The sequence below is a fragment of the Rousettus aegyptiacus genome, unplaced genomic scaffold, assembly GCF_014176215.1.
Source record: "Rousettus aegyptiacus isolate mRouAeg1 unplaced genomic scaffold, mRouAeg1.p scaffold_m13_p_4, whole genome shotgun sequence".
In the NCBI taxonomy this organism is placed as follows: Eukaryota; Metazoa; Chordata; class Mammalia; order Chiroptera; family Pteropodidae; genus Rousettus; species Rousettus aegyptiacus.
Genome location: NW_023416307.1, coordinates 141,566,731 through 141,823,406, shown reverse-complemented (window position 1 = coordinate 141,823,406; position 256,676 = coordinate 141,566,731). Strand labels below are relative to the sequence as shown.

Genomic DNA, 256,676 nt, shown 5'->3' with positions numbered 1-256,676 from the left:
GCCCCCAAATGGATCAAGAGATAAATGAACTATTCATGCATTTCTTAGCAGAGGATGGTTTTTTCCTCCCTAACATATAGTGTATCACAGATAACATTTGCCTAATGAAACTAGAAAATTGCATTGTTCATCATGTGACTGCTTTGCATTAACTTAAAGACAACTTTTACACATCAAGACACTTCCCCAATAAATGCAGTCACGCAAGAACACATCATTAGGTCTTATCCTTCAATCCAATCTCAAAATCTCTGACTCTGCCTGTAAGTGTGACGGAAATTAATTGCCACTTTAATTTAATCAGCGTAAACAGCCAATCTGGATAATGCAATGTGAATATACTTTTGGAAAGAAAAAGTTTGGGGACAGAATTACTCATTCTCTTTTTCTCCAAAACTTCTTTAAAAAGTCTATTTTAAGCTCATTTTCTAAATTGGGGACTTCTTAAAAATAAAATGAGCTTGCTTTAGTCTGAGATTCACTATACTTTTTAAATCAGTATGACCCTTTATGTAGAAGTGTACCAGCCAAGAAAATAAATGTAGAGCTATGTTTCTTTAAAGAAGTTACTTACTCTCAATTCTCCTCCCCAGTACATTGTAATAAATCAATTCTTATAGTATTTTTATAATGGTAAATTAGATTATCTGCGTAAAGGGCTTAGCCAAGTGCCTTAGTACATAGTGAGCACTTGACAGTCACTGCCTGTTACACTGAAAATAGTAAGATGATACAAATTCACCATGAGCACCCATCCTAGGACCTTGATTTAGAAGGAAGAAATTGCCAGTTTAATTAATCATTTTATATAAATTATTCTAAAAGATATTTGGAATTTTCAAAATATGAAGTCTCTTCCGAGGGCAGGAAAAAAGTCAACAACATTTTGTACAATAAAGTTTTGAATTTGACAGATTTCCTTTCCACAGTGTAGGAAAAAAAATTACGTTTCAATTCCCACAGGAGCTGGAACAGCTGACTGGTAAGTTATCATTCTTCTATGCTTGTTACTTCCAGAATGTGTTCGTGAATCTCTTTAAGGCTTAAATGAAGATTGAATCAAAACGATACAATACTTGAGCTAAATTTGTTCTAAATTTAGGCACGTGCTTGTAAAGATTCCCATTGTTAAATGCAAATATTTTTCCTTTCCCTGCCCTTCTATTTTTTGGGGACACTGAATTTTCTTTGCATCTGTCATAAGTAAATATGGGCTTGGAAAAATATATTACATTTCAAAACTGTTGATTGCACCTAATTATGCATGTAAATTGCTACTTCAAGCATGCAGACAGCTTGTAACATTTTGAAAATTTTGCCCCAGTAGTCATTTGAGGTATTTGTGTTACTATTTTGCTTTTGCCTTAAATGACTTCATTTCCTCATTAGCTTTCAATTAATAATGGGTCTATGAATAATTTTGACCTTTTGATGTCAATGGTTTAGATGATTCAAATGAGCAAATCAGAACTTTTGAGAAAATCACCTTTCTTATTGCTTATATCGGACCATTTGATTGATTTTTTGAATCTCTGAGATGAGCGTTTAGAAAAAGGTGTCCTGGAAAAGTCATCTAACTTCTTGCTACTCAATATGGTCGATGGGCCAATAGCGTCCCAACACTTGTATTGTTAGAAACTCAAAGTTTCAGGCCTCACTGGAGCCTTACTGCAGCAGAGTCTACATGTCAACAAGATCTCCAAGTGATTCCTTTTACATTCAAGTTTGAGAAGCACTGCTTTAACTCATCATGTACTTGGCCTTTCTAAGTATAATATATTATCTTTGGCACTGTTTCCCTAAAATACTACTTGGAATGATTCATTCAGAAAATACAGTCTTAGAAATGTGTGTGTACGTGTGTGTGCACGCGCGCGCGCGTGTGTGTGTGTGTGTGTGCGTGTAGTTATAGTCCCTTCCTCCTTCCTCCCAGGACCTTAGCGTTGTATAATGAAAAGTTACATAGATTAAGAATGTATCTATTGCAATCTCTGGTAATGAATTAGAAGTATAAAGTTTCCTAAATTCAAAGAGTACTAACCTAAAAAGAGGGTAGCACTTTGTTTTGAATCATAACTTTTATTCAAATGTGTGAAACTAGTTCCTAAAAAAATTTGGTCATGTTGACTTAGACTTGAAAGTCCACAATTTCCACTCTACTGGGATTATTAATACCGTCTGTGACAATGGAAGCAGAAACTGCCAAGTTTGTGTCAGTGCAATGACAGCCTAATAAACCATCAGTGATTTGGCATAAGTATGGACTAAATTACATGCCCTGATAGAACTTGTTACTTTAAAGAATTTTTTGAAAGCGCATATACATAGATCAATAAATTATTACCATAAAAATCTATCAGGTACAGCATTTCTCATCTTAAATGTACATGAAATCACCTGCGGAATGTTGTTGAAATGCAGGTTATGACTCAGAAGGACAGGTTTGGGGCCTGCGACTCTGCATTGCTAACTAACAAACTTCCAGGTGAAGCCAGTGTTTCTCGTCCTCAGATTTAATAGACTTGCTTTATCATCGTCAGTGGTTCTTAAATTTTAATCACTTGGGGAGCTTTCTAAAATCATTAATGCCCAGACTACACCCAAGACAAATTAAATCCAAATTTCTACAGGTGAGATCTAGTTATCAGTCGTTTTTAAACCTCCCCAGATGTTTATGGTGTGTGACCAAAATTGGGACTCAAAGCTGTAAATCAGTGATTCTTCAAGTGTGCTCTCCAGGCCAGCAGCAGCAGCAGCAGCAGCCCCTGGGAGACAGTTATGACTATTGCCCCTCAGGCCCTCCCCAGACCTACTGAATGAGTACCTGCCCTCTAAGATCACCAGGACGTCTGTGTGCACATTTGAAGACTGATAAGCATGGCTCTAGCGTATGTATCCTCGTGAGATGGGTTGGTGGCCCTCAACCAGCAGCAACCGGATCTTACCTCCATCTCTTGGCTCTTTACTCATCTACATGTATTTTGAGACGTTCTACAAACCCTAATGGATAAAGTTCCAATTGATAAAGGGAATCTACGAGAATCATTAGCCTGTTTTAATATTTCTGCGGTTAGCAGCACTGTCCAGTAGAACTTTCTGCAGTGATAGAAATGTTCTGTATCTGTGCTCTTCAGTAAGTAGCCACCAGCCACTTGAGGCTATTGAATGCACGAATTATGGCTAATGTGACTAAGAAATGTTTAATTTTAATTTTATTTCATTTCAACTGATTTAAATTTAAGTAGCTTCATGTGGGCATTGGCTCCCGTATTGGACAGAGCAGCTTCAGAGTAATCACTCTTCCTGTTGCTTAACTCTTATTCAAATTTCCAGGTTGAACACAGGCCCCTCCTGCTCCATTTTTATATGTATTAATCCCTAGTGAATGCACCAGGATGAAAAACATCTGCCTTGCCACCTCATTTACATAATAAGTAACATTACGCTTATTATTTTGAATGAGAGGAGTTTAACTTGAATTAAATGCCACCAAAAGTTGTCAAAACCTTTTTCATAGCATTCATAATTATGTAGCTTTAATTTTACAGCCTTTTCAAACATCAGCGTACGTGGGGTGTGTTTGGAACTACCTTAAGAAAAGGCTACAGACAAAAGACTCCAAATGGATTCAGGGTCAAAGACGCAGACACACCCTCCCCAGCATCTTATCAATGCATAATGGAATTTGAATAAATTAAGCATATATCTATGTTGAAAATAAATATCAGAACTTGAAGATCTCTCTCAAAATGGAAGGTCAGATACAAAACAAAGAAGGGATCAAGGAGTTAAGGAGCCAGAGATAGCAAATAAAATCAAAATAGAAATCTACTCAACCGTTACCATGAATGTAAATATCTAATTGGTGGAATCCATGGGATGAATGTAAATCTCTAATCGGTGGAATCATTAAGATGGGATGGGATGGGATGAAATGATACAAAAATATTCATTTAAAGACAGGCACCGGAAGAGAAGAGTCTTCTCTTCTCCAGGATGAGCAAAACAACAGCATACACAATTACAACAGCATCGCCTACCAGCTATTAAGTTTGCTCCATACATTATCTCCTGCAATCCTCCCAACAACCCTGTGACGTGAGTATGATCAGGAAAGAGATTATTCATGGACATTATTTTAACTGACACACTTCAGAATAAAAGCAAGCAAATCCCTACTTGAGAGGGAAGAGGACAGTGTTAAAATAGAGTCAGCCCTCTTCTTTGATTGAAAGGGACATTTGTCATTTCTAAGCTGAATTAGCCACAACCTGTCTTCTAAAAGGAGGCTAACACTACAAAAATATTTCAGCAGGGCCTGTGTCTTGCCCAGCTGCTGATCTGGTACTGTGTGATACAAGATTATGCCCACAAAGAAATGTGTAGCTAGGGGCAACAGCCTTACTTCCGAGGATGGTCACTTCATAGCAACTGAAACCAATAAATAGAATGCCTTTGTTGTCCCCAGGAAAGAAACTCCAAGGGACTTCAGACGATGTGAATTCAGAAGGCTGGTCGGGAGCTCAGGCTATTGAGAACTCATCCTGACTCTCATGCAGGCATCTTAAGACTACCTTCACACAGACTCTTCTTCAGAAAGTGAGGGCAAGTTTCATAATCCATATCAATCCACCTCAGAAGGGAGGGGGCAGAGTGACCATGAGAGAAGAAGAAATGATCTATCTACTCCCCTCAGTGTCAGATGGTGAAAAAGGCCAAAGCCGGTTCCGTGTTTATACAGCCCCACTGATATCCCAAGCCCGACAACACAGCTTATTAAACCACGAGCCCTACTCATTGTTCTGGGCTTTCTTTGGAAGACCCCTTCCCCTTCACTTATTCAAATACACACGTTTCTTAGCTAAAATTATAATGCAATTTATGGACTACACCCAGGAATTCTGAACTTTACCTTCTGGGTCACCTGAAAATATACTCCAGGACATTGCAGTCTTAAGAGTAGTCACATTCTGCCCCAGCAATATTGGAGCAAGGCTGCCTGGTGAGAGGGCCCTTTGGCTTCCTGAATCTTGTACAGAATGCCAGCATTGCTGAGCTGGTTCAAGACTTGGCGTGCGCCTTAGAGGAAACTAACTCCCATAAGGTAAAAGCAAAAGGCCAGTTCATTTTTCCCAAATTCACTAGGCAGGTAAGACACCTCTCCAGGGGCAGAGAATGAAGGAGTAGAGAGATGCCAAGGGTGTGATGCTATTCAAACTCCCTATACACGGAAAGAAACATCGAAAATAGGGAAGAAATATTAATCTCTCCAAACGAATTCTGCTTCGGTATCAGCGGATGCCATGTCCCTTGTCCCCATCCCCCTCACTGCCTGGTGCCCCCTGTGTTGGGGAAGGTCCTGGGATCCCACCCTGCATAGCTCTGTTTCCTGCCTCTCGTACCCACTCGCCGGTCCCATGTAGTCAGGAGACCACCAGCAGCAATACCAGCCGGACTCCCCTCACCTGTAAAACTAACTTATTGGGTCTTAGAGGTGGTTGGTCAGAATTAACATTCCCCGTACAAAGCTGTCAAGAATTAAACTCCTGACCTGCTTCTCATTAGCATCATACTCCTATCAACTGAACCAACCGGAAATTTTACGAAGGTGTAAAGCTTTCAGAGGTGGTGCTCTAGCAAGTGCCTTTTATCTTATAAGTGCCTAATAAATATTGCATTTTCATAATTTGGCTTTTAAAACCAGAAATTATCTCTCATTTCTTCATATAGTATATTTCAGAAGGCCCACCTAATGCAGTGCCTCACATATGGTGGGAACTAAATAAATGTTTGAGAATGAATATTAAAAACCTTTTATATGAAGGCTTAGAAATGACTTTGCATCTCATCTCGGAAAATTTAGTCCTTGAAAAAGGAAAACAAGAATGGGCTATTTGGAAACTAGGTTTCACCATGGACTTATGGAGATTACATGTTTGTATCAATTTCACTGACCTGCTGTGGGAAGGTAAATGATTGTAACTTTGCACAGATGTTTCCTTTTTTACGCATTGAGGAATCTATAATTCCTTTCAGCTCAAAGACTCTGAGATCACAATAGTAGATATTTTCCAACCATTTAAGTGCACGCTGAAAGCATTCGATAATCAAGTGAGGGTGCGAAACTCTCTGTAGTTTGTAATGGTATGCTTTCATTTTCGCCCATTAAATAGCAAATCTCTTCTCCTGTTTCTAGATATGGCTATTAGTCTCCTGGTCATTATGTCATTTATCTGTACACTTTGCTTTTTCATTTTGGAACCAGAGTTTAGGCAACATGTACAACTACAATAATAATTAGGCAAGACATTTCGGAAAACCAGGAATTTAAATGTAAATATGAAACACACAGGCAACAATCCCCAGAGACAGCAATAAACGTAATAAATGAGCTCATAGGGAAAGCCAGTAAAATGTAGGTGATGAGTTGCAAGATTCACCTGGATATATTTCCAGAGAAAAGAGAAGGACCATTATGGGGGGGAATTGAAATGTCAATGGGTGATTTATAACTTTTTAATATGATAGTATTCTCATGTCCCTGAAGAATATCATATGTGCTTAGAGATTAAGACCAGCTGCTTACGTCCCTCAGCATGCAGGCTCCAGCCTTCTGCACTGTTGACACTGTTGTGTTATGTGTCACTAGTCACTTTCCCATTGCCGAAGGCAATGCCTTTTTTGGCTCTTGATTTCAGCTGGCTTTCTGCCCTGTATTTTACTCCAACCTCAAGAAACGACTCAACCTTGATTTTCTCCTCATCCTCTATTTCTCACCAACTTTTTTAGTCTTCTTTCCATCTTTTTTAGTCTTCTTTTCCTATCCCCCTCCAAGTGACCTGCTGTACCCCAACTGTACTCTTTCTTCAGAGAGCATGCGAAACTTCAACCCACCTCATCTCAGAGGAATAGTGTTGATTATTGTCATCAGAGAGACTAAGCACGGCACTAGGCATTTACATACAGCATCTCTTAACTATCATAATAACTCTCTGCAGTAGCCATTACTAGCTCCATATTTATGCACAAGGAAACTAAGATTTTGATAGTCCAGCTAACATGACTAAAGACACAACCCTGGTTGCAGTAGAATCTGAGATTTGAACCCAGGCCTCTCTGACTCAAATTTCATGTTCCTTTCATCCACCTATGTATATCAATTATCTACTGGGATATAACGAACCACCCCAGAACTCAATGTCCTAAAACAATAATAGTCCTTTATATTACTCACACCTCTACGTTGCAGAGAGAGCTCGGTGGATACGACACGCCTCTGCTCTATGCAGCATCAGCTAGAGCAGCTTAACTGGGGATGGAGGCTCCACATTGAAGATGGCTCGCTCACAGGGATAGCAGGTTGGTATTAGCTATTGGCTGGGAGCTCGGGGGCCTCAGTTCCTCTCTACCTGGGCCTCACCAAAGGCTGCTTGGGCTTCTTCACAGCATGGTGACTGGGTTCCAAGAGCAAAGAACCTAATAGAAGGAGGTAGAAATACAAGGCACTGTTATGACTTAGTCACACGGTGTCATTTCTGCAATACTCTGTTGGTTGAGGCAAATACAAAGGCCCACCCAGTTTCAAGGGGAGGTGACATAGACTCTGCCTTTTGATGGGGAAGTAGCAAGATACCAGAGCATGTAGGACAGAAGGAAACATTGTTGCAGCCATCTGTGGAAAAGGCTGCCACATCATGTCTCCTCTATTAAGCCCATTTATAAAGAAGACTCAAATCTTTAACTCGAAGCCCTGACGTCTCTTCTGAAGCCAGTTCCACAGTTCTGATGGTCTAGTGGAATACTTCAAAGTGAATCACAAAGCTCTTTATTAAAACCAGACATTACCTTATTCTTCGTTATTTACATCATCATTCTTCCTAAGCACCAACACTCAGTAGCTCACATCCAGTTTGACTCCTATTGTCCCCATCTCTCCACATTCAGTTACTCAAACCTATTGATTGTACTTCATCAGATAGTGTACTCATTCACTCAAAAACATTAAACATTGAGTACCTGCTCTGTAATTGGCCCTGCGTTGGTTATTTTTAGTTATTAGTAATAGAGACATAATAGAGACATTATTAGTAATAGTACACACACACAAATGTGTATGAAAAAAATACAGATACATACTGTATTTGCTCTCAAGTAGTTCACAGGCTTATGCAAAAAGAACAGATACATTTAAAAGTTATATTGTTTTAAGTATCATATTCTAAGTATACCCAGGGTGCTGAGGTTGCAAAAAAAGAGGACACGAACCTAGCTCTGGGTGAGGGAAGGGGAAGGAAGCGAACTCTGATTAAGTCTAAAAGAATAGTAAGAATTTTATTGCATCTGAGCTCAAACATGACAAACAGAAATCAAAACTAAACTAAATAAAATGCCATTTAGCTCAGGAGGTCTTTCAGTTGGACTGCCAAGAGACAGTCTCTAAAGCATCGAATGATACCGAAAGCTAAACTTCTGTTCAAATGTATTCCTCTATACCCTTTTTGAATGTGTCCAACCTACAGAAGGTAAATTAATCTAATTGAGATTAACCAGTATCGCTGAGCATTGTAATGTTTGAAAGCAAATATGGAGTGATTTTTAAAACCCTTTACAGGAATCTGAGAAAGCTTTTTAAGTGACAGGGAGAGAAATCTTACATGGCCCCGTGTGCTGGTTGGCGTTTTGCCAACTCTCCCTCAGATCTTTTTCTCATTGTGTTTATTGTGTCCCCTGCTCTGCTCTGCTCTGTATCACGGGAAACTGCATTTCTGGGCTCCTTTGCTAACTTGTCCCTGTTAAAGTCCATAGGAGGCACAGTGGGAAACAGGAGAGTGTGAGGAGGGGAGAAGCTGGGGTATTTCTTGCCCCTCACTCTGCCTCAGCTCTACCCTGCAGCCGCCGCAGCTCCTGCCAGACATGCCCAGGTCTCCTGTGGTTCCTGCTCCCCCAATATAGTCCTAGATTCTGGGATTAGGTAACGCCCCCTCCTCCCTGTGGACTTCCGGCCCAAGGGGTGGGACCAGCCTCCCACTCTTGTTAACCTCTGGCGGTCTCATCAGCCTCTGGCTGCCATCCCATGTGTGACCAATTCTCTGACAATCTCTTCCATCTGAACGATGAGAGTGGGGTCTGGTATCCTGGCTAGACCCTGGATGATATGTGCCTAGTTAACTCATTTTTAAAATTATTTTCAATGGTGGCAAAATACACATAACATAAAATTTACCAGCTTATTTGTATTTAAGTGTTTAGTTCTGTGGCACTAAATATGTTCACATCATTGCACAAACATGGTGACCACCCTCTCACGTCCAAAACTAAAATTCTCTACCCACTAAAAAACTCATCATTTCCCCCAACTCAAGCCCCAGGCAACTATAAATTTGATGATTCTAGGTACCTCACGTAAGTGGAATCATACCTTACGTGTGTGTGTGCTTTTTTTTTTTTTTTTTGGTAACTGGTTTATTTCATTTAATGTCCTTCTAGTTTATTCATGTCATAGCACATGTCATGTTTCCTTCTTTTTAAAGAATAAATAAAATTCTATTATATGTATGTACCAAATTCTGTTTATCCATTCTTCTGCTGATGGACCCTCAGCTATCGTAAATAATGCTGCTAGGAACATAGGTATACAAATATCTCCTTGAGTCTCTGCTTTCAGTTCTTTTGGGCATGTACCCAAAAGTATAATTGCTGGATTGTCTTAGTCATTCTATTTTTTAATTTAATTTAATTTTATTTTAATTAGTTTCAGGTGTACATAATGGTTAGACTTTTATATAGCTTACGAAGCAATCCCCCCGATTACTCTAGTACCCACCTGGCACTATACATAGCCAATACAATATTATTTAGTAATTCTAGTTAAAATTTTTTGAAGAACCACTGTATTGTCATCCGTTGTTACTATCCCATTTAACATTCTCACCAAAAAGCACACAAGGGTTCTACTGATTTCTCCACATCCTTATCAACACGTTATTTTCTGTCTTTTCGGTGGTGGCCATCTTAATGGGAATGAGGTGGTATCTCATTGTGGTTTTTAGCTCATTTTAATACCACTGCAGTTGACTTTGAGTGGCAAAAATCATTGACCCATTGTCTTCCAGTCTCATGGTGTATAATATGCAGATTAAGCTTACTGCTTCTCAGTTCCACAGTGAGTTTAAATAAGAGCCTTACCAGCGCCTAAGAATGAAGCCCAAAGAGGATTTTGGAGTAAGATGGCTCTTCTTCAAATTTTATGTCAGCCACTCTGTGACCCTGCATATCTCAGCCCACCTCTGTCTGACCTCAGTTCTTTCATCATTACATTGTGAATAATAACCTCTGCTTTGCTCAGGTAGGAGACTTATATTTCCCCTACATATTTACTTATATTTCGGATTCTTAATTTTAAATATTTGATGCTTCATATCTTGCTAGCTTGTTTATATAGTTAAAACTTATATGCTTTTGCTGACACAGTATCAATAAAAAGAACTGAAAATGTGCAAATGTTGCTTTTTCTGGTGGGTAGGCTTCACAGAGGTAATTAATTAAGAGTACAAGTCCCTGATGTCTTACAGTATGATTTCAAAGCTCAACTCCACCACTACTAAATGTGTGACTTTGGAAAGTTACCTAAATTACTAAATTTCTCCGAGCCTCAATTTCCCCATCTTTAAAATGGGTATAACAATAGTTCCTATATCTTTGGGTTATTGTGCGGATTAAATAATAAAATTACCTCAAGCTCTTCTCACATTTTTAAATATACATTAGGTATTATTAGACCTGATTTTAATTTAAAATATTAATGGATCCATTTTTAAAAGATCCCTTGAAACTTTTTCATCCCATAGAGGGGATTCTAGTTTAGGTATACTAAGACACATTGATAAAAAGTACTCCTGCCCTCGCCTCCCTTTCCCATACTTTAGGGTGCACAGTGAGCTTCTGCCAAGGGACTGGGTCTTCTTGTAGTATGCTTGAATAGTGGAACTGCATGGCATTGTGCTTTTTGTGTTATACAGGGCATCGAAAGTCTAGATTTAATTCTAAAACCAAAACAGGGCCAACTATCGTCTTATAAGTGCAGTACTTTCAGCCACAGTCTAAACCACTCAGGCATGTATAAGAAGCCAAACTCATTCATTTCTCTTTCCTAAGAGAAGATAAAGCATAGCATCTACCTCATTCATTCATCCATTCATTTCACCAACCATTCCTAAGGACCTATGCAAGGCATTAAGAAAGATGCTAGAAATACAGAAATGCAAGATACAGCTCTAGCCTTCCAAGGAGATCAGGAAGCTGAAATTAGCACAAGGTGCTGTGGGAATTCATTGGGCATCTAATTCACCTGAGGGAACTGGGAGGAGTTGATGGCTGGGCTGACTCTGGAAAGATGAGGACAGATATCAAGGAAGAATAAATGGGAGGGAGTGTGCTGTTCAAGGTAGAGAGAACAATGTGTATGGAGGCACAGAGGATAAAAGTAACATGACACATTGCGAGAGCCTCAAGTGTATAAAGGAGAAATGCAAAGGTTGCCTGGATCCAGATCATGAAGGAATTCAGAAGTTAGACCATGCGTATAGGGGGATGATGGTCGTATTTTAAGTTGGAAATAAGAAGAGGTAGGAAATTTCTGTGACAACTCTAGGGAGAAGAATCAAATCAGACAGCAATGAAACCAACTAGTTCACTATAACAGTAACAGAAGCAAGAAATGAGATTTTTGAATACGTCACCGGCCACGGAAAGGAAGAGAAAGCACTGGATTCTAAATTAGAATTAGAGAATATGGTCAACAGGACTTGGTGAGTCATTAGATGTACCTGTTGCTTCTAAATTAAGAGTTCCGAGAACATTGAGGAAACTATAAATACCCTCTGATCATGTATGGGAACACCAAGCAAGGTCTCAAAAGATGGCCAAAGTAAGAGAAAAATCTATGAGCCATGTAGTTGTCAGATTTTGACTAAAGCTGACCTATTTTACCATCAACTGTGCATTGGAATATCGGAGGCCAACAGATTCTATGAAATTATTGTTGAGGAGAAAAAAAGAAAAACCCATACCTTCAACATGCTGCAATTTTTCGCTTCTATGTTTTACAGTGCTACCCACTCTAAGGTTCCCTTGAGCCTTTTGTCATGTAATTAAGTATGCGTTTTCCTGTGTCAAACATCGAACATCCAAAGACTCTGTTTGGCATTGTCTCTAAGCAACTCTCCTTTTAACCATGTCCAACCAATGAGAATCCATTGGTTTTGTTAATTTTAAGGATCTTCAAATGAATATGTTCCCTAACCGCCTTTAGTAACCCACTCTAGTTCTTAAAATCTTTCTCACGATGAAAATCCTCTTCCCTAACTACTGTAACTCTCTCATACAGCTAGATAAGGCTCTTTCTTATGCTATTTGGAGTGCATCGAAGGGTCATTATTGTACCAAAGGCATAGACTTGCATTTGACTGGGTCTTATGAATGGAAATACTTCTCCCTCAAAGATTAAATGCGAGGTGAGCTAGACTAAATATAATTTGCTGAAAATTACACTTCCCAGGTTCCATAGCTAATCACTCACCATTTATAAATAAATGAATTTTGCCTTGCACTAAGAGAAATAACAGCCCTGAACACCAATTCCAGAACTTGGCTAATCCTCAACATTTTCTCAGCTCAAAGTTTGTATACATATTTAGAACAAGGCTACCATTTTTGACTATATAATTGAAAGCCACTCACTATTACAGGACATAATGATCACGTTTTATAGTAATTGCCCATGTCTAAGAAGGTCTTAGTAAGCTGACTGAGTAGCTCTTTCCATGTCAAGTATTGGCCACATTTTGAGACGATATTGGCAGGCCAGGCCATGAGTGTTAAATGACTGGAATACAGAGTCGGAGTTCAGTGAAACAGAAAAAGGGATTAGCAATGAAATGTAGGGTCGATTCAAGGCTGTAACCACAAAGGAAATTTAAGCTATTTGTTTCAGTAAAGATGTTTTGGGGTATAAGTAACAAAAAACTAACTCAAACTGTTTTAAAATAAAGGGGATTTATTGGTCTATGGAACTAAAATGTCTAAAAATAATATAATTTCTGGCACAGATTCAACTGGGTTTTGACTTTATTTCACTACTATTTGCTTGGATCTATATCTCTCTGTTGTATCATCTTTGTCATCAGGTGGGATCCAAGCTTATTAGACTAAATTATGTCACCTACCCTCCCATGAACTAATCGCCATGGCCAACAAAATATGGTAATCTAATTAATGTAGATAAACTAGCCCTGTCCTTGCCTCTGGATCTGGGGGTGGTGGTTGATCCTACCAAACCACATGTCTGTCACAACAGAAAAGGGGTAGGATACATGCTGGAGAGGCAAAGTACCCACTGCAGTACCCACCCAATCAGTGGTCAGCGAGACCAGGAGGGTGAAGCCAGAGAAAAGGGAAGCAAGAGAACTTGAAAGTAAAGCAGTCATGGCAGCAGCATCAGGCTCAATCTATTAGGCACAGGAGAACCTCACACAGGTGCAAAGCCAGCCTTAAATGGTAGGTTGATTATATTCTTCCTGCTGTCGTGGGTACCTAAGAATAACTCAGGGAGGATGAAGCCAAGACCTACACGCATGACAGTCACTTCCTGATTTTAATTATTAAGAAAGAACAATGATGGCTATAATGCCAGATAGCTCATGGCAGTAAATCACCACTCTAGAATAAGAAAAAGAGGCATTCATTCTTTCAAGCAACTAATGGACTATTTAGTAAATGTCTGCTCTTAAGGACAAAGTAGAACTCTGAAACGCTAAGCATTTCATTAAATAAAACAGCTTGTTTCCTAAGAACTGCACAATGTACAGTGACAGGATGTTCTAGGACTGACTGATTCCTTTGACAGGAACAAGAAGTTTACAGGCCAATATTGAATAGGGAAGGGGAAAGGGTCACAGCCTCCAGGAAAGTGCATTTTACAATGTATCGAGATCTGAGTACAAATACTACTTATTTCATTTGTGTTTATATGAAGAAAGTCTGTCTAGGAATAAATCAATTAGTAAATATCTGGCACAGTACTTGCCAAGTAGTAAGTACTCGATAAATGTTCAAAGAATTAAAGTATTTATTGAGTACTTCATAAGTACTGTGACAGGCACTGATGGTAATTTGGCAGACCCTGAACATAATCCTAGGCGCTCACCATTCCCACATACGTAGATGGCTTCTAACTATAAACAGCTGAGACTCCGTTTGAGAGAGATGCTTAGTCTATACATGGGTGCTGGAGGTGTTGGGCAGTTACTGCCCGTGGGAGGAGCTTTCAACCAACAATGGATGGTAATGGGTGGATATACGCCCCAGCTTCTTTGGCTCTCATGTGGGCCAGCTCTGAGCCATGTTCTATGCTGTCCCACAGAGGTCTTGAGGAGGACTGAACCCCAGTTTCCTGTAGCACTAACCTGCTCATTAACATACACTGCATTGGTGACCTTCCTTTTCTCACTTTTCTACACTCCTGCCAGTGTTTCTTGGGATCACCTCCTAAATAAACCCCTCTTACTTGCAACCTTGTCTCATGATCAGCTTCTGGAGAAACACAGCCTATGATAGTAGCCCTCCTAATAATAGCCCAGGAGATGGGTTATTATTAGGATATGCCAAACATGATAATCTCATTTTCCAGCCAATCTTGCAGCTACAAGGGTGGTGGTGTGATCACTTTAGGCAATGAGATATAAGCATAAAACTGATGGAAATTTTCTAGAGAAGCTGTTCGTCTCCTGGTAAAAAGTTATAGATGCTACTGCCTATCTCTTGCCTTGAATGTGATCATGGTGCCATTTGACATTTGTTGCAGCAAAGAGATCTATAGCAACGATTTTACTGGCCCCAACATCATTGATCCAGTGAACCAAGAGCAATGGCCTATCTCTGAGACTTTTTATTGTGCCAGAAGTTAGAGCCCTACTTGTTTAAGTCAACTTCTTCCAAATTTCTGTTACATGCAGCCCAAAGCAACCCTAACTAATACAAACAAATACTTAACACTATGTTAAATGTGAAAAGAGATCAAGAAGGAACAACTCATAAGTATTTCACTAGGAAGTGAAACTAAGCTATAAAATAATTAGAACCATTTTTATTCATTCTAAGATAATGGGTTTGATGTAATAGTTTACTTGAGCACAGGTCGAACAACCAGTTGGCACTGATTTAATTAAGTAAAGTCAAGCAGCAGCCCCCGACATTTTTGGCACTGGAGACCAGTGCTCCTATGAGAATCTAATGCCTGATGATCTGAGGTGGAGCTGAGGCTGTGATGCTAGAGCTGGGGAGCGGCTGCAGATACAGATGAAGCTTGGCTCGCTGGCCTGCTACTCACTTCTTGCTGTGTGGCCCGGTTCCTAACAGGCCATGGACTGGTACTGGTCCACGGCCCAGGAGTTGAGGCTAGAGAATCTTTCAGGTCCCTTTCAACCTCAAGTTTCTATCATTCTCTTACTGGATGGAAGGAAAAAGTCAGAGCAGTGTTCGCAGAAAGGTTCAGGGAAAAAGAGAGGAAAGAAATGGGCCTTGAAAGGTCAACAGGATATGAACAAAGTGAAATAAAAAACACTGCAATTGGAGCAAGGGGGTGGAAATATATACTGCAGAAGTACTGCTTACAAGTAGGAAGTCTCGTAGTTGAAATTCCTCGACTTGGACACCATCACCACCAACCCCTCCCCTCAAAAAATGAAAGGGGAAATGTAAGCACAGATGACGAATTTCAATGTGGATAGAGATGTAGACATATATAATATGTCTACATTTCAGCTGGAATATCTGCTATGACCGGATCCAGCTGATCTTGCTTTTATACTCTCTTAGGAATCTCAAAATCAGCTCAATGGATAATGACAAAAGTGTTAACTTCTGTTACTCCACTCTCTGAAGATGAGACTGGGATGTTATCCGGTGTGGCATTAAATGCCAAGCTGAAAAGAAAGTAGAAGAGGCTGATGTGGTGGAATTCAATGCTACTGGACCCCTGAGAGAAGCCCATTGTCATTGCTCAGCATTTGTAACATTTGTAATTCGTTAGCCATTGCTCAGCCGCAGAACCCCACGAACTATATTCTTTAAAAAAAAAAAAAAAAAAAAAGAACATCAATGAATAAGCTCAAAGTAACTAAAATATTTTTTCAGTAGTAATATAAACAAATATTACCATGGGTCTGAAAGCTAGAGTTCTATGGTGGGAAAAGATGTATAGACCATGCCAATTCTAACCAGGATCTTAACTATGTATTACAATAATAAAAACTAACGGTATCTATAAGTACTTTCACAGATGCTACCTTATTCAAATTTCACAAAAACACAGGAGGTAGATAAGGCTAAACTTAAATCCATTTTTCACAAAGGAATAAACTGAGGCTCATAGAGGGTAAGCCCTGAAGTTCACACCTGGCTGGTGAGGGACAGAAGTCAAGCCTTTTAATGCAAATTCCCATTCTCTGTTTATTACGCCACCCTGCCATCTAGCTTACAGCTTCATGAAACGACTTGATGGCCAACTCTGGTTAGTCTTAGAGTGCCCAACATACAAGCTAATACATAGATATGTACTTTGTTAGAATCTCTATAGATAAAGTAATTCACTTACTCATTGAATAATTATTTACTCAATACTGACCATGAGCCAGGCTCAGTGCTTCGTGTTGTGGATCCTTGGGGAGGAAAGTGAAATGGTCAGCACATCACAGCTGGGCTGGGACCACAATGGAGACCGAATAATGGGTGTTGGGGCCTTGGCCGACTGCTGGTCAGTGGCTTATAGTCCGAGAATGGGATATGGAGTGGAAAGACCGGGGCAAACTGGAGCCACGGGCACCTTTGGGTCTATTTCTCATCACTGTTACTTCCCTGAGCACTTTTATTCCTGCAGTATAAATTTCATGGGACTCCTTTTATCAAACAGTTAAAAATTTAACCGAAAGACAAATATTCACACATTTATATAAGCAAAAGTTCATTCAATATTATTCATGAGCATAAAAACATGTCCCCTATTAAAAACAATTAAAACCATAGGAAAAAGTTACATAGTGTAGCCATCAAACTGTTGTTTTTAAGACTATTTAATGTTAGTGAGGGAAAGATTATCATATAATATTAAATAGAAAAGCATGTCATTGTGTGAGTACACCAATGATGCAATTTTTATAAAAAGATTTACAGACACACACAGAAAAATGAGTGGAAGGAAATATACCAAAATTTAAGTGGAGGATTATGAACAATTTGCATTTTCTTCTTCCTATATTTTTCTCTGAATGATTACATAGCAATAATTTTAAATTGTTTAGTGTGCTTTACTCATTCACACAGGCTTTTAAAGTTTGTCGATGTGTGTGTATTCTAATATATAAGATATCTACAATTAAAATTCCTTGCCCTAAACCCTCTTTTAAAAAAGATTATGTTAACACTTATTTAAAAAAGTGAGAAAAATTTCAAATTTTTATTCATCAACATCTCATGAACAGGGAACAGCTAGTCCCCTGTTCCTAACCTCAGTAACGCAGTAAAAGGGGCCAGGACAGTCCCCCATATAGAATGGTCGATTCTGATGCTCAGAGCCTCAACCTTAGGTAGGGAGCACCACTGCCTTCTAGTCCCCTCTCCCCTGCCCTCCCACATCACTCTTACATGCAAGAGTGAGTGGACCAAGCCAGTCTTGAGACCCTGAGGCTTTAGACAACTGAAGATCCTCATCTTCTATTGGGGTCATGTTTGAGGGTAGCTTGGCACTGAATTTTTAGAGAATAAAGGATGGTGAACTATTTCTCTCACTCTCATTCTTGCTCTCTCCTGGTATCCTAAAATTCCACCTTGTTTCACCAGAAAGAATTCCCTATAATGTTCTAAGTCTGGTGCCCATTATGCTAGTGGCCATGATAGAGTAGTTAGATGTGGAGCAGGCAGACATCCTGGAAGGACAGCCTAGTTATACAAACTGGGGAATTATCACGGGGCTGCTCCCACATTGGTTCATTGGAAACCCTGACATGTGGAATCTGCCCAGCAATGGGGAAGAGAAGGCCAGGAGATTCATGCAATCAAGCAGAGAAGTTTATTAGTGTTAAGTCAGAGCCTCCCTTCTTTGCCCACCGATGCATACATGATAGGTAAGTGTGAGGAAGCCATGCGAAAGTGGTTTGGGCTTAGAACGGGTTCCCCTGTGGTTGTAAGGTTCCTATACATTACACTGATGGGGAAATATTATGCCCTATATGTTTTAGTTCCCCAGCAATAAGATCCTCATCGAATTTCAGAGTCTCTGCATAATGCCAGCTCAGTTTCTCGCTGGGTGTCTTGGAATAACACACATTTGGCACAATTGGCTAAATCATTCTCATCCTCTTACCAGCAGGTTCCAATCATGGCAACCTAATCAATCTTCTGGCCATCTACATTAATCCCCAAAATGACCCAGATAATCTGATTGGTTGCAGTGAGGCCCAGTCACGATTTACATCAGACCATCTGGTGACTCTGTCTCCTCCAAGGGTAGCCCAGAAGGACCATCTGCTTCGATGCTCCATATGCCCTGCCGAAGAGGCAAAGGTTGAGGCTGACCACACACCAGCAAGTCATTTTCCTCCTACCTTTGCATGAACCACAGAAATCCTGAAATGCACTGTAATTTAGCGGCTCACGTCCTGCAGAGCCTGCTTTGCATTCTCCGTGAACACATTGTAATATTCAGAATGCAAATTAAACTTTATGGGTGCCATAACCTTGGCCATTTATTGCAGCAGATTCGGTAATTGCCTGATGCTGCTAATAAAGCCAAGACTACTTTCGCCTTTTTTTTTTTTTTTTAACTTTTGCAGATAGAGCTGCCATGTTGATTAAGCAATCCGAGTGTTTCTTTGCACTGTTTCTTAGGCTAATGTATTAGTTAAGGTCCTTTTGCTTATAAGCAACCAGAGTCGGTCTCCGCTAGAGATGGACAGCAAAATTAAAAATAAAATACATTAGTATCCTCAAGTAGTACTTGAGAAATGAGTAGAGTTAACATTCTGAGAGAAAATGGGTTTGCACCAAAATACAAGAGTTAGGAAAAAAATAGGTCAGTTTAAGACCAACTGGTGCCTGCAAGTTATACTAGAAGATAAAAATTGGTTCTTTGAATAATTTGAACCATAAATGCATCTATGGTTTACACTAATTAGGAAGAAAATCACCCAGCATTTGGGTTATCACCAAAGAAGAATGAAGAAAGCCAGGGCTACTACTGGCTTATGTGATATCTGCGTCTGAGTTAGAAAAAGGTCCCCGTTCCTCTGGGCAGACAAAACTGGCCCTGACATAGCCTATTCCATTGTGATCTTCTGTCGTGTGGAAGTCTCTGCCAAAGAAAATGCCCCAGGATAGCAAGTCCCTTCCCCCGTCTTTTAATGATGTGGTGATATCAGGAGGTAGATATAAAGGCCCAATTTGGGTATAGAATTAGGGAAAATTTCTAGAATGTTCTGGGCTATGGATTTTTCCAATGAGGGTAACAGGCAGAAACTTTGGTGGACTTAAAGGAGGAGTTTAGGGGTTTGAATAAAAACTGAACTCCAAGCATGTGTTTGGGGACATCCTGGGTTACAGGAGACTTGTTGCCACTCACCCCTCCCATCCTAGTGGACTGTCAGTATAAATATCTCAGAGTTGGGTTCGTTGTCTTTTGCCTCATCTACCCTGTGTCATGGCCATGAGAATTACATCTTAAACCAGGACATTGTAGAGCTCATTCCTTTGGCACTGCCTACGGGCTGAGTTGGGAGTGCAGCAATCTCAAATGTACCTCTTGTTACTTCTGAGGTGAGGAAAAGAAATAAATGTATGGAACAGATATGGGGGGATAAACAATCAATACAACCAGTATTCTGCCAGAGTGGCGTGATAGATTGCACGAAAGGCCCCAATGCTTTATGTCGCCCTGTGTCATATGAGTTTGACATTCCTCTCACTAAAGAGGCAGAGTCTCTTTCTCCACCTTTGTATCTATGATCAGCCATCTAACTTGCTTGAGCCGAACAGAGTGAGATAGAAATGACAGCGTGTCTGTTCCAAGCCTGTACTTCAAGAAACTTTGCATACTTCTGCCGTTCTCTTGCACATGTGCCATTGCCATGAGAAGAACATGCCTGAGCTAATTCTCTGTCTCATGAGTAGATAAGAGACATGGAAAAGAACTGTCCCAGCAAGATCAGAGCCCCAGCCAACCGTAAGATGCATGAGTGAGTCTAGCAGTGGTTAGACAACCTATAAATGTGTGCATTACACTAATAAATGATTGGTGTTTTAAGCTATAGGGTTCTGGGGGTAATTTGTTACATAGCCATAGCTAACTGATACACAAGAACTAGGCAGAGACTGGAGCCTCGGCATTTAAGTTTATGGACCTTTTCAGAAACGGCTTCCATTAACCTGTATCAATTCCTAATTTCTGCTTCTCCGTTCCCAGTTCCAAATTCCTGAGAGGGACAAGTAGCTGGGAAGAATGTAGCTGAATCTCGAGGAACATAAATTTCTTCATGTGCAGGGGCCAGAAAACCTCCCCAAAGATGGCTGCCACAGATGGCCCTCTTTCCAAGTCATACACTGTGAGTGATATCTCCTCCAACCTGTATCTCCTTGCACTGCTGATTATTAAACGTCTCATTCAGTTCCAAACACAATGTCAGTAATCAAGAAAAGTAAATGATAACAAAAACCAAATGCTGTTGTCATCTCTGCTGCTTGTTCATCCATTGCTGGAATTTCCTGTAACCCACTTTTTTCCCCTCGGCACAGCCAGTTATCATTGATTTATCATGGCAAAATGTGATCACTGGGCATCTATGAACTCTTATAAAAGGTTGCTTCCTGGACAAACTGGGACCTGGTCCTTTCTACCCGAAAAGACAGCTGCTCTGTGCCCTCTGTATGCTACTCAGCTTGTGCAGATTTGAGCCCTGTCTGGTGGGCCGCTTAAGCTACTCCACGGGTTTCATTTGAAAGCCTTATCACACTTCTAAAAATCCAAGTAAATTACTTTTGCCAAGTCCTGTGAAATAGGATACAATTTTGGTTGACTCTTTCCCAGGATTTAATAACTAGAATGCTTTTCCTTCCAGAAGAGGGTCTATGTGCTTACCTCTTTATTCTTTCCCTACATTGTGTTATGAGGTCTTGAAATGATATCTGAAAAAAGTTTTCCTGGAGCCTGGGGGTAAAACTCACTGCTCTGTCATTTGGAAGATCGCCTTATTCTTTTTTTTTTTTTAAATATAAAATTAATTTTTGGCCTCTTGGTCATTTTAAGTAACATTTTCTTTTTTATAAGAATAAATGAGTATTTCCAACTTTGAATTCCCTGCCTTTGTGCTTTAACTTAGTTCCTTTTCAGTAATAAATACATTTGAGAACAAAAGAAATTTTAATGGTTAATTTGCAAAAATTAAGGAGTTACAGTTTTTAAAAAGGAACAATTCAGGAGTTACAGTTTTTAAAAAGGAACACAAAATTATAAATGAAAATCCATTTATATCTGATTCATATTTACCTTCTTACAAACTGGAGAGTAAACACACAAGCTAACCTTACTTAAGCTACTTAGTCAATAGCTCTTGAAGAGCTATCCTGCCTTTTTAGCAATGGCTTCTCCTTATCCCACCTCCTGTTTTGGAAGCATACAACAACTTTTCGCTTAAAAATACATGAATAAAATGTGCTCTAAGGAGTGATTATTTCAACCTTACCATTCCACACAAAGACATGCTAACTAATTTACTAAACAAACAATTTCTGTTTATAGAAGGTTGTATGGAACCCATGAAAATTGTGCATTATGTGTAGACAAAACCAAAGTATTTTGCTTTCGCTCACAAGCTAAGGGACAATACAGCAGCGGCCTTGTTTACAACTTTTCAATCTGCTGTGCGTATGCGCATTTTCCATGTGTTTTGACACGCTCACCTGTCCAGGCTTTATTTGGCCCAATGGTTTTTTTCTATTCTATAATATTATTTTTAGGTTTAGTTTGCCTTCACAACAACCATGAATTCCCACAAGGTCGAAAGCTTGGTAAGTCAAGATGCAGAAAGAAGAACGCATGTTCCAAAAATAATTTTCCCATTTCACTGCACCACCAAGGTGGGTGGGAAAAGGGACCGATGCTCCTTTTTAGATGACAGTCCCAAAGGTCCCTGGGAAAGCCCATGACAGTTGAGAAATGAGCAATCTTTGCACTTGCACTGTAGGCAACAATTAGCCACCATCACTGATTGGCTCTGTAAGTGTGCACTTGAAGCTGATGAGGCAGAGCAGGGCACACTGGTTCTGTATCCATCTCTAATCACCGCCGTTAGTATAGTTAGTAATCACTAAGACTCCAAATAATGAAAGAAGAAATGCAGAATGGGTAAATCATGTACACTGGATTACCCAGAGAGGTGGTGTATGTAGTGTTGAAGACCAAGGTCCCAGAGCCAGATTGAATTTGAACTCCTGCTCTAAAATCTCGGGCAAGTGACAGAACCTTTTTGTGTGTCTGTTTCCTCATCCGTAAAACATGGATGACGGCGGCAGCTATCTCGGTGAGTGGTTGTGAGGATTAAATGTGTTATTAAAAGCTTACACACCTAGCACGGTGCCAGGCATATAGTGTTTAATAAATGTTAGCTCTTATCGTTTGAGTTTTAAACTCTGAGTAATTTAGGCCTTCAAATCGTCATTTGCATCAATCCCAAACTTTGTTTTACTTGAGAAATTGCTTTAACAAAGCCATTTAGAATAAAGCTTTTCTCGATTGCCCATCGGAAACCTGCTATGGTTGTTATTCTGAAATAAAATAGAATGTGTGTCAGAGCAGCAGACGTGTGTGTACCTCACATCACTTTGGCCCTATCTCAGGCCATTCTGGTGTGTGTGGAAGGCCAGAAGCATAGCGAGTTACATCCTCCAGAAGCAGCTCTTAGCCAATGACCAGTGGGTACCGGTAGATAAATACCTCAGCTTCCTTAACCCCTGGGTGGGGGAGCTCTGAGGAGTGTGCCCTATGCTGACTCCCACAGTTCCTTCAGGACAAGTGAGCTCCAGCTGCCCATAGTGGGAACTTCCTGACAGCACAGCTTGAGTGAAGCCTGTCCTTTCTCTGTCTCACGTCTCACCTCGCTACCACTTTTTCTGGCACCACCTCCCAAATAAACCACTTGAGCCCAAATCTTGTCTTATTCTGGAGGGAACCCCAACTAAGACACTCAGTAGTATGTATATACAAACTGCAAAATGTGTTTTTAAACATATTTGTCTCCAAATCAAAAAATTATTAAAACACACACCAAGCAAATTCAAGAAATTCCAACTTATCCTACTTAGCGAAGAATTTAATTTGGACTTTATATATTTAGTGGTTTTAAGGGAACATTTTACCTTTAAAAATCTTTGGCTCACAAATGCTACCACACAGTGAGCATTTCTATTCTTTATTTCAATCTCATTTGAGACGGGAAGAATGGCTTTGACCTTGTTTAGAGTCACATGAACTCTGTGGGCTCCAAGCTAACTTTTTCTCCGGCACCCCAAGCTCCATTTGGTGCCAACAAAACATGACTTTCTAGTTCAAATAAAAATTTCTTTGAAAAGGCTTATAAAAAACTTCATAAGATGTGTCAGTGTTTGAAATGGCTCCGAAATGTATAAATGAATCAGGAACACATATATTGGTTCCCTTGAAATACAGCGTTTCTGAAAGAAAGGAGTCCTTGGGGAAAATATTTGTGAGGTTTTACTGCTTTCTTTCTTTTGTTTGTTTGTTTTATTTTATTTTACTTAAGACATCTGACGGATTGTTGAAAATTTTTTCTTCAACAAAATTACCCCTAAATTCTCTTAAAATTGCCATCAAGAGATAATCACTTCTCTGTAGAATGAATATTTAAAGTTTTTTCTACTTAGAGAACCAAATTTTCAAGTTTCTGTTAATCTAAAAAAAAGTGTTTTGATGACCTTACATCAAATATCTTTAAGGATTGTGCAATTTAATATGAATAGACTTCAGCATATATTTACATTTATGCCAAATTTATAAGGTCATTTGCACCATACCTCATGGAAAATAATTCCTAAGATTTAAATTTCTTTACATTTTGTAAATTCATTTGCTTGCTTTCCATCAGGTAATATTTTTTGATAAATTCTTATTATATCCAAGTGTCTCCATGTTTTAGCACATCATATTAATTAAATATGCACCAAAGAAAGATTTTAAAAAATACCTTTCCTTATGCATGACTAGGCTAATAAAAATATTCTGTAGAGATTTTAAAAACTCATTGTTTTTATAACCTATGCTATACGGTAGATGCATTTAGAGCTGAGAAAAATTAATTATGATACTATACATGCCTGGTCCCCAAATATTTGAAATTAACTTGCTTTGATAAATATATATAGTAGTACATTTCCAGGTAAACTATTTATTAAGTGCATTCCTTTTTAGCTATTTTGCCTCATAATTTGAATGGCTTCTCATTTTTATTTAAGAAGAAAAACGCATAATTATTTTAGTACTAAATCTTTCTTTTTTTAAGTAATGTGTTCTTCCCTCCCATAAACAAATCCCAGAATTTATTTTTTATTTATTTTTATTATTTATTATTATTTATGCCTACAGCACCTGGTCTTGCTAGGTGGTCTCTCATCTAAGTACTAACCAGGCCCAACTCTGCTTAGCTTACGAGATCAGACATAGGCTTATTCGGGGTGGCATGGCCATAGACCATGGACTGTGGCTCCACTTGAGTGTGAACTCAGGACCTTCTACGTGTAAAGCAGACGTGCTAACCACTGTACTATGGAACCAGGTCCCAAAACTCAGCCTTTAAATAGTCGTCTTTTTCCTTTCTAGTTATATCTCAGTGGTGATCTCTCTACACATGCATACACACACACACACAGACACACACGCACGCACACACACACGCGCGCACTATAGGATTTTTCTCTTTGCATCTCTATTTCTGTATCTCTTTTTGGTTTTCTCTCTTTCATTCTTTCTCTCTACCCTACTCCCCAGTCCCCCATATCTCCTTCTCTATGAAATCTACTCTTCAGAGTTAAAGCACAAATAAAATCATTCATTAACTTGCCAAGATCATGTTTATAAAGGGGAGTAAGCAAGAAAGAAAATCAGTCCGCTTTAGAGAGAGAACACCAGCTGCTGCCATAGGAGAACAATGCAGGAGCCCTTGTTCCCATAATAGTTTAAAATGTTAAACGTGAGCTTGAGTTCTGTATTATACCCGAGAGGGGTTTTTACCCATTAAAGTAAGGATAAACTTGTTTATCTGAGGTGAAATGCTGATTTAAAAATCTGGATGTCTATGAAATGCGAACACGAACGATTTCATTTATTTATGATCACCAACATGCTGTAATCAAGGAGGAACTCATGATTCAGTGATCATTCGATTCATTGTGACATGTGTTTCTTTCAGCAAGAGAGGCAAAAGAGGTGAAATCCACAGCAGAGCATGACAGAACATTTAGGAAACAGAATTTTATTTGTTCTTCTGTTGGGAAAGCTAATTACTCATCGATTTGAGACCTTATGTCTTGATAAACATATATTGATTGAGCCTGATTATTTCCTGCAATGTCAGAAACATTTAAACATATTCGTGTTAGTACAAAAGCTATATAATTTATTGGTGGGAGCTAATGGCTTTAATGAAGTCAGAAAGCTTCAAGTGGCAGAAGTAATGAAAGGAAGATTGCAATCAGTGCATTTTCTAATTCTTCATTCCAGCTACAAATATTAGCCTATTTTGACTCATTAGCCATGTTTATATGTTTACATAATGACTCATTTACATAAACAGATCCGTTTAAAGTAGACCAATATCTGGTGCCCTGTTCAAATTCGGAAAACAAGGCAAAGAGGGGTCCGAGTCACCAAGAGAGATTTAAATCTTGGAAAGTTGGACTTGTGGGAAACTCAATGAACTAACTAGTGAAAGCTTAAATAAATAGTGACCTCAGCCTTACCCATATTGGCTTTATTGAACGTGCCACACATTTCAGTCTCATGGCAGTGGAACGTGGGAGTCCCTCTGCTTGGGATGCTCTTTCCCAGATACATGCACGGCTGTATCACTGGAGAAAGATTTCTTGACATCTTATATCATATATAACAAGGCATCCCCTATCTTTGTTGTATTTTTCTCCTTAGCTTCCTACCTTCAATGACCTGGTCCATACTTGTTTTCTATATTACTGTATGTCTTATCCAGTAGCATTTACTTTGCTCCTTTTTGTTTACTGCTTCGCTTAGCTCCTAGCTAGAAGAGTTATCTGGTGGGCATTAAGTGAATATCTGTTGATTTGACTAGAAGGTAATTGTGACACATTAACATCATTTATTTTGACTAATACTATCTCAATATCATGCAAGTTGCTGTAAGAAATAAAAGATATGATCCTTTTCTTCAAGATGCTTATAATCTATTGGCGAGACAAGCCCGTCACATATTATATTAGCTGCCTGCTGCTGTGTAACAAATTATCCCAAAACATCAGTAGCTTAAAAATATGAACATTTATTATCACACACGGTTTCTGTGGGTCAGGAATCTAGGAGTGGCTTATTGGACTGGTTCTGGCTCAGGGTGTCTCGTGAAATTGTAGTCAAGATATCAGCCTGGGCTCCGGTCATCTGAAGGCTTGACTGGTGCTTGGAGGGTCACTTTCAAAGAGCTCGCTCACATGGCTGTCGCGTTAGTGCTGGTCGTTGGCAGGAGGCTTCTGTCTCTCACCATATGGACCTCTCTAGAGGGCTGCTTGAGAGTTCTGATGATGTGCAGCTGAATTCTTCCAGACGAGTGATCCAAAAGAGAGGGAAGTGAAAGCCACATGTCTTTTATGACCTTGCCTCAGAGGTCACCCTCTGTCATGTTTACGATATCTCAAATGGTTACACAGGTGAGCCCTTCTATATGTGGAAGGGGACCGACCACACAAGAATGTGAACACCAGAAGGTGAGAATCATCTTGGAGGCTGGCTACCACACACAAGAAAAGTAACAAAGCATTCATGCCCATGTGTAACGAAGTGTTAAACTGTGAAAACATTCAAGGCTCAAAGTGGTTTGAGAACTTGGACTTATATAATTAGAAAGGCTAAGTTAAATGGCAAATTTAATCCTTATTTGGTCAAGAGTGTTTAATCCAGATATTTTTTAACATAAATTTCATCTGTTCACTTGTTCTGCAAATATTTGTTAAATATTTATAAACAATATTTCTTAAGCCCTTTCTTGCTGTGCTGGGCCCAGGAATTATGAATAAAGCCCAGACACTGGGAAGGAAGTACTCATAGTCCATTGTGTCTAAGGCCAAAATTTTGAAGCAATAATAGTTTTGAATAAATTTAAATACTTTGTGCAGGGGGGCAAGAACCATCATCTAAAGCTAGTTTTTCTTTGGGCACTAACAAGAGAAATTACAGCTATACAAAATAATCACAAATGTGGATGGAAAATACAATAGCCTTTATGCCCTCATTATAAGCGACTTCAATTTAACACAAGAAAGGTGAATTTTGGAAATAATCAGTTAAGTATTCTAACATCAAAAAATTCACTGATCATGATTACAAGAAGGAAAGCCACATGACCACCTTACTAAAATATACCAGTGGAAAGTAATCTTGTTCTCTAAAGCATCTCTATTTCCCTGCCCAAATTGCAATGTAGCTTCCTAGATTTTTAAATTTATCAGTCCACCAAAACATTTTCTAGCCCAATGATGCTCCACTAGTGCATGTTACAACAATGACTGACCAAAAGGACATTTAGCTTCTAAATCAAGTGACCATTCTTTCTTTTAACATTTTTCTTCTCCCTGTTCACTGTCTGATTTATTATTCTTATCTCTGTCACTTTCAGGCCCAAGTCTATGTCCTATGTCAATGCTGATGTTCATCCCTGTCTAAGGAATTAAGGAAAAAAACTACCATCTCATAATCATTTAGTCAATGTTCTTTAAGCCAGAGATTAACCCAATGCACTGTTATAAGTAACATGAAATTCAAGTAGAAACCAAACCCCAGTCTAGCAGAAAAACACTCTCTTACACCTCTGGTGGAAGATAATAAATGATAGACATAAAAAGGCTTTCAACGGTGCAGATGCTCTTACTTATTAATTTCTCCTCTAGGAATGGCTCGAAAAAAATGAAGGTACACAAAGATGGAATGATAAAGAAGTTCATGGCAAAATGGTTTAGTAATTGTGAAAACATGAAAACAAATTCAGTGTTCATCAAGAGAGTATTTCATTGTATGAATAAAAATACAATAAAATACTGAGTAATCATTAAAAATTATGTTGTAGAACAATATTTTTATGGCATGAAAACATTTATAATATATAGTTAAGAGAAAAAAAACCATGTAAACAACTATGTGACTGATACTCCATATGTGCTTTCAAAAGTACATGTTTACTGCGACCACTACCTTAGGTTCAAACCGATGGTGACAAGAGAACTTGTCAGAAAATACTTTTGAATGGGGAAGATTGGAAGGAAGTTTAATGTCAATATGAAAACAGAAGGGATGCTCTAATCTTTGCAAGGCACTATGCTGCGGTCTGGATGGGTCACAAAGGGAGAGGACACACACGTGGCTTGTATGCCCTGGAACTCACATCGCAATAGCAGGAATCCCTCTTGACACAGATACCACTCTGAGAGCTACCAACAATTGTATTAATATGCTACAGCACCAAAGAGCTGTAAATTGCTGAAGTTGGTTAAAAATGCATTAGCTCTTCTCTAACATCATTCTGAGAGCACGGTAAAATCAAAAAGGCTGCTCCAGCCGCCCGATGAACTTGAAGTAATGAGGTCTCTAAGTTGACTTGAACAGAAGAAAATGATATTAAGCTTTCATGGAGGACAAATGAAAGTATCTACCTGTAACCTTTCTGACAGCTAGAGATCCTTTGCCATTTAAGACTCTGCGGCTGTGGTGTATTATTTCCAGGCAGCCTAGAGTTTAATAAGACTTCGCAGAGACACCTAACCTTCCAGTCCCTGGCTGCCTGCTGGCAACCCTAAGGCGCTCATTGTGGAAGCTGACAACCTGAACTAACATCAGGGCACAGAATTCCTCAGACATAGGGCCACAGGTTGGCATAGTGATGTCTGCCTGCTGCCCCCACCCCCCGCCCCACCTGCTCCATCCATGCAAATTGAAGAATAGTCTGATTCTAAGCCAGTTGCAGCACACAGCGTCCTTGGGTGTTTAAACCAGTAGATTCTGGGGATCGTTGTTCTTCTTTACTGTATAACCTGGCTCCCCTGCTGAAGTAAGGGCTGCCCCCTTAGTGTGATATGCAAGGCTTACTTTGGGCAGAGCCTAAGCTGCCTGGTCCAGCCTTAAACCTCACCGTTCTTCCCATCACGCCCACTATGCCCTGTACTATGGTTATGCTGGTTAGGTGTTTGCTGTTCCTGCTTTTCTCACCTCTGTACTTTGTTCAGCCTGAGACTTTCATCCTCTTCAGCCAGCCCATTTTTTTTATCTTCCAATTGTCATGTTGCTTCTCAAGTCACTCTCTCTCCAACTAGACTGTAAAAATAGTAACGATAGTTCCATAACACACAATGTCCGAGGCACTTTGCTATGTGCTTTGCATGCCTTAACTCATTTTATTCTGCTCAACAACTATAGGACATTAGTATTTTTATGACTATTATCATTACCATCACCATCATCCTAATTTTCAGATAAGAAAAGTGAGGCACGGAGAGGCTAAAGCAACATGACCAAGTTGGTGTCAGGTCCATGGGGTCGAAGGTCATGTATACCGTGTTCACTGTTATATTACTAGTGTCCGGCACAAAACCTGGCCCCTAGTACTGAATGAAGGAATTAATGACATGTCTCCATGAATCTGTTCCTGCACTCAGGTTATACTCACTCTCCTTTGCTTTCATAGCTTCACTCTACTACTTAACACATGAGTACTTAATCTAATAAGGTTAGACCCCAATTTCCAAAAAATTTTCACTTTTGCACATTGTTGCACATTCACATCCTGACCCTCCTTTGCTTGGAAGTCCGGCTTTCGCAGACGAGGCAATTCCCCGCCCTGGTTCTGCCTGAGAGCAGCTGCTGCTGCAAGATGCGCCAGGACTCCGTGAGAAGAGGTGGGAAGGAGCACTGTGGGCTGCAGTTGGCCAGCCCCTTACCCTGAAGCACAGCCCTGCCCGCTCTGTAGTGAAGGGGTTCCAAGAGCTTGCTGACTGACTCAGAACCACCATTCAAGATGAGCGTCCCTTACTAACCTCCCCGCTATGCCTCCCACATCTTGGCTTGGTCCACCGTCGTAGGGCAAGTTGTGGAGATCATGGAGAACCAGGGGGCAGTAGATTGCAGCCAGGCAACTAAGCAGGAAGCTAGAGAGGGGACATGGTGGTCTTATGGTATACCTGAGGTATGATCTAACTGTGCTGCTTAAAGCTATGAATCCCCTCAGTCCGAGACCTAGTGAAGCTTAAAGGTCAGATGTCATTGTCATTGGCCTTCTCCAATTGCAGAAGAACCAAAGGAAGGGTTTGGGAGGGGAGTCTTAGTTCTGCCTTAACTTCTTCCATGCATAGCTGTTGGCAGCCCAGGTCTAAGGCTATGTGTTGACCTCAGATTCTGTGATGTGGTTTCTTACCTCTGGCAGGGGATACCTAAGACTAAGGAATTGCATTAATAGATTTTGTAACTACTGACTCTTAGCTAGGGGCAGAGATCTCCCTTCTGCTTTCAGTCATTCAATTTTCAAATGTACTTTCTTCTTTGAGCACTACCTGTATTTGTCTACATTCTCCCATCATTAGATTTTAAGCTCCAGAAGAGAGAGACGTGGCCACATTCACATTTGTCTCCTGTCTATTTCATTCTCTCTGGAAACTGTAAGAGAGCTGTTTCATAACATTTTAAATTCATGAAATGTAAGTGCATGTCAAAATAAGCAAGTGTCACTGTTAAAACAGACTAATTTTGATCAAATGTTTTTTGGTGAGCTTCCTGGCTTTCAAAAGATCTTTAGAGCCAGGACCCAAATTCCAACTTGCTGACGGAAGGAATGCTTGAGCACAACACAGACTCCTTGTGAAAGGCAGTTATACATTTACTGGAACATATCCAAACGACACAGAATCCTGCCACTACCCATCCATATTAAGCCTTTCCCCTCCTTCCCTTTTCTAACTAAATGTCTGTGAAGAAAGCAAGGTGATTTAAAGCCATTGATAAAATTCAACAGTAAGCTGTCCCTTAAAAGATAGATGTTATTGTTAACATACCCATCAGAGAGAAGATCATAACGCCGTTTACAAAGGTTTCCAAAGATTAATTTTAAGAAAGAGAAACAAAGACTTCTGATATCAACGACTATTAGATGGAGTAAGAGTAAGACAAGTGATAATTTCAAACATGTAATTGCATTTTATCTTAGTAATTACTAATTGCATATCCAGTTTCGTTAAATACATACTTGGTTTCCATCTAAAAGAATAAATAGAAGATACAGTTGATTTACAAAGTACTTTAAAAATCTCATTTACTCCTCAGGACAATGTTTTTCTTTAGCTAGTTCCATTCCCATGAAGAAACTAAATGGTCATTCCACCGCCCAGCTAGTAACCAGATTATTAAATGATATAGACAGTTATCAAGGACATAGAATCTGGAACCAGACAGAAATGTACTCAAATTCTGGCCCTTCCTTTTACTGGTTTATATGATTTAGACAGGTTAGTTCGTGAGTAAAATCTGAACCCAAACTTAGATTTTGCAACTCAAAATCCTATGATACACAACACCAAAGTACTAAGGAAGGCATGGGAAACATTCATACATTCCTACATCCGTACTTTAATTTGTCGAATGAGACATTCCACCATTATGGGCATATCTCCACTCTATGTGATTATTATAGAGTCTGAAAACACTTAAAGGAAGTGACACGCTCCTATGAGCCCTTAGTGATGTTTCACGGTGTTGGTTTTCTATTTATTTACAATAAATATGTATGCTGCCTCCTTGATAAAGCCGTCTGAGGCAGTTTACAACAGAACTCACTACTGTGAACTGGGCAGGGAATGAGCTGAGCCCCATCAAGTGAGGGTCCAGTATGGGCCAGATCCAGACAAAGCTGAGAAGGTCGTTTGGCACAGGCCTGAGGCTAGCACTCTGGGTCCAATTCAGAGTGCAGGACTGCTTTGATAGTAGTTCTGCCCTGTGAAGAAAACATCCCATGGGTCAGAGACAGCTGGAAAGCTGTCACCATAACTGGTCTGTGAACTTGTTACTGGAACTCAGAAGCCAAGTATATCAGTTAACTTTTGGCACAATCATGTTGTGTAATAAACCACCTCAAAACTCACTGGCTAAATACAACGACCTTTATTCCATGGATCTATAGATTGCCTGGGGCAGCTCTCCCTCATTCTGAGGGTCTGTGGGTTTGAGCCATCTCCATAGCCTTTCATCCTCCCTGAACCAGAGGGCTCGCTGGGGCATGTTCTTCTTAAGGCGATGGCAGAAATACAAGAAGAATAAACACATGAAGTCTCTTAAGGCCTTGACTAAAAATTGGCACCATCAATTCAGCCCTGTTTCATTGATCAAAGGCAAGAGGCCTGGGCCAAAGTTACAAGGCAGGGAAGTATGCTCTGCCCACAACAAGGCCATGAGAATGATGCACTTCTGGAAGACACAAAGAACTTGGGCCAATCAATCAACTACTATCTACCTCCTTGGCTACATTTCACATCCCTCCAATATGAAAACATTCCCATTCCCAACAGAAGACACTCAGAAGTCTCACCTAATCATGGTATCAGGCTGAGCATTTAGGACTTCACGATCTACATGTGGTCCAAATGTGAATTGGACCTATGAATTAAAAAGACAAATTATTGGCCCATCCCTTCCCCCACACCCATACAATATTCAATGGCATAACAGGGACGGGATAATCACAATAAACATCTCCATTTGAAAGAGGAAACCTGGTCCTTGGCAATTCTGAAATCCTTTTAGGAAAATGAGCCAAGTTCCCTTGCCATGGGAGTAAGACATGTTTCTTGATAAACTTTGGAAAAGGAGGCCAGCTAAGAGCTGTGGGATTGAGAGGATCCCTCGTTCATTGTCCTGCACTGGTCCTGGCTCTATATTCTGAGACATTCTTTTCTATTACCTTCCTTATTAGTTTCTGAAGAGGATGTTGGAACTTATACCTTGTTTCCTGATGGCTAAGTTTTCTCAGCCTGTTTCCTGTCTCTAGAAAATTGGGGGCTCAGAGACCTTTTTTCACTCTCAAACAGCTTCAGTCTCTTTTAGTTGAAGCTGGTAGTGCTTTGCCAATATCGCTTTCTCTACAACTTAGTGGATTTTCTATGTACTTGATTATAGTTCATTCCATGTGTCAAAATCACATTTTTTTTTCCTTCAAGACCTGCTTCCCTCTCCAGATTTAATTACTAGCACTTGGGCACATCAGCTGGCTGGTGTACTAACATGACTTTAAGCTTTATAGGAGGTTTTGTTCAGCTGAAAGACCTACTAAAAGCCAGTGTGTAGTATTTTTCAGTGCTGTAGCCGCACTTCTGATTGGATCTTTACCATAAGACCATGATTTCCTATAAAACACCTGGTCTTTGTCTCTCCTGCTATATAATTCACTTGATCTTTGTCCACAGGCTATGTCTCAATTTGAGAATATTTTTCTGGTTGGAGAGCATAAGGATAAATTTTATTTTATAATCTGGCAACTTTCAGGCTGCTTGCAAACTGTATTTTTTGAGGGAGGGGGTTCTTGTTTTTCTTTTTGGGTGGTTTACGTTTGAGCATATCTCTTGCAGTACTTTTCTATATGCATTTAGAAGCAAACTACACATCTCTCAACATTTTTCTTCGAAATCATTTTCTCTTCTCTCATTTGCCCTTTTATTTGATTATGCTGCTCACTCCTTTGGGTATTTCTACCACATAACAAATCAGTGAGTATAAAAGTCTTAAAATTTAGATATGTGGACATAGAACATCCCACTTGGACCTTAAGACCAAATTTATCTGTACTAACCTATTCTTCTAGAACTCTATTGAGAGTCATTGAGAGTTGGCTTGGTCCTAAATAAGCAATAGAGCAGGATTTGGATATTTCTAGGATTTTCAAAATCTTACCTTCGTCACTTGGAAGGGCCACAGGAATAAATTCTACTGGTCTAGACGTATCTGGAATAAAACTCTACCATTTGTCAGCCCCAGTAAATGGCGGAGTCATGGATTATCAGCCATTTGGTAGCAGTATTAGATAGAATGGTTTGATCCTATCAAAAGCATGACACAAGTCACCTCAGGTTCATGAATGAAAGGTTCCTCCAAAAAGAACTACCTACCAATTTTTTCCACAAAGGTTCTAGACCAATTTACAAAGATTCTAGTAGTTCCTAGGTCTATTAGTGGATGGATTAAAACTATCTGAAACCCATCACCCTCTACTGGGAACCAGTAAGTTCAAGGCTGTAGACACTCCAGGCTTTTGCAAGTACACGAGTACCTCCCTATATATCCCACTGGTAGCAACAAGAGACTAACCTATCAAAAGTACACAGCCTGTCTCCAATAAAGATAGAGCTAAGCTTCTTACTACTGAAAATCTCTGCATAAATTCAACTTCTAGGATGAGGCAAATGGACCGAGACTATCTGGAATATAGGGTAAAAATGCTGGCTTTGGTGCTCAACTCTCCAGGGTCTGGAGATCTAACTGGAGACTCAGCTTCTAATGCACCTAGACTTTCCATAAGTTCATGGAGACTGCAAACAGGAAGGCCTGACCCAACTCATTCCAAGGAAGGATCCACCAGCCACTCAAAATGGACAAAGCAGAGCTCTTATTCCAACCCAACGTTCGGGCAGAAGGCCCTGACGTATTGCCTTACAACTCACATATCAAACTTGGTACAGCTAGTGTATTTAGAATTTAACCTCCCTTGGTGGGCAGACACAATTTCCTTCTGATGTTCTCTTTTGGGCCTAGCAGGAGGTTCTAGCTATAAATATATGGTGCTGCACATGTCTAGGCCTGACCTAGGAGTCAGCTAACCACACATGGTTCTTGGCCCCAGTCCCCAAGAAGCAGGTGTGTCACTTCAGGTCCACTGACAGGAACATTTTAATTCAATAGGCATAGAAGAGATATGGCAGAGGCAGTCAGAAGAGAAATGTACTGAGCCTGCAATAATCATAGTCATAACTTGTATCGTTTTCCACATGTTAGAATTCTCATATGCACATTATGTATATTAATGTTTCCTTTCACAGCAACTTCCACTTTCCAGAAAAAATAAAATAAAATAAAAAAGGCCTTGGCTCAGAGAAGTTAAATAACTCGCCTCGGGTCTCCCAGCTAGGAGATGGCAGCACCAGGATCTGAGAGCAGGCATTCTGTTTCCACAGTCCCACTGCTATGCAGCTTGCCTCTGAACTTGGGATTCCCAAGCATGATTCTCAGCCCTGAGGACAGAGATATCAGTGGGCTGTTCCTTCATCCCTTTTTGTGGGTGCAGTCTATCTGGAAATTTGAAAGGCTATATTCCTACATGGATAGAGGTTTCCCCAGCCTTTTCTTGGAAGGAGACTATAGTTCCCAACCCAAATATTTATTCTCAGAACCATTCTGAGCTGGTCATGCACACAAAGTCTATGGTGAAAATTCCAGACTTCTACAACTCAAAACAAGGCAGAGATAAATTCAATCTGGAATTTTCAGGACCTGATCTGTGAAATCTGACTTGTGAGCATAGGATGTTTACTAAAAGGAATTATCTGCGAGAGTCTAACTGATATACTTAGATGGGAGTTTATGTTAAATACTTGAATTGTGGTTAAAGTCTTTCAAATACAATTGTAGTCATTTTTTTATAGTTGATTCTAAGCAGTAACAAAAAATGGGATTAATTGCTTCTCAAGACATCTTGTAGGCTGTGAATATAAAAGTCTTATTGCCAAGAAAAAGAGGAAACTTTTTCAGAAATGCTGCGGAGTCAATTCAGCTGGAAGGAAAACAGGAAGCCTTAATCTCCACTGTTTTACACCACTTAGAATTTAAACATTGATATGTTGAGAGATTATTCTAGTCACTCTTGGTTCTTAGAGTGGCACTGAAATGCAGGCTTTGTCAAAGTATGAATAGCTTAGAATCTCTGCTGAACTCACACAGTTTGGCCCAAACTTATTTGTCCCACATTTCTAATCTGCATGTATTCCTGTCTCAGTGGACAGCACTGTGAATACTAGAGACCTGGAATCATCTGTAACTCCCATCACTGTCTCCTCCCTATATCCAATCTCTAAATCCTAATGGTCCACTGATGTTAATAGCTTGAATCTATCCAATTCTCTCCATTGCACCACCACCATAATTTGGGCCCTCAAAATCTAACAACTGAATTCCCAAAGTAATCTCCCGAGTGGTTCCCTGACTCCCTCCCACTCCATTCTCCACACTGCTATTCATGTGATCTCTCTGAACTGTAAAAGGAATTCCAGTCTTCACTTGGTCCCTAGAGCTAAAAGCTACTAGCCTGTGTACACGGTCCTCCCGATCCGCTGCGGGTGACCTTCCTGCCACCACACGTCACTCCAGATACTTCAACTAGCAGTAGGTCTCTCCTCAAGCTTTTTGTTTTGTTTTGTTGTTGTGCTTAGAATGCTCTTTTCCCCCACCTCCCATCCCCAGGGTGAGAGACAGGCATGAAGAAGTGGAGCCAGAGCTGGAACTAGAGATGGATGTACATACACACACATTTTGATGTGTACAGAGCATGATCTAGAAGCACACCACTAAAACTGTTCAGGGCAATCTCTAAGGAATGGGGTTTGAGGAGAGATATTAAGAGAGTAGTATTGCATTATGTACTTGTTTAGATTCGTTTTATAGTGAATATGTTTAAATTATCTCTCTATATTTTTAATTACATCAGCCCATCCTCACCTCCAGAGATACTGATTCAATGGAAAAGGGTCCAGGATTCTGATCTTCCAAGGACCCCCCCCCCAAAGACTCTGTTAATCAGCTAGTTTGGGGAACTGTGGTTAAAATGATTATTTTCAATACAATAAGGCAATTGTCTTTTTTATTTTTCTAAGGAAAGCTACCACTCTATTATACGATCTTTTTTTTTATATTTCTTTTTATTTTGTACTTAATTCCACTACAAATACACATTTTCTAAGTATATTTAAGTTATAAGAATTATAATAGCCTTGGCAACCATTTTAAGAGCCACCTTTGAGTAAAGGGCTTAAATAATCATTGTAAAGCACATGTTTGTGTAGTAGGTTTCACAAACCATTTGAAAATCAGGGCAAACAAGAAAAAATCTACAAACAATCAGTATTTCTTAAGTTCTAAATTTTAACACTAACTTGGATACCATTTGGTTAACTGTCAAACAATAGATAGTCTCAAAATATAAAGTAGAATATTATTACAAATATCAACTTTCGCATGACATATACCTATTTCACTAAACATTTTTAAGTTTTTGATTTTTTAAAATATGCAGGTATAAATGTTTTTATAATTAACATTTGAAAACATCTATAATGCCCTAAAATTCAGACATCAAAGCATCTATTTCTTTAAACTTGTTAGTTATACTTTCAATACATTCTCCAGCTTTTAATTTTATCCCGTCAATTACAAGATAGTCTTCTTCACAGTGGTTTTCAAACGGACTGCATGCAGAAGCTTCAGGGCTGCATTTAGATGACTGTAAAAATAACCATACAATTCATCAGAACTACATATAATTTACTTCAAGACTAGGCTAAATTATTTGAACGAAACAAAGTAGTCAGTAACTCCTCGAGTCACAGCAGTTACACAAAGTTTTCTGTTATGCCGGTGGTCAAAGAATGATCCCGATATATAGTACGATGTATAGTTAATGTGTCAGCATAATAATAACTTTTATTTAGGTCTTATATCTAGTCCCCAACATTAGACATTTTCAGTTTTAATTTTATGCTTTGAAAAAATGTGATCATTTTAATGCTGTGAGTTTTCCATACTTATTTTTTAAATTATGGTTATAGAGGATACAACTTAAAACTGCTTTAGTCACATCTTCTGTGGTCATCTTCTCATAAGCATCTTACAAATAGTGATGGTTTTCTCTACCTTAGTCGGACAGGACACTGGTAAAAACAATGTAACCATACACATATGCATAGGAGATTTATAACTTTGAGGTTCATTAGAGGTAGAGTTAACTTCCCATGAAAAAAAAAAATCATGTAGTTTATACGAGTATTTTCATATATCAAAAACATACTTTTAAATACAAATAATTATTCAGTAAACTCTGTCTTATTTATATATGGATATCTAATTTTTGAATTATTCAGATCAATTTTATAAAAATATGAAATTAATTTCCTCCTATTGCTTGCCAAGTTAGGGCATGCCAACCAGTGTTAATATTAGCTAAAGAAGAATGTAATTAGGAAATTGACTCTAGTGAGCAAAATAATCTCATAAAGTATTTCAATGAAAAATAGAAATAAATTTTGATTATCCATGTGTGTATGCTTTTTTTTTCATGTTGCTACTCTCATCCCTTGGTATAAATGCTTGAGAGAAATCAGCTTGAAAACTGCTATGTGAAGTGAATAATGAAAACATCATCAAATTTACAACTTTGAAAATAGCTCAACACAATATCTGCTTCAAGAATAAACACGCTCAGAATTTTAAATGATCAGGAGGCTCTTTTTAGTGTGTTACCGTATAAAAGGCTACTTTCTCCTAAAAACAAAATGCATCTCCTGTTTTAAGTGGAGTAACCTTTGGAAGCCATATTAATTTTTTCGACTAACTAAAAAAAGAGAGAGAGAGAGAGAGAGAGAAAAGAAATCCATGAGGTGATCATTTCTTTACTTTTAAACTGTAAATTACTTCAGCTTTGAAAGTTGGTTTCATTGCTATTCTTTTCATTTAAAAGTGAACAAGGCCCTAAACATCATGAACCTGGTGTGAATGCCAGACTTACAAAGCTTAGTATAGAGAGTGGCTTATAAACCAGTCAGCAGGAAGCACTCACCTGCCTGCCAGCAAGTTAAAATGGTCAATTTTTACAATTCCTAAATGTCTTTTGAAAGCATATAATATTTCAAGAATTTAAAACAAAAAGCAAGCTCTTGCCTGGTGATATATTAAAACTATGTATTTTACCTTAAGAAATAAAAATCAGAAATAATTTTCTGTTTTATCAAGTTACTAGTTGTAATGGGAAAATAGAAGCCAATTCTGCGACTGTAAAAGCTCCAGGACATCTCTATAAAAATCAACCTGGCTGTATTTTTGAAAAGATGAACTGCAAAGACTGAAAAAACATTGCACAAAAAAACCATATGGTGCTCAAAACACACATTTGCTAGGAAAGAAAAATTTGTATGTTAATTATATCTATAGATGACTTATGTCACCAATCTATAGATCTTGTTATACAAAAGATAAGACACAGATATAAAACAAATTAAAAAAAAAAAAAACTCTGAATGGAAAAATGGCATTTACAACCCATGGAAATTCAGGTACAAGCTGGTGTCACTGGTGCTGATTAAGAAAACTATCGTGTTTTTCAACTCGGTAAGAGTTTTTAACATTAATTTTATTTTCTTTTGATCTCCTTAACTGTAAATTCTGCATGTATTTTCTTGATTTCTAACTCAACAAAGGAGGTGTTTAAGAATTATCTTTATTTTTGCTGAACTTCTGAAATGAAATCATGGAATTGGGTAGCCTGCCAAAGTGTGCAAACAACCTTATCCATTTACAAATCCACCTTTTTCTGCATCTGAAAACAGAAAGACTTGGGAGATGGGAAGTTACTCAAAGTGAGAATGTGGAAAAAGAGATAAAGCAAGGAAATCTTAGCATTTATTCTCTCTAGTGACTGCCATCACCAATTCTCATCTGTAATAATAGCTAACTTTAGATGTTGGTTACTATGCAAAGAATTTTTCCTGGTTTGCCTTATTTAACCTTCAAAACAATCCTCTGAGGCTAGTGATAAGCAATTTTGCCAAATTACACAAGCCTTCGGTGGCAGGACCAGGATTGGGGCACAGGTATTACATTGCAGAGTCAATGTTCCCAACCACTGTGCTCTCTTAACTTCAGGCTCACATATATCTACATGAATGAATGAGAGAATGAATGAGGCCTCAGGAATACATGACTCCTCGCTGCCATTTTTCTTCCTAACTACTCAGGGAACAGCTGTACCACCTTGTGGAAGTGTCTGCCTAATGGCTTATTTTTCTCACACCTATCACACTGCTGCTCCGTATTAACAACCTAAGCTAGTACCCTCATTTTATTTGCAGAAACATGGAGTTCATGTGCTACACCGTTTGCCGACCAATTTAAATTTTTGTTGTCAAATATAAATATTGAATAAGGTAAGCACACATGGCCTTTCTCAGTCCAACACGTTTGGTCCAAAGGGGAAAAAATAAATAAATCTAGATACGAATGGTGAAACGCATTCCAATAAAAAAATTCTACCCCCAGTATTTTAATAATGGGGTTTGTCTTGGGAGAGCTCATCTCTGCGCATGAAACAGGGCAGATTTTCCAGCTCTCTGATCTTACCATGGCTTCTTCTCCAGGCTGTAAAGATGGGCAGAAGGGGGCGGCCCCTCTGCAGTGCCGCTTTCTCAACCACCATGATCCCCTCCCCATCCGTCGTCATTCTAACCTCAAAGATCCCAAATTAAAGGAGCTCCTCTGCTAAAGCGCAGATATTTTTTCCAAGACTGATAGATGTATTCTGATTTCTCAACAGGCTACTAGTTTATTATTCAGCTCCTGATAGTCAAGGGAAAATTTCAGAAGTGAAAAAAAGTTGTCCATATAATTAAAATGTATAACCAGGAACAATTTCTGCCGTTTAAAGAATTTGAAGTTGCTATAGATGCCTGATAATAACCAATAGTAACTATCAATACTACCTTTGCTCTTGCCTTTATTTCCTCTCCACATTCCTCTTCAGACTCATCAGGTGTTGCTGCGGGCTCTAGAGCCTGCTGTAGCATCTGCTCCAGCTCTTTTAGTAACACTTCTGTTTCAGAGACAACTAAAAAAACATCATTAATAGAGTAAAAAAGGCTACATCTTAATTAATTCAATCTAGTTCATAATCTTAATTACCCCAAAAGAGAAAACCTTTTAAATGTTACAAGATAAAAAAAATAAATATTTTGTGTAATTTTCACATATGGCCTCTGTTTGATGCAAAACTATCATGGGTTTCCAGGTGAATATTTTACAATTAAACCTTTAAAAATGTTGGTGACATTCTTGCCATGTGTAGACCATAAAGTATCCCCCAAAACAACAAAAGCACACTAGAATTTTTTTAAATCAGGAGCCCAAAGCACCAGACTATATTATTTATAAACCAGAGATCAGCACATTTTTCTCCATGAAGGGCAAGACAGGTTTCATGGGCCAGATGGCCTCTGATACAACTACTTAATTCTTCTGTTGTAGTGGAAACCACGGATATGACATAAACAAATGAAAGGGGCTGTGTTCTAATAAAACTTTATTTATAAAAACAGGCAGTGTCTGGAAGAACTTGTGGGCCAGTTTGCTAATTCCTGCAATAAATCATTAAAACTACTGTTTAAAGGGGGAAGCCATGTAAGTAAGTAGTGAGTCTAGACATAGGCTAGTCTATTCCTAATCCAATTATTGAGACATCATAATTGCCTGATATTTTAAAAAAACACAAAAATTTTATGTGTGTTTGCTACTGTGACAATAAATATATAAGTAAGCAAAAATGTGGCAATTCACTGAAGTTGCTGAGATAAAATAATACCCCCATCAAAGAAATAAACACCTATTATAACTCTATAGTCTCAAATACTGATTAATGATATGCAACTAAATTCTTTACTTAAATCAAACAAACATTTTCATTTGATACAGAGTTTTGTTAAAGTAAAGATCAAGGAAAGGAAATCACGTGGGTTCTGCTATCCTATACAACAGACAAATGGAGCATCTGAGAAGTCCTTCCAAAGCAACATGATTCAAAGAGAAAGACTATGAATACACATCCCATCACCTTCCAGCCTGGATACAAAAATCTGACATACTAGCTCCTATTAACCACTGTTCGTTGGCAGGTAAACAAAAATCACACTAAGTAGAGCAGTTGAAAGTTCATAGAACATGAAAATAGACCAAGTAGGACACACATTTTAGAGCAAAAATATTATCACTGAACACAGAAGTAAGGGGTTCTCAGCAGTAACATTAATTTCTAACCTAATTGTTGAACATATTTAAAATTTTTATGATTAATAACATTTAGGAAGAATGCATATGATATATACACCTGTACACACACAGACACACACAGACAGGAATCCTTGTAAACTAAGCATGTTGTAAGTAAAAAACAGATTAATATAAAAAGTTATGCATTGTTTCCTCTACTGCAGTTCAAATGAATTCATATTTTATTATCATCTTTGTTTATAATTTTCTCCTACCTAGTACTTATAAGGAAATATAAAAATTCTGCTAAAACATTGTTTATTAACTAATAGTGTCAAGTAAAGTCATGGGATACTATTAAATAGAAAGTTTTCCTGTTTTGGTTATCCCAACAGTACTGGATAAATGATTTTTAGTTGACATTTTTCACATTTACAGTTTTGTCTACAAAAATAATTCTTCTGTTAATATTTATTGCCTGCCCCAAACAATGTTATATTCAATCAACAATTATATACTGTGTGCCTACTAGGGGCCAGAGACTCAAGAGAAGAGGCAAAGATCAATGAGCCTCCCCGGCCCTCATCTCTTCCCAGCCAATCTTACATTTTCTCTTTGGTAACTTTCAAAACAGTTTGGAAGTAGCTTTTTGATAAGCCATTCCACACTTTAGAACCAATTCTTATGTTCAAAAACAAGATAACACTATGACCATGTCACCCTGAACAAGCCCAATCCCATCTGATCTCGGAAGCTAAGCAGGGCCGGGCCTGGTTAGTACTTGGTTGGATAGGAGACCACCTAGGAAGACCAGGTGCTGTAGGTGTAAAAAATGGAAAATAAAGGATTGTAAGCTGACAAAGTCCTTGCGATCTGTGAGGTCAATCAAGGGTTGCCTCACAAAAAAAAAAAAAAAAAAAAAAAATTGAGTCAAAAACAAGAAAACAAAAACTGTGATTGGCACGTTAGTTGTATCCACGTAAATCTGTGCTCTATGGTAATTGCTAAAGCCTAAGAATACAGATTATAAACTATTACTTTCTAGAACAATGGTATTCAAAATTCAATAGGAATAAGAATCACCTGGCAAGTTTATCTAAAAATATAAACGCAACTGTATGTTTACCAATCAGGATTTTCTAGAGGAATCTACATTTTTGTTGAGTAATTTTTCGAATGAAATTAACCTCTCTTTATGAGAGACTTCTTACTTAGTAACCTGCTATTTAACAGACCACTACGTGTGGCTATCTTCACACTGATTCCCCAGTCCCCCTCGCTGGTGTTGTGTTTCCTACTTGACATTCTGAGTCTATGGATATTGATACTGACATTTAATGCACGGTTGAAAAGATGGATTTTGAGCTAAGCTATAAAGGAAAAATGGCACGCAAACATCTTTATATTTCTAAAGCTACACTAAAATGCAATCAATTTGTGATAATGAATGTCATTGTTGAATGGCATTGTAGGCTCTCTGTTTTCAAGTGATCTGGAAAAATATGTACACTGCTTTTTGATCAAAGGGTAGACAAAGTAATGGATGACTTCATAAATCAACCAGGGTTCATAAACACCAACTTGACTGGTGTCAAATTCTGCTTCCAGAGCAATGAGAATTTTGCTTTTCTAAAAAGGTATTTCTATATTATAAACTGATAAGAGTTCAAAAATAATTCTCAAAAAAAGCAGTTACTGTAATCTACAAACTAGGTTATCAAAATTGGTCAATGATATCTTCTGAAGATAGAGACAGAATGAATACCTCTGCTGATTGCATGACCAATCATCTTCTATCAATACTGATTATCCTGCAGTTTCCCTGACTTCTCTGAATTTGTTGTTGAGAGTAAAGTGGTAGTATTATAGCTGTTCCATCACTCAGAGGAAATAAAAAAAAAAAAAAAACTCATACTAAAGTCCATACCTGGCTTTTAAAAATGAATTTTTTGTAAATAAATCAGTGCTGTTTTTCCAAAATTCATGATAAAAGCATTTAAAGCATTCAAATGTATATTTATGGAGTTTTTCTTAAATTTTACTATTTTATTAAACGTTTAAAGAAGCTTATTCCTCCCTTATATAAAGACGCTGCTGGATGGGTTATCCCAAAGCTGGCACTGAAAGACATTATCTTAGGTAAATTTGCAGGGCCTTTTCAATGTGGAAATTTTGAAGGTATTCTTATAGAGGGGAAGAGGAGGAGGAAAAGGGACTTGGTTCTGTTTTGTTTTTAGGTAACCATTAACACTCCTCTGCGTGCTTACAATTTAAATGTAGAGATGAATTAAATATAAACCAAAACATAATGAAGAAGAGAGCCCCATTCCTGAAGACACGAACAGATATAGCAGGCACAGGGCTTTGTAGAAAAGGGGTATGAAGGCCAACCATGGCCTTCACCCTAGAGGTGAAAGGTAACTCCAAACCAAGAGCAGGTGGGCAAAGTTCGTCCTGAGTAGCGAGACATCACCTTTCTCCCTGCCACCCCTTCTCTCTCTCAGATCCAGGCACCAAAGACCATCATGCTCCCTCTATGGCTCAGGCCGTGATCCAGACCTTTCTCATATTAATCGTTTTCTTCCATGTATACATGTTTCAGGAGGTCAATGAACACATTCTTTGCTAATTTAATAATGAATGATAATAGATTATTAGTTTTTCTTGGGTTATATATCAACTTTTTATTTAATCAAACTTTTATAGACCATTTACTCCCCAAAAAGAAATTCACTATTTACCAACAGAAAATAGTGATACAATAAAACAAATGACAAAAACTCTTTAAGACTAAGAGAAACCAAAATCAATTTATTCAAGGCGATACTAAGGGCAATAATTACATTTAAAAAACATTTAGACCAGTGCTGTACAAAAAAACCATAAATTTAGCTTTAGGCTTCCTGGTACTCAAAGCAACAAAAGAAATAGCTGCACACTTTGATTAATTTAAGAAGCTATGTGATCCTAGAAAAGTCATGTAACCTCTTAAGCACCCCAGTTTACTCCCTGATAAAATGAGAGATATAATATCTACTTTATCTACCTCATACAGATCTTGTGAAGGTTAATAAATAAACTAAAAAATATATGAAATACTTAAAGTAGTGAGGGCATAATAATTTTTATAGGTATTGGTTATCATCATCATTATTTCTATTACTTTTCATTATCATAGATGAATTTTCTTGTCTCTAAATACTGGGGAAAATGAAATTATAGAGACAATACAAATATAATACATGATGTTCCTGGTAGCAGTTTTCCAAAAAATGAAGACATGTTTCATAAATAGTTATTTCTTAGATTAAATCTTTATATAGCCATGGGCATATAGTTTACATTATTTAATGATTCCTCAAATTTTTCTATTAATTTCCAGAAATGGTCCTCTCCCTATTGGATAAGCAGGTTTCTACTGCATCTCTTTATTACAGAGGAGGAAACTGACACTTGAAAAGTAAAGTAGCTGTACTTAATTAGCTCTCCTCCTAATCTCTAAGGGGGTAGGGGGGAATGGGGGGATTGAGAGAGAGAGAGAGAGAGAGAGAGAGAGAGAGAAGCAATCGGTAGAACATAAAGTTACGAAGAAACAGCAAATCTGGGGCAGTGGACTGACAAGAGACTTTAGCACTGGAAATGTAGGGAAAGAAAGTCCAAACAGTAGGGCTTTCAGAGACTCAAGAAGATGTTATAATTTTCCTCTATTTCTTGATCTAGAGCTGATCCTACCTTCGGAAGAAATGAGATATCAGAGGCCTGGATCTAGGAATCCACAGAAATATGAGTCAGGAGTAAAGTATTTGACAAAGAACCATTCTTTCAGAAAATAGTCAGCTCTTGCAAAGCATAGTGGACTTGATGTTTCTGCTCTTTAGGTGTTCAAACTGGGATAGAGTAGCAAAACACAGATTAGGTTAACTATTTGAACAATTAACAATTGAGACTTTTAGAGCCATAGAGAGTGCAAGACTCCTGAAAAGGCTTCCCTTTACATGGATAACTACTGAGATGTATTCGCTCATTTACATGGAAGAGTCATTTCCAGTCAGTGGACAGCCGGCTGCAATGGGTCTCTTCCACAGTACCCCTTGACAGTTAGAGGGGAGAAAGATCACAGCATTGCAGCCCTCAGCTACAGTGCCAGTCTCCCAGTGGAAACTTAGTCCAGGGATAAGCTGACTTTTGCTTTTTTACAGGAATATTTAAACTGATCTTGTAAGGCAAAGGGACTAAAGAGCCAAGAATAGGCACTTTAATTAGCAGGAAAGCAGCAGTAAAGTAAGTTTAAGAAGGGGTAGAATCAAAAGAATTTTGTAGTGATTTAGGAGAGGAACAAAAGGATAAAAAAAAATAGCTACTCTATTCTTCTGTCTGTTCTTTTTATTAATGAGACTAGAAATAAATGGCTATTTAGCCAATTGAAACGCAGTGCCATTGGATCTGGGGGTGGCTACAAGGGAGAGCAAGTATGGCACGAATAACTTCTTGGGGCTTAATGTGCTTTAAAACCTTTTTGCATGGCTGCCAAAGTTCCATCTTGCAAATAAGCATTTGCTTGCTTTTCAAGACTAAGGAAAATGTAGAAAGAGTAAAGCGCTTTTGAAAACTAAAACTTTCTCCTTGCATTCCACATTCCCCCTACTGTGTTCTAATACCAATGGCAATTAATTCAGCTAGAGGCCCCAGGCTGCTGCTTTTCTTCCTTCTCTCTCTTTGGCACCCCTAGGACCCCAATAAATTTGGAATAGAGAGGTCTGGATTGAAATGCACTGATGCTGGTATTTCTTCCCACAACTGCTGGTGCTTTATTTATTTACTTATTAAAAAAAAAAAAACAAACTTCGATACATGACAAAGCCAAAGAAAATTTAATTCAAAGAAATGGAAACCTAAAGACAACTGAAAACTTCTAGTATGTAAATCTACACCAAAAATGACCCACTAATGTTTCTCAGATACATATATATGTACAATATTTTTTTCCTTCTAAGGACTAAAACTATATTTGGTAGAATTAAATATAGGTAAAAGAACTAAAAACAGGACAAACCTCCACGTACCCATGTTTTCCTTTGATAAGGCATCATCTGAACAAACATTTTCAAAAGAGTATTTTAAAATAGCTTTCCTGGAAAAAGAATTTGACACATTTAGTTTCAAAAGGTCAATCATGTATATTTAAACGACCACCACGTATATGCATTGGTAATTGTAAATTATGAATATTTATTTCTTTTATCTTGAAGTACTTTTTCTTGGTTGTTTATACTGTAAGGCAGCATGATACTGTGAAAAACCAAAGGGAAATAATATTTATTTGAGCTCACACTAGGTGAAAAGCACTAATGAATGATCTACACCAAACATCTAACAGGCTTTTTCATGTAATCGTTCCCCAAAAGAGCTACTAAGTAATTGTTACTTCCATTTTATAAAGAAACTGAGGCTCTGAGAAATTAAGAAATTTGACCATAAAGGTAAATGGTTGAGTGTGACATGACTAAATCTGTCTGACTGCAAAATCCATGCTTTTCCACTACACGATGTTGCGAATTTAGTCAGAAAACATTTGTTCAAGTGCGTTTTCTCTAAACATAAGATCCTAAGAAAGCCACTTAACTTCTCTAAGCCACAAATTCTTCATCTTTTAAATGAAGATAATTAAAATATACCCCCTATCTATTTGATGGGGTTACTGGGAAGTGTAATTGAGATAAGGCAGTGAAAGTCCTTTTTAAAAATTTAATTATTCATCTTCTGAAAAAGGACAAAGAAGAGATGGATTAATACATTAAAGTCAGTCTTTGTCTTTGAGTAGAACTCCCTTTAACACAGCACTGAGCATCTACCAGTCATTAAAAATAAATAAATAAACAAACAAACAAACAAGCTGTGTGGCTGGTTCAATGATAAATACTAAAACTAGTCATTGGTGGCTTCTTAGATTATTTTAAACTAAAGGCTCCTTAGATCATTTTAAAACTAAAAACCCGCTTTTCATCTGGCTGCTCACATGGTGTTAATCTTTGAAAATTCTAGTTCAACATATTTCTATACACATAAAACTTTCTCCATACTTCTAAGACTATTACTTATTTTATTAATTCTTTTAGAAAATTTTAAATACAATGTTTCCCTAGAGAAACAGAACCAAGAATCAGGGGTAAATGTTATATAATAAGTACACCCAATTCACATATTTCAATTTTATCATAATATTTTTTAATTTAAAAGTAATACCTCTTTTTTCTAAATTTGGACCTTTTCTTTTCAGTATTATTTTTGGAAACTTGCATCTGTAAGACAAAAACGAAAAAAGATGAGTTATTTCATATGGCACTAGATGAACTTAGTACAATAGTGGATCCCACATGGTCCAAGTAAGTTAGCTTAGAAGAAAAACTCTGGACTATAGCCCCAAACAACACTTGCAACTCTAGGTCAATCACTTCGCACTCACTGCAACTACACTGATTTACTCACCTTCCAGGAACGACAGACTGATCCAGTACGAATGCCTATCCCCTACATCTGCTCCCCATATCTTATCTTCACGAGTACATACAAATGCTAAGTAAAACAACTTTTTAGTTTTAATACATATATGACCTCTAAAGAAAGAAAAAGAAATACTCAGACGCTCAAAACATGTGTGATGCAAAGCTTTATAGATGGGCACTGACATGGTGACGGCCCACGAGAAACTTATACCAGGCAGAAGGGCTTGGGGCTGGAGTTTTAATGTCTAAGCAAAGAAAAGATGATGAATGTGGAGAAATTAGAACCCTCATACATTGTTGGTGGGAATGTGAAACGGTAGCACCACTTTGGAACACAGTTTGACACTTCCTCAAAAGTAGAGTTACCCTATGACCCAGCAGTCCACCCCTAGGTATATATCCAAGAGGAACAAAAACATATATCCTTGCCAAAGTTGTATATGAATGTTCATAACAAAATTTCCTTAATAGTTTCTACTTTCATAAAAAGTAGGAACAACCTAAATGTCCATCAATAGATAGATAATAAGTGGTATATCCATACAGTGGAATATTATTGAGCCTTTTAAAATAATGAAGTACTGACGCATGCTACATGGATGAATCTTGAAACCATTATACTAAGTGAAATCTAAGAAAAGTCAGACACAAAAGGCCATATGTATGATTCCACTTATCTGAAAGGTCTAGAAAAGGCAAACTCATAGAGACAGAAGTAGAACAGTGGTTGCCAGGGGCTGGGGAGAGATGAGAAATGGGAAGTGACTGCTAATGGGTATGTGATTTCCTTGGGTGATAAAATTTTTTTCTAAAATTTTTTTTTCTAAAAATACTGGTATTAGTTGAACAACAGTAAATATACTAAAATCCACTGAATTGTATACTTTAACATAATGAATAAATTATATCTCAATAAAGGTATAATTTAAAAAAACTTAGTGACATGGATAATTGAAAGTAAGGCAATAGAATATAATATATCCATAATAATCAACAAAAGAAACCCGATATAGCAATATTACTGTTAGAAAAAAGCAGATGTTAAGGTAAAATTCATAATCAGAGATTAAAAGCATTATGACTTAATGCTAAAACAACCCAACCAGAAGGGATAACATCCTGAACCAGTATATACCTAAAATCTTAACTTTAAAATACACTAAGTGAAATAAGATTAAGGTAACAAAGTAAACAACTACTATAATCAGGAAGATTTGTGTTGGAGATGGGTTCCTTTGCTACTTTGTTAAATATTCATATTGGCCAAAATGAACTCGTAGGTCTTTGCCAACATGCCCTGTGCTTTCCTGCCCCCAGCCTTTGATAAAGTAGGATGTGGTGGAGAAGAGCACCCAAGTTGGAATGACAGGATCACAATCTGAATGCTATCTCTGGCACTTACCAGCTGTATCACTGTAAGTTACTGACTGCTCTGATATCTAGCAAGAGCCTGGTATAAAGTAGACACTTAAATATCTTCTGACTAAATGACCCTCTGCATTTCAGGGTCTTCTTTTGTTACGTAATGCTAAAAAATTTAACTATCTCAGAGCATCCAGGGGAAGATTAAGTTAAATAACATGCCAAAAAATATCCAATAGTGCCTGGCAATTAGTTAATGTTTGGTTATTGTTTAACCTGTAACACTAGTCCACTGGGCCAATGTCAGAATTCTATCGTTTTTTGCCTTAGAGCATATGACAGAGAACTTGGCACTGTGATATGGTTGGACTTAAGTAGTATATTAGTTTCCCAAAGCTGACATAACAAATAACCACAAACTTGATAAAACATAAGAAATTTATTATCTTACAATTCTGTAGGATAGAAGTCTGTCTCTTATAAAATACTCATCATTTAATTTAGGGCCCACCTAATCCAGGATAATCTCATTTCAAGATCCTTTAATTATATCTACAAAGATCATTATTCCTACAAAGAATAAGGTCGCATTCTTTTTTTAAATATTACAGGTGATATTCAATATTATATTAATGTCAGGTGTGCAGCATAGTGGTCCGACGGACATTTATATACCTTATGAAGTGATACCCCAATTAGTCTAGTACCCATCTGTAACCACACATAGTTACCATATTGTTATTGACTATATTCCCTACGCTGTACTTCATATCCCCGTGACTATTTTGTAACTGTCAATTTGTATTTCTTAACTTCACCTTTTTCACTCAGCCCCTCAACCCCCTTCCCATCTGGCAAACATCAGTTTGTTCTCTATTATCTATGAGTCTGTTTCTGTTTTGTTAGTTCATTTATTTTGTTTTTTAGATTCCACATATAAGTGAAATTATATGGCATTTTTCTTTCTCCGTGTGACTTATTTCACTCAGCATATACCCTCTAGGTCAATCTATGGTAAGATTTGATAAGATTTATGGTAATAGTTGTCACAAATGGTAAAATTTCACTATTTTTTATGGCTGAGTAATATTACATCATATACATGTACCATCTCTTCTTTATCCAACTGTCTATTGATGGACACTTAGGTTGCTTCCGTTTCTTGGTTATTGCAAAAAAAAAAATGCTACAATGAACATAGAGATGCACATGTCTTTTTGAATTAGTGTCTTGGATTTCTTCAGATAGACATCCAAAAGTAGAATTGCTGAGTCACATAAGGTAGTTCTATTTTTAATTTTTTGAGTAATCTCCATGCTCTTTCCCATAGTGACTATACCAATTTGCAATCCCACCAACAGTGCACAAGGGTTCCTTTTTTTCCACATTCATGACACTTGCTCTTTGTTGATTTATTAATGATAGCTATTCTGTCAGGTGTGAGGTGATATAGCTTATTGTGGGTTTAATTTGCATTTCTCTGATGATCAGTGATGGTGAGCATCTTTTCATATATCCATTGGTCAACTGTTTGTCCTCTTTGGAGAAATGTCTATTCAAGTTTTCTGTGCATTTTTTAATTAGATTGTTTGGTTTTTTGGTGGTGTTGTATGAATTTATACATTTTTGGATATTAACCACTTATTGAATGTATCGTTGGTGAATATCTTCTCCCATTTGGTAGGCTATCTTTTCATTTTTCTGGTTTCACTTGCTGTGCAAAAACTTTTTAGTTTGATGTAATTCCATTTGTCTACTTTTTCTGTTTCCCTTCCCCAAGAAGATATATCCAAAAATATTACTAAGAGTAATGTCAAAGAATTTACTGCCTATGTTTTCTTCTAGGAGTTTTATGGTTTGGGGTCTTCAATTTAAGTCTTTAATCCACTTTAAGTTTATTCTCATAAACGGTGTAAGAAAGTGGTCTAGTTTCATTTTTTGCATGTATCTGTCCCATTTTCAGACACCATTTACTGAAGACTATCTACCCCATTGCATATTCTTGCCTCCTTTGTCATAGATTAATTGACTATGTAGATTTATTTCTGGGTTCTCTATTCCATTTCATTAATCTATGTGTCTGTTTTTATGCCAGTATCATGCTGTTTCGATTACTACAGCCTTTAGTATAGTTTAATATCAGGTAGCATGATACCTTCGATTTTGTTCTTTTTAATTATCAAGATTGCTATGGTTATTTGGGATCTTTTTGCAATTTCATGTAAACTTTGCTTTTATTCTAGTTCTGTGAAAAACATCATTAGTATTTTGATAAGGATTGCACTGAATCTATAGATTGCTTTGGATAATATGGACATTGTAACAATTTTATTCTTCCTATTTATGAGCAAGATTCACGCTTCCATTTATTTGTATCTTCTTCAATTTCTTCAATGTTTTATAACTTTCTGAATACAGGTCTTTTCCCTCCTTGATTAAATTTATTTTGAGGTCTTCTTAATGCAATTGCAATAGAATCATTTTCCTAATTTTTCTTCCTGACAGTTCATTATTGATGCATAAAAATGCAATCGATTTCTGCATATTAATTTTGTATCCTGCTACTTTCCTGAGTTCATTTATCAGTTCTAATATATATATATATATTTTGGTTGAATCTTTAGGGTTCTCTCTATATAGTACTATGCCATTGCAAATAAGAACAGTTTTACTTCTTCCTTTCCAATTTGGATGCCTTTTATTTCTTTTACTTGTCTGATGGCTGTGGCTAGAATTTCCAATACTATGTTGAATGAAAGCAGTGAAAATAGACATTATTGTCTTGTTCCAAATAAGGTTACATTCTGAGGTTCCTGAGGACCTCTCTTTCAGGGGCTACTACTCAACACACTGCAAGTAGATATTATAATCTTCATCTATGCCCTCCTTTCTACTTCCCTTCCTATGTTGCACAGCTGATTCTCCTATGTTGTCTAGCCCAGTGCTACTCAGAGGGAGTGCCACAGTGTGACAGAATCATAAATACCTGAGAGTTTGTTAGATATGTAATTTATCATGTCCACCCTAGGCCCAATGAATCAGAAACTGGGACCGAGGCCCAGGAATCCGTATTTAAATAAGCTCTTCAAGTGACTTTTAAGCAAACTAAAGTTTTCCAGGGACTTAGAGGTCTAGCCCACATTCATCCACACAAATACAATGTTTTATAAGCATTAATGATTTTAAAGAAACCAAAGCAAGCATTAATTCTTTTCTCATTGAATGTAAAAAAAAAAACAAAGATGTATATGTATAGAGTGCATTTACCATTTGCTGAAAATATATATATATATATATGTACACATACACATATATATTTAGTGATAATTAAGATTGCTGACTACAGTGGCAAATAATAGAATTGACTTTAATTGCAAAGAACAGAAAATCCATAAGAATTGTATTTACATCAGGTTCATATAATCTACATAAACTGACTTGACATTGCTCATTTCCTTAAGTCACTATTCATATAAATGAAAATCTTTTTTATTTTTAAGCAAGAGGTTTGTTAGCTGTGTTAAATCTGAAGGTGTAAAATCCTGATTCATCATTTTATGCTCATAGAAGACAGAAACACATTTTGTAACCTTCTTTTGAGAGTAATTGTCAGTCAATAATCACTAAGGAACTGCCTATTTTGACAGAATTTCCAAAACCTGTGCCTGTGCCCTGAATAATGGACATACATTCCCTATCAAAAGTTATCATACAGAAGTAAAAGCCAATATTCTTATTTTTCTTTGAAAAATCTGCTGGGAAAATACACTTGGAATAAAGATGAAAACTAGATTCACTGAGTACTGTAAGTGATAGTCATTACTTAAGCTGAGTATCTGGAGAGTACAAATAATAAAATTAAGTCTTTAAGCCTAGATAATAATTGTTTTTAAAAACTATTTGAAAAAGGAGGAAGGCTGAATGATCATTTTCTAGCCCTATTTTAAACATGATTTCAACAGATTTTATATATATATATATATATATATATATATATATGCATAAATATCAGTCAATTACCATATGCTCCAATCTAGTCAATCTTTAGTAGAGCCCTGTGAGATTTGGACAGTATCAGTATGACTTATAAATATCTTGCTGTCCCCTGCCCAATTTCTTCAGCCGTCTGTAAGTTCACACCAAAGCACTATAGATTCCTATTCTTTGAGGGGTTTACCAGAGAAAACACTGGCACATGTATTCAAGCAGTGAGCTGAGACACAGGAGAGTATGTTTCCTAAAAACAGAAGTTGACAACTAGACCGCCATAAAGAGAAGACATAAAAGCCTTCTAATAACAACTGCCAATCCTGGCTAGGAATAGAAGTAATAGGACACTTCAAGAAGCTCTATGATTATGTACTTCACTGATAATTTTTAAAGCCTAGGACTTAATTTTTTTAATGATCTATGACTATCAATTTCTAACAGGGAGAGAACAGAAATTCAGGAGGTTTTTGTTGTTGTTGTTGTTGTTGTTACTGTTTTACAGTACAAATTTCATCTATAAAGAGCTTAAGAATACTACGAACTAATCAAAACAGGGTGTCCTGGGAGGAAAGATCCCCAATAAAAGAACTAATGTTGCAGTTGTTTATCTAACTGAATGGAGCCAGTAAATTAGATTATTTGACCTCTAATTAGAAACTCTCTAAAAATCCAAGTCTATTGAAAACAATTCTTATTTGTGTAAAGTTTTTCCTAAAGTCTCTGGATATTTCAGCAAGATGAATGTTGGGAGAAGATAACATTTTTAATAAAGGCTTTCTAAAATTTATGTATTTCAATTATATTATAAAAAAACTGATGCACATAGAACACTCAGTTTTTATGGTACCTATATTATACTTTTTTTTCTAAAAAAAAGAATGAACATTGAGAGCTTCATTATCTGTTTTACCATTTTTCTCTCCATCAACTTGAGTAGTAAGGATAACTGGCCTGATTCTTCAACCCATGAATCATTGTCAAATGTTCTGAGCATTTATTGTCAGCATTGTGTAAAAGAAGATGATCTCTCTCCTACATAGAAATAGAAAGACTCTACACAATAGCACACACACACAAAAAGATTATTCTTTTAAAAAATGTTATCTAGATACAAGTCTTTATATCAACTCTCTGATGATTCCAAAGGTGGAAATGGAGGATACCTACTCTTGCACCTCGATTCATGGAGGCTGTGAAAGATACACCTCCTTTTGTATGATCAGAATGATTATGTTCCCCAAGTATACAACAGAGTATACATATTTAAGGAAAACTCATTAAACTGTATGCTTGAGACCTATGCATTTCATATGTTTAAACTGGACCTCAATGAAAATTTAAGAAAAAGGAAGGTCAAATCAAAGACAACTATAGTAACTAACAATATAGAAATTGGCAAAATGGTGATGGAATACTTGACTGACTCAAGTTTGGAAAGGTAAATGAAAGTAAATGATGTCCATAAAATAGAATACAAAAGGAAACTAATGAACGTTGAAGCCTGACTGAGACTCTTCCCAATGGGTTCTTCTGCTTATTATTCTTTTCTGAGCTTTCTCTCTGTCTGGGGCTAGAAGCCAGCAGTAGGGATCTTTATAATGTTCATCTTTGGGGAAAGATGCATATAAAGCTAAGTGGATCAAGTGAATTGCAGTATATGAATTCCATATTAGTAAGCAAGCTTATGAATTAACACAAAGATTCAGACATCTAGTCATAAAAGGTAAGCAATTTATCCTGCTATTGGGCTAATGGAAATGTCCTGATTTTGAAGAATTTTTACAATGTTTTTTTTATCTGAAAATATAATAGCCTAAATTCCTCATATGTAAATGTATAAATCAAAAGAGTGGTCATTAATTTTGTCTTTCAAAGTATATAAGTTAAATTATTGGCATTAATAAAAGTGTTAGAAAAAAAAGATACCCATACATACACACATAAATTCTATATGTAAGCCAGAATGAAAAAGAGGTCCTTTTCCCATTAGTAACAAATAGTTGGGATAGCCTTACTTAGAAATATGTAAAATTCTAAATTAAAAAAATTAAAGCAAAATGAACAGAGACAATCCTGGCTCTATCACCTGACTTGTCTTTTTTACTTACTTTGCTTCAGTTTTTTCATAGACGTATTATGAGAAACAACAGGAGAATGGTTAAGTGAATCATAACATATTTTGTTTTAACAAAAGAGTAGTAATTTAAAGCATGTTACAAAAGCTCTGAAGCTCCCAAAGAAAAGTTTTACTATATAAGTACAGCCAAAGGACTACAAAAATTTAAAAGGAACTAAAAAAAAATGTTTGTAACATATTGACAAAGTATTAACTTTGAAAGAGAAAAGACTGTTAAATGGCTAGAACTGGCAGGCTAAAGCAGTCTAGACATTTCCTTTAATTAATGATGAGACTGTAATTTGTACAATGTTGGGAGATTTTTTTTGGTGGAGGATGTTCAGCAAAGAGATAAAATTTTAAATGTGCTTATTCTTTGAACCAGCAAGCCTACCTCTGGTAATTTTTCCTATAGAAATATTTATACAAACATTTATAGAGATCTATGTACAATGATATTGCTGCCTTTTTATTTGTAATTTTGCAAATTAAATCAACCTAAATGTCCACAAGATAGTTCAATAAGTTAAGACATTTCCATAAAATAAAATGCTCTGCAACCACTGCAGATCTTTGACTTGAGAAGATGTCGATAAAATGTTTATTAAGTGAAAAAGGAGAGTTTAAATTCATTCCATTTATGCTAATAAAGTATACATACTTATACATGTTTTATATAAACATACATCTCTAAAGATACACACAAAAAATAACATTAAACAAATGCATCAAATTAATAAAAATTGGTTTAATTAATGTGACAGATTATGGATGATTTTAAAAATTCTATCCTTCAAATACAATGCTGTTATTTTGAAAAAAAAATGTGATTAAAATATGGGATCCACCTAAAAAAAAAGACTTTAATCTTAACTACCTAATAGAACTATGATACTATTACATGTCTGAGAATTTTTAAGTGTTCTTAAATCCTTATTTCCTATCTTTCTGAGAAATTGGGGGAAAAGTACTGGCATTTATTACACAAGCACCAACTAAAATATAGCAACTATATGCTATTATAATTGCTTTTCATATTAACCTTTATAACAATCATACAAGGTAATTATTATTGCTCCCAATACAGAGATTAATTCAATGAGGTGCAGGGGTGTTAATTTGCCTAAGGTCACACAACTACGTAGCACAACTAGCTCTTGAAGGCAGATCAAGCTCACTGATAAGTTTGTATTCTATCCACAATTTACTGTTATATATATTCAAATAATTTTCAGAATTAATAGTAGGCAACACTATCAGCTATTCCACCCAACTTTCTGACACACTGTTTTTACTCTTTTTTAATTAACTAATTAATTAATTAATTATTTTTTCTGGCTAACTGACTCAGATATTTACTCTGGTCTGCGCAAGACTTTTGACTTGTGAAAATACTTACTGAGCTGTTATAAATATTATATATATATGCATATATATGCATATCTATCCATGAATTATTAGAACGGGAAGGGGCTGAGAGCAATCTAGATCTTCTTTTTTTAACAAATAAAAAATAATCAAGTGGGATTCGAAGAAATTGGTGTGACTTAGTCTCTTTCATTCAGACTGTTGTTACTGAGCAGAGACATAGGTCAGGCAGGTGCACCTATCCTACTCACATCTATCTTAACAGGTAGCCATATGGATGAAGAGCTGAAGGAGAGGGACTATAAGAATGGCAGAGGCTTATAAGTTAGAGCTCTCAGTAATTGTACTTCTACCTTTTATAGCTAAATATGTCATTGAAAATGTTAAAATATGTTGAGTAGAGAATAAGTAAGTTATTCAAAAACTTTAAGGACAGTACATTTATTTCATTTCAGCTTCCTTCTGCCTTCTAAATTCTTTGGCTTTTTATCTAATGTGTTTCTGAATTATTTTGTATTATGTCACTGTACAAAGATATTTGTAATTCATTGAGCCCAGTAGCAGTTCTTGTTATATAGTTTGTTCCATGCATTGCAAGATATATGGTATCCTTAACCTTTGCTCCCCAAGATTCCTGATAGTCACCCAAATTACTATAACCCAAAACATTTTCACGAATTCCTAACACATCCCAGAGGGCAATGTCTCGCAAACTACCTGTGGTAAAGGACCAGTTGTCCCCTCTAATATGCTTTAAATGTAAGCTTTTAAAAAATTGCCAAAAAAGCCACTAGGAAAAATAATGACATAAGAAAGACACACAAAATACAAGTTCCATTTTACTATTACATTCAAAAGACAAAAATTATGTCAAATTACTAAACAAGTCTCTAAACAGTTACTCTCATTTTTTTTGTTCCCATTTTGTTGCAGACCAAAAATAAATAGTTCACAGACCAACTCTGGTCCATGGACCACACTGAATAGCACTGTCCTAGAAAAGAACTGCCTTTCTTGAGAATCACTGGTAAAAATAAAGCAATATATCATGATGTTAGTTATTACTGTCTTTATCATTTTTGATTCTAAATATCCTTTATAAGAGACTGTAATAATTCCACCCACATTAACAATCTTGAACTACATTACATATTCCTTCCCAAATTTTCAGGCATACACACAATTCCCATTTCTTTTCTTTTTTAAAGGGCAACATAGTCATTTATAATATTGAATTCCTCTCTGCAAAGGTTCATCAACATTATTTAGCCAGTGAAAAGCCAAAAAGCAAAAGGATAAAACAAAAACTGATTTTAAAAGAACTCGTAAAATATACATATTCTAAATACAAAAATAATGCCCACTTCATTGCCTATTCTTCTATAGGTTCATGCCCAACGTCATTTTCTGTTCCCCTAGGTTACATCCTACCTTCCCTGGATGCACCTGCACCAACCCCACCATTCAGCACAGGAAATACCACAAGTATAGGCTTTCCTTTCAATCACAAGTCTTTTTCTTATGACACCAATGTCTTATTTGTCCAGAAGAATTTAAGCATATTTCTCTTTTTCAATGGTCCTGTTAAAAATATTGTCAATATTAGATTTCTAGTGTCAATCTAAAAAAGGAAACATATACTCAAATAACATTTATATGAAAAAATGATTATATGTTATTTCAGCTTTAAATATTCATTTAATTTTCTTTTGAAAATAGCATTAATCAAATAGAATTAGATGTTTGTATACTTTGTATCATAAACATGATCTTACCCTTTTCTTGGCCACCACTGCAACTCTGCCATCTGTTTTGGATTTATCTGTAAGATAATAAAGTATAACTGCTTCAAAAAAGTACCTACACTCCTGTTCAAATAAATGAAAATCTACACAATTAAAATTTCCTGTTTTTTCATACTGTGATATGTTTTCAGTGCTTCTTTTGATCAAAATGCTAATAAACTCAGCTAACCAGAATTGACTGGAACAAAGTAATACAAAAGTAGTAATAATAATGTGAAGGATTAGTATATTATTTAACAAAACTCCTTCCTTAAATCTGATTGGTTAGCTGGACATACTCTAGCCTCAAGTGTATCTTATTTCTAGATTCTGGTTGGCTCATGTTCTCTGGAGTATACAGGATCTGGAATTAAATCCCAGCTACCTCAACTTCTGGCCAAGATGGCAGAGAAGGTAAACACTGTGCCCTACTCTTCCCAACAGTCACATCAAAATCATAACTATACTACAGAACAACCATCATTGAGAATGTCCAGCAAATGAGCTGAACAAAAGTCCTATAACTAAGGATATAGCGAGACAGTCACATTGTGAAACTGGTCTTAGGGGTGGAGACATGGAATAGGTTGGTCCCGCACCCGTGATGTGGCAGTTAAGAAACGGGAGGATATCTTAGCTATGGAAGTCCTCCCCTGAGGAGCAAGGGGTGCCAGCCCTACATTAGACTCCCCAGCCCAAGACTCCAGTGAGGGCAAAAGAAGTCCCCATAATTTCTGGCTGTGAAAACCAGCTGGAATTGTGGCTGAGTGAGACGGAGGGCTGCTGGAGTCCCAGGCACTCCTCTTAAAGGGCCCATGCAAGAATTAACTCACTGATGACTTGCTCATTCTGAGTTCCAGCACTGGGGCAGCAGCTTGAAAAGCACCAGGTATACATGGTGGGGAAATGAAATGTCTGGCTTCAGGGTTAGAGCTGGAGGGGCAGTTTTCTCCCAGACAGAAGTGCTGGCAGAAGCCATTATTCCTTTGTTGAGCCCTGCCCTCACCCACCTTGCAGACATAGGTGGGCACCCAGGCTGCATCTCCATTATCTGGGACTGTTAAGTCCCTGAGACACCACCCCACCCAACTTGTGGGCCCACCTAAACTTCCAGTGGCTTTTCTATACAAACAGTATGTCTTGTATTGAGCTGTGGCCTTTCCTAAAATCTCTTAAAGGTTCATAAACCACAAACAAGCAGTATCTGGCCTCCGTGTGACCCTCAGCATGTACCTCTTGCTAAGTGGCCCCAAGCCTAGTGGTAGCCAGTCTCAGTTTGCAGCGTAGTCTCTCCCAGGTGCCTCCAAGCCCGGCACAAGTTGCAACCATCTGCAGATCACTCTGTAGCTCATACTAGGTGGCTATAGGCAGGACGCAGGCAGTGGCTGGACTTGGCCTGTACTGGAGCTTCTCCCAAGAGGCTCAAAACCAACATATCCTGTGGCCAGCTTCAGACTACAACAGAGCATCACCCAACGACTTTCACAAATGACATACCCAAAGAACAGACTATGCAGGCACCAGAGCCCTGCTAAAGTGAATCCTGCTCTGTGGGATCAGCCCTGGCACACAGCTTCTCCACTATAGTCATGGCAATCCCTAACAGCAGTCAACCTGAGGATCACTCTCTCCCATTGATGTGCCAACACCAATCAAGACTCAACAACAACAGGAGGGCACATACAACCCACACAAGAGACACACCTGGAGCACTCAACTCAGGTGACCAGGGAGACTGCACCACTAAGCCCCACCTGCTATATAAGGCCACTCTACCAAAATAAAGAGATGTAGCAGATCTACCTAATACATAGAAACAAACACAGGGAGTCAACCATGATGAGGAGATGAAGAAACATGTCCCAAATGAAAGAACAGAACAAAATTCCAGAAAAAGAGCTAAACGAAATGGAGATAATATGTCACATGCAGTTCAAGAATGCTTAGTGAACTTAGGAGAAGAGTAGATGAACTCAGGGAGAATATTAACAAAGAAACAGAAAACATAAAAATAAAGATAGAAAAGAAATAGGAACTAGTTAGAAATGAAGACTACAATAACTGAAATGAAGAATACATTAGAGGAAATCCACAGCAGATTAGATGGAGCAGAAGATGAAACCAGAGATTTGGAACACAAGGCGGCAGAAAACACCCGATCAGAATAGCAAAAAGCAAAAAGAATTTTAAAAAATGAGGATAGTTTAAGGGGCCTCTGGGACAACATCAAGCATACTAACATTTCCATCATAGGGGTACCAGAGGGAGAAGATAGAGAGCAGGGAATTCAAAACCTATTTGAAAAAATTATGATGGAAATCTTCCCTAATGCGGTGAAGAAAATAAACATATAAGTCCGGAAAACTCAGAGTCCCAAACAAGATGAACCCAAAGAAGCCAAGACATATCGTAATTAAAATGCCAAAGGTTAAAGACAATGAGAGAATCTTAAAAGCAAAAGAGGAAAGCTGTTAGTTACCTACAAGAAAGCAGATTTCTCAACGGAAACTATTGAGGCCAGATGTGATTGTTATAAAATAGTCAAAGTGATGAAAAGCAAGGACCTATAATCAAGATTACTCTACCTAGCAAGGCTATCATTTAGAATCAAAGGATGGATAAAGAGTTTCCCAGATATAAAAAACGTAAAGGAGTTCATCACCACCAAGGCAGTACTACAAAAAAAATGTTAAAGGGACTGCTTTAAAAAAAAAAAAAAGATTAAAAATATAAATAATAAAATAGCAATAACTACATGCCTATCAATTACTTTAACTTTAAATGGATTAAATGCTTCAATCAAAAGAGAGAGGGTGGCTGAATGGATAAGAAAACATACATACGCTGTCTATAAGAGACCCACTTCAGATCAAAAGACACACAGAGACTGAAAATAAAGGGATGGAAAAAGATATTTCATGAAAATAGAAACGAAAAAAAAAGAAAAGCTGGGGTAGCAATACTTATATCAGACAAAATAGACTTTAAAACAAAGGCTATAACAAGAGACAAAGAAGGATCGAGCAATTTCACTTCTGTGTATTTATCTGAAGAAACCCAAAACACTAAAATAAAAAAAACATATGCATCCCTCCATTCATGACAGCATTCTTTACAATAGCCAAGCTACAGAAGCAACCTAAGTGTTCATCAATAAACAAATGGATAAAGAAGAGGTGGTACATGTGGAATATTACTCAACTATAAAACAATAAAATCTTCCTATTTGCAACAACATGGATGGTCCTAGAGGGTACTATGCTGGGTAAAAACAAGTCAGACAGAGGAGACAAAATACCATATAACTTCACTCATATGTAGAATTTAAAAATATAAATTCAGGCTACTTCTACTTGTACATCTACTAGATGCCAGACATTTAGCCATTATTTTATTTAATCTTCATGAGAATCTTGCGAGGTATATGGTTCATCCTCACCTCACAGTTAAAGAAGTTGAGGCTAAGTTAGATACCTGGTTAAGGTCATACAGTAGGGCCAGACTCATCTGACTAAAAGTCCCCAATCTTTCCAAGATGTCTGCTGTCTCCATTTGGGACCTCTGAGTTGCCAACAGTACCTCAGAGAAAGACTCAACAAGAATGAGAACTATCAGTGCCTTTACTTATTCTACTGCTCCTAAAACCAGAATAATTAGTAACCAAATAGAATACAAAAAATTATTTCAAGACACTACTTTGACACATGTAAAATTATGTGTGTGTTTGTGCACATGTATGTATATGTGTATTTGTAAAAATTATTGGCATCTGGTGGATTAAAAAAATGTTTAATCTAGAATCCTATAGCCAAATAGGTTATATAAAAATATTTATTCATAAATACATTTTAAAAACATTAATATTGTGGTAATGAAAGACAGAACAAGCTATGGATGTTAACAATAAAGTTTTAGGGTTATATTTAATGTTAAAGAAAAATACATAGAAATCTAGAGCTAAAATTCACAATGAATATGTAAAATAAACAAAAAATAAATACCATGAATATAAGAGTAAGTAAATGCTTGTTATCTAAAAGCAAATTTTGCAATTAAATATATGCACGCATACATGTATGTATATTTATGCATAAATATACATATATACATAAACATATGTATATGCATATATATATATATACACATACATATAGATTTAAATAATATATATAAATATATATACATACATATATATATGCATAAAACATAGAAATCTAGAGGTGCAGGTTATTATATTTATACCAACAATTGGCTGGATACACATAAACTGCTCTCTTAGAATTTCAGTTTCTTTATTGATAAACCAGTAGTAATAATTATTACCTTATTGGTATGTTGCAAGATTTAAATAATATAATCTATGTGAATAAAGCTTCCAAAACAATGTCTGGCAGATAATAGTTAAACAACAAAGTTGTCTTTCATTTTAGCTAATAAAGACATTTTGGTTAGTGCGTGCATGAGAGAGAGTGAGAAAAGAAGAGAAATTCTTAACCCTTGGAATACCAGGAAAAATAGTTTAGTCAGGATATAATTCACTATTGGATCATCTTTTTAAGCAATTCCATCATTCAGCATTTAAATAAATAAATAAATATTTTCATCTTTTTAACATATTGGGAACAACTGATAAGTAATGAGAAAACAGCAAAATACTTCAAGATATAGGAAAAAAATAAGAGAATTGAAATCCCATGATATATTTTAGATGCATAAAAGGGCCCAGTAGAACCTGATAGTAATTACAAGATAGAATAAATTTTATTGTACTAATTTTTTTCTCCTTATTTTTAAAAAACAAGATCTCTTATAACAATAAGTCATGAAGTATTAATCATTACAAATAGTTAAAACTGCATGCAAAAAAACTAAAAAATTAAGATGGATTTAATAGACCCCGATTGTATGCTGAGTCAATGAAAACAGAAATTTGTTATGCTTCTCCTCAAAATGTATGCCATTCTTATGTAAAATTTTCAGTAGGGAGATTAATTGGGAACAGAAATATCCAAACTGTTATTCAAAGGACATTTTGTAATCAAAACTTGCAGAACCATCTCCCAATAATACAAGGGAGTGTTTTGGGGAGTATCAACAACCTGATTTTCAAATGCTGAAGGAAAATTCTGATGTAATACTTTAAAATATTACAATTACTAGTGATTACTCTATTAACAACAGTAGATCCGTGTTCAACTTCAGCAACACCAACCACTTTCTAAGGGCCAAATTTTCCCTAGTGAGAAAGGTTTAATTTCCTCCTTTCAGAAATCTCTGCATGTAGGGACCCTCACATACAGAGTGAAAAGCAGTTAACAGGAAATGTAGATTTGGATAATTAAAAGGGCCTTTATTCCTCTTCAGAGCTATATCCACATCACATTTTTAAAGTGTAAAAAAGGAACTGTAGGTAGAAAATGAAAACGCTCTAAAGGAGTAGAGGTGGTTATGCTTCATGACACATTAGGATGTTAAATTTTATTTTATTTACAACTATATTAGAAAGGAGTACTAATATTATCATGAATCAAATTCTCTTCTTGAAATAATTTTTTTAAAGCCTGTTCATTCATGGCCTCCTCATAAAAACCATCAGTATATGCTTCTTTAAAAGTGACGGCTAAGAGCATTTTCTTAAAAAGATGGAGGATGGTCTAGTTTCCAGTCTGGCATTTAAGGAGCTTAGAAGTCACCACTCTGCCTTAACAACAAATAAAAGTTAAACAAACTGAAAATCAATAACTCTTCTTAGATCCTGCTAAGAAGTATGGTCACAGGGAAAACCACTGCCCCAAAATTTGGAGGGACAGATGGGAGAATACAAAGAATTAAAACTTCCATAAGCAGAAACCCCCAGAAGAACCGGTGCTGGAGTAGGAACACACTAGTGTAACTGATGAATTTCTGGAGCCTCAGTGTGAACAAGCCTGAGAGATAAAATTCTAGCAGAATCCAGTCATGGGGTAAGGAGATGAATTTTTGTGGGTTTACCTCCAGGAGTTCAATCAGGCTCTCACACTAAAGACTAGAGGAAAATCCCCTTTTACTTCAGGCAGTAGGAGAAAACAAACAAACAAACAAACAAATAAACAAACAAACATTTGAAATATGCCAGAGCATTTGGTTTTTCTCAAGATAAACTATTTTACTTGTATCTAACCTATTGTGGTTTTTTCAAAGCCTAACCAACCTGGGTGAAAGGAAATACCCAAATCTAGCCTGCTCTAGTCGTCTTCTGTGAGTGAAAGGAAACACACAACCCCAGCCCCCTTTAGTCATCCTTTACTACCTAAGGGAGCAATAAGAGAGAGAGAGAGAGACAGAGAGAGAGAGAAAGAGAGAGAGAGAAGTAGTTGTGAAGTTCAAAGATCAGGACTGAGACCTAATCACCAGACTATAGAATATCTCTCCTTCTCTACACACCTTACCACTACATTACTAAAGGACTATTTACTATACAGTTCCTTTTGCCTAGTACATCATGTTCACCTTTCCGCCAAAACTTGTAAGGCATACTGAAGACAAAGAAAAACAAAAAAAACAGCTTAAAGTGACAGAGTAAGCATCAAAAGCAGATACAGGTAAGTCAGAAATATTGGAATTATCAAATAGTGAATTTAAAACAATTATCATTACTATACTGAGGGCTCTAATGTTATAAGCAGACCACACACAAGAACAGATGGCTAATGTAAGTAAAGAGATGGAAATTCTAAGACATGATAAAAAAGAAACACTAGAGATCAAAACACGATAACAAAAATGAAGAATGCCTTTGATGAGCTTATCGGTAGACCGGACACAGATGAGAAAAGAATCTCTGAGCTTGAGGATATATCACTAGAAGTTTCTAAAACTAAAAAGCAAAGAGAAAAAGACTGAAAAAAAATAAACTAGAATATCCAAGATGTATGGTACGACTACAGAAATGTAACATATGTATAATAGGAATACCAAAAGGAAGAGAGAAGGAAACAGAAGAATATTTGAAGCAATAATAACCGAGAACTTTGCCAAAATTAATCTCAGATATTAAACCATAGATCCAGGAAACTCAGAGAATACCAAGAATGATAAATGCCAATAAAAATATACTTAGGCACATTATATTTAAACTACAGACAATCAAAGAGAAAAAAAAATCTTAATAGAAGACAGAGGAAAAATACCTTACCTATAGAGCAGCAAAGAAAAGAATTTCATCCAAATTGTCCTCAGAAACCATGCAAGCAAGAGGAGAATGGAGTGAAATATTTAAAGTACTGAGAAGGGAAAAATCACCAAATTAGAATTCTGTACCCTGTTGAATTATCCATCAAAAGTAAAGGAATATACACTTTATCAGACAAAGAAAAATAAAGCAATTTATTGCCAATAGACCTGCTTTGCAACAAATGTTAAAAGAGAGAAGGAAAATGATACAGGTCAGAAATTCAAATCTAAGTAAGAAGAGATTAGAGAATGACTAAGTGAAGGTAAAACAAAAAACTTTAATTTTTCATGTTCTTAAAGTATCTAACAGAAAATAATTTGTTCAAAATAATAGCAACAATATATTCATATACATATATAGAGAAGGAATGATAACAATGATACAAGGGATGGAAAGATGAATTAGGAAAATTTTGTTATTCTGAGGTATATGCATTACTCATGGAGCAGTATGGTGTTATTTGAAAGGGAGCTTAGATAACTTGTAAATGAATTTTCTAAACTCTGGGAAAAACTACTTGAAAATGTAAAAAAGAAAGTAAAATTGATGTTCTAAGAAAGGAAAGATAATAGAATTATATAAAATGTTCAATTAAAACCACAGAAGGGAGAAAGAGTGGAATAAAAAAATAGAAATGAAGAACAAGGGAAACAAATAGGAAACAACAAATATGATAGTTATTACTTCAACTATACTAATAATTGCTTTAAATGACAATGGTCTAAATACACCAAATTAAGACAGAGACTGTCAGCGTGAATCAACAAATGGAACCTAATTATATATTGTCTACAAAAACTCACTTTAATATAGGTTAAAAGTAAAGGGACAGAGAAAAATATACCATGTTAACGCTAATGAAAAGAAAACAGAAGTTGCTATATTAATTTCAGACATAGCAGACTTCAGAGGAAGGGAAGTTATCAGGAAATAAAGAGGAGCATTCCATAATGATAAAATGGTCAATAGTCCAAGAAGACATAATGATCATTAACATGAATGTTCTAACAGAAGAGTGTCAAAATATGAGAGGCAAAATTGATAGAACTTAAAGAGAAACAGATGAATCCACTATTATAACCGGAGGCTTTAATATCCTTCTACCAGAAATGAACAGTTACAGTAAGCGGAAAATCAGTAAGGACATAGTTGAACTCAACACCATCAACCAATTGGACATAATTGACATCTACAGACTATTTTATTCAACAATATCAGAACACACATTCTTCTCAAGCTCACGTGGAATATTCACCAAGACAGACTATATTCTGGGACATAAAACACACCTATAAAAATAGATACTATACAATAGTCTGCTCTTAGAGTACCATGGAATTCAACTAGAAATCAAAAATATTTTGAATTTAATAAAAAATGAAAATACAGCTTACAAAAACTTGTGAGATACAGCAAGAGCAGTGTTTAGAGGAGAATTTATAAAATTGAATATATACTATGAAAGAACAAAGATCTAAAAATTAATAATCTCAGCTTCCACCTTAGGAAATTAGAAAAAGAAGAGCAAGTTAAATCTGAAGTAAACACCAGAAAATAAATAAAAATTAGAGCAGAAACCAATGCAATTAAAAACAGGAAATCAATAGAGAAAATAAACAAGACCAAAGTAATTTCTTTGAAACTATCAGTAAAATTGATAAGGCTATCTAGCTAGATAAAGAAAAAAGAAAGAAAACCTAAGTTATACTAATATTAAAAATGACAGTGAAGAAATAACTATTGATTCCATGGACATTAAAAGAATAAAAAAGAAATGCTATTAGTAACTCAATGCCTACAAAGTTGATAACCAATATAAAATGGACCAATTCCTCAAAAGACACAATGTGCCAAAGATCTCACAAGAACAATCTGAAGAGGCCAATATCTATTTTAAAAATTGAATCAGTATAATAACCTTCTAAACAGAAAGCATTATGCTAAAGCATTATGGTAAATTCTACAAAATATTTAAGGAAGAAATTAGAGCAATTCTCTACAAACTCTTCCAGAAGACAGAAGCAAAGGGAATACTTCCTAATGCATTCAATGAGGCCAGCATTATCCTAATTCCAAAACCAAATAAAGACATTTCAGGAAAACTATAGACCAAAACTTCTCATGAACATAGATGCAAAATTCTCAACAAAATATTAGCAAATCAAATCTAACAATAAAAAGAATTACACATCATAGTCGAATGAGATTTATCCCAGGTATACAAGGCTGGTTCAACAGTCAAAATCAATAGGCTAAAGAAGAAAAGTCACATGATCATATTAATAAATGCAGATAAAGCACTTGAAAAAAATCCAACACTCATTCATGATAAAAACTCTAAGCAAACTAGAAATAGAGTGAAATTTCTTAAACTTGATAAAGAAAATCTACAAAAAATCTCTATAGTTAACATCATACTTAACGGTAAGAAACTTGAAGATTTCGCACTAAGATCAGGAATAAGTCAAGGATGCTTCCTCTCACTACTCTTTCAATATTGTGCTATTACTCCTAGCTAATGCAGTAAGACAGGAAAAGAAAAGGAAAGTTACACAGTGGAAAAAATGAAATAAAACTGACTTTGTTCACAGATGATCATCTATATAGAAAATCGAAAAATCGAAAAAAGAGAGAATATTCCTGGAACAAATAAGCAATTATAGCAAAGATAAGGGTACAAGGTTAATACATAAAAGTCAATCACTTTCTATTTTACCAGTGATGAACAAGGAGAAATTGAGATTAAAAACACATTACCATTTACATTAACATACCTAAAAATGAAATAATTAGGCATAACTCTAACAATGTAGAAACAAGATCTATATGAAGAAAACTAAAAATTCTAATGAACAAAATCAAAGAACTAAATAAAGATAGATATATTCTATGTTCATGGATAGGAAAGCCTCAATACTGTCAAGATGTCAGTCCTTCCCAACTTGAACTACAGATTCAATGCAGTAACAAAACCCCAGTGATATGGGATGCTGACAGTAGTGGAGGTTGGGTGTGGAAGGGGAGCATGTGGGAATCTGTGCTTCCGCTTAGTTTTGCTGTGAACTTGAAACTGCTCTAAAAAAATAGTCTATTTTTAAAAAAGTAATTCTGAAAAAAAGGCAGGAATGGATATTCACTCTAAAATTTATAGCATGCAAGAAAATATTAACCCTAAAAATAATACAAAACCCTAAAGCTGAATTATGAAGAGACTATTCGAAAATACAATTTTAATAAATGTTCCTATATAAGAAAAAGCTTTCTATCCTCAGCAGAAAAATCACTCGTATGGCGTAAATAGTTAATACAATGAAAACAGGACAACCAAATCATGTAGACAGGATTAAAATTTGTTAGAGTATGACTTTGTTGATAGCTACATATCTTTTACTGACCCTACAGATTTCAACAAAGAGTTGCATCAAACATAATAGTATGCCAAGTTATGCCGGGTAGGAAGAATTGAGGCCAAAAAAATTAGTAGCACTTATTTCTAGGTTGGAAGAAATTTGGGAGTAAAGAAATCCTCCAAGTTGCTGTGATGAAATAAATGGTTTACCTCTAAATTGTAGAATATCTGAATAATGACTAATTATCTCTCAAAACTACTTTGAACACAGTAAAAAGCTGAATTCATACTAGAATTCATTTTGGAAGCTAAGCAAACACAGGATTAAATTATCTATTTTGGAGATAGTGAAGAGGGCCTATGAAGAGAGTGAGACTGCTAAGGCAAAGACTGAACTCCTGAAGGCCTCTTCGCTCCCATCCATTTTGGCTACTTCAGAGAAAATGAAAGTCTTTAGGCATAAGGCTCTCAATAATTAGGCTGAATTACATCAAATTGTGCATGTAAAAATCACCAGACTTGCCACAAGAAAATGGTCTGCTGCTGCAAAACTAATGAGAAAGAACCCTTCTCCAGAGTCTCTTGACAGTCCAGCATGCCAAGGACCCAGACATAAATACCTGGCACACAAAACAATGGCAAAGGCATAGTTCAATAACTTATGGAGAATGGGTCCCCTGCTCATGTGAAATGGCTGCAGTATAACTTTAAAAAGTAAATGACTATATTACCTCAAAGTATCAATGTTTAAAAGAACTAAAGATTTCAAAGTTTATTTTGGTTACACAGAGAAATGTGTATTTGTGACAACAAAGGGAGTTCAACCCTAACTGCTGATAATGAAGACATTATATTTTTAACACAAGGAATAAAACTGCATTTGTGGTAATAAATGTCTCCTTTCCCGGTCTCAGAGTAAACTGTTTACTACTCTTTTCAAATCTACTTCTTGCTTTACAATCTAAATTTAGGTAGTTAGGTTAATATTTAAACTTCTTTCTGAAATAAAATGTTTTCACATATAGGTTTTTAATTATTTTTAAATTAATAATTGATCAGTTTAAAATACATTAAACTTTCCATAGGTAAGAAAAAAAACATTACTGTTACTTAAATTCGGTCAGCAGCAAAGGTCAGATCATCCTACAGAGTAATCTGTTTTAGAACTTAAAGTGTTAAATGAAAGGGCCTTCATAAGATAGAAAATTATTATGATCACTAAGCAGTGATCATAAAAACATATTTATTGAAAAATCATCATTCTTATGTGATAATCGTTTTTAGTGTAAAAATGTTATACCTACTATAATCCTTATAATGAATTCATTTAAAAAGCTGTCTGTAAACCATAATATTTATGACCCAAGAGAACTTTCTTTGAAAGTGATCTGAGATATTCTCATATTGTTTCATCTAATTAAAAAGAAAGTTGAAGATTATCTTTTATCTCTGCCTTAAATTTATTTAAAAATCAAACATTTTGAGAAATGCTTATTCTGAAATAAGAGTGTATTCAAGTGAAAGTTTCACCCCAGGAATACATTTTTAAGCTGTGGCTTCTAATTTTTGAAATACATGCTTTGAAATACACAAGAAGACCTATGTAGATAATCTAAGAGCACAGAAGAAGGCAGAAGTGCAAATTAAAACCCCTGCATTTAAATAGAGTGCATGTGTAGCAATCAAAAATAGTTTCAGTGAGTAAAATATATACTGTAAATCTATACAAAATTGATTTATCAGTGGACATGAAGAGAAAGATTTTTAAAATTGCAAGCGTATTTTAGAAAGCACACATCTGAATAAATTCGTATTTTGGGGTGATGAAAAGTTAAAAAATCATATACCCTCTTTTGATAGGTAGCACATTTCCAGTCTTTGCTCAGGAGAGTATCCATAAAGTAGGTATGCTTCTTGTAGTGCACTTTTATACCACTTCTTTTTATTCTTACATTTTTCTGGCTAAAGAAACACAGAAAAATAATAGGATACATTATAAATATATAATGTTGTTTTAACATTCACTTGATTTAGCTGCTGAGCTGTAACTAAATTTAATTTAAACATTGTACAATATATTACTTAGACTTTAGTATCTGATTATTATTGCATTATTATTTTAGAATTTAGCGAAGTTGTCGAAATTTTGCATATTAATAGCCATAAGGTCAGACAGATTCTTGACTAAGATAATATTTTAATATGATTCAGATCATACTTACAAAGTTATAAAAAGTTAAGACTACTAATGTAACAAAGTAGTCAACATTAATACATTAGAATAATGTTGAGTCCCTTTTTAGTAACATAGCAATGATACTGAAGTAGTAGAAATTGAAAAGCCAAGTTTCTTATTGTAAGGAAATTCATTCAAATCATATCTAATTTTAGAGTTATGGCTGACAGTCAAAATACTCATACAAGTTCCTTAAACTTTCTGTGCCTCAATTTCTTCATCTATACAATGTAGATAGGAGTACAAACTCCAAAAGTTTTCATGAGTCTAAACGAAATAACAGATGACAATTTTCTGGAATAGAAAGCACTCAATCAATATTATTCTGCTTGAATATAGCACTTTCTCTAAATTGTTAGGTTTTTTTAAAAAAATGTATTTTGAAAAAGAAAATCAGAATCAAAGAATCTTTAGGTTAAAAATGGCTATAAGAATTATCTAGACCAATGTTGTTTTAGAACTTGCTCTAAAAAGGTTTTACTAGTACTTTTAAACGGTACAATTTATAAACGCATACCACTATTTTCTTTTTTCAAAAAGTTTATCACTAAAAAGAATAGAGATGTTTATTCTATCAATTCACACTTACCACTTGCATATGATGATCATATCTTTATCTCAGATGTATAATTTGCCCTTTATCCAGAAATGTAAATCTATATAACACTAATATTCAATTCATTCAGGGAATGAAACTATATATTTAAAACACTTCTCAAAAACCACCTTATTCTTGGAGTCCCCAAATTAATATGAACTATCTGGTTCTCATTACACTTTATATTTTAATTTAATTATTTACTACATTCTGACTTGTATATAGTTATTTGCATTCATGACTGTCCCCACCCATAAAATGAAAGGTCCCTGAAGACAGAGGCAATAAATAATATTTCATTTTTGTATCCTTCACAGTATCCATTTGTCTAATCTCTGCATATTATATTAGCATTCAGGACATGATTGTTAAATTACATGTGGTCCTAATCACTGATTTATTTTGGTATAAAAGCAGCGAAACGATATAATCAAACAAGTCTACTTTTATGCACAGAATCTTTAAATTCCATTCATTAAGCTATTTCATAGGAAAAAAGACAAAAAGATAGGCAGATATGATTCAATAAACATTAGAAAATTTACCTGAACATAAGGATATCTAAGCTAGAAAGTATTTGCAGATTTAAGCCATTTCTGCAACTCAAATGCTATAATGATGCTAAGAATGATAGAATGACTGAAGTTAAGAAAATTTCTTAGAAAAAACAAATACAATATATAGCTAAAGTAAACTTTGGTGAGTTTGGTAACTGAAGAGCTTTTTTAAAAACCTGTGTCTGAGGGTCTTTAAGAATCTATCGGTAAGTATGTGCCACCTAGTGGTAAGACAATTAAATATCTCTAAGAAACTCAAAAAGTTAAGACTCTTACAAAAGAATTTTGAATTCCAGAATTAAGCTCAGCTGTGCATTGCATTTTTCAACTAGTTTGTTTTTTAACTAAAGAAGTGATAGGTGCACATTCTCAAAGTATAGAATATGCCTCCTTATCCATCCCTGGTACTGTTTCCCCTAAAAGACACTAATTATTACCTGTTTGTTTTACAGTCTTCTAGCAATATTGTATCCATCCACAAGCATTTACATCATTTATATAAATATATTTATTTTTAAAGGATGTTACGAATATACACTTTGAGTTTTTCAATTTGTCTTGAAGATTGCTTCATTTATTTACTGATTCAACATATTCTAGACCCTCGAGATCTATCCTTGAAGAAGACAGACAAAGCTTACATTCTAGCCAGCGAAACAGATGATCTATAATAAGCATAACAAATAAGGCCACAGCATGTTCTAAGAGGTCATAAGTACTGTGTAATAAAGAAAATGTGAGAAATAAAGTGGTCAGGGTAAATCTCATTAAAAAGGTTACATGTCAGCAAAGACCTGAAGGAAGTCAAGGAGGTAGCCTTGTACGTATCCAAGGAAAGAGCATTTCAAGCAAAGAAAAATGCTATACGGTAGAACACAAGTATATTCTCAGCCAAGATGGCTGAAGCCGAATGAGGAAGAGGGAAAGTAACATAGAATGATGTCAGAAAATTGACAGGGACCAGATCTTGGAGGTCCTTTTAGGCCATTGGAGGGACTTTGGCTTTTATTCTGAGGAAAATGGAAACCATTGCAGAGTTCTGAGCAGAAGGATAACATCTGATTTAATTTCATGTTTTAAAATAATCATTCTGGTTGCTTTGACGAGAACAGACTATACAGAGACAAGTATAGATGTAGGACGACGAGCTATTGCAATAATCCAGGCAAGAAATGATGGCTGTGCAGACCAGGGTAGTAGCATCCACTGTGGTGAAAAGTGGTAGGTTTCTGAATGTAATTTGAAAGTAAAGCAAAAAGAATTTCCTGACAAAGTGAAAATTGGTTGTGAGGAAAAGAGATGATGACTCTAAGGCTTTTGGACTGAGCAAATACAAAGCTAAAATTTGCCATCTACTGAGATAGGAAAGGCTGTCAAGGAAGTGATATTCGAGGGAAAGATATGTAGTCAATAATATTGTAATAACTATGCATTGTGCAAGGTGGGTGTTAGACTCATTGGGGATATCATTTCTTAAGTTATATAAATGTCTTACCACTATTCTGTACATCTGAAACTAATATTCAATGTCAACTGTAATTAAAAAGAAAAAAGTAATTCTGATATGTTGAGTATGAGATGTCTATTATGACATCCAGGTGGAGATTCTGAGTCGCAATTCAGTAAGGGAATTCAGGAGAGAGAATTGAACTGCAGATAAAACTTAGGGATCATGAATATGCACAGTATTTAAATCCAAGGAGCTGGATGAGAGAATCGAGGGAATATTTATCACATATTTATTTGACAAATGCCCTAACGATGGACATTTAGGTTGTTTATAATATTATGCAATTTGAAACTGCTGCAGTAATAAATTTTTGTCCAGATATCATTTTGTCCATGTGACAGTGTATTAAAGAATAAATTCCAGACATTAAATTACCAGATATAATGTATGTATATTTTAAATTTTAGAAGCTACTGCAAAATCATTATTGAATGAGGTAGTCACAGTTTACAATGCCACAAACAGTATGTTTCTTCACACCCTGGATAACACTTCAGTTACCGAACTTTTAGATTTCTGAATATTTTTAGGGGAAAAATGGTATTTCCTTTTAAGTATCATTTTTACTTCTTGAATTCAGTACTTGTGAGCAGTTTTTTTTATATATATTTCCAGTTTTATTGAGATACAACTAACATATAACTGTAAATTTAAAGAGTGCAACATAATGATTTGATACACATATATATTGAGAAATAATTACCTCAATAAGGTTAGTTAGCACTTCCATCAACCTTAGTTAGCATTTTATCAATAACAGGGGTGTGTGTGTGTGTGTGGTGAGAACATTTAAGACCTACTCTCTTAGGAACTTTCAAGTACATATCACAATATTGTTAACTACAGTCACCATGCTATACATTATATCTCCAGAACTTATTCATCAATTTTTTATATTTTTAAAAGCCATTTATATTTTCTTTTCTTTGGAATTATTATTCAAGTCCTACATTAATATTGATATTGGTCTTTTTCCTATTGATCTATAAGAAATTTTTATGTATTAAGAAAGTAGTAGTCTTTTGCTGTATGTTATAAAAATCATTTCCTGTTTATAGTTTATCTTTTAGCATATTTGTATTTTCTTTTCTGATCACTTAAAACTTTCATTCTTCTAAAATTAATTTGGATGTGTAGTATGAGGTACAGCTTCCATCTCATTTTTTTGCAAAGTAGCTAACCATTTGTACCCATACAATTTATTAAACAATACAACTTTTATTTAAGTATTTGAATACAACCTTAATCACTAACTGTATTTCCAAGTACTTTTGAGTCTAATTTTGAATTCTACAGTGTTCCATTATTCTGTGAAATCACCGTTAGTACCAGACTGCTTTAACTAATGGAGCTTTATTATAATTTTATATTTTATAGACCTAAATCCATTTTCTATGTTTAATTTTCCTAAAAATTGTATTATTTTAAATCCTATTTAAAAATTGAGAATGCATTAAAATAAAAAAATAGGAAGAAATTAACATCTTTCTATGAAATCTTCCAAACCAAGAAATGTTTTATATCTTTCCATTTATTTACATTTTATTTTCTGTCTCTTAGTACCACTGTAAATTTTATTCATATAGATCTTGCGCATGCTTCTTAAGCTTACTCCAGTATATTACATATGGTTTGTTGCTATTATAATTGGGAACTTTTATCCTTTTATATTTCCACACCGGGTACCTCTGTATAGTAATTTTATAACTGCAACATAACTGAATTTCTATTGTTCAGTTTTCTATTCTTCATAATAGTTTTATTTATAATAGTTTTTCCATTTGAGTTCTATGGGTTTTCTAGGTAAATCATCAGCTACTAATAATAATTTTGCTTTTTCCTTTCCTATATGTGCACTTTTTCTTCTTTCTCTGGCTAATTATATTAACCAATTCTACCAGGACAATTAAATAATAATAGTAGTTCCACAGACTTTTTAAAAAACCTACAATTTCCTACCTTAACAATAAATTTCTTTTCTGATTAAAAATAAAACTTTCAGTTGAATGAGTTCATGTATTTTTCAAGACATGTTGAAGTGATTCATATTTATTTAAATTAAATTCTTCTGCACAAGCTACCAATGAAATGTTTACTTATAATCACCTTCATAAACTAAGCTCTTTGAGACACTATCACAATCTTTCAATTGGAATCTGCCAAGAAAAGGTTTTGGACTGACAAGAAAGAAATAAAGACTCAGCATTTCACTAAACATAATAGATTTATTCTATATACTAATTACTAGAATAAAGTTTGTGAAGAATGAATGAATATCAAGTTTAAATTAATTGTAGAATAATATTGTGATTAAGTTAAATTTTATTGTATTTTATTTATTTGTTTTAATTTTAAATTATTTTTATTTAAAGAGATGTTCAACTTGAAGGTTTAGATTTTGGAAAAAAAGTTGGCAAAAGAAACAATATTGTTTTGAATAAACCCAAACTAAGGGGACAACTATCATTTTTAAAAAATTATTTAAAAGCATAAAAACATTTATATTTACTTTTTTAGCCAGAAGTCAAATAGATAATTAGCTTCAAATTTACAAAGAAGTATTCAAAGCCAAATACTATTCAAAATAGTGTTCAAATACAAGCAAACAGTAACTGCAATTCAAATACACTCTTTCAACTTGAATCTAGATATTCCTTCACCCTTGGATGTATCTACAGCAGACTCCGTGACTTTCCTGATAACTCTCATATAATAAAACATCCTACGGTTACTTATTTAGTAGCCCGTAATTCAAAAACTAAAATGTCTACTTGCATTAAGAGACACAGTTCCAAATTTTACTTCAAATTAAAGCTTCTGTGCTCCACAAGCTGGAGCATATTTCAGGCCGCAGGCTCCTTTTCCTCTACAAGCTTCTCCTTCTCTCTCCACATACCCTAGGTTCTCTGGGATTGAAAGCGTTAGATGTGAAGAATAGAAAAGAAATTGCAGAAAGTGTTTTTACTTGACTGCTATCATGGCGATCTGGGGTTGGTGCTTCCTGGGCTTGAAATGTTTTTTTATTATGAAGTGCTTTGTGGGTTTTTTGGAGAATGTTACCTCCCCACTAGAAATGGCTTCCTTGACAGAAGCAAGGTCTTTCTTTAAGATGGTTTCTTTCAGCCACCACCCCATTACCATTTTTCTGCATCTTCTGCTTAGATTTGTGGGAACAGGAAGCTGCCTTGGATGGGGACCCATCTAAAATGACCCCTGACCTTTCTTTCATGTTGCCTATATCGCTGCTTCAGAAAACTGTGGGAATGCTGGTCATTCCCAGAGCCTCTGGCTCTCTTCACTCTGCTGTCAGACATAATAACCAGAAACTCTCACTCTAGATTTCTCGGGAGGAAGGTGGACCCCCGTTCACCGTGTTGCTCACACTCCAGGGTACACACATCAAGCTCTCAAAATATCGCTCATACGGGAAAATGACCATCCTTCATTTTTCCAGGATGGGGAGGGAGAAGGTGTAAGGGAAATGCCACAGTACACCATCTTTTTCTCCAATGAAATTTCTGTACTTTCAACCTCAAACCTTTTATATCCTTATGTAAATAGGGTTATGGGGTGCCAAGCCAATTTTGGCACCTCCTTTGTAAGTCCTGCAAACATAGTCTTGTATCTCAGTTTGAGTTGCGAAAATAATTACTGTCTTCAGATTTTGTAGTTTTAAAGACACGTCTTTCACTAAAACTTGAATATATCTAATAATTTTAGAACTTTGAAATCACCTTATCTCCCACCCCAAGACAAAATAAAACACAGACAAGATTTTAAACGTACTTGTTTAAGAAGGAAATTTTCAAGGCAACTAACTCTTCAGCAAATTATTAAGGAGCAAAAAGCTTATAAAGTCAAGTATTAAGGTCAATGACTTTGAATGAGACTATAAAAAAAGTCTGGGCATCTTCAAATTCCAGTAAATTCCATGATCCCAAGAGAGAATATCATATCCTTCATTAATTTTATATTACTTTGGCAACTTGAGTTTTTTCAATCAGTTTTATTAAATTGGAGTAGAAGGAAAAATAAGTAATCATCATGGAGAGAGAAGGAAGATATAGTCTAAAAATCTGTGTGAATTTCTGAGTGTAAATAAGATAATTCTTTAATCCTCGCCAGATGTATTCTTGATAGATGAATAAGCATGTAAATATTTGAAGTAAGGATGAGGTTTGAGACTAAACAAATGGTTAGTCAGGGAACAATAATATTTCACATCTGAGAAAATTCCTGGCTATGCCCCAAATTGAAAAGTTTGTAAATGACTGTCCTATGTGATCTTGTTTCAATCAAGTGTTACTGGCTGATGGAAGGCCTTGATATCATCTTTACATTTTCCAGGAAGTTGAACATTCCTTCTCAGTATCTTTTGACTCACCTAATAAGGTTGTTTCTACCACAATATACTAATACAGGGTGCCAAATTTGAGTGTTTGTCCACTCAGTAGAGCCAGTGGAGAGAAATCTGCAATGTGGCAGAAATTCATATATTTTATTGCTTTGAATTTTAAGATTGCTGTTCCATATGAGAATTAATCAAGATATAATAGCTTGGAGTTGTAGCTGCATAATTTTACTCCTCAAACTTGAATGTGTAAGCAAAGTCATGTTAACTTATTTTCATTACACAAAACTGAATGAGACAGCCTTCATCTAACAACGATGAGTAATCTCAGTTATTTTGATGGCTACCCCTAACATAAATTGCAAAAAAAAAAAATATGGCACTTGAAGACCGAGGACAAAGCATTACTCTTCAACCTGTAGCGGTTCCATGAATAAAACTTTTGTTCCAGTCCCTTGAAGTCAGGCAGTCTAACAGCTTCTTTACCACATCTGGACAAAAGTCTTTTTAGAGGCTGGGAACCCTGATGGCATGGATTCAATCTCCCTGGGTGCACTTGCTATCCTTCTCTGAGGTACTGCTACTACCCAGGGCACAGACTCGTCCTCTTCTAAGTCTGGCAGAATCTCTTCTCTGACTGGCGGCTCCTGCCTGCCCCTCTCAGAGGCACTGGCCTCTCCATTTCCAGTCCACTCTTCTCATCCTCATGGAACTCAGGTCAAGAAGACAAGCAAACTACGCTTTTGATCCCCACAACAGAAAACTCCTCTGAGACATGGAAACACTAGGGGTCTGACTACAGTTTGAAATAAGTGAAAGAAAAAAATATAATCAAAACAAAGTATTATTAACCAATCATTGGCATTTGGTTGACTGCAGAGAAGAATGACCTAGCTAGGAGACCCTGAATATTAGAGTAACAGGCAGGTGGTGGTCTTTCTTTGCCACTCCTTGGCATCCTACTCCTGCACTCTGTCTATTGCTCTTCCTTAAGTTTTCCCTGTAGTTCTCAGCAACAACTAACGTACTATATCTTTATTTACTTATTTATTTGTTTGTGTACTATATGTCTTATCCCATTAATTTAAGTCTCATGAAGGCATTTAAATTTTCTGTTTTGTTCACTTGTGAGCCAGGAAGAGTCAGAGATAATGGGAGCTCAGTCAATATTTATTGAGTAAAGGTAGAAATAGGCTGTTTAATATTTTTGTCAGGCTGTCATGGGTAAAACCCAGTCAGGAATTGGTGATGAAAATAAAAGGCTGCTATATTTTAATCCTGAATTATGTGATTACCCCTAGAGAGGTAAAAGAAAAATTTATAAACATGATGACCATCTGGCATTATTACATGGTGATATTACTTTTAAGATAATATAGCACTTAATTTTTTAAATATAGAATTCAGATCTATAGAGTACTTCATGGGCCACTGATTTATTCTATTAGTAGTATTTTTTCTTGAAAAAAATAGTGTGTCTAATTTCAAGGACTTTAAATGGTATGTAAAAAATAGTAACTAATTTTAAAACTAAATTAATTCAATCAAATGCTCCTTCATATGCCCTATTGGGGGAACAGTATGGTCTCACTACAGTCCCGTAGGTATAATGATAGCATATACAACCCAAAATAACCAATTCAAATTTAGATTATATCAATATTAAAGTTAACTGCAAAAGAAGTACTTACAATTTAGAAAATTTATCTTTAGACATAATGTTGAGCATATGTTAAAAATCTAGAAAACCAGAATCGTAAGTACTTAGCCTGCTTTATTGAGCTTCATAAATTCATTGAAATGACTTTGAATATTGACCATTACTTTAAGTTATTTCTTACATAATGTGCCTTTTAAAATATGGGGATATAAGCCATGGATTTCATAATCTAAAGGAATATATATTAATTTTCTTTTGGAATGCATCCCCACTAAATGAGAATCGACACTACCGCCTATCATAAAGTACTCTGCCTGGTGATTTATATGTACTGCTGCTACTTATACATTCAAACTTGCAGTGTAGCTCACTGGCTAACCATGTATCGCCCTGATGCATCGTTCTATTTACTATCATGCCAAAGCTATCGCTCTTCTCTGTTGAGCAGATCGTTTTCACTTAGAGCAATTGAGTAGAAAGTTAATCGCAAGGATATCTTGTCTTCCTTGTATTGGATTTCTGCAACAGCAACCAATAATCTAGACAGTAAAAGCATTCCCGTTCTTTTGATGCAAACCAGAAGATAGTCACATCACACCCATGCGCACTGCACACTCCCTGGCTTCCCAATATCTGCCTCTCTTTCCATCTGTCATCTTTAACATAGGTTCATAAAAGCTTCAATAATCAACTCTAGATTATTTAGACAGCATATTCAAATTATTGAATACTTGAAGCAAATATTGCTTTCAAAAACTTCTTATTCTTTTTTTAGGTTTCCTTAGACATAAACAAAATCAAGCGAGCAAGATTTTAAGGCTAAAATAACTTCTGTGCCCTATTCCCACACCACTAGAAAGTGTGAACCAGCTAACCTGACACAAACACACAAGCATTCTGGCACTATTTAGTCAGATCCCTTACATCTGTCTGAGGGACAACACTGAGAATGCAATAAGTATTAGGAGAGAAATTAGGCAGAAAAGAAAGAATAAGGAAATTTGAGAGTGAAATATTGACAGTGTGATTCCACTATTTGGCTTGAAATACTGGGATTTTGTATTTGAATTCTATACAAAAATTACCACTATCAGGGTTGAGTACTCCCTGCAACACTGGGGGTGACAGAGGAGTAGGAAGCCAAGCCATTTAAGATAAAACAGCCCCAATGGACAAATCATAAAAATCACAGGCTACCAGACAAGATTTTATTAACCTAGACTTCAACGTATATTTGTTAAGCATGTTGAACACCTAAACTCTTCTATCAAGATGGAACAGACGACTGCTATATGCTGTGGTTGTTTTGTTTCAAAGAAGATATATTTGACATTTTAGGTTGGTCTAGTATCTGGACTGGCATCCTTTAGAAAACAATTTTTATAAAACCAATACATCAGTCATGTAGTGTGATAGACCTGAAATCAAATTTTGAGAGGAGACAGAAAGTAAGAGGGCTCCAGTTGTCACAGCAGGGAGAAAATCGGCCACCCCCAAAGAGAAAGTATTTAGAAGGGCTAATAGTGTCTAATATCACAATTTCATTGAGATTTGCCTAGCTTCTTTAGCACCAAAAACTCATGGATTTGTACAGTCCACAAAATAAAAACAATATACATTTTCATAAATATTATCTTTAGCTAATTCTAGTAAACACAGAATATAGGTATTTATGGGGAAATAATTTGTTATACAGTGGTTTTTCAGATTTGCTGAAAAATTAAATAGATCCTCATAACAATCCCCAGTATATAGGTTCAGGAGTGTGTGTGTGTGTGTGTATCCAGTTTTATTGAAAATAATTGATATACATCACTGTATAAGTTTAAGCCATACATGATTTAATTTAAATGTATTGTGAAATGATTACCATAATAGGTTCAGCTAACATCTATCATCTCATGTAGATACAATAAACAGGAAAAAAAGGAAAATACTTTTTTCCTTGTGATGAGAACTCTTAGAATGAACTGTCTCAACAACCTTCCCATATATCATACAGCAGTGTTAAAAATAGTCATCACATTGCACATTACCTCCCCAGGACTTATTTATCTTATAACTGGAAGTTTGTATCTTTTGACCACCTTCCTCCAATTACCCTCTGCCCCCAGTAGCCACCCCTTTTTCTATGAGTTGAATTTGTTTTTTTTTTTTTTTTTAGATTCCACATATAAGTGAGATCAAACAGTATTTGCCTTTGTCTGACTTACTTCACTTGGCGTAATGCCTTCAAGGTACATTTATGTTGTCGCAAATAGAATTTTCTCATTTTTTTTTATGGCTGAATAATAAGGAATATATATTTTTAAAGTGCTCTATGAGAGAATGTGTAATGAGCAAGTTTGAGAACCAATAGTAAAGTAAAACAAAAACAAAACAAAACAAAACAAAAATACAAACCTTGGCATCTGTATACCAATGCTGCATTAATAATAACCAATTACTTGCTATGGTTACAAGGTAATGAAATAAATACTAGTGTTAATGACAGGCATGAAGAGGCCCTAAATCCATGGCTAAGAATCAATATACTAAATGTAAAGAAGAGAGCTTTCACACCTTTGTCCAACTTTGAAAAGCCATGGTTAAAGGTTAATTAATCAAGTTGGCTAAATTAACAACAGGAGATCAATAAGAGGATTTTGTAATTTTCCAGTTTACAGATGATGGCTTATGAATTTGGTATGCTTATAAAGATTAGAAACAGATGGCTCAATGTAAATTTCAAAAAAAAAAAAAAAGGATGACATATTTGTAATCCAAAGACCCAGGCTTGAGTCCCACTTCTGCTACAGTGTGACCTCAGGCAAGTTATTTAAACTGAACTTTAACTTTCTTAACAATAAACGAGGATTGCATGAGATAATATATGTAAAAGTACTTTAAAAATTTAAAGTATTTTTCAAATGTCAGCTTTTAATATCATAAATGATCAGAACATAAACACTTATCATTTGGTCTCTGTAGGCCAAGAACATGTGTTAAGAATTCTATTCATAGTCTACAGCCATGCCACCTTGAACAAACTGGAAACTGACTAATCTTGAAACCTAAGCAGGGTTGGGCCTGGTTAGTACTTGGATGGGAGACCACCTAGGAAGACCAGGTGCTGTAGGTGTAAAAAATGAAAAAAAGGGGATTGTAAATGGACAAGGTCCTTGCAATCTGTGAGGTCAACCAAAAGTTGCCTTGCTTAAAAAATAAATAAATAAATAATTCTATTCACAATAGGGAGGAGTTGACTGAATACATATTTTATTTCCATAGAAGGTCTACTATTAAAGATTCCATTGTATTTTTAAATTTAATAATTTACCAAATGTTTATATAGTAGTAAGTGTTGGATATAGTCTTATGCACTCTACAAACAATTTGTTTAACTTCCTAACAAGATTATGAGGTAAGTATGATTATTATCTTCATTTTACAGGTGAGAAAACTGAGGCACTGAGTATAGAACTTACCCAAGTTCATATAGCTAGTTAGTGATACAGGTGAAATTCGTACACAGGTAATCTAGCTCCAGAACTCGCAGGCTGAATCACTATGCAGGCAAACCTCAGAAATATTGCAGGTTCAATTCCAGACCACCACAATAAAGCAAACTGCATTAAAGCAGCCATACAAATTTTTTATTTTCCAGTGCATATAAACTTATGTTTATACTTACGTGTACTGTAGTCTAAGTGTGCAATAGCATTATGTCTAAAAAATATACATACCTTAATTTAAAAATTATTAAAAAATGCTAACTATCATCTGAGTCATAATCAGTGAGTCATAATGTTTTTGCTAGTGGAGGGTGTTGCCTTGATGTTGATAGCGGCTGACTAATCAAGGTGGTGGTTGCTGAATCCTGGGGTGGCTCCAGAAATTTCTTAAAATAAGACAATAAAGTTTGTCTCATTGATTGACTCTTCTATTCTTGAATGAGTTCTTTGTAGAACGTGATACTACTGTTTGGTAGCATTTTACCTATAATAGAACATTTTTCGAAATTGGAATCAGTCCTCTAAAACCCTGCTGCTGCTTTATCAGCTAAGTATATGCAGTATTCTAAATCCTATGTTATCACTTTAACAATCATCATAGCATCTTCACCAGGAGTTGATTCTATCTCAAGAATCCACCTTCTTTGCTCATCCATAAGAAGCAACTCCTGACCCATTAAAGTTTTATCATGAGATAACAACAATTCTTCAGGATCCATTTCTAATACTAGTTCTCTTGCTATTTCCACATTTGTGGTTACTTCTTCCACTGAAGTTTTGAACTCCTCAAAGTCATCCATGAGGGTTGAAATCAACTTCTTTCAAACCCGTTGATATTTTTACCTCTTTCCATGAATCACAAATGTTCTTAGAGCTATCTAGAATGGTGAATCGTTTCTAGAAGGCTTTCAGTTGACTTTGCTCAGATTTGGCAGAGGAATCACTATTTATGGCAGTTACAGTCTTATGAAATATATTTCTTAAATAATAAGACTTGAAAGTTAAAATTACTCCTTGATCCATGGCTGCGGCACGGATGTTGTACTAGCCGGCATGAAGACAACATGAATCTCCTTGCACACCTCCATCAGAGCTCTTAGGTGACCAGGTGCATTGTCAATGGCAGTCAGATTTTGAAAGGAATCATTTTCTCTGAGGAATAGGTCTCAAAAGTGGGCTTAAAATATTCAGTAAACCATGTTATAAACAGATGTGCTGTCATCCAGGCTTTGTTGTTCTATTTATAGAGTATAAGCACAGCATATTTAGCATAATTCTTAAGAGCCTTAGGATTTTCTGAATGGTAAATGAGCACTGGCTTCAACTTAAAAGTCACCAGCTGCACTTGCCCCTAATGAGAGTGTCAGCTGAGACTCTGAAGCTTTGAGGCCAAGCACTGACTTCTCCTCCCCAGTATGAAAGTCCTAGATGGCATCTTCTTCTAAGACAAGGCTGTTTTGTCTACACTGAAAATCTGCTGTTTGGTGTAGCCTCCTTCATCAATTATCTTAGCTAGACCTTCTGGATAACTTGCTGCAGCAGGTACATCAGCACTCGCTGCTTTATCTTATACTTTTATGTTACGGAGATGGCTTTTCTCTTTAAACCACATGAACCAACCTCTGCAAGCATCGAACTTTTCTTCTGTAGCTTCCGTGCCTCTCTTAGCCTTGACAGAATTGAAGAGTTATGACCTTGCTCTGGGTTAGGCTTCGGTTTAAGGGGGAATATTGTGGCTGGTTTGATCGTCTATCCAGACCACTAAAACTTTCTCCGGATCAGCAATAAGCACTTTTTTATAATTCATGTATTCACTGGAGTAGCACTTTTAATCTCCTTCAAAAACTTTTCCTTTGCATTCAAGACTTGGCTAACTGATGCTAGAGGCCTAGCTTTCAACTTATCTCTGCTTTCAACATCCCTTCCTCACTAAGCTTAATCATTTCTATCTTTAGATTTAAGATGAGAGATGTGCAGCTCTTCCTTTCATTTAAACACTTAGAGGCCATTTTAAGTTCTTAACTGGCCTAATTTCAATATTATTATATCTCAGGGAATTGGGAGGCCTGAGGAGAGAGAGAGAGACAGTACAACAACCGTGGAGCGATCAGAACACACACATTTAATCAATTAGGTCCACAGCTTTATACAGTGTGGTTCATGGCAGCCTAAAACAATTACATTAGTAACATCGAAGATCACTGACCACAGATCACCATAACAAATATAATAACAATAATAAAGTTTGGAATATTGCAATAATGACCAAAATGTGACACAGAAACAGAAAGTGAACAAACGTTGGAAAAATGGCACCAGTATATCTTCAAATCATAATAAAGCAAAGTGTAATAAAATGAGATATGCTTGTAAAATATTATTTCACTAAAGTAGGTAATTTTGTTGCACAAATTTCAAATATGCTGTTATGAAGAGTTCATAGCCTATATCATAAGAAATAAACTGTTCAAAATGATAGGAAACTGCCCTCTGGCATTTCCATATTCAGTCATATTCATATAGCTTAGGAAATTTTTTTTTCTAGGATTATTAATCAGTACTTAAAAACTTAAATTACTGCTGAATATATGGTTAAAATGGTAAATTATGTTACATATATTTTATCACAGTTTTTAAAAAAAGAATGGAAACCTAAAATCTTATTTACTTATTGTGGACAGCTTAGAGTATTTTACATATTCTGATTTCGAGTTGTAGAATTTTTAGTTTGCAAAACTGAATATATCATTAAATGTATAGCAAGAAAACAGTTGTAAACATCGCTGTGTGCAATGATCGTGAAGTATTAGTAATATATTGATAAAATAAAGTGCAAGAAGCAAGTGAGCACTGAGTCCATAGATAGTAGTTAAGGCCTTATCTAAAGTGCTGCTATCTCCCACCACTCGGCTGGACTGACTGCTGCTATCCCTGGGGGCATTAAACAGAACTGGGAGAAGGGGTTTAAATCAGCCAGGATGATAAGCATGTGCTCATCTGTTTGGAGCCTTTAAAAAAGTCAGGATTGGCTTACAGGATTTTAAGCAACGGTACAAATGGATATTAAGACTTGAACCTAAAAGAAAGTTAACATTCTTGGCTGCTACTTTCTACTCCACATGTGCTTGTTTTTAATGGAATATGTGTTCTTGGGAAAACAATGGCTGTATTTATTACAGAGAGATGCTCAGATTCAGTTTAACAATAGAATCATAAGAGCAGGTGGGAGATCTAGAAGAAGAAGACAGTTAAAAATATGTGACACAGAATCAGTACATGTTCTGTGAGATAAACAAAATGGTAAAGAAGTGTTAATTCTGAAATTTATTTTCAAAGTGTAATCAGAATTGTTTAGAGTTTATAGATAATGGGTTTTGCCTAAGTCATGGCCTTGCCCTTGGTCATAAGATACTAAAACAAAACAAAACAAAACAAAACAAAACAAAACAAAATAAAACAAAACAAAAATGGTGGGGGAATTAAAGAAAAGGAAATGAAAAAGAAGTTAATATATCAACTGTAGACTTTCAGTTATATGATTATGAGTTTTAGATGTCACCATTCCCTAATGAAAAAATGTACCAAAAAACTCTGTCTATTTATTTAAGAACCCCACTATAAAAAATAATTATAAGGCAGCCTTATTCATACCGGGTATGACTCTGAAGGCAATTTAGTGAGCCTAGTATTTTGGCTTAAAAACAATGATCTGACACTGGTTTATGAGAAAATAAACACTTCTAGAAAACAGAGAAAGCTATATATTAGAATTTCGTAGAAGAGATTATTGCTATCCTACTGAAGAGTCAATATGGGAAAACTAGTTGAAACTTTATACATTTTTCATGCATTTGATGATGTGAAAGGTGGCCACCTTTGCATTCTTAATAAACTGTGCTAAATTGGTCGTCTTATTTGGATTTGGATGTTTAACTTTAGTACAAGTTCACTGCTGTCTAAATTTGTAAGAGATGAAGTTGGGAGATGACTGAGGTGAATTCGAGAACATATTTGGAGAAGCAAAGTCAGCATATATAAATGTGAGTGAATCAAAAAAGCAGAATAGAAATAGGGAAAGAAACTTCATCCGGTTGTAAAGAACAAGAAAGACAATATCTCCTATTCCCGTTCCAAATTCCATCAAACAAATGAAAAGTATTCTCGAGGCATTGTTGATATTGAGGACTATTCATTCACCAAGGAGTCAGATTAAAAAGGCTCTAACCTATCTCCTGCTTTCAAGTTCTTAGCACTCCCGATCACCTTAAACTAGAAAAGCACTGCAGCAATGGCCTCTTTCAGTCATGCACTGAAGAATCAAAGGGCAAAATGATCAATTAGCTCTATTTCCCACAATTTCTGGGAGCATTGTGTTGGTCAATAATAAGCCACTAAAATCATGTCACTTTCACATATGATCCTAGTCAAAAGAAAAAATACTATTCTTTACCTTATTCTTCTTGTTATATTTTTGGTACTCCCTTCTGTAGTTATAGGTTTCTGGGGAAAGTAAATAAACAATTTAACTGTATATTTCACCTGCATTTCTAATGAATAATATCAACTAATGTTTATTAAGAGCCTGCTATATGACAAGCGATATGCTAAATGCTTTACATGTATTATCTCAGTTAACCCGTACAACTTTATGATGCAGAAACTATTACAACCTCCATTTTGAGATGAGGTATGTAGAATTTGCAAAGGGTAAGTGACTCCCCTGAGGTCAAACATCTAGTAAATAACACAGCCAACCTTCAAATTCAAAAGAACCTGGCTCCAGAGATTGCCTTTTTAACCACTATGACAACTTCTTTCTTTTCCTAATATACATTACTAAAAAAGTATCCTTTGGCAGATTATTCACAAATAGGTCACAATCATAGAAATTCCCTTATTCTAATTCTCTTAACCTTTCCCCAGGCCAAAAACTCAAGGAAGCAAACAAATGAAAAGTCTTAAACTAATAATATCACAATTATAGCAAATTTTATATCAAATATGGAATTTGTAGGATAAAAATTTACTGGGAGTTGGGCAGCAGAAACATGGTACAGGAATATCTTTGAATCCTGAATCTAGTTTAACCAAGAGCAAAACACTGCCTGATAATGTAGGTTACAAACTAATTTGTTAGTCCTTATTACAGACTACATTCTTATAATTTGGATCCTAATGAATATGAGAAGTAACACATTTGCTCAAATAGATGTTAATCCAGATGCACTTGTCAAATGACTACTGAAAATGTAATTGGAAAAACTCAAAGAGTTCTGCTTGGTCACCAGTTCTCCAAAGGAGAACACCAAGTCACAAATAAAGAGCAAGTCTACCCAAGACCGTCATCACTCAACATGTATATTAGAATTGAAAGGTGAAAATTTTCCTTATTTTGTAGGTACAAGTGTGGGAAAATAAATTAGACGACTTCGTATGCGTATATAAATTGGCATGGTATAGAAAGAGAAAAGAATTTGGACTGAAGTTAGAAATCTCTATCTAATCATTGTCCCTTCACTAAGTGGATGACTGACCTTGGGCTAGATAAGTAGACTGAATCTCAGTTTCTTCTACATGTCAAATCACGATGACTGCTTTCTTCATGGGGTTGCTGTGAAACTTTAAATATTATATGAGAAGGATTTACGCAATCCTTGGCCTGTGGCAAAGACTCAGTATATGGCTGCTATTTGTGGACTAGTTATTAGAATCATCATAGCGCATGCTGACACCAGAGCCCATTGTTGCAGGATATTTACTAGACCAAATTTATGTTCAGTGTATCAGGGATCAGTTGGCAAATTCTATTCATAAATTTATCATCATACAGAAAAGAAATAAACATTTGATAAGTTACCGTAAGATAACAAATTGTGTTATTTTTATTTACATACTGAAGAAATAAGAGTAATGTGATTTCAGTCATTTAGCCATATTCTGAAGAGTACTGATATTTCAGGAATGGGCCTTCTAACAATACAGGTTATAGAGAACTGTGACATCTTCTGTGTTATCATTAGAATATCTGTTAGAATAATCCCAGGGGCTTAACATAAGGCCTATCGCTTTTTCACATTGTGCATCTGTTATTCTTTGGTTGGGAATTGGGGAGGAAAGCCTTTGCTAAGAGTAGTTACTCAGGGATCCGGGATGAGAGTGAAGCAAACCAATAATTTAAACATTATGAATCATGGTGCTACAGGGAAAAACAGAACTCTTGAGGATGTTTCTCTGGATGCAGTTACATGCTCAAAGAAGTGACATTCATCACCTTCACTCACAACTCACTGGCCCCATCCCACCACAGGAGTATCAAATGTGCAATTCTACTTTGTAACAGGAAGGCAGAGACCTGGACAATTTTAGTGAATAGTTTTAATGACTACGCCAACTAGGAAGCAGAATTCTAGGAGTTGCAGGACTCAAATTTGGCAATATAGACTCTTCACCTTTCATCTTCCTGAAAAATACAAGAACTCCAAAATACAATGGGTAAATATGCAAATGCATCTGGTACCCAAAGAAATGGTTGCATATATACAGGTATATCCTACATACAGTAGTGATGCAGACTACTAAAATATATAGCTAAAAAAAAAAAAATCAATTCATATCATGGACCAAAAAAATCTAAATTTTACACTAAGAGTATCATAGCATTAGGGGCAAATAATTTACATTTTTCAGTGATATAAATAACTAAGAAAGTGTAGATCAAAAAATCATTGGTCGGAGTACATTATTTATGTCCAAGAAAAACTATAATGACTCTATATAATCTATAAGACAGATAATCAACTTAAACTATAATACTTAAGTTCAAATTATCAGCTTTATCAGCAAAATCTATAAATTATGTACCATGTGAGAAGACAAGCATGACCTTAAAGCTGTGTTCAATGAAACTGATTACTATTGGGTTAGACATGTGAACCTATGGCAGTAAGCATAATTTCCACATAAATGAAAGTAAAAAATTAACAGAAGAATTAGAAGTAACAGGAAACAGTGGGTGTAACCAAAGTTACATTACTAAACTAATAGAGATAAAACCAATAAAACTCTGATGCTTTGAGTTGAGAAAACTTAGTCAGCAGTTCTCTCTCTCTTTCTCTCTCTGGGCTACATATTAGATACATCTGAGAAACTTAAAAATGCTGAGGCCTGGCCCTATTCTAAGAGATTATGAAGTAACTGATCCAGTAGAGTGAAGCCCAGGAATTGCTATGTTTTTGTTGTTTTTATTGTTACTGTTTTGTAAAGCTCTCTAATGCACATCCAGGCTTAAGAAATGCTAAACTAAGTCATGTGGTAGTCTAGGAAGCTAAAAAATAAACTTGCAAACCATGATTTCTGCAGACATATACCTACTAAATACGAAAGAAACATTTGTACTGATGGGGAAAGAATTGTATTCCATGCATTTACACTTAAAAAAATAGCCATCTAGCACATGTTCACGTCTATTTCTCTAATTAACAGAATAATATATATTTTAAATACACACTTTTATGAGAATCAATGTTTTTTTTAAAAAGGGGAACTTCAGCTTTCTTTACAGCTACTGATTTTATAGTAAATGAAAAAATAAAATATATGAGTAAACCAATGTAAATTACAAATATGCAATCTAAATAATGCCTTCGACTTTTTTCTAAAGTATATATCCAAGTGTATCTATGAGTAATTTTATTTATTGGAGAAAACCCTATCATCTATATGAACAGAGTTCTGTTGTGCTTTCAACAATAAAATAAGTCAGTGGTCCTATAAATATATCAACCAGGGGGAACTGACTACTCAAAAAAAGAAAATAAATAAATAAATAAATAGCCTAGAAAGATATGAACCAAAGGAGAAGAGTTAAATTTTTAGAACCTAAAACTAAAAATATTTTGTTTTCTTATAAGTGCATAGAATATCTTTCTAGGAGAGCTTATTTATCTCCCACCTTAACATTTCTGCAAAATATATAGAGAGCATATTCAGTGAAAACTCTGAAATTTATTTAGTCACTTGTTAAAGGAAGCTTGAGGAGAAAATGATGTTGAAATAATGTATGAAGTAAGATTTAGTCAGCTTAAGCCAGTAAGTGACACATGATTATTATTCTTTGCCTAATTTTAGAAAATCAGACAATTTGTGTAATGTGTATCCCTTCTCTACTGCTTCTAGAAAAAAAAAAAAACTTTAAAAAAGTCTACAATGTCTATTATATATTATTTTTTGTGTAAGTAATTTTTTATGAGGGCAGGGGCATGAATTTAATATCTGGACCAATGTGGTACAGTGTAGAGACAGCATTTGAGGATATAGGAACTCCAGTGCAGAGAGGACCATAAAAAACTAAATTTCTAGAAATCTAGGTAATAAAACTATAGATTGGAATCAATATTATCTCCATGTCCAAGCACCAGGAAATCTCAGGTAACCCATACAATACATAGTTTGGAATTATTCATTTTCAATTCAATTTCTCATATGTATCATTTTTGCTCATTTTTCTACCATGGTTGTCAAGCTCCTTGCTTTCTGTTTCTTAAGTAGCTTGGGGCGAGGAGGATAATCATCTGTTAGTCTCCCCTCCCTGGCATGTCCTTAGAGACCCAAGAGTGGGGAATCAGAGCACAGCAGGATAGTCTCACGTGTGCCAGCTAAACTGAGGTAAAAGGGAACTAAAGTTTCAGCATTGAATTATGAGACCCACAGAGAAAGGCACCTTTGTTAGACCAGCTTCAAAATAATAAGAAAAGAAAAAAACACAGACAAGAAGGAAAGCATAAGAGACAAGAACAGAGCCTATAGGTAAGTACCCTGAATGGCAGTAGAGGAGAGAGCCTGCCCCAGAGCCTGTGGGTACCCAATGAGTTATCCATCCAGAGCACCTGGCTAGTTGGGAGAGTAGGAGAAGGAAGAGGAGAAATACATATTTTTATTTTTTGCTGATTTCATCCTTCCATTAGGGGCCTGCTTAATTAAAGCAGCCCCGAATTCCTGGTCTTTGTAAGAATTTCTAAGTTTGCTTTCATGCTTTCAGAAGGTTAAAAACTTATGGCCTCTGATCCTTGAGTTTGGATTTGTTTTGCATCAGATTTATTCCTTATCCCAGGCACTAACAGTGTGCTGATACTGGACTACTCCAATTAATCCTGACAGCACTCAAATCTGCAGGTAAAACTAGTTCAGACACTTTTAAAATACACTGATTTTTTACTTATATTTAAATATAATTTCTTAAGAATGCCCTACTCTTTTCTTTACTACATTGTCAAATATCTAAGATTCTAAGGTCTGCTTCATGAGAAGATAGGTTTCCCCATCCTTTAGAAAAGGGGAGAAGGGAATAGGAGAACATTCCTTCCTGTCTTTCGTGGTTGCCAGACGTGCCTAGGAACACATCCAAAATGCCACAGCAGAGAAGGTGATTCACAGTCAAATGACTGGTTCACAACTACCATGAAGTGAATATAAGTGATGTGATTCTACACGTAAATATTTTTACTAAAACAGCCTTCCCTTCAGCTGCTTTAGAGCTGAATGGGATAAAGATTGTCTACACCAAAGATAGAGTAAAAACCCATGTTAAAGTATTTTGAATTTCTACAGATTTACTTATACTGTAGATTAAATGGCACACTTTAAATGTCCATACTTACATGCATATTTGAATATATACATCTCCCTATAAAGTAGAAACCATCCAAATTGAGTAAAATGCATTCACATTACTGACATTTACTTTTCAATCAGATTTCTAATGAAAGCGTGCTTTGCTATTAGACTATAGACACAGATAACTGAATTAATGATAATGATTAAACCAAACTCATGGAAATGGGTCCAGTTTGCCTATTATCATCAATTGAGAGTCCAGTCCATTCATTAATTGTATTGTGTGATTTACAAGTTTGAAAAGAGTCAAAAAAATACTGAAGGAGTTAATATAATAAAATATTCTGTTTGAAATTTGAAAATCTGGTTGAATTTCTTCATTAATTTTCCCTGTGAGCTAGTGCTACAACTTAGAATCTTCTCAAGAGAATAAAAAAGTTTCCAAATGGTAACCTTAAAGTTATTTCAAAAGGTAATTATGTGAAGTCCTCAGTTGATTTATACTATAGTGCCATTAGAAAAATAAAAAATTAAAATACCCTAAGGCTATTTTTATAGCCATACTTCTTTTGAAAAGCTGCTTAAAAAATATAAATATTTATGTTTAAACAAAGAGGATACACTATTTTGTTTATATAAATATATATCTTCTAGGATTTGAGACAAAAATGGCCACAATTAAAAACAAATGCAAGAAGGATAAATGTTTAAGTTACTGTACCTACCTTTAATGTGATACTATAATATTCAACAAATGTTGCATTTATCCATGATCTTGAATGGGGATCACCCAGGAATTCTATGTGATACTGTTCAACATTTCCATCCAGGTCATAGGTCACATATTTCCCTTTAAAAGGATCAGGGCAAAGTATCCCTGGCCAACTTTCAAAAGAAAATATTTTTAATTATTTTGATGCTTCAAAAAAGGCAGACATCAACACATCTGTCACAATCATATACCAGACTTTCTTCTTTGAATTTTAATCGCTTACTCATAAAACTAAACATGTTCATACTTATATCTTTTAAAAGTAAGATATTCATTCGATATAAGTCATCAGTTGTACCTTTGTAGATAGAGAAAGCTTTGAAATAGTCACATATTTAAGATACATGTAAGACAGAAGGAGAAAGAATTAAGAGACAAAAGAGTGATCTCCAGGGTCTATAAGAGACATTTAGGTACAGCTAATAAGAACAATAAGAGAACAAAGATTCATCAGATTTATGGCAGGGGTGAATCAACTTTAACCAACCAGAATGATTAATTACTAAAATGTTAAACCATTGACAGAGCCTGTATTTCTTGAGCCAGGGCTGCCAAAGGAATGCTGGTAGCTCAGGCAGAGATAACACTGGAGATTATGACTGTGGTTAAAGCAGAAATAGAGCTCGGCAGTCCTATAGAGTCCCTTTTTCCCCCTATTAGCTCCCTTGGCAGGGGACCAAACTGCTAAAAATTCTCAGTGCTGGAAATAACATTTATCCTTTACTAAAAATATATCTTTAGGGGTGTGTTTTTTATAACATAAACCTCTAGAAATTCCTTGATATGCTTTATTTTTCCATTTGGAAATTAAGTTTTAATTATTTTACCAATCTTTCTAGACTCTGTCCTACTCTTTAGAGAATAAAGCAGGAAGGGAAGACAGTAAATACAGTCAGGAAGCTGTGACTAAGTAATGTACAATAGAAATCTGACTAAATTTTATAGATCGTGACCCAAAATATGCATATCTAATATACCCAAACATTCAAAAATCTCTTTAACTGTCAAGTTCAGCTTCAATTTGTAGCAATACAGAGTAAAAAGATAGTAAGTTCCAAATCAGGAGCTCTAGTTCTGCCTTCTACTAGACAAGGGACCTCAAACAAGTAAATAGGCCACACTGTAGCTGTAGTTCCTCGCTGGGCTATGACAAAGTTCAAACAAACATGTATTTTACACATTTTTGGCTTTTGACAAATTAAAATATTGCAAAGTGTCAGCATTATGGCCTGAACTGTGTTACACTTCCCCACTCCCATCATTATTTATATGATAAAGTCCTAACCTCCAGTACTTCAGAATGTGACCATGTTTGGAGGACAGGGTCTTTAGGGAAGTAACTAAAAGGTGGACCCTAATCCAATCCAATATGACCAATCTCCTTACACGAAGAGAAGATTAGGTATGCACAAAGGAAAGACCATGTGAAGACACAGAGAGACTGTATACAAGACAAAGACAGAGCCTCAGAAGAAATCGACCTTGCCGAAACCTTGACCTTAGGTTCTTAGCCCTCAGAATTGTGAGAAAGCAGATTTTTGTTATTTTTAAGCCACCCAGTTTATGATACTTTGGCAGCCCTAGCAAACAATACATATAAAGGCAAGATAATGGGTACAACTGAAAAGTAGAAAGAATAATATAAAAACATTTTTTTTGCCACATTTAGATAATTATTTCAAAACTAGATAAATGAGATCATTTTAAACCTAAAGGAAGCATACAAATCCTGCTGTAAAAAATCTGAAATGACAAAAGGACAAAATCTATAAATTATTTGGATTTGGAATCTATAGATTGTTGATATTCTATAAAATTATCAACTGATATTAAATTTATGAAGTAATAAATATAGAAATGTATCTAAGGTAGCCAACTATTAAAAAAGTTTTTACAGATCATAAATTAATAACACAATGTAAACTAATGAAAATAGTTCATGGTTAGATTATTAATGTAAAAAATCTGATCTCAGGTAGTTGACATCTCAAGTTGATGTTCTGAGAGCTGTCAGGATATGGTGATTTAGATGTACTAGTCACCAGGGATGGTGAACAGTGAGAATGGAACAGCTTTCTGGATGCTCCCTGGATGCTGAGCAGAGTCCAGTGGCTCTTGGTCCTCTCTGAGTTAAGGGAAAAGGAGGTGGAAAGCTACCTGGCAACCCTAGATGATGGAAGAGGAAGAGATAGAAGATTAAAAATTGAGTCAGACTGTCTGGAACCCAAAGAAACCTAATACTTTGGAAGAATTGTAAGTGATAATGAAAAGCCAAGTAGAGGTTCTGGACCTCAATGAAGAAGGCTATCTGGTTATTATCAGGTTCATATCACAATTTGGCAACCTTATTGGGCTGAGCTTAAGAATAAAACTCAAATGGAGTTTATCTTTTAAATCTAAGTTGGATACCTACATTTCTGAAGGAAACCACTCAAAAAAAGAAGACTTCAATAGGCAGATAACAACTAAAAACAGTGGCAGCTGTAATGAAGACCCCCACAATGTAACAAAAATCAAGGAACAAGTGAGTCCTTCAAGCTGATTAATAGCTATTTTTTAAAAAAACTGATTATTACATTTTATTTGTTTAAATATTTTGTAAAATATAAGGGGCTCATGTTAATACTACTGATTTGCACCTCACAATAATTTTTTAAAAGATTATTACCAGGTAATATCAAATTATAAATATCACCTACTCCATTAGTGTCAAACAGTCTCGGGATTTCTAACACTTAGGACATGAAAGAAATAAATATTTTGCAGTTATTATATGTAAGATGAGTTGCTACATTTCTCATGTAAATTCTAACTACTTTTACATCCAAACCTATTGGGTCCAAGAATATTCAGTTTAAATAACTCAATAAATATAAATAAAAATAGCGATGACTCCCCAAAAGACTTAGATGACAATAAAAGAACAAAGCTTTTGTTCATTATTTAAAACATGTTATATTATAGAAAATATTGCATGTTGTCTTAAAGATGAATTATGAAAAGTATTGTCAAATGTTTAAATAACTGGGACACTTTTGTATTTCTTCAAGTGGTGCAAAGGAATTGTCTGACTCCTAGTCTGTATATCTCTGCTAAAATGGAATGTATCTAGCTGTAGGAAAAGCGGAGCAGAGGCAATAGATGTAGAAAACATGATTACTTCCCTCCAGCTGCTACATCTATCATCTTCTCTGACTTGCTGTGATCGAAAAAAGCTGATGTCCATTTTTGCCCTCACTCTGACCTCAATTTGAGTTCCAAAACTGTCAATGATGATAGCACATTGTGCACTTACTTCTACTTCCCAATTTTTCACTTTCATATTGATGAGAAATTCTGAAGCATTGTCTGGGCCTTAAAGGTAAAGAGGGAGAGTATGAGTAGGAAACCCAAAGGAAGGGAATTAGAATTAAAAGGGTATGTATCATCAATTTTGGAATCTGTGGGAGGTGGGGGGTTAAATGTACAAAGATAACAAAATCAAATAAATACCAGATGCTAGGATCCCATTGTGGGGGAAGGAAACATTTGAGCATGACAAGTAGTAACTTGAAAGGAAGTACAAATATACCATGAAGAAATTGATGTCTTACACATTTCTTAACCAGTGGAAATTATCTTTAACATGATAGTTGTTGCCATCAATAGAAAGTGAAGTTTAAGCATGTAATTATTTATACCCAATGAGAAGTACATGATTGTTACTTTCAAACTGTGGTTTGGATGTTTAAGAGGAGAGCAAATTTTACTTGGGCCTCATTCCTAATCTGAAGGAAACACGATGAGTTAAAATCATCACTAAATGCTGTATTTGCCAAAAAATCTCTGGGCTGTGCAGGGGCTGTTGGGAAGGGGAAATTTTCCATACACACATACCACATTATAAGTATATTAATCCATAGGCAAAATAATGCAAATAAAAAGTGACTACATAATATGTTTTAATACTGAAAAGATCTAGTAGAAATCTCAATTTATAAATTTATTACTGTTATCACTGGATTGGTTTGTTAACTTAATAATATTTTATTATTAAAATGTTTTCCTGCAGTACATTAAATGCAAATATATTTTCTATGAATTAATTGTCATATTCATGAGAGCTGTATAAATATGTCTGTATAAATATGCCCAAGGTAGTTACCCTAAATATAGCCTAGTTTCTATTTGAAAATATATCTTCCTATACTAAATGACACACGCACTATTATTTTTTACTTTTAATTTTTATGTTCTTTCTAGCTGAATACAATGCTATCTGCAATTTTAAAAAATCAAGGAAGCTTAAACATTGTGGAGGTAGCTTTTCTCTTCCTAGTACCTGCAGTTATCCCCACCTCCAAGCACAGAGAGACAATCCAAAGGCAAGAGGCTGCATAAGTATTTTTACAAGTACATAAGTGTGTGCTATCTCACAGTATGGATATAAATGTAACTAGTATAATTTGATATTCTACAGAGCTTGCTGATAGACAAAGTGCTATCCTCTTACCTATTACTTGTTTTAATTATAGAAAAACAGACATTTCTAGATTCTGTATCAGTCTCTCTTTAGGTTTATTAGAGAGGGTCAACACAGCTGAGAAAGAATAACTCTGAGATGTTGATAAGATTGAGTTTCTGAGCCTTCAAAGCTAGGTGTAAGGCCATGGCCTAAGTATAATTGACCCAGATAATGCCACACTGCTAAGTGTCTCTGCAGCCAGCTAGCTAGTCTTTCCACATAAAACTTCAACATCTATACATTGCTTAATTAAGAAATGATGCTTGACTGTTTTAGTAGGTTAATTCTAGTTTTATATTTTACTATCGCAATTTATCTTGTTATTATGTTTCCAATAAGCAAGAAGGTGGTTACAGCTATATTTTCCAGGCATTTTAATGATACCAATCATAGATTAGAGATAATTTAAGGACTGCAGTTTCATTTGTATTTCAAATCCTAACCCTCAGTTACAAGCACAGAACTGCAGAGGAAATTCCTAATCAAATTTCTAATATAATATATCAGATATAGTGACAAGAAACATATCCATTTCATGAATTAGGTTATTGAACCTTCAGAATTTCCATTAGAAAATACAAACTTTCTGTTTTCAAAATGTTAATTTTAGATATGAAAAATGACAGGGGACTACGAATACCTTCATAAGTAACCTGATCAAATCAGTGTTCATAGTCATGCCTTTTAAAGTATTTGCTCTTGTCTATGGCCATGCTACCCTGAACCAGTCCAATCCCATCTGATCTTGAAAGCTAAAGCAGGGTCGGGCCTGGTTAGTACCTGGATGGGAGACCATGTAGGAAGACCAGGTGCTGTAGGCATAAAAATAAAAAAAAATAGGAGAGTGTAAACTGATAAGGTCCTTGCAACCTATGAAGTCAATCAAGAGTTGCCTCATCTAAAAATAAATAAGTTAATTAAAATATATGTTTTAATCTAACTATTTAGTTCTTCTTCATTCCCATTCTAATTACTAAATGGAAGTCAAATACAAAATACACAATAATACACACACACACACACACACACACACACACACATACATTTAATCCCTAGAAAAGCCCTCAGTAAAAGGTACAAACCTCGGAGTGATTTCTACATTTGCAAATTATTAAATGTATTAGTTTGCTAGGACTGCTATTGGAAAATACCACAAACTGGGTGGCTTAAAAACTAGAAATTAATTTTCTCACAGTTTTGCAGGCTGTAAGTCCAAGATCAATGTGTTCACAGGGTTAGTTTCTTTTGAGGCCTCTCCATTTGCAGATGGCTGTCTTCTTACTTTGTCTTCAAATGGTCTTTGTTCTGTGCATCGCTGATATCTCTTTGTGTGTTCAAATTTCCTCTTTTTATAAGAACACCAGTGAGATTGCATAAGGGCCCATCCTAATGACTTGTTTTAGCATAATCACCTTTTCGAAGGCCCTAACTCCAAATACAATTACATTCTGAGGTTAGAGCTTTAACATGTGCTTTTCGGGGAACACAATTCAACTCCTGAGAGTAAGTGATAAAGCAAGAACACAAATCTAAGTATATTGACTTGGAGGCCGTGTGTGTGTGTGTGTGTGTGTGTGTTAAAATAAGCCCATCATAGTCTATGAAAGCAAACCTCTTATATTCTTCATAGAGAATAGTTCGATATGAAAACAAGGTGACATGAGCACAAGTATTCCAGCTTTGAGAATGTTACGTGGGAGAACATAATGTAAAATAGCAAGAGATTCTGGGAAAACAGTAGAAATGGTGTAGTTTTAGAATCTCCTGATTTCCCCATAAGTATAGGTAGAGCGACTAAAATAATAAAGATAAAACTTGACATACAACATCTATGACAAAACTAAGTGCTAAGCGATCCAAACAAGCACCAAAACTGGAGCAGGCAGATACAAACTCCTGACAGTTATAAGACCCACACATTATTAGCATCTGTGTGTGTGTGAGAAAACAAGGTGAGAGGGGGAAAGCAACCAGAAGTCTGATGGGTTTGTGAGATAACTTAAAAACCACAAGGAGTATGCTTCGGAAAGTCAAACTGAGTATAGCAGCCAACACCGTGAGGGGGGCTGCAACAAAATTGAAAGTGTTGGAATAGTCAGGGCCCTATGAACACTTAAAACCGACCAACGAAGTTCCTTTTCAGAGCAAAAGCTCACACTGAAACTCCTGGAAGTATAATCCAAATTGAAGAGGGTGTGATCAATATGAATAAAGGAAAGAGATGGTACAAATAAAAGTGGGGCTACAACACCAAAGGCACCCTCCATGAAAGAAAACATTGATAAGTTCAACTTCGTTAAAATTAAAAATGTCTGCTTTGTGAAAGGCACTATCAAGAACATGAGAAGACAAGCCACGGAGTGGGAGAAAATACTTGCAAAAGACATAGCTGAGAGAGGACATATCCAAAATATGCAAAGAACTCTAAAACTATAAAATAAGAAAATGAACAACTTGATTTTAAAAAGTGGGCAAAAGATGTGAACAAACATCTCACCAAAAAAGGATAAAGAGATGGCAAATAAGCATATGAAAAGATGCTTCACATCATATATTATCAGGGAAATGCAAAATAAAGCAACAATAAGATACAACTACACACCCAATAGAACACCCCAAATGCAGAACACTGACAACGCCCAAATGCTGGAGAGGATGCGGGACAGCAGGAACTCCTCACTCGTTACTGGTGGGAGTACAAAACGGTACAGCCACTTTGGAAGTCAGTTTGGCAGTTTCTCACAAAACTAAACATACTCTTACCATTTGACCCAGCAATCACACACCTTGGTATTTATTAAAGAAGTTGAAAACTTATGTCCACACAAAAACTTGCACAGGGATGTTTGCTGCTTTATTCATAACTGTCAAAACTTGGAAGCAACGAGATATCGTTAAGTAAGTAAATGGATATATAAACTGTGATACACCCAAACAACAAAATATTATTCAGTGATTAAAAGAAATGAGCTATTTAGGTTCTATGTCCATGAAAATACATAGGGGAAACTTAAATGTATATTACTAACTGAAATAAATCAATCTGAAAAGGCTAGATACCATATGATTTCAATATGGAATTCTCAAAAAGCCAAAACTATAGAGAGAGTGAAAAAATCCGTGGTTGCCAGGGTTAGTGGGAAGGAGGGATGAAGAAGTAAACACAGCAGGTTTTTAGGCCAGTGAAACTATTTGGTATGACACTATAATGGTGAATATGTTATATATACATATATGTGATCATATGTATGCCATTATACATTTGTCAAAACTCACATACAATACCAAGAATGAACCCTAATATAAACTGTGGACTTGGCTGACAATGATGGGTGAATGCTGGTTCATAGATCATAACAAATGTACCACACTTATATGGGATGTTGATGGCAGGTGAGGTTATGTGGGGAAGCGGTGGAAATATTTGGAAAAGCTAAATATAAATAATCTATTCTGCAAATTCCAGTTCTGGATAAGCTGAACTAGATCATTTTTATATGCCTCTCACTATATACGCCTAAAAATGCTAAGTATTATATGTCAAATAAACATAAGCTAGTAGATTCTAAAAGGTAAAGAGAAGAAGCTAAACCAGACAGGGCCTTTGGGACCGGAAGAATGAATGGCATAGTAGTGAGTTCCCTGAGCTTTCTTTATGCCTCATATTACCTAGACTAGGTGCTAAAAACCAGCAACCCAGAAACACCAATGGCTGTAAACAAAATAAAGGTCCATATGAAGTCTGTTCTTTCTAATCAAAGGACCAGGAGAGCGGCAGCTTAGCAAAACCTAAGAGAGGCAGCTTAGCAAAACAGAAAACTGTTAAGCAATAACTGCTTTCTCCCAACCAAATACCAAAGAATAAATATGCACCCCCCATCTGTACCCCCACCAACCACGGCCAAGAGGTGAGCCTGGACTTCAACACAACCAGTATAAGGAAGGGCCCCGTCCCTCCCTGCTCAGGAGGTAGCAGAAGAGGATAACTGGGAGGCTGGAATTTTTAAACCCCTTCTAGCTTTAACAAGGCCTCCGCCCATGGTATCAGTGGAAGTCACCTGGGCTTCCAGTCAGGTGGGTGAGTGAGGAGCCTGAACTCTTATCTCTGCCTAGCAGTAGCAAGGCACTCCTCCCTCCACAACACATCAGTAGGGACTGATTGGTGAATTGGGACTTCTACTCCCACCTGGCAGGAACAAAGATGCACCTTCATATCCCTCCAATGCAGTAGCAGAAGGAGCCTGCTAAAACAGATTTAAATAAGATCCAAAGTGAAAAAAAAGAAATAGAAAGTATAGCAAATAAATAGAAGATATAAAGAAAACCAACTGGAATTTTAGAACTGAAAATATAATAACCAAAATAAAAAGTTCAATGGATAGTCTCAACATCAGAATATGACAAAGAATCAGTAAACTTAAAGATGGAATAATAGAAATGATCCAATATGAACAACAGAGAGAAAATAGACTTTAAAAAACCGATTCTGACTTCCTTTTCTCTCTTCAAAGAACAGGTACTCATTTCATAGAAAAGGTCATAGTAGATTCTACTATAAAGTTATTATAGTAAAAATAGCTAACATCCCTATAAAAAATGAAAGCATGTGAGAGACACATACCCTTCAAGAGATAAAAATTGTACTTGAGATTTCAAGCTGAGTTAACAGAAATTTAAAAAATAATATAAGTCATGAAAAAAATAAATTAGAATAAAAAAACTAAAAGAAATAAGTCATTAGAGAAAAGGAATATTTGAAGAGAGAGGTGAGAAAACTCTATAAAGAATTAATAAATTTTTCAATAAAGGCTAACACAAAAGACAATAAGCTCAATTGGTAATACCTTCAGAAAAATAAAAGATGGAAAGGGAAAAATATTTAAATTTTAAAATATGAAAAGATGAAAGGAATCGCTTATAATTTTAAAGAACTTAATTGAAATAATGAAGACTTAAAACTGTATATTGAAAGTACACATTACATCCTGGGAAAAAACAACCCAGAATGGGGAACACTGAGCTAGACAACAGGAAAAAAAAAAAAAAAAGAAAGAAAGAAAAATAACAGGTTTCTAGGCAACAATTACAGAATACACATTCTTTTCAAGATAGGCCATTCAATGAAACTGACTATAATAGATTTAAATTAGAAATCAACAACAATGACATTTCAAAATCCCCAAATATTTGGTAATTTAGAGACATACTTTGCACAATTCATTTCAAAGAAGAAATCACAAAGAAAATTACTACCTATTTCAAACTAAATGGTAATAAAACACAACAGATTAAAATTTGTGAGAAGAGCTAAAACAGTGCTTAAATAGAATTTTATAGTTTTAATTGCCTACCTATATCAGGAAGAAAAAAGATTTGAGTCAGTTACCTTAATTTCCAACTTAAAAAACTAGAAGAAGGAGAATTAACCCAAAAAAGTCAGGGAAAGAATAATGATGAAATCAGAAAATAATAAATAAAGTATTAGACAAACAATAGAGAAAAAGTTGATTCTTTGCAAAGTTTTGGAAATTCACAAACTTAGCAAGACTATTCCTTAATAGTTTATTATAAAACAACAACAAAAACTTACCTTGGCCAATTCTGTAATTTTACCAAAACAAGGCTTCCAACAGGTAGCTGTGAATAGACAATCTTAAAACCGCTTTGATGAAGCTGAGACTCTTCAGGAAAGTCTTCTTCAGAAATAGAGCACTTATTATATCTTGAATCAGTGTTCATGAAGCAATACCATGGTTCATTGTGATCAACTTTGACTGCATCCTCATTTGTCAACAATCTCCATTTCAAACAACTTTCATTCTCACATTGAACCCATACTTTGTTTACATACATGTTGTTTTCCACTGAGGAAGCCATTGCAGTGTTACAACATTCAACTGTTATCTTACCATCCAATTTTTCTTTTTCCGTAAATGCATTTAATCTGAAAAATAAAAAAGAGGATATTAAAAAATAAGGATTCAAAGGTATAGAAAGTTCAAACCAAAATCAGAGAAACAGCTCTCTGATACTCTCTTTGCCCACCTCCTCTCTATCCTATAAAGACTATACATGTTGAACACATTATATTTACACCTACCCAGAAACAAAGGAAGAAAATAGAAGCATTAATCACTCTGGGCACAAAATAATCCAAATTTAAAAATAAGGAAAGTATGATCGAGTAGAAGAGGAGTAGAGGTTAACTATAGTATCTATTACATCTGGTAGCTATCCAATACTTTTGCCGTAATAACAGCTAAACCTTCTTGAATGCTGACTATGATTCAGGTATTATTCTAAGTGCTTATGTACACACCTTATATGGTCTTCCCAACAACTTTAGTGTGACTACTTTTAAAGAGAAAACTGAAGTGAAGGAAAGTAATTTTTTGAAGGTTCCAAAAATTGGTTCCAAAATCTGTGATCTTACCCACTAGTTGATACTGCCTCTGGGTATATATATTCAGATTTAGAGTATGACTTGATGATCCCATTCTTTTTCTAATTATGAGGAAACTAAAATACAGCAAAATATTTCACCATGTGAAAATTTAAAATTTGTTTTAAAAAATTAAAGAAATCATGTTTATATAATTTTGCATTTTATCCATTAATTCATGTAACTTGAAAAAACATTTCTCAGAGCATTTTTATTATGAAAAATTTAAAACATAAAACATTAGCATTGTATGATTGAGCCCCTGATTCTAGCTTTAACAAGTTATGTGTATACTAAAAAATAATTAATATAATCAAAATATAAATAAAACTAATTACTAGCAGCTTATGTTACAATATAAAACCTATTTTTAATAAAAAGACTTAGATATACCATATTGAGGTAGGAAAACACTACTATTCAAATATAAGCACCATTTAAAGAAGCTCTTAACCTGTGGGTTAATTATATATTTAGAAATTCACTAATTTATCATATACTTTCCAGGATAACTAGAAATTGCTTTAGGAAAAAAATGCCTATATTTCAATAGCTATAGTTCACAATTTTTGACCTATCAATCCCACTTATGTGAATGCATCAAAAGGAAATAAACTTTAAAAAGACTAATCTACACATACAAAGATCAACGATATTCACTGTGCTCTGTTTATAATACTATAAGTGTAGAAAAATCTACAAACAGAAAGAACTAAATCTAGCATATTTGTTCTTTTTTTGTTTGGTTACATTAAGTGTAACTTCCTCCTGTGTGTCTGTGCGTATGTGTGTAGAAGAGCTTCATTTCTTTTTATTTATTTCTAATCCTTATATCTTTGTTACTATGAAGCTATGACAGGTATAATATTGAACAGAAACCATGATATTAAACATCTTTTTATAATTTTAAAGAGAATGCTTCTACTATTTGATTATAAAGTCAAGTACATATGTACGTCTTTTGCAGAGACCATTAAAAATTTACAAAAGGTTGTTTACTGAGAATTTTATCGTTAATCATGAAGTGGTGTTGAAATTTATCAAATGCTTTTCTGTATATACTAAGGTAAACATAAGGTTTTTTACTTTAAATCTTTGAATTGGGTAGTTTTTAATAATGTATTTATTAATTATAATCCATACCTGCATTCTTGGTAAACTCTACATGGTCATGTGTCAGGAGATTTTTTTTCTTTAATATATATTGCTATATTTAGTTTATTATTTAAGATTTGTTTATATATATGTTTATGGATGAGATTCATCTATTACTTTCATTTCCCCTTTTGTCTTTGTATGGTTTTGATATCAAGATTAAAATAGCCTCATAAAAAGAAGTATAGAATATCCTCCTTTTTAAGAAAATTTGCTTGAGGAATTTTCAATTTCGTCAATATTTAAGAATTCTAGTGTATCTACTCACATTTCTCATGTTTCTCTCTTTCACTCCCCTTTTTCTTCAATTATCTTGTCAGAGCTTTTTAAACAACCAGAATTTGAGTCTCTTCACTTTTATTTTGGAATTCTGTTGAATTAATAGCTAAGCCTTATTGTCCCTCTCTAATTTTTCGGAATATTCTTTGTTGATCTTATCTTTCTCTTCTTGCTTAATTTATTTTCAGCCTTTTTTACTAATTTTACTTTACTGTGGCAAAAACGTTTAACATGAGATATTTGCTCTTAACGAATTTTAAGTGCATAACACACTATTGTTGACTATAGTACATTTTGTACAGCAGGTCTCTATAACTTATTCATCTTGCTTACTCAAAACTTTATGCCTGCTAATTAGTAACTTCCAATTTCACCCTTCCTCTAGCCCCTGGAAACCACCATTCCACTCTGATTCTATAAATCTGATGATTTTAGATGCCACACATCAATGGAATCATGAAGTATTTGTCTTTCTGTGCCTGGCTTATTTCTCTTAGCAATTGTCCTCCAAGTCCACCCATGTTGTTGCATATTGCAATATTTCCTTCTTGTTTAAGGCAGAATAATGTTCTATTGTATGTTTTCTTTAACCATTCATCCATTGGCATACACTTAGATCGTTTCCTTATCTTGGCTATGTGAATAGTGCTGCTTTTGAACATAAGAGTGCTAACATGTCTTTAAGATCCTGATTTCAATTATCTTGGATATATATCCAGAAGTGGGATTTCTAAATTTTTTTAGAAATCTCCATACCGGTTTTCATAGCAGCTGTATCATTTTGCATTCCTATCAAGAGTGTACAAGGTTCCATTTCTCCACATTCCCACCATTATTTACTATCTTTTAACTTTTTTAAACAGTCATCCTAATAGGTATAAGGTGGTATCTAATTGTGGCTTTGATGTGTACTTCTCTGATGAACAGTTGAGGATATTTTCACATATCTGATGGCCATATATGTCTTTTTTGGGGGGAAAAAATGTCTGTCTGGATCCTCTGCCCATTTTTCAACTACATTTTTGGATATTAACTCCTTATCGGATATATAGTTTACAAATATTTTCTCTCATTCGGCTGGCTGCCTTTTCTTTTTTCTTTTTTTTCTTTTTTTGGTTGTTTCCTTTGCTATAGAGAAATGGTTTGGTTTAATGTAGTCTTACTAATCTATTTCTGGTTTTGCTGCCTATGCTAATTATGTCCGATCCAAAATTTATTATCAAGACCAATCTCAAGGAACTTTTCCCCTAAGTTTTCTTCTAGTAGTTTATAGTTTTGGGTCTTCCACTTAAGTCTTCAATCTATTTTGAGTTGATTTTTGCATATAGTATAAGATAAGTGTCCAATTCATTTTTTATCATGTGGATATCCAGTTTTCCAATCCCATTTATTGAAGAGACTATCCTTTCCCATGGTGTATTCTTGGTGCCTTTGGAGAAAATTAGTCAATAATATGAATATGGGTTTATTTTGGGGGTCTCTATTCTGTTCTATTGATCTATGTCTATCTTTATGCCAACATCATATTGTTTTGATTAACATGGTTTTGTAATATAGTTTGAAATCAGGATGTCTAATCCCTCCATCTTTGTTCTTGCTCCAGATTGCATTCAGAGACTTTTATGGTTCCATACAAATTTTAGGATTGTTTTTTACTATTTCTGTAAGAAATGTCATTGGAATTTGGATAGAGGTTGCATTGAATCGGTATATTGCTTTGGCCAGTATGAATAAATTAACAATATTAATTATTACAATCCATAAACATGGAATATCTTTCCATTTACTTTTGTCTTCAATTTCTTTCATCAATGTTTCATAGTTTTCAGTATACAGATCTTTCATCTCCTTGGTTAAGTTTATTCCTAAACATTTTATTCTTTTTGATGTAATTGTAAATGGAATCATTTTCTTAATTTCCTTTTTGGATAGTTCCTTGTTAGTGTATAGAAATGCAGCTGATTTTGTTTGTTGATTTTGTAGCCGACAACTTTACTGAGTTCACTATTAGTTTTAACAATTTTTTGATGGAGTCTTCAGCATTTTCTAGATATAAGATCATATATTCTGCAAAAAGAGACAATTTTACTTCTTCATATTTGATATAATTATGTTTGCTAGTATTGTGTTAAGGATGTTTGCATATATGTTCAACAGAGATAATGGCTTATTATTTTATTGTAACATCCTCGTCTGTCATAAGGGTAAGGCTGTCCTCATAACATTAACTTGTAAATGTTCTCTACCCTTCACATTTTTTGAACAATTTGAAAAAGATTGCCACTAAATCTTTAAATGCTTGATAGAGTTCACCAGTAAAGCCTGCTGGCCCTGGACATTTATTTGTTGGGAGAATTTTTTACCACTGAGTCAATCACCTTACTTGTTATTGGTCTGTTCGAATTTTCTATTTCTTCATGATTCAGACTTGGTAGAATGTAGGTTTCTAGGCATTTTCCATTCTTTTAAGTTATCTAATTTTTTGGCATATATCGTTCATAGTAATCTCACGATCCTTTGTATCTCTGTGGCATCAGTCATAATATCTCCTGTTTCATTTCTGATTTTATATATTTGAGTATTTTTTTTCTTTTTTTCCTTTTAATCTAGACAAAGGTTTGCCAATTTTGTTTCTTTTCAAAAACCAACTCTTAGTTTCATTGATCGTTTTAGTCTCTCATTTATTTCTGCTCTGATCTTTGTTATTTCATCTGCCTACTAAATTTAGGCTTAGTAGTTCTTTTCCTAGTGCCTTCTGATATAATATTAGGTTGTTTGAGATCTTTTTTCTTAATTTAGACAATTGTTGTTATAAACTTCCCTCTTAGAACTGATTTTGTAAAACTCTCATAATTTTAGTATGTTGTGTTTCCATTTTCATTTGTCTCAAGGTATCTTTTATTTCTCTTTTGATTTCTTCTTTGACTACTGGTTGGTCAGAAGCTGGTTGTTTAATTTCCACATAGTTGTAAAATTTCCAGTTTTTCTCCTATAGATTTCTGGTTTCATACCATTGTGGTCAATAGAGACACTTGATGTCAATCTACTTATATTCGTTAAGGCTGGTTTTCATATGATCTACCTTGGAAAATGCTGCATGTACACTTGAGAAGAATATGTATTTTGCTGCTTTTGGATAGAATGTTCTGTATGTGTCTGTTAGATTCTTTTCATCTAAAGTGTAGTTTAAGTCCAATGTTTTCTTACTGATTTTCTATGAATAATTTATCTATTTTTGAAAGTGGTTTTGAAATTCCCATTATTGTGTTACTGTCTGTTTTCTTTCTGACCTGTTAATATTTGCTTTATGTGTTTAGATGCTCTAATATTGAATGTATAGATATTAATTCCTCCTGATAAATTGACTATCATTATATAATAACTTTCACCTTTTTTTTCAGGTTTTGACTTAAAGTCTATTTTGTCTGATATGAGAATAGCAACACCTGCTCTTTGTTTCCACTCGTATGGAATATCCTTTTCCATCTCTTCACTTTTGGTCTATAGTTGTAGAATCAGTCCATTAACATTTAAAGTAATTTCTGATAAAGTCTTACTATTGCCCTTTTAAAATTCTTTTCTGGGTGTTTTGTAGGCTCTTTGTTCCTTCCTTCCTCTCTTGCTCTCATCTTCTGAGATTTGATGATTTTCTGCTTTGATTCCTTTCTTATTATCTTTTGTATATCTACTATAAGATTTTGCTTTGTAGTTACCATGAGGCACACATAAAACATTCTATAGTTATAGCAGTCCATTTTAGCTGATAACTCAACTTCAACAGCATACATGTTTACTCTCTGCCCCCTCCCGTTTTAGGTTTCAGATCTCACAACTTACATATTTTTATACTGTGTATCCATTACAAATTTTTTGTAGCTACAGTCATTTTAACATTTATACTAGAATTATATGTGATTTATACACCACCATTACATATTATTCTAAATTTGACTTTTATTTACCTTTACCAGTTTTATACTTTTATGTTTTCATATTACTAATCAGCATTCTTTAATTTCAGCTTGAAGAACTTCTTTTAGCATTTCTTATAAGCCAAGTCTACTGGTGATAATTCCTTTAGTTCTTGTTTGTGTGGGAATAGCTTTACCTCTCCTTTAATTCTGAAGGACAACTTTGCCTGGCAAAATATTCTCGGCTGACAGTTTTTTCTTTCAGAACTAATAACATCCTGCTCCCTCTGGCCTATGAGGCTTCTGCTAAAAAACTGGCTTAAAGTCTTATGGGGGTTCTCTTGTATTTAACAAGTTGCTATTCTCTTACTCCTTTCAATTCTCTTGTCTTGAACTTTTGACAATTTGATTCTAATGTGTCCTAATGTGGATCTCTTTGGGTTATCTCTTTTGGTGCTATTTAGGCTTTCTAGATCTAGATGTCTATTTCTATCTCAGGTTTTAAAAGTTTTCAGCAATTATTTCGTTGAATAATTTTTCTATGCCTTTTTCTCTTCTTCTGGAACTCTTGTAATGAGTTTATTCATCCACTTAATGGTGTCCCATAAGTCCTTTAAGCTGCGTTCATTTTTTTTTCTTTTTGTTCCTCTGGTTGATTTCCACTGACCTGTTTTAAAGTTCATTGATCTTTCCTTCTGTTTGATCTTGTCTGTTGTTGAACCCTTCTATTGAGCTTTTCAGTTCACTTGTATTCTGCAGCTCTATAATTTCTTTGTAGACTTTCTTATATTTTTTCTCTTTGTTGAAATTCTCACTTAGTTCATGCATTGCTCTCTTGACCTCAGTAAGCATCTTGTCTGACAAGTAAATCACTTATCTCCATTAGTTTTATCACTGAAGCAAGCCAGGGGTAGAAAACATGGGAAGTTCCCACATGCCATGATTTTTAGGGTCCCATGAGACTACAAATTACGTGACCTACCAGGTCCCAGATTCGGGCTAACTAAAGCCCAACACTTGGGCAGCAAGTGGAAACTGGGAGCCTTGTGGTTTTGCCTGCTCCCTTTGTGTTAAGGCTGGGGACCAGGAGTAGCAGTGAGAAGTACTCACACATGAGTTTAAAAGCACCTATTTGTATTCTGTGGTGAAGGGGAACTTGCAAATGCCAAGCCCTTCTGGTGGTTTGAGGTAGGTGTTTTGAGAGCCAGTCTCTCGAGTGGCAGCCATAAAAGCTGGAGTGCTAGATGTGTGGGCAAACTCCTTCCAGGGAGAAGCTGGATACCTGCTTTAATCATTGGAGTAAGTGAGGGTAGAAAAGGTGAGGGAAGTGTCCATAAGCCCTTTCAAGCTACTGGAGGAGCCCAGGCAACTTCCAGAAGCAGGATGATTAGATGCCTGACCCTTGGACAGCAGCTAGAAAAGTATGCAGTACAACCTCTTCCAGGGAAAACTGGCATCCTTGTGTTTTTGCCTGTTCCCTCTGTGTTGAATCCAGGGCTACAGACAGTGTAAGTGCTCAGACTTCTGTTTAAAACCAACTCTTTGTATAATATTGTCCTGGAATCCTCACAAATGCTGAGCTCCATTGGCTGTCCAAGCTAAGCAATTTTGGAGCCAGACCCTTGGGTAGTAGCCATAAAAGTTAGGGAGCTATATGTGTGATCTCAACCTTTTGCTTCTCAGGGAGAAGCTGGCAGTTGGGGGTTTCTTCCAATGATAAGGTCCTACACCAAGAGCTGTCATGCGTGTATCTCAGCTTTTTCTACTCAGTTCAATGTGGGTATTTTCTCAGTCACCCAAAGTGTAGGAGTCACTCAACTGTTTTTGTATTTCTCTTCAAAGGAATTGATTTGCATGTAACTATTTATTCAGGGCATCTGTGGGATTAAGGAAAGAATAGAGCCTCCTACTCCACCATCTTGCTGCCAAATTTTGTATTTTTTCTTTATTTTTACATTAACTCCAGAAAAATAGTAAACAGTAGTAGTAACAGCAGACATCTTTATCTTGTGACTTTGATAATTTTGAAGCATAAATATGGACATTAAAAATAAAAGAAACTAAAGTTATTTTTGTCAAGGATTTCTTCTAGCTATTTATATTCCAGGACACTAACATCCATCCTACACACATCTCCACAATGAGCTGTGAACAAAGCAGTAGGAGATGGACATGACCCTGGCTGCTGAATTAAGGTCTACCAACCTAAAAATCAAATGTAAAGACAGATGCCAAAGACTCTAAGTCTAAGACAGGTAGTCTGTGTGAACAAATAAACAGAAACAGTAGTATTCATTACAAGTTCATTTAAGGATATTCTATTTATATTTACTTTTATTTAATAAGAAAAATAGACCTTATTAATATTTATTATCAAGTTGATACTAGAATCCTCACTCAGATCATATATAAGCAGATCGTATGTCCTAAATGGGATGTGAGGCCTCCTGCTGGAAAGATAGGAGGTACTACAACTCAGGGTTTTACAGAGGTGCTCATCAGTTATCCCTTACCTTTACTATATTATTTTACCAAATTAAAGTGTATTGGAGTTATGTTTAGTTAAACAGGTTTATAGATTATATTATACACATTAAACTGTTCCTCATAAAATGAAGGGACTTTAAAATATTTCTACAAAGAAACAGCATACTGAAGAGAATACTAATAATGCAAATAATTAAAGTGTAATATATATTTTAAAAAGCAGAAAATGATTACTGTCTGCCACTCAACTGCCTAGTATTTTGTCCATCTCACAACCATTAGACCGCTATAAAGGAGAAAGCACTCTAAGTTTATGGAACCACATCAATGGAAAGCTTAGGAAAATCCATTATGATAGCCTATTATAAATGTTAAGGGGATTAAAAGATTACTTTTAAATGGTAGATAAAGTTTTCTGATTTTCTTAGGAAATTGGCTTTCACAGTGGATAATACTGATAAGATAAATTAACACTAAGAAAATGTCATTATTACTTAAATAGTGATACTCATTTTCAATTGCATCTAACTTAAACCTCTTGGTATTTTAGATTTTACACAATTTATCCAGTCTAATAGAATTTATAATACAGATTATAAAATACTTCTTTTCAAACTAGTCTCATTATTTCTATTGCTTTCCCTCTTACTTTGCTGTTTTTCAAAATTACTGCCACATAAAGAAGATGCAAGTGAAGAGGAGAGTGCTAGAGTCTTTGAAGGGGTCCTATAAAATCATGCCTAAGTAGTCCACACTTCAATATATAAGACACCATGCTGATAAATGCAAAGCTATGGTAAATACAACACTTGCTTTACTTGACTTGTTTTTTTTTTGTTGTTGTTTTTTTCCATAACTTAGCTAACATATTGAACTACAGAATTCAGAGAAAATTCAAAAATTAAATTTTGGAAAATGGAAAACATAGAATGACTTTTCAAAATTATACAGCCATAAATTCAGGCTATACATTAGTTTATTTATTCATTCAAAGCAATATTTACAAATGGTTACAGACACTCGATTTTCAGTCAATTCTACCACTTTTTACTAGGTAAATTAGTTAACTATTCTAAATCTCTGGTTCCTTATCTGAGGATAATAGGAGTACAATCTCTCTGGAGTCTCTTTTATAAGGGTACTAATCCATCCTGAAGGCTCTGTCCTTATGACTTAATCACTTCCCACAAGCCCCGACTCCTAAGACCATCACATTAAGAGTTAGGTTTTAAAATGAATTTGGAGAAATATAAATATTTAGTCTAAAGCATTCTATCCTTGCCTCCCCTCAAAAGATTCATGACTCACATAAAAAAAAAAATACATTTATTCCATCTCAACAACCCCTAAAAGTCTAAGTCCTTCCAACATCAACTTACAAATATAAAGGCCAAAGTCTCATCTAAATGTTATCTATCCAAGACGACAAAAAACTAACGAAATTCATTACCACCAAACCAATATTGCAAGAAATGTTAAAGGAAATTCTTTAAAAAGAAGAAAAAAAAGATAAAAAATATGAAAAAATGGCAATAACTACGTCAATAATTACTTTAAATGTAAATAAAGTAAATATTCCAATCAAAAGACATAGAGTGGCTGAATGAATAACAAATCAAGACCCAACAACCCCGACTCTCATAGTAACCATAATTAATGATTTTTCCCTTAGATAATCTAGCCACTACAGGCCATAGGGGAACCAGGTTTTTGAGAGCAGTAGCGCACCTTTGTCTCTGGGCTTGGAGCCAATTCTTTAAATAAAATTTTATTTTCTTTATTACAATCTCCTTTCATGTCTTATTTGGCTTGGATGCATGCAGGCAAGTGGACTTTTTGAGTCTGTGGTAACAACTGGGATGATCACTTTGCAAGTTATATAAACGTCTAATCACTGTATTGTATCTGAAATATAATGTAGTATGTCAACTGTAATTTAAAAAATAAAAAATTCACTCTTATAATAAATAGATTGCTAAATAAATAAATATTGTCTAAATCAGATATGGATGAGACCTAAGGTAGGACCCATCCTGAGACAAATTCATCTCTAGTTGTGAATCCCTTAAATCAAACATGTTAAGTGTTTCCAAAATACACTGGTGGGACAGGCATAGGATTAAAGATTCCCTTTCTGAAGGAAGAAATAGGAAAGGAAGGAGTGACAGATCCCAAGCAAGACTAAAATCCTAAGGCTGGAGAATAATCTTCTTTGGCTCTATAATCTGCCAAATACAGTGGGGCTGTAGTCCTGCCTTCCAGACCCACTGAGGTAAGGGTCCCACTCCCAAAGTTTTGCCAAGTAGGGGTTGGGCCCCAAAAGTTATAGGTGGCCTTGACCTCATAGCTTTGAGCAGCCAGCAGCCCACCCCAATGACTTTGTTTGGCACAGCCCACACTGCAGCTCTCAGGAGTTAAGCATGTGCCTGCAGTTCACCTGAGCTGGAATCACCTCTAGCTGGCTCTGCTGGCCTGGGATCATGAGGGCAGCCCCAACTCCAGAGCTCCACTAGTGAGAACCCTCCTCGGTGGCTCTGCTTGTGTTGTATGACTAGATGGAAGTAGTCGTGCTCTTATGGCTCGTGCATTCTGTGTCCTGGCAGAGACAGCACCACATGGACGGCAGCGGTCTGCAGCCTGTGCCTTCTAGAGGGGAGATTCCTGTGGCATGTACCACAGGAACCTGCTTGAGCCTCATCTGGAGCAATCAAGATGCTCCACATTAATGCAGAGAGTAGAAGCCTGGAGGCAAGGCAGGATAGCATATGTCAAGGTACCACAAGTGCCTGTGGCCCCTCATTTGAAATCCAGGACTTCGCACTCTGGGCTTATAATGGGCATAGCAGCCCTGATGATCTCTTAAACATCTTCCAGTGTCTTGAACAATGGTGCCTAACTTTAGTATAGATGGATGACTAATCTCGTTATGGGATGGTTGTTAGACCACACGTTTCATGTTTTCTCTCAAACCAGTTCCCTCATTCTTTTTAATAGGAATAGGCTAAAAAATTCCAAATCTTTTAAGTTCTGCTTCTTTTCTGATGAACAAGTCCATATTTCAGTCTTTTCTATCTTCTCGCTATAAGCAGTCAAGAGAAGCTAAGCTGTACTCTCAAACCCTCTGCTTAGATTCATTTCCTCAGCTAAATATCGTTACACTGCTCACAAGCTCTACCTTCCATGAAAATACTAAACACAAACACAAGTCAGCCACATTCTTCATCACTTATAACAAGGATCACCTTTCCTCTATTGTCCAATAACGTGTTCATTTCCATTTGAGACCTCATCAAATGGCCTTTATCATCCATATTTCTACCAACATTATGTTCAAAATCGCTCAGGCATTCTCTAAGAAGAGTGGAGCTTTCTCTAGAGGTATTATTTTTTCTGGTCCCTTACCAGAATCACCCTTTATGGTCCATTAATGATATTGTAGGCTTTTTCTAGCATGCACCTCCAAACTCTTCCAGCCTCTACTCATTACCCAGTTCCAAAACTGCTTCTACGTTTTTAGGTATTTATTACAGCAACACTGCCATTTCTCAGTACTAATTTGTCACTTAGTCTATTTGGGCTGCTATAACTGGGTGACTTAAAAACAACAGAAATTTATTTCTCACAGGCATGGAAGCTAGGAAGTCCAAGATCGAGGCAAGAGCAGATTTGGTGACTGGTGAGAGCCCGCTTCCTGGTTCATTGACAACAGCCTTTTTGTGGTAACCACATTTGGTAGAAGGGGCAAAGCATCTCTCTGAGATCTCTCTTATAAGGGATCTTTAATTCTATTCATGAGGGTTCTGCCCTTGTGACATAGTCACTTCCCAAAGGTTCCACCTCCTATAGCATCATATTTTGTGGGAGGGGACACAAACATTTGGTCTATAGCAATAATCAATCAAATATATGCTGGCTTTAAAAGGGAGAAGATGGTTCCCAGTGACAAGGGAGGAAAGATGGTGTCAGACAAATCTAAGATTTCCATTTCGAGCAAATGAGTGAACAATGGAGTTAATAACCAAATAGAGGACAAAAATATGGTGCAAATTTGAGGTTTGGGCAATAGGAATAATGTGTTCTTTTTGTTTTTGAGTTTAAGATTCCTATGAGTCTGCTAGATAGGCAATTTAAAGTATGGTTCTGTTCCTCTAAAGGTCTAGAGTCTCACAATAGAAAGACTATAAACTGGCTGCCAGAAATCCTAAGCATCCATTCACTCTTAAATGCCTGACCATCTATCTGGCTTTTACCAAAGGTTCCATTTAAAGGAGTCCAAAGATCTAATCATCTAGTACGAAGATTTATTCTTAAACCTCTAACTACTACTGAATCCTTTCCTAGTTTCTCTTTCTCCCTCCAGTCTCTAAATGTAGGCCTTTCCAAAGGGTCCGTCTTCAAACTTCCTTCTTTCTTTCTTCCTTACAGATTTCACTCAAATAGTTTTGACACTCTCTCCCATACAAATAGCAGCCAAATTCCCATCTCAAGCTTCCTAACCTCCATCTCAAGTCTTTCCTGCACATGGACAGTCTCAATAATTTTGACACTATCACCTGCATGTTCCTCAAGACCTGAATTTGGGCCAAACTCAGTTTGATTTTTCTTCAAAACAGTTTCTCTTCTCCATTACTATTACCTAGGCTCAAATTTCGCCCAATGTCAACTTTGAAACTGCCTACTTCCTCACGTCTTCATTTAAATAGTTATTTTGTTAAAACTTAAAAAATTAACAAGGTTTCTATGTGTGTGTTCTCACACTTTTCAAGTCTACTGTTACAAACCCAGCTCAGTTTCTTATTAGTTCAATTAGAATGCTCATAACAGACTACTAACCAGTCAGTCTACTTTTTCTCTTTCCCCACATTAATTCTTTCAACTCACTGATAACAGGTTAGTCATAAACTCTTGATAATTGGTCTTCCTGCCAAAAACAAAAACAAAAACATGTTTTTCCCATTGCTAATATAATTGGAAATAAGGTCCCCATTTCTGTATTTGAAATCTCCACAATATAACTCTACAGTATGGGTTTTATTTACTAGTCAGAACTAGATTAAGAACATCTACTTAATAGCTATGTGACCTTGGGTAAATCATTTCATTTCTTTTCATACAGAAAGTGGGAATAATACTAGCACCTACCTCATAGTGTTCTGAAAGTCCAATAAAATAAGGTGTGTAGGGTACGAAACAAAAAGCACAGCACCTAGTAGGAGCCCATTAAATGGCTGCTAGCATTACTTTCTTCTATTTGTTTTCAAATTGCATGAACTTACATTATTTGATATTTCCCACCTATATTCAATGTGTGTCTCTATATCTTTGCTATTTTCCTTCCTCTATCATAATCTGTAAGTTGCCTGCTTTCAAGGCCCACCTCAAATACCATCTCTTTCAGGAAGTCTTACTGGATATCTCCAACTAGCTGCAATTTCTCATGCTTGACTTTCACATCCCCTTAATGTCTGGCATTTGTAACACTCTGCTTCATATTATAGTGATATGTACTGCCTATTCCCTACTGCTAGACTATAAGCTCACGGAAGGCAGACACATTTATTTTTCTACTCAGTAATAAATAAGTTGATGATGGAAACCCTGTTCTCTGTGTGTTGATCCCAAAATGCCTTAAAAGGGCTTTACATGCAGACATTTTTCACATCACTTCACTAATGTTGCTCAATTTTTCCTACATTTCTGTGAAGCATCTGGACTTGGCTAAATAATCTAACAGATGGGAAAGGGATTAGTGAGTGACTTTTTTATTTGTAACAATACAATACTGGTTAAATTGAATTTATTAAAGAAACCACCAAGGTCTGTAGAACGCCACTAAACAGTTATAAACAACTTAATGTGGCATAATCATTATAGGTATTTGTAGCATTAATGTGAAATTCATAAGCTAAAGGAAAGAAAATAAGAAAATTCCATTAAATTCTCCAAAGATTTCATGTTATTTTAAAATGTTATAGCAGAGTCTGAAAAAAAATAGAAAATAAGATAAATTCTTCTTGAATTGAAATATTACACAGTTTCATTGTTCAACAGAACAAAGGCCTTTAAGATAGTGAATGGCCAATACTGAATTCTTGTGAAGCATTAATTTTTATTACAATGTATATGTATTTTGTGACTGATGTATCCTAGATGGTAAAATTACAACATATCCAAGGAGTTCTGAACACTATTAGAATTTTATAAGACAGTGTGAATAAATACATACAGAAGAGGAATGAAGATAAATGGCTGCTTATAATAGAAATGGTCTTTATTGTTTGTATGTGGATGATAAAAATGATTGTTCCTCCAGACAAAAAGAAAACTCATTATTATTCTGTTCTCAAATATTGTTATTATGGGAAGTGTATCTATTTTAACCACAGGCTACCCAAGATGATGCAGCTCTTCTAGGTTTGAGAAAAGTTAATAGAATTAGGGCATTTCAGCATTATGATTTCAATTTTCATCACTTCTATTTTCTAGATAATATCTGACTTGTAACCAATGATTATACATTCTGTAATACTGAACCTGCCTATTTTCAAATAGAATTTGAAGTGATTAATAAGTTAATTTTAATATTATGGATTGAAATTTCATATTTCAAGAGACAGTAGAAAAAGATCAGGAGTTAGAATAAAAAATGTAGTTTCTAATTTTGGTTATGCAACTTTCTATCTGTGTAATCTTGAAAGGGCCTTAGTGCTGTTATCTGTAAAGTAAGGAGAGTAGGGTTAGATGATCTCTAAAAAGTGATCCTGCGTTAATGTTTTATGGTTTATCTATTCTGGCCATTCTTCCTCAAAAATCCTCTACTCTCCCTGCTGGATTATCATCAGCTCCTCTACCTTCCTTTTTAGCAATGTATCAGTCCAAATTTCACCAGCCACTCTTTCATCACTGTGTTATTCAATCTTGTCAGCTTTGAAGGCTTGCTAAACTTTCTGATTTTCAGTGTTTATTCTGTCTTTAGCTCATATGCAATCTTTCTTAATTAGGCAATCATATTATTCTAAAAGGTGTATTTCTCAGTCATTAACAACCAGCACTCTTCATCGCCCTCAATCCCCATCTAGAGCCTTCAGTCTGTTATCTTCCAACAGCTCTCATAAAAGATGTTTTATCTAAATCTTCAAGACAATTAAAGATAGCAGATAAAAATTCCTTTTGGCAAGCGTTAATAGACTTTTTCACTGACCTTCCCATCTAACAAGCCTAATGTGATGTTATAAGCTCTGAAATCAGAAAGTCTAAGAGGATCACAGAATCTTCCAATGATTGTTTATATAACTTTGGGAAAGTCATTTAACCTCTTTTAATTGTATCTGCAAAATGATTATTTCAGAGAGATTGTAAAGATAATTTAAAAAAAAAAAACTAAGTAAATACAACAGAGGACAGAGTAAGAATAAAAATGATTTTGTACTAGGGACAGTCAAGTTTGAAAGGTACTCCCGGAGTGGGAATTTTTAAATCATTGTTCTTAGGAAGATTCCATGGAGAAAAAGAAAAAACAAAGTAGAGAGAAGTGAGGTGAGGTCTGTATAGCAAAAAGAGATAGGGGTTCCACTGGGATGAATCTGAAGAAGTTGCATATTATTCCAGAAAAAGTTTAAAAAATATATCTGTTAGGTCAGCGGGGGAGGGCCAGCCTACCTGGAGACTTCCCAGCCTGATATGGGAATGCAGACCTCCCAGCCTGACATTGGAATCCAGTCACGCAACTGATAAGGGCCCACCTTAAAATCCTAGAGCCACTCCGGCAACCCAGATGCTCAATTGACACTCCCCATTCTATACCCTACCCCCACATAACCCTATAAAAACTATGCCCTCCTGTCCCAGGGTGAGACTTCTCTGGCCCCTCTCTTCTGGACCAGTGAACCTCACCTGGGAGCCCTCTCCCAATAAAGGCTTGCTTTTAAAACTTCTCTCAGCATGTCACACATTTACCTTACAATATCTACAATTTTAAAGTAGTAGAGAACTATGTGGCATTCTCATACACAACTGACATAAGTGTAAATTGGTGGAAATTCTGCAATATGTAACAAGGGTCTTTAAAATGTACCCACATGGTAATAGCATTTCATCAAATACTGTTAGTTTAATTGTGTGTAATTTAACACCTATGTGCATATCTTACTCTTAAGATAGTAAGTTATTAGTATCAGTTAAGTCGCTGATTTTGACAACTACGTTATAGTAACAATAATAGAAATTCTTCATTTTTGGAAATACACACTAAAGTATCAAGTTGTAGAGAGGGGGCATGTCTGCAACTTAATCTTTGTAAAGATTGTATTTTTTGCTCTATTTGGTCAACCCCTCTGGCACCAGCAATTTGCACCAGGAATGTGAGCTGCCATCTTCATGGTTACCTGTGAGCTGGGGAATGGAGGATAGTAAGTGGGTGTGATGATTAATTTTATGTGTCCACCTGGCTGCGCCAGGGTGCCTAGATTTTTGTTCAAACATTATTCTCAATGTATCTGTAAAGGTGTTTTTAAAATTCAGACATTTAAAATTTGACCACTAAAATTTAAAACATCAAAATAGTGAAATTTAAATCAATGGGCTTTGAGTAAAGCAGATTACTCTTCGTAATCTGGGTGGGCCTGATCTAATCAGTTGAAGGCCTCAACAGAAGAAAGATTGACCTCATCCAAGCAAGAAGAAATTTTTCCAGCTGACTGCCTTTTGACTTGAAATGCAACTCTTCCCAGAGTCACTAGCCTGTCGGCCTAGTCCATCAGATTTTGGACTCATTAAGCCTCCACAATCACGTTGGTCAATTCTTTAAAATAAACGTCTTGATAGATAGATAGATAGACAGACAGACAGACAGATAGACAGACAATCTTGGTTCTATTTCTCAAGAAAACCCTAATAAAGTGGGTAAGTAAAAATATCACATAGATTGCTTTAAATTACTTACTGAAATTTAGCAGCTTCTTTCTTTAAGAATTGTTTAGAGTGTTGTCAAGTAGATTCCAGAGTCCCAAAAAAGGTTAATTCTAACAGTTTTTCTCAGTTTAATCATTGCTTTAGTGGAGGGATAGATTTTTTTTTTTTTGGAGTTCCCTATTCTGTCATTTTCAGTGATATCACTACAACTTACTCGTAAATGCTTCAGTATATATGTACAATGTGCATACATATACATACATAAAAAGAGACAAAGCAAAATATAACAAAATGTTAAGATTTGGGAAATATAGGTGTAGCATAACTGGGAATTTCTCCTGAAACTTCTATAAGTCAGAAATTACATAAACAATTTTTTTACATGTCAGCTATCTTGGTGACTGGTTCAAGATTGAAGACTGAACACATGCAGAGCCTTCTCATTTCACCCCAAATGCAAAGAAATTACAGAAGAGTAAGTCATATATTCTAAAAGACATAATAATTTTTAAAAAAAAAAGCAATTACCCTCAGTCTCAGAAATTATGAGGAATTCTTCCATGAAAGAAGATAGATGGGAACAAAGAGAAGGAAGCCACAGTCTAAAACATACACAGAAGAAAACTCCTACAAAGACAAGAGTTGGTCCAAGGGTGTGCTAAGCGTACATGTGTCAGAAAATAAATAGAGGAAGGGTCTGGAACAACCAAGAGAGTGAGGGATTAAAATATTAGAGTAGAGCATATAGGTAATCCAATTTGGGGTCAGAAGTAAACAATAGAGATGTTGTCATCAGGTAAAGCAGAGATAGCTGATGCTGGGGCAAAGAACAGGAGCTTCAAGAGGCTAGCAACACCCAAGGAGAATGGAGAGTTCTCACTACCCAGAAGAAGCCACTGGCTCGCCCCAGCCAAGTGTTTTGTTTCCACACTTCTCCTTCGACATTTGGAAAAAAGCTAAACTAAACGGAATTCATAAACAATCTCAAATACATAGTTCAGCACTCAATCCAATAAAAAAGAAAAGTTAATAATGAAAGAGAGGAAACAAATCCAACAAAAGGAAGAATGTATAACCTATAAACTATAGGCTTAATAAACAGGCAGCATTTTAGAATATCTACTAATCTCAGAAAGATGAAAAAGAATATTCATTTTTAAAAAAGAATCAACAGAGTATCATGGAAATTTAAAATTTGACCACTGAAATTTAAAAAAATCAAAATGGTCAAAAACAAAAGTAATGAATTCTAAGACTGAGGTAAGGATTTTTCACAAAATGCACACCAAACTTTAAAAATTATGTATAAGAGAAATGAACAAACTAGAAAACAAGCAAGTAAAAACAAACAAACAAACATATAAACAAAGAACCAACAGAGTGAATCTATGTATTAGTCTGCTTGGCTGTCATAAAAATAAAGTAAAAAATAAATTAACTGGCTTAAATAATTGGAAACAAATTTATTTTTGCAAAGTTTTGGAAGCTGGAAGTCCAAGATCAAGCTTCTAGCCAAACAGGTTTCTGATGAGAGCTCTCTTTTTGGCCTATAGATGGCCAGCTTCTAACTATGTCGCCCCTCACATGGCCTTTCCTCAGTGATTGCTCCAAGAAAAAGAGGGGGAAGAGGGCTTTCTGGTGTCTTATAAGGACACTAATCCTATCAGATCAGGGCCCCATTTTATGACCTTATTTAAATTTAATTACTTCCTTAGAGGTCCCCATCTCCAAATATAGACACAATAGGCCTTCAATATGTGAACTTAAGGGTTTATAGGGACATTTGGTACATAACAATCAGTAAAACCAAAAGCTGGTTCTTTAAAAAGAGAAAAATTCAGAAATAAACCATATTAGTAATATGACTATAGAACCTTTGACATCTTTAAGTTACTAGAGCACACTTTATAAATATTTAAAAGGAAGTTTTAAAAGCCAGAAAAAGAGAGCATAAGAAAACATTATGTTAATCTCATTTACAACAGTAGATTTTAAAAATCCTAGCTAAAGCAGATCAGATGTGTAAAGTAAATCAGATCTGTTAGAATATTAAGGGACAAATTAATCATGGCCAAATATGCAATGAGAGGTAAGAACTAATTAATCCAAGACTGGTCCCTGGCAAAATGGCTTCTCCAAATCGTGGCATCCTGCAAAGCTGCATGGAAACTGATTACCCCATCAATTCTAGTCAACCACAATACTTGGACCTCAGAAGTGCCACCGCCAACCCCCATTATGCCAGCAAGGGGGTTGGTGCTAGCCCAATCATGTATACCAACATGGACGATGGGTGTTGCAATCCTATCACTAACTTGCAGCATCTTAAAACTAGCTGTAACCACAAGGCTTAGATTTCAGGTAGGCTGCAACTACCCATCAACCTTGAATGCCATGTTCTCAGAATTACACTGGAATCAAAGTTCTGCCACATCATATTACTATTATATACTAGTCTCTGATCACTTCAGGGGGAGGATCTGCTGTTTCTCTAATTATTCATTAAAAGCTCCATAGCTCACAGTCGAGCTCCCTCTAATGGAAGTTTGTCATAGGCCTTATTAGAAGGCTGTGCTCTCATTCAGAGTGGAATGAGGCAATGGAGACTTGCACACTGAGCTACTGATCCCTGTCCCTGTGAGCCTTCTCTAACAAACACTGCTCCAGCAAGGCTGATGATATGTGTGCTACTTGGCCACTTACTCTGTTTGCATGAAATTCAATATTCATTCATGATCTTTACAGCAAAAAATAAAGTTCGGTCCAAGGCTGGCACCATTTATAAAAAGAAACTTCAGACTGACTAAACGGTAATGTAAAAACGTATAAAATAACACACATAACATTGAAATGGAAATGTATTTGCATGTAAAACATGAAAGTCGTAAAAGATTGATAAAATCAAATATATTGAGAATAAATTTCCTGTGTAAATAAAACTTTTAAAAATCACTAGAAAATAAGTTAAAAAGAAAAAGATAAACACACAGACATATGGATTAATATTCAGAATACATAAAGTGTGAAGTGAATGTATTCAGTACAAGAGCTTCGAGAAAGCAGGAAAGCCTCAAGGTTACTCTTCTGTTTACGTTGTTGTTGTTGTTGTTTTTAATTTTGAAATAAGACTAAATCTATTTAATATCCTAGTAAAAGTCTGCTTATCGATAACAACATGAAAAGTACAAAACAGACTTGTGACTTCAAATATATGAATACATTGTCATGAAGTGTATGACTATATAATATATTCCAGGAGCAGCGAGACAGGTGGAAGGGGGAAAAGACGACTATGGTTGGGTATAGCAAAAAATCAATACAGATGTAGAGAGGATTCATATCGTATATTCACCCACCAATACTAGACAAAATGCAAAAAATGGAATTCAAATATGACTCAGGAGAGAGATGATAATGGCTAAGACTTACATCTCAAAGGCTGTGGGAGAGCCTACCAAACTCACTACGTGGTTTGTGTACATAGCGGCATGTAGTATGTAGGTTTTTCTAAAAGGAAGAAGTATAGAATTTTAATTTTAGATGAACAACTATACAATGATAGGGTACTGATAAAAATGGTCCATTGCTTATTATTTATACTACCCACTTTTTAAAATCCAGTTTTAAAAATAAGCACTGAGTCGCATTTTTAGAAGGTTGACAAAACGTTCTTCCCTCATTATAAGAAGTCTGAACTGGTAATTTTTTTTCTCTGAACTTTTAGAAAAATGTTAATGAGAGTACTTGGGTTTGGGCTCAAATGAGAGAGGCTTTTAATAAAGATTTCAGAGTTAAATAACTCTATATTTTGGATTCATTAATCATCTAACATAGAAATGTCTCTAAAGCCTAACAGAACCAACCTAAAAACCAACCCACTCAGTATCAATAAATATCTCCTTTCTTCTAGAAGAATTTTTCTTAAATCTGAAATTTTAAAAAATCCTAATAGGTTAAAATAAACCAAATGTCCACTTTGCACAGGTAAATACTTCACAAGTCAACTGAATCCAAAGCTAAAACTCAATTGTGCAATTTTTCAGTGGAATTGTCAGTCATATAATACAAACAAAAGCCAACTATTTAATACATGATGAACCCTCTAAGAAATGTACCCCAAGAAGCATTAGCTTTTGTTTTTTTCTATCTTGAAGACTTGCACATTTTATTTTTTAGATAATGTAACATTTTGATAGAGTATATTAACTACTGTATGGTAATGCTTTGGTACTATTCATAAAGAATCCCTTATCTTAAAGATGTGAGTTTTCCCAAAGAGAAGCTTCAGTTCTGCTTTAGAAGTCTCATATAAATTAAACACCTCATCAAATATTAACACAGAGGGAGATAACACAGGATGCAATACAGACAGTCAAGTTACCTCTTTGTATATTTATGAATTACTTTCTCCTCCAAGGTATTTACACTAGAAAACTTAGTCTGTCCTGATTAATATTTCAAAGTAAAGGTTTGAGTGATTAGAACCTTGGCAAAACCTTAATACAAAATTGTTAACAAATACTTTCAGTGACCAGACTATGTGATTGAGTTATTACAAATTTTTTATTATTATTAGGGAAAACATACGATTTATTATATAATTATTTTTATCTCGGTCTCCTGAAATTCCCCTAATTTCATTCATTAGAAGGGGATTTAAAGACTTAAGAACAGAATAGCAGCACTCAGGTTTCCTCTGAAATACTCAGTATTTTAAACAGTATGTATGCTTTTTTTTTTTTTTCCTGTTTTAGTAAGCTACATACAGTACTGGTTTCAGAGTTTGTGGAAAGGGAGAAAAGAAAAATTAATTCAAAACCATTCTAGAAAATGCTTTTTGGCACAATAGCAAAAATCAAAAATAGAAAAGCCACTATTATGGGCTGAATTGTACATCACCACTCCCCCCTGCCCCCGACCCCCTCAAAAAATTATGTGTCTAAATCCCAAATCCCAATACCTCGGAACTTTACTATATTTGGAGATACGGTCTTTAAAGAGGTAATTAAATTAAAATGAAGTCATTAGAGTAGGTCCTAATCCATCTGACTGGTGACCTTAGCAGAAGAGGACAGGTGGACACAGAAGCCTGCATAGGAAAGATGATGTGAAGACACAGAGAGAAGAAAACCCTCCACAAGCCAAGAGGAGAGGTCTGGAACAGATCCCTGCTTCAAGGATCTCAGAAGGAACCATGTCTGAGAACACCATGATTTGGCTTCTAGCCTCTAGAACTGTGAGAAAAATAAATTTCTATTGTTCAAGCCACTTAGTCTATAGTACTTTGTTATGGCAGCTCTAACAAATTAATATAGTCGTTTTTATTTTTCCAAAATTTAAATAGTTTTTTTCTGATGTTGTTCAACTTTTACATAAACCTCAGTCATCACTCTTCAGTAGAAACAGGTAGAAGCTCTGGACTCTGCTCCATGAGCTTCTCAATGCTGCGTCCTCATTGGTATAGCAAGGATTAGATAGATGTGTCGAGGACTTCCCCAAAAGGCCTTTTATAGCTAAATCCACAACATATTTTCTGCCTTTCCTAATGCATGAGATTAAAAAGAAAAAGACATGTTTTTGTTAGACCCAGAAGACATCTCTGTATCAGAGCCATTATCTGATTGGTAACTGTGATAAGACTGGGCTGGAGATGTAAGATGGTACCATGGGCATCAGAATCCTGAGAATGAAATTATTCCTGCAGTTTACTGATCTGTTGCTTTTCCTTACCCTGTTTCCAGATAAGTTTTCACCTACTTTGGCTTCAATACCGAGTTTAAACTGGGCCCTGCCCTTGTATCTACCACGATTCTAGTTGTTTTGTTTTGTTTCTTTTAATCCTGCCAGCAGCTTTTTCTATCTTTTCACAAGTAGTACTCAGCCACTGCAAATGTCTTCTGAAGGAGTCTGATCCTTCAGAGGCCCTTTCATCATTTGCTGTCAGTAAACTGAGAATTAGAAACCTACCTCTGCAAGGCTCATTCTTGGCTTGTAAAATCAAACATCTTTTCTTCTAGAAAAAGTATTCTAAAAGCAGCCATTACACACTCAATAACATCTCTGAGATGTGGAGCGTGCACCAGGCCATCCCCCTAACCTACATCCCAGTCCTTCCCTCCTCAACAATCTTCTTATCTAGGAAGATTGTCACTGGCAGATCTTCATATTTTTTGTTTTTGTTTTTAACAAAGAAAAAGTACACAGCAAAGTTTCAAAAGCCTAAGGAAGAGGCAGTATCCATGGTTGTTGATGAGGTAAATGGGTATTACAAGAATGGAGTATGCTTAGTATCTAAATGCATTCTATATACTTGGTGGGACATATAGGATAGGGACACAAAGGTTAAAAATATAGCTTAGTTTTTCCCTCCTTAGTTAATATTTCTGAATTTTTACTTGCTCCCGGGGACGCAGTTGGCTAATAGGTAAAAAATGTAGACCAGGAAAAACTAAGAATGCTTTTTATAGAAGAAAAAAAACATGAAAATCTTGTAAGGCTAGATTTGGAAGAGTATAGGAGAAAGAAGGAATAAAGTAAGGAAGAGACAGGTCAATTTTGTTAATGAGTTTTGAGGAACAGGCAAATAATTATGTGTAGTTTGAAACTCTGAGGATAGATTGGTAAAGAGAATTTTCAGAAGTTTACTTGGTAAATGAAGGACTTCCTCCTTTGCCATCTGTTCCAAAGACTTCATAACAATTAAATCATTACCCTAAGACAAAGTGACAAATTATTCTTTGCCATAATGATACAGGGGTTGGGTATCAACCTTTGCAAGTTAAGTTTCTCTGAGAATTACTTTAAGGCATAAAGAAAATGAATTCTAGTTGAGAATTTAGGGCTCAAGATCAGATTTTTATAGATGGAAATTAGATTTAGGCAGCATTATATGATTTCACTAAGAGGAGATACTCTCTTGGGGAGTTACGAGCTAAAATTTTATTTTAATCCAGCCTTCAAAGGCATCTAGCTGTTAGAGATGATGTCTTTCCTGGTCTAAAAGAGGAGGTCTGCAGTGAAAATAATTATACTAGTTTAGGGTTCATCTCTCTTTTCACTGGCTATGATGGAAACCATTGGATATTGAGATATTATGCCACAGTCATCAAGCAGTCATTGGAACCACTAGCAGGGAAACATTATCAAGGAACATTGCTAGGGATGGGAGATAAGGCACTTGAATTATGGTTGGAATAAACCAATGCACTAATAGTGTCAGGCCCCAGAGGCTGAAAAATGCTGAAGATTAAGTGAGGATCTATCCATAGGATCTAGAATTTGGAATTCATAATGAACTCACAGCCACAAAAGACTTCTTTTGTGAAAGTAATTCCATTTCTATCTCCACACACCGCCACCACCACCACCACCACCACCACCACCACCACCACCACCACCGTAACTGTATACTGCAGGGAAGATTTGCTGGGATTCTTAAACCAAGTTAGCATCCGCACAGCAAACTAAAGGGAAAATAATCTATCCACAGGCTCTGAAACTTTTGAAATGAGTCTTCCAGCAAGATGCAGGGGAATTAAAATAAACAGAAATTTCTAATAGTTAGATTAGCACAGGACATATTTATGTAGACGAGAATTGCTAAGCAAATTCATTCTTACTCCTAACAAAAAAGAACTCTTGAGAGAAGGCAGTAAGGAGTGTCTGAAGAAGTTAGGGCGCAGAGATGATTCAGTCTCCTAAAATGTGATCTGAACTAGCCAAGTCCCTGGGCATAGGCCAGGTCCTTCACTCACAATCAGTGAACTCTCAAAAGTAGCTGATGGGCCAAGTCATAAACCTGCAGCAGAATTAGCTTTTACTGTGATAGGGTTGCCCAAAAATAGAATTGCTGTGACCATACACACATATTCCCCCAGCAGATCACAAATGTAAGTGTAGAAGGGACGGATGTAGTTGTAACCCTAAGATTGGTCAAGATCTTGTACCATAGATAGGTCCTCACTTTTGCTTTACGGAAAAGTAGGGCATCTATTTTGAAACTATCCCCAAAAGGGAAAGGGCTGGCTGAACATTCTATTTCCTTTATTGTCAGAAGAAACAGACCTTGAGTATGTATGTGTAGGAAGGGGACAGAAGAGATACCTTATAAACATTTTATGCTTCAAAATCTTATCTGTGGCATAGAATATATGCTGATAGCAGATGCAGGTTTAGCCAGAGACCTTGACTCTGAACCTCTTTTGACTTTACCGAAGCAAAATCAAACACTAAAATTAAAGTATCTATAAATTACTTACTGTACTTAATTTATACCTGAAATTACTCATATGACCAAAATGTAAACACTTTGTTCTCATCTAACATCTGGTCCTTAGTTCTCTGACCTTCTGACCTTTGACTCTACTTCTCTATTTCTACTTACTTCATTTTAACCATTCTCTTCCATAGGTACTTTCTCCCAGTTTTGTCATCTCCAAAATATCAATTACAAGCTTCTCTGATCCTCTGATTTTCCCAACGTCTATTAAAACCAATCATTTTCCAAGTAATGTAATCGTTCCTTAGCAGTCCTCTTCATTTCTATCTTTCTGCAGCTTTGATTCTATGGCCTATCATTAAGATTATTCCCTTAAAAAACCTTCACATATCTCTCTCCTTTTGATCTCCTTTGGATGCATTAAATGACCTTTTTCTCCCCTCTCCTGTACCTGGGCAACTGAATGTTACATGGGATGACTGGTTTGACTTTTTAAAAATATATAACAGCTTTACTGAGATATAATTCATACATCATACATTAACTCATTTAAGTGTACAATGTAATAGTTTTTAGTATATTCACATAGTTGTGCAACCATAACCACGTTCAATTTTAGAACATTTTCTTTACCTCAGAAAGATACCTGTTAGGAGTCACTCCCATTTCCTTCCAAATCCCTGAGTTCCAGGCAACCACTAAATCTCCATTCTCTATACATTTCTCTATTCTGGAAATTTCATATAAATGTAATCATGCAATACGTGGTCTATTGTAGTGTGTACAAACCCACACACATACATACATGTGCACATGCACACAAAATATTTCTGACCCATAAAAAGGAATGAAGTATATTAATACATGCTACAATGTGAACCTTAAAAATGTTATACGAAGTGAAAGAAGCCAATTACAATGTGCTTATCCATTCATCAGCTGATAGACATTTGGACTGTTTCCACTTTTTGGCTATTGTGAATAGTACTGCTATATAGATTCATGTAAACATTTTTGTGTGGACATATGTTTTCTTGGCTATATATCTAGAGTAGAACTGCTTGACCACAGGGTAACTCTACGTTTCTTTATCATGAAAATGTGTTGGATTTTATCAAATGCTTTTTCTGCATCTACTGAGACGATCATGTGGTTTTCCTACTTTATTTTATTGATATAGTATGCCACATTACTTAGTTTTCAGGTGTTAAACTAATTTGGAATTCCTATGATAAACTTCCTTAGTCATGATATATGTATAATCATTTTTATATGCTGCTGGATACACACCGCTAGTATTCTGTGGAAAATTTTTATGTCTATATTTACCCAAGATAATAGTTCGTTCTTTTCTTTTAATGTTTTGGTATGAGGGGAGGCTGGTTTTATATTAAATTCGTGACCACAAACCTCAACAGGGCACTCGACACTTCTTTATAATCCTACCACAGTTCACACAGATATTTACTGCGTACCTCTCACGTGCGACACCAAAGTTCAAGCTGCTAGGGAAACGGCAATGAAAAAAAAAAACAGACAGCAAAAATGAGTTAACATTCCAGCAAAAGGGGAAGTAGTATATATAAACAAACCAATAAAGAAAACAAGATAATTTCAGATGTTAATAAACGAAAAAGAAATAAACAGGATGGTATGATAGGAAGAAGTGTATGTTGGAGAAGGTGAGGAGATGATCGAGGAAAGTTTACATGGAAAGATGACATTTGAACTCGGACTTGAAAACTGAAGACACGGCTAAAATACCTTGAAAAGAAAAAAATTTTGGCCTATTTGAAGGGAAAAAAATGAGATCAGTGTGACAGGTAATAAGTGCAGGGAATATTTCTTATCCAGACCTATTACCAACTAGAAAAAAAAAAAAAGAGAGAACTCAATAAAAAATATCAAAGAGACTTGAACGGTTACTTTGCAAAAGAGGCAATCCAAATGACCAATAAATATGAAAAGGTCCTCCAACCACCGTACACTTACAAGCGAAGCCAATGTTAAAAAGACTGACAATGCCAAGTGATGGCAAGGATATAAACAAACTGGAACTGTCATACACAGTTGGTTGGGTTGACAACTGGTATGACCATGGGTAAATTTGCTTTTCATTATCTACTAAATTTGAACATACTCACTCCTAAGTATATATCTATATCTATATCTAATATCTATATGTAGATTTCTATCAATAAATATGTACGGGAATGTTCACTGTCAAAAACTGTAAACTACTCAAATATCTATAAATTTTTCTGTAGAACAGAAAAATGGGACGTGGTATGCTCACATAGTGAAATACTACATAGCAATAAAAATGAACAAACACCTGCTACACACAACTTGAGTGAATCTCAGAAATATGTTGCATGAAAGAAACTAGACATAAAAAATACATACTATATGATTCCATTTATATAAAGTTTTATAACAAGTGGAACTAATTTGTCACATTAAAAGTTAGGATAGTAGTTAAGTTTGGGTCAAAGCAATATAGTGACCAAGAAAGTGTACAAGGTAGATTCTTTGGTGCTGGCAATGTGCTTCTAAAGTCCTGACAACTGTGACAAGTAATGAATGAGGGGAAGAGATTCATCCTTACTTTGAATGTGGTTATACAAGTGTATTTACTTTGTGACAACTTGTGAGCTGTTCATCTATAATTTTTGCAGTTTTTGTATATATGGTATAGTTCAATATATCATGTATTTTAAAATAGATATTATATTACAGCCTAAAGAATAGATTTGAGGAAAGAGATGATGTTTTGGCTTTGGGTAGGAATAGAACTGTTAAGAAAATTGGACTGATTCCATACATGGTTTAGAGGAAGAATGGGTAGGAACCACTAATGTACTGCATATAGGGAATGAATAGAAAAAGGTAAGAATCAAGATTGACTACTAAATTCTCAAAGTAATTCAATCAAAGCTGGTGACATTTATGTTTCCTAAAGATAGCATGGTTGATTGTGTTAGAAGTTGCTCAGAATTTCCATAACGAGGACAAAGAAGTTGCCCTTATATTTAAACATAGAAGTCACTGATGATCTGAGGACAATATTAGGTTAATGGTGGAGATAAAATTCTGATTGGAGCATGTGGAAGTGAAATTATGAAGTAAGGAAATGGGGAAAACAATTTTAGGTGACTCTTTGAGTATTTTTTTTTTCCTGTGAATGGGGAGGGGAAAATGTGCAAAAAAAAAAAAAAAAAGCAAAAAGCATTGTGTGATCAGGGCAAATTATGATATATATTATACAAGTGGTTGAAGAGAAGGCACCTAGTATAAAAAAAATAAACTCGACTTAATAATTTTGGCAGATTAGACCTTAATCCATTACAATTCACCTTCACTTTCCCGCCCCCCAACCAGAAAGTCACTTTCTAAGATATTATTAACTTCCACTACAAATGGTCAAATTTTATTCTTTAAGTTTTGCTATGTTGGGGGTTGGAGAACGTTCCCAGTTTTCTCTTTATTTTTTTTTTCCCCTTTAACAGCTTTATTGAGATATAATTCACATATCATGAAGTTCACCCATTTAAAGTATACAATCATTTCTTTTTATGTTCTGGGTTCCTTAATGATGTTTGAAAGTTGTCCAGTATTAATAACATGCAGCATAAAACAAACAAACAAACAAAAAGGTTTGGAAATAGAACAGATATTTTCCCTCCAAACTTTATCTCCATGATCAACTTTAAAGTAAAAAGTATTTATTGTACAAAACAAGATTTCAGAAAAACCACAAAGATAAACCATTTCCAATTGCTGATATTCAGGAAATAACTCGTAATAACTTGAGGACTATTTTTGTTTCTGTTTGTTTGGTTTTTACTTTAGGAATCTTACCCTTATTCTATACATCTGCTCTTCTGAATATGAGAGAATATTAATCTCTAGTTGTTTCAACCACTATTTGGTATCTTTCTATAATTACCTGAGGCTCAAAGCATTCCTAACAAATATAGGCTTAGTTCCTGATCTCTTACATCTAAGCTGCTGATTCTTGCAGGAAATTACAGTCATGCCTATTGGTACTACTACAAGTTCAGACTCCAAACTCAGACAAGCCCATGGCACATCTTTAAGGCTATCCTTTATATGTATTCTTTCTTTTTCCTCTTACATCCTTACAGTGATTATTCAAAACCTTTATAAATCTCAGACCATCTTTCTCATTCTCAAAAGATAAATTTTCCTCCTACATCAAAGAAAATCTCCATCTCTTCTCAACTCAATACCTAAACTAAATGCATATCTAAAACTACTCACTTATTTGCTGCTGTTTCAGACTGATTCTATTTTCTTTTTCTGAATACTTCTTGAGTATTCTTGAGGGTTTATGATGACCCAGACATCATGCAAAGACAAAGACAAGATCCCTCTCTTCAAGTAATGGTTTAAGAACTATTATGAGACAAATAGAAAATGATATGGAAGCATAGTAAGGCACATCTGAGACTTTCAGGTACAGGGTGTCCGGCTACTTAGAAAAGTTGATGCCTAAGACAATCTGAAAGATGATAAGTAGTAATCAATGCCCCTATGATGTGCCCCAGCAGTCTCTGCTCCCTCTACACACTACTCAACACATTGTATAATAGTGTATTTAAAGAAATACTCTACAAGAAAATCCATTTAGGGGAAGGTTCATATTTATCTTGTTAACTACTTGATCCTTAGCATCTAACAAATACTTGCCGAAGAGAAGCACTGAATGACTAATTACAACATTATAAATTGTAATATTATGAGTGGCTATGTTCACTCATTTACCTAATTAACAGACCCTATATATCACTCAGGGACTAGTTTATGTAGATATTCCTGGATAGCTTCTAGCTTAAATGCTCCAATATGCTTAATGTATTTTTTTTTTTTTTGGTTTTAATTGAAGATAAATGATGGATTTGACCTAAACTCAGCAAAATAGAAATGAAATAGCTTATTGGCATATTTAAAGGCTAGTATGTCTTGCAGCAACTATATTCTTCTGCTTTAAAATGTTTCAAGGGAAACATCAATAATAAGAAATCTGATAATTGTGCTAAATGTCAACTTCAAAACAGTCATCAATCTATATGCTTTAGATGGCTGTAAGTATCCCAGTTTACTCAGTATATTGAGATTTTTAAGAATAAAGCAGATCCAACAAAGATAATAAATCTCTTCAGCTGTCTACCAAATGCAATAGTGTTATAAATGGATTAGATTTATATCTGTAGTTTGAACAAGGAGAGTATTAATTTCATACTGGCTTAGTAATTTCTCCTTATGCGTCCATTCTCAATTGATCTTTATTGAAGCTATAGTGGCATGGAAATTACATGATTGACTGCTAAAAGATAAAACTTTGTTCCACTAATGTTGTGGAAGAACAGTCTTTAGGTTGACCTCTTCCTTTAAATAACAAGACACAAAAATAGAATCTCAAGTTAATACAATTAGAGAATTCCAACTTGTTAGTCAAATGACTTATACATTGTCATTTATTTTCCTCATTTTAGAAATGTGTCATAATTCTAATAAATCAAGTGATAAATTCCTTACTCTGGGTTCTAGTAATTACACAATTATTGTCTCAAAAATCACTACCCAAAGGAAATGAACCTACGACTAAAGAGTTTCCAAATGAGAATGTGAAAATGGAAGTAATTTTGAACTGCAAATACAAAACTGAAAGCACGCCTCTTCAATCTATCACACCTAAATTTGCAAAATAAACATGACACACTGAGAATAGGAGAAAGTTGGAAAGTTTCTTATCCCGGAAAGAAACAAACTAAAGGTTTTTCCCAGGTTGTCCAACTATCTTTTTAATTTCTTTAGAGAGGATTCTCTCCTCTTCGGGCCTGGGAGGAAACCCTGGTATGCCTATCTTTCCACATGATGAAATGGGGAAAACAAGGTGGCACATTGGTTTCATAAAATCTCATGTTCACCCTCCACCTTTCATTTAGAGCTTTCAAACCCTCACCACAATCTTTCTGGGAAGACTTCAGTGTAGACACGTCTTCAGCATATTTTGTGCTGAAGCTTCCTAGGCTCTATTTGACAAAATGTTCATACCCAGTTTCTCTCACAGTATTAGTTGAAATCCTTTGTCTACTGATGATTCTCCAACCCTTTCTTTTTCCTATGTGTACGATTCTGTTTCACTTTTTAACAGTAATTTTAATAGAAGAAAAAGATATAAATAAGTCTGAAATCTTGAAGAGAACGTGACAATTTGCATTCTCAAAAATACATTGCAAACATGTCCCTATCATTCGATGACTACACTATTTAAGCACCCGTATTTTAGTTTTGAAGCTGCAATTGTTATTTACTCAATTAAGTATACAGACAGTTCTAATGAAATTCAAAGATCACATATTTTCCCAATATTGAAGTCAGCAGTTAATAATTTTTTTTTTAATATTTTATCAGTTATGGGTTTAGAAACCTTTAGTTACCTATTGTTTGGTTATTGTTGCCTGTTCTTTTGGTATCATATCAAGAAATCATTGCCAAATTCAATTTCATGAAGCTTTCTCCCTATTTTTCTTCTAAGAGGTTTAGCTTTCATGCAGGTCTTTTATTCATTTTGACTTAATTTTTGTAGATGGTGTAATGTGCAGATCCAACTTCATTGTTTTGTATATGGACATTCAGTTTTCCCAGTACCACTTGTTGAAAAGATTGCCCTTTCCCCACTGAATGGTCTTGACAACTTTGTTGAAAATCATTTGACCATATATAGGGGGTTCGTTGGGGCTCTCTATTTTATTCCACGGGTCTATATGTATGTCATTATACCAGAACAATACTGTTTTGATTCTGCAGCTTTATAATATGTTTTGCAGTCAGTTAATGTGAAGCTACCAGCTTTGTTTAATTTCAGCTTTGCTCTACTTTGTAAAGATTGTCATGGCTACTCAAGGTAGCTTCAGGTTCCGTATTAACTTTAAGAAAAGATATTTTCCATTTTGTTTTTAATAAAAGCTGTTCTGTGTGTGGTCAGTAACTTTAATTCTCAAATTGATGATGGAGAGTTTTTCTGGGGTTCCCCAATTCTCTAGGAATTTTTGTGTTTGTAGAAAACGTCAATTAATAATCTAAGAATGTAAATATTATAAAATTATAATCAGGTTCAACTGAATGAAAACTTAAATGAGTAAAGATACCCAATTTCAATGCTTAAGTTAGCAGTATTTATAGGAAAACTGGCTGGGCTAGCTCAAGAATGGCCTTTTAGAAATATGCTAAGGCATCATTTTCGGAACTTGAGAAGAGAAATGTAATGGTAAGATTTACATTTTTAAAAGATCACTTAGATATCCCTACAAAGGATAAGTTGGAAGTCAAAAAAAAAAAAAAAGGAAAAAACGAATTAGAGGAAACTATTTTAACAGTACAGATAAGAAATTGTGGCATGACGGGGACTATGAAACAGGAATGGAAAGAGAGCTAAGGGGTAAAATTTATAAAACCAGATGAACAGATTGGCTATGGCTGAGAAGGGGTTATTAAAGCCAAAAGAAACTAATATAAAGTGATTGTTGAAAAAAATGATTAATAAAATACTATCAGGAAAATTTAAAAAGATCTGTCTTTTGTTTTTGGACTTTTAGGAATTGATTTTGAGTACATCATGAGTTGTGCATTGGGTGTGAAAATTCTTCCTCTCTTTTGCTACATAATCTATTTATAAATCTAGCTTAATTTCTTTCTATAGATCTTACTGAAGCTTAATGTCATCCTTTCATTATTGTTTATTTGGTAGCTTTATCAGATGTCTTTCCTCCAGAAAGCTAACTTTGTCTTCTTGGTTTTTACAGTGTAGATGTAAATCTCAAAAGAGGATTATTTCTTCCTCTCTTCCCATTTTACATAGGAAAGAAGTTTTCATGGGCACATATAAAACCTGTCACAAAAAGATTAATAGAATTTGTCATGTTGTTAAATTTCACATAGGTCTTTGTGAAATGCGACAGATTTCTCTGTAACAGATGTTGCTTGCTTATACATTAAAAAGCCATTTTGCCTATTTCATCTCAATGTCCAAAACAATGTCTGGAACATGGTGGGTACTAATTAAACATTTGTTAAAAATTGAATTAATGAATTCGTATCCCAAATACCAGAGTATAACTGTCAGTCCTCAGAGGAGAGCTGCTCCTACTTCATTTAATAAGTATAGGATTCCCTCTACTGGATCTTCTTTCTCTGCACAATCTACCAAACTCATCCTGGATTCTCCTGTTAGCTGTTCTATTTCTTCTCCCTACTCCTCATATTAAGGCTCTCTAGGACTACTAATTTTTGTCTTCACCTACATGTTTCCAAAAGAAAATCACTGCATTTAGTTACTGAGCATACAATTATGACATTCATAGGGTTTTGTTTTACTTTGTTTTTTTTTTTTTTTTTTTTAAGAAAGTTCTGTCTGAAGCTAATTCCTATAGACTGAGTACAAAGCACTTCTAGTCAAAAAGTTTTTATGAAGCACAGATTGTATGTCCGGGGCAAGGCTAGCTACTAGAGACTGGAGTATATCTCTCTCTTTTATAAACAGAATGTCATATTAATTTGACACCTACTATCGCCCATTCATTTGAAAAGTACATGAACAAGCTCTCCTTTCAGTTAGAAACTTGGCATCATTCCTTTTCTCCTTGAATTCATATTTTTATCTCATTTCTCCCACATAAGTTTATCCCACCATATTTTAGTTCTTGAATTTTTAATTGATCAACCTATCACATTTCCCTACAACAAAAATATATTTTAAAGTTCCAAGAACATAAGTTTTAAAAAATTTTCCTTAGTATTGTTATTAAATTACTAGAACACTACTGATCAAATAACACATTACGAAGTATGATCATTTTAAAATATCAAAAGCCAGCTTTTATTGTAAATGAATCTCATGACAAAATGGATAGGGCCTTTCCTGCCTCCTCACTATCATTTAGGTCATGTATCCAGGAAGAATATTATTGTTACGAAGAAATAGGGTTAATTCTATTCTTATATTTTATATTCTTCCATTCCAAATATTTGGGAGGATTTCTGGTTACACTAATGATTATTCTCAAACTAAGCTATGTACCAAAAATCACATAAGGGTATGTCATCAAAATAATTTTTAATGATCAGCTGACAACTTGATTGAGTACTTCTGCAATATTTTCGAAAGTCATTGGAAATTTCCAGTCTTGCAAAAGAATCAGCTACCCAGCCATTAGAATTATTCACTTCCTAAACAAGATTTAGGTCAGTTAAAAGCACTGCTTTATTTACAGAGTATTAGAGGGACAATTATCAAAGAGAAAAGAAAAGAAAAGGTGATTCGGGCACACGCTGATGCAGATCAATATTAACAAAAACGTGCAAGTTAACAAACAGAATTAACACCCTTAAACTATCCATTGCATTAATTCCCTTGAAAGCCCTCACATACCTTGAGGTTAAGGGTTGGGGATATGTGTTGCCTAGTTTGAAGACTGCTGCTTCAGGATACACATGGATTTGGATACACACAGTGTAACAGAAGTCATGAACTTTGATTAAGTAGTTCACAACCTTCAGTGTGTGTTTTGGGTGATGGGTATGTGTGTGTGATGAAGTAGGGGAGAAAAAAGGTAAGATAATATATGCCCAGATACCAGGATTTTCATTTTTGATAGTATTTTTAAATGTGCTCTTTATCTCTGCCACTAAAACTATTTCTTTACTCTAATGCTCTTAACCTGGACACGTGATATGTGGGGGAGAAAAGAGGAAGAATGCTTTTAAAACAATACTCATGAAACGACAGTGAAGTTGATATTAAGATGAAAAGACACTGCTATTTCACTTAAAGATTCTGATATGTTAAGTCTATTCTGCTGACAATGAAGAGCCACACCTATCAAAGGTCTACCACAGAGCAGAGTACTCATAGACTACAGGGCAAAGGAATAGAAAACATGATCTCTAACCAGAAATTCGCTTAAAATTTTCCCTTAAAAGGCGCATTCTTATTGATTCCTCTGTGTATGTTCATCACACCTAAGGAATACATAGCTTTCATTTACAAATAAAAAAAAACACTTTTTTTTTTCATTTTTTACTATGTTGCCTAATTAAACCAAAATAAGATTTGAAGCAGCTCTAAAAATGCAAGATTGCCTAAAAATAAGAGAAGCTGAACCAGTCAGAAGTTGTGCCAATGCCCATATTCTTTGTTCAGAGATTGGTTTGAAATAAAATCCACTAATGAAAAAGGGAACCTAGTCAATATTGGAATGAAACCAATATCATATTCTTCAGGAGTCCTGTCACTGATGGAAAACATCAGGACCTTAGCAAGGGGATGGGTGGAGTGGGAAAAGGAGGAGAAACTCTTGAAATACCTATCTCTGTTACTTACAACCTGTAAACACGACACTTAAAAAAGTACCTTGTGGAGTGTATTATTCAATCTAAAATGGCCATTCTGTAACAGATATATATTTTTGAAGCAGTGATTTGTTTCAGACTGCAACTGTAGTTACAGAAAACAGTAGTTTTAAAAAAAATTGTCCTAAACTTGGCCTGGGATAGAATTTTTTGAATGGCTAATTCACAACTTCCTCTTGGGATGAAACGAACATTCCAGAAAAAATGCCTAAACAATAATATTCCAATAAACTTGAATGGAATTAAGACTTACTCTGGGAACCATTCATACACCTAAGCAACTGACTATATTATTAGTTACGAATCTAGTAACCCCCAAATTCTTTTCTTTCTGTTATCTACTTTACAATTATAAAACCATTTTCTTTTCCCACGTATCCCTACCAAGACTGTACCTTTGGACTTTCAGAGGCCTTTTCTTTTTCAGCAAGATTGTAATAAAACTTTAACACATGCTTATAATGAAACTGTGTGTTAATAATTTATTTGTTAGAATTAAAGTAGATGCATAGAAATGGAGAGGAAGCGATCATTTCCGGCTTAATGTAATGAATACCTATATTATATTTTGTCATAACCTAGTAGAGGTACCAATCCCTCCACCACCCCAAAAAATTTTAAGATATTTTATGTGATTAAATTATAGGCTTATACATTCTCGACAAGCAATAATTTTGTAAGACCCTTTTTTTTCATAATTATAATAAAGAGGTGAGCATTTTAAAAGAAAAAGACTCATCAGATAAACTTTAAAATAACGTGCTAATATTTTCCTTTACTTGAAAAGATAAAAATGAGTCTTCTTCAAGTCTAGAATTATTCTAAGTTGTGAAGATTCAAAAATAGAGAACATTTCTATGTCTACAAGTTAGAAACCAAATTATTATTTTATTTCTGACGATCTGAGGTGCCTCAACCGATTTTGTTAACATTCTTCAAAACTCTACTGGCCGAAACACACTGCTTGGTGGTTATGGTTATACTTCAGGGATTAACTAGGAGGAATTAACTAGGTTTGCTTTTAAATTTGTAAAGCGCCATTACTGAGGCCAACAAAAAGGGCTGATTCTTGTCTAAAATATTCAAAACACTGCGCTCTGCCATGATCCAGCCCAATAAATTGAAGTACATTGATCTAAATGATTACATTAATATAGATATTTAAGTTTTTCTAAAATACCAAATTGTGGTCTTTGTTCATAACAGCTGTGAATTTTCACTTAAATCTAAACAAGAAAGGGAGGCTTAACAATAAAAGCATAATTTAAAATAAACCCATCCTTTGATGAGCTAACTTTGGGCCGATGAATAAAAACGCAATGCAAAAAACATCTTCCAACAGAACACCAACTTAAATATTAAAGCAATCAGGTGACAAAACACTACTTAAGGAGGGCGGCGAGGAGCGTCATTATTGCCAATTGGTGGTTAACATGAGGATAAACTGCCTATATACCGTTTTCTGGTTTATGCTTTTAACCAGAAATAGCCCTAGAATTTGAGGGGTTTCATCTGGCTGCGACGCCCAAATATTAACGAATTCCACTACTGTAACTCGACAGTTCGGGAATGTCACCTAGAATAAACCAAGGGTAGCGGCAATTCCAGGTCAGCCAGGTGCAATACCCAAATCCCAACGCTTTGCCGTGAAGTCAATAAATTTCACATTTTTTGAAAAGGCAATGTGCTGAATAACTATGGGGACCTTGAACGATGCGCCGAGTTTGTTTCAAACGATCGCTCGAGGATTCCAAGCAGCGTCCAGAAAACAAAGTGAGGGGTTAAACGGCTCCCCTCGTTCTCCCCAGCCCCCGTGCGTTTACAGGTTTCCCAGTTACCAGCCACAGAAAGGCGACAGTTCTGTAAACCCTTAAGGGCGCTACCAAGCGGAGTAAACACACACCACACACACTCGGGGACACCCAAATAGACGCTGAGTGAAGTGGACGCGCTGGACAACAGCCGTGAAGCAGGCCGTCAGCCCCACCGTCGCGGAGGTGGGGAACGCTCTTACCCAACTCCGGCTCCGCCTCCGCCTCTTCCCGTCGCCGCGGCCCCGCCCACCCGCCGCAGGGGCTCACGGGACATGTAGTACAGCGCGCCCACCTTCTCATGCCCCTCAAATCACCAGCTCCCTCCCAGGTCTCTCGGGTCTGAGTTCCGGTACGCTAACGAGGCCCCGGCGCCGAGACTGTGGACGGCGTGTGCCGGTTTTCCGGCTGCATGCTGCTCATCCTCTCTTCCAGCCCCTCTCGACAGCCTTTCGCCTTCGCGGTGTGCTACGCTGAGGAGGCCAGCGCCGGCAGGCCCGGGTCTCGCGCGCGTGCTGCTGGGTAACGGGCCTTCTCCGGGCTCCAGCTCGGCCCCTCCTGTCTGGGCTTGCCACTCCTTCCAGAACCTCCGGGGTCCCAGCGAACGGGCAGGGCCGCGCCAATCCTGGCGCAGCCGAGGCAAAAGAAATGGGAATCCTTCCGCGGTGTACCCGGAGCGGCTGCCTTCGCTGGGGAAGCGGCGGTGTCTTCGAGGAAACCGGAAGCCCGTGGTGACCCCTGGCGACCCGGTTTGTTTTCGGTCCGTTTCCAAACACTGGGAAATCGAAACTCGGCGGCCCTACGTAACCTGTCTTCGGGGTGAGTGACTCGTTTTGGCCGGGTTAGGGGCGCGGGCAGTGCCAGAACCAACCGCCGCTGCTGTTGCTGTTCCGAAGAGACACGTCATTTTCTCTCACAAACCAGGGCCCCCTCCTTTGGGGAGCGGCCCATCCCTGCGCAGCCCTTACCCTTATCCTCCTCGCACCCTAGCTGTTCCAGGCCCTACTTGCTCTTTCGCTCTGTTTATTACTTTCTGGCCGTATTCTGATTTACTAGTGCGCCTTCAGTTTTATTTCATTCATTGAGACTGCATTTATATCTGAAACGAGAGGAAAATGTGGCTAAGACGGTACTGCCTGGGGTAACCAAGCAGTGGACATTAACCCTCTGTACAGTAGGTATTCGTCGTTTCTCCATTCTAACCTGTGTATGTAGTATGGTTTTTATCTTTTGTTGAGTGACGGCTACATGTAAGGTAGGCTAAGACCCCGTGCTTACAAACAAGGAACTCAAATACTCGCAAGTAAGATAAAATACTCATGAAAACTGTGACACCAATGAAAGCATAAATTGCCCCAGGATATGTTGTTGGAAATATGCTAAGATGATAAAAGACATATTAAGATTGAAATTGCCCCTTGCCTCTTAAACATAGAAGACGCTTTCTTTTTATTGTTATAATTTTAAATTGGATTGACAAGGCCTCGTAGTCTAATTTAAATTAGTTTCTAAACGCGCCATATCTAATTTCCCAACCTGTTGTGATCACTCACTCCATCATTTGTAATTAAGAATCGTGCATCCTTCACAGGGTTATTACAAAATTTTAATGCAATATTGTTCGTAAGATGGGAAGTTGTATACAAAATGTTTTTAATATTAAAAACTTTAATGTTAAAGACACTAGTGCAATGGGGAAATGCACTGGGTTAAGTCAGAACATTAACTCAGGATCTGAGTGCTGATTTTTCTCATTCACTTGACACTGGATAAGAGATTAAATCTCTTCATTTTCCCTATTTCCGAAATGGTTGTAAGGCTTAGTCTCCAAGGTACCAACGCATAGTTTCTAAGAGGCAACTGGCTCTGGCGTCAACTAGCTGATTTTCATTCCTGACTCCCCTGCTTTCTAATGTTTGCCTGTCTTAGTTGCTTCCCCAGCAATAAGAGGAAATTTTTGCCCACTTCAGAGGTCTTAATGTAGATTTAATGAATTGTTATAAAGAACAAATGAGATAATTGCTCTAAAAGGCAAAGTATATTGCCTGAGATAAACACAGTAAATATTAAATATTAATTACCAACACATAATGTCATCACAATTGTTAAGTAACATGTTATGAAGTTTTTCATAATCCATGAAATAACAAGAGCCAATGTAATATTCCAGATTAAAGTATAGTTGTGTTGTCACTCTTAGGGAATAATTATTGTTAATCCTAGTAAATGCATATAAGTGCTCAGTTGCATTGAAATGTATTTATTTATGAAGGAATGAAAGGAAGTAGACTACTCTTCATACCTGTAGTAACCCTGAAAGACTTACGATTCCCTGGCCATACAAACTGATTTCTGGAGTAATGCATGATAACTCAGAATTATACAAATGAAAATGAAGTTCTTCGTACTGTATATTTGATGCTAAGTACGTTTTGGGGCACTCAGTGAATTGTAGGACATTTGACTGTTCAGGTACATAGAGCTACAATATCTTGAAGGCACTCGATGATCTTTTCTTTATAGATAGGCTGTAATTATTTCATTAAAAATATGGAGAGAATAATAACTGTTGGTTTGTTTGCCTCCATAAAACTTAGTTCTTGCTTCATAGTGTCTTGACTGTATGAAGTGGGTACAGAGACATTCTGGCTTTTCAGAGGTAGAAAGGTGACAGAATTTCTAAGTCAGTTCAAGAGGCAATGTAAAAGAGGAAAGAGCGTACCAAATAGGTTTTGATTTAGACTATAACATACTGCCAGTGCAATGGATAGGCAAATTTACCTCACCCCCTTGAGCCTCAGTTTTATCTGTGGTGGTTTCTAGCCAAGTTTTCTAGCCAAGTTTGGTATGAACTTTAGGTAATGTGTGTACTATCTACCTTTTATTCACTTCCTGGCAAAATGTGGATTCCCTTCTATCTCTTTAGGTTGCCATTCTGTATTCAAATTAAAATTTTGCTTTACAATTTAGAAAGGTAGCATCTGAGTGATGTAGTCGAACTCTGTCATGTTAAAGCTGGGGAAATTTAGATCTGGAGAGGTAAACTAATCAATGATGAATTGTCAGAGTATACACTTAAATCTGGGTTTCTGAATCTTGGACCAAGGTTCTTTCTACCACTGAGCTCTGCCTTGTCCATATTCTTTTGGAGAAAATCAGAATCCATGTTACGTTGCTTTTCAGAACATTATATTAGGAACACAGATTTGGTAGACAGTTTATCTGGGTTCATATCCCAGATTTGTCACTGATTACTTATATAGTCATAAGAAAGGTACTTAATTTTTCTAAGTCTTTGTTTATAAATTAGGATAATATTACATACTAAGATTTAGAAAAATACATGTGGGCGTACTAGTGCTAGGCATATGGTATGTGATCGATAAATGGTAGATATGATGATGAAGTATGATAAAATAGTCATATTTATTCATTAAAAAATGACTAGTCCCATGTCAGGATATTTCTGTGTTTTCTAGTGTATCACACCCCAGCATATATAACATATCTCAACTGAGGATCCTCTCAGTGTTGATTGTAGTGAAGACTGAAATTTAAGTAGAATTGTGATTAATGTTTGAATCTTTTTTTTTTTATGTATCTTTCCTAGCCTCAGGAACTACTGTTCTCTTTTCTACCCACCTTACCTGGCAAATTGTACCCTTCTTTTTACATTATCACTGCAATATTGTGATTTAAAAGAAATAACCAAAATGTATTTCTTATATATATTTGGTTTTTGTCCACGGTTCCTTGGCTCAAAGCTCCCAAAACCCTTGGAATTTCCTGAGGGATAAGAGCTATGTCAGAACCTTTTGTCATATTTGGTTTCTTTGCAATTCCTGAAATCACTTCAGAGATGTAAAAGTGAAATGGGTGTCTCATTATTTATAACAAGCCCCTTTATACCAGGACTGGGTTTATGTTAATGAGGTAACTTCTGGACAGCACCCAAGCAAGAATGATGGCTGGTTCCCAGAGGAACCACCCATGTGATTAGAGGTTTAGAACTTTCAGTCCCACAGAACTGGGTGTAGTCAAGAGGGGCTGGAGGGTGAATCAGTTGCCAATGATTTAATCTTATGTATATGTAATGAAGCCTCCATAAAAACCCAAACAAGAGAGGGTTCGGAGAGCTTCCTGGTTGGTAAACCAGAACACATCCATGTGACACTGTGCCAGTCCCCAAATCCGGGAGAACAGAAGCTCCTTTTTTCAGGATTTCACCCTATATCTCTACATCTGGCTGTTGATTCATATTCTTTAATTTCTAGGACAGCTAAGCAATTTTCATGCTGTTTTGCAGTACATTCCAAGTCATGTTTATAGTATATAGAATAAATATATATAGAATAATGGTATAAAACTTGAAAGATTACTTTATACAAATGTTTTCTTATAGAGACCATCATATGCAACTTTATGTGATTTATAAAAAATAGGCAATATATATAACTATAAGCCAAGCTGACCATTCATTTTGTCTTAAAATTGACCAGTTATCATACTATATAAAATGTGACATGGTTACATCAGTATATTCTCTTCCATCTAAGGTATTTAAAAAACATCAATTTAAGTGCATAATAGTTTCATTGGGGAGGGAAAAATACCAATAGTCAGGTTCAGAAATCCACATGCTTGTAGTACTTACTAATTATCTGGTCTTGGCTAAGCTTCATAACCTTTCCAGGTCCCAGTTATCTGTGAAATGGATGTAATAAGATCTTCTACCTTGTAGGTTAGTCACGAAAATTAAATGGGATAACATTTGTTAAACACTCAGCACAATACTAAGTAACGTATATGGTTGTGAGTATATTTTAGAAATGTTGTATAAGTAAGTATTCTTCACTTTTTTTGAATCATGTTATGGCCTGAATGAAATTCCACAGGATAAGGACCAAATTCTGTAGTCGTCTCCCTGTCTTAAAGGACCACCTCAGTTTGTCTCCATTCTGTTTTTCCAGTTTTACCTCTTGCCATTGCCTTTCTCATCCTTTCTCCCCACAGTCTTTCAGGACTTTGAACTTGTTCCTTCTGCTGGAAGTTAGTAAATTGGTAAGGTTTAAGTACAGTAAGTACAATGAAAATAACCTCTTTCATCTAAAGAGTACAGCGTTAAAAGTCATTCGATCTTTTGTGGTACTTCTTTGAAAACCACTCTATCTATCCTTAAACCCATAGCATTCTGTATTGTTTCAAATGTATTAGCTTAAAGTGCATAAACTGTGGGGCATTCGTTTTGACTGTGTAGAGCAGTTTATGCTTGTTTCTTGTTTTTCAGCTGTCTTTAGGGGAAAAAAAATCAGTTGAACAAATCCTACTCATTTGATTGTATATTTAGAGATTATAAATCAGATGTGTAAGATGGGCACAGTTTTACCTGTCCTTAAAGTAGACTGCATCCTACTAAGCTAGCTATGTACTCTTATTTTACTTATTCTGCTTTTAAGATATTATGTGTGTGTGTGTCTTATATGGAGAAACCTATACTACTTGCAGTTTGCAATATGGAGATAACTCATACTTTTCGAAAGGAAATATGAGGAGTTCAGCTAGCAGCAGCTTGATTGGAATGATGTTTGCTGTTATTTTGGAATAGCATTGAACGCAGAGGAACGAGTAAACTTTAGAGGAAGAACACTTAAACTTTTTTTCCCATCATTAGGAGAAAGTGCAACTTGAACTAGAAGTAGCAGGAATTAATTATGGTTATGAGGATCTGCCACTTTTAGGGGGATATTGTGGGTAGCCTAGTCCTTTCTTGTTTTTTTGGACTTCAGTCATTGATAAACTGAGAAAGATTCTAGCTTAAGAGTAGTTGTCCTATATGATTATGATTAGAAATTTTTAAATCAGTGTTGGTGAAGATTGAATGATAGTTCTACCTTCTCTGACTTGGTAGTATACACATTTATTTTTGCCTGCCTTTCCTATAATCCTAAATATAAACAAATCGCTAGACTCTCCAAAATCTGACTTTAGTTGAAAGCAATTGGAAACTTTCAGTTATAATATCAGAAAAGCAAAAAACGGTGATAGAAAACAAGGCCCAGAAAAACACACAATACCTTTCCATAGTTTTCATGTTATCTGAAATAAAGCAAACAAATTTTACAGGCAGTGATTGATACAGGAAGGGAGGTCAGAAGTTGTGGAGAAAAGCAGGCATAGTGTAATCAACTGTGATACATCTCAACTATCCATTTACTATGTTACTATGGGAAACTACTTAAATTCCTTCTACTTCAGTTTCTTCATCTGCAATACTCTTAGAATAGTGACTGACAGTAGTAAACAATCAAATGTTATTTCAAGCAAGGGATGATAAATAACATTTTTCAGGAATTGTTAATTACTAATGTAAGATACGTGAAATTCCATTGACATTCTTTAGAATGCTGTATGTTTTATTTTAAACTTAAAATATTTTAAAGGATTTTTTTAGGTTCTCTTACCCTGTCTTTCCCATGAGGTCTTAAAGGTTTCAGCCACTATTTTTCTTTTCAGGGTGTTTTTCAGAAACACAACTCTCGGGTGAGGAACTGATGTTGAACCTAACAAACGTAGATGTACAGAGCAAGTATACTGTTCACTAACTAATGAAGGAACTGCCTTCTCTTAGGTTTTGGACTCAGAGTTTATTAATTTGAATCCTACTCTATCCATTCTTCATTGAATAACTAGTATTTATTGAGCATCTTTCACACAGTAATAAGCAAAACAGATATAGCTTCTGCCTTCACAGAGCTAATGTTCTATAAGCTTTTACTTGGGCAAGTTAACTTTACCCTGTCCCTTCCAATCAAATGTAGATGATGCCTACTTCATAGAATTGTGTGGGTAAATTAAAATGAATGATGTTAAGAGAATGTAGTACATAGTACTGGGACATAGTGGACACTCAAATGTTAATTGCTTTGTCTTCTATTGTGAATGTAAAACAAATATAGTCAGTTACTGGTATGAAAGAATATAGTGGAGTATGCATTAAAACATCTATAATAATATGCTGTAATGAATTATACTTAAAGTTTTTTGAAATTTCATAATTTGGGAAGGTATAAAACTTGCTACTTATATCTAAGAGTGGAAATGTTAATGAGGAATAAATACAGGGGCATAAAGAGTTTAAAGTTTTTTTATCTTTTGATTGAAAATGGTATTTCACAACTTTTTTATAAAACTTAGTAGTAGCTTAGATTATGGTTTTAAATGCTTTATAAACATCATCTCATTTAATATTCTTAAGAACACTATGAAGTAGTTGCTATTATTTCTTATATTTTATAAATAAGGAAACTTAGGCAGAGAGGATAAGCAACTTGTCCAAAGTCACACAGACACTAAGTAGTAGAGCTTGGATCAAACTGTGACAGTCTGGTTCCAGAGTCTATGCTCTTAACCGTATACTATATACTATACTGTTTCTAAAAGAAGTAGAAGTTTTTAACCATTGACTCTATGTTCACATTATTCTAAATGTTTTTTTTCTATTCATTTATTCAATGAGACATTTGTGTTTACTATTTTTATTCTTTTAAATAGCAGTCATGGATACACTGGTAGAAGATGATATCTGCATTCTGAATCATGAAAAAGCCCATAGGAGAGATACAGTGACTCCAGTCTCAATATATTCAGGAGATGAGTCTGTTGCTTCACATTTTGCCCTTGTCACTGCATATGAAGACATTAAAAAGCGGCTTAAGGATTCAGAGAAAGAAAACTCTTTTTTAAAGAAAAGAATAAGATTTTTGGAAGAAAAGGTAATTGTTACCTTCATTATGTTTTATAATTTACAAAATAATTCAGAATATTTGAAATTTTAGATATTTTTTTTATCCTATCTTCCATGGTTGTACTATATTTCCAAGGATAACCTACTGCTAATCTCAAAACCGTGGGCATTATACCATCATACTGTGTTTTACATATTATGTGCTGAGCAAATATTTGTAGAATAGGTTTAGCAACTTGGAGTATATGCCAAATATTTTTCTTACCTCTTTTTTTAGATTGCCTTACCTTCATAACTTTATGTACTTTTTCAGGATTTTAAAATCTGTGCAAAAGTTATAGCCAACAAAGGATATTAAGTGTCAAAAAGGTAGAAGCTCCTGGAATATTGTTCTAATATGTTTATTAATGTCTTCACCAGGACTTATATATTCTTTATCTCAGCATTCTCTTTTGCTTTAGAACACATATATTAGAATAATGCTTTTTAACTGATATATAATATCTTCTACCTTTTTTATGAACAAAGCTGACATTCTTAAATGTTGTAGAATATTTAAGGTAGTTGATTCATTTATAATCATCACATCTACTTGGCTTTCTATTTTGAGAAAATCTTCCTCACTCATATATTTATTTTTGAGTTTTAAAGTTTTAACTTTGTTTCTTGAGATCAGATCAGTATATTCATATTTTACAAACAGCAGCTTCTACAGGGGGGTGGCCTGGAAGGAAATGGATTCTTAGCAGCCAAGGAAATGAACTATCTTGTTCTAAAAACTTGAGGATGGAGCTTGGTAAAGTTTACTTCATTTGGGAGAATAGAAGAAGGGGAGTCAGTTATAAAAATAAATCATAATTTCTTTGTATTTGTCTTGAGAAAGGTAATATTTTGGAACTCGTAGATGTATTTTAAATTTCAGAAGAAAAATGTGATTCGATATACTAATGGGAATACTTCTGTACTTTGTGACCAATATTCCTATTAATTCCTATTCTGGAATAATATAGATCTTAATGAATTAATCCATCTATTCCTTAAAAAGTCGAGTATACTTTAACTTTATACGTTTTTGATAATGAAAATTAAATACTACTGGCTTGGAAAACACCTAAACACTATAAAAGAATTGATGTACTAGTTTTAGTATAATGAATTAATGTTATAAAACAGATACTACAAAATATAAAGTAGTGATTAAGTAAAAGCATAAAATAGAAGACTTTTAACAATATTCTCTACTGTTTTCCTGTCTTAATCGAAAAAGATTAATTGTGTGGAAATGAAATGTTCAGTTAATTATAGTACAGGCTTTATCTCTGTATTATAATGATTAAGATGTGAAGCCATCAAAAGGCTTGACTTATTTTTTAATGTAGGATACCCTCTTAAGCTTTCTCTTCTAATTTTACACCATTAGCTTTTAGGAGCTCGATTAGATGAAGAAACAAGTTCTGTGGGACGAGAACAAGTAAATAAGGCCTATCATGCATATCGAGAGGTTTGCATTGACAGAGATAATTTGAAGAACAAATTGGATAAAATGGTAAGTTGATTTGAAAAGAATGGTATCTACAGAGAGCAAACTGATGTTTGCCAGATGGGAGGAGGATTGGGGGGAGGGGGGTGAAAAAAAGTGAAGGGATTAAGAAGTACAAATTGGCAGTTACAGAATAGTCATGGGCATGTAAAATAGAACATGGAGTATAGCCACTGATATTGTAATAACTATGTATGGTGCCAAGTGGGTGCTAGACTTATCAGGGGATCACTTCCGAAATTATATAAATGTCTAACCACTATGCTATGTTCCTGAAACTAATATAAAATATTGAATGTCAACTATAATTGAAAAAATAATAATAAAAGAATGATTATATATTGGAAATGAGTTTTCTCATTCAGGGTTAAAATTAGAAATAGAAATATTTACATTTATTAAATAAAAAATATATGCTCAAGGCAAAAACAGAAATTTTTAATAGTAATACTTTGCAACTTATTTATATACAAAATAAATTCTTAGTATATAATGATGTTTGGTACGTAAATACATCCACCACCACTAACTTGTTCTGAAAAATCATGATATGGTAGAATTTGTCACTGTGTTTCAAAACAAACAAACAAACAAAACAGTGAATAATATGTTCTAATTTTAAGAATGAAAAAAGAGATTAATGAAAAACAGTTTATTCTCCCACCTTGCTTTTAGAAGCTAGAATCTGTTTTTTTCAATATCTGTCTGAAAATAATGTATAATACCAACCTATACATTTTATTGAATATAATTTGGCATTTTTCTTAAATAGAATAAAGACAACTCTGAATCTTTGAAAGTACTGAATGAACAACTACAGTCTAAAGAAGTAGAACTCCTCCAGCTAAGGACAGAGGTAGAAACTCAGCAAGGTATGCCACTTACTAGTTATAAATTCATGTGTTATATCCATGATCAGTTTTCTATATCTCTATGCTTAAGCTTTAACTTATTTTTTAACTTTTAGGCTTCTATTAATATCTGTATTCTGCTTTCACAAAGTATCGACTCCTTTTAACTTTTCCTTAAATATAAAGTGCACTTTTCCTAGAAAAAAGTGGTTTTTATTCAGCACTAGTTTGTGATGACATAGATTAAGAAAGGAGTAGAACCCCACCCTGGTCAAAACCTCTTGCCCACTGCTGTCCTGGCTTTTCCTTCCTATTGAACTCTGGAGTAATTACAATTACTTTTTTTTTTTTTTTTTTTTTAATTTCTGAAGGTTATTAAAATGTGCAGATGATTTTGCTAGAGTGAAAAGTTTTGTCTGGGGGATATGATCATTAGCCTGTTGACATGAACATTCTGATGAGACAAGCTGAAAAGTAGGCCTCCGAGAGACCTTTTGATAGGAGACTGAGCTAAGATCTCTTAGCTGGGGCTTTTTCAGTGTAGAGAGTAGGGAACGAAGTAAAGGATAAGTCAGTATCCTGAGTGTCTACAGTGGAATGTTTATGCATAAAATTGTTTTTGATGTAACGTTATAGGCTTGATGGTCAAACTTTATACTCTGAAGGGACTAGATACATTAGCTGTGTGAGCCTCACCTGACTCACTTCATTTAGTTTTTAGTCAGTCTTAACCTTGATTTACATAGATTATTGATCTGTCTACAATTTTACCATATGCTTGATTAGTATTGTATCATTTAAAGTTCCTGACTGACCAGTTTATTCTTTAACCTAAACAGAAAACCAGGGATGTGGTGATTGATAACATTCTAAAACAAGACTACTAGATTTCTTATTCTCATTAGCATAGAACTCTGAAAATAATTACAATATTTTAAAAAACTTGATTATGCATGTTTTATATTAGTTTTTCTTTTATCTGCATTTTATTATCATAACCTTTATGGAATTGCAACCAACATAGAAGGCAGAAATAACAATTTTAATGTCCGTCTTTTTTGTAGTGATAAGGAATTTAAATCCACCTTCAACAAACTGGGAGGTAGAAAAGTTAAGCTGTGACCTGAAGATCCATGGTTTGGAACAAGAACTGGAACTGATGAGGAAAGAGTGTAACGATCTCAAAGTAGAGCTACAGAAAGCCAAACAAACGGTATTGCAGAATTATTAAATTGAGAAATTTAGTATTCTGTGTGTTCATATGTATGATTTAGAACTATTATAGAGTTAACATATTGTAACTATTTAGTTACGTTCTCTGAAAAATTCACTTTAACTTCCTTATTTTTGCTGAAATTTTAAATACTGTATACTTTTAGCATAATCCCAGAATTATATAATATTTTTATTTAAAACTACTTTTAAAAAAGCTTATTTACTAATTTATTAAAGCTATTCTTTCAAACTCCCTTTCCTTCATTTTCCTTAGGTCATTTTTTCTCTGTAAAGTTTTTGACTAATTTAGACACCACAAGGGAGAACATCATTTTCCTAATTCTTAAGACTTTACAGAGTCCATTAATTTTCAGAAGTCTAATGCTTTGCTTTTGGTGCATTACTCTCAGAGTCCCCTGCTTCTCTACCATTTCTTCTTTTTATCCTCAGCTCAGTTGCCAATATTCCTTAAGAGGCTTTTTTAAAAAAAGATGTGCTTGCAAGTAAAGATTTGCACCTTGACACTCTGAATCTTAAATTGTCAGTTTATGCATTCTACTTGAAATAATTTGACAGCTTGTACACATAACGGTCACTTCCTTATAGAGTAGGAAGCAGTACCATGGAATAATAAAAACTTGGCTCTTAATTGTAGAATTGCTTGTTAAGTACTTTTTTATAAAGTAGACAATAAATACCTATTTTTTCATGAAAGTTAGATTAGATAACATAAAGCAGTTAGCATAGTGTCTATTACATTCAATACATGAATGCTTTTCAAAAAACTTTAGGGTTACCCAGAAAAGTAGTGCATGTGTGCATGTGTGTGAGAGAAGAGAGTTATAGTTCAGTTCTTATTACTGTTTTCCACTAGATGGTGCTAAGGGATCAATTTGCTTTTAGTTTAATTCATTATTAATCACAAAAACAGACTTTTGAAGGTAAAAGAAACTTAGAAATCACTTTTCAAAACTGTTGAAATTGAATCAGACTAAAAAACTTTTAAGAGTTGAAAGTAAGATGGGGGGATATTTTAAAAGTTTACTGTATGATTCCCGCCTTCATAGGAATGGCGGGGTGTGGGGACCAATTAGAGTAAAAAATGCTCACAACTAAAAAGGAAATGAACCAGGAAAAGAGTGAAATGCGTAAATCATCAAGGCTTCCAAGTTGAAATGCTGATGTTGTGAATGTGTAAGTTTAAATCTGTTTCAAAGGTGTTGATCCGTGTCAGTGTCAGTAGGGAAACCAAAGAGCAGGCCCAGCAGAGCAGTTTATGTTCACATTGATGATCTTGTATCTGTCTGCTGTAGCCATATTCAAATATTTTTAAGATGATACTTTTTATGAAACATGTTAACACCTTCTGAAGTGAAAAAGCATCCTACATAGACCATAATAGTATTTTTTATTTTAGTTTTTTAAAGTACTTATTGAACTCAGTTGATTAGTTCAGAGTCAGTTCCACTACATCCCCTTCACTTTCTGTATCCCCCAATATTCAAGCCCTTTATATCCAGAATAGTCGATCCTTTGAGAAAAACCACCACTAAAGAAGTATAGGAAACATTGGATCAGTAAAATAGAGTTGGTATACATGTCTAAGGTACCTAATAATAGCCCATTCATAATGTACTGTAGTGTACTACTGAAGGTTCTGAGAAGATTTATCGTATAGGAACCTGTTTAACTTGAGCATTGTTTCCTAAGATTTTGTAGCAATGGGCCTGTTTATGGGAAACAACCATATCATATGGCACCTGTTAGGAAACAGATCCGTTACTTCCTTTAGAATATGGCAAACTGATACTGGGCCCAGAACTGGGTCTTTGAATGTTAGAGATATTTCTTTTGTGCTTAATGCTGGTTTACATTAGATTTTCTGAATTGTTAGGTGGTAGCTGGAAAAATACTTTCCCAACCCAAACTGTCAGATTTTTAAAAATATATCACTGGCTTTAAAAAGTGAGGACCATTTCCATTGTACATATATGTTTAAATATACACTAATTTACACATATATTTGTAATCAGTGATACAAAGAAACTAAAAGTGACCTTGATCAATTGCCTTCATTTCATATGAAGAACAAGAAAGAAAAATGGCCATGGCCATGTGCTTTGTTAGTGGTCTCTTGACTTGTGGGCCACTTCTGTTTCTCCTCTCTATAGGGCTCCCTAAGATGCAGCTTGTTACAGAATTTAGCTGGTATTTTTCTGAACAATCAGAGATCCAAAAATGCTTTAAAACCTATAACAGAAAACATTTTAATATTTTATTCTCCGAAGTTCAGAGTACTTAAGAAGTCCTTATGCAGCTTTTTAATGTCAACTTTACAACATATTTAATATGTAAATAAGAAATTGTAAAATTTAATTTCATTCTCTTAGTTTATACTGGCTACTTCTGCCAACTGAATATCTCTGATCATTTTTACTTGTTACAGACCCTTATATAAGAACGCATTGCAAACAAGTGTGTTAGAGTTGTCTTAAACATATTAAGTCTACCTTTTAATATCTATTATAGTTTTTCTGTCATTTATAATCTACACTACTAAAACTTAAAAGTATATAAGGCACTCTATGAAGCCCTTGCCAAATCATTTTATCTATGTTGAAGGAGGAAATTTATGCTGATCTTTTTAAATAGCAGCCTGTTAAATTGGGTACTTTTTTGTAGTAATACGAAAAAGTGAAATACCACTAACACTTTATTTTTCTTATGGAATTCATTCAGTTCTATCTTGAATAAATATTAATTTGTTATTTGTTACCCTTTTTTGAATACAGACTTTGGATTCATGTCTTCAGAAATATATTTTGTAAGATTTCAAGTTATTTTACATGAGAGCAATTTTATTTTTTAAATTAAAATATTAATGACTTTAAATAATTAGTAGTGATTTAGAAATATAGGTTTGGAGGTAATTCATTAAAATTGAATATAAAACCTAGTTTTATGTTATACAGTTATAGATTTATAGATTTATACATCCAAAGCATATCTCGTAATAATGAAGTACTGAGAATAAATAAAATGTAACAATTATAATTTTAAACTTTTTTTTTTTTTTTTTAACAAACGACAGGATCTATCTCAGGAAGACAGTCTGCAGAGCAGAGATTTCCAAAGACTAAGCATTTCAAGGTATGAACGTTCTTCAGCATTCAAAAATAATATATTCTTTCATAAGCCACTTTGGCTAGTGACCACCTAGATTTGTTATGAATTAATCTTAAAAACAAATGGATACTATCTGGTATATAATCTCTGATCACAACATATAAAAAACATTTAACTGTTGTTTAACAATAGGCTTGAACTGGAGTAGTAGAAAGGTGCATATTGTGATACCGTAAAAACAATTTTTTAACATTCATTAATATTTTAGTTTGGATTTTAGAGAATTAGCTGTGCGGAAGGATTCTGTGATAAATCGTGATTCTGTACATGAAGAATTATGCATTTCCATATATATTAATATCATTTTGTCTTAAGGATAAACTTGGACAGTTTTAGTCTTTGGTATAATATGAATTTTATGAGAACTGTTTTTCTTGGCATTGCTGTCAGTTTAAGTATGCTACTTCAACCTTTTTATCTCAACTATGTATCACCTTACTTAAGTAACCTTAAGTAGTGTTTTAAATTACCTGCTAATTTTTGTTTCTGCTATGTTAGCATCCCCTCTCTTTATGGATACTTCCATCCAGTGATTTGACTTCACTGTTTGATCATTTGGCTTCCAAAGTTTACTGACCTAAAATAAAGCAAATAATGTACATTTATATCTTTGAGAGAAATGACCAATTAGGGAAAACAGTTTGAATACCACATACTCCATTAGATCCAGGGATAGACAGACTTTTTCTGTAACAGGACAGCAGTAAGTATTTTAGGCTTTCGGGGCCATACAGTCTATATGGCGACTACTCAGCTCTGCTATTCTAATAGTACTTCAGTTATGCCTTTTCTACTAAATTTACAGTAAGGAAGTCCCCGCCCTCCCTCTTTTTTTTTTAAACAATGTGTCTAGTACATTGTCCATGTAAATTATTTTACAAAGTTATCTTCTTTGTCAAAGCTTTCTGACTCCCTAGTACTCAATTACACTTGTGGGTTTTTTGCACATTGTTTTGCATTTATCTTATGTTAGCAATTTTGATTATAAAACTGATTAGGTTTCCCTCTTCTTAGGTTTCCCTCTTCTAGTTAACAACTAGAAAACTAAAAACCCAATTTGTAGCTTACTTTGGTAAATATGCATTTTTTGTATTAACTGTATATTATCTTGTTTTACCTTCACCTTGTCATTTATACCTATATCTAGTTTATTGTTATATATTTTATTAATCTTTGTAAGTTACCTCATTCACTTTCAGCAGACCAGATGATAAATTTACTATAGAAGGGGAAAAGTTCATTGGGATGTTTCTATAAAACCATTAGAAGTTTAGATTTTTTTAAGAATTGTTTTTCAGTTACTTGGAAAACTCCCTTTTTTGAAACACTCCTTTTTTCTATTTCTTCCTTCATATTGCCAGGCAATTGAGGTAGTGTATTGTTTCCCTAACACAGAATAAACCTTTTAATTACTGGTGGCCTTTTCTCTGGTACTCATTGTATGCTGCATCATTTAATAATAGCAGCCCTGCTAACAGAAATTTGGCCAAAGTCCTGCCAGTGTACTGTTCTAGTATTAGTTTTAGATTGTTGCCCTCTGTACTTAAACTTGATCTAGGTATGGGGCAAACTTACATTATAGAACTTCCTTAAATGTAAATCCTTGGTTCAGAAAATATGGATTAGGTTAGTGTTTTTTAAACTGAGCTGTATTCCATTAGTGTTCATGAAATTTTATGAGTTAAAATGCAAAAGAGGCATTTTAAAAGTAAAGAATAAAACAATACAGGCATACATTGGAGATATTGCAGGGTTGGTGCAGACCACCACAATAAAGTAGATATCACAATAAAGCAATTCACACATATTTGGTTTCCCAATGCATATAAAAGTTATGTTTACACGATACTGTAATCTATTAAGTATACAATAGGATTCATCTAAAAAAACTAGTATATATACCTTAATTTAAAAACTATTGCTAAAAAGTGCTAAACATCATCTCAGCCTGCAAGTTGTAATCTTTTTGCTGGTTGAGGGAAGGGCTTACATTCAATTTGTAAAAACCACAGTTTCTGTGAAGCACAGTAAAGCAAAGCACAATAAAATGAGACATAACTGTAGAACATACCAGAATGTAATGTACAGATAAGGGGTGTGGTTTCTCATAACTTGTTTTCATTGGGTTGCAGTGTAAATTCATTGCTTGCTATACCTTAGAGTCAAAATGTATGAAAGACACTTGTTTGGGGGAATCGCAGTTGTCAAAAATAGACATTTCCAAGTCTCTAGCTCTTGGCTAAGACCATCCCATAATTTTTTAATAGTTCCTCTAGAGATACAATAGCTCAGTAAATTTTCAAAAGCTAAAGAAAAATATGTATGGCTAAAGTAAAAAACTCAAGTAGATTTTTCTTATACAAGGAGTATTCATTTCAGTATAAGTGGAATATCTATAGCTCCAATTAAGAAACCTGAGGTTTCACACAATTTTACTTCGTAAGAACACGTACCCCCTTCTTGAGGTGTAGATAAACAGTTTTCATTACATTTAAGATTTAGAGAGATTCAATTTTATAAGTTATATAGACAGCCATCTATATTACTAGGATTTTCCTTATATGACATTTTAAAGCAAAACTTAACTATGTATAAATTGTACCCCGCCCCTTCCTAGCTGGGGGTGTGAACAATCTCAAATATACTAGGGAAGTAAAGGTTAGTTAGAGCTCTTCTAAAGATTTGTGGATGACAGCTTGCCTTTTCCAGTCTCAAGTAATGATTTAAACATTTTATTTAAATATATAGAATTAAAAATAAATTTTTAACACACTTTGAAGACTATAGTACTTTAATATTGTGAAGTGTAAAGTGACTGCCATTACTTTGTTATCCACAAGAGGGAGAGCTTATACTTAGTAATAATTTTAGATTTTTCTATCTGTAGTTTTCAATTCAGGTGACATAACTGCAAAAGAAAAAGACTAAATGTATCTTAAACTTAGTGGCCTAATTTTTAGTTTAACCTCATTTATAAGCAGTCTTCATTAAATTGAATTGGGAAATGTATATTAGACACTGCTTTTAACACCTCTACAATTTTTTTTTTAATTTTACAAGCTTTGCTATTTTGAATGATTACGTGTATTTGATATTCCAGTATCTAGACACTGTCTTAGGTATTTTCTTTTCTCCAAGTCAGATACAGATTTACCATCTCATGCCAATAATAAAATTATTTTTAAGCTCTGTTATTCATATCATGACTGACTGCATGAATTGGCACATGTATAGTGTTTATACTTACTGCTGTGTAATGTAACTCTTTGGAAAGCATACAGAGCGCCCAGAATTGCACCAAGGAACCAACAACTCTCTTCACACTTAAGACAGGCTACTGTGTGAAACATTCATTGTAGCACACATCTCAGATGTTTACTGGTGAAGTAGAGGTGGTTAACTAATTTTTGTGAATTATTTCACACCTATCAAAAACCTGCAAAGAGCCCTGTGATTTTTAATAGACTACTGGTTAACAAGTGATGTTTATAACAGACTAGAACAAGTAGATTTTTCTTAAGAGCACTATAAAGTTTACTCTGCTGCCTTTATTGGAAGAATTATAGTCTGAGTAGAATGGGATATTTTGAGAAAAATGTATGTAACCTTACACAAGTCAAAATAATTGTTTTTTAATATATCTGTTGCTTTTATAATTAGAATAGCATATTAGATTTAGATATCAAAAGTGTTATCCTTAAAGGTTTTTTTTTTAAAAGGTTTTTGCTTATGGCTGGCAAAAATTGAAGCATGCAGTGACATGTTTGTCTAATTTGATTTCATTATTACTAAAATTACACTAATATCTTTTAAAAGGCAATAATGGTCATGTGAACATTATGAGATAACTTATTCCTTACATTTAAAATTTTATGTACTCTAGTACAAGAAAGAAATAATATATGTTGAAGATTTCCATTTATTTAGTTGGCAGTTAAGAACCTAAAAAGAAAATCATGAGTATCCAAAGAATGTTTAATGGAAGATGAAACTTATAAAAATTAGGTTTAAAATAACAATTTCTCAAACAACTGAGGTAAAATACAGACTAAAACAAGTCTTTAATCATAAAAATGAGAGGCATTTGTGAAGTTTTATTTCTATTTCATATAATCTTCTCTAGCTTCTTTTTACTTACCAGGAAATCATCTGGCTCTTCATGTCTTATGCTGTCATGTCACATTGGTTTAGAACCAACAATATGAGACAGCCCAGTCAAACATAAAAGAATGGAATACATGAAACCTAAATTTTATTTTAATGGGGCTTGGGTATACATTCAGCCATTGGTACAGCATTTCAATTCATAACATCAAAACAGAATAATCATATAGTAAATACAAATTTAAAACCCATACATGAATGAATATCACTTTCGTTTTGATCAGATGTTCAAACGAAGAACATACTCCTCACTATTAAATGAATCAACACCACTGCACTGTAGACTATAATTAAATCTCCATTCTGACATCAGTACTATAAGAAACTCATTGGTTAGATGACTTCTTTTTATAATACTCTTCTGTTTAGTATAGTTAATTGCTAGAAATGAGGTCAGTGTTATTATTATGAATATCTTTTCACCTGTTATAACGCCCTTATTAAATATCTTTAAATTATTTAATGAGGATGTTTTCATTTATGTCATCTCAAAACTAATTTGAGCAGAAATGCAGAAATGGTCATACTATTTTAAAGTTATTCTCTGACAATAAAGAGAATAAAAAACCATTAACTCTTTAAAAATAAAACCCTGTATTTCAGTGATAATATGCAAAATGCATACTGGGAACTGAAGAGAGAAATGTCTAATTTACATCTGGTGACTCAAGTACAAGCTGAACTACTAAGAAAACTGAAAACCCCAACTGCAATCAAGAAAGGCAAGTCAATGTTTGCCGGAAACCACTAATTCCAGCCAAACTGCTTGAAGAGCAAATAGCTATCATATCTTATCAAAATCTCATCAAATGAGTTTGATAAGCCAAAGTATATATAGTATGTTCACAGCCTACCCATTCTCTGCTTTGGCTTCAGTCTCATACTGGTCAACTTCACACATAAAGGTGTTGCTGATGTGTTTTTTCTTCAGTACTGTATTCTTTTCCCCTTGTGGCTTTTTTCTCAGCCAAGTGTTGCTTATGTGTATAAGGCTGAGGTGTTAAGTTTGCTCTAGTTGACCTTTTACCACAACTACTTCATATATTTAAAAAAAAAAAAAAAAAAGACACCAAAAGCTATTTTTCATTACAGAATACACCAAAGACCTCACTCTTTAAATTGTTTTGAAAAAAGTCGCTTTGATTCATTATTCGGTGGTTTTCATTTTTTGTAAACTTAATTTTTCTTTTCATAAAGGCTACATTGTTTAGAAAAGATACTAGGTACTCTCTTCTTATCCTTTTCAACCAAAGAAAAATTTTCATTGCTTTGCCTTTCGTATTTAACTGCTTGGCTGACTAAACTTTGAGTTTTGTGTTAACTAGTGGTGGTTACTTTGCCAAAGCTATTTGTATACCTCAAAGAAAAATCAGTGCATTTTTCCTTTTGTTACATAATAGTTGTAGTTCTAAAAAGTTCTGTAATATAAATTTGAAAGCCCAAAATTTACTTTTTTAAAGTAATGAGATGTAACTTTTTATTAAAAAATAATCACCTTCCAATTTAAAATTGTTATTTGCACCTCACATTGTCCCTCAAAAGGGTTCAAGAGAACTGCATTTTATAAATAAATCTCAAGAGTGTACACCAATGGGGGAAAATGTTTCATATTGAGAAGGAAAACTAAATTCAGAATTCCTTTCAGTTTCTAGAGAGTTAGTTAGTTACTTATGAATCAGGCAAAATAATGTGGTGCTTTGGCAGGCCCTAAACTTAATTTATGGTTCATTTTGTCCGTGAGTTTTCCATTGGTCAGGGTTACATATATGGCAGATCCTAAAAAGGATTTAAAGTAATTTTGCAGTGAGTTTTCAGTGTGGCTCTTTGTTTATATAATAAATATAACTTCCAAATAATAATTAAGGTGAAATACTCCTTCCACATTTAGAAATGGCTCATTTTTATGTCCCTTCTGAGCTGGTAAGTGCTAAGTCTTTTAGTGCTTTGAACCGTAAGTTTTCTAGAATATTCTCTATGACAGTGACAGGCTTGAGGCCCCCATTCCTCACTTAAAAAAAAAACTCATTGCTTTGAGGAGTGGACAGAGATGAGACTAGATCACCTCTTCCTGGCCTACATATTACCCTTGTCCAGAAGCTGAGCACTGTTATGTCCAGTTCTCCCAAACTCTTATACCTCCTCCCAAGAAAAAAGGCTTATTTTAGAATGTGGTTCAATTTATTTCTTCTAAAACTACATAGACTCAAGCCTTGTTTTTTTCAGTTGGCATCTTTCATGGACTTAAATAAATTTATCTTTTCTTCCCTGGCTGAATTAGAGGGTAAAGGAAAGATCATACATCCACTGTGTTGGCTGTGGCTAAACAATAGCTTAGAGCATTTGTTTTCTAAGCCATTACATGTGTACTACAGACCTTTTTTTGTTATTTTTTTTATTTGACCTACACTGTGACCATAGCAGAATTTATATTTACCATTATATGTGTTTATAAGAAACAGCATTATTTTATAGCTTTTAAACTGTTTTATCCATAAAGCCTTTGAATATATATTATTTGGGTCTCACTTATTCATAATATAATTATATCTGAAAAAAATTACTTTTGGACCACCTGTGGAAAAAAAGATTTGAGTAAATAAAGGAATACTACATTTAACAAAAACTTGCCAAAACTTAAGAACAGCTTTCTTAGTCTCTACTGAATTAGATAGGCCGCAAGCCTTCTCTAGCCATGTTAAGAGTCAAGAACAGGATCTTTATATTTTAACTTTATTGGTCTCCATCTTTTAGAAATATTAACTTCTTCATCTTTAAGAGCTCAGTGATACAGGAGGGACAGGATTACTATGCTATGTCCATTTTGCAGATGAGAGAAGTGACCTGGAACAGTGAAGTGACTTACTTAAAGTCATAATGTCAGTAAATAGCTGATCCAAGATTAGAACTCATGATTTGTTATCTGTTTTTCAAATCACAGTGATCCGATGACCACACAAACTTGGAAATGTTATTTCCAGTTATAAATATATTGTATGATCATAAATGCCTTGACAACTGACATTTGGCCTGTGCTTTCTTTTTAGCCTGCACCCCAGTAGAATGCATGGAAGACCTTGGGAAAGACAGCACAAAACTGCACTTGACAAATTTTACTGCATCGTACAAAAGACATCCCCCTCTGTCACCAGAGGGCAAAACTCTTTGTCATAGCACGTCTTCTCCTTTACCAGGAGATATAAAGGCTTTATCAGAGAAAGCAATTCTCCAGTCATGGACAGATAACAAGCAACCCATTCCTCATGATGGTACAAACTTTCAGGAACACAACTCTTTTGGCAGAAATTCTCTGGAAGATAATTCTTGGGTATTCCCAAGCCCTCCTAAATCAAGTGACACAGCATTTGGGGAAACTAAAAATAAAACTTTGCTTTTACCCAACTTGCCACCACTGCATTACTTGGATCAACATAATCAAAACTGCCTTTACAAGAATTAATTCCGAAGAGATTCATGATTTAGTCATGAGGTTGCTGTATCTCCCACTGTTCTCTTGAGAAATTATTTAAAGTGTTTTAATTAAACTTTTGCAGAGTTTTTCAGTATACATGTTTGCACATACTGTACCACATTATGTAGTTGATTTTTCCAATATGAGAGAGCAACCCTCAAGCTTCATAGTCTGGCTAAGAATCAGATATACGTCACTAATAAATAAGGTGTTTGAAAAAGACAATTCTACCTTTGATAATAATGGTAAATTTCTGCCTCACATAAAGAATGGTATTGAAAGTTTTTATACATGGTTTTACAAAGCTTGTGAAATGTCTAAATAGTTACTAAAAATAGAGGCCATTAATATCAGAAAAATCATATAAGTTACCTTAGGTTACATAAAAGAGCAAATGCAGTGTGAATAGGTTATATTTCTATTGACTTTTTAGTGCTTAAAGATATGAAAAATATAATAGTGGAATAATAGTATGTAGGTTATTCCATCTCTACACGCTATTGTGTTTCAAAGTTTAACATTTAAAATCTTTTTTTAATCACAGTGTTGATAAAACTTAGAATTGAAATTTAAATTTTAAGACTTGAAGTAACCTGATCATTGACGCCAACTTTGTTATATTACATCCCTCAAATCCTAATGGAAAAGTGACACAATAGTTAAAAATCTACATGGTGTATGAATAAACTATTAGAATCTTACATCATCCAAGTAGAAGTAGAAAGAGCATCATAACGGTTTCAGTCTAATCTGTCCCTTCAGTGGTCCATAATGAAAATCTAAATGTGTGTGAAACTATATAGAAGTCATTTTCTTCAAAGGGTCTACACCTGCTTGTATTATAGAGCAGCTTATAAATTGTTAAACTTTGTCTTGAAATGTAACATTTTACTCATGAGAGTGATTTCTAATTAATTTAATTGGGAATTTTAATTCTAGAAACCAAATTCAGTACTGTATTGATAGAGTACAATCATCAGATGTCCCCAAACTCTTTCTAAGTAGCCTTTCATTTGTAAACAAGTAAATAACAAGGATAGTGTCACATGGAAACTTACCTAAATTCTCCAAGGTTGCAGTATTAAAAATATTAGTAATGTATTACTTAATTCTTACATCTTTTGCCTGAGATAGTGTTTCATGCAGGAGGACTTTATCCTTTTAATTGACAGTTTCAAATATCTTGAACTCAAAGGAATATCTCAAATCTCGTCTATATTAACTAAATACCATACATACATAAACACTGTTCTTTGTTCACCAGATATTTTTGTCTTTCTGTCATCTTACTCACTTATTCAAGCTTGTCTGTGATTAATGGAATTGGTGTCAGATGCTGGAATTTATTCTGACCAATGAACACGGCTGACTCAGGGGAGCAGAATCTCCTGCCAAGTAACAGAAACACAATATGCATAAAACAAACACAAGACTCCAGGTTTCAGCTGAGGGAAGCAACTACCTGTGTAATATCAAAGCAGCAGAAACTATTTCTCATGTGGCTGCAGAGGTTGTATATTATGTCTAATCTCTAATGTAGCTTAATGGTTTGCCTTTTAAAACCAAGATCTGAAATTTTACTTTGTAAAGAAAATAAGTTGTGTGAGATAATGTCTTGATTAATGTTTTGAACAATGCCAAGAAATCATTTAATTAAATTATTTTTGTTTGAAATTGAAGTGAATGTGAAATTTTGTCCTTGCCTATATTCCAAGGTCAGGTGCTAATTGTTAGTTGTTAATTTGATTCATATGACACGCATTTGTCTTCTTTTAGTATATGTACTGTCAAAGCGAGCACTGGCATTTGTCTTGTTAAACCACCTTTTTTGGAGCGCAGAAAATGCTTTTCCATCTAAACAATACGGTAGCTATCAAACAGATATGCTACAAAGTCAATGGTTGATAGTCTTCGTGATTTAAAGCACTAATTAAATGATGTGTAAGGTTCTTAAAGATATTAACCAAAAACTGTTTTTTACCCAGCCATAATTATTTAAATGTACAGTTTGTGATCATCTCTGTTCTGGTTAGATTCAAAGAGAAATGAGAAAACGGCCCATCTCTGTAGCTTGTAAACTTGCTCCAAAGGGGTTCTCGAAACTTTAATCTTTAGATTTTATAATGATAATCCAATTCAGCACAATAACTCAACAAAATGAAGAAAACATATCTAATAACAAAAAAGCCACCTATTCTTTCCTCTTGATGCCCTATTAGCTAAAATAAAATTTACATCTCTAAAAGGAAACAGGTTCTACCAAAATGGAACCTAATTCATAAGTAGAGTAGGGACATACCTATGTGAAACGTTAGAAAACCAAAATAGAAGGAAATCCAGACTTAGAGAACTAAAAGACTGAATCATAAGAAAATAAAGTAATGATCTTATGCAGAAAGGCTACTTGGAGAAGATAGATCTTACAAGGAAGAAAATCTTTGGGTTGTTACTTAACAAAATAATAGCAGCAGCGGCACAAATGAGCAAGCAAGACAACAATTGAGGCAGATGTATGTACCAGTTGAAAAAGTAGACTCGAGTGGATAGGCAAGGATATTCTGAAAGCTATTATGTTTCTGACATAATTAAAGAAGGATGAACTTATTTACAATATATAAATTATCTAGCACCTATAAAGGAAAGTGACATTTACATAAATTTTCCACATAAAATGTTAGCCCCTCTCATTCTAATCAAAATTATATAAAATAGCTTTAGATTGCATATTTCAGTAGCCTTTTAAAGTAAATGGTTTGCCTTTTCATTTGAGTCATTATGAACAAAACTTAAGGTCCTGTGCTCTAGGAAATCCACAAATACCAGGAGGCCAACACAGGGATACAGGCTTGTTTACCACTGTGCAATGTGGCCTCTAAGTTTCTATACTTGCTTTACTTTGTCTGCTTTAGTAATTTCCCTTGTTTTGATCTGTGGCCTGAGAAAATGTGGTTTCTTTGGGTTTCAAATAAGAGTAAAGTAGTTCTTCTGAGTGGCTCACTCAAGTAAAGTGTGGAACCTAAACATGCCATTGGTTCTTCAGGTCCTATTTGCTACTTGTGTTAATTGAGTCCTTTAAAATTGTCTCTCAGATCTATTTCATGGGATTGGGACCAAAGTTAAATCTTGTCCTAGTGGGCAGTAATTTCTATTTGTGCTTTTAATGAGAACTATGTAAACAAAATTTACTTACCTAGAAACCAGTTGCAATGGCTGTAGAGAAGAGTTAATAATTGCTCATGGGGGAAAAAAAATTTTTTTTAATATAAAAGCTCAACCTGGGACCAAATTATTGCACTGGAACAGAATTTTTTACATTTACATTAGCTCTTGAAATTACTAGTTAATTAATAGTTATTCATGCTTATAAAGAAGACATTTTTTTTAAAAGATTATTTTCAGTAGCCAAATTAATGGGAAAAGGAACTTATGTAATAATACACTTGAGGAAATTTTTCATCTAAGATGTTAAGTAAAATTAATTCATTTTTAAGTACTTATCTACAATCTATTTCCAAATAAGCCTTTACTACTACTAATAACGATAACCATTAAAAAGCATTTACCATGTCCGAGGCATTATCCTACATACTCTACTCACAATACTCAGTTGATCCTCACAATAATAGTATGAGATCTAATTCCAGTTGCATAGCTAGCAAGCGGAGAACCAGGAACAATTCTGGTTTGTAACCGTTCTGCTGTACTGCCTAGTCATTAATACCTTTGAAATAAATGAATGTTTTCCTTTAGGTACTTCTGGCCCCCATGATTACCCATTAGTCTATACACTGATAGAGAGTATTATAAGATCTATATGGAACATTTAAAAATCAGTGTCACTATTATAGAACTACAGTTATGGGAAAATGAAAAATCTATTAATGACCAGGCAAACCATATCCCATTTCACTATTTACTTCTATCCCATTTAATAAACTTCATTTTTTAAAAATCTTTTATTTCAGATAAAATTAGTATTTCCATAATTTAGGATAAAGCAAACAAACTTCTTTGAGTCCATTATTATAGGTAACTGTGATTTCCATGAAAAGAGTTAGTGAATATCATTTGAATATTTGCCTACATGCTTGTTGGAAGCTTCTGTAGCCTTTTCTTGGTAGGTATACCAGTTTTTCTGAATTCTTCCCTTTCCTTCAGGTATTCCATTTTGCATTCTTCATAAAAGGTGGGATCATTATAGCTACAAGAAAGAAAGAAAAAAATCTTCTAAAGTGAATTGCCTTGCAAATGTTTAATATAAGCTTACTTTAATAACACTCAGACATCTAGTTCATCTGGCACATAAATTCATCGTAAACATTAGACTACTCAACTAGCTAAAGAAAAGGAAAAAAAAAAAAAAAAGACCTAATGGTTCTTTTTTGAATAGCACCATCCTAGGAGAGAGCAATGAGAAGCACAGTGCCTACCCTACAGAACAGACGGGTGATGACTGCATTACCATTAAGGATACAAAGTGCTGTGGTAGAGGCAGGGCCCAGTGCACCATGGAAACATGGGGAAGGGCAAATGCTTGAGTTGCATTTTGAAGAACCAACAGAATCCCTACAGGAGGCACATGTGCAGAGGTTGCATAAATGAGGAAAAACTGTGATGCATGAAGAACTACAAATAAGTTGGTACCACCATAGCAGATTACGCACATAGGAAAAAGGGCCCGAGCTGCAGTTGGAATGGCAAGAACCAAATCATGCCATACTAAGAACTTAAAATCTATCCTGAAGACAATGGGCACTGTTAGCAGAGCAACTGTAAGATCGCTGTCTTAGTTGAAAAAGACAGCATATGGCAGATAGGCCAAAAGCAGGCAGCAAGGTTAGAGGCAGGATGTCCAATAAATAAACTATTCCAACAATCCAGAAAAGAAATGATGAGGGCCTAGACCAGTAGAGGAGCCATTGTAATGAAAAGGAGGAAATGAATCTGCAGAAGATTTAAGAAACAAAATCAAAAGGAAATAATCACTTAGAGTTAGGAGACAAGGAAAATTCCAGACACCTGTATAATTCACAAAGACACATGATGCACAAAGGAGTAAAAGGAGCCGAGTTCAGTTCTGGACCTGAAGAAAGAAGCGGAAAAATGTCACGACCTACAAGAAAGTAACTGAATCCACGGGTGCAACCTAAACTTTCTCAGACTTCAGAATGAGAAGGGAACCAATGAACCAATTTTAAGGAATAGGTTAAGGAAGAAAAGGCTGAGAAGTAGTATGCAGAAGTTGAGGAAACAGGAAAGCGTTATAACGGAAGCCAGATAGAAGAGAATTTTAAGAGATTTCCAGAGTCAAGTAAAAGAAGGGACTGAAAATGTATTCGATGTGGCTACCATAAACCCATTAGAACCTGCAGGAAGAGTAGTTTCAGTGGAGTGAGGACAGAAGGCAGACTGCAGTTTATTGAATGAATGACGATAAGACGGCTAGAAACAAAAGAGCACAAACCATTAATGTTTCAAGATGTCAGAAATGAGAGAACATGGTTGATATGTTCATTTTACAGGATGTCCACAGCAAATAATAAGAGCACTTTCTTATTCAAAGATGAAAATACACTATTTCTTAACATATGTTAATACTTAAGGTCAAATAAAATCCTTCCTTCCTAACTCTCGATTTACTTGCAGCAAGTATCACATCCCTCTTTGTTTGCTTCACTGCTTGTCTCTCCTCCAAACAGAAGTAGCCTCCTCGCACCCTTCCCAGACCCTCCCACAGAATGGACTAGAATCTGTTATTTTTCTCTAACTTCTAGGGGTGAGAGATGGAAGGCTATTCAAATAACTAATACTTAGAAAATAAAAGCTAACAAATAATACAGTCAAAAAAAGAGCTAACATTTATTGAGGAGCTACTATGTGCCAGCACTGTGGTAAGGTGTTTACTTATAGCACCTCACAATCACTCCATTAGGAATAATTATCCCATCTTATAGAAAGTAACCTGCCCAAGGTCGCATGGCTAGCTACACCCCAGCTCATCCAGATAAAGCCTATGCCGCCCTTTCCACAGTCCTTGCTACTGTCAGCTCTGCCCTAAGTGCAGCCCTGTCTAGAAGGAGGGAGAAGATATCAAACTAAGAATAACAAGTTACGATGATGACTGAAACTGAGGTGTAAAAATTCTGAACATAAAAACAACAACAATATCAATATATAAAAGAGACGTTAAAAAAATAGTAAGCCACAGAATGAACTCCTCCTCCTTTAAAGTATAATGCTTAGTGCAGGTTCCAGCCCATAAATAAGGACTGCTATCAGAATTATTGTTATTTATTATTAACTCGAGACAAAAAAATGTGGACCTAGAATGTTTTTTATCTCCTTCCTCATGTAGAAATTAATCTCTCAAGTCTTCCAACCACAGCATTCTAAGTCTATACATTCATGTGTACATTGTTATCAAAAAAAGAACACAAATACAAGATTCACATAATCACTACTTTTTATTTAATTCCCTAAAAGTATCAAATCATATTGACATATATGCTTCACAGGCTAGAGGAGAAGAGTATACAATAAGGGCTTACCAAAACGCTAAGATCTCAGCTACAACTATCAACTAATATGAAAGTATTCTTCAATACTGTCTGACAATAACTGGGTAAAAAAGCATATGGGGTGATTCAACAGAAAATTCAAAGAACTTTGCATATTTTTACTTTAAGATTCAAGAAACTACAACAAAATATCAGAAATATATTTAAGAATTATTTTAAAAAGTAATTTAATTAACTTTAAAAATCTAATTTACCTGTGTCTTTCCTTTGATTAGAACTTACCTAGGAATTAACGTATATTAATTTTTTAAAAAATCATAAGACTGGCAAAGGTCTAATTAGAGATAGTATAATTCAGTACCTTTTCATTAGGAGATATAAATACAAAACTACCTATAATATATTCTATAGATAAACCTGTTCATGAAAAGGAATTGGTTAAATCATAGGAAAAATCAAATATTTTTGTTTGCTGACCTCATCTTATTAATCAGATACAATGCTGACCCACATAACTTGCAAAAACTCTTCATAAGGATGTTGCTTTTGGGGGAGGGGGGGAATAATCTTTAACAAACTGAAATTTTAGCCCCAGCCAACAATATGATGGATTTGGTGGGGGAAATACAGAATATATTACATTGAATGAGTTAAATAACATACTCTTATCTACCAGATATTATACACACACACGCAGAGGAGAAGGTAGCTACTTACTAAGCTGTTAGACATTCTTTCAATGCAGAATTTTCTTTCCGGCATTTTACTACCATAAGGATTCCAGAATCCTTGCAACATTTGGTAAAATCTGAAATAAAAAGATTGGAAAGAAAAAAAATGACTTGTAATTATATCAATTCAATTTCTGAGAGCTCTAAAACATTCATTCATTTCATATTTATTAACCGAGATTGTGCTTGGCACATAGCATATGCTCCACCAAAGACATGCACACAAATAAATAAAAGGCAGAACGAGTGTTATTTACTTTGTAGAAATCATGACATTTGAAAGGAGTGAGAGGACCTGTGACACAGAGTGAGTAGGGAATGTAGAGAATAAATAGAATTTCTAATAGAGAAAAAAGTGTGTTCCATAAGCAATGAGTAAGAAGATTAAAAGGGGAGCTTTTTCCAGACATGGACGTGTAGTGTCCAGTCTGGATGCCTCCTGATGGCATCACGGCATCCCTTTCTTTAAGACAACCTTGCCATGGTGCCCTGATTTCTAACAGGCTCCCACTCCATTCTCAAGTTAACTCTTAGATGCTCTAGAAAAGTCAAAAGGCTTTCTTCCATTCTGGTTGTTTGCCTTTTAAACTGTACTGGACTCTTTGGTATCTACCTTCCCTGGACTACAATCCAGAAAAGCCTGGCGCTATAATCCACCCACAGCTGGGCCACTTACTAATCTACCTCACGTTTGTTTTGCGTCAGACTCAGTCCTTCCTTATCCTTTGCACAGGACAGTGTGTGCTCTGCTCCCTACCTGTTACAACTACTCTCCTGAACTAAGCTGGTCCTTTCCTGACCACTGGCTGCTCTAGTTCCAGGCTTTACCAGCTCCAACCTTCTATAAATAATCAACCATTTCAGCATCAGATGTTAAATTATGATTTCATCCTCACAAAGAAGCAGTAGGCACAAAAATAGTTTCCTGAATATCTTCTATAACTCCTTTAGTACAAAATTATAAAGATTTCCTTTTCTTGAGCTATGTGTTACCCTTCCAGTTCCTAAGGAATATAGTTTATAACTATTTTAAAGAAACTGGGTAATTTCAGGAGTCTCCATGAAGACACATACTTATAATATGTAACAAAAATATATTTAAACTATAAGCAAACTGGTAATGATTGAGATTTGTTAAAATGTATAAAAAGACTCGGACGAGGACCCTATAGCCTAGATATCTATATCTACCTGCAGCATCATAGCATACTTTGAAGGATAAGTGGCAGAACATGAACAAGGACAAGAGACGCAGGAAATGACTTTAAATCAAATAATTTAATGCGTATGATCACATTACGTCACAGGGGACATGTAATGCTCCACTCGAAAGACACACAGGACTAGCTTCCTTGAGCTCCTGTTCGCCAGTTTCAGCAGTTCCGCCATTTGCTCTCGGATTCCTGAGAGCAACTACAAATGTTCTTATTCCTCTCTGTGTAGATGAGCTGGACACATGGGCCGAATCGGACCAAGGGAATTTCTTTGGTGTGCTTTGACTAAGGTCTCCCCACAACCCAAAAAGACAAAGCAGACTGATAATCATTTCATTATCAATAGAGATCATGAGGGGAGGCCACAGGGCCAGCAAAAATTTTCACTCTGGAATGTCAGTAGCATTCCAACACGTTAATTTTTCTGCTTATAGCGTGATATTAAAATCTAGTGGCAAGGATTATGACCCCAAATAAAAATGAAAACATCAGCAATACTCAAAGAGAACACACACATAAAGTTAATCCAGAAGTGACTAAACCTGGCTAAGGGTTTCTTTAAGGGAAATGCCATACAGTAATGGGCTGACTCCCCCGAGCCACCTTGTCCCTACTGTGACTTCACAGACCTAACCAGATCAGCCCACTTGGATAATGTCTAGAAGATCATTAGCTTCACTAATTTGCCTAACAAAGTAAGCTAGTTGACCAAACCCAGTCTTTCTCTGGAAAACACGAACACAGTGGCTATTATCCGAAGTCCACTTTCTGAATTTAACAAACCCAATATTTTACAACTTGAAAAATTCTCAGTAGAATGCTTAGGCATTGCATTACTTTAAGATTTGCTTTGCCTACTGTAAACAGACTGCTGCGAGGTACCATTTATGTGTTCTGATGACAATAAAGGCAGTCTATATCTTTTCACACTTGTCCAAATCTCTTCAGGAATAACTGTGACTGGCCTGAAGCCTCAAGCTGTTTGTAAGGTTTTGTCACTTGTTTAGCAACAAGATTTTAATGAGGATCTTTCTTTCATACCACATTAGCATACATTCATATAATAATTATGCTGCTAATACTGCCAACTTATTTCTAAAGTGGTACTCTCAAATGAATCCAATTTAAATCGCTTCTTTCAACATTATGTAAATGTTAAACAGCTTGTATACCTGTAAATACATAATTTAATTTTAATTACCATTAAAGACTATGAAAATAAAATTTTATTGACTTAAGTATATCCTAAGTAATGCAAATTAGTAGCAATAAACTGTGAGAGTAGAGAGATTATTACAGTTATTCCAAAATTTACAGAAATATGCTTAAAGATAGCACTGAAGACTTTTTCTTTAAAATATCCAGAATATGAGAGTCTCTTGTCTTCTAAACTGTCATTTTTCAGAAAGAAGCCACTTAAAACCATATAATAAACTACTGGTAAAAATATTCTTTATGTATAATAAAACTTGTATCAAGCACATCTAGGAAAAACATCTACGAGGTGCAGTTTTCTCTTAATTTTAGTCTAAGATAATGGGCAATATAATCATATTGTAATTAAGTACAAGTATTCTATATAACTTCCAGTTTATATAAGAAAAACTTGTTTGGGGAGCTCTGTATAAAACCAGTAAGAGAAATAAATGGTTTAAAATTGTTTTTAACTCATTTCACTAATAGAACTTATGAATATATTTTAATATTTAAATAGCACCCGATAATAAGGTTTCTTAATTAAACCAAGGATAAGTACTCATGGTGCAACTACGCACGGAAATGGATACACTGGGAACTTGCTCTTTTACACTTTTCATTTACTCAGTTCGAGTAACATGTTATTTTGCAAATGCAGTCATCCAGTTAGAACTAGAGCATTCGATGAGAGATGACACTTAAAAAACATACCAAATTAAAAGAAATAATCCCCAATGTTTCATGTTCTGCAGAACCACTCCATTTCTAGATCCACTAATTTATATATAGATTTTTTAAAAATCTGAAGCTTATGAACATTTACATAACCACCTTTAGAGACATAGCCTTTACTTCTAACTTTCAGTACTTTCATTTCATTTCAGTAAAGTGATTACAAAGTACCTATTTTTTCAGCATTACAGAAAGCGCAGCTATATGTGGATACCAATATAATTTACAATTTTAACATATAAACTATGTGTAATATTCCTGTGGCTATACCATCATCTTACTGGTTTCAACTTTAAATTCTAGAACTTTGATTTAATTTAAATGGGAAACAGTTCAGAGGCTGTGCTTATTAATGACATGTAGTAGGGCAGATTTTAAAATCACCCTAATATATATATCACCAAGTCTACAACTGGAAATTTTAAGCATTAAACTGCTTTTATAGAACTGGATAAGAATAAAGAAAAGGTACTATTAACAGTGAGATTTTTTGACAAGTTATTGAACCATAAGATTTTAAAAATATGAAACTGAAAATGATACAGTGTGGAGAGGGTCTAGGTAGGTGCCAACTTTTGTAAGCTTTTTCTCAGACAAAGATGTCTGCAGTTTTTAAAACAGTAACATAAATTTAAGCCCAAAACTAATTTTTCTCAGGAAAAGCTATCTTTTAAGTGAAGAGTTCTGTAGTGAACAATCTGTCAGGTCCCTGTGGACAATGCCTAAGTGCTGTGCTGCTCTCAGTAATCATCATCCCGTCTGAAAGCTGTGAAGTAAAAAGTGCCCGAAGACAACAGGAGGTCACCCTCGGTTCTGAGCTCACCAGTTTCAAATGCAGCGATGAAGGCCTGAACCAAGACAGAGACAACGATGACAGCAGTTTGTCCTCCTTCTAATGACTGCCCAGCTGACGGAAAGCAAGGCCACAGAGCCACGAAGCACGTTTTTTGGTATAAATGACTGCATGAATAGTATTTCATGAAGTTCCTGTGAAAGATTTTGCAAACTGTTCTGACTCTATGTACATTCCTTTATAAAATTTAGTAATGAAACTGTAGATCTCCCTGCATGCTTTGATAGCAGTAGTTTGACTTCTGGAAATAATTAAATCCAATCCAACCCAGAGATAAAGCCAAATATTATAAAGGCTTCCAGACTGGATGAGAAGCTAATTAGGACAGCTAATAAGTTCTGTTTAGTTGAAAAGTGTATCTGAGTATTTGCCAGCAAACATTCTAACAACAACAGAATTCCAGGCAAATTTTCAAGGGATCTACAAAATTAACCATTCAAGTGGAGGTGGGGCAGGGAGGATGGCGGCGGGGGCAGGGGGGGGGACAACATGCAAAAACTGTAACACCTTTTACAAGATACAAATATTGAAACAGTGGCTTCTTCACTGCACTCACACCTCAAAAATGTTTCCATTTCCAAAAACAAATCTAAAACACTATAGATGCGAAATTGCCAAATACTGTCTAATGTTTAAGAAGGGCTCCAACTGTAAATATTTCCTTTTTTTCATAAATTACCAAAGCAGACTGAAAAAGAAAAAAAATCACTAACATTCCTGCCTTCACAGTAGCAACAACAATAATAACAGCTAACACTTGCTGTGTTTACTATGTACCAGGCACTGTCCAATGAGTTAATTCAGGCTTTGCAGGTATTAACTGATTCAATAAATTAAAATTTTAATTTTTTATATATTCTTTTAGTACTTATACAAGGACTCATAAAATAACATTCATTCATTCAACAAACATTTTTGAAATATTTACTATGTGCCCAGCACTGCGCTAAGTTCTGAGGTTTCCATGTTAAACAAGACAGAGAGGGTTTCAGCCCTGGGGGAGCTAACAACGATCCCTGAGGAAGACAATTAAAAAGTGTTGACAGTAGAGTCTGACATCTACTCTGGTAGAAGGAGAGGAGGGAGGTGCATAGAAGCAAAGAACTGGAACTCCAAAAGTATTCAAGAGAAACTTCCCAGGAGGACTTGTAAGCTATGATCTATACCAACCTAGCTAAAGAGGAGGAGAATGTTCTGGACAAATGGAAGGGTGCAGGGGAAGGTCTGGAGGTGAATGGGAAGTACGTAAGACAGAGAGTAATTCAGAAGAGCTGGAAGATCTCAGGTTATTTGGTTGTACGTGCATGCACGTGTCTGTGTGCCTGTGCCTGTGTGTGTGTGTGTGATGAGTGGGAGGTCGAGGAAGAATGGCATGAACCAATTATGACTGGCAGGCAGTGTTAAGATGCTTAGGCTTTCTCCTGAGGGCAATGGAAATATTCAGAAGGGTTTTAAATAGTGAAATGGCACAATGAGACTTTCTTCAGAGAACTAGGAGAGCAGACAGGGGGAGGCAGGAGTGGAAATAATAGGAAAACTGGTTGGGAAGTTAGTATGATAATCCAAACGAAAGGCGTCAAGGGGCTAAAAAGACAGAGGAAGTGGGAATGGAGAGCAGCACATGATTACAACTGAAACTTGACACGACCTGGGATGTAATTAGTTATGAGAGTAATAGATGAGGAGTCAAGGGATAACTCCTAAATTTGTTGCAGGATGAATGATGGAACAGTTATATGACTTTAAAAAACACCAGGAAAAGAACAATATATGATGTCCTGTTTTGATGGGAATCGTGGGAGGGAAATGGGGTTAAGATGACAAGTTTAAGACATGCTCAGCTTGGAGGCCTGTGAAATATGCAAGTAGAGGGCAGTTAGCCATATGGGTCTGAAGATACTATTTTGATAACAGTATCGTATAAAAAATAATAAAAACAAAAAAGGCCGTGGGCAATCACCAAGGAATACCAATATTTAAGCATCTAGCTGAGAGAGAGGAGACTGGAAAGAGGGAGGATTATGTGGCATCACAAAGCCAAGGAAACCAAGTGAATGACCCTCTGTATAATCAGGGTCCACTGGACCCAATTGTATTTTTGAGAGTTTCTTTTATAAGTAGTTTTAACTATTATAAGAATAGTATTTCATCGCTTTTATTCTTTCTCAGAGGTCTTCCCCACAGCCCCCCAAAAAAACAAAGAAAATTACATATTTTGTAACAATAAAACTTACTCTATCTTGCCATTATCATAGAGGCCCACTGGACCTTTCTATAAGGCTAAGATACAATATAGACTCTTAATGAGCTTATTTTTCCTACATCTTAAAACTTTTTACTATAATGTCCTAGGAATTATCTCATCATGACTCATCAATTATTCCTAGCTATACTAAAAATGACTAAAATAATAAGAAAACAAAATGATGGAGTTACCTAGAAAAATAATGCAACAGTGAAATAAATTATCATCCTTACTTCAGTTTTACTACATTGCCTAATGTATTAATTACATCATTCTTCTTAAATATATAAAAGTAGTCTTCTTGTTTTTTGGTTTGTTTGTTTGTTTTTTAATTCCGGAAGCTGTGAATCTGTTAGGTTACAGGGTAAAGGAAAATTAAGGCTGCTCATCAGCTTGCCCTTAAAGTAGGGAAATTATCCTGAATTAGCCGGGTGGGCCCAAAGGAATCCTGAGGGAGCTTAAAAGTGGAAGAGAGAAGACAGAAGGAAAAAAGTAAGAGAAAGAGATGTGTTAATAAAAGCAGAGTCAGAGATGTTATCTTGCTGGCATTAAAGACGGGAAAAGTGGAACACTCACCGAAAGTGGGGGCCTTGTTATGGACTGAATGTCTGAGTCCCCCAAAATTCCTAAAAACCTCTGCTGCCTCCCACTTCCCACCATTTGATGGTACTGAGGAAGGGCCTTTGGGAGGTAATTAGGATTAGGCAGTCATGAGGGTGGAGCGTGCATGAAGGGGATTAGTGTCCTTGTCAAGAATTATGAGAGAGCTTGCTTCCTCTCTCTGCTCTCCACCACCTAAGAAGACAAGAAGTCAGCAGCTAGCAACCGGAAAGAGGTCTCCCACAAGAACCCAACCGTGCTGGCACCCTAATCTAGACCTCCCAGCACCCAGAATTGTAGTTCTATTGTTTATTAGCCATCCCATTTCTGGTATTTTTGTTTTAGTTGCTTGAGCTAAGTAAGATAGGCTTCTAGAAGCTGAAAAAGGCAAAGAAACAGATTTTCCTGCAGAGCCTCCAGAATGAAATGCAGCTCTGCCAACATCTTGATTTTAACTGAGTAAGACCTATGTCACAATTCTGAACTACAGAACAGTAAATACAATAAATTTGTGTTGTTTTAAGCTACTAAATTTGTATAATGTTACAACAGCAATAGTAAACTAATACACTGCCTACTGTGGCAAAAATTTGCCAAATAGATATTACACAATTATTAGATGAATCAGAAGATAAATGCAAAGAAACTGAGTAGCAGCACTCTGGACCCCAATGATGGTGAAATTGATTGTACAAGCATAATCAGACTATGTATCTTCAGATGACAATACCCAGATGAACTTTCTCAAAATCAGAAACTGATGAATAAATAATACATTTTGAAGGACAAAAGAGAAATATGGTATTCTCATCCCAACAGTCATTCAACAGGAGGACCTTTTCATGCTGTATTATGTAACAAGAATCTATACCATCCCACTGTGCTCAAGGATATACGGAAGTATATCAACAAAGATGGCCAGAAGAAAATTGTATTTATTGCACACATATGTCCAAAAATGAAACTCTTAAAATTTTGGAGCAAAAATGACGGCCATCCTCAACAAAATTTGTAGTCATCGATGTTTTCGAAAATTTTAAGGATGCAAGGACAAGCGGAACCAGGATTAATGGTAAACCAGAACCTACTACAGATGTGCCTGAAATCTAGCAAGTATTTATAAAATAGATATAGTTCAGGTTCATTCAGTTTAGTTGCATTCGAAGGAAGGAACATTGACCATTTCAAGTATAAAACTTTCAAAACAAGGAAAGTCAAAATAAAAATTTGGGCTTGCTATGTTTATTTCTTATTAATACTTTTCAAGTCACTATCCCTTTGTCTGTAAACTTCTTAATCTAATGTTAAAATACAAAAATAAATAAATAAAAGGCTTCCATCAGATGATTACCTTTTCTGGGATAGTCTGGGTTAAAGAAGGAGTGGCAGTATGCTGCTGAGGCATCTACTAAAATGAGTAGTGAAAATCACCTATTAATTTTTATGTTACAATTTTAAGTCATACTGTTGTCAAAGATCTCTTTGATTCACATAATACCAGGGAGGATATAAGAGCAAACAAAAATCTTTACTCCTTATCTCTTATGCATTAAACATAGCTTTTATTTTCAACTCTCTAGGACAGTTATTTCTTTAATTAAGTGTTCATGAAATACGAAATATGGTTCCTAACCAGTGTGTTTATAATATAGTGGCAGACACAGAAAGAATTCCATAATGATACCAAGTAGTTGTGTCTTCATTTGATCAACTTGGGTTTGTAACCCCTTAATCCGCGCACTGTGCAATTTGGCATCCATTAGTTATGCGTGTTTACTGAGCAGTAAAAATTTGAGTCCCAATTACAATATATTGTAACTGTAAAAAGCATACTAGATTATGAAAGTTTAGGATTAAAAAAGTAATGTAAAATATCTCAATAATTTTTATATGGATTGCAAGTTGAAAAGAGTATTCTGAATATAGTACATTAAATAAAATAAAATATTGAAATTAACTTTATATTTTAAATTAACTTCACATTTTTAAAATGTGGCTACTATAAATTAAAAATTATGAGTTACATTCTATTTCTATTATCCAATAAAACTTTCTGCAGCGGTAAAATGTTCTTTGCACTTTCCAGTAGTGTAGCCACTAGCCACATGTGAATGCTGAGCACTTGAGATGTGGCTAATGCAGCTGGAAAACATAATTTTTCATTTTAATTTATTTTAATTAAATTAAATAGCCACATATGTCTAGTGGCTACAATACTGGACAATACAACTCAAAGTATTTTTAGTTCTCTGTACCTCAGGTGAGATGCAAATTTGCAGCTAGTGATTAGTTGGGTACTGTTTCATGATTTAAAATTCATGATTATTGAGGCTCAGTAATCTTCCGTACCTTTCCTTAGGATATATTTTTCTACCCATTGATCCTTTTAAGCCTATGAAAATACCTAATCAAAAGAATATTTAAGGAAATAAACACTAAGTAAAAATAATCATTCAATAAACTTGACCTGCTATTCAACAAATAGCTATATAAACGAAGTCAAGGAATGAGTGACAAATTTATAATTCTGACTTTCTACGAGGGGCTTGAGTTGATTTAACTCAGCCTTATGTTTATAAATTTGGTGCTTTTAGATAATTTCTCCCGTGGCATACACTGTAATCTAATTTCTTTGACACAGGTCTAAATTTTTAACACTTTTTATCATTTCTTGAGGTTAGTCAGTGTTGTATTCTGAATTTATCCAAAAACAAAGTTCAAAAAAAAACAATACATAAAATTTAGGGGTTTAATAAAAATTTAAAAGTTTGAGAGGGATACACCGATTATCTCTATTTATTAGAATATAAACTTCATGAGAATAACATATGATTCTGACACGGAGCACTTAGGAGCTAGCACTTGGAACAGAGATGATTTCTATTTTTGGCAAACCAAAGGGCAATAATACATTTTTGTCTAAAATGATTATTAGCTCATTTCTCCAATAGAAAAAACTGTCTTATTTCAGGTAGTCTCCTTTTTGGTTTTACATTTTGTCATATAACTTTGTAATTTTTTGCAAAGCATTTAAAGGTGTTAATAATAGTAGCAATAAGAACTAAATGATAATGATAATTAAAATGTACTGAATATTTATTATGTTCCAAAACTGAGTATACATACTGAGTACACTGTTTATTAGCTCACATGAATTCTACAAAAACACTATAAGTATTTATTATCTTTATTTGCCAGATGAGGAAACTGAACTTTATATAGGTTACATCACATTTCCAAGATAATACAATGTGGCACAGATTGGCCTAGAAGCAGGCCTTTTTAATTCTAGAAACATACTTGCACGTACTTGCAAATCCCACTTACTCTTGATAACACAGGAAAAACCTCCACAGAAAAACCTCCACAGAAAAACCTCCGACAGAACAGACCTCACCCAGGCCAGTTATCTCACATGAGATCACAAATGAGAACCGGGAAATGACTGGGTATGGCGCTACACATCCCATCACTACCGCGGGAAGAAATAAGCTGCAGCTTATTGCTCTGATTTTAGGCTACTTAGCAATCATCTAAAATAAAATAACATCGGATACCTAACTTTCCGGTTACATACCAGTTTTCCGGAAGTCTTATAAAATATATTTAAATATTCCAAATAAGAATTTTATGCATTAGAAAGTGGCCTTTCAAGCAGTATATAATGAAATGCTCAATTTTGTTTTTCAGATTTTAAGTGCTACCAGAATTTCAAAGGTAGACATTAGCACAGGCCAGTGTAGCTGAGGAAAGCACCAAATCAACCTATCTTTTAAAAGACGGCATGTAAAATATGTTTTAAGTCTCCCCAAATAGTAGAACCCATGAGAATTATTAATAGTGACAGAGGGGAGGATTTAGAAAGTGACAAAGCAAGAGAAATATAAGTGATGAGTATGGTTTATACCATACATTTTTTAAAATGTTCCCTCTTTTCTCCCCTTACAGCTTCCAAGTTAAAGGACCTATTTATTAATAAGTACTGAGCAAAGCAGTCAACAAAGAAACTGGCACATTTGTGAACATGAGCCTTCTGGGCTTCCTTGCCATCTCCTGAGGGAGCTGTGCCCTCTCCCAACACTTAACAAGCAGGATTACACAAGTAGGCTCGATGCTTTTAATAACACAAGTAATGCCAGCAATAAACTAACCTGCTGCACTTTTTCATTCTTGGAAGTGATTTTTGCAGCCTCTTCTGGGGATGAGTATGAGTAACCATTAACTACCACTAATAAAGAACCACCTGTCTTGTTCGGGGCTTCTGGGATGGAAATGGTTAAAGTGAGAAGGACCTTAGAGGTCAATTAATTTAAACTCTTACTTAATTCGCAACATCTTTCGTAATCCATCTCACTATTTAACACTTGTGGTGACAAAAAACTCCTTATCACACAAGATAGCCAGTTTGTGTGTATGTATGTTAGGTGGGGACAAGGGGTTTACAGCCTGAATAAAACAAAACAAAACAAAACAAAACAAAACAAAACAAAACAAAACAAAAAAAACCTAGGTTAGTCTAATGCTGCCTCCTCATCAAATACTATAGGAAATAACATTCCTATTTTTTCCTTCTCCTGGTCCAGAGCCAGTATAAACGCTGCTCCCTTTTCCTTATTGGACGTGGTTTCCAGACTACTGAGGAAACCTGGTCACCCTCCTCGCAATCTGCTGGTGTGCAAATTTATTTATGTATTTAACACCTTGCTTCTCCAAAAAGGATTTGAAACAGCTTGGCATCACCTTTAACAAACACCCTCCATAAAGACATTAAGCTATTCTCAAATAACTATGGCTATGTCTCTCTTAAGAAAAATAAATACATAGATAAATGCATAAATATATACCCCAAAATCATTTGTGGTGAATAATTAAGAGAATGACATATCGCTAGCCATTCCTCATCCTGTCTTCTCTTAGCTGAAACAAAGAATATTTTTACATAAGTAAAAAATAGCCTTTCACACCATTAAAAGCCACTTATCAGCTTTCTTTTAATCTAGCAGTCACACCAACAGCCAAAGTAGAAATTCTATACCACAGAATACTACGATGTCCCTGAAAAAAAGTGCACTGATAGGAAATGATCTCCAAGACTTAGACTGAAAATAGCAAAGTGCAGAAGAGTATAGTGCGTTCCCATTTCTGTTTAGAATACGCACATACACACATAGGCACAAATGGCTGTGGAAGAAACGGATAATTGCAGTTGTCTCAGAGGAAGAAAACTGGGTTCTGGGGAACAGGAACTGAAGGAACATGTCTATATGTGTATCAACTTTACAAAATGTAATTTTTAAAAAGTTAAAGAAAGTAATAGCTTTGGGTGGAGGAGAGAGGAGAGTGGAGTTCACATCTCTTGGTTTTTTTCTTAAACAAGTCCTTTTCCCTGAATCGCTGCTTAGCAACTGGCGGGGGGCGGGGGGGATCTAATCTCACTAAGAACACTCATTCATCACACTCTAGGGGTATTTCTGCATCTATGGTTTAATTTCATTAAATGTTAGCTGTTCTCAAATACAAATCTGGACATTCCTTTTCACTAAATATAAAACTACAGAGATTCTACTATTCCCATTATACCCAGGCCAGATGAAAAGCACTATTCCAAGGTGAAATGACACCATCAAAAGTCACACTACTAGCTTTCCTTTCATTTAACATGGTCACATGAACTGCCAAGATGGAAGAAATCTGACAATGATAACATGTCCTTGGTAATAAACAGGTCCAAATTTTCAGTTTTAAAGAGGAAAAAAAAAAGAGAATAAAAAAAACCATGTTATGCTAAAGTTAATTAGACATTTATTAAGTGTAGTATCCCTACTTAACAAGGCAAATCGATCCTTTCAGTTCTGGCTGCAGTTTATTTAAAGACTTTACAATTTTACTACTTAAGAGCAAGTCCTATGGAGGTGTTATCTCACCATTTATATTTTCACAACACTTATGATATTGCTATCACACTCTTAAAATAAATGAAAAGCCCATGCCACATTTCAGACCAATATAATGCTACAGACTCTATTTTTATTTCTGGAAATAAACATTAAAATAATTCTGTATTGCTCACTTTATTCTTCCAATGTTGAATATTAAAAAAAAAAAAAGTAAAACTGAGATTTTTTAAAGTCTCAGGTATATTTGAAAAGCAGAGGTTTTAATCACTTGGTTTTAAAATTAGGCACTAAAAACATATTATAAAATTCCGACAACAAATTGCATTTTATGACAAAATTATTGTGCTTTTAATTTTCTATTAAATTGTGATTAGCTTGCTACTTTAAAGATTAGTCTGTGTACAGAATGAATTTAGTGGTGCACATAATGAGACAAGAAGGTACAGGATGAAAATGAAAAGATTATTTGACATAGTAGTGCATGAGCTATTTGATAATTCCAACATAGTACAAAAGAAAGCTTCTCTCTAGATTGATCATGGTTCAGTTAACATCACTGAATATCTAATACCTCCAACTCAATTAATTCTCACCTGATTAAGATCAGACTGATATTCAAACTAAATCATCTCTCCAGTCAAGTAGAAATCAATATTTCTGATTTTACTTTTAAATTACAATAGAAAATAAAATGCACACATCTTCAATATGCCAAGAGTAGCTTTTCTATTCTAGTCTACCATGGCATGGATAACACAGTTGATTAAAGAATTATTCTAATTTGAGCACCAATATGTAGCAGAATATGATTAATTTGAACACAGAGATGGAATAAAGTAATTAAATATATCTTATACAGGGCAAACAGAAAACTGACATAAAATAAACTTGACTTCTTTAAAACAAACCTCGCTATTTATCAGCTCAACTAGTTAGGAATACGGTTTTATTAAAGACTGATTACTCTCAAAAAGACTCTTGTTTCAGGCAGATAGATATTTATAAGGTGGGCAAAGAAATAGTTCTTTTTAGATCATACTCTTTCTACTACCACCACCTCCAAAACACATGCACATAACCTAAAACGAACAAATTATTTCTATATGACTTTTCCAGAATAAAGCAAGACACATTGACCCATCATTGCTGAGCAGGGTAAAAATCAGTGAATACTAAAATAACAAAATGCTTACATATTTATAACTCTTAATGCCAAAGAGAATATGAAATAGATTTTCCTCCTGTTTCATACCTCGATTCCCTTCAAATTTAAAATTGAGAAGAATAAAGTTAAATTATTTGTTGGAGTAACTGAAAAGCAATATTATTTTGCTTGTTGGCAAACTCAATAATTCAGAATAAAATCATAGAAAGTTTTCAAACTTTAAACAATATATTTAAGAAATCAAAATCACAGCTATATGTATTATTTATTAAAATTGAAAAGAATATAATTTAGAGTATTTAGTGTGTCAAACATTGTGCATTTTATATAATTATGTACATTATATATACATAATATACGAAGTACTTTAAAGATATAATTTATGTATAAAATATGTGAAATACATATTTATATGCAAAATATATGAAATACGTATTTATTATAGGTTACTACTATGTACTAAATAATTCATAGGTGTTACTTACCTTATAGAAAAAAATATGAGAAACCAAGAATTATGCAATTAACCTAAAAATAAAGATTTCCAAAATTTCTGTCCCATGAGAAACAGCCATAGAAGTTAGCTATAGACCATAACTAAGGGCACAAAAATCAAAATTTGTTAAGATATGACTCTCTCCAAAGATATAAAATCTGAGGCTGGGGCTGCCCATGCAACTTGGAAAGTGGGCTATCTGCATGTGAGCACAAAGGGATTCTCTACTTTCATGAAAGAATCCATGCTATTTTTCCTGAACAACACGGACATCTTAGTTTGATTTTATTACTCATCACGGAAGCATATCTTTAGACAAATATTTCAACTTTTGTTCTATATTACTAACTTCGATTAAAATAATAAAAACTAAATTAGAATTTAAAATATAAAAATAAAAAAGAATTTGAAAATTTTCCACCATAAGAACAGAAAAAGGTAAAGAAAGTAGCTGCCAGAGTCTTATTTGTTAGATTCTACAAAGAATATTATTAATTTTAAAATAGAATGTCGACAGGGTTGATTGAAATAAAGAGAAATAAATTAATGCTAAATAATTACTAAGGAAGTTTTGTTTATGGAAATGAATAATTCAGTGTTTTACAAAGTAAATTCAAACAGCAGCTGCTTTGCTGACATTAAGCTAAAAAGAGCTTTCTCAAAAATGTACAAACTTTAAAACTAGAGAATCATCATATTTTTTTATGCCAAATAGAAAGAAGTTATGTCCTAGGTCTTCTGTTATTAGTATAAAAAAATTATATGGTTACAATAGTAATTAGCCAACCATTTAAGGAGTCATAACATTACATTTTTCATGGGAAGTATCTGTCACATTCTAGTTAATTGACTATATGCATAATTCCTGGTCTGTTAAGTCTTATAACAGCTGGGGGGAGAGATGAATTCAGATTTCTAACAATCTGTTCCCAACCCATTTGGTTTTGAATTTTATTCAGATCTCAAAATGAATCCTATGTCTGCCTTTTAACTCCACTGCAGCTCCATTTGTATCCTAACTACTTGCTCCCATATATAGGGAAGGAGATCTTCCTCCATCAAAAAGAAATGAATCTAAGCTTAAAAAAACAAATAACATGAGAGAAACTGCACACATTACAAATGAAGTTCATTTTTACTAAAAAATTAATCCATAGTTTTTGAAAGAATTAATTTCTTGTAACAGCAGCTAACAGACGCAGAAACTTGAAAAATAAATGTTGCAAGTACTCCTCAAAAATGAATCTGAAATTAAAACAAAAAACTTCCAGTCACAGTCACAGAAGACAAGGGAAAACCAGATTCTACTTACATAAAAATTTTTTATGGTTTACCTATTGCCTAATGCAAACTGCAGTCTGCAACTCTTTAGTGACTCATTAAAATTTAGACTGCAAACAGCATGTTTTTAAAAATGGAAAAGAATAGGAAATATCAAAGTACACTGCACATTTCATCTATATAAATGCATACATCTACACGAAAATGTTTATGTATGTGGACACTGGGTTGTACTTGAAAATATTTCTTACCATAGGCCAGGTGAAAAGAATATTTGAAAGCCACTGGGCGTACTGCATGCTAATTCTTATCCTCAACAACAGTAGGAAAACAACTCAAACAACACATTTGTAACTCATTCTTTTGTTAAATATTTACTGAGTATTTCTCTATATCTGGTCCTGTTCTAGACACTTGGGATAAATGAGTAAAACGAATCAGGATTTCTGTCCTTGTGAAGCTTATTCAAAAGGAAGAGACAGACAAGAAACACAATATTGTATGGTAGGTTACAATGTAGTAAGAGTTTACATAGGAAAAAGGAGAGGTAAGGAGAATTATGGGAGTGTGGAGACAGTGGGTTACATTTTGTGTAGGGTTGTCAGGTAGGTCTCTCTGAGGAGAAATTTGGGGAAAAACTTGAAGAAATCAATAACATAACTTATATACTTGTACAGCATAATACAAATACTGATGTTTCGAATTCTACACGATTGATCAAAAAACATTTATAAGAAAAATGGACTTGAAGGAAAAATAGCTGTAGATAAGACTAAATTTCTAGAACTAGATACCTGAACACAACAAACATGGCTATTCCACCAACCACCAAGGAGAAGGCATAGCTACTAAGACCAACCAAGTCGCTCTCGTGGGAATAGGATAGGGCTTAAGTTTAAGAAGTCACTAAAATGGAAGAGAAAGGACAAATACATAAAATTTGATTTAAAATCTTAAAGCAAAATGAGCTCAGATTAAAATGAATCTATTGAAAAAACATTACTCGCTAAAGGTATTGCTATGGTAGCAAAGTGTGAAAACAGCATTCTCCACTCCTGAAGTCTACAGATTCTTTGGTTTTTCTAAGAAATCAGTAACATAAACTAAGCATTTCTGCAACTTCTACTTGGGTAACAAAAAAAAAAAAAAAATGAAGAAATAAGTTTAGTTAACTAACCCAAGACTCATTTATAATCTAACTAGTTTCCTGAGTAATAGGAAACATGAGTATTCGCTGAGGTTTTGGAATGACAAATCTAGAAGTCACCCTGTTGGCATGTGCTAAGAACCTGGGTTCTGTATTTTATGTAAGTCGATGAACACAAACATTTTTCCTTAAGAGAAGATGGGGAAAGATTTTTAAAGGATCTCATGTTCAAATACTTTTTTTAATTCATAAAAATGATTGAAATAGCATGAGTGAATTTAGGATTTCTGGTAGTAGTACTTTATGATGACTTTAACTTAGTTTCCATTAGCTTTTTAACTTGCAATTAAAGATTTTTATTACTTTTTATGAAATAAAGCAGTTTAGAAGTTAATTTCTGGTACTCATTAATGTCCACGTAGCTATTCAAGTTCTTTTTTTATTTTGTAAAGTCTTATGAAAAATTCTTACAAATTCATCTGATATCAGAAATGGTTAATAAAAAGTTTACTTGTCCTATAGTGTAGAAGAGAGGAATTTAGTTCATCAGACAAAAAGGAAATACTGTTCCCAAATTTTGCTATTTAACTACATAATTGCAGTTTTAGAAAGTTATTCTTTAAGAAAATAACATAACTACAGAAATTTTTTGCATATTAATGGGAAAAAAGCATGTCTGTTTTGCACACATAACAACTGAGTAAAGCTCTCATAATTGCAATGCCCGTTCTATAACTTTTTTTTAATTAAATTTGTTTAAGTAATTGCCCCAGTGGTGGCGCTGACAAGTATAATCAATGGGCATTTCCTATAATAGCAATTTCTACATAACTGAGCATTAATATTTTATAGGCTTCTTTACAAAAAAAATCACTAACTTCACATTTATTTTACCCAATTAAAATGGGTTCCTCCAAAAAAATAACAATTATCCTCTTCCTTTATTTGAAATTTATACAGTTCAAACTTAATCATCCATCCAAAATATAAAAGGTCTTAGGAAGGAAATTAACACAGGATTTACAGGACTGGTTGGTTTTTGAGTTAAAGGGAAAACATTTTTAAAAGGTATATGTTTTGTTTTAAAACCTTGTTGTAATATCTTATATTAGAAACCTCAAAGCAAAGTTTTGTTAAAAGCTGGGTGTCTTCTTGGATATTTTACAACCATCTGCCTCAAACTTAATGTGTCTAGGTTCCCTACTTCTTGAAAATCATTTGCAATCAGACTTGACATCATCATGGATCTCTTCGACGGTTATCTCTCAATCACCAAGTACCGCTAATGCTTCCTCTGATACGTCCCATTCTCGCTGTCATCTCCCCAGAAACAGGTCCTGTACTTATATCTTAATCCAAGGAACATCTTCCCCTTTCTCTAGTATCACCTACTCCAGCCTCAGCCCATATATGGATCCCCATTTTTATCTTTTATGTCACAAGAAACGTGAGGAAGAAAAAAGCTGGATGAGATTAAGAGGATACAAAAATAATGGAACTACTGCATTTACCTTCCCACAAAACTCGTGTTTCTGTTAGAGGCTTAAAGGAAATCACAAAAGGCATGATGAGCAGCACATGCAGGTATAACAACATTGTAGATATACATCATTTTATTTATTAAACATTTGGGAAATTTACCCAGTGTATGTAGGAAAAATAAAAAAATATTTAAATTTATACAGAAATGAGGCTTAAAAAGGAGAATAAAACTATGATTAGTAAAGTGGACTTAAGTAAAAACCTGGAAGACCTTCAATGTAGGAGTTTAGACTTGATCCTATTGGTTCTCGTGTGGAGAATCACATGAACTAAACTGTACACTTCAGAAAGCTTTATCTAGCAACAACACTTAGGGTAAAATTAGGGAAGAGGAAGGAAAAGAGATTTTTAGATAGGGAAAGCTAGTCTATACACTAATAAAACAATTCTAGCAACAGATATTGAGGACAGTTCTGGGTAAAAACTGCAGGATATTGCAAGCTCATAAACCTTTCCTCAATAAGATGAACAAAAGGAGTTTTAAAAGGAAATAAAATTGATTAGCTGCCACAATACAAGAAAAGAGGTATAGTCTCATACCATAAACTCAAAAAGTAATAGTCAAGAAACAAAGACTCTGGCAAGGCTCAATGAGCATGGCGAGGCTCCTAGTCCCAATTCCACCCCTAAAACACACTGAGGAAACAAATGAGTTTAAAAACCGTAAGAATTCCTACTAATTGCACTCTTCATTCTTTAAAGAAGCAGACTGAGGACATAAATATGAATCCTAGAGAAAAGCAAAAACCAAAACAAAATCCCTTAGAATAAAGCCTCTATCTGACTTCAGAGGAGCCCAGCAGAGGTGGAAAAGCCACCAGTTTATGCCATTTTTCAGGGCTCCACACTTAATACAGTGGACAACACAAAGGTAACCCCACGGGAAAAGCGGAAACATTCCTGAAGGCTATTTAACAAAAACACTGCATTGACCTGTGTGCTCCCTCTGCTCCCTCTGCTCCCTCTGTGTATAGAAAAGTACACGGAAGAATACCTCAGCCCTCACACTGTAGCTCACATGGGAGGACAAACATGTCAGGAAAAGGTGGCAGGAGTGTTAAGGAGAATTCACCCACAATTTTTCAGAGAAACAGCAGGGCAACTCTGCAAACACACTCTAAGGAAACGAAGATTCATCTCAAATGTCACACTATAAAACAACTTAATAAAAACATTAATTCAAGAAAGCTAGACTTCAAGGAACAGCTGATGAAAGAGTAAGATGAAAGAGGAGATAAAAATATAAACTGAAGACCAAAACAAATCCATAACAGTGCTAAGTAAACACATTACACGTATATAAGAAATAGGACAGATAAGCTAAAATTCAAATGAGAGATTTTATAAGAATGACTTAATATAATCGCAGTGAATACAGGGGAAAATTCTTTAAAAAGTTAATGCGAACAGAGAGAAAACCACAGTATGGTAGGCCAGGGGTTCCCAACCCCTCAGGACTGCAGACCAGTACTGGTCCTTAGCCTGTTAGGAACCAGGTCACACAGCAGGAAGTGAGCAGCAGGTGGGCAAGCAAGCCAATGAGCCAACGGAGCTTTACCTGGATTTGCAGCAGCTCCCCAGTGCTAGCATCACTGCCTTAGCTGCATCTCAAATCATCAGGCATTAGCTTCCCATAGGAGTACCAGTCTTGATGCCAAAATGGTTGGGGGACACCTGTGGTAGGCAACTACTGTAGGAGGCAGCTTCTAGGATGGCCTCAAATGATCCCAGCCACCTAGGATCCATGCTCTTGTGTAAAGCACTCCCCTTGAATGTAGGCTAAACCTAGAGATTTCTTTCTAATTCGAGAATTTGGCAATGTAGATGGGCTATCACTGCTATGATTAGGTTACAAAAGACCATGACTTCTGTCTTGCTAGCAGATGTTCTCTATTGTCTTTCTGGCTTTCATGCTTTGATGAAGAAAACTGCCATGTGGGAGAGGCTCATGTGGCAAGGAATGGAGCGTGGCCTCTAGACTATAGTCAGCAGGGAACTGAAATTGTCAGCACGACATCCCATGGGGGAAGTGCTGGCAACAAGCACGGAGCACACTTGAAAGCAGATCCTTCCCCAGTCGGGGCTTCACATGAGACTGCAGACCCTGAGCTGACACCTTAAATGCGGCCTTGTGAGAGACTGAAGCAGAGGGCCCAGCTACATCATGTTGAATTCCTGACTCACAGAAATGGCGATATAATAAATGTGTGCTGGTTTTAGCCACTAAGTTTTGAGGTAATTTGTTATGTAGCAAATAACAAGGATGATCAGTATCTTTGAGGAATAGAATTCAAAAATGGAAAAGAAAAAAATTTTAATGACGATTTAAGAAAAGTTTTCTGACATGAAGAACTGAATCTATAAAGCAAAGGACACAGTACGTTCTAGAAAGAACTGATACAGAATAATCAACACCCAATATATATCCTAGTTCAGTAAACTCAAGGAATTTTTCTAGTATCTAAGCAGAAAAATCAAACCACCTATGGCAGGGTGGTTACGAGTTGGAACAGGATGAAAATTCAGCTGGTCGCAGACTTCTCAAAGCAATATTCAATGTCATAAAATACTAACACAGTATGTTCAAGGTTCTTTGGGAAAGAAAATATGACCTGAGAATTTTATGCCCACCCTGTATGTCATACATGTATAAGGCAACGAGCAGTCATTTACATATATAACAGATATCTAGGAGTCTAGGACCCAAAGACTCTTCTTAAACTATTTAACAATGAAATCTAGTCAAACAATGAATCAAAACAAAAAAATAAGAGAATTCAGGACAGAGGATGTAGTAAGCACTGAATTTACAGTTATAGAAAGAACATAAGTATCATAAATTTTAACAGTGTAAAAATACAACTTATAAAACCTAGAACCTTAAAGACAGGATGTTGGGAAAGTATAATACTTTCAAAGCATGGAATCGATCAATACCGCCCAAAATTAAAATGTGAAGAATATGTTTCTTATATAATTTTTATTAAAAGAATGACTTTTTACAAACCTAATGAAAAATGTAGGGGGAAGTAAATAATAAAAGCCTGAATTGAAGAAGAGGTCTCATACACACTGTTGGAAAGATTCCTACACTGGGGCTAGTTAACCTCAAAGGCTCCAAATAACACTAAGTTTCTAAGATCACAGAATTTTCCCTAAATAAACACCTCTGCTACAAGGAAACCCCTGCTTTCTATTATATACCAAGTCTAGACTTCTTTGCTTGGCTTTCAAGGAGCACCAAACCCCTAAACAGCAACTCTGCTTGCTGTCCCACAAATATCTCGTGCTATATTCAGCTTTCATGTTTTAATGCCTACTTGGGATATCTTCTAAATAAATAGGTAATTTAGATGCTACCAATTTAAAGGCTATTTAGTCCCCGATGCTTACAAATAGGATAAAAAACTGAGTTAAAAAAATAAAAGCTATCTAAATCTAACATTGCTGAAAAATCTACTTGCTGCACAAAATTCTTCCTAAACTCTTAGAATTTAACTAAAATATTCTTTTACTTTCCTAGAGCATTCACAGACTTTTCTATATAAAACTTAACTCTAAATTAATATTGCTTTATAAATTATATTAGTCTTAGTTGAAAAAAGCCCTAAAATAAAAATTAAAAAATATTAGGTTATATATATTAAGTTGTAAACTTTAAAATATTTTAATTAAAAATTTTTTTAATCGAAAAGAAAATGAAATAATGGTTATGAATAAATTTGGTCTGAAATACATTCTTAAACCTTTGATATTCATATTAGGTATTTTTAAAACATAATCTTATGCATTTATAGAGATTGCTACACTTTATAATTATAATCATCCAAAAAAGAATTGTGAGCACATTCAAAAACCAGAAATTAAAAAATAAGCATAATAAAGGTATCGTTTGTCAGGTTGCTTATGCCGTACAGAAGGATATGATAGTTTGTGCAGCTTATGTTCATGAACTCCCAAAATACAATGTGCAGGTTGGCCTGACATACTATGCTACAGCATATTGTACTGTCCTGCTGCTGACCCACAGGCTTCTCCACAAGTTTGGTGTGGACAAGATCTATGAAGGCCAAGTGGAGGTGACTGGAGAGGAATACAACGCGGAAAGCATTGATGGTCAACCTGGTGCCTTCACCTACATTTTGGATGCAGGGCTTGCCAGAACTACAAATGAAAATAAAGTCTGGGGGCCCTGAAGGGAGCTGTACCAAATTATTCACTGGTTATGATTCCAAAAGCAAGGGACTCAATGCAGAAGGACACTGGAAGCACAATGTAGGTCAAACCGTTGCATTATCCAATGGAAGATGCTTATAAAAAAGCAATTCTCTCAATACATAAAGAACAATGTAACTCCAGACAGGAAAGAGGTATAGAAGAAACCTCATGAAATGATACAAGAGAATCTAGTCTATGAGAAGATGCCTAAGACAGACGTTAAAAAGAAGAGTCCCTTCCTTGCCCAGAAGAAAGATCAGATAGTTCGGAAGGAGGCAAGCTTTCTCAGAGCTTGGGAACAGGCGGGGGTGGGAGGGGGGGTGTCGAGAGCTAATAAACCAAACTGCAATTTTCTATGAAGATATTTCATATAAAGACAATAGTAAACTTACTGACCAAGCAAAAAAATAAACACTTAACACTTAATGTTACATTTACGGTAATGGGAAAGAACAGGATATGTCAATATAGTTTAACTATATTCCTAAGAAAAGGATTTCAATATATTTCTATCTAAGATGGAGATAAAGTAGATTTACATATTTCAAAAACATATAATTTTTATTGAAACATTTGATATCACTTACCTCATAATCAGATATACGTAATATTTAAGATAAATAGTTAAAAAACTATTTTGTATGTGATCAGTTTCAATTACTTATTTCTAAAAATATTCTTTTGATAAAAAAGAAAAAATAAAGATATGTAATATTTTCACATTTTAATTTACTTTACAGAGGGAACTACCAGTATTAAAATGTTTTTGAAGATACACTTAAAAAGGTGATTCATGTCTCTATTACCAGTGCTGTCTAACACAACATTCTGCAGTGATGAAAATGATCGATATCTGCATTATCCAACATAGTAGCCACAGGCCACATGTGCCTATCAAGCACCAGAAATGTGGCCAGTGCTACTAAGAAATATTAAGTAGCTAATGTGATTAGTGACTGATACATAGGACAGCACATATCTATTTTATACTCAATTTAATATGTTCATATATATCAAAATCCAATAGGGTTTTTCAGATATTAAGTAATTAATAGATAAAACTTGAACTTTAAAAATAAGATAAATTAATGATAAAAAATAGGTTATGACAATTTTAGTAGAGGTTTTTTGATAACCATGGGGAAATATTAAAAAGCTCAATATGATTACAGAGGTAACAAAAACATTATATATTAAAAGGAATGTAAGAACACTATTAAAGTATATACACATAAATCACAGGAATCTTTTAAAAATACATCAATATGTGAATTTTCACATTTGATACTGAAATGTGCTCAAATATTCAAAACATTTAAATATCTGCAGACAAAATAAACTCCATTATTTAACCAATTTAGTTAATTAACACTTTCAATAATGAAAAAAAAATTCTTCTCTCTTACCAAACAGTAAGAGTCTAATTCTACAATTACAAAGTAGAGCACTTTGTACCAGACACAGATTCCAAAAAGAATTACCTGGACCTCAATCAATTCAAAGCTGGGTACTATTTAGGCTAGAAAGCAAACAGCCAACGTGTTTCAGACTAGAAGTAGTTTCATCAACCCAAAGATATGAATCGAAAGTGCTGAATCCAAAAGAAAAAACTTTCATGATCGTATTCTGAAAGCATAAAGATTCATGATTAAACCACTTTGCTGAATTTACTGAGGTCTGTACTGAATTTTGGCAGAAGGGGAGGGAGCTAACCTAAAAGTACTATAAACATGACACTGAGGAGACGAGAGAGTGTTAGAAATGAATTTATGAATTGGTCCACCAAATAATTCTTGAAAATACGTTGATAGCTGGACTATTCTGGCACAGGTGCTCTGACTTTAAAAACAAACCCCCCAAAACTTAAAAAAGATGTTTAGTTATTTTGTCTGTAGGTTACAAAAGTGACATGTTCTCTTTTGCAATACAGAGTCAAAATCAACTTGCTGTTGACAGTCACACTGTAACAGAAAATGAAAAATAGAGCTCCCCATCCGGCAGATCTACCCCTCCCTGAACAGATCTCATTAAATTACTTCTTCATGTGCTGTGTTAAAACTTAACCCCTAGAGGGCAACTGAGCTTCAATTTTTCCTTCACAATAACAATATACTTCAGTTCCTAACCAGTTTATAATACAATGACCTATTTCCTTATATCTTGGAACTTTTCCTTCAAAACAAAAGGGAAATGGAAAGAAGAAAACAGATATTCTACCTGCTAATAAAAAAAAAAAATATCATTATGGAACGTATTCTTTAACAGTGATAATTCAAAGATCAAAAATATGGTATATTCTTATAGGCATATTCCTGAATAACACATATCATAAAGGAGTATCTGAATATCAACATTCTCAGTAGGAACTATGTAGCAGATAAGAAAGACATACTTAACAAATCTATTTAATATAATGCTTTGCATAACTTTACATTCATTAAATGGCATGTTAAAATGTATAGGGAGAAAAAAAGGTGAAGAATCCAGGCTTAGTAACAATTAACCCTACGCAAACCACTCAGTATAACCCATCATAAGTAAAACCAATGATCTTTCAAGGTAAAAACTATGAAGAGGTTTTCTATGTCTAAGACAGCTAAATCATGAAGTAGAAGCGTTGACAGTCAATTAGGTCCACTCAAAATACTGATGTAGCAAAAAAAAAATTTTGTACCAATGTGAAATAATACTAGTTTGCAAGGCCACAAACCTATACAACTCGGCCTTTTCTTAGTGAAACTCAGAAACTGGGCAGATGCAAGTCTAATATGTATGTAATAAAATAAGATGAGAATTTACTTAGAAGATATACAAGATTATAATTATAAATTGATAACAATAAATCATGTGGTTTCCTTTTAATCCAAGTAAGATTTTTAAAAATATTTTCATATTTGTATACATACTCCATAATACGTACACGCTGAGAAAATTCTCACTTAATCCATAAGCAGTTTTTGAACATAAATAAATGTGTCACCATACAAGGCCTTCCTTCCCAGCAGGGCATGTCACCAGCGGCTCTTTATCTACTGCGCTCAGCGCCAGAACCACCATCTCGGTGGGGAAAGAGAATACACAAACACGTGCTGGTTAAAGTCTTTTTCACCGAGTCACAATAATTTTCTTCACTCAGTTTGTAAACTAATTATTCACATTACATCCGGTGGACTCAGGGATCTAAAACAATCACAAACCAATGTCTGCTCATTTAGATAAGAATCTCTCCATGAAATTTGACAAACCAAAGAATGGTGTGATGGAACACAGAGGAGAGAAAGGCTACTGAGGAGTGAAGTTTGTGTGCCATGAGGTTAGTAATTTTCAGAACAGGAAAGAGGAACAAGGAAGAGTCATATAATTCATAGGATGAAAAGGGGGTCCAGGTTGAAAACTACAAGAGTTTACTTGGGTTCTCCATTTCCTACAAGTTTGCTAAGAATCTCTGGTGCACTGGAAAAGAACTTGAATGCCAGTATAATCTGGGGCTCAACTTCCGTGATGAGAGTAAGGGAAATAAAGGTTCAAGAAATAGAAAACACACACACAGACTTAGCTACAACAACCAAACAACCCAAAACTGACAGTTCATATGAAAAAGAGTGCTCTAGGTAGTGAAGTATGTAATTTTAAAATATGTGAAATGATTAAGAAGTATAAACATCAAGTTATAAAATAAGTCAATCAAGAGGTTGTAATATACAGAATAGAAATATAGTCAATAATACCGTAAGAACTTTGTACAGTGACGGATGGTTACTAAACTTATCGTGGTGATCACTTGATAGGCTACACAAATGTCAAATCGCTATGTAGTATACCTGAGACTAATACAGCATTCTCAGCTATACTTGCAATTTAAAAAAAAAAAAGGGTATACAAAGTGAGCTAATGACAGGAATAAAATCCATATGGCCTGTTACTATGTGCTGCTTCAAGAGGTAACTCTGTGCCTCTGGTGAATCCCTTATTTCTCAAATCTTGGAAGAATATTCAACTACTCTGAGAGCTTTGTAAAATACATTTCCTTGTGGAGAGGAACCTGTGCATTGGTATTTTTAAAAGATTCCCAGATAATTCTGATGCACAGCAAGGGCTGAGGACCACTGATCTAGCCTATATGTGAAAGATGAAAATCAAATGCACTTCCAATCATAATCATGATGATTATCATAAAAATATGATGATTTGAATCTCATCCTCTGAATAGATTTTACCAAAGAAGATGTGGGAGGAAAAGGTAACACAGAAGAAATGGCATGAAGCCTTTATCACTGAGGCCTTGGGTAAATAGATCCATTCTGAAAATTATGGGATACTAATGAAATTAAAGAGGTTCCTTAATAAATCAACCTTATAAGTTTAACATATAGTCTCTGGAGGCCAAAATAAGAGAAAAACAACTAGTTCTGAATTTTTATACTAGTACATTAAAAAGTATGGTTAGCCCAACCTTCAATACAATCAGAAATACAATTTTTCAAAAGTTTTAATTTTATGAGCTTGGAAATCTGTAGGACATATGTTAGGCAAAGAATAGGATGCAACATATCTTGAGTTTGTACCCTCTCCTGACACAATGTAGGATTCAGTGAACGTCTAGCTCCCTTTAATGTGAGTATCGACTTCCCAAATACAGTCTTGTTCTTCTAGGATGGTCTAGCTCAGTTCGTGTAGGTGAGTGATGAGAAAAGTAAGCAAGGCCTGTAACTGCATTAATGTGTACTGAGTTGGAATAGAATTGTTCCTACTGATCCAATAAAGGCATCTTCCACAATAAAGGGCTGCTGTCTGACTGAAAAGTCAGTCAGAATGGAAATGAAATCACCTGGGCCCAAGGATCCACTAGGCTTAGACAACTAAGAGTGAGGCAATATGTTTTGCAGAGAACTGAATTCTAATTCATATTTGATATTAACCCACAGTTTGACCTAAGGCTAATCAATTACCCAATCTCTTTTATACAATGGACATCAGAATAGATGAGATTTAAAGATTTTACTCAACACTTAAACTCAATGCAAGACTTGGTTCTTCGGCAATGTTACTGACTAGGGAGGTGTAAATATGGGGTTGAACTACAGAAATACCATGTAATAAACACATGGCCAAATGAGAAAGTCAAGAGGAAGTTGAACATGTGTGTAGTGACCTAGAAATCCTGTAGAGAGATAATATTCCTAATAAGTCAAATCCAAGAAGATTTTTCTCAAGCATCACTAGTAGAAATATTTAAAGTAATAAAAAGTGTAATAGCGTGGATTCAGAGAAAAATTTGTGCCTTGTTTTTCAGCTTGGTCATCATTAGAACTGGTTTTAAAGTTATGGTGGAAAATCAAAGGAATAAAAAAATTATATGTAAACAGATTATTCATTCATGCATTTTAAAGGTAAGAACACAGGTATTATTATATTAGAACACAAAGTAAAGCTATGGTGTTGACTGGGGAACCCCTTGACAACGTGAACTTTGATTATGTGCGCAGAAGTCAACTGCTGTTACGAGAATAAATTGCTGTTTAGCTATTCCGCCATTCTTAGACCGAAGAGGTTTTTGTTCAGCTTTTAGGGAATTTAAAATAAAATAACAAGTTAGATTTAAAAATCTGACAAACCTGACTTATCAATTTCTCTAAAAAAGATAATGAATAATAACGTGCCTAAGGACACCTATAAGAATGAAAAAAAGATTATGCCACTGTTAACGAAGTAGAAATACTATATTGTAGTTAATGTTCATCCTCACAGCAGCCTGACACTTTTCATAAATGCCACAGGTTATGCTACGGCAGTTTGAGATGGATGTCCCTTTAGCTCTGGCAAACACACATCATTGCCTGTCACTTTCATGAACAGCAGCTTCTAGTTTCTAAAGAAAAAACACAGAAAGCCAACCATTTAGCAAGGAAAGTAGTCAATGTATCTTTCGTTCTGCTGCAGAATTTATCTTCTTTCAATTCTGATTATATAAAGTCTTTTGCTTGGAAGAGAAGAAGAGAGGAGAGAGGGAAGGAGAAAGGAGAGACGTCAAATGCTTTTCATTTCTTACTAGAAAACAGATCTAAACTTCTCTTAGGTTAAGGCACTTCTACTAGTAGAATTGCTAGGTCAAGGCATAGCACATTTATAAATTTTTGTTCATTTTTTAAAATATTCATGAACCTTTTTCATGATATTGTGCTAATTTCCTTTCCTAGCCAGCAGTATAAATACCTGCTTCTCCAAAACCTTGTCAACATTATATATTATATTTTCTTACCCACAAATACTTCATCATGCACATGGCTAGAGTGCTGTATTTGTTTACTTTTTTCTTAGTTGAAATTTATATACAATGGAATAAACAAATCTGAAACATAGCACTCAATGAAACAAAAGTATACACCTGTGCAACACGAATCAACAAAATACAGACCATTAATATCACTCTAGAAAGTTCCTTTAATGCCGCTTCCCAATCAATAACTGTCCCATTCCCACCCCAATGTTTAGCCTATTCTAGAACACCATAAAAATGTTTCCTGTTCCACATATTTTTAAAAGTGTGAACTCTTACATATTTCTTTTATATTTACATTTCTCTCAGAATAATAGTTTTGAGATTCAGCTCTGCTATTGTGCATAACAGTTTATTCGATTTTACTACTGAATAGTATTCCACTGTATTAGTATACTATAAATAATCCCTTCTCCTCTTGAGAGGTATGTAAGCTATTTTCAATTTTTGGCTATCATAAATAAGCTAACATAAGTATTATTGTACAGATATGTTTCATTTCTCCTAAGCAGTTTCTGGGTCACTGGGCAGGTGTGTATTTAGAGAATACTGTCAGTGTTTTCATTGTAACCATTCTGGCAGGTATACAATTCCAGTTACAGAAAGGTTATCCATATGATGCTGTCCTAAAGGTCCCTGAGATTCTGTTTATCATTTTTTATCTTTTTTTTTTTCTGTTCCCTAGATTGGATATTTCTATTGATCTATCTTTAGGTTTATGATTCCTGCCACTTTCATTCTGAAGTTTTTACATCAAATACTGTATTTTTTCAGTCCTAGAACTTCAATTTGGCTTTTTATTGTTTTGAAATCTGTTAAGATTTCTTGTCTTTTTATTCATTGCAATCATATTTTCCTTTACATTCTAACACAATTATAACAGCTAATTTAAAATCCTTACCTGCTAATTCTAACATCTTAGTAATCTTGAGGTTACCTTCCCTTGGTTTTTATTGGGAATGGGTCATATTTTCCTGTTTCTGTGCACACAGAATAATTTAGCATTGTATCATGAATATTGTCAGTGATATGTAAAAAGTTTGGCTTCGGTTCTGTTTCTCTGAAGAATTTTTTTTCTTTCTTTATCATTTAAGCAATTTTCTTCTCTGAACTCAAACTGTGGAACTGTCTCCCCTACAATGTACAGTGGGTAACAGCTCAAATTTTGGTTTAGTTCTTTTAGCCTTACCTGAACTCCCTGGAATTCAACCCCATATGTAGTTCAGAAATGAGACAGAGATATAGGCAAAATTTAGGTACAGAATTTGAGGCTGCTTCTCTCTGGTTCTCCCTGTGTTAGGATTTATGCTCTTCCCCTCCCCCTCATCCCAGCATACATAAATACAAATTTTCCAGGGCCTGCAGTTACACCAAACCCTGTGCTTGGTTCTTTACCATAGCAAGACTGAAGCTTTTCTGTCTTTGTTTTGGTCAGCGTCTCAGCCACTCAACAGGGCAGCGACTCACCCAGTGCTATTCCTATCCTTCAGTGTTTGATTCCCCTCTGTTTTCCATCTGCTCTTGTTTACTCTTTAATGCCTTCAGGTAGTTTTTTTTAAATTTTCTTCATAGTTTATAGTTGTTTTCTACAGAAGGGCAGGTGTGGTAAGAGCTATTAGGCCACGGCAGAAGCCAACTTCTCCACTATGAATTTTCAAATAATATCAAGTTTATAGGTTACATATGGTGGTTTGTAATTAACCCACAAAAGTCAGTTCAAATATTTTTCATTTTAATAATATATATTTTATGAAAAAGAAACTTTGTGTCCTTTGCTTATTTGCTAAATTGGATATTTATCAATTCCTTACTGATAGTAAATCTTTATATACTAAAGATATCAAACCTTTGTCACATATGTTAGAAATATATTTTCCATTTGGTAATGGAAGAAAATGTAACATTGGGTAGTGAACACACAATGCCATATACATATGATGTATTATTTAATTGTACACCTGAAACCTATTTGATTCTATTAACCAAGCCAACTAATAATTTTAATTTAAAAAAGAAATATATTTTCCTATTTTGTGGCCTTTCTATTATGTTTATAGATATGACATACAGAAAAATTTACTTTTTCTATACTTAAGAGTTTTTGTATTATAAAATATAATACTTGATTCTTTATAGTTTCGTTTTTTAAGGAAATACATATTCATTATGGAGAATTTTTTAAAAACCTATAGAAATCACCCATAATCATTCCTCCTTCCATATTCCTTTATGTTTTTAAAACTTGGGTATATTTCCAGTCATTTGGAAGATAATTTAACATTATCTACTGAAGTTTAAATTATATATTTCATATGAAACCCAGAAATCCCCTATGGAACATGGGTACCACAGGACATAATCAAGAATGTTCATAGTGGCATTATTTGAATAAAAGCCGGAAAAGATCTAAATATCCATCCCAGTAGAATGGGTAAATAGATTATAGCACTTTATATAATGGTACTATATGACAATGAAAATTATTACATGCAAAAACATGGAGAAATCTAACAAACATAATGATGAACAAAAGAAGTCAGAGACAAAAGGGCACATACTTTATGACTTCATTTAAATTAAAAAGAATTTATGCAGTGTGCATTCAAAATGGTGGCTACCTTTAGGGAGGAGGAAAAGGATGGTGATTGGGAGGTGACTGGAAAGAAGGCTGGCTTCTGGTAATTTCTATTGCTTGACCTCAATAGTGGTTACACAGATATGTTTACTCTATCATAATTCGCCAAGCTATATACACTTATAATCTGTACATGCAGGATATAAGAAGTTTATTTAAAGGAAGTGATGTTTTCATTTCAGAGAATATGAAAAAAACCACGCACAGAAAAAGAAAACCTATGATCTACCTTCTTTTTCCCATATTTACAGATACTTATTATTAAATTTTGAATGTATTTCTTTTTTCCTGCATATCATTTTGTTATCGCCATGTATATAATTTTATATCATGCTTTTTAAAAATAGCATAAGAACATGTTCACGTTTGTTAATGATCCTTCATAAAATTAATTTAATTACCACATAATATTTTATTGGATGATATTTTTCATAAGAAGATATAAGGTAATGAAAATCAAGAAAAGGGTTTCAATTTCAGTATAAACTAAACATCAAAGAAGTAGATATCATTAATTATAAATTATAAAAATCAAGAAAACATTTAAGTTCAAGACATAAGTCTAATTATTATGCTATGCAGGCATGAATGACTGCATTTTTAAATGAGTAAATGGCTTGCAGTTTGCATACATAGGGCTACAGCCCCAAAAAAGAGTGCTTCAAGAAGAAATATTACAAGTGTTCCCAGAAAATAAAATTAAAATAAAAAATTACTTAAGCTGTAGGAAGAAAATAACTTTTCCATCTTGGTGAAGTCTGGGATAAATAACCCATAGCAAGTGCAATTCAACAACTAAAAAGTAGTAACTAGAAATAAACTGGCACATAGGCCAGTAAGAACAAATACCAGGCAAAACATATCATCACCTACCAAATCAGCTGCTCTTGACAGACACAGCTAATTGATCTAATGACACTCTTTCTGATTGATCCCACTCAGTATGTTAGACAGTCACTTTCAACTGATTATAGTTGACACAGATAAACTGTATTTGCTACCTTTGACTTAATCAAATGCTACACTATAATGGAAAGAGCACTACACTGGGAATTAGGATACCTGGGTTCTAATATCAACTCTGATATATTAACAGGTCATATGATACTGAATAGGTAAGTTCTTTATTGTGGTACGAGCCCATTTCCTTGTATTCTCCACTGTAATTAGCACCATAAATTGCACAAAGTATTATTGAACTATAGTTTGTTGAATTAACAAATCAGTGTATTTATGATTTGTCCTGGGAGGGAACTGGTCTATGCAGAATCTTAAAAGGAAAATCAAGAAATAAAAATGTCAGTTTTTAATTTATCACTGTCCAAACTAAAAATTTATGCCAAATTATAAATAGTGCAACTGAGAAAAGTTGCACTATTTATACAAGTATATTAGAAAACCACCAGAACCATCCCAGCTGGATAAACATTCTACTCCTTTGTTTCCCTTTATGAGAGTGATTTTTACCCCTAATACAATGATTTCAAACTTAGATGCTTCCTAGATACCTCAAAGTTAACACATCTAAAACTAAACTCCTGATTTTTCAATAACCAAAAACTAAAATGAAATAATAAAATTTCCACATACAATCTTTCTCATCTCTGTTAACCACAACTCCATCTTTAAATTTGTTCAGGACAAACAAAAGGGAGTCATCTCTTTCTCTCTTGCCTCCATCTTCAAAATATATCCCGGATGTGCCCATTCTCATCATCTTCATTGCTACCCCACTTCTAGTCCCTTATCATCTGTCACTTGCATCATCGTACTCGCATCCTTAATGTGGTGTCCCGGATTTTGCCCTTACACCGTTTCATCTATTCTCAACATAGCAGTGAGTGATGCTATTAAGTTATAAATCAGACCCTATCTAAGGATCCACTGCTTTAAGCCATCGATATCTTTCCATTTCTCCTTAGTACCTCCAAAACCCAAAATGATTCTGCCCCCAATCATGGCTGAACTCCTCACTTCCCACTCTCTTCCTCACTCACCTCACTCTAACCAGAGTAACCTTTTTGGTGTTCCCCAAACAGGCCAGCCTCACCTAGTGCTTTAGTCTTTCCATGTGCTTTTCCTTCTGTTTACATCATTCTTCCCAGAGATAACTCCAGGCGTCATTCCTTCACCTTCTTGAAAACTTTTGTCCAAATGTCACTTTGTCAGTAAGACCTTTACTAACCATCTATTAACAATCGCGGCCCCACTGTAACATTGGTATCCCTCATTACTTTTATTCAACTTTATTCTTCTCTAGATCATTTATGTTTGCTTATATTAACATAATGTTGTCTCCTTCCTTCATTGATGTGTAAGAGCTATAAGAGTAAAGATTTTTGTCTATTTTATTCACTGTTCATATAATAGTGACTGAAATACAGGAAATATTCAGTAAATATTTTTGACTGAGTATGTTTCATATAACCCTAAGGTTCCATTCAAGTGCTTAAAAGAACCTGAAAATCCTGTTTTTGCTTTGTAAAAATAAATTTTTAGTGATGTAATAACTAACACTAAAACATATGCAAATAGTGTTACCAAATACTGACACATTGGAGACAACCAATATATTAAAATATGATGCCAGATAAAAACTTGTTTATGGGTATGAGAACAAAATTTCTCGAATATCTATTTAATTGAATGATATTCTGAAATTATGACTAAACATAAGAAATCACTACTATTTAGAACTACTTCTTTAGATCATTTAGGATTTACTCTGTATTTTAAAAAAGTAAACTACAAAAATGAACTGGAAGAGGAGTTACAGATGAGGCTACAACGGTGACCTATAATACCCAAATTAAAATCCACTTCATAAAAACATACTGTTTTCATGTAATTTACACTGTAAATGTAAATGTATTCTGTAATGTAATGAAATTAAACATAATAAAGTAAAATTGCTATTACCTGTTTTATACATTACAGTTTGAAGCAAATTCTACCTTGAAAAAGAACTAATTATTTTTTAAATAGTTCTAAATCTACCAGTCCAATATATTCCAGAATTTTATACAAGTTAAGATTCCCCTTTATTATCTTTCCAACAGACGAGGTTCCTATAAGATTGTATTTCAGTCCAAATATAATCATTGGTGTGTATTTGCAAGAAGTTTATCAGTCACAGGCTCTGATTATCTGGAAAGAATGCCAAATACAACTGGAGGATCACTGCGTAGCTTAAGTGAACTGTGATTTTGTACTCAGATTTTATATACAATGGGATAGTACTGTTTAGATCTTATTTAACTTTGGATTAATTTCTCATAAGATGAAAGAATTTAAGTCTCTTACACCAAAATAATTGAAAGTTGATGTCTATGAAAACTAGGAAAGTAATAACTTGTTAATGAAGTATTGGCAGAGCAGCTATAACTCAGTTAATGTTAATAATGTTTATTCGTTTTAACAATATTTTCAACTTTCAAGCTATGTGATTCACTGCTTTTGTGTTCAAATGTAGACATTTCACACTCACATGTTCAAAGATAAGTTGTATAAATTGGTTGTTTAAAACATTAAATTCATCTGCCCTGACAAAATTCCCTACTAATTTAGTCATTTAAAGACTTAGAATTTAAAAATTTAACTTACTCCTAAAACTAAAACATCCTGCATGTTTCTCAGTGAGAAAAAAACAACAAGCCATTTTATTCAAAATTTTTTTGTGTCCAATTATAATTTTATTACAAAATTGCCTTGTTATTCAGAAATGAAACAATAATAATAAGCCATTAAGTCATACAACAGAGGTGAGTTCACAAATGTAACTGAGAACACCCAAATTAATGAGTAATGGCCAGTATCCACTTTGTTCAGTTGTTTTAAAAATAATTCATCTGTATTTGTGATCGATGTAGGTCTGTTACTCATGATGCCACTGGCATGAATAAGGCCTGATAGGCACACACAAATACTTATTGCTAATTAACTTTTACTAACTTTTATTATGTCATGTGCAGAAAAAAGTTAACATGGGAAGCCTAATACTGCTATCCTTAGAAAGGTCTGCTTGCAAGGTTGGCCATTAGCTCGTGTCTGAGAACTTGGGTGTTGGGATACATTCCCGCCAATAACGGTGGCTCACTGTGCCCAAACTGTTTGAGCAAACAATATGGTTCATGCTGAACACCTGCTTTCCTTCTGGAAGTTTGAAATTTTGTTTTCTGAACAAAACTGGCTGCCCATGTGACCAACTCCCAGTAAAAACTCTGAGGACTGAGTCTCTAATGAGTTTTCCTGGCAAACAACATCATACACATGCAGTCACAATTTGATGCTAGTGGAATTAGGGACATCCTGAATGACTCTACTGGGAGAGAACTCTGGAAGCCTGTGCCTGGTTTCCTCTGGAGTGCATCCCATGTGTCTTTTCCCTTTGCTGGTTTTGCTTGAATCCATCCTTCTGCTGGAATAAATCTTAGCCAGGAGTATGGCTACATGCTGAGTACTATGAGTCCTCCTAGCGAACTACCAAACCCAAGGTTGGTCTTGGGGACGCCTGACATAGTCCAGTGTAGGTCCAAAGGAGAGGGATTGTGCCCTATTTCTCTTGACAGTTCTCAGCGTACATAACATACTCTTATAAATAACAGATATTCATCATGTTTGATTATTTTATATATTATCCTCCTAATACATCCAAACCAGTCAAAAGATTGGTGACTTCTCCACGTTAGTGTTAGTTCACATTGGTGAACTAGTTAAATGGCAAAAGTATATTTGATAATGGCACAATTCAAACAACAAATGAAAAGTTCTTGGCAGGTTCAAGTAACACAGTTGGACAGAAGACTGATTACTTTGATCATTTATAGTCTCCGATTTGTTTTAGTGATGTGTTGATAGTTCTCTGCCTGTAAACCTCCTAATGACTATCCTAAACATTCTTAATTTGATTTTCTTTTTTGTCTATTCGCCTATCTTTGGAGTTGGGCAAAATGTAACATACTTCAGTTGTGTATAATTGATAGAAGAGGACAGGCATTTTATTAATCTTCTATGTTATTTAACTACAGCTTTAGAATATTTCTAAGAAACAATCAATGCTTCCTTATATTTTATATAATTCCTTTAGAACTACACCCCACCTACTGGCCAAAAGCATAAAGACCGCAACAGAAGAAAATGATACAAAAGAAACATTAAAACAGGGTAAAAGAAGGCACAAAGGATGAAAGAAGTGAGTAGGAGAATCTAGCTGGGTTAATGAAAGTTCCAGGCCATCCCTGATGACATAGTACTTTTTTGGTCTTGATCTGTCATAGCAGAAGAAAAATTAAAGAAATAAAAGATTCTTTTTATTTTTAAAGCAAACTTCATTATTCAACATATAGATTTGATACCAAATATCAACTATGCAATTCAAAAAGGCAAAGAAATATAATGACATATTTTTACAAAGCACAGCAGTTCCAGAACTCTTCTTCTTATAGAGGCTCTACTTCCAGAAGAGAAATTTATAGTACTAGAATGCATACTTTACCAATACATATGACAAAAAATATTTTTAAAATATTACTAACATAGAAAGTATAAATCATTAAGTTAGCAAAGAGTCGAACACATGGAAAACGTCACAAAGTGGAAAGCAACCTCCAGAGATCATCAACCAATTTCCTAAAACGCTACAAGTTGATAACTCTCAGATCCGAGAAAAAGCAATGATTCCTATCATCACACCTGGTGAAGGGATTTGTTTTGGCCTTTGGTAGGTGGGAAAGTGGGAGGGAGTAAGAGAGACACTGGCCATTCAAGAATTTTCCTTCAGTTCCATTCCCAAAGTACTCAGTGTTCATTGTGTTAATGTCTGCGAATTTATTTTGGTTATTTATTTTAGTGTCTCTATTCACTGAAAATAATATCCCTGGCAAGAATAATATAAATTTGAATTTTCTGTTTAAATCAATTGTTCGATAGCTTTTCTTCTGATATATTTACTAATGAAGTTTATAATCCTGTCTAAGTTTATATAAGATCAGGCTTCTCAATTCTTTATCTTATCTGTAGGTCAGGCCACCTTTACTCATCAAAACAAAGTTAAGGTGATGGCTGCTATTTTTCTCTTCCAAAAAAACCCGATATATATTTTATAAAGAAAAAAATTTCAAGTTGACTCCAGTTTAATACGAATTGCTTAACTGTCATCCAAAAGATTTTCTTGTTTCAGGTTGTTTCAATGTATTGAAATGGCAAGTTTACTGTGACTTTATAAAAATTCACTGTAGAATTAGAATTATGTAACTGTATATAAAAGCTAAATTTTAGTACTGGGGTATATAACAATGAAATATTCTAAACATCCCACTTAAGATGAATTTTAATTGTGTCTCAAACATAAGATGAAATGTGAAACTCAGACTAAATCAGTGTATGCTAAAAGCCAACAGTATATATGTAGACAATGAAGATACCATGGAAGCTGGCTAAAATTTATCACGAAAAGAGAACTAGTAAGAATATAGCAACCTGGCTGAAATTGATATTCATTAGGGTACTCTTCACATCAATAGGGAGCATTTGGACTTCTGTGGTCTTTATCAGTGTCCCAGCTGGTAATGGTTGAAGGTTAATGCCTTACCCCATTCTGTTCAATTTTCTATCCTAATTAGCCCTCCAAATCTATAGCTGTGAGCACCAAGTGTCTGTGCTCAAAAGAAACTAATTAATGCTAGCAAATTAGATCAAGTCCAAAGATCCAACAGCCAAACTCTTAGTTAAATGCTCCTTGTTAATAGGAAGTGTAGCTGTCAATAACTGCTGTTGGTGAGTATAATGAGGCATCTTTCTTTCATTGAAAGTGATTTCATTTCTCTTTGTCCCTGGAAAAGCTGTTCCATTCCCTTCACAAACCTAAGTTGCTGGCAGTCTGACTCAATTCTTATGATCAACTGGGTTGAAATGACATGGAAAAAAAAAAAATAGAGGAAAATGCATAAAAGCTTTCCTACATAATCATGTTTCAGGCATTTAGCAGAAAGTCAGATCACTTATTAAAATTCTTATGTCTTTATCTAAGAACTATACAATTAGCATGCATAATGCTTTTATATAAAATTCTATACTTATTTAATAAAGCAAAGTCTATAAATAGTAAATAAACTACAATGGAAGTATCCCGATTCTAAATTACATTTACTGTCAGTTTAAATGTAGCTGTTGTTCTGCTGCTTGAGCAATACCGGTGCATGTTTTTTCCTAATCCACATAGTTAATCTTTTTTAAAATAATCAATTTTAGATTCTAAAACACTGTTTTTGGACCATATGGCCTAAAAAAGTCAATATATGATTATATATAAAAATTCAAATGTTCAAAAATCAATCGTTATAACATGTTCTACTAATTACAAATGCATTGAGATAACACAAGTGGATCTCAAAATTTAAGATGCTTTTAAAATTTTAAGTGTATTAATTAAACAGAACTTAACCATGTCGACATCTTAAACTTAATTAACTTTTGATAAAGAAACAGCAATTAAACATTTTCTTTCTGTACCATTACAAAGTAGTATTTGTGGAACATAAACAAATATTTTAAAGTAATATTCTATTTCTCTCATTTCAAAATCAAAGTTTCACCATCAGAGCATAAGCAAAGACAGCGCTAAAACGCGAAGCCATATAATCATTCTGCATCTTCATCTGAATCATGTGAATAAAAACTCAATCTGTAATTGAGTTAGCTAGTTTTCTTTCATTCTAGATATAAGAATAATGTGTTACAAAATGGCATAAATAGAATTCATATTTAAAACTTTACGCTAATATATCAGTAGTGAGTTAACTTGTCTTAACACTATAACTTTATTATCCATTTTTAGATTTTATCCTCTCGCACCTAAATCAGGACATATCCCTATTTTAAAGTTCTATGAGGCAGGTGGAAGATTATCTCTGGAGACTATCAGCATGACACTTGCCAATGCCAGATGTGCACTGAATCCTGTCTGCAGGTGCCAATGGGTTAATTTCTCCTGACACCTGGGGAGTGTGGGTGGAAGGAAAGTGCTTTGGTTAAACAACTAATTCATAGTGAAAGCAAGAGTAATACCATAGAATGATACTAATATATTACTAATAAATTTGTTTACAGTTAGATTTAAAACTGGAATATATCATAAGTCATTTAAGAAACAGAAATGATCATCACACAATGTCACTTCTAAGGAACTATTATTCTTCTTTTTCACTGCCTCCATCCATCAGTCGCCAAGGTCATTCTCTAAGGAGACAGGTATCAGAGCAACAGAAATGTTCCTAGCATCCAAACGTACTGACAGAATCTCAGAACTACAGTTGACACGGCCTGACTCCCTGTGGAGAAATCTGCAGTGAAGCTGCAGCCCATCGCTCTAAGAACTACTGTGGTCCCTCAATGAAGATGACTACAGGGCAAAGGGAAGAAGGGAGCCAGAAAAAAGTCTTCGCCAGCAAAATTTTACTACTACTTCTTTTAGATCGCCATTCCAAGAGGTAGATTTTTTTAAAAAAGACTTTTCCACGGTAATGCTGCCATCTGCTTTTACCTACCACTTACGGCATCATTTTTCACCTTTCACTGCTTTACATTTTTCACTATAACATTACATATTAATCAACAATACATCTCTAGATTTATAGAACAGAGGAGTATTCTAAATATATATATATATATATAAAAACATTTTCCAAAGAAAACATGCAAATGTGAGTGCTTAGTGCAGGCATCTACTTAAGTATCTTCCACTTAGAAACATAAAACCTTAAAAAAAAAAAAAAGAAGACTCATTGTAAGTACTACTGGAATTCATTAACAATTCAGTAAGACGATGACACCAAAAAGAAAAAAAATCACCTTAGAAAATAAATATTTATTCCAATGAAAAACAGGTACATGTTAGAGCTGATGTTTCTTCTTTCTCTATCAAAATCACCAGAATAACTTGTTTCTCAAAAAAACTCATATTAAGATTTTCTCTATACGTAACTACGTTTCTGGGGAAAAAAAATGTTTTTACTAATAATATGAGAGAATATTTTTAAATCGTAAATGAATTGAATACCGCCTGGAAGTTCTGAAAGCTGAAATACTGGTATCTCAGTGAAAGGGTGAGAAGCCATTCATACATATTAATCCATCGACTACTTGACTCTAAGGCTAAGGATTAAATTCAGATCATATTATAAAAAATGTATTTGATCTTTACATGAATATTTGAATCTTACCTTGAACTTGTTCAGAACATCTCTCTCGGGCCTTTTCTCTCATTATTTTAGGAATCAAAACATCTTTTTCAACATGTCTGAGATGCTGCTCTGAAAATAAAAAATCTTTCGTTAATACAGTCTCAAGTAAATGACCAGGTTGGGGGAAAATGAGCACTCTGGTTTACTTAAATAAAAGCCTACATAAATATATTAAAAACTGACTCTTTGATAACCTCATAAAATTGTGATTGTTTTAGTCACTGAAAACCATTCTAAATTATTTTACGTACAACAGAAAAAAATGGGAGGGACATAGACGACATCTAAAAATTTCTGCAAACTATATTGCAGCATTTTTATTTGATAATATACTCCACCCATGTAATCTTGTCAAAATTGAGTCATATACTAAAAAAAAATTATAACTTTTCTTAGTAATATAATCCACAAGTTTTATTAACGCTAAGATCCAAGAATAAGTGATTTTTATTGATACTGAGATGCAATATTAAGACACACAAGACTAGTTTATTCAGTAATAAGAGTAGCCTAAGAAAGAAAGAAAAAGCAGAAGAAAAAGTGGAACTAAGTATACATATAAAAACAAAGCATGTGAGATTTCTGTGCACTTTAAACACAACCACCACAATTAAACTAAAATGTTAGACTGAGCACCTACTCCAGAGTCCCACCTGCTCCTTAAATTCCTAGACAGCCCTGAAAAACAAAGGAGTATATGTCCTCAGGGAACCAAAGTGATCAGGAATCTCTGAAAGACAAAAGGTAGATGAGATCAGATCATAGGAGGCAGTCATAGCTCCAGAGTTTTTCTCCAGGAAAAAACATATCAAAAGTGGGTGTTACTCCATGCTTTGAAGCAGCAAAAATGGGGAGCAAGAGACTTCCCTGGAGGAAACTAAAGTATTATTGGTTGAAATACCTGAGTAGGAGCCAAGTGGGTCACCTGTTCTGCTGCCTTCAAACTATGGGTAAAAGAAGTAAAAAACAGGTCATTAACCCAAAAAGATGATCAGGAAGTTTCCTAGTATCTAGTAATACCTAGAAGGACCAGGAACCTCTACACTTTTCCTGGTACTACATGGTTCCCAACAACTTCTGGATGCAGGCAGCTATGAACTGATATTGTATTTACAAAGAGGATAACAGGGCATCTCTAAAAGCAAACAAAAGAAACAACAAAATAGCCAAGAATCACCCTACTTGGATGGACAACACGGTAAAAGGTAGAAACTAACTGTAATTAATAAAGAAGTAACTAACTCCTAAGAGCTAAGAATAAGGAAAATAAAATTTTAGAATATGTATAAAAAAGAAACTGAAGCCAATAAAAAGACATGAGTACTTGGAAAGAAATGGATCACGCACTTAGATGAAATGTCTGAAGCTCAAAAAATCTAAAAGCTTCAAAAGAGAAAATACATTACCCACACAAAAGAATGAGAATCAGATGTATATGTTTCCCAGGCAATACAAGGATGAAGGAAGACAATGGAGAAATAACTTCAAAGTTCTGGGAGAGAATTATTTTATTCCCAAGAATTTTTAGAGCCAATTAAGAGTGAAGTTAAAGATATTTTCAGATATGTAGGGACTGAAAAGTTTACCTCTTTCAAACTCTACAGAAAAAAGAACTGATCTACATTGTTGAGTGACTGCCACTAATCAAACCTAATGATGTAAAATCATAAACATTTTATAGGGATCCTACAGGTCAAGAACTCAGAAAGGTAACGCAGACTCTCCCCTGCTTTACAATGTCTGGGGCCTCATCTAGGTCGACTCAAATGACAGGTGTTGACTTCAGAGCTGGGGCTGGAGGATTTACTTCCAGGATGACTTCTTTCTTCACTTATATATCTGACATCTGGGCCGCAATGGCTGAAGGACAGGCTCAGTGAGGACTCTAAACCAGAGCATCACCACTCCATCTGGTATGGATTCACAGAACAGCAGGTAGGTCATGAGGAGGAGCCACTGAGAAGGAATGTCTAGAGAGCAAGCATTCCAAGATAAAGGAGTGATGCAGTATGGCCCTTTCTGACCCTGTCATGGAGCCATGCAGCATCATTCCTTCTACATTATATTGATTTCAAGTCACTAAGGACAGCCTTACTCAAGTGGTGGGGAACCAAGACTCCATTCTTTGTGGCAAGGCCACACTACAGAATAACATGAGGAATGGAAGATAATGTTGACATTCTAAAATAAAATCTGCCATAGAGAATATACTTTAAGAAAATAAAAATAAACCCATGATATACAAATGTGAAATATGTGAAGCATGTAAGAAAAACAGACACTTAGATTTACATGTTGGAACTGTAAATTACTTGAACATCAACTTACTTGACCTAACATTTATAGAATACTCCACTCGATAACAGTTGAATATTTACCAAAATAAACCAAAGCCTGAGCTAAGAAATATATCTCAATACATGTAAAAGAATTTACCATAGGACACAGCAAACACACTCTTGAGGATTTATCCTAGAGGAATGAAAACTTATGTTCTCAAATCTGTGTACAAATGTTCACTGCAGCTTTATTTGTAATAGCCAAAACATGGAAATAATCCAAATGTCCTTTGACCACTGAGTGGATGGATAAACAATGGTTCATCCAGACAATGGAATATTACTCGGTAATAAATCAGAATGAACTGTGATTTACAACAGCAGCATCTACTTGCACAGACCTCAAGGGCATAATGCTGAATGAAAAAAAAAGACATCTCAAAGGGTTACTTACTGTATGATTCCATTTGCATAAAATCCTTTAAATGACAAAATTAGAGTGATAGAAAACAAATCACTGGTTGCCTGTAGTTAGAGTTGAGAAAGCAGTGTGACTTATTAAGAGGTCGCATGAGGGGTTTTCTTCGTGGTGACATAACAGTCCCACGTGCTGATTACGATCATGGTTACTGTAATCTTCACATGTGATAAAATGTCATATAACTACACACACACACGCACATAAAGTGCATGTAAAAAACTGGTAAAATTCAACTAAAATATGTAATTGAATGAACAGTATTATACTAATGTCAATTCCTGGTTTCCTCAGTTCCAATGAATTATAGCAGTGTGTCCCAACCTTTTTTTCCTTTTCGCCCCTAAAGAAGCCTTTTTAGACTTTATTTCCTAATGCCCCCACTAATGAAATGTTAATATCACAGATATACTATCTTTTATGTACTGTATGTATAACAGTGCTTTATACATTCAAATACTATGATTATTTTCTCCCCCAATACCAATTTTTGCCCCTTTAAGGGCAATGTCACACTCATTAAAGATATGTACAAGGTTATGTAAGACAGTATCATTAAAGAAAACTGAGGAAAAGGTACGTGGAAATTGCACTATTTTGCAGCTTGATGCATTAAACTATTTCAAAATAAGATTAAAATAAAAAAGTTTAAAAATGTGTAAGGAAGAGAAAAGGACCTAGAATACCCAAAACAACATTTAAATAGAAGAACAAATTTGGATGACTTGCACTACCCGATTTCAAGTCTTACTACAGAGCTACAGAAATCACAGAAGTGGAGTATCAGCATATTTAGGATAAGCAAATTGATTAATAATAAAATAGAGTGTAGAAATACTTTTGCATATATATAGCTAATTTATTTTGACAAATGCACCAGGTCTAATCAATGAAAAGAATAAAAGTATTTTCAATAAAGACCTGGATAACTATGAAAAAAAAAAATTAGCCTGAACCCTTTGACCTCCAACTTCACAGATTCCACAAAAATGAATTTTCCACAAGTCATAAACCTAAATGTAAAAAATAAAACTATTAAACAAACAAAAATAACACCTTCAATTTCTAGAGTTTTCTTAAAGAGGACCAAAGGCACTAAACGAAAAAAAAGATAAATTTCACATCATCAAATATAAAATCTGCTGTTCACCAAAAGACACCATTAAGAAAACTAAAAGGAAAGCCAACAAGAAGGAAGTGTTCACTATAGATAGACAAATGATAGAAAGATAGATGGATAGATAGATAGATAGATAAGATATAGAGATATAGACATATGTTTGAAGACAAAAGACTTGAATATATACTATATAAAGAATTCCTACATATCAATAACAAAAATACACACAACCCAGTAACAATAGGGGCAAAAGTCTTAAATGGACGCTTCAAAAAGATATACAAATTGTAAATATATACATGAAAAGGTGCTCAAAATCATTAGTCATTAAGAAAATGCAAATGGAACCCATGATATCATTTACACCCACCAGAATGACTAAAATTAAAAACACTGAGAACACCAAAAATTAGGGAGAATGTGGAGAAACTGGAACTTTCATATATTACTGGTGGGAGTGTGAAATAATAAACCGCTTTGGAAAACCTTGTTAAGTTGTAAAGTTAAAGACACACCCAACCTATTTTCCACTTCTATGTATTCACTTACCCAAGACAAATGAAAATATATGTCCACAAAACAATTTGTACAACTCTGTTTAAAAACTAGAAACAACCAAAATGCCCAACTGAATACTACTTAGCAATAAAAAAGAGTGAAGTACTTATATTCTTGATATGGTTGAATCCCAAAAATTTTGTTGAGAAAAAGAAGCCAGACACAATACTACATACTTAATGATTCAAGAATATGTAGAATTAATCGATGGTGATAACAATTAGAAGGGTACTCTGAGTGTTGTCTTGACTGGGGTACACCTATTTATCAAAACTTGTGATCTGCAAATTTCAATGTATGTTTTACCTCAATTTGTCATGTTAGCTCTAAAACATGATACAGATCTGCACTCACTGTGGGTGATTTTAACACATAACTACCAGAAATTAGATAATTAGACAAAAAGCTTTATAATTTTCTTCTTAAAAATACTGTTCATCTTTGATTAGACATAATGTATTGGTAAAGGTGTCTTCTCATAACTAACAATGTAATTGTGGCTGGTATACAGGTTCAACTGAATTTTTTACATTGCCCTTAAAACCAACACAGTCTTACATCACTCTTTAATTCCAATAACATGCCAATAGATTCTTTCATTTTCTATGTAGACAATTATAGGAACAGCTTTGCATCTTTTTATTTTTTTCTTACTATCTATGTCCTTTAGAGAAACTGAGTAGTAACTAGCAGCACATCTGTGTGGGGATGTAAATTTTGTTTAGAATTTTTGTAGTTACCTTCATGTTTAGATATGCCAATGACTTACCTCTCTTTGTATTATTTTGGTATCAAAGTTAACACTATTTAAACAAGAAATTAGGGGATTTGCTCTTCCTTTGTGTCCTCCAGAACACTTTGTATGAAATATACGTTTTTATTAGTTTTTGAAAGTTTGGTAGAAATCACCTGTGATGATCAATTTGCTGGCTGTAGTCCCCATTTATTCAAACACTATTACAGGTGTTGCAGTGAAGGTATTCTGCAGATGTGATTAAAGCTTATAATCAGCTGACTTTAAATAAAGGAAATAATCCTAGATAATCAGGCTCTGGTTGGGCCTGATTCAACTGATCGAAAGCCTTAAGTGAGAACTGATACTTTCCTAGAGAATTCCATCTCTGGACTGCAGCTTTGGCTCAAGACCAAGAGTTCCAAGGCTGCCCTTCCTGATAGCCTGCCCTGCCCACACTTTCAGACTTGTCTAACTAGCTCCCACAGTCGCAGAAGCCAATTACCTTGCCATGTATGTGTGTGTATATACGCACGTGTGTGTGTGTGTACGTATCCATCCTATCGGTTGTTTCTCTGGTGGAACACTGACACGCCACCTCTCGAGGACTGGGTTTTCAAAAGTGTACATGTGTGTATATGTCTGTTTGAGAGAGACAGACACGAGTTTAAACTACTGATTCCATTTTCTGAGTTTTTTATGTATTCCTGAGTCTGCTGCAGTTTTACTAAGTTTATATTTCTCAAGGAAACTATTTCATCTAAAAATTTCAAAATAATGATATGAAAATGTTCACATGACTTTTTTCTCTTTACCACACTTATAGTTGTATCCCAATTTTCCTTGCCTACACCATTGCCTATGCCAGGGGTCAACAAACTTCTGTTAAGGAATAGAGTACACATTTTAAGCTTTACAGACTATACCAACACACACACACACACACACACACACACACACACACACACACTTTCACGAAAAAAAAAAAAACCTTCTAAAAATGTAACTAACCATTTGTAGCTTGCAGGCCTTACCAGATTTTTCTCAGGCCATAGTGTGCTAAACGCTAGCCTATTTATTTAGGCCTTTTTTCCCTTAGCTTTGCCAAAGCTGCTGTAAAATAAGAAAACATTGCACTTACAGAAGGAACTGGAAATAAGGACAGAGAGAAAAGGACACATTGTTAGGGAGGCTCTACAAGACTGGTGAGGCCTAAAGGGATTAAGAGAAAGAAGTGGTCCAAAGAGGGCCCCCAGGTTTCTGGCTCCAAGTGAAAAGATGTGACCACTCATTGGGATGGGGAATACAGAAGAAACAACAGGTGGGCATGCCTCTGAGACATCCTGTGGAGTGGAAAGCTGATGTCTACTTGAGAAAATAAAACCCCACACACTCCTTTTGTCCTTGTCTATAGCATAAATCATCATTGGGCACCCATAATTAACAGTAAAATTACTGAATAGAAGAAATATTGTGATATATTATTTTTAAAAGTCAACTTCAAAATATTACTTCAGCTATATAGTTTTAATCTATACAATGTGTACTCATGAATCTACTCTTTGCTCTATAAATCTTGCAGTGGTCTTAGATAACTAAGGAACTAATTTTTTGGATCTGTTCCCTAAATAGACATAGCTTTGTAGTACTGAACCATTTTTCCATAAGTAAATTATAATAGCTATTTACCTACAGTATGACTTATTGATTATAATATACCTATATATTTTTCAATGGTGTGCAAGAACTCCTTCTGATTTTTCCTCTAAAACTCCCAGCAAAGAAACAATCCTAGAATCAAATCACATTAATATTTAGATTTTCCAAACTCTTAGTGTTAAATCAGAAATAACAGACCTAAAAATATATAAATATATTCTGATAAAGATTTTCCAATTTGGTAGCATACCAACCACCAAATATCAACTATTAGTTAATTATGACTTTATACATATTTCAGAGTTATCTTAAACACTACAAATATTATAGATATGGCACTTTTCATAAAATTAGAGTGACTCTCTCAAGGTCAATGTGATGCATATATGTTATACATTTGCACAAGAGCCTGCAAAAAAAAAAAAGCAAATTTTGAGTTTGCTACTATATAGTCACATGAATTTATACTGAGATAAAGAATCAGGATAATGCTACCAGGAAAAAATGTCAAAGATCTAACTTCTCAGCATTCTATCATCACCTGAAAGTCAATTTTCACCTTTTTTGCTAGCTGAATTTGTTAGCTCGGATTTTGCTTTGGGGCTCATGTGTTCATGCAATATGGCAGCACTAGATTATAAAACTACTGACAATAGTACTTGTGGTGAATCCACAAAGATAACAGTGAATCAAATCAAAATATTACTGAATCTTTCACTGGAAAGAAGTAATACCTGCCTTTTCAATAATGAAAATGTTTTAATTTAATTTACCTAATTTGATTCTTATTTAGATAATGCCACTTTTTAAAATTTTAACTACCTAGTTTCATCTATTTGCTCCTGAGGATATTTCTATGCTACTGTTTACTTTGGAAGAAAAAGGACATTTGTAGTAAAATCTGCAACAGTGTTCTCATTAGCAACAGTTTCTACATAGGTCCCTCTTCTTTACTAGCTGCCAAGAGTCTCAAAATGAAGGGCCCCCGGCAGCGTTATCAAGTACACTACAAGACAAGTTCTCAATCACTATTTTCACACTAAGTGCTTCACACCAGGAAGCTAGGTAGACTCCAGTTCTCGACAGCACAGATATGAATACTCCTGAGCAGATTTTCATATACTTGCCAGCCTGTTCATACTTTCTTGCTATAATGAAAAAGTAAGAAAGGTGGTTGGGTGGGCAGACATACTTAAACTGGGAAAATTAAGAGTGTGAGCGGTGTTCCTTTCACCCCTTTCCTTCAAGTTCTACTTGAACCGACACAACAAAAAACAAAATGCAAATCAATAGTAGACAAGATTAACCCCCTGCCAAAATATTCCATCCTGCCTCTGTTTATGAAACCTTACGATGAAGGCAATAAATGCCCTATAGTTTTCTTAACAGCCCTCTCAGATAAGTATTTGATTCTACTTTGCAGATGAAGAAGTGAATTTCACAGTGGTGAAATAACCCAAGTCTCTAATAAAATGGCAATGTCAAGGTCATGTAATGCAGTTCCCACATCTTTCACGACTATTACACACCTGAAGTCACCACCTATTTAAGGGGATTTCAGCAAGTAAGGTTAGGTGAATTTTTGCAGTTATGTTGAAACATGGAAACAATACTTAGATGATAGGACTATTTGTTTCGGAAACATCATTTTGAATAAGCAAAAATCACAATTTCACAGTTCTCATTTTTTGATCAGAAAGTAAAGCTAAATGGAATCTTGATTCTCTGGTTCATACCTTTTTTTTAATAATAATAATAAAAAAAAAAAAAGCAAGAGGAGTGATTTGTCAGTTGGCTGAAAAATACATTCAGAGAGTAAACATCAAATATTAGGTCCATCAGTAACAATTTAATTTTTTTAATAAGCTCAAACTCTTACGAAACAGAGAAAGCACATCAATGAGGTAAATGTGCTTATTTCTGCTTCGCTTCTGGCTCAAACATCACCTATATCCCACATAGTACTCCTCATTTAAACTTTGTCCTATCAGCTTTCACTGTTAATAAACACCTAGTTCACACTAGATGCGCCCATTTCCCAAAAGCACCTATTTCTTGGACCTCAGATTCTGTAGATCGCTAGGTGTGAAAACATCCTCTTCCACCCACATACTTTAATAAAGAAGAGACCAGAAAAAGATAACAAATCTAAAAGTATATCAAAGCAGGAAATCAACTTATGCAATAAGACATGCCAATTTTAGAAACGTGCTACGATGTCTATTGTGGTCATTATTTCTTAAATGAAAAGGTTTCACATTTACCTTATTTGGCAAAACTTCAAGATTATCTTTTCCTACAACCACAGTTTCCCATTGATGTCTAATAGGAAACCGGCGGTGTCATGGGAGACAGAAGTGATATGTGAGAAAGGAATAAATGATGCTAAGGCTGTAACTTCTCAGCAATAAATGCCTGATTATTTTTTCTCCAATGTACATCCGGAACATGGTAAACCATTCTTACACCTATAACGTTCCCCAATGCCTTTGGCCACCTCATCTCCACTTGTTCTTCTTTTCCATCTTACAAAATTTCACTATATTTGTACAAAGAAACATGTATCACTTTGATAATGGAGTAGGGAAACTATTTTTATATTGAGAAGTTATTCACTTATTTCAAAGATTTAACCTTTGCTCAATAACTCACAATATCGTTCCTGGCATGGCCTTCAGAGCCAGTTTGAGTTAACATGAAAACGAGCTCCATAATACAACTTTTGTGTGTATGGTAGCATTTCCCAGGGTGATCATCTATTACCTTGACCAGACTGCCTTTGGCTAACATTGGCTGAAATTCAAGTTCAAAAATTTGCCAAAAAGAGGATATTAAGATGAACGTACTGTAGATGCTGCAGGTAAATTTTAAAGGCGTGTTAAAACTATTCTGAACAATGGTAATAATATTAGAAAAAGTATGAATAGTTCCAAGTAAAGCTCTGCTCCTCTATCTTTGTGGCAATCCCATAAACTTCTACCTTTAAAGATGGAGTTTATTAAGCTGAGTTCTCAGTGCTGGTCTCCATCTCCAAATCTCTCTGCCCACAATTTTGAGCATCTATTGGTAATTTCCAAGTTCCACTAACACCGAGATTTCAACTTAAAACTTCTGCAATTTAAATCTTCATTCTGCTATCTCTGTGGTTATGTTAACCATCTTACCAAAAAAAAAAAAAAAAAAAAAGCTTTCATTTATATAGTATGAAGAAGAAGCACAATAAATATTTGCAGAAGGAAAGACACAAGGGGTGATAGAAGGAACTGTTTTACAAACACCCTCACATGCAGGAGCAGGTATTATGAAGAAGCTGAGGTTCAGAAAACTCAAAGCAATACTGCACCATGACCCAGCAAATAACTGGTAAAGTCATACTCCAGCTCAATTTTCTGTCTTTATTTTATATCTTCTACCTCTTCTTTTCTTATCAAGGTTTACTTATTTAAAATTGAACTAAATACTGTTCTATCCCTGACCTCAGCACCTGAAAGTGATTTCTGCTTCTTCTAACCCCAAGATTTTGCATGTACCAATGCTATGGCTCTGATCACATCTGGACTAAGAACACATTGCATCATACTATTCATGCAATCTTCTCCTGATAGATCAGTGGTTGCTATGGACTGAACTGTGCCCCCACTTTCCACCCCGGAAATTCATGTTGAATCCCTAAACCCCAACATGACTATATTTGAAGATATGGTTTTTGGGAGGTTAAGGTTAAAAGAGGTCATATAGGTGGGACCCTAATCAGATAAGTAAGTGGCCTTAGAAGAAGGAGAAGACCCAGCGACAGAATCAATCAGCACCTTGATCTTGGACTTCCCAGCCTCCCAAACTGTGAAAAAGAAATTTATGTTGCTTAAGCCATCCAGTCTATGGTATGGCAGCCCAAACAGACTAGTGTAAGATTTCAATTCTGGCTGCATCTAACAACTACCTAAAGGGCTTTATAAGATTCTGATGCCTGAGCTCCAACAGTTAAATCAGAAATGCTAGAGCAAAAGTCATGCATTGGTATTTCAAATGCTCCCCAAATAAGTATAATATGCAGCTAGATTCAGAACCACTGCATGAAACTTACATTTAATGAGGTAAGAGACTTTGTTTAATTCATCTCCATGATTCCTTCTAACTCCTAGTATATGGTAAATATGAAATAAAACTGTTTAATAAATGACACATATTTAAAGAATTTAAATATTTGATAATTACGGTTATTCATTTTATTAACAAATAGTTATTAGCCATATATAGACGATAATGAGTAAGACAGGCAAGGTCTTTATTCTGCAGCATAAACATCTGAAACACTATATATTTTGATTAGTCATGCTTAGCTAATGAACATATCTTTTGATCTGTAAAAACTTCCCAGTAATGGTTCTTTAGCAAAAATACAATGAGGAACAGTAAACATCATATTCTTAACATTTTTTCCCCTCAAATTTCTTAAAAATATAATTGAAAATGGAGGACATGGTTACTTTGGGAATCGGCATTCTTATTTGGAATCAGTTTTGTTTGGTCCACTTATACTAAGTACAAGGTAGTATTTCTTGCATACCTGACATCTATAAACTTAAAGATTTTTGCAAATATGCTATTAACACCTCTATACAAAAATACCAATACTAATCCAATAAGTGTAACATAAATTTGAAGCTATTTTTTCCTATGGCAAACTTTCTGTGATGAGTCAAGAACTTAAGACCAATGGCAAATATCTACAGTCACAAAAGTTTAAGGATTAAAGCTGTCTTCGCAGTTGTCTGATATATCTCACTCTCTACATCTTACCCTCAAACCTCAGAGTATACCATTTGAAATATGCTAAGGGCCTCAGGTTAATCGCAAGGTCTGAAACAAGAAGTTAGTCTACTATGTGTAAATTTCAATTTGGTGCTGTTCTCCATAACAGTGCAGCGCCTCCCTGGGGTTGGTGGGCAATCTCTTCCTGTCTAGGCGTACTTAACCTGCCTAACTTTTCTAATCACCTAGTCTCTAAAATTTTAAAGAGGTGAAATTATGTGAAAAATATTTACTGTTTACTACACAGGCAGAATATTCCCATTTTCCACATCATGCATTTCTTCACTTCTCAAATTATTTGATATAGACACAGCGCATCTGCAGGTTTCATTCTATTTCTCAAGGAAAAAACTCTATACCCAGGCTCTTTGATATTTTGATTGTATTTTTAATTATTTTCTAAAATATTTTTGAAAGATTATAGGTGGTGACAATCAGGAAAAGCCTCCTATGAAACTGAATTTAAAGTGAGGTATGAAAAATGAACAAGAACTAGACAGATCTGGATATGGGGAAGAGAGAGAAAATTCCACGAAGTAGGAACAGTATGTCAAACGGCCTAGAAGTAAACAAACAAACAAAGCACAGTTTGGTATATATGTTAAGCATATCTTAGGCCAATGTTATTCAAACTGTTTTATCAAACCCCACAATATTTTATATCTAGAAGCAAGGACCCCTTCCTACCTGGCTGGCATCACTATCTGAACTCTCACTACCCAAAACAAGCTTCCTCACAGATTCAGATAAATTAGTTTTAGGATAGAGCTAGTATTTCAGCTATGGCAGAGAATGTTGGTGCCTCTTGTAGAAGAGACTGTTTAAGTAGTCACACCTGCAAGCTTCTCAGGCCTACCCAAGGGCATGGTTGCACTGTGAAGTCATCCTTGCTGCCACTCCTTCTCCTCAACTCCTGCAGTGGGCGATGACTGACAGATGGCACAAAACCCTGCCCCCTTGCCTCCAAAGCAGGACAAACCTTGTACTTTGCTGTTCATCAGAACCGAGTAGGCCAAGACAAGCATTCCCTGAAAACAGATCCTTGCTCAGTTTCTTCTCCTTCCCTATGCTGTGTCCCTTACTCTCTCACAGGGTTTTTTCCTAAGAGCACTCTATTAATTAATCGCTTGCTTGTGAAACACACAAAGGTACCCAGACCTAGTGCCTAGATGTTGTTCTCTAATATAGTGCCCAAATAAAAGAAACCAGGACTTGTCAGAGAAATGAATAAGTCTATAGATAAGCCAAGGACATCTTGTGTGTAAGAAAAAAAAAAGAAATGCTCCCCAAAAATGACAGCAGCGTATCACAAGGACCCAGAAGCTAGTTTGAAGGAACTCACTAGCCAAATATGGAAAAACATATGCAAAAAAATAATCATATAGTTACGAATTATAAAACATTGAAAAAATAGGAATTCATGAGTCCACATCAATAATAAATCTATAAGCAAAAAACAAAGTCATCTCTTGCTTACAGAAAAATGTCAACAATCATCTAATAAATATGGAGAAACTGCTATAGATAGAAAATCATTATTTTGCAACCATCATAGGAAAAAACTGAATAAGACATCAATGGATGCTAAATCGAAGGGGGATTTTTGATGAGGAACAGACATTTCGATGAGGAACAGACATTTGCAGGGTCTTAAATGGTCTTGCCACAGATTACTTATTAATTGCAAGAGAGGAAAAATATGGCAAAAAAAATGAAACAAGGCCTGACTGCACGATCAAAATTAATACCACCTATGACAAGGACATATCATGTGCCTCCAGATATGATACCCTTAGAAAGACACATCACTATTTATGCACTATGTGGCTGAGAATCCATAACCTCAACATAATCAAAAGTTCTACATGTCACTCCCTTACCTGAAAACTTGCACTGTCTTCCCATTGTTGTTAGGATAAAATTCATACTTCCTGAAACAGTTACAGGGTATTTCACGATTCATAAGTCAAACCTCTCCGCTGCCACAGCAAAGGCAACTCTTCGACTTCCACCCTACTCTCTTACGCTCTTTGCTCGAGCCAGTGTTTTTCAAATTTCAGAGATCCATTAAAGCATTGTTAAATTTATCTAGTGAACCAAAACAATGTATTTTCTAGTGCAGGCATACTTTGAGTTTAGAAATACATAAAATGTAGAAGTTAAACAGGTTTTTAGCTCTGCACTACCAATAAAATTTATGTCTAAGATCCTATATAGGGAAGCAATAATAAAATCAATACTTTTCTAATCAACTACATAACCTTCTACATATTAATCACACAATGCTCAGATTTAAAAAAAAAAAAAGATTCTTCAAATCTGTTCAGGTGTATAACTTAAAAAGTAAAAATTTCCAGTAATATAAGTGCAAGTACTAAGTGCTAATACTGCTAAAACTTACCTAAATTCTCACAGGAACCATTAAAAGAAACCCTAGGACCCAAATACTCCAAGAGCTACCATAATAACATCTTCCCAGGACACATACACCTTAAATATCTACTCATACAATGTCAAAAATTCCTGACCCCATTCTCCACCCCGAGCCCTGTCACTGTTCCATATTCCTCCCTTAAGATTTCTGGAAAACAGTGGTGGAAGGACAGGTACAGGCACTCTGACTGTCACTGTCTCTGTCTCCCTCTCATACACTCACTCACACACTCACACACACACACACACACACACACACATTTAAGGAAACCTCTCATGCTGCCATTGCCCCACTGTACAGAAGTAGAGGACAAATCCCAGGGAAACTTCCCACCCTGCAGAAAGAGGGAAAGACAGAAGAGGAATCTCTTCTAGTTATTAAATTCAAAAATCAAAATTACCAGGCCTAGATTCCTGTGAGTTCTCATCTGAGAATATGTCTGTCAGAAAATTTATCTGGAATCTGGAAATAGCAAAGGCCTAACTGGCAGTTCTTTCAGGATGAGCACTGGGCTTGGCTTTCCGTTACTGCCCTACTTTACAACTTGTTATATGCGGTTTAACGTCTAGAATTTTGTTGAACAGAGATAGAAATAATTTCTGACCAGTGGAAAAGATGGCCCCAAAGATTACAGTTTATTGCCCTGTTGTAAATTATCCAGTTTCTACCTAAGCCGGCAATGTATGAAACTGTCTATGTACCTAGCTTCTCAAATGGTTTTTGAACTGTTTTTACATTTTACTGGTTAAAGTTGAAGAAAATCTTTAACACATACCCACTTTGTATTTGCACGAGTAATAATTTTACCTTTTAGAAAATTCTACGTTAACAAGCACCACTTTTAACACTGTTACTATAGATGATCATGGGTTAAAGTTCAAAATAAACCATCTTTTAATTTTTCAATCACTGTGCTTGACTGGACTTTTAAAATACAACTTTGTACTAAGGGTTATAAATTGGTAAAGAAACTATGACTTGGAATAAGATTCATTGTGCTCAAGTCCTGTTATAGGAGAATGGGCTATACTGTATATTCCTCAATCATTACTACACAATCACAGATATAGAGAATTTTCTATGGGAACAAGAAGATTAGACTGATAACAAACAAAGCTGAAAGTCAATAAAAGGAGAGCTCAGAATGATGGTTCTCCTCTATTCTGTCTGTGTATCATATCATCTTACAGATATTTTAAAATGTCAGACTTGGGAAAATTAAACCTGAATATCTGAAACTATAACTCAGGCATTCATATTTTTTTTAAATTTAATCTCTCTCCACACTTTTCCTGGGTTGTTTTAGACTCCAGCTTTTTCTCTCTGCAATCAAAGAGTAAGAGAACATAATGAACATAATATGGCTGATAAACTTACAAAGAATGCTGTTGTTACTGCTATGTTAACAAAAACAGTTTTAAATAAAACTACGTATAAGAATAACTATATAATCTGCATTTCATTGTTGGGTTCACAGTTTGAGAAAAATGGACCCTACAGTTACTTAAAAGCTACCGCCAAATGAAGATCAAATGTATATAGATATCTCAAAAAATGTGATATAAATAAAACAAATTTTGCTATATAAACCTCATTTGGCATAACTATCTACTCAGTAGGGGCACATAATACATGAGCTGTAAAAAGCAAAAGAAGTACCAACTTCTTCAACGTATCCTTCAACTTATGAACCAAACAAAAATAAAGTTAAAAAAAAAGATGTCTTCAATACATCTGTATTCTGGAATTTAAACAAGGAATTTTTTCTAAAATCTTCCTACTTCCTGATTCCACTTTCTTATTTTCCATTCTGATCTTGCGTCCATCTCTGCTTTCGTGAAAGTTTCCAATGTTCATTCTGTCAGATGTGACCATTACCCTACACCCCGTTGGTAAAGTAAAATGCCTAGGAGTTATCCTTAATGCCTCTCTTGCCTTCACTACCCTATTCAGTGCAATCCTGTCAATTTCTACCATCTCAGTCTGTCTCCCTGCTTCCACTCAAGACCCCTCTACAATGCATGTTACCAGTGCAGCCAACGTAGTAAAGATATAAATTATGTCATAATTTAAAAATTGTCTAAGAGCCTCTGAAAGCTTTTGATAACATCAGGAAAGCATTTAAATGCCTTCTATCATAGCTTTCAAGCATTTAGCGCCTGCCTACTTCTCCAACATCTTTCCTTACGTATCTCCTGCACACTCTGGCCCTCATTCCAGTCAAATATTTTAAGCATCGGCTACACTGACTGCCTGACATAGTCTTTCCCTACCTCTTCACATGACTGCTTCCTCTTGTCCTTCAGATTCCAATTTCAATGACACTTCCTCATAGAGCTCTTCATTGACTACTTTAAAGTAGTCCTCTCTTCGCCATCTACCACAGGACACTGCCCATCTTCATAATGTTTATCACAATCTGTAAAAGTGTGTTTCTATGGGGAGGGAGGGTGTTTGACTTCTATCAGTAGATGCACGCTCCCAGGAGCAGTGGGGCAGGGATCTTGTTTGCCCTGTATACCTGTTTCCTAGGGCCTAGAATAATACGTGACATATAATGGGCACACAACGAATAGTTAGTTGTTTAATCAGTGAATACTCAAATGGTGGCAGAGTCTACACACTGGACTGGAAGTTATCTGAGTTCTATCTAGATTTGGCTCTACCAGCAATTAGCTGTGTGGCCTTGAAAACACCACACCAGACCGGAGAGGGTAGAGTCGCTGGACAGTAAAAAAGTATGAAGACGTTTTCCTAAATTTCATCTAAATTCAAGAATATAGACATGTGAAAGCCTTTAACTTGAGTCTGTTTTCTCATTTGTATGAGATTACTTTGAATGTCACTTCCAGCTCAGAAATACTAGAATTATATAGGCCTCAATCTTTCCAATCTGAACTTTCCTTACCACCCTGCAATGCTCCCCTGCTACCGCGACAACCAAATCAACGTATTAACCCTGCAACCAAACATCACACAGTGCACTTTACTGCCTATACATTTGCTCATTCTGCCTCATCTTCTCTAACGCTCAGCACTGGAAATTCTATCCTTCGATGCCCAGATATATTGTTAACTGCTTCATAAAACGTGATCCAATCACCTGGCCTAATAATACTGGTATGATCTTTAAGTGTTCCTGAAATACTTTTATACTTCAAATGCTTTTATCCTCACTCAGCCTGTTTCCTAATCTGTAAAATGGAGATCAGAGTGTCTACCATACCTCATGCTATTGTGGGATAATTAAGAATACTTAACTTGATAATACAGTGTTCAATAAACATATTATTTGACAGCTACACATATTTTTCTTTCTCCTGGAGGTCCACCAAAGTGACTTTTTCATTTCTGAATCTGCAAAGGTTTGAAGCCATTTCTCCCCCCAATGCCTTGAGTTTTTATATCCTAAAATGAAGAGAATGGAATAGACCAATTAACATTCTCTCCAAAAATGACTTTCTCTTGCATAAATAGCCTAAAGCAAAAATAATTCAGCTGAGTTTCGGTAAGGACGGAAATTCGAGGTAAACTAGAACTACTGCTGCAAATGGAAGTGGAGTGGAAGCATTTAAGTTAAAGTAACATTGATGAAGATTTGGGTGAATCCTATCCAAAGAAACTGACTCCTGCCACAGTAATGGATCTTTTGTATTGTTTTTAAATTGGATTACAAATTTAAAGGACTCTCTGCCCCAAGGGTGAGAAACAGGATGACTATAAAGAAACCGGTCTCGTTACGGAGGAAAAGGTTTGTATGCCACAAATGGGCAAGAACTTAGACAAGAAATCAATTCCTTTCACCTAGTCCTAATCCCAAGGAGCAGGAACACAACCTACGGCCGCAGGGAAGAAGCTGGGACTGGCCAGAAACCCTAAAGCAGCCAGCTAGGCGGGAGGAGACGTCTGCGGAAGTAGTGCAACCTCAGAGTTCGGCACCTTCCCCAGGCAGGTCCACAGCCCGCAGGCCTGCGGTTAGAGACCTGAGCAGCAACCCCCGCTTCCCGCCCTCGTACCTGCCGGGTCGAGCGCCATCTCGGCGACACAGGAAGGCAGCCGCGTGGCCGCGCCCAGGCAGGGGGCGGGAAGGGGCGGAGCCTGGGCTCAGCTGCACGTGCGAGCGCCCGGCGCCTCCCGCGGAGGAAGAATAGTAGGCAGAGGAACAGGAGAAGCACGGTGCCCTTGGCAAAGCGCAGCGGGTCCTTTCCCTCCTTCCCAGTCGCTACTTCCGCCGCGTATAGCGCCTGCGCACTCCAGGCCCCGCCTCTAATCCTCCAAATTGTGGAGGGGACTCCGCAGTGGGAAAGACCGGGAAGGGGGCGTGGCCGCGCGCGCCTAGGGGCGGAGCCGTGTCCGATCCGCGCAGCCTCGCTGGGGTGGAGCGCTGGACACCCGCTTGCAGACCCGAGCAGAAGCTGAGGGCCTTTGGGACTGTCCCTCCCGTAGTGACTCCGTACAACTACAAGCGCCTCCCTCCACACCAGCTTTCGGAGAATCCTTTTTATTTTTTTCTTCGTTAATTATCATGCGTTTATAAATGTCTATTTCATGCTTGCCAGGTCCCAGCCATGGTTTTGACTACTAGGGGGAAATAATTAAATAAAGATAAGGTCCCCAATTCTCGAGAAGCACCCCGTTGGCAGAGGAGTCAGGTAGAAGCAACACACTGTTAAAGGTGATAAACGCCGCATGAGCTAGATAGGCACAGCTTGTGCCAACCACGAAGGTGGTCTACTGTGTGCGGTATCATTATTTTTCTTTCAAATCAGCAGTCTGTGGCTCCATTGGAGGCTAAAATTAAAAATTGGTAGTAAAATAATCATGAGATATAGAATACAGCATAGGGACTATAGTCAATAATATTGTAATAACTATGTGCAGTGCCAGGTGGGTACTAGACTTCACTGGGGGGTCACTTCGTAAATTCTATAAATGTCTAATCACTATGCTGTACATCTTAAACTAACAAAATAATATTGAAGTTCAACTAAAATTGAGAAATAAAATTTTAAAATGGGTGCTAGTGGTACCTTTGTTTTGTTAATATCCTCAGGGCGGTCAGTCCTATTTGGGTGATGTAATAAATCCCGAGTCTGTCAATTAAAACATAATAATATGTTTTGTGAGGAGAATGAAGTAAGGTGATAACCATCGTCCTTAAGAACCTCAACTGCCCTATTCTCAATAGAAGAAACTTTCTGGGGGGCAATTATGCTCATTTCTACTCACCAACCAGCCTTCAGAAATTCTTCCTTGTTGTATTCATGTTTAGCTGGCTCAGGCCTCCAAAGGGTGACGTGCAGCCAGGGACAGATGGGACAGATGTTAGAAAAGCAAGGAGCAGCTGCTTCTTCCCTGCAAGGGATTTAGGGCTTTCAAAATGATCCCCTCCCTACCTACCTGCAGTCCTTCCTCCCCTGCTGCTGCTTCCGCCTGGTCAGTTGGCAGAAAAGCTGACGCAGTTGAGCAGGGCTGGGAAAGTGGGTCTCTGCTCAGCAGGTCTTCCGTTTAAGGGCCTATTTGGGCATAACAGCCCTTATTACAGCTGTAGGTTGAGGTGCCAAGGTGAAGAATTAATGTTTCACTCAGCCAGGCAGGAAATTGGTCCTTTACCTTGTATGTCTTATAAATGTGCTTAGAAACACACCAAATTCATTCTAGCACTCTTTTTATTTTTCTAGAGGCAAAGAATTTAATTTAGAAAGTAAATTTTTTTGAGGACATGAAGAGGGGTACAAAAACAAAGTCAGACATACATTTAAGCAATTAAACTAAATCTTCCTATATGCAAAAGACCACCTTGGTAAAGAGAGAAACTCAGGGAGCTTTGGTCAGAGACCTAGCTAGACACTTCCACCTGAACCTGAATCACAACCTATTCACTTTCTGACTTGAATAAGTTTCAATCTTTCTCTAGACTTTAGTTTCTAATTTTCAAGGTTGTTTTGAGGAATAAATGTGGTATCATGTAACAATTTCAGTAATTCAAGGACGACTTCTATAATTTTTACCATAACCGAGAATCACTTGAACCATTATTACTTAATTTTTTTATTTAAATCAACTCACTTAAAAAAAAAAAGGCACTATATACTTATATACTTTAGCCTTATCCTAAGAAATAATATCTATAAAATCATGTGTTTGTATGCCCCATAAAATGGACTGCTAGACATGTTACACCATGAGAAGCACTAGTAAAAATAGCACCTCAGTGCCTGGTATGTAATAATGTATCCCTCTCCTCTGTCATATTAAACTATATCATTTGGGGGCAAAGCCTTTACAATCTAACTGGGAAACATAAGTCATTTTTTAAAAAGTTAATTCATAGAAATGTAATAGGCAATTCAAAACAGAAGAAATTTCCTAAAATATCACATTGTTAACAGATAAGTCTTAGAGCAGTAAGTTAAATAGGCACATAAAGAGGAAAGAGAGCACATTGACTTGGAAATTAGAAACTATGTATTATCCAAGCATGATCCCTAGAGCTTGGACACTATCTGTCACCTAAAGGCCTCACGGTAGCCTTTCACAAAGGATTAAATGCCAGGGTGGTTAGGAATGATTTCAAAGATGGGATAGAAATTATGGTTGGCCTTGAATGATAGGAAGCCCGAGTAGGCAGAGAAGATGGCATGCCATGCTAGAAGAAAAACCAGAACAAAAGCATCTGTGATTCGAGGTGTTATTGAAGGATAGGTGGAGCAAAGAAAAAGGGGTAGGTAAAGAATGGAAGCATATGAGTAGTAGAGCAGGGGTGTGGAAAGCAGAGGGGTGCATGGCAGGCATGTGGAGGGCAATGCCCTAAACCAATTAAATGTGTATTGAGGCTTTGGAGAGCTAGGATAGATGAAAATGAGACTGAAATATGTTAGAGGAGGCCAGATTCCTAAAGCCTTACACACGAGGCTGAGGAGTGTTTAAATTTGCTGCTATAGGCAGTCAGGAGCTGTTGAAGGTTAACAAGTAGAAAAATGGCATTGTGATCAAAGTGATGTTTTCTAAAGATTTAGGTGGTGAGGAGAGAGCTGGCAGGTAAGCAGAATGGTATGGAAGCTATTGTAGTAGTTCAGGCAGGATCCCAAAAAGAGCCTGAACTAAGATATGCAGAAATGTAGGAAGAAAGAATGGGTGTGAAAGTAATTACAAAGGAAAAAAAATCTAATTAAACTTTGGAGACTAGAACAAAGAGTCAGTAGAATTTCTAGGCAATTCCATTCCTTGGCAAATGAGGAAATCATGGCAATGCATCCATTTATGCTTCAAATGATCTGCCTTTGGTCCTCAGTACTGGGGAACAATACTGAGACGAAAAAGGAGGAAGCTGCCGTAACAAGGGAACAAGGACAGTGGTTGATCCACAGTACAGGATATAAGTGAAGGCAAAGTGAGGTATTTAGTATGTAGAATAGACATTTGTGGGTTTATACACATATATATGCATACATATATATTTTAGTCTAATGCCCAAGGGATGTGCAAGTACAAATATCTTAAATATTTTAGTTGTGTATCAAGTCAATTCTGACTATACCTAGAATTTCTTTTTGCTCTTTGTTGATATCCAGTTGGTTATTTTGAAAAACTAAGATGATCAATCAGCTCCCGCTTGTTTCCAACTCTGCCCAGCATCAGAATTAAAGACTTTCTGCCTGCAGTTATGCCCTACCCTATCATTGAGCCAATGAGAATTAAATTTGGAAGAATATTAGAAACCCCATCTCTACTGATAGACAGAGTCAGAACTAGTTCCTAGATAAGAAATCACTATCCAAGGGGCCCTGGTGGCACTGTCTGCTTTCTGAGCTGCGTGCTTTAGCTCCCACACCCCCATGGCCTGTGCCCTCTCTGATTTAAAAGGGCTTAGGTACAGGTGGACAATTATATTAGTTTGCTATATTAGGCTGCCATAACAAAGTGCCACAGACTGGGTGGCTTAAACAACAGAAATTTATCTTCTCACAATTGGAGGCTAGGAGTCCGAAGTCAAGGTAGGTGTTTGTAGGTTTGGTTTTTTCTGAGGCCCTCTCTCCTTGGCTTGTAGGTAGCCAAGTTCTCCCTGTCTCTTCACATGATCTTCTCTGTGTATGTCTGTGTCCAATTTCCTTTTTTATAAGGAGACAAATCATATTGGGTTAGGGCCTACCCTAATGACTTTATTACCTCTTTAAAGACTCTATTTCTAAATAGTCACATTCTCAGGTAGTGGGCTTAGGATTTCAACATATGGATTTTTTGAGGCAAGATTCAGCCTATAACCACGGTCTAGTTTTTTGTTTGTTTGTTTTACAAAGACTAGAACCCTTCCTTTAATCCCAAATCGCTTGGCTAACATTATTGCTCTCCGCAGAACAAGATACATTGTCCTTGTTTTCCTGGTGGTTGAATGGGGCCTGTTTCACTATGGATCAGTCTACCTGGCCACTTCAGTCAGCAGCTATCTGTCCCTCATTGTCCACATCTAATTGATCACAGCACATTCTCCGTTCTTCTGTAACATATCTTTATTTCATCTACCAACCACACTGTTATAACTCTTAGTCCGAGATCTATCTGCTTTTGCAGAGATGATTACAACAGCTTCCAAACTTGCTCTTTATTTCCAGGATTTTTCTTCTCCCATCATTCTTTCAAATCCGTTTCACCCACAACAGCAAATATAATCATAAAATTTCTTACATAAAATCCCTCAGTGGTTCTCCATATAAATAAAATCTAAACCTTTCCCTTTAGCAAGGTTCAGAAAACTCGTTATAAACTAGTCCCAGTTTACTACATCATCCTTTCATAACCAACCTCCTGTACTCTGCAATTTCCACTACATGAATCTATTTGCAAGAGTTTGTTAAATAATCTATAGAGACTTTACTGTGCACCATCCCAGAAAAATGGGTAAAGTTCTGTTTAAATACTTGAGACATTGTAGAAAGAACGTGTAGTGGAATGAGAAGGACTTTGGAACTAAACAGAGCTAAATTCTAATTCCTTTTCCCTTATTTTACTTTTCAGCTTTTATTTATTAAGATATGACCTATATTCAGAAAAGAGCACAAATCTTTGTGCAGCTGAATGAGTTTTACATATGTATACATTTTTGAACTACTGTCCATATCAAGAGATAGAATATTTCTCATTATCCAGAATCTTCTTTGATAGTCCCCCACTTGGTCAAACCCCATCCAACAAAAGTAACGATTCCCCTAACTTCTATGAGAATTGATTAGTTTTACCTGTCTTTGAACTTTATATAAATGTAATCATACAATGTGTAGTCTTTCATATCTAGCTTCTTTTGCTCAACCTAAGAGCTATGAGACTCATTCACATTGTTGTATATATCTACATATCTTCTCTTCTACTTTAATTTGTATTCGGTAAGTCATTTCTCCTCCTCAGCCTCACTTTCCTCAATAACACTATCCCTGCGTGACTGAGATTGACAAACACTGAGAGTGGTTTCTAGCGAATAGGAGGCCGTTCATAAATTCTAGCTATTGTTACTGTGATGAGTATCTTTTGTTTTTAGAAAACTGTTCTTTTGAACTATTATTGCACTACATTTAGGTTTTTGGGGGTTTTTTTGATGTAGTAGTTGAGAGCTACTCTGCCTTCAGGACTGAAATGTAGATAACAATGTGTTTAAATCAGGATTATGTGAAACACCCTTCAAATGAACAAAGGAGATTAAAGTGTGACCTATCGCTTATCAGGTGAGAAAAAAAAAAGTGTGAAAAAATCACCTCTCACCTCTGCAGAAGGCTTTCTATATTTCATGTTTTGTTTTTACTGTGTATCATTTTTTGGGTGGCCTCCTTTCAGACAGACCACAATTTTCTCTGGGGTCAGAGACTTTTATTCCTAAAAAATGCAATAATAATAAAGATAATGATAATACTATGACATGACTTATATTGAAGTTCTCTTACCTTGGTTCACATGCTGCGATCTTTTGTAGAATTTCTCCCAGGAGCTGAAAACTTGACAAAAAAAAACACAACAGTGCTTCTTGTTGTACCTGAGTCTGAAATATCAGTGACATTGTAGTTAAATGGCCAGCTACACTGAAAACAGCTCTAAGGAGAAAGAAAAGGTGATGGTGATGCCCAACCAAAGAGAAACAGAGATTCAGGCCTGAGGAAATTCAGAGAAATTTTGAAACTTTGGTTGTAGGTGCTCAGAGGCTCAGCTCTATTCCTGCCTTTCTGGGTCTTTGCTCTTCTTTGAACCACCAAAGACTTGTACACCACTCCAAATCCTCTCAGCAACAATTCCTATATGTAATCACTAGTTCTTTGTAGGCGTCAACCATCATCATGTTAGGTGCAACTGGCAGCACTTTGTACTTCTCACTTGCTTCTCTAACACTACTGCATGAAACATCCACAGGGAAATTCTCAGCTGCCACGTATATACAATCCAGAAGGGCAGGGAAATCCAACAATGCCTGTGGAGCCACCTTGATGAATAGTGAATGGAATCCAGTGGATAAATATGTCCTACTTTTTATTTCCTGAGAAGACAGTTCTAAAGCACATTTTGTAAGACATCTCCAAAAGTCTCATGATATCCAACACCCATCACCAGAGAAGTGGAAAACTTAACAAAACAGCCATTTATTATCTTTCCTTCCTCCCTTGTTTCACTCTTTTTTGTCTTTCACTCCTACTCCCTGGGACTATATTCCAAGACAATCCACTTGCACACAACCTAGACTAAAAGAACACTTGCTCATTGTTACCCATTTTTTGTTTAAACTGATTTAAATTGGCTCCTGCTCCTTGCTACTCAAAAACGCCATCCTTGCTACTCAAAGATGCTATCCTAATTAGTACAAAGACCTGCAATAATTCCCTTATTGCCCATAGAATAAGATCATACAAGCAACAGAATGAATGGGGACACATGGAAATCAGATCCAGAGTTTATGTTCTTAACTTCTCTGGTGCTGTGTAAATAAATGTCTGTCACCTTTTCCACAACTATCAAGTTCTCTCTAACTATGCAGCATGCCATTGGGAATACATTAAAAATCCAAGCAAAACAAAACAAAACACACCCCCACCCTATCCCGGCCCCCCCCCCCCCCAACAAAGCCTACTGTCTCCAGGATCAGGCCAGTCCATTGTGTTTGCCTGTTCTTGTCCTGTTGTGGGCCGTGTTCAGATACCACAATTATTTCACTATCTATCTATTGTTGAATTTTAAGATTGTTCCTAATTTTTCTTTTAAAATTAACACTGAGATAAATATACTAAAAATTAAACTTTCATCTCTATCTCTGTTTATTTCTGAAAGATAATTCCTAGAAGTGGAATTATTGTGCTAACTACTGTGGGTAAATTGTCAACAATAGGTAAAGAAATTTTAAATATATTTTCTAAATTGATACAAAAAGGCATATGATTACAACTTATTAATTTTATTAGAAATGATAACTACTTTGCATGGTTAATAGACTTTTTATCATCCTATGAATTGTCTATCATATTCTTTGCCATTTTGAATTAGATTATTACGATTTTTCTTACTGATTTGTATATTGCTCTTCTTTATGAAACTATCTTCTATCCTGTTTGTGACATTTATTGTCATTGTTTTTTTCTTTTACTTTTATTAATAATAACCTGACATAAATAGAGTATTTTTCTTAGTTATTTATTCCATTATTTAATACTTAGTAAGAGATAACCCATTCTATCCTCTATCTTTCTTCTGTTTTCTGGGGTTTTTTTAATAGATTGCTATTTTACATCTATTTTTCATTCTTCCTCTTTGTTTTATTTTGGTGGAAATTGAATATCTAACTTTTTTTCAAATAACTAATTTTTCTAATACTATATTCCCAGAAGTAGTTAACAAATAACCCACCTTTTACTTTTCAGTCTTTTATCTTGAATCTATTCCTAAGCTATTAATCCTGTCCATCTCCCTTGCCATTTCTGTGACATTGTCATAGTCTTGTCATTTTCAGCAGATTCTTAAGCTCTGAATAGGTAAAGTGAAGGTACAAATGATGGCTTCACAACTGCCGATTTCTGGCCATTGGACTTATTTAAGTTTCAAGACAAGATCTATGATGGGTCAGTATTAGGACACTAAGCAATGTCACCTGCCCTGTTCATCCTGGTTCTGTTACTGCTGGCTCCTAGTTTATGAGCAGACAGAGAAGGGATGGGCTTTGGGGAGTCCATATCCCACTCCCAGGTTCAGCTAAAGAATCCTGACTTCCTTTTCTTGATTGCAAAGCATGTTTGCATTTATTCCCTACAAACCTGTTATTGCAGCTTGGGTTCCTGAGAAGTAGAATTTGAGGTGGAGTTAGCACACAGAAAATTTATTAGGAGTGTTCTGGTGGTCAATATTTTGGGGAAAGAAGGGAAAGAAACAAGGTTAAGCATGCTCTTAAAAGAAACAGGGTTAAGCAGAGGCCATGCTCTTTCCACTAGGATAGTGTCTTAGTCAGCTCTGGCTGCCAAAACAAAATACCACAGACTGTGGGGTTCAGACAGAAGAAATTTATATTCTCATAGTTCAGGAAGGTGGAAGTCTAAGATCAAAGTGCCATCATGGTTGGTTTCTGCTGAAACCTCTCTTCCTGACTTGCAGAGGCACCTTCTTGCTTTTTCCTCTTCTCTGTGCACATGCATACACACACGAGAGAGAGAGAGAGAGAGAGAGAGAGAGAGAGAGAGAGAGAGAGAGAGAGAGATATCTAGTGTCTCTTCCTCTTATAAGGAGACCAATTCTATCAGATTAAGCCTTCACCCTATGACCTCATATTTAACATTTATTACCTCTTTAAAGGCCCTACCTCCAAATGCAGGCACACTGGGGGGTAGGACTTCAACATATTAATTTAGGAGGGACAAAATTACATCCATAACAGAAAAAATTTTAGGGTTTATTCTAAAGACACAAGATTTAGGGGAGTCTACCCTGAAAAGTACCGCGATGCTCTCCAGGGCCTTCTGTAACCTGTTATAAAGTAATGCTGTCATTCGTGCCAAATTATGTAAGCAATAAGAAAGAAATAGAAAAATGTCAAAATGAAAGGTATGAGAAACTTTAAAAACAAACAGTAGTACTTCATTGCCAGGTTTATTTAGTCCTCTCCTAACTAGTGACTCCAAATTGCTACCACTTTCTTAACTGACATCAAATTCTGGCTCATATTTCCCCATTAAAGATATTTGACTTTCAGCCTCTCTTTCTTGTATTTTGCAATAACCATGGTGTTCAGCCATTAGTCTAGTCTATGCTCCATCCCTGGGCTAGTTTTCATCCCAAGAAGAAAATAAGACCTTGTTACTCCCTTGCTAAACTATTCCCTGCAGTCTCACTTTTCCCTGCAGCAGTGGGTCTAAAGCGTCACTGGGCGTCAGAATCGCCTGCAGGACTCATTAAAGCACAGACTACTGGGCCCCACCCCCTCTCCCAGAATTTCTAATTCTAGGTAAGACCTGAGAATTTGCATTTCTAACTCATTCCCAGACAATAATGCAGCTGATCCTGGGACCCCATCTTGAGAATCACTACCATACACAGGTAAAGCTTACCACAGCTCTTGCCTCTATCTGGCTCCCGTTTGCTTATCACTCTCCCTCTCATCATTCTGCACCCACTCCTCCTAATTCCAACACTACAGTATACTCATGTAGTTTCACTATATCTGGAACACTTTAGACACCGTCATAATCCACGCCTTCGCACCCTGGCAAAGTCGATTTCCTTCCCAGGTCACATATCCCTCCCTGTTCAGCCTTCCCTTACTCTCCCAGTGTTGTAATGATGATTACACACACTGTTCACATTTCTTTTATGCTTACTTTTGATTGTTTTCAAGCCTCTTTTTTTTTTTTTTTTTTTTTTTTTTACTAGACTGGAGTTTGGCCTTACAGGGGCCATATCTTCCTTGTGTATTTCAGATCATTCACACAGTGTCTGAGAAGAATGGCTGCTAGGTATATATTGAATTTGTGTTTAATTTCAAGTTAATTCAATTAATTATTCAGAAAGGTTTAAAGCATTTGTGAGATATGATACTCTGGCATTTCACACGGTTTCTTTCATCCCATTAGGATCTGAGATACCAGAAAGCATTTCAACCCCTTTCAGTTACTGCTCATAGCTTCCCTTACTCATTAGTTCTTATATTCACATGTCTATGTAGTTCACCTTCATTCCAGGCTTTGCTGACCATGTTCTGGTCTGGCACCCTCTGGCATTCTCTCTGGCTTACACATTAGCTTCTTGTGGTTCCGACTAGGTTATCTAGCTCTAAGCTCACTGGCCTCCCTGGCCTCTACTTTCTACCAGAATAGCACAGCCACTTTGTTAGATCTGACTTGGCTCACTGAAACTGGTTATAACCACTAGACTAATGGCTTATCCAGATGCAGTTACTATAATCTGGAGAGAGGTACCCAATTAAATTTCCTTCCATATCTTCTCTTTTATCCAGTGCCCACCCATCAACACTTTTCCACTGACCTCGATTTGTTATTTAACCATTTTTCAATTCATTTTTGCCTGAGGGCTTGCATGAGACAAAGGGTTTAACGTTATCTACTATACTTCTACTTCAAACTATTTATTATTATACACTGAAATCGTCTAAGAGGGGGAAAAAAACTCTGGGCTGGAAAAGAAAAAAATTAAAAAATTTTTTAATCACAACCCACCTGTAAAATATTGCTAATGACAGCTTCTTCAATTTACCATTAAGAGGGCAACATAAGCTGGATTTTGAGACGATATGAATAACCCAACTCTTCATTAATTACGCTGGAAGTATATAGTATCCCAATTATAACAATTATTAGCCATGAAAAATTGTATACCCTGTTTACTTTCAGGGTGAAATACACCTCCTCAAATTTGTAGATTATTTTTACTTTGCAGTTTGGGTTTAAGTATAAATAATAGTGTATTTCTCTGATAGCCTTAAATAGGTTTAAAAAAGAAGAAACTGTCAATTTCTATAAACCAGATGCAAGAGATGATAGCTAAGCCACTATGTCAAGTTTTAAATTAAAAGTTTTAACCGTAATTGGCCCAAATAAATTGACTTAGTGAAAAATTCTTTACTTCTCAGAAATTGAGGTATTTCTCTATAAGGAGCTTGATTTTATCTCTACTAGATGAAATTCCCTGAAATTTGTAATATTAAATAATTATTGGTAACAGAATAGGTGATATATGGCCTTATAAACATTATTCTCTAGTGCTGAAATGCTTTTCTAATTTTGATTCTTTGATCTCTGGGTCCAACGGGGGCCATTTTCTCAGTTTTCAAAGGTATAGAAATATTGCCTTCCACGACAAGGGGACTAAAACAATTTTGGGATGCTACTACAAAAAATTTGGGAACAATAATTCTAATAATGACCAGCTTTCGGTGTTGTTGTTGATATGAAATAAGTAAATTGTTATGCAAATATTAGCCAATGCACGGCATGCAATTGAGGGTCAATAAATGTTAGATGCCTTACAATAGTACTTTTGCAATCTGAATTCCAGAAATACCTTAAGGCATCGATGAACTTACTCTTAGGAAATAAAATGTTCATAAATGGCCATTGAAACACATAAGTGCCTAGTAGAACACATCTGATGTCCTTTAAAGCTATTGGAGAGGAGCTGGAGAAGTTCTGCACCTTGGAGGATGTGCATTCTTCTACCGTGCAAAACAGAATCGCATTCACTAAGAGGTTTACTGTCAAGAGATAAGACGAGTAGGAAAACATTTAAATTACTGCTTCCATAAATGCATTCTGAAGCTGAATGCATTCAGACCTCTCCTCAGGTCTCCTTTAAACCTCTCTGTGGTATCCTACACTGCTGCCCAAATCCCTAACCCCCTTCTATCCTTTTTTGAAAGACTTTTTTTCTCTGGACCAGATTGAAACTATACTCACCTACTTCTCCCATGAATTATGTGTTTTTTTTTTTTTGTTTATGTTTGTTTTTTTGTTTTTTCACTCTCTGCTTAACCCTCTTCCATTTTTAAATCCTTTACCATTATGTTTAATCTTGAGAGCTCTGGCCTTCTCTGTGGCATTTTTTTTTTTTAATTGATTCATTCTTGGGGATGCAACTGTTACATTTTATGTGGATGGTTTCCAAATATTACTCAAATTCTGATTTCTCAAGTTTCGGGTTTGCATATCCAGCTCTCTTATGAATAATTTTGATGTAATGTTGATACCTCAAACTCAGCATATGAGAAGACTTACCTTCTGTCATCCTATGTCTATATTCTCAGAACTCAGCCCATGCTTAACACTTAATCATCATTGAATCTAAGTTCTGCATTTCATTCCCTGAACCTAAATTATGTTATGTAAATTTCTGTAATACCATGTATTTTTCTTACCTCACAGTCAATACATCCTCTCCCACCTACACTATAGGTTTATCTTATAGCCTCCCAGGTTTTCTTCTTTTTAATTCATCCTATGCACCTCAGCAAGACTGTGCCTTTTAAAATCCTTTTCTAACTCATCATGCCATTGCTTCTTAAAAGCCCTTCAGATTTTCCACAGGTTAATTTCCAACCTCCCAGGCCTACCAGGTCTACAACTGGCCTAACCTTATATTATAACCCCACTTCTTCCCACTTACCACTATCTTTTTGGAGCCCCAATTCATTCCATTTATAGAGAGTTTCAGAAAGACAGTGGTTCTTTAAAGGAAAGGTAAAACAAAGCCCTAAAATCTTTCTGAGATACTTTGTTTTCTGTCCTGATAACATCCTCATTATTTCAAATCCCTTCTTGAGAGACTCAATGTGATTCTACAAATATAAAGTGGAACTATGATTCTAGAAAGTACTCCAAATAAGCATTTTTTTTTTGTCATTACCCACATAATTTAAACATTGGCACCTGGCATATGTCCCAAGTTTTTCTTCATTTATATAAAAATCATAAAAAGAAATAGACCCTTCAATGTTTGCATATTTTACATAATGAAATTTTTATAACTTCAGGAATTTACATTTATTTGTTATTATTGAATATTTTAAATAAAAAATGTAATAGGTACCCCTGTACCTATCACCAGATTTAATAAATGAGAAAGGTCAAAAAAGTCATATTTATTGCAGGTAACTTTAAAAAATGTTTTTTACTTTAGTTCATTCTATTAACAATGTTTTGCTCACTGATAACTATTAATGTTTGGATAGTATTACTTTAATATGTTGATTGAAAAGCAAATAAACTTCTTGCATTAATTTCTTTGGCAGTGTCTAAGGGAATAACAACATATAATATGTTCTGTGACCCAAAGTTCCTGTTTACCTAAAGCTCCATAGATTAATAGTGTCAGAAGATATAAAATATATTGTGAATTTAAAATTTGTATTAGATTTTATCTATGACTTAATGGGAATGGAAAAAAGTCTATCTTGGAAGAAACAAATCTGTAGATGTCCTCTCATTAAACTCAGAACTGAATTACCCAGTGAATTTTCCATTTTATCTTAGCTGCTGGGAAATTTGCAGTACTTTAATTGCTAAGCTTCATAAATTAACTCATCCCAAGTCCCTGATACATCTGTTATTCTCTTTTTCTTTTTATATTTTCAATTCTTGTTTTATTTATATGTTTTAAAAGATTAATTTATCATTTATTGAACATCTGGGGTTTTTAAAAACATACTATTGTGATATATTGATGAAATCATCAGAGAGTTCCAAGATAGAGTTTTCCAAAGAATTTAATTGTTTATTATAAATATGATAATAATAGCTACTTGTCTTAAATGGGAATAATAAAACCTAATTTTCATGAAGACCACAGTAATCTAAAAGCTTTGATTTCCTTTTAGTGTTTCTTTCTCATTTCTAACACCAAACTTTTAACTAGAACTACCAAATAATAAATGAAGAATAAATAAATAATAAACAAAAATCTCGATCATGATTTATCAACTTTTCTCAGCATTTCAATAAAATTGTCAAAGGCTCAAATTAAAATGAGTTTTAAAAATGGAAAGAGAAATAAGATACTTGATTAATTTACAAATTTGCTATGTTGCCCACTAAAGTATCTCATTGTACAAGTGAGGCATCTCAGTCTCTGTTCACGGCCCATAGATGAGTTTGGTGACCGTATTTATTAAAGTAAAACCAGTAGGAAAAAGCCACAGAGCTTTGGAGTAGTAAGTAGATATTAAATGACTTGCCCAATGGAAAATGAGTCCATGGCAAAGTCCAACCTAGAACCCAGTGGTCCTGATAGGCATTCCTGGATCACTGTTTTGTGTAATGTTTCATGTTGAGGAATTCCTAATTGTATTGAACAATGGAATAATCTGATGGCTGGATAAAGTTATCATTTTTTTGGTTAAAATTTTTTTGAATGTGTAAATTCTCTCATGTCTATTGAATCATAGACTTCAATTGAATCATAGGCTAGGCACTGACATAGCTATCAACAATACAGTAGTGAACAAAGCAGTGCTGACAGCCCTCAAGATGCTATGTCTACAAGTAAGCTTTTAATTATTATAATAAAGTTGAGAGGCAGGTGAGGCCTTACAGGGACTGGGCCATATGTGTATAAGGAGTAGTCCTGAATTTAGCCCTGAGTGAAGGATATGGAGGTGGGCAGTCCAGAAAGGCTTTTGAAAGAAGCTGACATTTAAAATATGAGGTCAATAGAAGTAATTCAAGCTAAAGTACAGGAGAGGAGAGAGGTAGGCTGAAGAAAACATGTACAAAACCTCTGAAGGAAATAAATCCTGGTAGGTTTGAAAAACTTAAGGAAGCCCAGTCTGGTTGAGGCTTAAGCGTAAGGATGGCAGACACAGTTCCATCACCTTATAGGTAACATTAACAGAGCTGACCTTGATCCTGAGAGCAAGGAGAGGACACTTAAAGGTTAAACAGTGAAAAGATATGAGATTATGTTTTCGAACAAAACATTTCAAACAGGGTAGGCTTATTCTCTGGGGCTCATAGGGCCACTGACATGAACATTTTTTAAAAATCAGGTTTAAAGTCCTCAACTCTCTTTCGTACTCTTTCTTAAAAGTGTTTCTACTTGAGAATGCGTGCCCTTGTGGTGAAGACATTATGCAGTTTTCTTTTCCATCTTATCTTATCACAACTGTTCTTATCCCTCTTTACAAAAAAGAGACATTTCACTCACCCATTCTTGATCTTGCTCTGGTGGGCATCAAGTAAACGGACAATTCAAAATATTAATATTGGTGAAGACTTCTCTTCTCAATACACAATAAACCCATTTGTAGATTTGAGATTTTCTCTTGTTTCAAAACCATTTTTATTAAGGGCAAATGCAGTATCAGAAGTGAGCTGTTGGAGTGTTTCGAAATCAGATATATTGCAGTGTTGATACAGGAATAATTAATTCTTAAGTAAATTAATACCAAAGAATGACTAAATTAATACCAAAGAATGCCTAAATTAATACCAAAGAATGCAATCCTCCTGAGAAGAGTTTGGTGAGAGTCAAGAAAGAGCATTTTGGTCAAAAACATGGATGAAGGGGACACTTTATTGCAGCTCGACAACTCAAGGCAAAGTTTCCTGCTTTATCTACTTATCTTAGAATGGAAACATTCCAAATTGTAAAATGTAAGTTAGGAAATAAGAATCTACAACAAAGCATGCCTTCTGAACATTTTCATCCTCCTTAGTAAGAAGAAATAGCTTTCCAAGACCAGTGAGAAAACTCTCATTTACCTGTGTTTCAGCTGCATAATTTGTGTCATTTTAAGGAGAAAAAAATGGAAGATGATTTATTTACCACAGATTTTACAACTTCAGTAAAAGGCATATATAACAAAATTAAGTTTATATTTATATTTTTATAAATATGGTTGTGGAGAAACAATTTCATTAGTTTTTATAAGGGATTATAAATACAGTGAACACATATTAACTCTTTTTCTTGGACCAAGTCTTCTGCTCTCTATCTCTTGTCAATATCTCTAGTCATCTGTTCATTCCTCTCAAGTATTTATTATGAGAATAACGTAAAAGAAATATGCTGTGTATTCTACTCTAAACAATGCATGTATAGCATTCATGAATAGATGGCAATATTTTCTCTTTCATTTGTTATTAGTTTTTGCAAAGTATATTAATCTAATGCCCTGAACTTAAATTTAGCATCAGTTTATGATTAAAGCCACTGCTTCAAATGTGAATTTGCTGCTCTAGTTCTGTTTGTTTCCAGCATAAAACTATATTACTATACTATCTATACATTTTAATCTGAAGAGCTCATTTTCACGTCTACTTATCATGATTTTAAAGCACCATGAAATGCCCTAGAAAATGGAACTTTGGCTCAAGTGTAAAGATCTTTTTTTCAAGAGATGACAGAAAATATCCTAACATGTGTTAGATTATTCTGTATTGTTATATATTATTATATTTTAATATGTATGTAATAATGTATATGTATATATAATATATGTAAATGTGTATATATTTACACACATATATACATATGTACATACATACACACATGTGTATGTATTTAAAGCCTGGCTTTCACTAATTTTGGATTCATAAATAAAGCGCCTCTAAGTGAAAGAGTAAAATTAATTGTTATATGATAAATTTTGATAAAGCTTTTTTTGTATACTTAGACATGGAGCAAGTAAATAACTCTAAAAACTGGTGAAAGGTCCTTTCATAAGATAGAGAGTATTAGTTGCTTTTCGTAAGATTTAAGGAGGATCTAATCAAGTTGTCAACTTGTTAAAAAATAAAATTTCCAATTGTTAAAGAACTTGTTCCTGTATCTTTTAAGAGTAGATGGCAAATCTTATTCAGATTTATTTCTATACATTCAAAGAGGATGCAACTCTTTTGTATCATTGTTACATTACACCAAATATTCCACCATTTGTAATACTTTAAACTTATAGTAAAATAATTTTATGCCAACTTAACAGTGTATAAGAGGGTAAATATATCTTTTAAAATTTCTATAGGGGGTGTTGTAAACAACAAAAAAAATTAATGACCGCTGTTAGAAAAATCTCTTTGAATATAGTATAAGAAAGAACAGGAAGGAGCAAGGCTGGAAGCAAGAAGTCTAGCTAATAGGGTGTTGCAATATGTGAGGCAGGACAATGGTTTCCTAGACTGGGGTGGGCAGTGGTGATAGAAACAGATGAATCTGAGAAATATTTGGGAGATAGAATTAATAAGATATGATGAGAGAATAGATGTGGGGGTATTTAAAAGGGAAGAGTAAAAGATGACACCCAGGTTTCTACTTGAGTAACTAAAAGAATAGCTTCTCCATCACTAAAAGAAGGAAACATAGTGAAGGAGCAGGCTCGGGGGACAGAGAGTAATGTCCCAAGTGTGTAAGTGTGTGTGTGTGTGTGTGTGTGTGTGTGTGTGTGTGTGTGTGTGTATTAATATAGATATATGGGACTGAAGGTAAGAAGCAAGATTTGGACTAGAGCTTTAAATGTGGCAGGCCTAAGAATATATACATAGCGATTGAATCCAAGGAGTAAATGAGATCTTCCCAAGAAAAGATGTAAGAGGAAAATAAGGAGCATGAGATGGCATGGAAACCAAAAGAAAGTAATGTTTCAAAAAGGAAGGCGTATTCAGTGGTGTCAAATGTTACTAAGAAGTCAAGGTAAAGAAAGATCGGAAAGACCTTACCCAGAGCGGTTTCAGTAAAGACATGGAGACAGAAGCCAGAGAGGGGAGAATAGGTGTGCACATACTTGCACCCACACACACATTCAAGATGGGGCAATAGCAACTATAATGTGGAAGAGTAGACAGCATATTCACTTGGTGCTGATAAACTATTGTAAATTAATAGAATTTTTATTTTTTATGTAACAGAAATGTGTGCCTAATTTATGAATTAAAAGTCATGTTTTTTATAATTTAAATAATCAAGTTTTTCTATGAAAATGTAACTTGATTATAATTTGTCTCATTATTTACTATTGAGCATTGATTCAACAGACAAGGATATCTACTTAGTATAAAGCACTGGGCTAATTCAGATTTGGGTAATGAGTGATATATGTAGCCAGATTTCAAGATATTATATGGGAGTTACTGTGTCTTTAAAATATCACAGTATAAGGCAATAAGCGATATGTACCACGAATGTACCCTTTGGCTTTAAACTGTAAAGATAAATACATATTTTTATCTAAAGGCTTTTATTACAATGTACATGGAATATTGCATTCCTTCAACACAATTATTATTTTATGAGAGCATACAGGTAAACTTAGAAAATTAACAAAATAATTAAGATGGAGCCTATCTCCCAATTTGGAAGTTTATATATCAAACTATCAAAAGAGAACTTGCTGTGATAGACTGAATATTCGATTACCTATTCAGATCGGTCTGCGTTTTAAATGGAAATGACAAAGTCCAGAGGAAAAAAATAACTGACTATTCACTCAAATGTGATTCTCCTTTCTTTGCTCCTCCCTCCCTGCCTATGGTCTTGAGCTATACCTCTTTTTTTCTTCTTAACCTCTTGTATTTAAAGACGCTTAATTAGGGGAGAATCTGAAATTTTCTTCCTTTTTTTGAGGAGTCACGCAATTAAAAAGTTGAGAATCTGCTTAGATGTCTGAGGAGCATAGATTACACTGAACAACCCACCCTTAAAAATTAAATAGAATGTTATAATCGTAAATAGCTCTGCCTTGCAGTCATTTCTGTAATTCTGTCTAACATTCATATTGTCATTTGATTAGTTAATCATCCATTTTCAAAGGTGTGAATGTGTTTTCACACTTCTGCTAAGACAGTGTTAACTATGAAACTATAGATAGCAATAGAGATTAATTATCTATTGCACAAGTTTCCACACCTTGTGCTTACCAGATAGAGAAAGAGAGTACATGTCTTAACACAGGTGTTATTTCAAAAAATGGGGAAAAAAATACTTGGTCAAATGAGTTCAAGGAGTACTCTCAATTGACATATCTTTAAAATGTTAACTACATTTACACTTTTAATTTTATTTCATAAAACAGTTGATCTCCCATAAATAACAAGATTTGTTTCCTGAGTGAATTGATACATACCTTCAGTTATAAATGAGTGAATAAGGTGGAGGCATTTTACAAATGAATTAGTCTTTCATGAAATGAAAAAAGAGAACAGAAAATGTTTATCATATTTTTAACAATAGCTATAACTTTGGTAGGAAAGGCAGAAATTTTAGACTTGTCATCTGAATGGTTAACGCAATACATTTAACTGTCTGAACACTCTAATAAATCAAAATAATTTTAACTATTATTATAATTATAATAGTAATAAATTCTCAGTTGGCTTTTGATTTTTTCTGCTGCTCTCTGACCTTAATGGTTAAATCTGTTAATTTAAAATCTAACTCATTGCCTCTTTGGGCACTTGATTTTTCTATCTCAGGCAGTTGCTAGCTTTGATGTGCAGGGTATTATGACTGAAAAGAGAAACTAAGGGATAGAAGTTGTCTGTAACCCCATTCTTTTTTTTAAATAAAGACATGCTCACATTTTAATCCATCATGAAAGATAATAATTTCTCAGTTTTAGAGCAGTATTAGCTTTGTTCCCACACTAAAGTGGTACAATTGATCATTAATATCCTAATAGTCTTCTTTAGGTTGTAAACTAGTACTGAAAGTGAACAAAAATGTACTTCTCTCACTCAGAAATGTCTCTTATATGTTATATGCTTTCTTTCTTCAGACATGTGGGTGAAAACTCTCACAGGCGTGGTTCTATGTGAACACTCAGACAAGCTTACAGACCTCTGAGCAACAAATTTTTTCTTTAAGTTCTTCCTATTGTAATTACATAGCCTCCAATTGCTTCTTCTTTCTTGGTTTTGGTATGACACCAGGCAGGCAAATGCCAAGCCATTAGCGGGTTTGGTAGCAGAAAAATAAAATAAAAAATAAATAACATTGGTTTGTTGGACAACGGAGCATTATACTCCAATATTTCTAACCATTCTACTAGTAACGTACTGCTTTACATCATTGCAAATGGGCTGGCCAATTTATATTTAGTTTCTCCTTTCTAATCTAAATTCCCAACTCCACGCTACTGCATTCTCCATTCAATGAATAAGAATGGCCATCATTCTGAAAGTCCTGAAAGTCCTGGGTTAACCAGATACATACTGAAAAAGTTTAGCCCTAGCAGCATCACTGATTAGTTTGCAACCCTACAACAGCAATACTTGAGAGAAAATTGGTTGGAAAAAAAAGAGAGAGTGAAATGCGACCAAAGCCAGAGACTTGTTCTTATGAAAGAGAGTTCAGGAAAGTAACTTTCGTCTTCTTTGGACGTGCCTCCGGAAGAATTGCGTTATGCTTTCATAGGCTTATTCCAACCCTGATACTTGGCTATCTGCAGACTTTGAGAGAGAAAACACAAATTATTTGAAAAGGAGGGAGCATTTGGGGCCTGGAAACTTCAGATCTTGAGGTTTAAAATTTTGAATACTTTGACAAGCTCCAAAAGTAGACATGTTTTCCTAAGAGTGCCACACACATTTTAAAATTTGCTCATTAGAACCATACGTCGGTTGGCCTTCTATAGGCTCTATAATTTGGGGCAAAAAATACAATAATGTGGAAGTTTCTCTTAAATTCAGAATTGGTTCTGAAACAAGGTATGAAGCAGATGACCTTTCCCATTCTTTGGAGTAGTCTAAGCCAGAGAAGATCCTGTGGATGACATTAATCTCTTCATTCCTATGCTTGGGGACATTCACCAGAATAATCTTAAGATATATTGGACACATCTTGATACTTAGGCGTATAAGTCAATTTTGATATGTGTCATTGCCCTTCTAGTTTTCTGCTCATCATTTATAAAAATCATTAGAATCTGGCTTACTGACTTTACATTTATACTTATAAAATATCACTTATAATTATCTAAGGTTCAAAAATAAAATGATTCCAGTAAATAGATCATAATGCTTTCTCTGTGTACCTATATTTCCTTTTTTTAATTACATGTTACAAATAATGCCTTTGCAATAGGATTTTTATCAGAACATAAGTGAATAATATTAAATATTTATAGTTATGCCTAATATTTACTATGTGCTAGATGCTCAACTAAACAGTTTATAACCTCAATTAAATCATCGTGACAAATGCATGAAGTATAACAAACAAGAAAAATAAAGTATAGAAATGTTTAAAAACTTACCCAAGATTACATAACACAGAGAAAATAACTAAAAGGTAGAACAGGCTTATTTAGTGGTTGAATAAGTAACAGTGGCATTGCAATGCTTCTCATTAGTCTTCCAGTGACCTTCTACTTTCGTACCATAAATACTATAAAGTGTCCAAAGATGATCCCCCAATGAACCATATCTCTTGGTTCTTTCCCAGGTCCTGTGACTTACTCATAGCTATTAGACTGTGACAGAAGTGTGTGTCTTTTAAGACTAAGTCAGAAGAAGCATAGTAGCTTCTGCTTTGGTCCCTTGGAACACACTCTCTGAGAGTGCTGGTGTGCTTTGTAAGACACTATATACCCTGAAACCGTCATGCTGGAGAGGCCATGTGTAGGCATTCCAGTTAAGCCCAGACTTTCAGCCATCCCCACCAACGTGCCTCAGTCATGTGTGAAGGCTGTCTTGGACTCTCTAAAACAATCCCTTTGCCATAGCTGATTACCTGTGCGTGTCCTCATCAATGTCACACAGAACAGAAGAATCACTCTGCTAAGCTCCGCTCAATTTCCTGATCCACAAATAATGAGGTATAATTAAATGGCTAGTGTTCAAAGCCATTACTTTTTGGTATGATTTCTTGTCCAGAAAATGGTACCTGGAAAGGAGATGCTTCACGACAGAAATTTTAAATATGTGATATTGGCTTTGGGACTGGGCAGTGGGTAGATGCTGGTAGGGCTTGAAAAATATTGTCAATGTAAACTCAAAGGGCTTTCTTTAGAGGCCACAACTGATGGTTCTGATGACAATTAGGAAAAATGGGGGTAAAGGAATCCTTGTTATGTAGTGGCAGAGAGTTTGGCAATATGGTTGTCCATTGTGACTTGGAACATAAAAAGGGCTTGGCTCTGGAGTTTTCCAGGCGGAAAATGCAGCCAGTGCCAACAGGCTTCTTCTACTGATGAGTGCTGAGGCGCTTTGTAACTTATAAGAAGGGAGATGAAATAAAGAAGAAACTTAGGTTTTTGAGTCACATCTAGAGGAATTATTGTGTATTCAGGACTTGCTGGGATTGAAAACAAAACTATTTTCCACCTCTAGTGTCTCCCAGTAAAACATTTCAAAGTAATAAATGGCAAGATCAAATCCAGAACCATCAATAGAACATGACCTCAGGGTAAATATCTCAAGTATGCACCTGTAAGACCCTTTGTTAGAATCTTAGAAAGATTTAAGGAGACTTTTATAGACCCTCTTATTTAAACAATGAGGCTTTTAAGAATTAAAAAAGTTTTGTGTTGTCTGATAGCAGCCTTACACATGGCCCAGATATAGAAGAACCTGTTTCAGAAAAAAACGTGGGTGTGACTTTATTTATTGGAGTTTATTATAAAATGATATAAGAAAACCACAATGAAACAACTTGGAATGAAAGAGATAGAGATAGTACATAATTGATTTCTATGGGCAGGAAACAGACTTGGAAACATACCTGCCTGCAAACAGACATTTTTGATGATTGATGATTCAGAGGGAGGAGCCAACAGCCCATAAGTCAAAGCCAAGAGCCAAGAATAGTCATTCACAGGGTACAGAACTGGGCTTAATGAAGGGACTGGCAGTGTGTGCCTGAATGGATTTCAGAATTTCTATGGATCTATGATTGCTATCTAACTTCTTCTGTTCCTTCCCTTTTTGGATGAGACTGTCTATTATGATCATCCAAGCTCTATCTCACCATTTTAGTTTGAGGAAACTTTCTCTTTAATTCACAGGTCTTATGATAAACAGGAACTATACTCAGATGAAAACATACATACCAAAAGATTTTTAAAGAACGCCCATTGTAGCTTCATTCATTATGATCTCAAGATGGAAACAATGCAAATGTCATTCAACAATGAAAGAAACCAAACACAAAAGACTATATACCGTATGATTGCATTTACATTAAGCTGAAGAATATGTAAAAATAAGCTATTATGATAGGGGTTGTAGGAGAGGTTGGCTACCTCCAGGGGAAGAGAAATTGATTGAAAAGGATCCTAAGAAAATCTTTTAAGGTGACGGAATATTTTACATTTTGATTTGGGTAATGGTAATATGGATGGATATATATGGAAAAATTAACTGTGCTACACAATTAAGGTTTATGAATTTTTACTGGTTCAATTATATCACAATTAAAAATAAATGAATAAATAGATAAATAGGCATTGTACTGGAAAATTTAGTTTAATCTTCCTAAATTTTGGATATCCTCCCTACTAGTTAGGTAAGCACACACATGCACCAAGAGAATTCTCTTATTGTTTCACTAGTCTTCAGGTCAGCCATTAGGAGGGTCTAATAGGGCTTCCCTCTCTTCCTTTTCTCTGTATATTAGCTAAGAAACTTCATTTTAGCATCAGTGAATCCTTATACCAATCATGTGTTTTAATCAGTGCTATTGTATTTCTTGTTTTCTGTTAGAATGTCCTTTCATTTTTTTCATCATTCTCTTTGGAGGTTTTACATTAATTTTGCTCCTGATATTTCACTTTTGACTTATCTCTATTTTGGAATTTATCACTTTTCATCATCATGTTTATTTTATACTCTTTCAAGGTCAGCATTTCCCAAATCAAGCTTCAAATCACAGTCTAACAATTCATAAACAATTAGGCTATGTTTATTTATGACATTCATTGTCATAATGCAAATTAACTCCATTTATAGAAAAATAACTTTTATAAGTAGAAAAAAAACATTGCTTTATATATTAAAATTATATTTTGTTTGCAATGGGTAATTTCAAGTTTTGTTTCTTCATTTTTTTTTTCTTCTTTTGCCTGAGATAAATTCACTGCATATTGCACGTTCCAAATTTAAACCTGACACCTAGAAAGAAAACTGACAAACAGGAAACTACTAAAGGAAGAGGCTCTTCCTACCATGTTTGATACCATCAAAACAGATGCTTTTTGTAAAATCTTATTTTCTTTTTTTGGGGCCCAAAGGGGTGGGATGGTAACAGTGTCAGTTTATACACTTATCCCTTTGTGCCTATGTTAATTTTTAAAAAGCGATTTATAATTAGTACAGTTTCTTCTAGTACTTGCTTTATAATTTGGTCTGGATCAAATTCTTATCTAAAGTTTGGTTCAGATTATTTAGTTCTTATATTCTTTCCCTGAAGAGTTACAAACCAATAATAATAATGAAATATAATGTGTTTCCTTTAGGGCACTTTCCCTAACCCTTAGAGAAGAATAATTGCATATTCTTATTTCCTTCAATCCTAATGAAGCAGGCCAGTCAGTGCACATGTGCACCAAAGAGGCTGTTGTCTACTGATTGAATGTATGACCTTCAAGTCAATCCTCGAGATACAAATGCTTCCATCTTTTAAAAAAAAAGTGAGTCTGGGGAATAGTCCATGGTTTAGGTGTAAAATTCAGAATGATTCATAACCAGCCATGTAGGCTACCCCTGGCATTAACTTTTTATAATTATATTTTTAATGATAAGAATAGCACATGCTTATTATTAACACTACAAAAGTATATATTTTTAAAAAGTGAGTCTCCCCCTGCCCTCTCTTTCTCTCACCTTAACTCCCTTCTTCCACAAACTAACCATCACTAACAATATAGGGATCATTCCATTTCTATGTATTTCCCAGTAAAATACAACTTATGTCTATATAATACCCTTTCTCTCTCTTTACTGACATGAAGTTATACTATACATAATGACCTTGTTTTGTTTACTTAAAAATATAATGTGAATATTTCATCTTAATACAAAATATTAATATCTCTCAATAATTTTAAAATTGAGATTAATTTTAAAAATTACTGTTAGTTTTTACAAATATTGTCTTGATACAAATTAGAATAGTACAAATTCAGTTTAATCCAGATTCTTTTTTGATTGCTGCTCCTACCCTCAGTACTTTATTAGGATACCGCTATTAGCAGCTTTGTAAATGTCCTTCCAGACCTTATGCTTTGCATTTTTATGTTATTATTTATAAAATCATAATGATTTATAGTACTGTTTGTGTGTATTTGTTTAACTTAAATAATTTTCCACTGTATATAATGTCTTGCCATATTTTCTTTTTACTTAATAACTTATTCTGGAGACCAGTCCATGTTAATACACATAAATCTACCCATTCTTTTAACCGAGAGTATAGTACATTTTGTTTAGTACCTCCATTATTGATGATTACTTGTTTGTTTTTTCTTATGCTTAC

At 35.1% G+C, this 256,676-nt stretch overlaps 3 protein-coding genes and 5 pseudogenes across 14 annotated transcripts; 5 read left to right on the top strand and 3 right to left on the bottom strand.

Annotated features, from left to right (window-relative positions):
- Positions 1 to 37,277: 37,277 nt before the first annotated feature.
- Positions 37,278 to 143,412, bottom strand: ZCWPW2 (zinc finger CW-type and PWWP domain containing 2). Of its 3 annotated transcripts, none has more exons than XM_016149593.2 (9): positions 143,319 to 143,412; positions 104,964 to 105,317; positions 94,823 to 94,982; positions 71,927 to 72,041; positions 59,509 to 59,555; positions 48,638 to 48,693; positions 47,458 to 47,525; positions 41,116 to 41,240; positions 37,278 to 37,868 (listed from the first exon to the last, which is right to left on the bottom strand). In XM_016149593.2, exons 1-9 carry the CDS (start codon positions 143,324 to 143,326, stop codon positions 37,707 to 37,709), a joined length of 1,095 nt encoding a protein of 364 aa, XP_016005079.1. In that variant the 5' UTR covers positions 143,327 to 143,412; the 3' UTR covers positions 37,278 to 37,706. The 3 variants fall into 3 exon arrangements, with proteins under 3 accessions (XP_016005079.1, XP_016005078.1, XP_036075449.1); XM_016149592.2 differs by having other exon boundaries at positions 143,227 to 143,319; XM_036219556.1 differs by lacking the exon at positions 143,319 to 143,412 and adding an exon at positions 105,807 to 109,074.
- On the top strand, positions 43,098 to 43,220 carry LOC118602104 (annotated as a pseudogene).
- LOC118602047 lies at positions 83,994 to 84,112 on the top strand (annotated as a pseudogene).
- On the top strand, positions 100,075 to 100,194 carry LOC118602566 (annotated as a pseudogene).
- Positions 127,288 to 129,899, bottom strand: LOC118601696 (annotated as a pseudogene).
- Positions 143,413 to 143,708: 296 nt separating the features above from the next.
- On the top strand, positions 143,709 to 166,871 carry AZI2 (5-azacytidine induced 2). 6 transcript variants are annotated; one of them, XM_016149595.2, is made up of 8 exons: positions 143,709 to 143,842; positions 150,575 to 150,795; positions 152,188 to 152,313; positions 153,080 to 153,179; positions 154,223 to 154,371; positions 157,465 to 157,523; positions 162,327 to 162,445; positions 164,768 to 166,871. In XM_016149595.2, exons 2-8 carry the CDS (start codon positions 150,580 to 150,582, stop codon positions 165,178 to 165,180), a joined length of 1,182 nt encoding a protein of 393 aa, XP_016005081.1. In that variant the 5' UTR covers positions 143,709 to 143,842; positions 150,575 to 150,579; the 3' UTR covers positions 165,181 to 166,871. The 6 variants fall into 6 exon arrangements, with proteins under 6 accessions (XP_016005081.1, XP_016005083.1, XP_016005082.1 ...); XM_016149596.2 differs by having other exon boundaries at positions 143,735 to 143,842; positions 150,578 to 150,795; XM_036219554.1 differs by lacking the exon at positions 143,709 to 143,842 and adding an exon at positions 144,074 to 144,201.
- CMC1 (C-X9-C motif containing 1) lies at positions 152,725 to 231,423 on the bottom strand. 5 transcript variants are annotated; one of them, XR_004950528.1, is made up of 6 exons: positions 231,269 to 231,423; positions 213,159 to 213,248; positions 172,428 to 172,518; positions 169,277 to 169,393; positions 158,030 to 158,136; positions 152,725 to 156,623 (listed from the first exon to the last, which is right to left on the bottom strand). XR_004950528.1 is itself a non-coding variant. In XM_036219557.1 (5 exons), the coding sequence occupies exons 1-5, from the start codon at positions 226,742 to 226,744 to the stop codon at positions 158,100 to 158,102; spliced, it is 381 nt and encodes a 126-aa protein (XP_036075450.1). In that variant the 5' UTR covers positions 226,745 to 227,046; the 3' UTR covers positions 157,426 to 158,099. The 5 variants fall into 5 exon arrangements, 3 of the variants coding, with proteins under 3 accessions (XP_036075450.1, XP_036075452.1, XP_036075451.1); XR_004950527.1 differs by lacking the exon at positions 231,269 to 231,423 and adding an exon at positions 226,699 to 227,046; XM_036219557.1 differs by lacking the exons at positions 152,725 to 156,623; positions 231,269 to 231,423 and adding an exon at positions 226,699 to 227,046 and having other exon boundaries at positions 157,426 to 158,136.
- LOC107513147 lies at positions 177,593 to 195,387 on the top strand (annotated as a pseudogene).
- Positions 231,424 to 256,676: the final 25,253 nt, after the last annotated feature.

Coding starts and splice junctions, on each gene's coding strand:
- CMC1 (XM_036219557.1), bottom strand. CDS start 226,744: ATGAATTTTATCCTAACAACAATGGGAAGACAGTGCAAGTTTTCAG. Junction 213,249..226,698: donor AAGACAGTGCAAGTTTTCAG/GTAAGGGAGTGA, acceptor TTTTATTTTCAG/AGCAGCATCTCAGACATGTT. Junction 158,137..169,276: donor CAGAAGCTTCCAACAAGCAT/GTAGGCAAATAT, acceptor GCTTTATTTTAG/GTCAGTAAACTTTGGAAGCC.
- ZCWPW2 (XM_016149592.2), bottom strand. CDS start 143,300: ATGTCCCGTGAGCCCCTGCGGCGGGTGGGCGGGGCCGCGGCGACGGGA. Junction 41,241..47,457: donor CTTATCAAAGGAAAACATGG/GTACGTGGAGGT, acceptor ATGTTTTTTTAG/TTGTCTCTGAAACAGAAGTG. Junction 37,869..41,115: donor AAATAAAGGCAAGAGCAAAG/GTAGTATTGATA, acceptor TTATTTTTACAG/TCATCTAAATGCAGCCCTGA.
- AZI2 (XM_016149595.2), top strand. CDS start 150,580: ATGGATACACTGGTAGAAGATGATATCTGCATTCTGAATCATGAAAAA. Junction 150,796..152,187: donor TAAGATTTTTGGAAGAAAAG/GTAATTGTTACC, acceptor TTACACCATTAG/CTTTTAGGAGCTCGATTAGA. Junction 157,524..162,326: donor CAAAGACTAAGCATTTCAAG/GTATGAACGTTC, acceptor CCTGTATTTCAG/TGATAATATGCAAAATGCAT.